This window comes from Strix aluco, chromosome Z (genome assembly GCF_031877795.1).
Source record: "Strix aluco isolate bStrAlu1 chromosome Z, bStrAlu1.hap1, whole genome shotgun sequence".
Classification (NCBI taxonomy): Eukaryota; Metazoa; Chordata; class Aves; order Strigiformes; family Strigidae; genus Strix; species Strix aluco.
Genome location: NC_133971.1, coordinates 74,255,210 through 74,499,002, shown reverse-complemented (window position 1 = coordinate 74,499,002; position 243,793 = coordinate 74,255,210). Strand labels below are relative to the sequence as shown.

At 38.5% G+C, this 243,793-nt stretch overlaps 3 protein-coding genes across 11 annotated transcripts; 2 read left to right on the top strand and 1 right to left on the bottom strand.

The window, feature by feature from the left end:
* Positions 1 to 6,546: 6,546 nt before the first annotated feature.
* On the bottom strand, positions 6,547 to 152,654 carry LOC141918895 (guanine nucleotide-binding protein G(q) subunit alpha). Of its 5 annotated transcripts, none has more exons than XR_012621824.1 (8): positions 151,637 to 152,232; positions 103,228 to 103,412; positions 48,511 to 48,665; positions 35,974 to 36,102; positions 34,859 to 34,988; positions 17,750 to 17,903; positions 10,921 to 14,072; positions 6,547 to 8,646 (listed from the first exon to the last, which is right to left on the bottom strand). XR_012621824.1 is itself a non-coding variant. In XM_074813824.1 (8 exons), exons 2-8 carry the CDS (start codon positions 151,770 to 151,772, stop codon positions 13,882 to 13,884), a joined length of 1,080 nt encoding a protein of 359 aa, XP_074669925.1. In that variant the 5' UTR covers positions 151,773 to 151,781; positions 152,365 to 152,654; the 3' UTR covers positions 6,547 to 13,881. The 5 variants fall into 5 exon arrangements, 3 of the variants coding, with proteins under 3 accessions (XP_074669925.1, XP_074669926.1, XP_074669924.1); XR_012621825.1 differs by having other exon boundaries at positions 6,547 to 10,984; positions 13,507 to 14,072; XM_074813824.1 differs by adding an exon at positions 152,365 to 152,654 and having other exon boundaries at positions 6,547 to 14,072; positions 151,637 to 151,781.
* A 35,731-nt stretch (positions 152,655 to 188,385) lies between these two features.
* CEP78 (centrosomal protein 78) lies at positions 188,386 to 216,259 on the top strand. Of its 5 annotated transcripts, none has more exons than XM_074812490.1 (16): positions 188,386 to 188,533; positions 190,774 to 191,050; positions 191,262 to 191,437; positions 192,062 to 192,134; positions 192,603 to 192,706; positions 193,495 to 193,669; positions 195,825 to 195,938; positions 196,187 to 196,251; positions 200,465 to 200,582; positions 202,109 to 202,244; positions 203,184 to 203,229; positions 204,369 to 204,512; positions 210,396 to 210,473; positions 212,161 to 212,327; positions 213,825 to 213,978; positions 215,398 to 216,259. In XM_074812490.1, the coding sequence occupies exons 2-16, from the start codon at positions 190,798 to 190,800 to the stop codon at positions 215,920 to 215,922; spliced, it is 2,328 nt and encodes a 775-aa protein (XP_074668591.1). In that variant the 5' UTR covers positions 188,386 to 188,533; positions 190,774 to 190,797; the 3' UTR covers positions 215,923 to 216,259. The 5 variants fall into 5 exon arrangements, with proteins under 5 accessions (XP_074668591.1, XP_074668592.1, XP_074668590.1 ...); XM_074812491.1 differs by having other exon boundaries at positions 188,439 to 188,533; positions 215,481 to 215,681; XM_074812487.1 differs by having other exon boundaries at positions 188,481 to 188,614.
* Positions 216,260 to 221,183: 4,924 nt separating this feature from the next.
* On the top strand, positions 221,184 to 240,183 carry PSAT1 (phosphoserine aminotransferase 1). Its single transcript, XM_074812690.1, has 9 exons — positions 221,184 to 221,316; positions 223,606 to 223,666; positions 224,689 to 224,758; positions 225,864 to 226,069; positions 227,699 to 227,871; positions 228,932 to 229,101; positions 232,804 to 232,932; positions 235,457 to 235,594; positions 236,207 to 240,183. The coding sequence occupies exons 1-9, from the start codon at positions 221,257 to 221,259 to the stop codon at positions 236,310 to 236,312; spliced, it is 1,113 nt and encodes a 370-aa protein (XP_074668791.1). The 5' UTR covers positions 221,184 to 221,256; the 3' UTR covers positions 236,313 to 240,183.
* The last annotated feature ends 3,610 nt before the right edge of the window (positions 240,184 to 243,793 follow it).

The following is a 243,793-nucleotide window of genomic DNA, read 5'->3' as shown; positions in this document are numbered from 1 at the left end:
CACAGGAAAGAATTTCTTCCTTATGTCTCATCTAAATCTACACTCTTTCAGTTTAAAGCCATTACCCCTCACCCTATCATCACACGCCCCTGTAAAAAGTCCCTCCCCATCTTTCCTCTAGGCCCCCTTTAGGTACTGGAAGCTCTTCTCCAGGCTGAACAACCTCAACTCTCTCAACCTGTCTTCATAGGAGCAGTCCAGCCTTCTGATCATCTTTGTGGCCCTCCTCTGGACTCGCTCCAACAGGTCCATGTGCTTCTTATGTTGGTGGCTCTAGAACTGAACACAGTATTCCAGGTGGGGTCTCATGTGAGTGGAGTAGAGCGTAAGAATCATCTCCCTCAACCTGCTGGTCACGCTTCTTTTGATGCAGCCCAGGATACGGTTGGCCTTCTGGGCTGCAAATGCACATCGCAGGGTCATGTTGAGCTTCTCATCAACCAACACCCCCAAGTCCTTCTCCTCATCCCAGCCTGTATTTGTGCTTGGGATTGCCCCAACCCATGTGCAGGACCTTGCACTTGGCCTTGATGAACTTCATGAGGTTTGCACAGGCCCACCTCTCAAGCCTGTCAAGGTCCTTCTGGATGGCACATCCCTTCCCTCCAGCCTGTTGACCACACCACACATCTTGGTGTCATTGGCAGACTTCCTGAGGACACACTTAATTCCATTGTCCATGTCACCAACAAAGATGTTAAATGGTGCCCGTCCCAACACTGACCCCTGAGGAATTCCACTTGTCACTGCTCTCCACTTGGGCTTTAGCTTTCCTGATCCCTGGCTGCTCGCACAATTTGTCTGTATTCCTCCCAGGGTACTTGTCCTTGTTTCCGCCATCTTTAGGCTTCTGTTTTTTGTTTGAGATTGTCCAGGAGATCCTTGTTCATGCATGCAGGCCTCCTGGCTTTTTGCCTGACTTCCTCTTTGCTGGGATGTATCACTCCTGAGCTTGGAGGAGGTGATCCTTGAACATTAACCAGCTTTCTAGAGCCCCTCTTCCTTCCAGGCCTTTATCCCTTGGTACTCTACCAAGCAGACACCTGAGGAGGCCAAAGTCTGCTCTCCTGAAGTCCAGGGTAATGAGCTTGCTGTGCATCCTTCTCACTGCCCTAAGGATCTTGAACTCCAAGATCATCAAGAGTATTAACTCAGGGGCAGCTGGTAAAGTAACAGTTTGTGTGGCATTCACCAGATTGTCTTTGCCATGTATCAGAACAGCAGTATGTAAGCTGAATTTCATACCTCTGAGACCACAAAGATTCAGTCTTTGACAGCTAATGGTATGTGGCAATTCTAAATAGAAAGTGGTGTGCACTGTGACATCAAGAAGGCTTTTTTATTGGTTCCCAATTAGCTAAAGCATTTCTTCTCCTTCAGAACTCAGTAGGGGACTACATGGTGCTACTGAGAAGCGAAAAAAGTCTTTCAGAAGATAGGAAGTTGTATCTGGATAGTTAGCAAGTCAGGCAGATCCTTTCATAGGCAGACTGCACAGAAACACTGCACCAATACACCTGCTGTACAGATAAGATACTCCTGCAGTCTATGCAGCCTCAAAATGGGACCACATGAGGAAGTAATAGGTTTTTGGAACTGAGGAAACAGAATTGCCTTTAATTAATGAATCTTAAACAGAGTCAATCTCTATGGGAGTGTTTAATCTATCAATCATTTTCAGAAGACTCAAGCAGATATCAAAAAAGCATGCAAGGGTGACTGCTCAGAAGGACAGGTTCTCTGACATAAAAGATGTTCTAGACCTATTAAAATGTATAATTTTTAATATTCTGTCCTTATAACAACATATAAAATAGGTATATTCTTTTTAAATATCAAATTTGACCAAAATACGTATTGCTAAATTTACCAAAAAATGCCTATCTTAATCTATTTATGAGAAATAGGTGCTTCATTAACTCCTACATCTTTAGTATCTTTGGTGGTTTAGGTAGTTAATTTTTCTTCCAGGAAGAAAACCTCCTCCATATTTCTGGCACGATTTTCCACCATTCTGGTAGCTAACCACCTTCAGTTTTGTTTGGAAGAGTGACTGACATACCATTCACTTGCAACCTACTGGTGAAATTTTAAAATTACTCAACATCCTGCGCTCCACAATGCACAGGAACATTTTGTGAAAAAAAATAACAGAGATGAGGGCAAGGTCCAAAATAACCTCCATAACAGCATATTTAATTTACTTTTCATAGGCATTCAGTTGTTTTGACACTTAAAGTAGAAACATTCATCCACAATAAAGCAGCCCATACAGTTCCAGAGGAAATTAGAAAATACCTTTGGTATTGGAATTTGGTAAATATTGTTAAGAATTTGGTAAAAATTGTTAAGAATCTTATGAGGAGCCTGTTACGTACAGTTATGGTCAGGGGCTTCTGTGGATGACTCATCAGCATGTGTGTAGGCTATTTATTTTTTTACTATGTGTTTTCTCTGTAAACAAAATGAACTACACTTCTGTAAAGCTATCTGCTTGCTGCTTCACTCACTGAGAAATTGTAGCAGATATGCAAGTATTGATCTCCAACCTACTTGGATAATCACAATGAATTTCAGTCCTCCAATCCTGGAATTGGGACTACATGTTTAGATTTCTATTCCAGCAAGGAGGGAAGCAAAGGTCCACAGTCAACAGATGCTCTTCAGAGGGCCACCACTAATCCTAGAACTGTGATATTCTCCATTAGCCCCCATAGGCCAAAAATGGTGTTTGTCCTGAGGTTAAGCAACAGTGACAGCTGGCTTATGAAGTCAGTGTCAAGCACTTATGTGAGAAAATTTCAGCACTATTACAAATGATAAATGCAAGTCATTTGCTTGAACACTCATCCAGGGAGGATGGAAATTCAATCAAGAATATTGATAGAGAATAATTTTTGTTTTGTTCTTCTGAATTAGATATTCAGATATGCTATGACCCTATAACAATTAAGTCTGGGAAAGCTGCAAATCATGCATGGGAATTACAACACTTCTAGAATCTGCTAAGTGCTCGCTTGTATTCACTGTGTCTTGCTGTGCTAGGACATGGATAATATTTCTTAGAACATGAACAGTATTTGGTGGATAAATAATTCCCAATCTATTAACATTGTTCTTTGAACACAAATGTAACTTTGTAGTAAATGCTAATAAATACAGGTTGTTACTTAAAAAATGATTGAACTAGTTACAAATTCATTCAGTACATTTCTAAAAAATTAAAAGCTAAAAATCAATACATGTAGTATTAACACCAAAGACATTGAGAAGGACATCCAAAGCTTTTAAAATCCCAAATGATGAGGTCTAAATGACAAAATATACTAAAACATTTTGGAAATACATATGTTCTGACTATTTCTGTTTTCAGACATTCACAACATACTTCTAGTCTCTTGATCACACACTATTTTAGCATGCAGGATTTTCTCATCATCACTGTGGTCTGTGAAAACCTAACCTTCACCCACCAGGACAACCATCACTTTACTTAGACAGAAGATATCAAGAAGCTCAGGCTCTTGCAGAAAACACCTTTAAAATAAAGTTTTAAAACTTAAAGTAAAAAAAATAATTAAAATGAAACGTAACTTCTAGTTTTCATTAAAATCTATGAAATCATAACAGTTTTACAACACCTTTCTGGAAATTCCTTATGTAGGTAGCATTACCTGTAAGACTATGGCACTCTCAGACATGACACAATGCCCAATATGCTTCCTATGCCAACAGAAATGTATATGTACATATAGAAAAATACACTTTAAAATGTTTGTACCTGTCTGTGATGAAAGATGTAAAACTGTGTGGCCTGGCATTGGCTCTGTGTTAAATTTTTTGTCTTTATTTATCTATGCCATTTCCTAAGTGTCACAGCTCCTGCATTTATAGCTAGGTAGTGTATGGTTGTACAGATAGATTCTGAAATTGTGTTTACTTTAATGACAGCCTCAAAGTCTTGGCAAAATGCTTCAGATTTTACCTTTTTGTTTTTTCAAAATAATTTTTATTAAGTGGTAATATGATTTCCATGTTGCTATTTTCTCAGTGTACTTTCAGCCTAAGCATAAGTAGCTACTGAATTAGTTTTCCACAAAAAGAAACTCCCCTCCTCCTGAATCACTAACTTCAGTGTGTGGATACTTCACAGTCTAGTGTCCTGCTTGTACTCACTGTAAATCTCAGAACATTGTTAATGGCCATCTATCATCAATTACTTCTTTTCTGGCCACTTGACAAATCCTAAACTTGAAACCACTTTTTACAATATCAATAAAGGCATCTTCCTAAAGGACAAAGGGTATCTACATATTGAATCCCAACAGATGTTACAGGCTTGATGTTTTAATTACAGGCTCAAAATCAATAGCCAGTGATCATATTCACATTCCTATTAGTCTCTTGTGGTCTCAAACAAGACTGCTGAAAACTACTGTCTGGAATGTGAGTGTAGGATGTCGTTAGCCTTCCTGGTTCCCCTGGAAGTTATTTTTTTAAAATGAAAATGAGAGAGAGGGAGAGGAAAAAAACAGAAAGCGAATAAGGGTATCTCCATGGTAGAGAAATTCTGTTCCACTGAAGGAACAGGAGAACTGCTCTTGCTTTGAATACAGAAACATCAGACACTAAGACTTTCTGTCAAAATCTTCACCCTTTGGGACCCTGGGTTCACAGGTGGCACAGTGGGTCATGGTGACAGCAGTATACCATATGGGAATTTCCATGTAACCATGAGCATTTAAATTAATGCCACGTCAGCCTGAGCCAGTCTGCTCAAGACAGACTGCTGTTGGCGATGGAAATGCATGCTTTCTTTACACTAATGTTTCAACCTCTGCTACTTACAGAATTTGAACTAGCATGTTAATAATGTTGGGAAATTTCAGATGATCAGCTCTAACAGAAGCCTCCTCTGAGAAGCAGCTTTCTCAGTGAAGTCAAATTTTTACTCAAGCTCCTCCAGGCAGACAAGCAAATCCATTTTCCTTCTACTGAACTGTATTGGGCACAGAATTATTGAAAGCAACAGACTAAAGTAGTTTGAGTAGACTGCAGAAAACGAAGTCTGCAGTAGCTAAACTTGTCTGCCATTTCATGAATTTCTGGTGGCAGAGACCTGTTGTTTTGCTTGCTGTGCAATAGAAGACTAAATAAAGGTCATACTCACGGCTCTCTAAGGCAGCAAATCAGGACGTTTAGTGCTGGAGAGTGGGGAAGGGACTTCACCTTCTATTTTAGTAGCCCAGCGTAAGACAAGTGCTCTTTCATATTTCCATTAGAACAACTGAAGAGTGAAGAATTAAAAAGATCATCTGCTAGGCTACTGAAGTCACAACAACATTTTCTAATGCTAAGACATACCACATAATTGACTTATGCATATCTTGCAGGTCAAATAGAAAATCAGTTTCACTTGATTGGGGATGTAAGGTTAGCCTTCCATGCCTTGTAGCATGACACTATTCTCCTCTGCTGCAATTTGGAGGTGTCCTTCCTCAAGTGCTCTGCAATAGTATATATTACTCAACTCTTGAACACCAGAGTGAGGGAGAAAGAACTCATAACCTACATTACTTTGTAATTTTTGTGACAAATGTTTAAAGAAGTCTCTTTTTTCCTATTAACCTTGAACAAGTGAACACTCATCTAAATGATTCAAAAAATGTTTTCTCAGTTTACTTAAGCTTTTCTCTGCTTATGAAATTTGTTGTGCTTGTTTACACTCTAACACCATCACCCAGAATGAGTCCTATATTCACCATCTAAAGTTCTGCTCTTCTGGTTTTAAATTGAGAATTACATTTTGCTATCTTCAGTGGAGTTGCTTTTGTTTCATATTAGCAGAAATGAAATCAGCATGTACGAATGTGAATATATATCAAAATTGTTTAACCCATAACCACAGAAATCCTTTACTTGTGCCACCATTTCTGTACTTTCCTACAAGAGATGTGAACCATTTCTACACCATATTAAATAATTCTGAAAATCAATTAAGCTGTTCTTACAAATATTACTCATAACATCATTGGAACACTTCTGACACCTGGTGAAGAATATGATTACATATGTAAGATGAAGCAAACTGTCTTAGTACCCCCATAGCCTGTTATAATTCAAGAGATTTATGTGTTAAAAGATTATTATGCAAGGAAAGTATCTGATTTGATTATGTTTGTATCTGGCCTTTTGCCTCTCAATTACACTCAGGTGGCTAAACTTAGGCAAAGTCAGATGTAACAGTGAAGTTCTAAAGTACTTGAAGAGAAGCCTTACTAATGGATTTTACACGGCAGTCAATTTCTTGAGCTAAAATAAATCAGGACCTATTAGTAATCGTGGAGGTTCTCCTAAGACATGCTGAGAAAAGTAGCAATCAAGATACTGATACGAAATGTTGTTCTGCTTTTCTAAAATCATAATTCAGAATAAACCAAATATTCTACAGCATGGGATAACAAATTGATTAACCTCTACTATACCATAATCACACTTGTGTGCACAGTTAACTGACAGTTGTTAAGAGACTCCAGATACTTCATCTTGAGATAAATGGAATTTTATTTTTAGGGAGTGATTCCTCTTTATAATAAATGTATAAAAGTGCAATATCTTATTTACTGCATGCAAGTTGTCTTTTTTTTTTTTGTTTGTTAGCATCATATAAAGTAATCTTATGCAATAACTTATCTCTGCAAGAATACATTTGAACTTATTGTCGAATTAATGCATCTCTCCAGTTGAGTGCCAGTCTCATCATTGCATTAACCACCCCATACAGGACTGTAGGAAAAAATGCAAAATTTCAGTAACATCTTGGCAAACACAGTTCTCTATTAACAATACAAAATGACATATTAAAATGGGTATTTTGGCCCAATTTGGCCTGCATTAGCCTACTATATCCTTTAATTGACTGTATTACAACTATAGTCTTATAGCTTTGTTTTCTGAAATGCCTGTCCACAAGGCTAATTGGATCTGCCCCTGATTACAGGAACTTTCCGAAGCTATTCTTATTCACAAATGGTTTTTAATTCAACCAGTATAATCAATTCTGTAATGATTACCAGAACTGAATCTGATACATCAAGCAACCTTCACTTTATGGCAGACAGGATAAAGGAAAGCTACAGAAAAATAATCAGAACAAGATGGTAGGAGGAACATGAAATAAGACTAAGCAAAAAGTGTAGTCTTCTTCAGCTCTATTACAATTCATCAACTGTTCAGTTTTGGCAGACCAGTTTACCTTTAATTCAAAAGGATCAGAAAGTATTCCTGAGTGTACATACATAAAGCAGTACTGTAAAAATACTTTCTTTAGATAGCAGGGAGCAATTATTCACTGTGATAGACAAGTGTGAATGGAGAAGGAAGGAGTGCCTTGGACAAGGACACAGTAAACCTTGAATGTCATGCACAGTGACACGGCCTTTTAAATACCTTGAGATGGAAACTTTTTTTTTTTAAGATCTTATTGGAAATGAACAAGAACTTTTTTTTTTTTTTTCTTGTGAAACAAATGAAAGCCCAATTCTTATATTTCTCCATCCTTAACACCAAGTGTGACTTGTTGGCTTCAGTCTGACTACAGCTGGGTTTAGTCCATGTATACACAAACTTGTTATTCTTAAAGGGAAACAGAAAAGTTTTCCTTGTCCTATTATTTTTTTCCAGGATAGAAATGCAATCAAGACCTTTCAAAGTGAAAAGAGCAATCCTTCCAAGCCAGAATAGCTAACAGCCCATGAAGTGCATATAATGAAGGTTTTGGACTATACACTGTTCAGGACTAGGTTTTAAAGGGAGGGGAGTGTGAACTCCTTTTCTTCCTAACTTCTAAGCATTTTGGTGACACAATTCTACCTCTTCCACTTAGTCAGCTTAGCACTTGTCTGAACTGTTGATTAGGCAAATTGTCTGAAATGTCTCAAAATTAGACTGCTAAATCAGCCAAGCAAGAGGAAAAATGAGTGGGGTTTTTCAACCAGTTTACGGGCTGGCCAAGTGGCAGGGCTGACATAAGGCAAAGGGCAAACCCCATGCAGCTGAGAACCAGGAACTGAGGTGGTCTTGGAGTGTAGTTTCTTTCGGTAGCAATGAGCTCTGAAAAGGGGTCAGCTGCCTTGATACCAGATACTGATAATAGATGTGTTCCTGAGGAGCTGGCAACTGTGTATTTTGTGGCAGTCTACAAATACTCTGGAACTCCTAGGTGTTTGGGACAGTATCCTACAAAGCAGCTGGCAATTGGGTGATATGATCATAGTATGTGATGTAAGGTTTTATCACAACTATGCACAATTTATTACACAGATATAGTTTCTACATCTATTTCACGTATCTAAATCACCACTTACACTGTATTTTGGTTGATGTTATCTTCACTGTGACATGAAGATAAAATAAATCCTTTCCCACTGATCCCTCTCCCTTACATTCTGTAAGAGGAAAGAAAAATCAGGAGCCATTCACTCAAGTCCTTGCTTAGGCGAACTGTTTAGACTTAAGAATCTCACTTCAACTGTTGTGATCACATAACAGAGAACAAACTAATTTTTGCAACTGGCCTGAAACTCTATTTCTTCAGTAATGAAGATTTGAGATCCACTGATTGTTGATCAGACATGAGCCAGACTCCTGAAAAGCAACACGTAGGCATCTTTACATTATTCCTATCATCACACACGCAAACAAAAAAGATCAAAGAAAGTCTGCTCTTGCAGTGCTACTGCAATCAGCCAAAATGCTTAAAAAATTCACCTCACCATCTACAAATTCTGAGTTTTCTATTAGTGAGATATAGAATATTTCTTTGCCCCCATGCTTCCAAGTTTTCATTGTACACAAGCCAAAAAAACCCCTTTAATAATACTGTCAAATGACTGTCTCCACTGTAACAAACCTTAAATGCTTTGAATGGTCTGGCTGTAATAAAGACATTCTGGAAATTTTAACATTTAGACAATGCCAACAGAGCACATGTAATTAAAAAGTAATAATGGATTAATATATCTATCCAACATTTATCATAATAAGAAGCATTTTGGGAGAACAATAAACCCAAATAATATTTCAGAAAAGCTAAATTTCAATGAATGACGATACTATAGTACGAAGTTATGGCCAAAAATATTGTATTTTTAACCAGCAACATTTTTGAGGGACAGTAACTGTACAATATTAGTTTTTTTCCAAAAAAACTATTTCTGTCCCTCAAACAACACAGAGTACATGCATTTAAATGACACTTTAAGAACAGCAAATATTATCTTTATTTTTAAATACTGCAAGTTTAAAAATGTATCAGATGATCCCCCTCAAAAAAAAAAAGTCAAAAAAGGATTTCCTGCAGCATGGTAAATGAGGAATCCAGCAACAGACTTCAGCTTAGACTGTATTTTGAGAGAAAAAAACCTAACCCAACAGATTTACAGTAAGATTGATCTGGCTGATTTTATATTTTTCACACTACCTTCAAAATCTCCCTCTATTCCTTTCTTTCCTATACAATGGCTACTGTGATAAAGCTTGAGTGGAACTTACAGTAAAATCCCTTTAACTAGCAAATAGTGACCCTCAATGTATTGTTGACTACATAGAAATGTTCCTGGTTTGACTGATAAAACTCAAAATATTATGGGTAACCAGAAGCCAAAAAAAGAGGAAATACCAGTAGCTCCTCAAACTAAATGTATGGTTTAGCAAAATGTCTACTAAACTAACAAACTGGACAGGGACAGATGGCTTTAGTTGTTTAATACATATTAAATTTCAGAATTTACGGTTTATGTCAAAAGAGGGACCGTATTTACAAAAATGTGAATTTCTAAAATACCACAGTTGATTACCTACACCAGGACATTTTAATTTCCTAACTTAGGACAGTCTCTCCAAAACATATTTACTTTACTGGTCTCTTAGCTAGAGGTAGGTCATTTGTAGGCCTTGTTAATATGCTGTGCACATTTCATTAGTTCACTAATGTAATAGTCTACAGGATAACCATGCACAGAGCTCTAGGAACAGCAGCACATATAATAAATTAATTGGCTAGATTTTACTTTTTCATGTGGGCTAACGTCTTTTTTTTCTCCTAATATTTCATTCTTTCATGAAGAATGTGTGACAACGAATGGGTCATGAGGTTGAGTTATCTGAAAGTCTTCTGCACCTTACAAACAAAGGCTGAGAGTCTAGTGATGTCTTTATATGCAGCCCTTTTCTCCCCATTTAGAGTTTTTGCAAATCATGCAGTCAATTCTGACTGATATCCAGCATAAAAAGTCTCTTCTTCACTTTCAAACTTAAAAAAGTGATTCACAATTATGTGGCAGTATGATTAGAAATTACAGTTCATACACCTTGACAATCAAAAGTGTCTGAATTATAAAAGTAAACTGCCCTTATAGCTGCATCATCCTATACATGTAAGGACAGCGCCAGTTAATTTGTGAAAAAGGCAAGTTTAAGGTTTCTGTAAAACACATATTACACCTTTCTTGTGCTAGTGAACATCTAGAATACACAGGTTCCCAAGACGTTTTCCTTCCCTCCTCCCCCATTTATGACATTCAAAGAAATCACATGATTTTGGCAAAGTTAAAAGGGCTTCTGTCTTGATGGTTTTGCCTTCAGTTTCATGTTAGAGGCACAAACTTCTGCACTCAAGCACTATAAGGCATAGTAGAAACCACCAATTAGAACAGCAACAACAACAATACCACCAGTACCACAACAGAATATACGGCAAGTGGGAACAGCTGTGTCATTTAAAAAGGAAATGTTTTTGCAAACTGTCACACTGCAATGCTGTGTTAGGTGATCTGTGTAAAGCTTGCCTTGGCATGCCAAATATTATTTTTTTTCAGAACATGCTCAAATGATCTGAACACTGCCACAGGTTCAACTTACCTAAAATATACCAGAAGTATCCCAGTGGCACACACTCTTGAAAACTTTTGCAATCACAATATAACTGTAAAGCATGAGTAAACTTTTGTTTTTATACAAAACTCAGAACATTTCCTTCTCCCCCACCCAATATCCCGTAAGAAAACAAAACAAACTAAAAAACCGCAAACAAACCCAAAACTTTGCTAGACAACACTGTCTTTTTTTGGCTACAGTTCCATTTACAGCACTGAATCCAGTGTGGGCAATGTATTCCCAGGTTAAAACAAGGGATATTAGCAACAGTGGAACTGTGAAAACAGAAGCTCTGTTGCATTTATAGCAAAATAAGGACAGATTTTGCTATGCTGAATGTAAGAGTCACTGCTCTGATCCCCTATTCAGAATGTCAGTGTCACTTTTTATAACCTACATCTACCTGCTTTAGCTTTGTTAAATAAAATGCTTTAGCTCCTTAAAATCATTGATAATAGTGACTTTTTGGTTATTATATCTAAAGTTTCTGAAAGATTGTTTGATTGACCTCATGTTCTGTATTTTTCATGGTATTTTTAGGGCAACAGTATATACTCATTAGTACTTACGTACAATGGTTTGAAATATCTCTAAAATTACTTTTCTAATAAAGACTATTAGAAAAGTAACGTAACATGAATCTACCAAATATAAATTAAATTTGTATTTAAAAGCTTACGTTCCAATCCTAGATATATCAGTGTAAGTTCTTCGAATAAGACTGGTTTCTACACCTGTATAAAGCCCTGACAAGATTTAAGCATTATTTTGAATGTGAATGGCCTCTGTCTGGGCATCTCCAATTTAACTATACTCAGGAATGTGCAAATGATTTTATACAGCACGATGCTAGTACCACTCTGTACTATAGTTTTTTTTGTTTTGTAAATAAAAACCAACAAATCCCTAGTCAGAAATAAACTGACAAAATTTACATTCTTCTCTCTTAAAAAAGTAAATAAAATAACATTATTTAAAATGTGAATTAGCTATAAGACATACAATACAATTACATAGATACATATCAATACAGCACATTCAATTTGCCAAAAATTAATGATTACAAAGCCAATATGGATGCTGCCATATATATATATATAGATGTATGTACAATGATTATAGCATTCATAATTGCACTATACCTACAAACAGTTTTAAATTACAAGGTGTTTTAAGAGGGAGCAAAAAATAGCAACTGTTCTTATTATTGTTGTTTTGAAGTTGGGAGGGTTAAGGATGAAAAACGTCTCATTAGTATTTGTTGTTAACTTTGGTAATTAACTAATAAGCCATTCTTTTTTCCACCTCCCATCCACTGCTATGAGGCAGCAATTTCAGTGTTAAGTGCACTCTAGTGCTACTTGGCATTGCAGATAATCAATCCAATTACGTGTCTGAACTCTGAGTTTTCTATAGCTTGCTAGCTATCATGCACCTGGTCAAAAAACACCTTTCAACCTAAGCTGCAGAATAAAGGCTCAACAATGTGTGCTGTACTTTTGTTGTTAAAAAACTGCACATTTAAATTTCAAGAATGATTTTCTCACTGTTTCATTTACATTAATAAATTTTTTCTAAAGAACATTGAGAGAGGCTATTTTGCATGAAAGCCTATCAAATGTATGTGAATCAGTTAACAAGAAACCTTATCAAGAAAGGTTCATGAACATGATCTCATCAATAATTTGTTATACAACTAAAGGTGCCTTGATATTGTTACAGAAAACAATCTCATACCATATCCGACATAAGGAGGGATTTAAACTGTCTTTAAATTAGTAGACCACATGCATGTGCATGGTGCACCTTGCAGCATATTTACTCACACTGTTGGTTTTGGCATTAGAAAATGGAACACTTTCTAAAAAGGGAACATATGAGTTGAAGCTGTGTTTGTTTATCATTTGGCAGTTGACTCAATCAGGTCAGTTCCCAACCCATCAGTTTGGCATTTCAATCAGTATCTTATGTTTCAAGAGCATCGGTTTTATAAAAAGCCAGATTTGGCAAGATTAATTTTATACAATAAAAATAATTTTTCTACTGTGGAAAAAGAACACTTAAAAAAGCTCTAACTTAAGAAAAAAACCCTACACAACTGAAAAAAAAACCCACTGTTTCAGGCTGTAGCCACTGGGGAAAATGTAGTGTCTGTGACATTTCTTTTTGGCATTTGTGAATAAAAGAAGAGAGAAAAAAATGGCACATGGCAAATAAAAAGAGATTCTAACATATTCCATGTACATCCCAGGTTGTGTCTTAATTATTTCATTACTGGCTTCTCTACACCTTTCCAAACTGTGAAAATAGGGTTAAATTTAATATCCTTAGACAACTATAATTCTATTTTGCAATCCCAATAGTCTCAGAAGTGAAGACAGAATGAAGACACCCATGTCAAAAATTTAAAAACCACAGTATCAATACTTTTGATCCTTCAGAGAAAGTACATACTGTAAAATTTGAATGACTGATGACTTAAATTCTGATGATAGTATTTTCCTGACCAAATCACTGAAAGAGAAAGTATTTCACCCAGGAATGCAACTGGGAAAAAAAAGGCCATTGTACCTTGTAAGAGATAAGGAGGGAGGGGAAGGAGTAAGAGGGAAAGGATCAGGGAAAGAGGAAACCAGCTTGATTTTGCTTCAATAGCAAAAAACTGCTATCGTTTGTAAATGTATGACTGAGAATTTAAAACACACCGAGTCACAAGGTTTTGCCTAAAAAATGAGGAAATGTGCTGTGAATGTACTTCAGCATCTTTTGTTTTTCCTCCATATAGTTTAAATAAAATCATAATATTAACTACAAACTCTGTGGACATTCACAGAGTCCAGGCCAGCAATAAATTAGTATTATGCAAATTGTTTTCACAGATAATACAGTCCCTCTTGTATATCTTCAATCACGCAAAATTGGTTTTGGAGGGCCTCCTAGGCACAGTTAGACCAGGTTGTACTCCTTCAGGTTTAACTGTAGGATTGTGTCCTTGACAGCAGCAAAGACGAAGCGGATATTCTCTGTGTCTGTAGCGCATGTGAAGTGGGAGTAGATAATTTTGTCACTGTCTGGATTCAGGTCTACGAACATCTTCAGGATGAACTCTCGTGCCGCTTGTGCATCCCGTTGTGGTCCTGATAATTAAGAAGAGAAAGTCACTTTTCATAAAGTCAATTCAATATTTGAACTTCTTTAATAGAAAACAAGAAAGGCTCAGTCTATGGTCCTCATGTAAGAGAAGACAGGGAACTTTCTATTAATCAATAGTATCATATACTGGCTACTTTCTTCCTTGGAGGAACTATGAAAAATAAAGATGCAAGGAAATGTCAGAAGTTCGTCAAGTCAGAGCTGTCATGTCATAGCTGCTCTTCTCCTGCTGACTATCCTCTTTCTTTGGTAAGATAATGTTTGAAACAGGTGATTTATAACTGCACGGAATGAAAAATAGAAAATTAGCTATATTAATAAATCCTTAAAAATGTCAATAGAATTGGTGAATGTTCAGTCTACACCTACTATATTTAAATTATACTTAAGTTCTTTTAGCACTGCAACATTTTCTAGTTTTGTGAGGATTTAATAGTTAGCATAATGAAGTTATATCTTGAACTGGTCTGACACTGTCATTAATAGAACTTCATTTACTTTAGTGATAATAAAATACACATGCTCTCCAGCTGAAGCTGATTGCAAAAGGCTCATGTTCTAACAAATCACTTGTTATCTAAATTATGTATGATAATGATCTTATCAGATCTAAATTAAGGTTTTAATTCTCAGAAGGATAGAGAGTCTATGTAACCAAACCACATCTTCAGATTTACAGAAGAAGAAGGTAAAGCAATGACTTCCAGCCTGGAACAGTGAGGATTCATTCATGTTCGTAGCTAAAAGAGCAGTGCTGAAGCAAGAATATTAGCCACAAGCTGTTGAATCATGTTCCATTATTCCAGTGCTGTTTCTGAAGAACATTATTCCCTTGCTCTCCTGCTTCTGGAACATGGATTTCTACAGAACACACATGCCTTTTCCTCCTATTCTCTTTGTTAGTCCTGTTGTTACATGGTGGTATAAACACCAGTGTTCAGCTGTTATATGTAGGTCTGTCCTTCAGTAGTTACAAAACCTGTACTTTGGGGGTTAGCACATGCCCATGTATTTTTCAACTGGATAATAAACCTACTTTTTAATACTTCAAGGTTACAGTTGCTACCATTTCCAATTTGGATAATTCTATAAAATTTAGGTACAGAATGCATAGAAGAGAAATCACATACTTTCTGGTGTGCTGCAAATCCATGTGGAGGGGGAAAAAGGTTCTGCAATATACTGGTGTATGTACATGAACATATATGTACGTATATGTACATACATACAGATATACAGATGATGCAATTCCTGAGATTTAGGGATGTAAACAGATCCTAAGTTCTCTGAAGCAGGACAGAGGACAACTGGTTCAACAGAGGACAAGGTTCAACACTTCTACAGCTTATAAAACACAACAGGCTCTAGCCTCTTCCTTGGTCACCCAGACTCTAGAGAAACAGCAGCAACACAAGTCTCACACTACCACCAATAAATTTGTGAAGAAAAATCTTAAGGCTTTCAGAGACAATGACTTCTTCAAAATAAACCACTTACTGTTTTAAACAACTTCCTAGAATTTTGTTAGTTTCGTAGTAGCTAGCCCACAGCGCTCTCTAAAAATCTACTGCATTATTCAAAGCCTGTATCCAAATTTGCTTACCTACTCACACTTCTACTGACTATCATGTAATTTAAGTTTTTGTTTGACTGAAGTTCAAGTAACTTCATTTCCTCAAGGAAAATTGAGGTTAGAAAGAACATTTATGATCTCAGGAATTAAAAAAAAATAATTGAATGAGTCAATGCTAAATTTTGACTGCGAAGTGGTTGTGATCTAAATCATATGGAGACTTGGAGAAGAACTGCCACACAAATCAGTAGGTTTCTTGTCCACTGCTCCCTATCAGCAGTTTTTGAAGAGTGTCTCTATGCAATACATTCTGTATGTGATACATTCAAGACCTATGTAAGAAGTACTACATCAATATTTTTCTCTTCTTTTCCTCCCAACTATGGGCCCCTTTTTGTCTTTGTTTTCTCTCCCTATCCCAGCTCTTCATTCCAGTCTGTGAGACAGTCTTCTAGTACTAGCCATGCAAGGATGTCTTCATGCAATACACTGACCCCTGAGCATGCCTCAGTCCCCCTTCCAATGTTGATACAATACACCATGCAGAACTTCTTTGCTTAATTTAATCAGTCCAATTTGCCATCCTGGCTAGCAGTTCTCATCCCTATGCTACTTCCTCCCTTGTGCACGAAAACAGATGGGAGAAGTGATCCAACTGAAAAATACCTAATTCTGATCCCTTTCTCAGATCCTCCTACATCCCCCATGTGCTGGGACAGAAGAGGGGACCACAAGTCTCTGCAAGCTATAGACCCCACTCTGCCACCAGAAGAAATAAAATCAAACCATAACCTTGTCTATGGAGATAAGTCCAGCAAGATCTGCAGAATTAAGAGACAAAGACTTTTGAAGACTTCCAGGTCTTGACTCCAAACAGCCCTACCAGTGCATAATCTCTTTTCCCCTCACCAATGGCAAAGGACAGGAGACACAGGGTTTCTCTGAGCTCAGTGGTTGAGTTGTCTGGTTTTTCTGGATAAGCATTTAACACAGGCTTTATTGTCACTTGAGTGGTGATAAGAGAGTAGACTGTAGTCTTCTCACCTTCAGGATGTCATCTAGGGAACTCGTCGTACAAAGTAAACTCAAAAGAACAAGACTATTCCTAATCAACTGCCAGTTCTCTTCTGCATAGAACTATGAAAAACTTACACTGACTCAAAAATAATATGGTCTGATCCTGCAGGCTCTTCACTGTTTCCTTCCCCTTAAACAGGAAACGAAATGTACATTTTTCCTATTATTATTTTCCGTATTTGAACAAGAGAGATTTAATTTTTTATTCAGCTTTCAAATCTGCTATTCACTCCTTGGTGGGACAAAACAGATTTTCTTTTTCTAAAAAGTAGGAGCATTTAGTTCTTTAGACCTCTTATACGAGTTTGATTTTTCTCTGTTATCAAGGCCTGCACTCAGTTACCTTAAAATATTTAGGTTTTTTCCTCAGGAGAACTTTCTGAAGTACCATTTTAGTAGAAACAGCTGTACAATCCACACAATTTTTTTTGTGGACAAGCACATTAAACTTCACATAAATAATGTAAAATTAAAATGAAGGAAAAAAAAGAGGTACAATAAAAGGGTAGAAGGAGCACTACTAGTTTTTCTGAGTGTCAGAAAGAGCTTATGACACTTCCCCTCAGATATTCAGCTTTACACAAAACCAAACCTCAAAACAGAGTATGGGAGACAATATGTAAAATTGAGGAATGCATTTTTATTTCATTTTCAGGTTTTATACTCCAGCTTAAATCCTCACCCAACTTATGAAAAAGGACAGAATGTGGTTCACTGCTGATATAACAATACTCATCTAAAAGTCAACAATTTCCCATGAAAGGTTCTGCCATCCTATCTGCAATTAATTACAATATAAAATGAAATCCTAGCAGTCTAAAAAAAATCCCACAAGAGTTCAATCATATTTTAAAAATTCAGATGATTAAAAATTGCAAAGCACCTTTTTTTTTTTTAAAGAGCAAAATGTATCAATAGATCTATCTGCCTAGCATTTGGACAAGTCTATTACAATTTGTTATTACTGCAGTGTAGTAAATAGAGCATGAGCTCTGATGTCATTATACTTACCATCATACTCTGGAAAATAATCAACTAGATGGGAGTACATAATTTTCTCCTCTAAGAGATCTTTTTTATTTAAGAACAGAATGACTGAAGAGTTCTGGAACCATGGATATGTGATAATTGTTCTAAAGAGTGCTTTGCTTTCTTCCATTCGATTCTGGAATACAAAAGAGTGGAATTTTGGTGGTCATGAAAATAATGTTTAGTTTTTTTTAAAAATAAATTCATGCAATTTCACTTTTATTTGACAAACAGATCCATTTCATGTTTTGCACCTTCCTAACAATATGTAACGTTCCAGTAATTAAATTACAATTAATAAGTAAGCAGTTAATTAACTATGCAGGCATTTTCTTTTTGCAAATTCAACTGCTCAAGCGTAAGTATTCTTCAAAACACGGGTCATGAACATGAAAGCTGGAACAGGTACATTTGTAAAGTCCAAGTATTAACAGTTATGACCAACCAACGAACTGGTGGGTATTGAAATGCATGTGATTCATGGTAGGGACAAGTATGCCACAATAAAACATAATAACCAATCCAAGAACATTATTTATTTTACAGGCCTTCCCCAAACTTTAAATGCAGTTAGATAATTCTTAGAAAGAGATCTGCTTTAAAATAACTGCAAGTTAATCTGGAACCTGAGAACATTTCATCAACACCAAAGGCGTCGGACATAAAATCTTAAAAATCTGTAAATTGCTACGTTTGTTTCTAACATCATTAGCTCAGCATTTACTTTAATTGTTTAACCACTCCTGAAAACCACTTTTCATTATGGCTGAAATGTAAGTGAAGCCTACAGTTCTACTTGTAATACTTTTTTGTCATTGTAAATTATGTTATGATTTGATGCAGTTCTGAAGAACTGTTAGGCTGACATGATCTGGTTAACACAGAGTCAGAACAAACTGAGTTCAAAACAAAGGAGTTAACTTACTCTTGTAATTATTATTGAAAGCTGTAGCCCCCTGAAAAAACTTCTTTCACCACCAAACAGGGCTCTGGAGAACAACAGCAAGGAGGTGAATTCTGCGGATTCTGCTGTTGCTCAGCCACGCAACAATCTGTCAGATAACTCAGTTTTGCAATAGTGTACCTTTACTTGCATTAATTTGCATTTTAAAGAGACCGACATAAACATGAAGAATAGGAACTTTGAAAAAACAAGCAACAGAAAAACCCCAAAACAAACCCTAAAAAAATTCCATTTTGTAGAAGTTGATGGTTTGGTCTCTTATGTCACCACAGACTCTTCAAGCAATTTATAAAGCTTCACTGCATGCTGCAGTGGTGGGTGAAAATAAATAGCCAAATTCACAGATTGAGAAACTAATGCAGAGAAGTAAAACCTTTGCTTTCTCGCAGTCAGTTTTTATGACTCACATTGATTTCAGTGGTGCTAGGATTTCATTCAAAAAGGAGAACTGAAATGTCAACAGAGCTGAGCACAAAACCTAAGTCCTTAGACTGTTAATCAGACCACACTTTCTCCTCAACATTCCATATAGCTTTCTTCTTTAAACAAGGCCTTACAGAAAGAAATGGAAACTACAAAGGATATTTTTCACTATTACAGCTTGATGAAAAAGAGAAGGCAATGCAAACTTACAAACTACTGTTTAAATTATATAAACTCATTAACACTGGATATCTTCTAATGTGACACTCAGAAGGTGAAACAGCATCATGACTCAATGAGCCATCTTCTTTCACAGTAAATTTATAAGCTACTGAAAACTTAGTAAGAAAAATGCACAGAAAGCACAAAAAGATTACTTATCTAGAGTAAGTGTTCCTGCTTTTCACAAAGTATTTTCATTTAATGCTGCTTTTTTTCCATATACATAACACAGAATTGCAAAGACAAAATAAATGAATTGGTTTGGATAAATTTATGACCTTTCCTCCAGGAAAGCTCAACAAAACTGTGTTTTGCAAACACTGTTATTAGACCCAGAGCACATTTTCATTTTCTGTTTGAAAGGGATGCCAAACAAGATGAAGAAGAAAAGGCATGCAGAATAAAGCTACACTGACATCATGCCTACAATAATCTCTGGCGTCCTATCAGCTAAAACATTAACTCAGTAAGTGCTGTGTATCACAAAAGTACCAGAATACATACACAATAAAGGACAAAATATTGTGTCTTCAATGTAAGAAGAATACATCGTGTATTGTACATCAATTATGAATTCTGTGTAATATGAACTGCAATTCACAGAGTTACTTTTTTCCTATTATAAATTTATAAATGTCTCTCAAGTCTTGATTGAGGCATCTGACTTAAACCTCTCTTTGACGAGATACCTACTAAGGATTCCACTCAACAGACAGCTCAGAGATGAAGCAGGTTTCCATAATTTCAAAGGTAGTTCAATTAATTCAAAACCCATCTGCCATACCAAAAAAGGTTACTACTAAGGAGTCAGTGTAAAAGAGCTGCTTCAGAAAAAATAATGTTATATCAAAGGAAATAAATAGCCTTCAGAAATTTATGGAAGTGGTCAATATATGCAGTCTAACACAACTGAAAGAAACACTCAACTGATTTAGAAAAAATACATGGTTCAGGATGTCAGTAACTGAAGTCAGTAAAATACTACCAGATTATCCCACCCTCATTCACTTCACTTCACTCTGTTCTTTAGTATAGTCAAAGTTTCATTTCATACAGAAGCCACTTGCCTCCAAAAGTCATCCGGTTAACTATATTTCCAGGAAGAGCCAGGCTAACTCTGAATCTATTCCTGATTCTGGGAGAACAGGCTTTAAAGAGGCAACAGCAGTAGACTGTTGCCCTTGTTGATTTTGTATTAAATTATCCATTCCTAAACAAAATTAACTGGAAGTCAGAGAATTGTGGGAAATTATAAAAAATGCACATTACATTGTCAGAGCCCACTGAAGTAGAATTATTTCTTATGGTATAATGATCTTGCCTCATACAGTCATACCAGATGAGGATACTGGGAAGGTAAGACACTAAAGTATTGTGCGCCAAATGGTAGCTCTGAGGAACAGTAACTATCTTGGTATAGGGATTATTTCAGAGTGTACCTCACTACAGAATGGCTCTTACTGCACCTCCATCTCCAGAATGAAGAGAACAGCAGGGATTAAGACATCAGGAAGGCTGCAGACACATTTTCTAAGGAGTGGCAAAGGATGACAAGCTAAATCAGTTAAGAAAAAGGTCACTCTCCTTAAGATCCATAATTGACAGGTCTACAAATTTCTGTGATCCTTCTCAAGGAAAAGACTACTCAATGCTGTGTTCTGCCCTTACAACAGAAGCATCGAAAAAAGACTTAGGGTACTACTGGTTATCTTCTCTGAATGTATGTCACATTGCAATGTTCCAGAGACAAATATGCCTTCACAAAAGATGTATGTAGTAGATGATACTGCTAGAACCTTAAAAGATCAGATCAGACAATTCCAGGGATTCAATGGAGATTTCATATCACTCGTATATTTAAGAGGTGTCTTGCAAAGCCTTGTAAAGATATTAATCAAGACAATTCCTTTTCAGTTCATTGCATGACATATATAACATTATGTATATATTACTAAGTGACTGCTACGGTCAATGCTATTTCACTGGAAGAAAACCTTAATCTTCGATGCAATGGTGTCATGAAGGAATTGTGCATGGGCTTATCTTTTTCTCTGATTTTATCAGGTGGTCTAATAAAATTATTGCCTCCTCCTACAGATCTTGCTTATTTTAGCATTTGTGTTGTCCATGGGGACCCTCTGAATGAAAAATGTCAGTTCTATCTGACACCATCATAAATTACAGGTCTGTTACTGCAGTCATATGTCACGCTAACATCACAGTTGTCAAACCAAGGAAACCCAAAATCCGTAACTGAATATCAACTCTGGGTTTTGGGTTTTTTTTCAGTTCTTTTTTAACTTTATAATGCATAGACCTAATAATAGTATCTTAGATGAAAACCCAAGGGGACTCAAAGGAGGGGAAAAAACCTACCAAATAGACATCCCAGTTCACACCCAGGTTGGGCGTTTTTTACTACTTCTTCCTGCCTCCTCTTAGTACCATGAACTGCACTTACTGTATGCACAATACTACCAAAGTATAAGAAAACAAAGTACTTAACATGCCCTAAAAAGAAGACAGATACTCACTGTATATTGACCATACCTGTATCTTCTGTTGGTGTGTAGTCATAACATAATAAAACCTTCCCTCCCTATAACTCACACCTTCAGGTGAGTGGTTTTTCCATAACTGAGACCCTCCTCAGCAAGTAAATAAAAATGCTTACCAGTTGCCTGAATTACAGGAAATCTCATTAGCTTCTTCCCTTTTCCTGTCTTTAAGAGGAAAGTAGACAGTATTTCATTAAATACATACTAAACTCTCAGCCCTTTTTAAAAAAGTGTCCTGAAAGCCAGCACTGTAAACTTGAAGTTAATATGTATCATTACAAAAAACAACCAGCCTCTGTGGCTTCTCCTTTTGGAACTGTCCCACACATTGAATCAAAACATTTGTTTTTCATAGTTTCTGTTTTAACAGAGAAGAGTCAGAAAGTTTAAAAGAAGGCAAAGGCACAACAAAAGAAGCACAGAGATGAAATGTTATAGCTTCAATACTAATGGAAAGTGATGGACTTCCTAGGAAAACACTGCAATCTGTATTTTGAATTTAAGGACCATTACTGTAAACGTGCCGCTAGCGAACTCAGCATAGTTATAATGAAAAGCAAGTGCAGTCAGCTTATGCGAGGGTTGCGGATAAATAGCCAACACAAGGTCTCAAGATGAACGTTAAGAATGAATTTCTTACATTATTGACATGAAAAGAAGCTGGATTCAGGAAAGTTCTTTAGCACAATTCTAATTATAGATATGTATGTACTTCTGCAAAGCTACTCCTTTGCTTCTCATTAGGCTTAAGTCAAGATCTTGCTGTCAGATGCTGTATTAGGAAAGGAGTAAGAAAGTATCATATGCTCTTCTATTTCCAAGCAGCTCTTCCCAAAAGGCAACCTTCTACACTCTCTGCACTAAGACATTGGGACACTTATATGTGGAGACTAATTTTGCCTTTATTTCACCAGAAACTACTAATTATAAAATTAGAAACAGTAACTTACAGTTTAGTTCTAAAATCAGACTCTTCATATAATACTGCTACTCCCAATATACTCTCAGGGTCTGGCTACCCAGATGGCTTCTGAGTAAGGGCTAGGTCTACCAGTGGTAAAAACACTACCATTAGATGAGAGCAGTTACTATCATAACCTAAGAGAACATAGAGAGCATGATTATGTACATACACATCAGCAGGGGTGCTGCTGCTCTGCTGATACTGTTAAGCACTATACAACACGAAGTAGTAACAACCTCACCTTTAATTTGTTTAAATGTAAACAGCTGTTAGCGCTCACAGTGACTGTCACACACCTTCCACTGAAATGGCAGTGGAGTATTGACTCTGAAATGTTGGCTGAAAGGCATCTCTAGAGTTCATGTTTAGTTTTTCATTCAAGTAGAACTACTGACAACATCGGGAGCATGTCAGTCATGGATTTGTCTTGACAAGTCTTGAAAGCCTGTACAGATGCAGATCTCAATACCTCTCTGTTTTCCCTGTCCCACTGCTAAACGAACACTCAAGGGAAAAGTGTTTCCCAATATACAGCCTGAACTTCCCAAGCCACAATCTGTCATATTGCCTACCTAGAAAAGCTTGGCTCCATGGCACACTTGAAACTCTTCAAATACTTGTTCCAAGTATTACTGTCCTCTTCACCAGACTAAACAAGCTCAGGTTCCTCACCCTGTCTTCATAGGATATGGGCTATCACAGTTTATGTGATTATGAAATCATATGTTATTTCAATTATTTCAGAGGGAAATGGAAGGGAATTGTATTAAGGATGGTGAACAGACATTTTGGTATTTTGGCATTCAGATGTGTACTCTGTAGATGTTTTGCAAGAATTGAAAAATGGTCTAGAGATTTTTAAGTAGATTTTATCTGCTTGAGCAGATAAAGTAATGTAGGTCCTGGGTTCACCACAACAAATTAAGCAGTCTAACATGGCTTCACTATTTTGTTTTAGAATGATTCAAGGATTAATCAAGAAATATGAAGCAATTCATTTTTTGGCTAATCAATCTCTGATTAACCTTCTGCAGTCTTTCATCTCTCTCTTTATCCAATTTTTAAGAGCAAATCAGCTTTTATGGATGTCATGGCAGACTTGTTCCAGAAGTAATTTCTCCAACAGTACTGCTTGTTATTCTCTAAATTTCTCTTAAACAAGTTTTCTATTGCTAATGATAGCTCATTCCATTGCACACTCACCATTTGCCTTTATTAAACATATATGCAACATTACTGCCATAATACTTTTAATCAGTTTAATTAAAGAATGTTTGACAAGATGAAATTGATGAATTACTGTTCTGAAAAACACTTATCAACAGGATGCACTTCTTATGTAAGAAGCAACTCCATGTTACAGTATTTTTACTGGAAATAGTGATAGGACTACAAGGAGTATAGAAAAAAGCCAGCATCAGGGATCTGACCTTCTGTCAGATGCAACGTAAAGGAAGCCTTGCCAAACCAAGCAGGATGGTATTGCTCTTTGAAAAGAGGACAGGAAGAGGGGGGAGGCAGTATTCAGTAGTTTGTTCAAGCAAACTGATTTTATGAGCCAGCTCTACCTCACCAAATTGCTTTCACAAAAATCTTATTTCAGTTTCAACGGAAAAGGCTGTAGACAGAAACTTGTGAATAAATACAGTACAGAAATGTGCAGCTGGAGCTGGCTCAAGGCATTCTCAGTAGCCAACAGCCATTCTCAGTAGTGATGCCAACCTTCACAGCAACCCCCCTCCGATAGCAGCAACAGCTCATCGTGGCCTCCCTTACTCTACAGGGAGCTGGCACATGGAAAATGAGCAGCGGAATAACTGTTTTCACCATCCTCTAAGATCTGCTGGCCTAGGCAACTACTCTGCTCTGCTTATGTCTGCAGTCAGTCCCGAATTGCAGAAGGATATATTGATATTGCCACCCATTACTCCATTTTTCTCTTTATGATATACAGATGCCAACATAAAATTCTCCCATCCTCCACACAACCTGACACTGTCTCCAGACCAATGTAAAAATACCATAATGAAACACAGAATAAAAAATACAGCAGACAAACTCCACAACTGAATAGAGATTTGTTAACTATAAACAGATCATATAATCTTGGACAAGATTATTCCAATTTCTTATTAAACACCAAGAAAAACCACTGTACTTATTCAGGAATCATGGGACTGTCCAGTTTTATGATTAGAAACATGTTTTTATGAAACATAAATAAAAATAAAATGAAATTCTTTCTACCACGTACCTCTTATTATATTAAAGATTTTATGCTGTGAAGTTTTTATTAAGATGGATAAACATTAGCACAAATATACAAACCATGCTTTCTCACATTTTTATCCAAATGCAAACTCTTATTCTTCCTCATTTTTAACAGATTTTAAAAAAGAGTGTGCTTTCTTCCACGTTTTTTTAATCTTATACTTTCAGTTTTCATGTTAAAATTACATATTTCTAGTTTGGCTTTATGAATTGAAATTCTCTTTGCTATCTGTTGCTCTGGAAAAACATGCAATTACTCCTGTAATTACAGAAATAATAGAACTGGCATAATTTATCAGCACTTGACTTTAAGTCAAATCCTGAGAAATACCCGAAGAGCACTAAATAGCATTTAAAAGCTCTATCAGTTGGTACTCAGTGAAGGGGAAGCAGCATTTCCCAGCTAACAAACATACTGCTCTGACAGAAAAGACCAACTATAATATTAAACAGTACAGAAGCAGTAGTGGAGTTTCACCCATTACTGTTTTTATGATTGTCTAGAGTGGCATCTAGTGGGCATACTGTAACTTACATATTGAATGAAAAATGTAGTAATTAATTTTTCTTAAAAATTGTAATTTAAATAGTGTCTGTTAACACAACTAGGAATTCACAGATTTTGAGGGACTGAATTTTGTTGAAATGATGTGAGAGAAGGTGGTGAGGAGGTGAACAAGATGCATTTTTCAGTCAACAACTTGCACTGTGTATACAACTACATTTTTTGCTGGTAATAAATGTTTGAGTGAGAGGGCATTCAGAGCCAGTAACTGTAGAAGAGGAGGCAGTGATGCAAGAGAGCTTCAGATAAAAAACCCCAGGGGTTCATATTTCAGAAGTTGTTTAGTATCACAGTAATAGGCTATTATTTTACATGACAAAATCTTGTGCATGTGAATGTTTTTTGTGTGAAAGCCTACATTAATTAGGAATGTCTCCATTTTCCAAATAAGACTTCCAGCAATTATTTAAGTAGAAGCACTGTCTGGCTGCACAGAAAGACCTACAGTGTATTCCTTGGCTAGAAATTTAATAGAGCTGCTACGTGAAAGTTGGGAAATAACAGAGGAAATCAGAAAGTGGGAGGTAAGTGCAGAGTCCTCCACTATGTAAAGAAGTAAAACTGGAAGCACTTCAGATTTTTGCCACCAGTATGAAGTATAATGTTGCAGTTATACTGCTGTAACTAGCCATCTAAGAAAAAACTGCAATGGTTGTACAAATATTTTGATGAATAACTCAAATGCAGTAAGAGACAACTTCAGACACAGAGATCAGGAAAAATTCCTTAATTTTCTTCAACGGTCTTCAATCTTTCTGCAAACTAGCCTGACAAAAAAAACCTGCTGGTAGACGACTGAGAAGACACTGCTGTAGGTGAGAACTGTATTTTTAAATTACCTGGGAGAGGAACTCTCACCTCTCCAACAACTTAAATTTGCAACACTGCACTGGCAAATGTATGTACCTAGAAGAGGGAGAGATGAACCAAATGACAGCTGAAATCCATCAAATCAACATGTTCAACAACTATAAAAAGCATAAAAATACTGTCCAAAAAGAAGTAATCCAAAAAGTGGTCAAGAAACATGGTCCAAACATTGCTGTCAAGTATTTAAGTTAAAAAAATCGTTGTTAAATGAATTTTGATGAAATAACATGAGTGCCAGAATAATCAGTTTTTCATGAATACTTAGGTATTTTTGAGAAAAGTGGGTCAAAATATTTAAAAATTAAGTTGTCATTGAAAAAGACCCTTTTCTGGACAGTTTTGACACTGGTTACTGAAAAAAAGTGGCAGTCGTCTTTACCAGCAATTGCTGCCAACAGCAACATTTACCAGCAGCATTTCTGGCAGCCTCTGCAATCGGGTTCACCATCATTCAACCCCCATTTCCATTATGAATCACCCACTTTAACAAAAGAGAAGCAGGCTCTGGTTCTTCCTTATGCAAATGATTCCCAGTACTGATACTTTACATTCGAAAGGTTCTTTATCCACAAACTAAAAGAAAATACATATGCATATGGGTGAACAGGTATGAAAAGATACAATACACGCAACAACAAGATTTGGCACAGGTGGTTAATGTGTTATTTTCTCTAGTTTCCAAATAAACAATGAGCTCTGGAGATTTTATTTCCCATGGAAATAACATTCTTAAATAATTAGGAAGACCATCTGAGGATTTTAATTCTATCTAGGAGTTCATATTATCCCTCTGCCCTATGCTCAATTGTTCTGGATTGCTGAATGTTGATGGAAAAAAGCAGGCAACTAAAGTATTATGTTTATTCATGATGCAGAAAAAGAGAAGTGCTCTCATCTTAACCTTGTTTTCTTTCAGCCTTCATGCTAAGCCATGTAGGACTAGCCTGTGAATAAGGAACACAAAGTGCTGGAAGAGAAGTGGAAGCATGCCCAGTTGTGAACAGCAAGATAGGTCTGATGAAAAAATGAAATATGTGCTTCAGATAACTGCCTCCATAAAGAGTGAAAGTATTCTGAACTCTGTGGCCTCACGCCATTTCTTATTTTTGTACCACATCAAAAGAAAGTGCGACTGGAACATTTTTGTCACCCGTTAACAGATCGCACTGATGAACACTACAGAAGGTCCATCTACGCTTTGGATACTTACCTATTTTGCAGATGTATTTTGTCCAGATTCGTCCAGATAAACATGAGCATGTGTATCTGTATCTACATACCTGTACCTACACACACAAATGAGTTCACAATAAGAATACCTACCCTGGGTTTCATGTAATTATCTTCAAGTAATTTTAATACATTAGACTTTAACTGGAATACTTTTTAACAAACCAAGTAATGTTGTTCCTTTCTACTTGCGTCAACCTAAGAATAATGAAATTTTCCATCAATCAAAAGAACTGACATCCTTGCACAGTGCCTTTATTCAGTACTTGAAGCACAAAAACATCACAGAAAACCACCCCACAAAGTTCCTTCAGTTTCCACTGCAGTTGTAGCTGAAGTACTGAAGCCCTCATTTTCTAAATATCCTGGTTTGCCTTCATACAAGTGCTACTTCTGATAAAATCACAAGACAGTTCTTCAGTGTAAGTGAAGTACTGTGAAGGTAACTTCAGATATCCACCATCAAATAAAGTAGGGTTCTTCAGGATTTTAAAGAAGCTATGGCAAAACCTTATGGTATGACCACAAAGATGCTTCCCAAAGAAACAAACAAACAAAAAAATCTTTCACTTGTGAAACTATGATTTTACTACTTGGAATCACAGAATAATTTATGTTGGAAAGAATCATGGAAGTCATCTATCCAACTTGCTCCCAGCAGGACTTTGTCATTAGATCAGGTTGCTCATGGTCGTGTTCAGTCCAGCTCTGAACATCTCTCTCCAGGAAGGAAATCCTATCCATCTAAGCAACTGATTCTACTTCACTCGCTCACATGTAACAATCTCTTTCAGCCCTCATGATGTATGAACACCAAGCTACACACAGTTTTACTGAGGGCCACTGTATTTACAGACTATTCTCAATATGTTCACATCTCAAAATAAAAACGTTATGTTTTCCTACCACTAGTGCCATGTAGATGTCTGCTACTGGTAAATGAACCTGCTATTCCAGATTTCAAGAAAGCTAGACCTGATGGGGGATCACAGTTCCACTATGCACCTAAGTAAAAGCCACTGCTTTAAAAGTTTATAAATTCAGGATAAATCTGTAAGAAAATGGGATGCTGAACATAAAATGAGAGAGCATCAAGTTATAGCGGCAGAATTCTCATCAGTGAAAGCAGCAGCCTTTGCACAACTCTGCTGCACCACTGCATATTACACAGCAGCAATACAGCAGGTTTAAGCAAGTTCCTGGGGAACTCTTTCTCTTCAGAATGAGAATGGTAACACATGCAAAAGTATTTTTTGGAATATTTTAAAAATAACTGATCAAAATGATTCAACCTGGTTATCATATCATGTTAGATGATGCCGGTCCTTAAAGGAGACAAACTATTTGGTTCCATGTGGTAAGGAAGTGAAAGCCAGAGGACAGATGAACACAAGGCAGAAGCAAGAAGCTAGGAAAATTATCTTTATGGCATCATTTTTGTGGATATCCATTGACTGATATGGCATTTGTCAAGATCAGAGAAAAGACAGATCCTAGATAATAGTTTAGCATGTGTTAAAGGAGGATACACAGGAAGTAATGGCAATATTAGACGTAAATTAAAGACACGTGTCTAGGATTTTTTAAGCCAATGAATCAATTTTGCTATTATTTTAAAAACTCAAAATTCTTAAGCCATTCCAGCCTGCTTCATACATTACAAACATTTTCAGCAAGAACTGCAATCTGGGACCAAACCTGTAAATACATGAATTATAAGGAGGTGGTACTTTCTACAAAACTTTAATGCAAAATGGATGACAACTCCGATGATTAAAGGGAAGGAAATATTGGTTTAACAGAACTTCAGTTACACATTATGTTAAAACTTATAATTTTGGCTGCAGCTAAATCAAATAATTTATTAAGACAGTGCAAGCTTTAAAAAGCCAAACAAAAGCTTAAAAATCAAGCTTTAAAACAAAACCTCTTAAAAAAAGATTAGTGTTCTACTTGACAAGAATCTTCTCCTCTTCTGATTAAAAAAGCCAATAATGGTTCTTAATAAACCCTTTAAAAGGCTTGCAAATTACCTGTCTGGATAGGATATATAAATGAATTAGACCTTAACAGTAAAACTGGTTCTATTTGCTTTGCTATTTAAGGTCAGAGAAAACCCAACCAGAAAACCCCACCCATGAAATACAAGTTTTTTAAGTTAATGTTACTATTTTAACAAAGATACATTTCAATGATTCTTTTATATGTAATTTCATTCATCAATGAAAAGAAATTGCTTAACAAGTAAAGTAATGAAAAAACATTGTTTTCCTAAGGCATAGAGATGCATAGATATTTGTAAGTACACAGGATACGTAGTATGTATTTATAATGCTGAGCATTAGTGAAATTCCTTACTCAAAAGTCGAAGTGGAAGGAATATTAGTCGTAAATATTATCAAGATTTATCTCCAATCCTGTTAAAATATCGTATTTTACAACTGTATTTTTTTTTTTTTTTTAAACCAGAATGTATCAGCTCTGACCAAAATAATCTAAACTGGACTTTTTCCCCCAATTTATTTTGTGCAGTGGATGTTCAGATACTCATATTGATTTACTTTTGAAAATTATCTTTTATCAATGAATACTTTATGCTGTCCAATGCCTCTGTAGCTTTGCAGCCTCTGATGATACCTCAGGAAAGATAGTATTTTTTGACAGCTGAGAAAATTTCTAAATTTCACTTAGCCTATTAACCCATTAATTTAGCTGCACTGAGGAAGTTGTACCCTGCCTCTTCTGCTTTTCCTCTGGGAACACAGAAAAAAGAAAGTTCTCTACCCATAAAAAGCCCACATTTTCATAACCGCCATAAACCTATACAAGCTATATGATATCATATACTCCTGAAGACTTTTAGTGCACTAATACAGAAGGACAGTATGTGCAAGCATCATAAATACCGTCCTTTATTTTGCCATTTCCAAGTACTTAATAAGTCTGCAAAGATAATGAAAACCTATTTTTTATGAAACCAGATTTCACAGGTATACTGTGATGTCTCTAGTCCTTCACTAACTGCAAGTGATTACTGGTTCTCTTATAAAGCTGGAACTTGTTTTTGCATTTACTGCACTAAGACAATGAAATTTTATATGTTTAGAACAGCTACCTGTGACTTGTATTTAAACATAGCATATCCAGGAATATGAATTAACATTCTTTATCTAGAAAAAATCCTTTATTTAATAAAACCAGTTAATTTTAAAAATGGCAAAGTTCTAAACTGTGTTTTTTGATAAAACTTCTCCAGAACTGCTGGTATAATTCAGAGCAAAAGCCTGACTTAGAGGACATAATACATCATAATACGTCAATTTACCAGAGATACGATTCCTTCACTGTTTACCTCACCTCTAATTACACCAGACTTTTCTGAAGAAGTGAAAAGGTCAAACATCTGATAATTTAACGTATAACATGTTCTCCTTTGTCACATCATATGAGACTGGGGGCCGATTTACTTAATATACAGTACTATTAATGTGATTAATATATTATGTCCTCTGGATCAAATTTTGTCCTCATTTCTACCAAACAAATCCAGACAGACTTAGTGTTTTATTAAGGGCAGAATTCGGAACACTTAGCTATATCTCCTTTTACACCTATTTAAGAAGAGAAAGGCATTTCAAATCTGTACATCATCCGAAGTTTTTGAAAGATATGTTTAAATACACTGTCCTGACCAATTATTCTTGTTTTTTATTTATGCACCAAACTCAGATGCTTACTTATGTACAATCTAGACACATACTTAAGAGAGGAGAGATGACATTGTTTCTGAGTACTGCCCATTAGAGGAATCATAGTTAAAACAAAGTTGGATGGCTACACGTGCTTTTCTGCAGGATTGAAGCCCCCAACTCTTTAGCTGCAGATCTTTGTTACGGTAGTGCAATGCCATGGATGTATTATTTAAGAGTCATCCTACACAGGACTCTGAATAACAGGCTGTCTGAACACTCATCTTATTTTCCATGTATGATGTCCCCTTACAGAGAAGTTATAATATATTCCTCAGAACTTTTAATACTTAACTACTCCTAGGGCATGAAGACAGAAACAGTTCCCCATATCCCACATATACCCAGTGGGTAAAAGACCTTGAGAGACACTAGCAAAGACTCTCAACTCAGTATAGCCTCATCTGATTTATTATCCCAATTTATTTCTCTTGAATAAGCTAAACAAGTGAAGAAATGGATTTACAACTGAGAGTCTATCAGGCACTATATTGTGAAATACAAATCAAGAGTCTTAAGGGCTCTAAACCAGTTTCATAATGATGGTCATATAAACACATATGCACCGAATGGCAAATAATAGTTCTTAAAGATTTATGTTTACTCATGAAAATGAGATTAATGAAAAAATGTATTAACTAAAAAGAATGCCACAAATTATTTAAAGTATGGTTTTCTTTGTAAAAACATACTACGAGGAAAAAGACTTCAGGCAATAACATGCAGTGGACTAATTAGAAAATGAAAGTAGGCCATGTTACAAAAATCGTACTGTTTAATCAGGCTATGAGAGCAATGCAAAGGGAGTAGCAGAACACTGCAAGTTGTCGAGTCAGAGCTTTTAACTTCAGTAAGAGGTACACAGATCAAAGAAGGATTAAATTCTATCATAGTATCGCACTGATGGCACAAATACGAAGAAATTAGGGCATTTATGCACACCCTCTCACTTCAGCGCTAAGATTTTAATACTGTTTCACAATTTAAAGGTAACTGCGAAAAGTATCTCTTGGCTGATTACCAAAGTCTCCAAGTTAAATTACTGTCTTCCCTATTGAGCTTGTCACACCCCAGTGAAGAACAGAAATACTTTTTTTGGGGTAAATGTCTTAATTCAAGGTGTCAACTAACACATTTAAAAGGTTTTAAACCTTTTCCCATATTTCTGCCACACCCACATTCAGACAAACTATGCTTTGCTTCATGTGTAATAAATAAATCCATTCTTCTCCCAGGTGTTCTGGGACTGCAATGTTTAGAGATACAGGGGAAGGAAAAGGAAAGGAAGAAATCAGTGCTCTGGTATACCAAAACAAAATCTAGACAGACTGACTACAGTTTGCTGAAAGCCAAAACAAAGCTGCCCAGATGGGTGCTTAGCTGTAAGACGGTCTGGATCCATCCCAGAGCTAGAGGAACACAGGCCTAAGGCTGCTGGAAAGCACTACTACAGTATGTATGTATGACTTGAAAACAAAAATGGGTTTCAATCACAGTTATGAACATATTTTAAACTGAAAGACAAAAAGATTCAGAACTTTTCCACTGTTGTTAATAAGAAACATAAATAGCAGCGAGGTGGAAGAACCATCTGCAAGACAATGAGGAGTTTTACAGCTTTTGTCTCCATGAAGTGTTTTGAAAGTGAATACCTGAAAAATCGAAACAGCTTTATGAGTAAAGTGATCTTTTTCATAATAGTTGAAAAGTAGTTACAGAAAAGCTATCACAACTTTAGGTATCACTTCAGTCATTGGAGAACCCAAAATATAAATGAAGTCTTCAGTCAGATGTTCTGTTCAGTTCACAACATGTGAACCATTTACCTTATGAGAACACAGAGCAAGATTGTATACTCCAAATGATTCAGCCTAGGAAAATACTACTCCACATTCTACAGTAGTGATGCTCTAGGTCATGATCTGAAGTTACCTGACAAACCAGACCAAGGGTCTGAGCAAGCCACCTAACTAGAACAGGATACAGTTAAGGATATAGTTAACAGGGAGCCTGAGTCTGGCAAACCTCTCCCTATGAGACAGTTCCTACGAGAATTTCTCCCTGTGAGAAAGACAGTATGAAAACACAGTGATAAATAGCTAACATCAGGAACTATTCTGGATAGTTAGAAGAGCATGTGAAAGTTATCATAACTAATTTTTTTTATAGGATTTCCAATATATTTTGTTTTGACTTCTATAATTAAAATGCTTAATACTCCTGTGCTGACTTTGTGGCTAAAAAGAATAACAGAAACAGAAAATGACAGAACCAAACATTTCTGGCTTGGCTTGAAATAAGCCAAGTCTGAGTTCTCTTTTTATCTACACATGACTAGCTTCCAAAATTACAAGAGATTAAGTTGGTACAGATTACATCATCATTTTTATAAATTCAGCATTGAATGATACACTTGATTATATAATTAATGTAATGGTATTTTTCTTTTATGGAAAGACTATAAATGTGAAAGCTTTCAGAGCTCCTAGACTTCATTAAACAATGAATCCTGAAGAAAGTTCAGCATACAAACATGGATGTCCAGGGACACCTGTTTTACCTTGTATGTCAACCATTCTCCTAAACAGTGAAATCAACTTGTATGCAGCCATGAATAACATTCACATGTTTTCTTTTTTTCACCTAACTTTTGTAAGTATGTGTTAAAAGACTTGCACAGGACATCCACAGTGAGTAACTCATAGAAGTTTGATGAATAACTTAGAATAGTCCTCAGGAAAGAAAAGATCTAAACATTAAATACCTCCCTACTCTGTAAAACTGCATCCAAAATACTGAATACTAGTGTTCTTTACCCCCTCCACTCATCCACTTTCTTCTGTTATTTTTTGAAATAAAAATACAATATACATCCTATGCTTTAAGTCAAAGGAATGAAGTTTACTACATTAGGGTCTGTTCTAGCGAAGAATACGTACATTTTGTCTTCATTTCCACCAACTGTTTTTGTGGCTCTGCCACATAACACTAACTACACAAATAGCTACACCAAGAACATTTCTCTATATTCAACTGTATTCCCCTTCAACACAAAATAGCCAGGTTTCTTTGAATACTCCATGGAGTGGACCAGCTTTGCCATATTTGAAGATTGATCTGCTCCTCCCCCCTTGATCCCTGCAGTGCTTCTCAGTCCATTGGGTGCAGTAGTGTATGACTGCTGGTAGATGCATTTGGAAAACACTTGTGACTGGATAAATAAAGTTGGGGTTTTTTTTTAAAAAACTGGTGCTTTTTTGCTGATGCTTACTTACCTCATTGTCTGACTCCACAAGCACTTGATCATATTCACTAAGAGCTACCAGGAACATGATAGATGTGACATTTTCAAAGCAATGTATCCATTTTCTTCTTTCTGATCGTTGGCCTCCTACATCCACCATCCTGCAAAATTAACATCCACATCAACTCCATGAATACCTTAACAGATAAACACACAAACACACACACGCTGATAAAATTCAAGAATTTAGTTGAAAACAGTTTGGTTTGTTTTTCTTAATGATTTTTTCCATTGATATTTAATGGAATCTGTTGTAAGCAGACAGTTAATCATACTTGCTTCTAAATCTGATGTGTTTAAATTATTGTGGGTCTCAAAACCCTCAGACTTCTGAGATATCAAGGTCTCATGAGCCATGATTTGGCAATGGATGCCCTGTGTATTCATCAGAAACAGATGTGAACAGAACAGACTTGGTGGTCTGCCTTTCTCCCCCCCAAATTACCAGAGTAAAAATTCCCAACTTGTTAAAGCTGACCCATTTTAAGACAACAAACATAATACAGTAAGTATCTACTAACATTTTTAATAGCCAAAATTAAAATTCAAACTTACTTGCAGTGTATTCCCACTTCATCCTGTGTCTCAGTGTAACTAAACACAGGTGTGTCTAACTTGCAATTGCAATCCCATAGCTATTTTTTAAACTACTGTACTTGAACTGAAGTAGGGTGATTTCTCTCTAAAGCAGAGTAATTTCTCTTTAAAAATCAACTACACAAGTGGTAACTTTGTATTCCATAATCTACATGAACTAGGAGGACACATGATTGTATTTTCAGATTATTATACATAGTGAAACTTTGATATGTATTATTGAAAAAATGAATTGCAGGTCTTCTATCAGTAATAACTACCTTCAGAAAAAGACGAACCTAATTGTCTTTCCTCCTTTTGACATCTTTTGACATCAGCTCCTTATTATATGTGGAAAATTACACGAAAATATAATGACCACACTCAAATTTTAAAAACATAGAATAGTTGCATTTTGTGTGCTTTTAACCAATAACCTATGCATGGTATTACTAATGTAAAAGAAAACAAAAGAAACAAAGCAAGTGGGTGTTAAAATTTTTTTTTTACCTGAAAATGACGCTTTGTAAGTCAAATGGATATTCAATGATCCCTGTTGTTGGGACTCGAACTCTGAGCACATCCTGCTGAGTTGGCAGATAGGTGGAATCTGCTATGCGGTCCAAGTCGTTAAGATAGCTATAGACAGGGAGAAACAACAGGAATGCAAGACAATGACACCATCATCCCACTGAGGAAAAGAAAAAGGAAGACTTGGGAACGGAAACGGGCTGTGGGGTAGGAAGATGTACAACAGAAAAAAGAGCATTATTGGCATAAAAGAGGGGACAAAGCTTAAAAATGTACCCCATCCACCCTTCCTGTACGCTTTCGTAGCTTCAAGTAAATTCTACAGAAGGGTAGCATAATTATTCTGTGTTTTTTCACACAAGTTTGCTTGGCTTTCACATGCAAATTCACCAAAAATTCAAAGTTTACAATTACATAATTCTAGGCAATTTAGAGACAAATAATACTACAAAATGCATGAGAAAAACAAAATTGCACAGTTTTATTTGAATATGTAACTTCTTTCTTAATATTAATTCTGCAGTGTCTACACAGATACATGGATAGACAAACATGAGTCTCCCAAGGAGCAGTGAACTCTGACAGAATAGATCAGTATCAGTTATAAAATGATAGGAGGGATAAATGTTTGGAGATTAAATTAAAAAAAAATTAGAAAAGGAAAACCCCACCCACTGATTAATTAGAAAATGCTCCAGATCTTGTTATCAGAAGGCAACACATTATTTAGTGTGATCTCTGGCACCTGAAAGCCCTGCATTCACACTGAAAGTTCTGATTAAGTTAATAAGCCTGCAGTACATGAAATACACCCCAATCAGTTAGCAAATAACCTGAAATTATTATAAAATTGCTTGTAAAAGTTCATTAACTACAATACAAAACTCTTTTGCTATTGCATAGTGGTGGGTCTCAACCATAAAGTACCAATGTACTGGAGGTTTTTATTAATTCTCATAAATGAGATGCTTCAAAAAAGAAGTGTAACAATTTGTGTCTGACAGCCTGTTTTGCTCCAGGAGCTGGACATCTCATGAAACCAGTGCACCAGGCAGCTCGGGATCTCCCCAAGGTAGACTCTGGGAGAAAGACTGCTGCAGGAAATGAAGTTCTTGGGCATTTTGTTACTTCCCAGCACAAGAATGGCCTAGAGTTAGACACTGAGAAGATAAATTAACCTACAGATGCCCTCATTCATTCTAGGGGAGGAGAGCAATGGTCTTGTAATTTATTGAATGATGATAAAGTATCACTAAAGTCTGAACATGTTCTTTGCCTTATAGTTATTAGTGAAGGTCTTCTTTTTAAGTAAAGCCCCCCAAAAAATTAGACGTCTTCTACACGCTCTGAATGAAATAGTGAGAGCAAGTTATCCTGCACAACGACAGAAACAAAGCAGTTTGATTTCTACCTTACAGCAAAAATAAAGAAGAATTAACTTGTTAGGTCTGGGAGGGAACCAAAAACATTATCAAATCTCCATCACTATGATTTTATTCATGAAAGATTCATCCAATAGTAAACATTGAATGTGAGAAAGTTACACACAGTTCAAAAGATGTATTGAATCATACATCTCAAATGTAAGTCAGAAGCTACTACCTGAAAACATTTTCTAAGAACACCGATTAGTTTCTGCCAATAAGAAAAAAGCTTGAGAGTCTGAGCACTTCATCTGCCCTCAGGTGTTTTACACAAAAAGCAGAATGGAAATGCACATCATCAAGTTGTTTGTGGGGGGAAAATAAAAAAAGTGTAAGTGAACAATATCCACAACCAGTACAGTAAGAAACTGACAGATAGCCTGAACTAGCTTCTTCTTCCCTCTCACCCACCCTCCCAAACTGTTTTTGTTTTGTGACTGTATTTTGGAAGAGTACAAAGAATTCTGCATTATGTGTCACTACATGCTACAGTGATATTCATGAGAGCAGAAGAATTTTAACTGAATAAATTGGTAGGTGTTGTAGGTGTCCCATTTACACAATTGTCTTGCTGCATTCCTTTGGCAAGCTTCAAGCTGTGGTCTTCAACATGAACCACATCTCTGCACCATCAGCATAGTGGACACAGAATCACAGAATCACAGAATGGTTTGGGTTGGAAGAGACCTTAAATATCATCTGATATCCCCCCGCATGCACAGGGACACCTTCCGCTAGATCAGGTTGCTCAAAGTCCCATCCAACCTGGCCTTGAACACCTTAAGGGAGGGGGCAGCCACAGCTTCTCTGGGCAACCTGTCACTAAGATATGCTGTAATGCACATCTAGCTGATTTTAGAAAGTCAATATTGTCATTATGTTCCAGAAACATTAATTTATCCTTAAAAAACACTCATCTTTTCCTCATCCTCATTCAGTTCTGCTCAATTACTAAGCAGCAACCTCCTCACTCATCTCACCCATAGCACCTTAACAGAGCCTATACAGTCCATAGAAGAGTCCTTATGCACCCCTCTGGATTCCTATTTCTTTCCCTAGGTTTCTTCACTGTTGGGCTCTCTAAGAAGTGTCCTAAAGTTATACATTCAAACCCAGAATTAAGGAAGCAGTGTCAAAACCAATAAGAGCACCTCACAAGAAATAAAATCAGATAGTATGCACAAAATCCTTTAAAATCTTTGTGATACTGACAAATCATACCCAGGATCTAGTCCAACAAAAGCAATTTAGAATACATCCTGATTTTTTATTTTGAATAATGACATTTAACCCCTACTACTTTTCCTTCTAATTTAAAACTTAATAAACATATTATTGTATCCATTTATTTAAATGAAAATGTCTCAGTTCTTTGTTGCACAACCTTACTTTTAAATCTTTTATTACTGCTATTTTCATGCTGTGAGCATACAGCAAATAGTCAATGAAATTATTTTTAAGTAGAAAATAAATATTTTTAATTTTTGATTTGCCTTTTTTTAACTGAGATATTTCTGTTGAAGAATTACTTGTACTGGAATTCAGATTTTAGTGAAGTTTGTGCATTGTTACTCTTAAACAATGTAGATTATTTTCTGCTACTGAATTTAACAGTTCTGCAGATCAGTTACACTTTCTGTTACCACATGAGGATATGTAACTTCACTTTCTGCTATCAACTTCAAGGGGATTAAACATGTTTCTGAAATCAGATGGAAAGCTTTGCCCACAGTAGCAACACAAGGTTCCCTTCAAGATACTCTACAATCCCTAAAAAATCCCTAAGTGTCTCATAAAAATCATGCAATCTCTAAAATAAAGTAATACAATGAGTTAAAGAAATTTATTATCTTTTGATAAGAATGTGTATCATTGGGATTGACATCCGGGTCTTCCTTTTCCATTGTACCCACTGCTTTATACCACATCTAAAGATTTTTGATATATAGCAGATATGAATCGTCTCTCTTCAGTTGGGTGTAATCTGTCTAAAATGCCAGTGGGAGCAAATCAATGCATTTATACTCAATACACTATCATGACTTTTGTATTCATTGTATAACACCACATTTCTACATCGACAGTGCTACATAGCCAAAATCCAAGACATTTTCCCTTCTCAAAGCACAAGAATAGATTTTTGCATTGTATTAGGAGGTGGGGTGACAGTCTGATTTTTCTGAATAACTGATTTGTTGGGTTGACTCACTGTTTCAAAATGCTGATAGGGAATATGTAAATGAATACAGGTGACTATTTACATAAAAAGATGATTGGAATACCATTAATATTTAAAGACATACTACCAGCACACACTCGATTTTCACATATTACCATTATAGCTGCTCCTGTAACACTGAAAATTTAGAATTTAATTTATTTAGTTTATCACAATTTAATTCACTGCCACAACAAAGACTTATATTTTCAAATCCTCCTCATACCAAAAGGGTTGGAAATTTAACTTTTTTTTCCCCACATGAAAACTGGGGTTTAAAGAAATTCTCTGATCACCAGAGAAATCAGCACTGCATGCATAGGCTTTAAGCATCCTACAGCTTATTAAACTAACAATTTATTTACTTTGAAATTAATTTAGCAACAGCAACTTTAAATAAAAACAACAAAACGTGCTAGCTAATGCCAATTCTTCTCCACGTTCAACTGTGCTGGCTCAAGACCCACTCCAGCTGCACCTCTGCCCATACCCAGCTGCCAGCTCTTTTACTTGTGCAATGGCTTGATAACACATTTCTGTCAAAATGATTTGGAATAGTGGGGAAATACTATTGAAATTGTTCAAATTAAGCTAGTTTATTTGATGGATACAGCCTGGGGTGTGGAAAGTCCGTGAGTGCCAGCAGGGAAGCAGGGTGGAGTTACTTCCTCTGCTGGCTTATCTGCAACCAGAAGAGGACTTACAATGCCAGGGCTATGTGAAATGTCTCGAGTCTCTGAATTCAAATGGGTGAGGATTGAAAGAAAATGCAGATTTTTATTGACTTTTTGGTATATCTGCTTATTAAAAAACCAATTCACCATGAGTTTAAAGCACTCATCTACTGCAGCCCTAAACAAAGTACTGACAAATATACCACTCACCTGGACAAACAAATCGTGTACATATACAAAAAATTTAAAGACAGAAGACAGATACATGGGCTATTTTAGATAAATGCCTAATTCAAAATGTATGCACAAATACTGCAATCAGCCTCTGCAATGCAACTAACTCTTCAGCGTATACTAGAAATGGCTACCCATGCACTCTTGCAAACAAACCACAAGACTTGTCATAAACATGAACTTCCACAAAAAGAGTGTTGCCAACAATTGCCAAAACCAGATGTTTCCTCCGTTTGTTAACTTCAAAATTTAAACTCATAATAACAGCAATATGGATATTGGAAATACCCTGGTGGCTGTTCTGAGGGCTAGTCCAAAAGCAGGTAACCACCAGTGTTACCACAGGGAATTCAGTTGTATGATTAAAAAGTAACTGTGAAACCCCACGTAGGTCTCAACTATATGGCACTCAGAGTTTATTTTTACTACCTGCTAAGAAATGTCTTACTTTGATGAGACACACTGTAGCTGTATGGCCTCTTATCCAAACAGCACCTACTTGGCTAGGCATTATGCAAAGGAACAACAACAAAAAGAACACCTGCATAAAATTACTTAAAAAAAAAAAAAAAAAAAAAGCCAAACTACATAGGTCTGAGTAAATTTATAGTATAGACCAAGTTTTAGAAGTTAATTATACCTGTAATTAGTTTTGTAAAAATGAATTTTAGTGGCTGCTGAGGTAATTTTCTGAGCGATTGCCATAGTGACAGGCAGAAGGTGCATTACCAAGGCAATGCGTGTGTAATGAGCTGCTAGCAGTGGCCCTCCCTTGACGTCAGGAGAAACTGCCACCGTCTTGCAGCACGCTTGTGATCTGCACGCTTGTGATCTGCACGCTGACCAGAAGCAGAGGAAGCCTTTTGTTTCCCAGTCAGCGCTGAGAGAGAAGTACTGATTTTTAATGCACTTTACATAAACTATGACAAGGTCCAAGCCTGTAGCCAGCTTCAGGGAAGCTGTCAGGCTACGGAGGTGCTAACGATGCCCTTGAAAGAGCGCACCACTTGCAAAGATACTGTTTGTTCATTCTTCAAAATAAACAGCAGGGGGCAGGATCATGGAAGTAGACCGGCTCTGTACTCTCCTACATATCCTTCCCATACAGAAAACAGGCAAAGAAGTGAGACTCCTAACCTTAAGAAACAGACAAGAGTTGTAATCGATAACCTTCTTCACGAAGTTAAATATAACCCCCATCACCATGAACAGGTAGCTCAATATTCAGCCTTAATTAATTTCCCTGAGATACATCACCTAACGAAGACAGACCATCAGAACTTATTTGAATTTACTTTCAGTGAATGAGGTCCTGCTGCACCTTCAAGAGACTTTCAGTGAATGAGGTCCTGATGTACCTTCAAGAAACATGGGGCAGGCACTTCATATAAACATACAAACACCCTCCTCCAGCCATGAGCTACTGTTTTCTAGCAAGTTTGAGGTCAGATTTTTGTTGCAAGTAATCAAATGATAAAGTAGCATTTTCTCAGGAATAATTCCGTAAGATGAACTTCTGTTACTTTAAACTAAGTTTAGTGTATAGCCTAATTAGTCAAGAGAATGTAATAAGGCATGAGCAGAAAAAGGTAGAAAAGCTACATCCATCTGTGACATCTGTTTTCCTTTCTGAGGTTAAAAATTAGATTGGTTCTATGCATCAGTACTGCCTAATAACTCTTCCCGAACTCAGCAGGAAAAACTGATGTAGCAAGATGCTGAATTAATATTCACTAGCACACTAATAAACCCTGTGCTTTGAAGGAGTCTGCCTGTGAGATGTGATCACAGAAGTCCCTGGGGAGCAGAGTGTCTCTGAAACACACTGCTGAGGAGAAGGGATCTGCCTGGCACATCAGAAACACTCCAGGAGAAATATCTAGAATAAAACCAAACATGTTGAGAGGTAATTATTGACATTGATAAAAAGGTCAGTCTAAAACCAGTAAAAATGACTTGTTACCACCCACCCAGCAAACAGTGTGACTGTTTCTTAATCTATATGGGGAGAATGAGAGTACAGGGGAAGAGGGAAGGAACAAACCTCAAGAAACTGCAAAGTTTGTTGGGTGATTTCAGTGTAACCACAGCTATGGAAGCAAGGCTAACCAGCAACATTTCATATGCAAATATTTTTTCTTGTGTTCAACCACATGTAAGAGATACCACATGGCTTACTTTTTCCAGATATGATAGTAACCATAAACATTTACATCTTTTAAACCTGAGAGCTTTAGGGTTGAATGAAAAAAAGAAGTATTTTCCTTGAAGTTAGGATACTTCATAGGTATGACCCTCTTGAAAATGCTCTCTCCCATACAGTGGCAGTGCAAGTGAAAATAAAACCCTAACCAAAGTCTATGACTGGGGCTAATTAGGCAAACTAGTTAATAAGATTGACATATCTCTGCACTTTGGAGCCTGGTTACTCTGGAATTGGGTGGGGCTACCCTCCACATTGTTGTTGGGTTTGGTGGGCGTTTTATGGGCTGCAGACTTTTTTGTTTGTTTTGCAAAACTCTGAGCTGGCTGATGAGACTACCCCAAACTAGCACTAATTTTGACCTTGTGCTGGAAAACAAGCTTTGAGAGGGAAAGGCCTTTTTCTGCATTTCTGAAAACACATACAACTTGCTTGTCTTTCAACTTCACCTACGCAAAATGTTAAAGGTGCCATGGCAGGATTGTCCCTACCGCGCAGAGCTGCCAGAATAACTGACACAAGTGTCCTCTTTGTTAACATGCAGCAGCACAGTACATGGAATCAATTTTCAGTGTACAAATATGAGCTGTGAACAAAGCTAAGCGTAAACAAGTATTGGCTGTGTTTTCAGAATTTCTGTAAAGGTTTGAATTTCTGAGCCTCTACACTACTGGTGAAAAGTTGAGGCACATTTACCAGTTTCCAGAACTATCTAATCTTAATCTAAAGTGAACACAGTAAACCTAAGATCTTTGCAGTGAGGTAGGAAGAAGTCTGCACTGTGTTCTTTTCATCCTTACCCCACCCAAATCCTACCTAGCTGTCACCCTCAATTTCCTACATGGCTAAAAGTCAACCTTAGCAAAGGCTAAAAAAGGAAGTCAATCAAATGAAAAAATGCTTGTGCAAACTTTTCTTTATAGGATATGTGGTTTAAAAATTATACAGCTATTAAAAACAATTTCAATACTGTATGAAAAAAAGGATCCTGAAAGAAATACATGCTGTATACTGCTTTATATAATCTCACTTCCCCTTCTGAATTTCCCCGATTTTGTTGCATAATCTTCAATTTTTCTATAGGATACAGTGCTTTGATATGCAGTCGACTCCATGTCCCATCTTTCTTCAGATCTTCCTTTTATATTTAGGGACTGTATTTAAGGCATAAATTGGGTTAGTATGATTCTGCTGTTAGTACTTGATTTTAATCTTCAGACTTTCATTTTTGTTTCCTGTTTTTAACTTACTGCTAACCTTATCCAAGTAAGGCTGTGTAAACTGTGAATACATAAAAGCAGAATCTACCATTCTGCAACACAAATTGCCCCTAAATATAGCTTTAGAACCTCCAAGTACATTTTTACAAATGAAAGGAAGAATCAATCAACAGTATTAAAATGTTTATTAAATAAGGATGTGCTTATGTATCTTAAAAATTATGAGTATATGGTTTTCTCACCCCCAAGAAATGACTGTTACACAGATATCACATAGACAGTTGTTCATAATTTGCTATATCTGTGTCAGCCACATAGAAGGTCTCAGTTTAGGACAATATTTGTCCTGAAAGGCTCACACAGATCCATGATGCCCTAAGAATTTCCTACAGCTTTATGAAATAAAAGAATCAATGTTCTCATTGCTAGAGACAATAACCAGCAAATGGAGTAAACTGCTGTAAACATAAGATTCATACACTGATCTTTCCCCCCCCCGTGTGCCCCTAAGCACATCGTATTTAGCACATAGTAATTCCACTGAAATGCACTTGTTTCAGAAGTGGAACAGGGAAGCAAAAATGTTATTTTTAAGAGAGGTATAAAGAAATTAATTGTTCTGCTGAAGTTATGAAAAACTTCATACTCAAGCGGAATACAAAAATTACTAGTTGACCAAAGCATTACAATTCATGCAATGGTTTCACAAAAGGTGAAACATGAACTTCAACGAGCAGACATTACGATTCACCTCTTTCTTCCCTGTTAACAATCAGTGATATTCTCAAGATGTCCTGAGTCACACCCTAGAGCTCTTATTACATGGTAAAATACTGGAATCTGCATTTCTGTACGAACTGTCCAGTTAATTCAACTCGCATGATCACAGGTGTCAGTGATACCCACTGACATAGCTAACACAGTGGGGTAGGAACTTGAGGGAAGATTATATTTAATTATCTGAAGTGTCAGAAAACATAGCCATAGAAGGGAAACTGAACAGCTATCCTCAATGCTTGTGTAGCAACTAGAAAGTCCTTGGTTGGAGGTACACAATGACATACTACTTCAATTTCATGGGGCCACCGAAACACAAAGTTTTTCAGCAAGGCTCTGGAACACTTTCCAGTTCTAAACACTTCCTGCTTTTCCTTCATGAAGAGAAAGCCCTTAGTGTCATATTGGGGAAAAATGCTGATGATTCTCCACAAATTCTAGTTGCAACCCAAATTCTGTAAGTTGTCATGTAAATGTGAGATGTTACCTATGAAAACTGTCTGTCTTACTGACAACAGTAAGACTGTTGCCTCTCCTTTCTTCAGGCTCTGAAAAGCTGTGATATATCAGACTGTTGACTGGTAACCTGTTTACATTTGGGTTAAGGTCTTGACACCATGCACAATACATATCAAATGATTTCATCTCACACAGCTATTACTTAAGGCAATCCACAAGTGCAGTGTTGGTCTACATCTGTCTCGCACTGTGAAAGTTATTAAAGCAACGTGGTTTAGTGGTAACAGGCTAAGTCATCCCATAATGTATATGGGAAGTGAATGATCTCTATTTACCTGATGTGTTTTACCACAGAGAAGTCTAGAAATCGCTTTTAAAAACAACATGAACACCCAACTGTTGGGAGCATCCAATGGCTAGGAAAGACAATGGAATGTATTTGCTGAGCCTCCAAGAGGTTCAAATCAATTTCCATGATGCAGAAAATTTAGACCCTACCCTCACCTCTTCTGGTAACCACACATCTGATGTATTCTTCCAGGGTACTAGCAGTGGATAGAAAAACATCAAAAGTGTAGCTAACAATGACAAAGCAGGTCAAAAGATGACATAAAGTGAAAGTATTGAAACATACAGAATATATTAGCAACCAGAAACAAAATCTAGAAACAGAAAATACAGAGGAAGATATTTATGAAAACAATAACATTGATGAGCAAAAAAAAGCAATACAGGGAACAAACTGAAAATACTACTACTATAATACACCAGGGAAAGCTACTGAGAAGATGAGAGGCTCATGCAACGGATGAATGAAGAACATGTGTGACATTAACACATATGCTTAAAAATATTGACATATATGCTTACAGGAGATTTGGTGAACAACAAACCATTTTGCTTTATACATCAAGTCAGAAGAAATTACTAAGACTCACCAAGTCAGTGGGCACTGGGTGCTTATTTCTGTCTTTACTGCCTTGTGAATCCAGCAGTAACTTTTAAGCATTTTGTTTTCTTGCTTTGTGACAGGGATTTAAAACTAGCAAATTCTCTTTGGGTGTTTTATTGCTAAACATACACCCTGTATTTTTTGAAACAACATTTCTTTGGCTTCTTCTAATTGCTTTTACTGGACTTACATACCTGAAAAAACTCTACTTGCAAGCATAAATATATGAGAGGCTTTTCAAAAGACTCATATACAGTGATTCACAATTCTAATTTAAAACATATTTTGCAGAAATCCACAGTATGAATTATAATAGTCACCAAATCTGCAAAAACTTGTGTTAAATTGCTAAACATGTCGAGCTTGAAAAATAATCAACTAGCACCTTTTACAAGGCAATGTACTGGTAATTTGCTTCTATAGCTACTTAATGAATTATTCTCTGCTATTTTTAATACTACTCAAAAGATCCACTATGGTGACAAGTTCATTAGAACTAGATCAAAACTATGGTATTCAGCACAATGTGATCTGAAGCAGTATCAGATGATTATTTCCTACTTTGGAGAGAAAGTAATTCTATTTTATCCTTTAAGGCAAGCACACAAAATACATACATTTATTTCAACTTTAAAAACAGTATCACATCTGTTGTGAAAACAAAGGACCTACACGTACAAGAAATTCAAAGTATAAGACAAGCTCTGCTTCACCTTCTACTTATGCTTGCTGCTTACTTCAGTATGGAAACAATATGAAAGTATATTGTCACTAACTTGTCTCTGAAATTTTCTTTTCACCATTTACGCACCCTGAAGTTTTTTACTTTATGTAATATTCTATTTGTTTTCTTACCACTAAAAACCAAAACACAGTATGGTGTCTTTGGGGACAGTGAGAATCCAAACAACACAAGAGAGATGCTACTGTGCTTTGGACCACTCTGCACCAAAATATGCATATACTAACGGTAAAAGTGATAGGTTAGGAAGCTAACCACCTCCACAGGACAGCAAACTGCATAGGACAACAGGAACTCTATGCATGCAAATACAACAGAAGAACAACATAGTGTGGTGATAGCATCAGTGCAAATCTGAGGAGACCTACATCACGCATCTGTAGCTCTTCAGCTGCCTAAATTGCATCAGCAAGACACTAATTATGTATGTGATCTAGTCAACACAAAAAAGTTTTGTGCTAGATAAGAATCCTCAGACTACTATGCAGATAAATGTCATCCCAGACCTCTCATGTCTATAGCCCTGTTCCAATGAGCTTAATGGGAGCTTCATGGGGCCTTTCTGTTCTTCTGTGCTTTCCACAACAAGAGGCTTCCATTCACGTACATCTGACAAACGAAGACTGGAATGATATAATCAGAATAATTCTCACAGCTAATACAAAAACTCATGTGGAGACCATGGAGGCTTTTGCCACAGTTTTAATAACTAACTATGCTGTAATTTTTACATTGGTCAACATCAAAAAGTCATCATGCCTTCCCACCATCCATTTCTTTGACAACAGATGAGAAATTTTATCTGAGCTATATGCTACATTACTCAAGAGCAACTGAATTTCATGGAGTCAATCTTTAGGCAGTCCTCAGATTTCAATGTTAAATTTCACAGCACTATTTTATTAGATTCCTGCCCCAAAAAACTAAAGGCATAACATTCCAGACATAGTTTAGTCACACACACATTTTTATTGTTGATCTGTAACAAACAGGTTTAACTTAAAGTGCTTTTCCTGTTGTCTTCCTGGCAGCCATGTTCTTTAAAGTTTAAGCTTTGTTTCCATAAAAGAAACCAGTTCAATGAAACTCAAGGACTCTTGCTTAGTACTATTTAGCTCACCACCAGGACTGGAAAAGCAGTATGTGAGAGAAAAGGGGAAAACCTGAAAAAATAGGAGTTCTGGGGCATTACAATTTTATGAACAGTATGGAGGTCTACTTTGACTGCACTTCCCAGTATTCGCTACTGTCATACTACATGAAAGTATTTTTGTCCAGCTTGCATTTGTGAATGTATGTCAGGAGAGTAAGGGCTTGAACAAATAAAATTAACCATCAGTGATTAACTATCCCTAGTTGGAATCTTACTTTAGGACTTCAAATGTTCACAGACTGTCATTCTGTGAAACAAACACAAGTATTATCCTAAACTAGAAGTACTCTACTCCTTGAAGTATTCTCTGAATTCAGTTTAGCAAGTGTATATTCAGGTATGTTTGTGCTACATATGCATACAAACGTACAGGCATACAGTATAAGAAGGTAAAAATTAAAAATTGCTTTGTTCGAAATGGAAGATTATATTTAGTTGTTTGTAGCCACCATGTACTTACTATTTAGTTGAATCTGATAACTGATACTCCCGTCGTCTATCATAACACTCCTGAATTCCAGGGTCATTCCATAAGCTTCTTATTGCATCTACATAGGGGTTCTCAAAAGTTGACACCTTCTCTACATCGACTTCTCGAACTAATTGTGCATGAGCCTAATTAAAAACAAACAAAACAGTAAAATTTAATTCATTTTCTATGTTTGCAGATAGTGCATATACAGTGAACATCATTAACAGGAATAATTTTTCATATTAGCCATATCACCAGCATGTATATGCAATTTGAAAAATCAAGTACCATGAAGAAGGTTGTGAAGATGGAAAAAGGAGACAACCATTGTAGGGAGTTCCAGAAACGAGGAAGAACAGAAAAAACTTCACTTCTTTATGAACAGTATATAGATCTCAACATGGATCAGCATATTATTCCCCTTTCATGCTAAAAGACACTGTTAAACAGGTTATCTACCATCCATTCTACCAACTGAACCATTCATTCGCAACTGAACTTGGGACACTTGGACAACATAAAGACAGAAAAGACAGTAAAACCCCAAAATATTTGAAGATGGGTATTTTACCAAAATCTGTATTCATGTGAATGAACTTAGTGATGGTGTAGGAAGCAAACAGTAATGTTTATTTATTGGGAAGACCTTAAAGTAAACTCTGAATGAGTGAGAATAAGAGTACTAAGTAAATCATGAATGAGTGATGATGCAGCATGTTCAAAAAAAGACAAACAGTGCTAAATATGATATTGTGACAGAAAGTGAATTAAATGTACATATGGGCCATTTTCAGACTATACTTACTCCAATCCAGTATTATTTAGATGAAATGGATGAAGCATTCACATTAAAATTTGTATTTAATTAAGCTCATATTAAAGAAAGCTTCTAATTTTTCACGTACAATCTTAGAGTATATAAAACATGCTTTTAAAATGTTGACTAGTTAACCAACTTGACAGATTTACACTCTGATGGTAGCTGAGAGAATGGGAAGGAGGGAAGGAATTTGCCTTTCAGAGAGATTGATTTTAGAAGTTCTTAATGCTACCACAAATGTAACAGAAGTTACTACTGAAAAATAAAAGCAAGATTATTAGAAGTTGTCTCTAATTTCAATTTGTGCTATAAATTATGGAGATTCTTAAAAGGTAATGTCTAAAATTGGGAGTTGCTAATAGAAAATAATCCCTAATAAATCTATCACCCTCCTAAATACTTAAAATTTAGTTTTCAGAACTACCAAAGAAATACAGCAGAATTATTTCTAATTTGTCCTGGAAGTATTATGTACACATTTTGGTAACAAACACATGAATGTATGTATATGTACAGAGATAGATACATGTGCAAACATACACACACGCAGAGTAGACAACATGAAAACCTGGTCCAGCAAGAAAACTGAGGGATTCAACTCTCATCCCTAGTCTGCATTTAAAGAGAGGACACAAACCTCTTTCGGTTTTAAATTAGGTGAAGATATACTGAATACAGTGTTCTTGTTATTTTTTGATAAATGTATCCTCTGTTTACACACATACAATCCCCACCCCCCTTTTTAGACAGTCCAGGAGAATGATGCTACTGCTCATTACTGCACAAAATATTATACCTGCAACTGTTGTTTACTCAAGAGGAAATAAAACCTTCCAAGTCCAATGTGAAAAATGTGTGTCTTGGAGATAAGGAGAACATATGTTCTCCAAATCTCCAAAGTTGTAACAACTCTTCTTCCGAGTCATGTCCATGCATCCCCAAAATGCCTGGACAAATCACAAAAGGTGCCTACCTTCTCACAGCAAATAACAAGAAATGGTACTCTACTAAACACAAGCCAACATTCTTGTGAAACAGCAACTTTTTTTTTTTTTAAGATTATCTTATATCTTACCAAGCTCAGTTGTATATTCTATTGCCCTTGTATACTTCCAAAAGAATGATGCCCTGAATATTTTCCCACAGCTTGTGACAAACACATAAAAGAATATATTCAGATTTTTTTTTTTTGTACTTGAGTTCTGAAGTTACAGCCAACTGATATCAAAATGCTAACAGAGCGAAAAGGCTAACTTGCTATTCAAAAGCTTTCATTTGAAATCCGTTATAACTGAAGTATTTCTCCAACAGATCCCTAAATGTTCTCTAAGAGGTGCTCAAGTATTCTACATTGGTAGAAGAGAGAATCTTAAAAGGTAATTACTTTATTCAGTTACCTATCTAGACTTATTACTACAAAGTTGTTCAAGATCTTGCATTGTTTTATTTATCAGTTCTGTGTGTTTTGCCATACAATTAATATGACTTTGCACTATGTGAGAAAACTTAGAAAATAAACTATGACGTATGCCAAGAAGTTGCATCCATCAAAAAACTGATTCAACTTTTTAAAAAGATACAGCATTTCCTCAGTGAACACTGCTTCTCCTTCCCTAGGGTTGCTTGGGCAGACTCCTGACAGCTTGCACCCTATTGATATACAGTTCTTCATATCAGTGCTGCTTCTATTAAAAAAGTAATGCCCCTTCACATAGATTTAAAATCTTTATTAATCTTCAGCTATGCCCTCTTGTTCCCAGGGGTACTATACTTCCCTGTAGACAACAGTTTTTCTTTCTTTGAGAGTCTTTGTCAGGCAACATCTTCTGCTGGCTTTTCTGCTGGCAGGGAGAGAGATGAAAATACAGGATCTCGTCTATTGGCTTAATTTTTCTCTCATTTGCCCTGGTACAAGTCAAAAGTAGTTCTAGTGAAACCTTGTGAGATGGAGAAGTGTAAATTTAATGCAGAAGAATAATCAATCATGCATGATGTATGGTGTCAACTACTACTAATTACTGGCTTTAGCTTCCTTCCACTAATATAAATAGCAAATTTGGAACATAACTTTTGATGTTAGCACTCAAACATGAAAAAAAAAATATCTATGGACTCACCAATAATTCAGTTTATGCAAATATAAACATTATCAGTACTTCTTAGTCTTTACTAATCCTTTCACTTTACCCAAAAATTGACATTATTTGGGGGGGGACAAAAAGAAAAAAGTCAAGCTTGTTGCCCCTGAGATAATCATACCCTTCTTAAAGTTCTCTCTTTTGGGACATCTATAATTGTTATCAAAACATTAAAACAAAAAACCACCCCAAAACAACAGACAAAACTGAAGGATTCTGTAAGTACCACCAAATTCAAACTGGTCATTGAGGTGTAAATACTAGTTCAGCTGTCATGTCCCACAAACAAAACCTGATGGTGTAATGACTTTTCACTCCAATACACTTTTGACATCAGCAGTCAACATTTTCCAGGGCTTCTGGGAATATAAGAATACTTGTGACAATTTCCACATTATTTGCCAAAAAATTTATAAGACTCATTCAGTGCTTTTTAGCAAATCACACCTCTCCTAAATTTAAGAGCTTCTTCACTGATTTCTACAAGTATTTAAAAATTATGTCAGAATAGGAAAACTGGGAGTAGTATTGGATTCTGAAATCAGGCAATCTGAGCCAGAGGACATAACGAAATAGTTATCGTTTCTCCTTCTTCATGTCCCTCTGAGAACTACTGGCAGTGTTAAAAACTAATTCTGAGCTTGAATAGTGTTATAGTTTTATCTGGTCTTTCTGGCAATACTCTTTTGGCCACAATCCATTAATAGGTGTATTTTTTTAGTCTCTAGGCTTCATCACATCAGTTTTCTACTTATTATCATCATAATTTTTTGAAAGCTCTGATGCTTCTTAGGGTCAATGGATCTGGTCTTATATTCTCTCTGTATGCACATCAACCATCTGGAACCTTACAACAGTGGCTACAATCAGTGTAGTAGCATAGAAAAACGTTCATATTTTTATATTCCTTTTGATATAGTCTCTGTAATTTTCCCAAATTAGCACTCCAACATACCAGAATGATTTATATGAGGGAGATCAGGCAGAAATGCATAGTCTATTTCAAAAGAAATTCCTCTGGGATCTTGAATCTACAGGAGAAAGCAGTATGATTGAGACACAGCAGGAAAGGTTGCTTTGTATCAGTGCTCTCTGTGAACTAGCTGATTTTAAGGTGCTCATTTAAAGAATTCTCTTAATGGGAGGGAACATCTTCTGTTTTGTAAAAGGATTTCCCAAACCAGTAAGAAAAACCCCGTGACTGTAGTGCTTGGATGTCAGTAACTAAGGATCAAGCGCAGTGATATTAGTTAGATCTGGATAGTAATTTACACTGATTGTGAAATTGAGAGCAATGGCATGTGATCAGGTCCAAACAGTCCAGAAGCCGAATGGAAGTCATTACAAAGACCATCATCATGATCATGGGTTTGTCTCTTGGGGGGGGCGGAATTTAAAAATTCTTGATAATGCAGCTTAAAAGCAGAAATTATTATTTATGCCACTGCAACAACAGGAGTCATTTACAGATTCAGACCCTGGTGACTTGCAATCTACAAGCGAGGTTCATACAAATACATTGCCTTATAGGGCTGTATAGCAAGATCTGATGCTTTGGAGGCTCCTGTAAATCTGCAGATATTTGAAGCAGGTATAACATTCAAGGAGAGTAATACTATTTCACTGTCTTGAAAACTAGACAGTTGGGGGGATGTGTTCCTTAACATGTCAGAAAGCAGCAACTTCTGATTGATAATCAGTCCAAGGTAGGAAAGTGTTTTTAAATAGCAGCCCACAAAAATAGTTTTTAAGAGGACTGTGAAGAGGATGTCACTTCCCCTGAGCAACTTGAAAGCATAGAATGGACTAGGGTAAACAGGGAGGAGATTTCATAGTGTGCTACGCCAAAGAACTGTATTTAAATTAATAAAGCATGCTATGAATTGCTGAAACAAGGCTTGGTGCAATGCTAATCATCCTTCAGTTGCTGACAAAGGTTAATAGGGTATCAAACTACTTAAATCAGAACTTATCACCCTTTCCTGTTGCACATTCTAACCTTTGGAAAGAAAAAAATTAGCATAAGCTCTTTGAAAAACAAATTCCACAGACATGTAACAGAATCTAAAAAAAACGGTTTGCATGAAGAAAATTTTTTTTTATTACTGGTTATCGTCTGTGGAAAGCCTAGGATAATGGACCTTAACACATGGCTTATGGGCAGTACATGAAATGATAAGAATTTAAACAAGTTATCTTGTGACAAGTTGGAAATTTAATCCATTTAAAATGCAGCATTAAACACTAGTTGTAATACATTTATATATCTAAACACTGGACTAACAAATGTCTACACATATGAGGTTTGGGTTTTTTTAGTAGGGCTCAGAGAAAGCTTAGGAAGTAGCTGAATAAGAACTTTATTTGTACATTGCAATCAGAGCCCTGAATTTTCTTACTGTCTTTACTTTTAAGCTGCAACAGGCATAGAAGACAAACACTAAGTCACTACTACAGAGCTGCAACCAGAACATTCAAGCAAGCTTTTATCAAGGATTATATCAAAATTTCTATATAGACAGTAGAAAAGGCTTCTGAAACTTACATTTTAAAGGTCGTATTATTGCTATAGTCTTTCTTGGAAAAAAGCTGTTTTAAAAACACAGCAAGAGAAACATGATGAAACAATTTATTGTCACTCTAGCGGATTCTCTTGCAAGTGTTAGAGACACATGCCAAAGGGGAAGATAGGGGAGGTTAAGTGTACAATTTAAATAAAGAATCCAGATTTTCATAAATATACTTTGTTACAGTTACCCTACTACTCTACCCTAAAGTTTCCAATCCTCTTTCTGTAAAGCAAAGGTTTTGATTACAACCAAATAAAGTTTTTCTCATGTCATGCAGAAGAATAAAAAGTTATCTTCCTCTGTGATAACTAATTCACCCATCATGAATAATTGTTAGAAAGTTAGCTGAGTTAGAAAATTAAGTATGTTTCTCTTCATGGAACATGAGATGCCCTCCTATGAGATGGAACATACATGTTGTTTCTTTAGGGAAAGGAAAGCTATGGAATGGTGCAATTACAACAGCACAGTGTAGATATTGTTTAGTAGTAAATAGATTTCTTACGAGCCCAAAGCTAACACAGACTCGTTCTGCTATGGCAAATTATAGTTAGGGGCAACAAAAGGGTGTGATCATTTTTGTACTTACTGTCCAGCTTTCCTATTTTACATATATAAACTTTAGGTTGCCTACCTATCGTTGTTAAACTGTTGATTAACAAATAAAAGCAACATATATATATAAACATTAACATTACTGTTACTTTGACAAAATATCTAATTCCATGTAATGCCCTGAATTACCGCTGTTATCACTATTCAACCCATCCCTCTCAAAACCCTGTATCTATTGTAATACTTCAATCAACTGCAACAACTTCTTCAGCAAACACTTCTGGCAATCAACCTCTACAGGACAAACTAGGTTTTCAAAACAAAGAAGAAAATAGAAAAACATGGAGGAAAAGAGAAATTAAGCATCCATAAACCATTCTCTCTTTACCAAAAGAACAAAGAGGCAGATGAAGTAAAATGAATCAGTCTTGCAGTGATCTTAGGTAACTTCAACTGTTCTTCTCCATTTCTTCCTTTATGAAGAAGGCTAGGTTTTGGATATTCATCCTAATTTTGTTTGTAGTAATTCTAAGCAGAGTAATTTACAAGAAAACTCTGGTAAAAGAATTGGTAACTCCAGATTTAATGAGATAAAAATCTTCTTGAATTCCTATCTCTAAAAACCAAATAATGACTTTTAGATTTTTGTATTGTATAACAGAGTATTTTAACCTAAAGATCTCAAAACACTTCACAAAGGTTGTAAGTACCACTAAATGTAGTTACATAAAATTGTCACATGGGTCAATCATTTCCAACAGTGAAAGTGTAATCATATTAGTGTTCAACTAACAGCAAGTACTGCTAAATTATTATTATATTTGAGACTAAGATTCAGTCCTGTAGGAGAAAGTAATTGTTACCTTCAAATGGTAACAACTCTTCTGTAAGTGTTTCTAATCAGGTTACTGACAGAGTACAAAACCTGATGCGTCTACATCACAAGTCACAGGGGTGTTAAACAGCACACCATACCGTGTTGGTGTCAGAATCTTGGAAGCTGGAAGACTGGCCTGTCATCTTTTCCTGGACAATTCATGACGCCATAGAAAATGGAAGAATAAAAGAGCCAAAAAGCACAGCATGTTTTTCAACTGCCTGATCATGATAAAAATGCAGGGTCAAAGAAGCCACTCCAAACTGTGGCTACATAAGGACATTACAGGAAAAGACAGGCCTTCTTTTCTCTTTGTTTTGTTAGCTTATTTACTTACATCAACCTCTCCTGCAAAGAGCAGGTACCACCTAGGGAATGGAGTAGAGGGGATAAACACCCCAAGAGTCTGATGTTGCCACAGACTACTGTTGTCCCATTACTAAACTGAATTATGAGTCAAACTACTATCAAGTCTGAAATTTCTCACAGAAAAACTCTGCAACAGGATTTCAGACCTAATTGACAGTCAGATAATGAAAAACCAGATTAAACAGCAGAAATTTTAAGAAGTCATCTTGCTGCCAAATGCCTGCCAACAGTGGTTGTTTTGTGAAGCCCCCGAAAGACTGAACTCCTTTCAATGGACTGATGAACAATGAAGGCAAAGTATAGTGAGGAACTACCTTATTGTACTGTCATACTGTTACTTATTTTTATTGCTAGAAAATACTCACTGCCTAGCTTTGTTTGAGATCAGGTCACAAGACAAAGAGGGAAAAAGAGAATGTTATCAACACACCTAGAATGGAAAAGATACTAAAATAAATCTAATAATATCACTTTCCTTAAGCAATTCCTTTAGCTTCTGTATCATACTATATAATATTAAAAAAAATGAATTAAAGGTAAATTTTCAATCTCATGCATAAAGCAAGTTCAATTTTTCTATGGCAGTTATTTTTAAAAAGCTGGGACCTACCTGGACTGCATATTTAGTATGTTCATTTCCAAGAACTGTATGTGCAAATCCCGAAATTGTGACATCCAAAAAACTATGGAAAATCTCAGAACAGAGATATGAAATAGCTCCTGATCCAAAATGTCTCTAATTTAACTGGTAGCTAAATGGCTCCCTGCCCATGCAATTTTCTTGTATTTATGTTATTATATTAAAATGTAGATGCAGCTGTAAGTGTTGATAAACACAAGCCTTATAAGTTCCTGCCTAAAACTCATGTCACAATTTACATTAAACATCTCTAATTTAGAATGTTTTACATTCTGTTAAAACATACTGTTAACAGTACATTTTGTTAAAACATACTAAGACATATCTACTTCACCTACGTATTCCAAAAATCTCAACTACAGAAAGACAATGCCACAGCCCAGTGGTTTCTGGTAGGTTGAACTTAAATGCATAAACTGAAGATGCATATTGTAACACTTAAAAAGTGAGAATGCTGCAGCTGTAAGTCAGTATGTACTATAGACATTTACATGTAAGGCAGACAGAGCCTCACAAAACCTGTTAGAGTAGCACCTTCTTCACAATGTCTCCAATTGCAACATGAAGATACACACAACTACGCAGGCACGAAGGGAGAAATGAGGGTATATAATAGCATCTTCATTCTTTCACAGTGACAGGGTGAAACCTCAGCTGGGTGTAGTGAAATCCATTCGAATTTCAGACTGATTTACACAGAGCCATTTCATTGCAAATAAGCACGTTCACCTAGAGTTCTAGTCTGTAATATGACATGTAATATCATCAATATAGCGGCAATATATTCTACACTGTATACTATCAGTAAGTTTTACTACACTCCTGACATAATGTATTCCAACAATCTTGCCATCTGCCTGCCCAAATAGGGTAACTTGTGAAGTATAATCACTTCAGTAATGCTCTCACCAGGCTGATCAAATGTTTGCAACACAACACAAACCCTCAAATGAAAACGGTGTATACATGCTTCACACTATGATTATAATATTACACAACCCTCACTGACTTCTCGTAACTAAACTTTAATGATTTGCAATAGATCTGTGAAGATGTAATGTATCACCAAGAAGTAATAAGGAATAAACAAAGGGTAACTCTGCAGGCAAACTTTTCCGTGGAGAAATAGTATGCAATTTCTGAGGAACCACTCAAAAATCTTACAGCTTCAGCTTGTCTCGAAGGGGATGCATAATTGTAGTATACTGGAGCATTTGTTCTCTGTCATGAAAGTCTTAATTACTGAAGTATCTCTAATGCTTTGCCCGTTTCAGATATAGTGGCATTTTAGAGACTTCAGACTTGATGAAAATTACAGGTATAAATCTGTTTTTAAAAAGCAAAATGAAATTGAAATGCATTCTAATCTTTGAATCATTCTAATTATTTGACTACATTTAATTACTAACATCACAGTGTTTTCAGGCATCTGTGCTCCTGGCCTGAGAAGGAAGAACAGTCAAAACCAGAAGTATCTTGTCATTGGAAGGGACAGGGGGAACTTCTCACTCCCTCTCTTGGCTACACAAGATCTAAGCTCAATAGAGATAACTCAGTATCTTCTCAATTGCCCTATGTTCTCTCTGACGACAGAAGTGAAAGAAACAGAAATTTCAACTTCAAATTTCAGTTTTTCATTCCCCCCTTATTTTTTTCACTAAATCTAGTTGCTTCGTTTTTAGATGTAAAATAAAATATGCTCTATGTAGTATCAGATCCATTAAACAAAAATGATAGGCTCTTTTATCCTTTTTTAAAAGTTTCACACTCCTAACTCTTCAGGCAGATCCTTAAGATTTCTAGGGGACTTTTTGGCTACTTTCTTTCTTAGGTAACATTTTTATGAGGTCAGATCACTAAGCATTACAATTTTGCTTGTAATGACTGCATAGGCTGTTACACTCTTCAAATATTACCATGGCTAGGAAAGCTGAGCTGGAATGTCCAAAACATGAACAGAGGGTTGCAAAGACCTATTCCAAAACCCATGACACTTAATATTTACTCTTTAGTGTGTGGCATGTTACATTTACAATGGATTATAAATTAGGCACTTTCACATCTCCTGCTGGTAATAAATGTAGCACCCTAGCTGAAATTTTTACACTCTGGTCCTGAAATTGTGTAGCTAATGAATACTTAATAATACTGTGAATACTTAATAATACTTAATGAATACTGTAAAAATCTGTCATTTTTGCTGTTGAGGATCCCAGAAACAGACATTGCGTTATTCTCTGGACAACACATTTATTTTGCAGAGTTGGACAAATTTTACTGACGACTTTCAGAAACCTCTTTATGGATCAGCCAACTGCCAAGTCCTTTCCAATTGCTTTAGCAATTCACCTCAAGATAATTTTCTATCTTGTTGGTAGGGTAGATATTCTGCCCTGAAATTGCTCAAGATAATCTGCTTAAACATCCTACTTGATTACATTCACTTCTGCTAAAATACTTTCTTTAAAAATGTATATGCAATTGTATTCCGATTGTGAACAACAGCTTCCACTTTAATTACAGAATTAATTTATATATATTCAACTGCTTGCTTAGGCCTGTACTACATTAATTCAGCAAGTTCAGTTTGTTTTCAAGGCTTTGACTAATTTTGGTTTGAAGAAAACAGAGCAACAAGCAAAGCACAGGCCAAGTTAAGAGAGATCCACAGCACTGGATTGCAAAATTACTTTACTACTAAGTTCAAAAATGGAATAATCCCAGGACGTTATGTTTTGACTTTTTTCCAAATGTTATTTTTACCACCAAATTTTCAAAGGCTTTCAGCAGGTGTCAAAATTCTGGGATTCACACCTTGGTTCAGATAAATCCTTTAGATTCCCAAGGAAGTAGTGGAAGATATCTACTGAAGTTTTGAAATAGTTCAAAGCAAATTGTAGGATTTGAGTTCTAACATTGCTAATCTGGACATAAAACTGGACACGCAAACTTCTTCTCTTGGACATAGTCACTAGCAACAGTTTACACCCTGATGAAATCCTCGCTATTAGTAATTGACAAGTCCAAGTGGGTAAAATCTTTTTCTAGTGATAAAACCTATTTTCAAACTTAACTCAAATCTGCAATGACAGAAACTAAGAAAAACATTTCAGATTTGAACCAACGTAAGCAATTGACAACAAGATCTCCCCTCACAACAGTTTTTGCAGCCAATGTGAATTATCCAGATTACTGCTCTATCTATATAAAGACAATATTATCCACAAATGTTTCCAGAAACACATTCAAACATGTATATACAATCACGTTTTCAGAAAAGTATCCATGTCCTAGGCTCCATCCCCACCCCCCCACTGGAGGGCCACTTTTAATCTGAGATCTTCAAACAAATATTGTGCAGTAATCCAACAAATAATTATTTAACACTCACATAAGAAAATACACCATTGTTTCTTGAGCTAGCTAAACGAGTTCACATATACACACTGCAAAATATGAACTACTGGACTGCTTCTTAGTGTTACTCCAGCTGAAACTCCAGGTAAGTGTCACTAAAACTAATGCATCGAGTTTACATGCAGTAAATACAGAGGTGGAAGGGGCTGTACTTGCATCTGGTAAACTCAAAGAAATCTCTCTATATATTCAGCTGGTATAAACTGGGGCAGACTTAAGAGCTGTTTTTAACAGCAGTGAGAAGAGAACAATGCCAGGGTCAGGGACGCATTTTCCATTTTACCACAGTCATGATCGTGCACATGGTTCAACAGCATGTGCCTAACAAGCTCATCATGAGGAAATGGTAATCAAAGTACTGGACCACATAGTAACAAATCAAAAGTGCCCCCTCATCATCTTTCCTTAAAAGCATCTTCCACCTGCTTTGCGCATGGAAAAATAATTTTTAAAAGTATCTGGAAACTAGAAGGGGTTAAAAAAAAAAAAAAAGAAAACAAAAATTCAACTGCCAGTCTTTCTACAGGGACTTCCCAAGAAGCCAGGATAAATCATTTAAATTTTTAACTAGTCCTTCTTCTACTTATCTGCACCACAGGTTTTAATAGCTTTACAGCAGGCTTCATGTCCTAGCACCTGTTTCTGAAGAATGGTGCTCAATAACAGTATTGCAAATAATGGCAATTTTTTCCACAATAATATTTTTGTATAGTGGTACAGTTGAATTTATGGAAGAGAATGTTATGCAAACATGGACATGTTGAAATTTTCATTCCATTTTCAAGCAAAATAACTGGCTGTATTTTGCAATCCCTCAAGAATCCACTATCTCAGTCAACCATTGCAATACAACAGTAAGCGCATTAAAAAAAAGGACAACATTTCAGTATGTGCATTCTCACAGAGCATACAGATGCACAGAACTCCTGCTGAGCCTCACTCCTGTACAAAGCCTGAACGAGTCCTGAACTACAGACGTTTTTAAGGATCAGAGGAATAAGAGCTTTGCTTGGCTTCACAGATTCAAATAGTTAGAACTGAAAAGACTGTATGGCTCTTCACAGAGTAGAGGTTATAGCCAGGCAATTCAGGCAGTTCAGAAATTCAGCCACCCCATCCACTTGCCTATACACAAAGGAACTGCAGAAGTTTCACTGCATTTACAATCTAGAGAAGAACCTAAGGAGAACATAGGACAGGCACAGGGAAACAAACAACAGGTTCTTTTCAAGAGAATCATGTCATCATATCTCTGTTTCAATTCAGAAGAGTAAGTATTACATGAAAAATAATCCTGTACAGAATTATATCATATCAAGTTTCACAATTATAATCCACACATTAAAAAAAAAAAAGAAAAAAGCCCCTGCAAAGAAAAGCATTTCACCTCTGTACTTTTAAGCCATACTTTCTCTTACTTTTAAAGGAGAGGAGTGCCCTCTGCTGATTAACATGTACAGCAAAGGCAGTTATCTCAAACTGGTACTTCTAGAAGTATTAAGAGGGCCGGGAGGGTCCCTTTCAAAATAATGAATGATTCCAGCAGAATTTTCCTCTGCAAAAATTGCAACTAACTTAAATGGTTGCATCTGTGAGTTGTCCAACCAAGAAGACTGTCCTTCTAAACAATTACCTCATTTCTTGGAAGTGAACTCTGAAAATGAGCTTTAGACTTACCCTAAGGCATGCAAAACTATAGGATAACTTATCACCTACTTCTTTTCAGTGCTTTTGATAATCCCTTTGTGTCTAGAGTAATGAACTGGCAGGACTAAGGGGGCAAAACGTAATCTCTGATGAAAAGCTGTTGTTTAGAACAGGGTCACACAAGAATGAATTTAGCCCCAAGATGTTAAAAGATAGCAACCCAACATTATTTTCTCCAGAGAAACCACAGACATATTATACTACAGTGATTAGTAACTATTTGAAACATGCCTTGAGGGAGAATTAAAAAAAAGTTTTATGCCATGTGTGACCTAAAAAAATGATAGCTTCTTTACAAATTAGGTACAATCTTCTCATTCCTAGAAATATACTAAAATACACTGCTGGCTCAAATCAGATGCCAAGAAGAGCTTATTTAAAGAAGGATGGCAAAGCACTGCTGACTCCTCTTTCAAGGCTTCAGGCAAAATACCAGTCTCCTGAAACATGCTGCCAACTTCTATCATTAGGAAGGAGAAAGAAAAACCAATAAAACACATCTTTCCTATACAGAAATTATAGAATCAAGTTTTATACAAATAAGAGCTTGAAAAGCTTCTTCCTTTGCTGCCTGGTATGTGTAAAATTGATTCATAGTCTGACAACCTAGTTAATATGTATTTTTTAATTATTAATTTTGCTTACTAACTGTTCAGGGAGAGGTCACAGTAGGCTTTTTAACAACCATTTGGGAAAACTTATTTATCTGCCAAAGCACAAATGGATTATCTTCCTAAGATATTAGCCAAAATAAGACATGGTCCATAGAAATGTACTATTAGTCATCAAATGAGGGGAAATTGGTTTTTTGGGGGGTTTTGTTTGTTTGCTTGTAGTACATTTTTAGTAATCTAAATGGTTTATAAAAGCCCATGTTTTCAATAACACTTAAATCTATGGGAAGGAAAGCAAAACTGAGGGCTTTTTTGAATTAATTTTGATTAAATTGTATCTGGAGCAAGCTTCTGGGAACTGAATAGGACAGGTACAAAAGTGACAACACAGCCTATTGAGAAAAATTGTGTATCCTTATTATTAGTACGGCAAAGTTTCCATACTCAGTTACCTAATCCCGTTGTGCAATATACTCTGCAGATTCTCCAGGATACAAGAAGATAAAGATCGAGGGACAAAGTCAACAGTCGCATATTGATTTATCACATCAAGTCTCCTGGAGTCAAGAGGCTCTACTTAGCCACAAATTTCCAAATTTAGCCCCTTAATTTTTTTTTGAGAAATGCCCAAGGCAGTTTCTCAGAAAAATTTCAAGACAAATTTATCAAGTTAATCTAGGGAAGCTGTTGGTTTAGAAAAGACAGGCTGTTATCTAGAAAAACACTGCTATCGAGAAAAAATACTTATTAACAGGCCTTATCTACCCTGTTCACAAGTACTATCACAGACAGGGAACTATTCAGGAAATCAGCATGCAGCTACCCCCCACACAAACAAACATTTTGAATTGGAACTACAGTATTCATCAAATACTGGTAATAAGAGTGAACTAGATGGTTATCAAAAACAGTCAGTAATTAGTCTTTAAAAGAGAAGATAACAGTAATTCACCTTAAGAAACAAGAAAGGATTTTGTTGAAAAAGCCAGCAAAGCAGTATTGCCCCGACCAAGTACCAACTGATGTTATCATCAAGATTTCAGTTTTCTTCAGTAGGCTTTAAATGCCCTCCCAACATGAAAATGACCCTAATTCTTTTTTGAACAGGGTAGGTAAGTATTTTAATTCATACTTCTGGCCTATAACGAGCCACAAATTGGATTAAATGTGAATAGTACTTAGCTTCACTGGATAATTATAGTACTTTGATTTCACGTAATCACTCCACCTGCAGAACGCATCTCAGACCAGAAACACCTCTGCATGCTTGTAGGCAGGCCAGCTCAGTAATAATCAAATTAAAGAGAGCAGAGGTGGGGGAGAAGAATTAGAAGCTTTATGATGGTTTTGCAGCCACCCAACATTTTCTTTGGAAGTGCCGAGTACTAAATTTTCTGCAAAAGCACCACAGCCCCACAGTCACTCTAGTGTGAGATGATGGTTAGTGACCTGACAGCCCTTGTCACAGTCAGCGCCTGACAGTCTGTGCATTTTGGTATGCGACCACTGCTGTCCTTACAACCTCTACAGTCTAACACACAAAGTGGTAGGAGACTTGCTTGGGACAAGACACTCTTCTTTAATCAGCATGATCACAAATCCTACTTGGGAATGTTATCAGAAGAAGGTAAAATTTTTAAAGGCTGGAAATTAGAGAATACGTGGTAAGGAAATGGCTCTGCCACCTCCTTTGTACGTTGGTGCACTTTCCTTCACACTATTATTTTGATGCTATAACTAGTATATATTTTCAAATGACTGATTTAAATGACAGATTTAGTTAAAAAGGTCAACACTGCGCAGATAGAGGGGACCCTTAATGATGCACACTAACTGTGTAGTTACTGAGATGTAGCATGGAATATCCCTTATAATGAAGTCTGAATTTTATGATCAAAATACAATCATATATTCGTTCAGACATCAACATAAGGAGCACCTTCTATTCTACCAAAACCCACTGGTTGTGGATTATAATGGCTTTACAGTAGCTGAGTAATTCACTGGTGTGACACTGCTGAATTATTTTAAACTGCATAATAATAAAAATCACTTAATGGAAAGCTAGGAAATTCACAGCACAGTTCACAGAAAATATTAAACTTTCTCTTATTTGTGGCATGGGACAAAAGGAACCCCAGAACCCACGATTTCCAGAAGATTTCAGTGCTGTTTCCCCTGCATCTTCTTCCTTTCAGTAATTTCCTTTTAGAGCACACTAGTTGCTGTAACTGTTAAACTGCTGCATATTGAACTGTTTTAAATTTTAGAATATGGCTTTAACTAAAAAAAAATAAAATTAAAAAATAGGATATCAAATTCCGCTATGGGATTTTTCCATGCAGTATCAGCCCTCTTCTTCTTTGATCACAAATTGCAAACAGTCTTTTTCATTATTTTTCAAAATTCAGCTTTTCACAATACAGAAAAATCTTGGTTAGGAGCTCTGTGACAGAGAAAGCTACCAGTACATCCAGAGGCCTCAGTAATTCACCACCAAAAGTATTTATCTAAAGGAAAGTTTGGATAGGCAATCACATTTACCTTTCATGAACCGCTAATCATAGTGCAGTAAAATCATTCCATTCTGTAAAGGAAAAAAGTAAGATACTAGTTTGAGGTCAGAAAGTCTTTTGCTCTTTGTAGGTCACCCTCTTTTCAATTTAAGCATCAAAAAGCCAGAAATGTTTGCAGTGTTTTCTCCTGAGAGTCAGTACATGACTCAAGTATAATGGAGGGGAAAAAAAAAAAACAACACATAAAGAACTTATCCTGGGATAAGAACAGGAGGCTCTCTGCCCATGCAAACTTCTGTGGCTGCTGCTCTGTAGAAACTGTCTCACCCTCCTGCACCACAGTCCCACAGGTACTGCATAGCCCTGAGAGGGTCACAAATACTACTTCAGCTCTGGCAAGCAGGCTATGTGCACGTCATTCGGAAAACATGTTCCTGAGGAACTAAGTTTGTTAAAATGCAGGCTTTTGAGGAGGAAACAGAAATCATATTCTGATCCCATGAAGACCAAAGGTTTGACAAGTAGCGTCATCAAATTAAGGCAAGCACACATTTGTGGTTGGCATCTCAATGGTTTCAGAGATGTCACTGTTTGTTCTTCTTCCATATAATTTCTTATTTTAACAGGAATCCACAAATTCTGTCTGTAAGTCTAGATACATCATACATGTCATACCTCCCTGCAACTCCACTGCTACAACTGCAAGCAAAGCCTTTGATCAAGGGAAAAAAAAAAAAAGTGGTCAATTGTTATCAAACTCAAAATGTACCCAACCTTCTTCACCTTTATGACCAACAGGACCAATGGCAACGTCTTCGGTGTGGCACTAATACTTCCATATCAGAAAGAAATGAGAAGAGGAAAAAAAGAAGAGCGGGAATAAACAACAACAAAAAATTCTCTTTTAAACTGTTTAGCATTCTCATATTCTCTCTACTGAAATCTAAAAGAAGAGTTAACTCCTGTACCCTGTATTGAATGAGCACTGCAGAAGTCATCATCCCTACAGAAATCACTATCTCTACATGAACCAGACAAATTAGGTAAAGTCCATCAGGGTCTTACAAAGATCTGGAAGTTGTGTTGTTCTCCTTGCCTTATCCTGGTGTCAGACCGTACCAGAAATCTAACTACCATATATATTTGATGAATGATGATAAGTGGTTCGAAAGGCTGTGTTGCCTAATTACAGGTTTCGTATGTTAAAAATGACCTGCAATCCTTCTGTGAGGATTACTGTGAATTCAGTGGCCTTAATTTTCAACAAATCTGCTTTTGTTAATACAAAGTACAGCCACTGAGTGCATTTTCCTGTTGCATGTGTCACCAAAAAAACAAAAAAGGAAATGACATCTTTAAAGACAATATCCTGTGGGCAGTGCCATCTCCTACTGTCCTAGGATTATAATTATAAAAGAAGGCTGTATACCCTGAAGTCAAGGGAAGTATTAAAAATATTCCTAGAACTGATGATGCTATACTGGTCTCACCACTTTTATCCAGAGATTCAGTGGGTGAGGTAAAGAATTTAATATTTAATAAAAGTAACTGAGAAACACAGCTCTAACCATATGGCTATTGATTTTTTTAATTATTATTTTTCACGGTAAAGGCACCACCATATTGACTGTTTTCATGTACAGCCCCCTCAGCACCTCATTACAGGTAAGTCCAGTTTCAGTATTAAATGTTCAAGTGATATACCAACAGTACCCCACACCAACACAGAAACTTGACTGCTGAACCTTAAAGACTAGGGGATCATATCCCTGAAAAAACTGAAGACAGATGGCAAAGGTAGCCCTTTTTATTTCATCAAGAGGCCTTGCCCAGATTAATGCTGGTCCCTCCTTCCATCATGAGTAAATAAAGATGTTGGAACAAGCAACAAGCAGAACAAGTACTCTGGGAGAAACCAAATTACTCATTCAAGTTGTCATAGTGGCAGCTTGTCATGAGCTTGTAAACCATACACAAATGGCATCAAACAAACAGGAGACAGCTGCCCCTCATAACCTGCATAACGATGGAGGAGATGCTTAATGTTTTCTAAATAACAGAAGAAGCTGGGCATGCCTAGACATTCTACGCTTTCATAATTAAATTGTGAATCTCTTTTGCAGAATACTGGGGATTGAATTCGACAGTGGACTATATTTGGTAATCCCTGAAGTATGCTGTGTGAGTCAGGCTGCAAAAGAAGAGCTGAAACTGAAGAACCTAGTGAGGTTCATGACCACAGAAAAGAAACCAGGAAGCAGGCAGACAGATGAAAAGATAATTTATGAATGAGAAGAAATCTTCCTTTTCCCACTCCTGCTTTCACTACCTTTACATCACCTTTCTAAGAAGGCTGAAACCAACCCTAAAACAAAAGCAACATCACCATTACAGTTCCCATCTTAACACTTTTTAAAACTTTGACAGTGATACTGCACACATTAAATCTTTACTTTTTATACTAAACAAACTGGTTTACTTCGTTCTGAATAAAACCCATAAAGCCACTTGCCGAAGAGATTATAAATATTCCATTCAGCTGATCATCAAGACACAAACAACAAACTTCGTTACACAGTCACATGCTAACATCACACAGAAATACAACTATGTGAGAAACAAGTAACTCAGTATGACCTTAAAGTAATTTCAGAAACCTTTTAAATAAAATTACTATAGGAATATATTTTACTGAAAGGTAATTCAGATCTACACCAATTCTAACTAGTCACTGTGTTAGGTATACAACAGGTAACAAAACAGTTTTTACCCTATGTTCAAGCTACAATATTGTGACCTGTTCCCCAGACTTAAAACAGGCTAATCCTTCCACATTTGTACAAATCTTCAATTTTCAGAAGTCACATGTCATGAAAATTTACTTGCTCTAGACACCATTTATCTGAATGAGGCTTGCTAAGTTTTTTGGTACAATCTGTATCATCAGCAAAGTCAGTACTGCACCAGTGCCTCTGGAAGAGAAAAGAAAGCTTTGGGAAGTGTTGAACATAGAGGAAGAGAATGGACATAAGGAAAGGCAGAAGAGCAAGACTTAACTGAGAATAAATGCCAGATATAGCGTATGTGCTTCACTACTTGCAAATGGAAATGGAAATACTTCAAAACTCTTAGTGCAAGTGAAAACATGGAGCTACATTAGAAAACAGCGAATAAAGGAAATGGATGGAAGAGGACCTAAGACACTTACCAAGAACATCATGTCCCATAATGTGCACTAGAGTATCTCCAAAAGGCAAAAATGAAGAGAGAAAGTAGCCCCAGTAACTTGAAGCATAACCTTAAAGTGCACTGTATTTATTGATTTATCAGAACTATGTATGTTCATAGTCTAAAGACTATTAGCAAAAAAAAAAAAAAAAAAAAAAGAGACAAGCAAAAACCTTTGAGATAAAAATTGCTTTCCCTGATATCCTGTAAAATGGGTAAAAGGGCATTCTCCATCTTGTAACTAGAACCTATGATTTCACTATTTGGATCTATATAGAAAAAAAATAGTGTCTTTAAAATCTGAATTAGTTATCACGCATTCAGAATAGATCACCTTGCCTGTATCACAGTTACCCTGGAGATCATTAATACTACTCAGCTGGTGAAAAGAAGACTTAGCTATGAAAAATTACCAAGAAAACACATGTAATTGTGTTAATGTAATGGTAGGCTGTTGGAGGAAGACAGCTTTCTGGCTACTTTGGAGCTGGGCAGAAATCTTCTGAAATCAGAACTATTAAACAGACAAACTACCAAAACAGAAAACTGTAAAGAAAAAAAACCAGCCATGAACTCATCATTCATGTACCTGTCACCACTGAATCGTTATCAGTATATTTTTCACCCACACCATGCTCCTGTTACTTTTTTCCTAAGGACAACCTTCTACTAGCCATTACTACTTTACTTTTGTCTCACATAAAGCACTTAAAACTTACCCAGATACACATGAATAATTGTATATAGATAGCTCCAAGTAATTTTTAACCATTTTGTTTGCTGAAGGCCTTGTGGATAGGTTGATAAGTTTGCTCCCCTTTCAGAAAAAAACCCACACAAAACCAAAAAAAAAAAACCACAACCCAGTTAAAACTTCACTTGATACTGCACTGCAAAATTAACACTGTTTCACTTTCTGTTGGAACACAGTTTAAGAGCCAGACATTTAAGCTTTTATTTCCTTTCAAGATGTTAAACTGTTCTGGGTTCTTTCAGAAAGCTTGGAAGCCAGCTAGCTTTTATGGTCCTGAACATAGATTTATCATATTAAAAAGAGAAAAGAAAAAAAAAAACCACACCACAAAACCAACAACTTCTATGAGAATAGCTACTTTTCTAGGCATATGAAACAGAGATTTAAGTTGAGCTTATTCTTTGGCAGTATGAGAGCTTTTACTGACTCACAAGCTTTGCTGGATTCCAAAGCTGCATGCATTTACCATGCAGTTCTTGAGGAACTGGGTTTGAAATCATTGCTGTGAGTTTCTCTCTGATACATTATACAGGCTGTTTTATATCACAGCTATAGCTCCAGTTAAGTGCTATGCTTGTTGCAGTTACACTCACTGGTTATTTTTCATATGGATTTAGGCTATTGCTTATGGAACATTTTATTTTTCTATTAATTCTTTTATTTCCATGCACGCTTTTGTGAACAGTGAGAAATACACTACTGGGCCATAATTTTTAATAAATCATTTTAAGAATAAATTAAGTGGTTCCTATATTTTTCTTCCACCTTAAAAAAATCTCTAAGTATTACAGCACATTTTAGGTGCCAGCCACTACCAAACCCAATGGCTTCTCCATATGTCAACACATAACACTCAGGATAATTAACTGGAATTAACTAAAGTGTAGACATAGTCATTCAGTAAATAGTCCTTCATTCAGATTCGTTAATTCACTTTGGGAACTAGGTCTGCTCTTTAAAGTACCAAAATCAAAGAAAAAGGGAGGGGAAAAAAAAGAGAATGGAGACTTGGCTTGTACCCAGACCTCCCGCCCCCAAGCTCATCTGTGAGCTCTGCCCTAGTTTGAACCCTGACTGTGGGGCATTTGAGATGTTCACAGGTGACATGTGTTAATGGAGATAGTTATCATTTTCTCAATTACTTGGTCCAGGAATGAGAGATTGGAAAAGCCTTCTGGGAGATTTTTTGGACTCTTGAGAATAAAGTGGACTACTGCAATTTTCAAGGTGCTAGATTTATTTCTCTAGAGAAGCACATTGCAATAAGTGTTCATGAGTTTGTACCTAAAATAGGTCATCTAGATTTATCATTCATGGGACTATATATACTCCTGAGTTAGATTCTTCACAAGGAGAATCAACCAGACAGGAGGCCACAGGTAGGCAGTTTGCAAATAGAGGGGGCCAACAGCACAAGGCACCCCAAACTCTGTTTCACTGAGGAAAATCTGTGGAAGAACAGGTAACCAGGAATATCTGGTGTACTATGAGCCCCTGCAGCCACCCCTACTTCAGCAATCCTTGCCCACTCAGTGACAATGGAGCAAGATGCAAAAATGACTGTATGGAACAGTAATGAGCCAAACACTTAAGAAACTTCTATGGCATCCATATCCTGCGTTTGGTTTTGCTCATGAGATATCATGAGAAATGCTGTCTTCAAACGGCAATAGAAGAAACCCACAGATTTCTTCCAGAAATGTAATTGGGCTGCTTATGTTGTAAAATATTTTACAGTATTTTAGTACAGACTGAAATGTATTCAAAATGCACAATCTTTAGCCAAATTCCATAGGTGTTCTAATTTTCAACATCCAAGCTACAATAATACCTGAATGAAGAGATTCACCACACATCCTCTTTTGTATGCATAACATAAATTCTCTTTCTAAAGCTGATCAAGGGTAAAGACCTGATGTATAGATCAATCTTAGTTATTGTACTTGCAAATTTTTAAGTGAGATCCATTGTTATGCCAATATTGCTCCTCCTTCACTAAATAATGAACAGTTATGTATTTATTTCACTTCTAAAATCTGGACATTAATTTTTGAAAAAATGAAATCTTTAAATGGAGATTTATTGTGTCTCTTGTATTAGAAGATTACAGCATAAGTTATAGTTCAACAGAACAGTTCTGATTAGAAGCAAAATATACTTATTTAAGACAAACCTTTTCCTTTTCTTAAATCAGTATGAGTCTTAGGAATTCTAAATCTCTCTTCCAGACATTATTTATTGAAGGAAATTAAGTAGAGGTGTTCATAGTAGTTACTGGGATCTCTTAAAAAATTCTGCAACTGAAACAGATCCTGCTCCTACACATGCCATAAACACCTTTTATGGTACATTATACAATAAAGGAATAAGTAGATTAAGTGTTTTGTGGCTTTGTGTAACTATTCAGCAGTATTTAGATTTGACCATATTTATGTATCTTACTAAAATACAGTTGAAAAGCGTCTCCAAAATGTAGACACTGCTGGATGAGTTGAGGATTCTTTCCAATCTAGTCTCATTTTTTCTGACACTGCTTCTTTCCTTATCAGATAGCCCTATTTTGTGAGCTCCAAATATATTTAAAAATATTTTCAATACAGGGCATACTAGCTCCATAATAAAACTGCAAAATGGAAGTAAAATTAACTCTGGAATTACCTTCCCAGACAGCAAGGCCTTTGGTAGCGATAGTAGTTTCTTTCATCACATTATCAATTACATGTGACACTTAAGTCACTGTTGCCTGGTTTGGCTAGAGGAAAGAAGTGCTATACTGTTTATATGCATTACAACATCTCTTATGTAGTAAACATTGCTGGTGCAACATATATTCTGACAATGAAAGTAAAATTCTAAGTAGAAAGATACATTTTAAAATGAAAAGGCTTCTTTTCATTGAGAAGTTGCAATTCTATTTAAATTTCTTTGGGCAATTAAAGAAAAATATTCTCACTTGTGCTGAAGTATAGTATTTTAGAAAATAAAAATACATTCCTTCCAAAACTTGCTGAAGTACTAAGTTATCTTATGAACAGTAACCCATAATTGTTGAATGCAGAGTCCAACTGATACGAACCAGTGTAGATTGACTGAAACCACTGTGGCTTTGTCAGGATTTTCCAAAATTCACCAGCCTCTTACCCAAAATCTTGCCTTACATTATTAAATAAGCACCTCCTTTCGATGAATATTACTCCAGCCCAGTAAATGGCAGGCATATGAACGGTCTGAATTCAGAACCTCTTCTGTCAAAGGGATTTTAAGTGTTCACAGTCATTCTGAAGGTGTAAAATATCTACTGTGTTTCTGAAACTAAAAGTTAAAGAGAAGTCATTCTATACCAAGTAAATCTTTCCATTAAAGGAGATCCACTCTGCTACCAATTTATCTAAATTCTGCTGGGTATGAAATATATGCCAATTAAGAGGTTGGTCTTCAACACAGTTAATACTTATGCTTGGTTTCATATTAGATCATTAAAAGGTATATACTGCAATCCACAAAAATGGATTCTGGACAATCTTATAAAATAATTAAATCAGGGTGAGATGTAAAGTTATAGGGGAAACAAATTTTTAGCTTCTTCTTGGGTGGAATACTAAGAAAAACAAACATTAAGAAAATACAAAAAGGGTGTTTTATTTCAACATGACTTCAGCAGAACATTGCACCACAGAGAAAACATTTTAAAGATGTAAAAATGATCTTTTTTTCCTAGCGAAAACATGAAATATGTAGGAAACGGTAAAATGAAACTAATCCCTTGTTAAAACAGTTGTACTGACTTCTGAAAGAGGAAGGAAAGTGTTAAGTATAATTTAAATATAAACAGGTAAAAATATACCTGCTTTGTTATAAAATACAGTATTTATTTTTAGAGCTAGAAGAGAATAAGCACAGTGTAGTGTGGGTTTTGCTTCTCAGCATATATCTAAAGTAAGAGAAAGTAAAAAATATTGACAATAGAAATCATCACTACTGTTGGATCCATAAATCAAAAGGACAACAGCCACTGGGTTCAGAAATAGCAAATCAACAGAGATCAAATGTTATATACAAATAAGGAGAAAAATCATATTGTTAGGAAAAAAAAGCTGGGAAATGAACATGCTATGTCCATATATGTTGACTGTGATGTGCTTAGTACAGCTGTGAGGACCAGATGTAAATTTAGCCTCCAGCTTACTGGAACTGTAAATGCTAAACACTATTTCAGAACAAAGTAAATTCATTCAAATTACATATCAGTTATATTTTGCAGGGCTGCAATACAGTAGTAAGGATTTAAAACCACTAAAAAAATTTATGACTTCATGGATGGCATCATTTTAAGAGAACATTGAACTCAAAGTTTTTCCACATATTTCAAGGTCTCCCATATCAATTTTCTTTAAACATTATTTGTCCACAAGTCTGTGGGCAAGAGTTATTTCTACAATATCATATCTTTAGTCACATGCAGTTTAAAATAATGGCCAGAGGACATATACAGTGCTCTGAGATAAGTATATCTAAGCTTCGGTTTTCAGTATTATTAACAGTTGAATTTAAATTAAAATAATTACTTAAGTGATGTATTCATTTTACTATGTATTTTAAGTTATTTCACTAAGAGGACAATAAGAAACAGCATGCATAGGGAGTTTCCTCCATTCTGATCTGTTTCAATTATGTCTTTCCCTCAAAAAAAGGCAGATGTCCAAAGGCTAACAACTTCCAGAGGTACACATAATTTTCTGTTTTAATAGAAACCAAAAATGAAGTAACTTGGAATTATTGTACGGTCACTAGTATAGTAAGGTTTTACAATACTGTTTATCCAATGCATTTGGAGAAATACTAAATACATGCAGAAAGAAACTTTACTACTTCAAAAGACAAAACTCCAAGTGGATAAAGAAAAATTTATAGAACCAAGTTTTCAAACAGCCACAACTTCTTCGTTCACAGTAAGCAAGGACACATATTCTCAGAGGGAAGCTAAAGGAAATAACATCAATTGGGACTTCCTAACAAAACTCCTTGCTTACTTCTCAGTTTATTCTACCAGCACTGTTGTGCTCCTGCATAACTCATCTACTCGCTTTGAAGAACTCTTACATAGGAGAAACAATTAAAAAGAGAAATGTAAACAAAGCAAAGCAGTTTAGCTATCCTAGACTATATACAACATTATGGAGAAGCTTCATTAAAAAGTGCTACTCAAGGAGCTAAACTCTTCCCTACTTTCCTGCAACCCAATAAGAAAAGTGCTCCAAATTAACTATCTTCTGATTCCAAGCTAGATAATCACTAAGATTATCAGAACAGAAAAATAATTTTCGGATAACAGATTGTATCTCATCTTCTGAGTTTGGATGTTCTTGCATGGATGTGAAGCCTGGACTTTACACCAGTGACACTTTAAAGAGAGGACACAACAAGTTTGACAGTAGTTTTAAAGAAAGTGAAAGCAAGAGGGAAGAAAAAGACCGAAAAAAGGTGGCTTGAAAAGAGCCACTTGAGAATTTGGAACACAAAAAGGCCTCAGTTCAGGCTAGCATTATATATAATTAGACAAATTTCCATCTGAATTCCTTTTAGATTTAGCTGTGATTGACATAAGTCTGGAGTGAAGATGGGGGAAAAACCTATTTGCAAGTAACACGAAATAAATTTGCCAGACTGGACAAGGGGCAGAAAAAAACTCAAATCACAAAACCCAAACAAAGTGACTAGGAAAGGTGCAGAACGGAATTAAATAAAGAACTGGAAAAAGACAGTAATTTCATTATAATTAAGGCTGAAACAAACTTTCCACTAGCTTCATTAAAACATATGAAAAGTTGTACAAAATTTCCTTTCAAAATTTTTTTTCAATTGTAATCTGACAGATGGTTCTTTGGGAGATACTGAAGGTTTCAGAAGAAATGATCTTACATCAACATTTTTTTCCTGTAAACATTCAGTAAACAGTTGATACAATTTAAGAGTTAATGAATTGTCTTTTGTTCTCCTTTGTCAAAAACATACTCAGCTAATTTATGCAACCAGAATACAAAACTTCTTGTGAAAAACAGGAAAAGAAATAACTAAAATTGCCTAGGATTCCCATGGGTTGCCTTCTTGCTTCTGCTCACTGATAAAAACAACTCCATTTCAACTTCTTCAGTCCCTCCTGCCTAAAAGAGTTAGGACAATCCATTCAAGAATGCACACCCCAAGAACTTTCAGGCATAAAACTGATGTATTAGGTAAGATTGGGAAGGGAAGATTTCTTTCCCTAAAATGAAGTTTTCACCTAAATTATGATTCCCATAGAGTTCTCAGTGGGTAGGAGTCCTATGGCTGACATTATATTGCCTGAACAGCCCCATAGAGGACCTTCTGAATTCTACCCAGGCCCAGTGGAAAGGTTCTAGTGGACAAATTGCAATCACATGTGAACCAAAAAAAAAAAAAAAAAGGGGAAATGGAAAACAAAGCAGAGTATAACCATGAAGCATCAGAGATCTTCAGCAAGGTAGGCAACGAGGAAGACATTTGGGGCAGGAGGGTAAATGGGGCTGATCTAAGAATTACCAGATGACAGTCTCAAATTGGTCTGATGATCCATGAGGGTTGTTAAAGGAAATTTCTTAATAAATTAGGGGAGAGGGGCTTTGCAGTGTGAAAAGGCATGGAGATTTTAAAAATCTGGTTTTTTCCAGTATCTGCAAATTATCCAGAGGAAGAAATACCTAGTATACAAGTGATTTTTCCTGAACAACAGAGAACTTGGGAATTCAAATCTATTCTTCTGTTTGTTAAAAACATACCTTTTAAAAGAAGCATTAAAAATATGTTCCAGAAGTAGTGATAATGACATACAATAGAATGGTACCACTACCCCAAGTAAAGGCAGCAAACACAAAGCTATCTTTATCTCATCAAGATTCTGAAAGTAGACAAATGTTCTGAGCAAAATTGTTTGTTAATGGTCTGTAACACAGTAACATTACAAAGTAATCTGATCCTAAAACAGATCACTCCAAACAGACCATCCAACCAGGAAAAAGAGGGGTATCTAAATGTTTTCACCAAGCAGCTATCAAAACAGTCAATAGACCCCATTTCCCCAAACTGCAGAAGTACTGTCATTCACTGCAAATCTTCAAAAACAGAAGTAACTAGAACTAATAGTACTCAGGAATGTGCACAGCACAATTACAAAAACATGTTCAGCAGTGTCGCCATTTTATAAGTACTGCTACAGAATTAGCTCACTTGCAGAAAAAAATGGTGTAAATTTTAAACTGTGCTAGTGATGTTAACTTCTTCAAATGAAAGGGAAAGAAGTCCATCATTTAATGTCCTGGCCAACAGTTCTGTTTAATGAGAAAGTAACAAAACCAGCATGCAATTTCTCTATTCACAGCTTTTCCTTTAAGTACTTAAAATTTAACTAAAGCTCAGCAAAAAGGGGTGTGTGTGCCTACGTACCAAAGTCACATAAATGGGACAGGATTCACTGGTACAAAATATTGCTACTTTTGGTTTCCTGCATTACATTCTTGGCTGAACATGCTCTGTTGTTGAAACTGTAAGTACTTGTTGTTTCTTTACTATTGAATTTAGATTCCCCAGAAGAGATAAAAAGGTTTTTTTCTACTCAAAGCAGTCACCATTTAAAGCGACAATTTATTTCAAATCATCTTCATAATATTTGATTCAAATACTTCCCTATTTTCAGATTCGTGATGAAAACTGCAGGGTTTTGCACTTGGAACATAGCCATTACAATGCAGTAATGAAATTAAGTTAAATTTAAAGTAAGTGAAAAAACAGAGAATGCATAACATACTATCACTCCTTTGGTGTTTGTTGCATTGTATCCCAATTTCAGAAATGGGAAAAATGTGCTATGCACCTTAGAGCTCAGAGTTACTAAATGTTAATAACAAATATATTAGTATTTCTGTACAGCAATTAGTCAAATCTCCAGACTGGAAAAATAAACTATGAAGAAAGGTTTTTACAGTTCCAGTTATTTGGTACTTGTTAATCCTACTGAAGGCAGACATTAAACCTGCACAGCTAAACATAATAGCACAAAGATAAGCTAATTTAGCATATTAGGTATGCTCTAAGCAACTCCTGAACACAACATTAAAAAATTCCAACAGTTTTACAATGGTAAATTAAATCACCTGAAATGCTGTGGTTTTTTTCCTGAGATTTAATTGTCTGAAACATCAGTGGAAGAATAAAACCAGGTATAAATTCCTCATTAGAATAAAATCCATCACAGAAGCGCAGAAGGGCTAGGTGAATCCATGTTTTTGATGGGGAGAAAAGGAAAAACAGAAAACCCTAAAGCAATTCTTACGTGACTTTTGGTAATTCAGCAGATGAAATGAGACAGAGGAACCTATTAGAACAACCCAGTTTGGAATCAACTAATTCTGGAGGGAGGTGTAGAATTTTCTTAACAGAATCCCTCTTACTGTGGAAGGATATCTTCTGGGAGCATGAAAAAAATAAGATAAATATCCTGATTCCTGAACTATGTACAGGCTAACTGTTCTTGCTTTAAAGTCTCTGGAGACACATGAAGAAGTGCTGTCAACAAAAAGAAAACAAAAATAGCAACACCTTGACAGGTGGGAAGCAGATCATTAAAGGTCTTACAGAAGAACTAGGAGACCCTGAATGTTGAAACAACAATAAAAAAAAATTTTGAAGGAAAGCTGAGAACTATATTCCATATCTGATAATATTTCCTTTATTTTTGATTATCCTTTTGAGAACACTATTAGGAATAAATAGCTGTTAAGCTCTACAACTGACATAAATGAACTCTACATAAATATTGATGAAGTGAGTGTGATCACCTTTTAGATCTAGTTACAAAAAGAAATATTTTTAATACAAAAGTATTTTTAAATTACTGAAGAAAAAACCTAAGTAGCATTATATACTGGATCACCTGCTGCTGTAACACAAATTGCAATTATCATATTTTTGCAACCTCTACTTTTCCCTCTATTACTCCTTTCCATTGTTTCACACATTTTCCATTGCTCCAAGTATTTCCTCTTGTATTCTCACCCTCTGCCTCTAGCCTTCCAAGTTCTTGCAAGGTGCTGCCCACAGCTGTTGAACACTTTGTGTTAGTCCCCATACTACCTATAAACACTCCAGCTTTCAAAGGTGTATGCAGCTTAGGAATCAGGAAAACAGAAATTTGCATAGTAAGCACATGTGTAACTGATATGAACCTGCTGTGATATAGTATTACAGCACAAAACCTAACTCTTTATTTATCAGCAAACTTGAAAAAGAAAATTAGGAAGCATAAGAAATTTATCTATGTCTGTGTTGAAGATTGTTGTTTTCCAACTCTTCACATATTTGAACCTCAGAAATGATGGGCTTCCAGCACTTCTGTGAGAGATTACAATACCCTCAAACACAACTGAATAAAACAAAGAAATCCTACACTTCTACATTATCTTTCAAAGATGTGACAAAAAAATCATTATGATCTTCCCATATACTTTAACCCATCTATAGTCCAATTTTATCTAAAATTTGAACATACATTTTACCAGAAAAAGCCTACGGACTTGGAACTATGTCTTTTTGTTTCAAGAGGTTGACTAAGATATATTCAGTAAGATCCTGTTTAGGCAGGTGGACTGTAAATGTGAGGTTTTATGGATATATTAAATAACTCTTGTATAATTACTAAATCTAAGTTATCTGAGGGTAATTCTGAATATATCATAAATTAAATGAAACACAGTTCAATACATTTATGTTTTAAATATACTAAGTGCTTATTCGTGTTTTGTACCACGGTGAAGCTAAGGTACAGGAACAAGAAACTTCTTAGAGGAGCAGCTCATCCATAGAAGCTTCAAATATTGGCAGACCAAGAGATGCCAAATAGAGACTCTGGGTTAAGAGGGGACATTTCTGAGTGGGACAGAGCACTGGATATGTTGGTTGGTTTTGGTTTTAAAAAAAGATTTAGTAAAACAGTGCAAGGACAACACCTGCTGCATTTTCCCAGGAGTTCTTCCCCTGACTACTTCCTGTGCATATCAACTAGGAAGCATACTTCCATGTGATTAAACACCACAAGACCAACGATAAAGTCAAATGGAAATGCTGCCATTATTGTCAAGCTGTATGTTTTCTTTGACCCGTATACATAGTTTGGATCAGTTTGCAATGTGTTATTCAATAAAAACTGAAGGCCATTTCTACAAAATACCTTTTTTCCCCCCCTCTTGCTTTCTCACCCCTACTCCTTTTGTTTTTTGGCATTACCGAGAATCACAGATAAACTTCATTTTTGCTTTGTTAAGTATATAAACTCTGCTATTGGCTGCAAAGCATTGTGAGGGTAAGATTGGCCCTATTACCCATGCGCATACTGAACAACAATCAGACACAACGAATAGATTAGTGTGTATTTCTACTCCACTACAGGGCAGGGAGGGGGACAGGGGAACACACAGCACAGAGACTGAACACAGGGAACGACTTCTAGTGATACAACCATACAAAGGTACGGTATTGTACAGTGTAAGACCACACACTCCTATGAGACTTCTAATTACACCCTTCACCCTCTTCAGTTAGCATTTCAAAACATACAGCAACACATACAACACTTATTTTCATAAGGCTCTGAACACGAGTGAGTTTAGTGCATGTGGCTGCTGATTTGTGTAAAACTTAGCAAATTTTGAAATTTCTTCTGATTTTTCTGCCTTAATTTATATGAAATAATGATTTTTTTTCTCTTACTTCCTGAACTCAAAAATTCACTAAGCACTACTACAAAACATGCATGCTCTAACATATGAAGATTTTGGTACATAATTTTTCTATATAGCCCTTCATAGTTTTTTACATCAACTGGAATTTGGTCCTAACTTTATTTTCATTATTCTCATGCAGCATACCATGCTGAAAGCTTTCTCTATGCTTTTAACTGGTATCATCCAAGATGTTGGAATTTTTTGTTATAATAGTGACATATTTAGAAACAAGTTAACATAAAATTATTTTAGCACAGATGATTTAGGATTGGCATGGTTTTATCCAGTCTGTTCCAAAATTACTTTAACCACAAATATTTAAAGCAGTGTGGAAAAAAAATATTCCCACAAAAACATTTATCAGAAGATACACATTGATATATATTTTCAAAATAGCTCTTCAAAATAGCTTGTAACTTTTTATGAAAGAACTGCAAACACTGCAGTATCACATTCTCTTTCAAAAACGCACATGAATGTCTATACTAGTAAAGCCAAACATTATAAAACTTCCTAAGACCACTATTAATCAGTGTTAGCAAAACAGTATAATCAAGGAACAGTATAGTCCTCCACAACCACTGAAACAGACCTTACCCTATTACCCTAACAGGTGACCATTATAATCAATCTCAGTCATGAAAACAGCTACGTTAGTATAGTCCAGTGACTACCTGGTCACCTGTATGGGGAGTTTTCTGACCTCATAACTGTTTGCCATGATTTACTACTTTGTTGTTGTCAAGCTAAGAAGTAAAAAACTACAGACCGCTGCAGTGAATCCCTTCAGTGCTGTGTCACGCCTAACGCTCACACAGCTCACTGCCTTCTCCTCCACATTACTGTCTCTCACATCAGCATCACAAATACCAAAGTCCAGAGACAAAACATCCCCTGCTTCTGATTTCTAGAGAATAACTTCTCAATGAAATGAGGAGAGCATGGTGCCTAAAGGCTTATTTGAATCCAAAACACAGAGCAAGCAGAGCTTATAGAAAAGCAGATGAAGTTTGTGACTCAAGGAGGTAATTGTTGAAGCATCCTTCTAGATGAAACATCTTTTGCCTACTGCATTTACAGTGAGTGGAAGTGGTCAAGAAGAGAAGTTTCATTGGCTCCAGCAATATATTAGGCAGAGACAGTTGCACTGACTTCTTCTGTTGTAAAAGCAATCAAAACAGAAGAACAATGAAAAGGTCCCCTGCCCCCAACCCCTGCATGACTATCTGAATTTATGCAACAGCACCCAAGTATTACAGTGAAAACCTGCCTGGTTTATAACAAGGGTCAGCCATTTCCATAACTCCCTTGAGCTGACTGTGTTGGTTCAGTTTTCAAGGCTATTTCATGAATAACTTTAGTTCTAAGTGAAGTACTATTACTCTGCTTGCCTCCTCCTTTTGTATTTACAGAGATAACAAGCATGACTCGTACATATATTAAAACAGTGCTGTCTTCCTGAGTTAATGGCCAGAAAGCTTGTGCTGCTGTTCATAGCTCTGTCAAACACCAACAGAAGTAATTAACAAGTTTACAATCAGCCTCATCTTTTTTTTTTTTTTTCCAGCAGTAGTCATACAATTAAAATACTATGCTAATTGTATTCTGCTGCAAATGCTTAAGGGAAGTTATGAAATGCAGAACTGTTGTTCTTCTAGACTTGAGTTCTTAAGCAGGAGGAAAACCTAAAACATGGCCTGAGACAGCCATCAAGAGACACAGACACAGAGGCTTTCAGAAATAACGGCTCCTTCTTCTCTCTCTACACTGAGCAGGGCTGAAGAGACCATCACCTCATAATCAGAGCTTAATATAAAGTGGAGTCCCAGAAATTCCAGTCCAGTATAGGATATATAACAAATAACTAAGAGAATACCACATTTCCTTCTCCAGCAGCTATTCAGTGGGTGTTGCCAAGACTTTAAAAAGTATTGCCCACTGTAGATTTGTGTTTGGTTTTTTTTCCCTCTTATAACTATTATTTTGTTTAATTCTTGCTTATCAGGCTTAGTCTCCCTGCTAAGTGGAATAGGTGTGAAGAGTCTCCAAAGATGAGAGTCAAAATGAACTGGTAGGTGAATGAATGTGACATGGAAGTTACATCAACTGTCAAAGTGACTTTGCCAGGTAACCAGTAAATCCTTCCCATTTACTTCAGCTACTGGCTGCACAGATTCACCATTTATTTTGAGCTTCAAGAAAAACAGATATAACAAAAAGAGATATCAACGTACTGAAATTATACAATATACTCATCATTGTAAGATTTAATTCAATTGAGGTCTACAATAACTTTTCATTTCACAGTTCTGAGAGGGAAAAGTAATGAATGAAACAGATAAAAAAATAACATAATTAACTAGACAGCGACTCATCAACACCACAACTATGCATCAAGTAACATTAGTTATTCCTAGTTTGCTTGACATCAAGTATCCAAACCTAAACCCAAGGATAAAAGTATTGTTCCTGAAGCAATATGTTTCTGGGGAAGGATCCCCATAAAGAGTTGCTGTCTATACAGACCTTAAAAAAAAAAATCCTGTTAGTAAATATCCACTTTTTTTTTTTTTTACATCTTTGGAAGAGGACTAAAATTAATCAGTTCAGGCAACATGATGAGATGCTAATTTTTTCCCCCCCCCTCACAGGTAGTAGAAACAAGGGAAAAGAGGGAGTAAGGTAGCATAAGGACCATGCCATGGATTTACATGATTAAGGGAAAAAAAGCATTAAGTATACTAATTCAAACAAAAGCCACAGAATATTCCACTGTCAAAGACAGCACTAACTGAATTTCATTTACTTACTATTGTCAATTTTCCTCTGGATATTTGTTTTCCCCTTATTTTTCATTTCAGTGAGTACGAAACTCAGTAGCACTAACAGTTATTGTTCCTCACAGGCTTAACAAAGAAAAGCCTCAGAAAACAGGCAAACTGTGTCTTACAAAAATTGTGTTTATGCAGCTCACCAAATGACTTACGGAAGTAGAGTCTGAAGCCTAATTTTAATTGACTACTATATAATAAATGCAGACTATAGAAATAAACAAATCCACAAGTTTCCTGAAAAGTGATTTTATTACTGACAGCACTCTGCATATTGCAGGTTGAGACTCAACCTTAACACCAAGCATAGAAAAGATGCATTAGTCCCCTAAGGAGGGCTTTGATGAGTCCCATACTTTCAGAGATGAAGACAATTGGCTAGAGACAGACCTTTTAAACATTTCAAATATACTGAGCCCAATTATGCAACCTTCATTCATGCTCATGAATTCTTACATAAATCTGGTATTAGTTTGAGCAAGTGCTCATCAATGTGATTAAGAGAACAACTACTGGACTCACCATAATTAATGCTGAGTCATAAATGCCCTTGGGGAAGACATAGCAAAATAGTTTTGGGCCAGATCTAGTTAAATTTATACTACAGAGTTTACAGATTTCTTCAAATACTTGTTTAATGTAGTTTTTTCAAAAAGGTTTTTACATGAGGACTTCCAATAAACTCATAAAGCATGCTTGGAAGGATGCTTGATGTCAAGATGGAGATGCCTGCAGAGTGAATAAATGGAAAGAGCACTTACATTTTTGGTTACAATTTCAACTGCATCTTTCAGCTTTGTTGAGGAAAATGAGTAGGAAAGCCTTTTACCATCTCTGTCTAATCTGAAATACGGGTACTGCAGCTCCTGGATGAGTGGCTAAATACTACTGAACTTCCAAGAACAACTCTACAGCAGATATTCTGCAGAAAATAAGAGCAAAGGAGTTTCCACAAGCGGAAGAGCTCCGGAGTAAGCTACCCATTCCTGTTAACTTCATGCAAATTACTTCGGCAGCAGAACTACAGGCTGCTGGTCTGGGGTGATAGCTGGGTGTTGGTTAAAAAGACCCATAAATGACAAGTAGGTAACTGCAGATCAAAGACATTTAAAAAATGTGTTTCACGAGCCAAGCTTTTTTCCTACCGGAAGCAGCTTAGTCTGCTTGTCTTATGCATCCCACTCTGTCAGTACATCCAACTTAGCTGACCTATGGACTACAGATGATGTTTGTGTGAGTGTACTAACTGTATGGAAGTCATGTGCCTTATCAATACATTCTGCATACCAACACTGACAAGACAGAGGGGATGGAGGATAACACTGGTTAGCTGTCAGACTCCTTCTGGAGTGAGGCTGGCAGTGCAATTAGAGGTATCTTCTCAGAAGTCTCACTGCACTTTCACTGTTCATCTACCAGGCACAAATCCACTTCTGTTAACAGCACTCAATTAGAAGAGCTGGAGGACAAGGCAAATAAGCTTTGCCTTCCTAGTTGTTATGTCTGACTTCTCTCCAGTTGCAAAAACCTATCCTTCTGTTTTCATATAATTCAAACAGTGGTAGTAGAAAGTTAAAAAGCAAGTAAGGGCATTAAAAAGAGAAGAAAGAGGTAGAAATGCAGGAAAAAAACAGGATGATGATGGAAAGCATTAGCATTTATTTATTACAAATTGACTAGGCACAATCCTGCAGTTTCCAAAATTACTACTCATTTGGTACCACTTCTCACAGAAGACAGATTTGTTAACCCTAAAAAAACGTCCAGAGAGTCACTGAAAACAGAATTAGCAGCTCAGTTATGTGTCCTCTTGTTGAATTCAGGTTTAGGAATAAAAACAGGCATCAAAAGCCCTTCCCTTTGTCTAGAAACTACTAGTACAATTAGCAACCTATTAAGAAAAGCTTTAAAATGCTATCAGACATATTTCAGCAAAGAGTGGAGATTTGCTTTTTAAATATTTAAAAGAACGGATGCCAAAAGAGGCAGCATTAATTTCATCACATTAAAAGGAAATTTACTGCAGCTTGTCTTTTGATTCTTCAGTGAAAAACTGCATTTGTTGAGGCTAGCATGTCTTTTCCTGCTTTTTATATACCCAATATTAAAATAAAAGTAGTTTTGAAGCAAAGTTCTTTATAAATTACCTTACAAGTTGAATTGTAGTTACACATCACCACTGTTTCACATTCAGAATACGGAATTTCACTTCTTGAAACTATCTTTGCCATCATAAAAAAAACACACAAACAAAAAAAACCCACACACCCCTGGCAATATGTAAAATTCCTGTTCAGAAACTAGGGAACAGAGAAAATTTCTGGACAGGCAACAGTTTATACCTTCAATCTCAAAACAAAGATGAAAATGTAAATAATTTTTCACCAGGAAAAAAAAAAAAAAAGATTTTTCTATCCTGATTTTGGTAATGAGTAATATCAACATCTATAAATTAAAAAGAAAAGAAGTCTTCAACCAACAAATCAGGTCTGAAAGAAATGAGACCTGATAGCAAAACTTCAGTTGCTTACTTTAGCTTCAGGTAGACCACTTTCTGATTTAGCCTAGGGAAATAGTTTGTTCATTGTTTTAACCAGTGGAAGGCATATTTAATTACTTGCAATATCTAGGAAGTCAGAGAATAAATGCCATTAAAAATTACCCCCCAAAAGGGTCTGGTATTGACTTACTGACATTTTCTAGAATGCTTTATTGTTGCATGTGAGGTCTTAATAAAGCTGGGGGTGGGGGGGCGGGGAAGGGGGCAGAACAGAGAAAGAGGGGGAAAAAAAAGAAAAGAAAGAGTGGGAAAAAAAAGAAAAGAAAGAGTTAAGCATAAAGTAGTGACATATCATCTTTATACCCTCCTGACTGTTGAAGCTTTTAGCTTCAGTGGATACTGCTCTGTTTTCCTTTCTTCACCAAAGCCCATGGTGGTCTAACTGCATCTCTGTACACTCACAACATGAATGCTGAATGGGATTGGAAGTAAGTGTGGAGATTCTGAGGTCAGACAGGGGTAACATATATCCAAAAACCCCACAGTTGATTATCTGAACCAGTTCCTGTGTATGCAGAGCATGTATTTCTGTATGCCTGCACAGTGGCACAAGGTACTGAGCCACAAACACATGATTCCAGTATTCACTTCTGCAATCATACAGGTTTTGAAGCAAGCCCAAACTAGTATCATTAACACTTCGGTACAATGATGTTATGAAGGGAGGAAACAGTTTTGTTTCATACAGAGGCCAAAAAGATTAAAAATGAAAAAAGAGACAATAGCCATACTCAAATTCATTTGCTTAAAGTTTTCTATCTTCGACATAAATAACGTCGATTTTAATTTAAATGCCATGGGATCCTATCCAAGACCCATATTTAGGTTCTTAGATATGCTGCTCCAATTTATTTACTGGCAGCTATGCTAGCTATTAAAATTAAGTAAATTAAGCAAGTAAAACAAATTAAGGCATTACCATAGGATATTTACCCAGATTTAGCAAGTATGTTCAACACTTCTGGTAAAACTGACTTTCTTGTGGCTGCATGAGTCAGTGAAAGCGAGAGGGATGGAAGACAGAATCCCTACAGACTACTGCAGCTCACTCACACTGGTGAGAGAACCAAGCTCAGAGGCAGTGTAGCTCATGGTGATCCATGGAGGCATGCTACCGCTGCTCTCCATTCATGACTCTCTGCTGTAAATCTGATGCGGGGTCATCTTGGGACAGCTCATGACAAGAGTGCTACTGCAAGCAGGGCAAGGGGTGCAGAGGCTAGGGGACTGGATAGAGCCACAGTCCAGCACACTGGAAAGCAGGGAGGAAAAGCTCTGCCTTTGAACAGTCTCCCAACAACAGCTTTGAGCACTTTTACAGCACTGTTCTTCATTTTAAGATCTAGTTATTAATATTTCAGACCTACCCACTGGTGTCTAACAACACAGACCTCTGCATAGTAAGATGTTGTAAGAACATGAAAGACAGCACAGACTAACACTCAGACTAGCAAGATTCCCTCAAAACAGAAGAAACACTATAAAGGGCGTGAGCCTTTCCCTTATTCTGTAATTGGTTGTGCTGAGGAAAAAAATGTCTACGAAGTGCAGAGGAAAATGATTTGCTCAATTACTGATTTTATTTATAAACTGTAACAGTTCTGGCACCTGTAACATAGTATAACAGTGAATATTTATCCCCGTTACTTTCATTACATTCATCTGCTGATGCAGTGAGGCATAACTAGGAGATTGAGACAGATGTCTGAATTTCGGGTGTGGTAGGGTTCTGGTTAAGCACACTTTTATTCAGGCTTTCAAAGTATCTACAAACTCCAGTTTCTAAGATAAAATGACTTCATAGTAAAAGCATGCATGACAATTTTGCTCATTGTAAGGGAGAGATAGTTACTGTCCCTTCTTTTCATGTAGCTTACAGAAGGGATGTTTTCTATTTTGTGCAGTGCTGCCAACTTCAGACCCAAAATTATGGCATTGTTTTCTGTTTGGTTCCTTGGCCACTTGGAAATACTTATTTTTAACAAGCACTGTAGTAAAACTCCCTCGAACTCTGCAGCTGGTACAGCCCTGTCTCTGCAAAGTAGGTGCTGGAAAATGCAACTAAATCAGGAAGTCTGTACTCCACAGATATTTCAACCACACTTTGTCCAGCCATATGAAGCTGTGTCAGATAATGATACCACCTGATTAATTTTGTGATCCATACTGCTGGAGAAAATTAAGACTCTCCTGAGAAACTCACACAATTTCAAAAACTCTGGAAGGTTCATTCATTTGGTGTTCAAAAGGTGTATGGGAACCAGGTAAAAAAACTCAGCAGTATAACAGTTCTTGTTTACTGACCTCTTATTACACTCTTCAGCAGAATACAATTGCACAAGATCTGATAGGGTGAATACCCTCGGTGAAAGGAAAAAAAAGAAACACAAACTTTAACACGAGATCTAATCACCAAATCTAGAATGGCCAAAAAAAGAGAAGTGTTTAAGGAAAAAGCTTATTTGGTAGTCTATTGAGAAGTAACTGTGTCATGTTCAAAGAATAATGACTTAATGAGACTATCTGAACACCAGAGAAGCATTACTAAACAAAATTATCTTCAGGGATTAACCCTTACTTTAAAAGTAGGTTCGTGACAACTCAGCCTGCATATCAACTGTACCACTCCCTTCGCTCATATTTCTACCAAACCCCCTCTCTAAGGCATATTTATTTAAATTTCCTCTCATTGTGGTGGCTTCATATGAGTAATCTAATTTTCATTCCTTTCCCAAGAAGAAAGAATTCGTAAAATTTAATTCCTATGTAGTTTGGACCAGTAATGCAGGACATGATGAAAAATTGCATTAAAATGTTGAACAGCCAGAATTTTATTGCATTTTATGTTGGCAAGGTTTCTGTAGATGGTATCTGTTTCAGTACACCCAGATGGTTATAACATCTGCTTGGGATGCGTTCATAAAAGATTGTTTTCTACTGCATATTGTAGTCAGTAGATGATAAATCGAAAAAGAACTACTGGATCACAGAAATGCATCCCAATGCAAATTAAGAAAGTTACCTCTGAATAGTACTGACTTCAATGAAGAAAAATTAAAAATATTGTTCTTCCAGTTTTCTTATTTGTCAGATGGGCAAAACACCACCCACATTGCTGATTCATATGGTATCATCAGACAGCAGTGCACAGGAAGCTCTACAGGCAGACCACAAAAGATGACGAGTGTCCAAAAAGGGACAGATAGACAGAAACATACCAGTAAGAGCATACACACGCCACTGGAATCAGGAAACGATGGAGCTAGAGAGCAAGTAAGCTACAGGTTCTCTCAATCATTAATATTAGATCCTCAAAAATCTACTTCTTTAAAGTGTACATTTATTGTCTGAAGATATGAAAAAAGTTATGTAATTTTTCACAGGATGAGCTGCTGTTTAAAACATATTGCAATGCAGTGAATGAATACTCCTCCGCAGCAATGGCAGCCAGTGCAAGTCATTGTTTATCACACAAGAAGGACATGACCTACAAGGCTGCACTGCCATGTCTCTCGCTGATTAGGATGGGTTTATTTATAAATATTGCCCTGCAGAAGAAATTTTTGTTTGAAATGAGGCCTTTCACAGTGAGCCTAATAATGAGGTTGCACAATTAATTTTCCTGGTCAGTGGCACTAGAAATACCCACAGATGAAATTAAAAAAATTCCAAGACTCAGCTTGGAAAAATGTCAACAGGTGTTTAGATTTCTCTCTAAGAGCAGGAAGACTTGGGTTGCAAGCAGTAAATTAACTATACACAAAACAGTATCATTATACAAATTCTAAAAAAACATGCTTCTAAAAACTAACAAGCCTACACAAATAGACATACCCCCTCTAAACTGCAAAAGGGTCCTTAGAAACTTCCTGACCATGCTTCAGAAACCACCTGCATGTTCTATGTTCTCCCCTGCAGAAATATCTCGCATACTCTCCATGTGCAAGCTCCTTTGCAACCTCTGAGAAGATCTGTCCATTCATGCATTCCTCAATTTCCTCATACACATCCTTAAACACCTTCTCTAATGAGCAAGTTTGAATCAGACAAGTAATTCCAACTCAAAATCCATTCTATGCTGCATACACCACAGTACATACATGCACTAGCTCAAACAATCTTCATGTCCTTTAGTGATGTCTCAGTCCAATACCAATGGCTTCTCCATCACCATCAAAGAACCACCTAACTTTTTACAGTAGAAGAGTTTTCAAAAGCTGCTTACAAAGTGGCAAGAGGGTGAAAAAACTCTAGCTTTTTCAAAAAATAAAGTATTGAAGTTAATTTCGATCCCAAATTGTTACTGCGTATCTAAATTAAAAAATCCATAAAATATTTTTGAAAAGTGTCAATAGATTTCATTCCATCCCATGCCCTTCTTTTTATTTGAAGACTACTGGCTGCAAGAGAATTTATAATATCCGGTTATGTTTTGCATTGCTTTGAATGGCTTTATTTTCAATCCTTCATTTTTACTCTTTCAACTTTTCAAAGGTCAAGGCAGTATTTAGAAATTTGAGTGACAGAGAAAGTAAAAGAAAGGAGGAAAAAATAACTAAAGGAAACCCATAAAGTTCTAGTTTATGAGGAAAAGTAATTAAAGCTTTACTGCAAAGGATTTCAGCTTTCAAGAAATTTTTTTCAGTCCAGAGTTTGAATGAAAGCAGCTTTAAAAAAATGCATAGGCTCAAAGGAATCATATAAAAATGTATGTTAAAAGTTTCTCAAAAATATTCTGTCCCAGAAATCACAGTTTTATCTGATTACATGGGTTTATGAGTGAAGGCAAAATAAAAAAAAAAAAGCAAGTTTACCCTGTAAGAGCTTAACACTGCACAAGATTCTATTTTATTGTGATAGGTGCCTTTAATTAGTGACTTTAGCTTTCAGAGGCTGATACAATGAATTAGTTTGGCCTTAGTTTTATTCTCAAATGATTTTTATACATAAGCTATTATGGCTTAAGACACGGACATATACTTTCTCATGGAATATCATCTTGTTTGGTACCCTTAATAAAAATAAACAGTTAGAAACAAAAGTGAAAAAAAAAAGTCTTCCAATCCAAACTATATATTCTTTTCTGCTACTGAAAAAATGGACTGATAACTGATACTACCTTTGCATCTACGCTCAGTTCAGAAACAGTATTTTAGTAAACTGCAGAAAAATGCGATTATATCAGAACTCTTAAAATTCTTACATGGGGCACAAATCCTGTTTCTGCACAACTGCAAGTTGCCAGTGTAGTCTGAGAGAATACTTAGTGAATCCTGTGGGTGTAAAAACTACTGAATGTTTCGTATTCAGCGATTTCTGCTTTAAATGATCCTTGAAGGTGCCTTGAGTAATGGATGCTACCATGTTTCTCCAATTCCAAGCATCAAGTTGAGCAGAACCAGCAGTAAAGAAGAAGCTACGGGGCTACCTTACAAATAATCATAATTAACTAAACAGGCACTAATACAAGGGCATACCAAAAAATCTGATTTCCACTTTGTTCTAAAGCTCTTCACAAATGCAATATGACACAGGCCCTACAAATGGTAGGGTTAAAAAAACAGGTCTGCAGTCAAACCTTCTAAAGTCAAGATGACACTTTTCTCCTACAACATACAAAGTAAAATCTCTGTAGATTACAAATAGATACAGTCTAGATGATGACTCAACATTAAATCCCATCCCTGTGTTTTTCTATCCCTGGGATACACAGAAACAAACACCAAAATAGCCATGAAGGGGGTGTTATTAACCTGGAATGTCAGGATAGGATTAATGAGGCTTACGCAATGACTATGTCAATAGCTCTTCCTCCATGGCACATCCCCACTGTTCCTCCATCCAGCATACTGCTGTGCTGGAGTCCAGGAGGGAGGCAAGTGTGCCTAAGGCTTCTTTATGCTCCACTGATAGACAGTTACCTTTTCATCCAACTTGCACAATTGGCAGCATTTTGTTTACAGCTGAAAAAAGTAGCTGGATAAAGACTGGAGACCAGATGCAAAGAATGTCTTCACACATCATGAGCACTCATCTACCTGTTTGTATAGCCAACACTAAGTACAGAGATCTTAAGTTCTCAAACCAGTGGTCACAGTTTACCAGAAAAGAAATACCTAAAAATACACAGAATCTCCAAACACAAACAACTCGAGGCACAATTTTCATTTTGGAAATTTTCAAGTGACACTCCAAACTAGTAAAACATGTATACGCAACCTATTACTACATTGTATCTACAAACTGGCTTAGAAGGTTAATGACTAAACAATAAGTCAAATTTTAACTCTGGCTGATAGGTCACATTAAGAAAAATGGAAAGTCATCATCATGAAACAACCTTAATTAACAAGAAAAAACCTTCATTCTAACAGCTTTTCCACAGTATCACTTGCCCCAGGCATGTGCCCACAAACTCATATATGATGGGGACTAAGGAAATCGAGAGACAAGTGAGAGTTAGAGAAATGTTTGGAAGGGTTAAAAGCAACTTGGTACTTACTAGCCCTCCAACTCAGACCCAATATTAAGCTCCTTTTGTCACGCTTGAGACTTGCTCATAATAAATGATTTTCCAATATCTTAGGTCCACCATAACATTAAACTATCTACAGGCAAGACCTGTTAACTTTTTTGCCAAAGCTGAAGCATGCAACCACAGCCTTGTGTTTGATTGTTATGAAAGTTATTAGAAAAAAAATTATAACATGACTAATGTCATGCTTGTATTTCCCTTTGCCAACTTCCTGTTCCAGAAGCAAAACACTGGACTCTTACCTCAGGCCTCACCTCTATGCAATCACCCAAAGGGAATACAAAGTCTAAGTGTGGAGCTACATGGGCCCAGAGACTGAAAACAGGTAAGCATGTGATTGTACTGATGAAGCGTGAATATGTAACCAACACTTTATGTGCAGACTTTATGTCTACTTTAAGCAGGGAGGAAAAAAAAGGACAAAATAATCTTTCAGATAAAGTAGATACTCAAACGAATGATGTGAATACCTCCGCTGGGCAATACATTCCACAATAGAAAACAAACTATACTTGAGAAGAAAAAAGGGGGGGGGGGGGGGTGGTTTTCTGGGTTTTTTTAAAATAACCTCTTTTGCTTAACATTAGCTATTTTCTAAACCAAAGCTGATTTTTATTATAAGACAAAGCCTTCTCACATCTCGGACTTTGTAACTTTACCACATAGGAAGTGCAAACTGACAAAACATGCAGAAAAACGTGGCCCATTTTAGCTCAAGATTTCTTAATCCACTGCAGTAAACCTTATTTCAAACAACTTTTTTGTGTTACTAGACATGAACAATGAGATATTGAGAGGAGATGAGACAAGACATTAGATTTCAAGAATTTTCAGTCATTCTACATAACTGGAACATAACTGGATCCAACATCCCCAGAAAAGTTTACTGCAGAAAGGAAATATTTTCATAGTTTCAGAGGAAAATATGACAAAAATACTTCCATCTGAAATTACTTCAGAAATAAATGCTAGATAACCTTAGCATGTCTTCTGTAGAAATGAATGAAATAATTAGGAAACCATTACTGTTAAATATTTTCCTCCAGGAAATATATATGGTTATATTTATATATTTTCTGTATAAAATTGTATTGTATAAACACCTATATTTACATAACTGTTCTGAATTATGGTGAAAGTCAGAACCATTCCAAGAGTACAAAATCTCATTACCCTAAAATAAACACCAAACTCCTATTACATACAAAAGTTACCCTGAGTATATGTCACGCTTTCATTGTCAGAGAGCACACTCACATGAATATTTCCTTTCAGACATACAATATGCTTTGCAAGTAAAATAACTGACAGAATCACAGAATCAACTAGGTTGGAAAGGACCTTGAAGATCATCTAGTCCAACCGTTAACCTAACACTGACAGTTCCCAACTACACCATATCCCTCAGCGCTATGCCAACCCAACTCTTAAACACCTCCAGGGATGGGGTCTCCACCACCTCCCTGGGCAGCCCATTCCAACGCCTAACAACCCAGTCGGTAAAGAAATGCTTCCTAATATCCAGTCTAAACCTTCCCTGGCGCAACTTGAGGCCATTCCCTCTTGTCCTATCGCTTGTTACTTGGTTAAAGAGACTCATCCCCAGCTCTCAGCAACCTCCTTTCAGACAGCTGTAAAGGGCGATGAGGTCTCCCCTCAGCCTCCTCTTCTCCAGACTAAACAACCCCAGTTCCCTCAGCCGATCCTCGTACGACATGTGCTCCAGACCCTTCACCAGCTTCGTTGCCCTTCTCTGGACACGCTTGAGTAATTCAATGTCCTTTTTGTAGCGAGGGGCCCAAAACTGAACACAGTCATCGAGGTGCGGCCTCACCAGTGCCGAGTACAGGGGCAAGATCACTTCCCTGTCCCTGCTGGCCACGCTATTTCTGATACAAGCCAGGATGCCATTGGCCTTCTTGGCCACCTGGGCACACTGCTGGCTCATGTTCAGCCAGCTGTCAATCAACACCCCCAGGTCCCTCTCTGACTGGCAGCTCTCCAGCCACTCCTCCCCAAGCCTGTAGCGCTGCTGGGGGTTGTTGTGGCCCAAGTGCAGCAGCCGGCATTTGGCCTTATTGAAACTCCTCCAGTTGGCCTTAGCCCATCGCTCCAGCCTGTCCAGATCTCTCTGCAGAGCCTCCCTACCCTCGAGCAGATCAACACTCCCACCCAACTTGGTGTCATCTGCAAACTTACTGAGGGTGCACTCGATCCCCTCGTCTAGATCATCAATAAAGATGTTAAACAGGAGTGGCCCCAAAACTGAGCCCTGGGGGACACCACTCGTGACCGGCCGCCAACTGGATTTAACTCCGTTCACCACAACTCTGTGGGCCCGGCCATCCAGCCAGTTTTTTACCCAGCAAAGCGTGTGCCCATCCAAGCCACGAGCAGTCAGTTTCGCCAGGACAACATCGTGTGAAACTGTGTCAAAGGCCTTACTGAAGTCAAGGTAAACTACATCCACAGCCTTTCCCTCATCCAATAAGCAGGTCGCCCTGTCGTAGAAGGAGATCAGGTTTGTAAAGCAGGACCTGCCTTTCATAAACCCATGCTGACTGGGCCTGATCATCTGGTTGTCCTGCATGTGTTGTAAGATAGTACTCTGGATGAGCTGCTCCATCAGCTTCCCGGGCACCAAATTCAAGCTGACAGGCCTGTAGTTTCCCGGATCATCCTTCTGACCCTTCTTATAGATGGGCGTCACATTGGCTAATTTCCAATCTGTCGGAACCTCCCCAGTCAGCCAGGACTGCTGCGAAATGATGGAAAGTGGCTTGGCGAGCACCCCAGCCAGCTCCTTCAGCACCCTTGGGGGTATCCCATCCAGTCCCATAGACTTGTGCGTGTTTATGTGATGTAGCAGGTCACTGACTCTCTCCTGGATTGCAGGGGGGTCGTTCTCCCAGTCTCTATCATCTGGCGGAGGGGGCTGGATTCCCTCAATACAACTAGTCTTGTTATTAAAGACAGACACAAAGAAGGCATTAAGTACCTCAGCCTTCCCCTCATCACTTGCTACCAAGTTTCCTTCAGCATCTAGCAGGGAATGGAGACTCTCTCTGGTCTTTCTTTTGCTATTGACATACTTATAGAAACATTTCTTGTTATCTTTGATTGCTGAAGCCAGATTAATTTCTAGCTGGGCTTTGGACCTCCTGATTTCCGCCCTGCATAGCCTCACAGCCTCTTTGTAATCACTGTGAGTGGCTAGCCCCTTCTTCCAAAAGCTGTAAACTCTCCTTTTCTCCCTGAGATGCAGCCAAAGCTCCCTGTTCAGCCAGGGTGGTCTTCTCTGCCGCCTGCTCCTCTTAGAGCACCTGGGGACTGCCTGCTCTTGAGCCATAAACACTTCCTTCTTAAAGAGCGCCCAGCCTTTCTGGACCCCTATACCCTTCAGGACCAACTCCCAAGGGATCCTGTCAAGCTGGTGCCTAAACAAGACAAAGTCAGCCCTTTGGAAGTCCAGGATGTCAGTTCTGCTTAGCCCTTTCCTGGCCTCTCTAAGAACAGAGAACTCTATTATTTCGTGATCACTGTGCCCTAGTCGGCCTCCAACCACCACATCATCCAGCAGTCCTTCTCTGTTCGCAAGGAGGAGATCCAGCAGGGCACCTTCTCTGGTTGGTTCTCTCACCAGCTGTGTTAGGAAGTTGTCCCCCACACATTCCAGGAATCTTCGGGAATGGTCCAGCTCTGTTGTGTTGTATTTCCAGCAGACGTCTGGGAAGTTGAAGTCCCCCACAAGAACAAGGGCAAGCGATCGTGAGATTTCTCCTAAATGACTATAGAATATTTCATCCACCTCTCTGTCCTGGGTGGGTGGCCTAGAGTAGACTCCTACTACAACATCTGCCCTGTTGGCCTTCCCCCTGATTCTAACACAAAGACAATCCACCCTGTCTTCACTGCACTTGTATTCAAGGCAATCATAACAGTCCCTAACATACATTGCTACCCCACCGCCTCTCCTACCTTGTCCATCCCTTCTAAAGAGCTTGTAGCCATCAACAGGCACACTCCAGTCATGGCAGACATCCCACCATGTTTCTGTGAGAGCCATGACATCATAATTTTCCTGTTTCATCATGGCTTCAAGCTCCTCCTGTTTGTTACCCATGCTGTGTGCATTGGTATACATGCACTTCAGATGGGCGGATGTTTTGCCCCCTTCCCCCTTCAAATCTAGTTTAAAGCTCTGTCAATGAGCCCAGCTAACTCCTGCCCCAAGATCCTTTTTCCCCTCTGGGACAGGTGCATTTCATCTAATGCCAAAAGGTCTGGTGCCCTGTATACCAACCCATGATCGAAAAAAACCAAAGCCCTGACCGTGACACCAGTCTTAAAGCCACGAATTCATCTGCTGTGTTCTTCGGTGTTCATCCTCATCCATCCCCCCAACTGGAGGGATGGAGGAGAACACAACCTGTGCGCCCGACCCCTTGATCAGTTTCCCCAAGGCCCTGAAATCTCTCTTCACTGATTTAATACTTCTCCTGCTAATGTCGTCGCTACCTACCTGAAAAACCAGAAGAGGGTAATAGTCCTTGGGTTTGACTAGAGAGTCTTCTTGTGAGGTCCTTGATGCGGGCCCCAGGGAGACAGCAGACTTCCCTATGATGTGGGTCTGGTCTGCATATAGGGCCTTCAACACCCTTCAGAATGGAGTCCCCCACTACAATGACTCTTCTGGGGTTCCTTTCAGAGCTGGTTTTAATACCTTTTCTAGAGTGACCTGGCCTTGGTGGTCCTTGGTCTTCCTCATTGTTTGTCTCATTCTCTTCCTCTATGTCTTCATTCAGAAGTTCCAGAGCCCTGAATCTATTGTGAAGGGACACCATGGAGGGTGAGGGAGGTTGGGAGAGAATTTTCTTGCCTCCCTGAGCAGAGACCTGTTTCCAGTCTCCCTCATCTCTTAGGTCCCCTCCTTCTGCCTGGTACCATGAGGGTGAGGGATCACCTGCCTTGCCTGGAGCCTCTACTTGCTCCTGTTGATTCATGGGTGCCAAGGTGGAACTCCACCAATCAATCTCCCTTTCACACTCCCTAATACTTCTTAATCTCTCGACCTCTTCTTTGAGTTCTGCCACCAGGCTAAGCAGGTCATCCAGCTGGTCGCAGCGGACACAGGCGCTGTCACTGCGGCCCTCCAACAGCACTGACAGGCTCAGGCACTCCCTGCACCCTGGGACCTGGGCTGCTGCATGTTTGCGTGATTGCTCTGTCGGTCGCCATGTTCTTGCTGGTAGTGCTTTTGAGGCAAGTGGAGACCATGGCTCAGGCTACCGGTGGTTGACAAGTACTATCAACCGGTGGTTAACAGGTACTATCTGATCACCCTGAGCTCGGTGGGCAGTGACCTGGTCGCTGCCCTCCCACAGGGTTCTTATCACCGAATTAACGGTGACAACCATATCTGAAGTAAAACAGCCAGAAAGAAAGGAAACACAAAAATGCTAGAAGTCCATTTTCCTATATTTATGGTCCTTTATCCAGTGTATGAGTGATCCCAAAATCTGCAAGAGTTTGCCAGCATTATTACCACCCATTTGTTCTCCATGCTAGCAGAAACAGTAAAATGGTGGCACTGGAAAAATAAAACATGGACATCACACCCACATGAGTATTTTTGTATATGACTTATCACTTCCCATTAGCCAACCACAGTTAATCACTTAAAGTGTCACATTTAAAAAATAAAGAGCTTCACTTGAAGTATAAAAGGAGGAAGGAAGAAATCTTATGCTCTGCGAAAGGAGTAGCTAAAGTTTAGTTTTCAAGTTTATGTTGAACTGCAGACTAAGACAGTTTCCTCATTTCATATAGGTGAAATTACCTATTATTTTACTGGGGAAAGGAACGGTGTTCGTTTATCTGGATGTTTATTTTAAGTAAAGATATTCTTAGCTCTTCATGGGAACATTCAGCCCTGCTTGTCTAGCTTACTTCCAATAAACAATCATTTCTTCCCCACACTTGGAAAAATATCTAAAACTCACATTTCTGATGGGGTAAAGTATGAAACAGTTAAACAGAATGTAGCAGAGGAAACAAGCAACTTACAAATCCATCGGAGCTATACAGACAAATGCAAGACACCTCTGCACTAAACAGAGAGCAAGCAAATGAGTGAACTGGTAGAAAGAGGACAGGATGAAAATTGCTACATGTACGGAGGCTTGTTTTTTTTAAAAAAAAAAAATTATTCAAATATAAAGGAGGAAAAAGAAAGCTGCAGAGAGTAGGACAAAATGGTAAGGCTACAGGTAAGTAGATAAGAACCTGCTGAGGTCGAAAATATGTAAAACTGGAGAGGTGCCAGAGAGAAAGGCAGGGCATGAGAGGAGTAAATGACTGACAGAAGGAGAAAGAGAGCTGGGGAGAGGCTGGGATCTAGTTAAGATTGTCAGAGTCCCCCTGAAGGACTCTCTATGAAGTGCTCAGGAAGAAATTGTTCATGACTTTACTGGAGCCCCTAATGCTCACTGGTCAATGTCCTCAGGGGAAGAAACACAGCTACCAGGGAGATGGGTTTGACCTCACAGTATGGCTCCTGAAAAAAAAGGCTATCTTCAAGTTTCTGTATCTGAACACATGTTGTTAAAGGACCATGATACTTTAAATCTAACTATACTCTCCTTCATGTCAGTCAGCTCCACAGAAATCTATTTCTTGCCAAAATAATGTATCTGGAGTTTCCCGGTATTAAAAGCATTTAACTCTTCTGCAAGGCTCCTACTTATTGTGTAACTTTTCTTTGAGTGCCTGGAGAAGAATGTCTGAGTACTTAAATATTAACTGAGCACTCAATACACTACATACTTACTAATACTATTACTATAAACCTCTTTTTCTTGTAACCTGTTTTAAGCCCTCTGCTCCAGGTTTGAGACACTGTAGAATACTGTTTGTGCATATGGCACTGTTTGGGTTTCTTCATCTGCTTTAAGAGTCTCTTGATTATCCCTGTTCCAAATCAGTAAGCATTTCATTTCACCATCCCAAGAACATCATTCTTGCTTTTAAAAAAAACCCAAAACAACAAAACCCAAAAAACATAGCCCCTGAAAAGCCGGAAGTCCCACACGTTCTGCATCATCAGTCAATAACCCTCTCAGTGTTTGTACACTCCTGGTCTGGATTCAGTCCTTCACACTCTTTGCATATCAGGTGAGGTGTCTGCAGGAGGCCCTTTCCTCCAACCTAGGTTTGTTCAACATCAAATTTCACCTCAGACATCTAGAACACTTAACACCTCCAGCTGTTTACCCAAGATAAAAATTTATGCAGTCTGACTCCATACCCATTCCTGTTGTCCTACTTCTGTCTCTATTTTTATTTGTTTGCTCCAGTGGATTTGTCTCACTTAGAAGAAATGAGCTAACAAGGTAAACATGGACTTCAAAATAATGCCAGTAAGATTTTGGACTTTGAAAGCATTTCCCATATCTGCTTATTTTTACTGCAAAGCATTCCCCAAAGGGAATAGGTATAAATACAGAAAAAATTTCAGCAGAAAACACTCTTAGAAACTTAACAGCAAATGTCTAGGTTTACAATAAAACTTGCTTTTATGTTTTCAGCCTCTTTAAAAACTTTCTTGTAGCCTGTTCTGCTACCGTTGCTCACATCAGTTATCTTCTTATGAATATTTAAGAAGTGTCACAGGAAATTATGGGCATGGGATTCAAGTAAGATTTCCTGCCTGATAATCACAGTGACACCTTCCTGGTACTGTCTGCTAGAGCAGAGAGGCAACTTGTCTTTTGGAAGTTACACTGAAAGGGAATAGTATGGGATAACAGTGGTAGTTGATGTTTAGTGCAGTTAATAAATTTGGCAGAACTTAACAAGAGAGAAAAAAATAAAAAGACACCCATGCATACTCCTCACCTTCAGCAATATTAGACATGTTTAAAAGAAAAGGATAGAAAAGGAGAAGTGGACACTACATTATCGAAGCAAAGGCTTCTAAGCCATTATGAAGAACACTGGGAATGTGAGAATTTAGAAGATTAAAATGAATGGTCATCTTATTTCAGTATTTCACAGAATCACAGAATTGTCTAGGTTGGAAAAGACCTCGAAGATCATCCAGTCCAACCATTAACCCAACATTGACAGTTCCTGACTACACCATATCCTTAAGCGCTATGTCGACCCTTCTGTTAAACACCCCCAGGGATCGGGACTCCACCACTGCCCTGGCCAGCCCATTCCAACACCTAAAAACACGCTCAGTAAAGAAATGCTTCCTAATATCCAGTCTAAACCTTCCCTGGCACAGTTTGAGGCCATTACCTCTTCTTCTATCACTTATTACTTGGTTAAAGAGACTCATCCCCAGCTCTCTGCAACCTCCTTTCAGGTAGTTGTAGGGGGCGATGAGGTCTCCCTTCAGCCTCCTCTTCTCCAGACTAAACAACCCCAGTTCCCTCAGCTGCTCCTCGAATGAGATGTTCTCCAGACCCTTCACCAGCTTCGTTGCCCTTCTCTGGACACGCTTGAGTAATTCGATGTCCTTTTTGTAGTGAGGGGCATTTGAAGTATTTGAAAGTAATGACAGAAGCATGGATACACAGTTCTACTTTCTAAAAAAGACAAATAAACCTGTATTTAATTTTTTTAAAATGTGCATTTGGGTATCTGTGGTTGCACGTGAGTTAGTACTTTACATTTACAAAATTTTGCGGAGACAGGCAATTTTGAGAATTGCTTATGAACATTTCTATTAAAAACCTACAAAAAATGACAGCTTTATGTGTTTCATAAAATACTTCTTACTCTAAAATTCAAGAGCCATATTAAAACTTCACAACTTCTAGTTGAAAAATGAGTAACGGAAGCACAATAACATTTACCCAAAAAGGAAACTAAAAACCAGTCCATAAACCACCATTTCCTATGACAGACAAATTCCTAAGAGAAGGGATCACCCCCACTCCTTATCTTAAACCTCAGTAGAACTCATATTCTGAAGTTTAACATGAAAAAGAAATCTTTGATTTTATAATGCTTTATCATTAGTTCCAAGACATTACATCCTAAACACTAATTGTTACATTTCTCATTTGACTTTCACTACTCTGATAACAAATTTTTCAAAACAGCCTAGATTATTACAATATAGGACAATACATTTCAGTCTCTGTCTCTTTAGTTATACTGGTGACTACGAAGCCAACAACTCCACAAGAACTAACCAGCTAAACCTAAAACTTGCCTCTTGCTACATTGATTATATTAAAATAATCCAGCCAAAATGTTGTTGCGATGTTGTATACCACACAAAGATCTCAACTGCCTACTTAACTAACTTTTTGATATGGAAGCACTTCAAATTCTAGCAGCATTCAGAGATTTGAAACACTCAAATTTTACCAATTTTCCTACCTTTAACTGGGAATTATTAAAGTAAGAGAAAAGCACTTATACTGTAGCTCCAAAGTCTATTGCAGAACATGAAGAATTTGACAAAAAAAGGGTCGCTTTTCTTTAGGCCCAACCACATTAATACCAGCTTGAGCTGCAGTTTTCTGAAGTATTGTGCAAAACTACTGTGCTAAAAATACGTTGTTACTCAAACTTGAGATATTCTCTCCAGAGATAGGACTTCCTGATAGGAGATTCAAATTAATAGGAAGTGCCCTTCCTGTGTTTTCTAGACTGCTAAACTAATGAGTTTGTTTTCAACGGCCTTTAAAGAAAAGGAGCAGATTAACCAATTGATTGGTGTTCACTGTTTTAAAGTGAAGTGACCTTGTATACAAAGCATAGTGTAATAGGCTGCAATCTTCTCTATTCTGGCATGATGCTTCAGCAAGTTTAGCTTCCTCTGTATTTCCAAAGGAATTTATACAGGAATTGCCTTGAGACCCTGTCAGTTGGTAACTTCTACTTTACTCTGCATGTAGCCCTATTAGAAGCTGATGGGAATGCCTGTGAAGGAGCTGAGCACAAAGATAGACTCCCACTTTCAACAAAGTTACTTTACACAGAGAAAGCGAACAGCTCTGGCCATGGGTATACAGCTATGTCAAACCTAACTGACTCACTCCAACTATATAAAAACACTATATAAATTCAGCACTCTTAACTTAAACAATAACTGCAGAAGATATACTCTGTAGTATAATACAAGCAAAATATTCCCAATTTACAATTAGGACTTCCAGATATTAAAGTGACAATCAATACCAATTTTGAAGAAAAAACGATTGTACTTTACAGTCAACTAAATTTTCAGGTCAGTTTGCACACAGTAAAAGCATGGAGTCAAAAGGCTGAAATACACATACAAATGTAGTTTTCTTTTTAATACTATTTACATATTTTATTTTGATTCATGAGGGATGAGGGGAAACTAGACAGTTCCAGCATGCAGTCAGACTAGGAAATTCAATAGTCTCTTCTACCAGTTAGGGCAAGTTTTTCAATCTTTTTCATGTGCACAAAAACTCCCACCCACCATTAAAGAAGGTTAACAATATGGATTTTCACAGACAAGATCCTCCTGACTTCCCACTGCTTAAACCCAAGCTCCTGCAAGACTCTTGTTATAGCAACATTATGTCACCAAAGTGATGACCATTTGCAATGCATCTGACAGATGCAAATGGAGAAACTAATCTACTTTAACCTGGTAATAAGCTTTATCTTTCCTACTACTAAATTAGATGCTTAAAAAATATACAGCCGCTCAGTAATTAAACTTCATGTATGTAGACACAAAAGATTTTCATCTTCACACAAGCTTATTTCATCCTGTCTTCCCCAGTTAACGGAAGCTTCCTTCTTTGTTGTAAATGTCCCTGCTCTTTAACAGTTTCTGATATTTAAAAAAAAAAAAAGAGCTTTTGAATAATTAATCAGAGAAAGTGTTATTTTTATCCAGGATTACTAAACTGTCATTAAATTCTCTTTCACAAGACTGAAAGACAGGTGAGTCCTCCACTTGTGAGAGATCTTAAACTCTCTGCCTGACGAAGTTGCTGATACTGGCTGAACAGTAAAAATCAGAACAAGTTCTCAGGAACTGCTATCAAACAAAGTTGTACCACTCCTGTGACAAAAAGTGGGAGATACGTCCATGTAATCATGTGCCTTACCATGTATTCAAAATGTTAAATATTAAGCATTTCATTCTCCTTCATGGAATGAAAAAAATACTTTGCTTATCTTTCTTTTAAAATGGAAATACATTTTTAAAAAATTGGAAAGAAGTCAGGCTAGTCAGAGATGAACATTCCAAACATTTCAAATGTATTTTGTCCTTTTAAATTTCAATAACAGCAATCTCAAAAGAATCTAATTGTTTTAGGGTCTTGATTCGAAAATTTTATTTCAAAGTGTGTTCACACACAAGCAGGTAATCCCCGTCTATTTTTCTAGTAAGTTGATTTTTTTTCCATGTGTAATGTTAATGGCAAACCTTAAGCAGTAAGTTTCTGCTACAGATAAGGGGAATGGCTTAACTGTGCTCTGGCCAGAACATGGCCTGGCAGAAGACAAGGGGTAACTAAAGTCACAGTCATACAGCAGCCTGCCATTAAACCTCTGCCCTGAGACAAACTGCCCAGGCATCTTGTTAAGAGCAGCACCTTTGTGTTGTCAAAGTAGCAAAAAGGACAGAGAACTAAAGGCAGGACTGGAAAAAGCCCTTTTCTTCTGAGCTTTGAGTATAATTTGTGTGACATGTATTTTTTTTGAGACCTTCACTGTATTTCCTAGAATAGAAAGAGGAAAAACTTCAGCTACAGAAATAAACAAAAGTCTCACCTTGTTATGTTCATACTTGTATGGGATTTTGAGGGTATCCATGGCTCTGATCATGGCCTGCATTGCTGTAAATATATTCTGGTACACCAGTTTTGTAAAGCCCCTTTTGTCTTCATCAGAGTAACCTGATCCATGAATGATTCTCATCTGCTTGATAAACGTGCTTTTGCCACTCTCTCCTGTGCCTGCAAGACAAATAAGAAGGATACGCTTTAGCCACTGGACACAAACATGACTTTTTTTGCACAATCCTGACAGCTTGTTTACTGCAGGGCTGAACAGTGTCAAGTGGTGCTTGCAAAGTAACTACAAGGACCAGTTCAGTGTCAAACAGCAGCATCAGTAGCAACTGAAGTACCACTGAATTAAAACGTGCATTTTGATTTAACAGTCAAACTAATGAGTAAAACAAGACTCCACGATATACATATAATATATGACTGCATATTTAAAAATCTTCCATTCTTGAAGATATAATTGTCCAAAACATCTAACTTCAGGTAATTACTATGAGACATTTTACTGCAAAAATGCAGGATATAAAGAAAAAAATTTATCTTCCTTGGCCAACTTTCAGGACATTATGGTAGGCAGTGTACAACAAATAGATGTTTGTGGTTTGGTTTGATTTGGGTTTTGGTTTGTTTTTTTTTTTAAAAAAAAGCAAGTAGCATAACAATGACAGTTTGGCAAACTTTAAGCTCAGAAACATGTGATATCAGTGTTAATTAAAATTTGGCTCATATTCATTAACAGGCAGTCATTCCTTCCTTCCTTTAAATTTCTTCACATCTTTGTACTCTGTACTAAGTGTAGTTTGCTAATGAACATTTCTGACTATTTGTCAATTTAAAGTTAAGATCTGCTTGCTGGAAATTTCACATAGGATACATCACACAACATTTTTCCTTTGCTCCAGTTCAGTGAGCTCACCCTCTGTGACTGTAAGAGTTTATGTATATTATTCCTGTGTTTGCTTAAGAGGAGGAGTTGAAATTTAGAATGAGCAGTTGCACAGTCACATAAACCCCGCGTTCACGCAGCTACTCAGTCCTGCAGGAAACAAACTGCATGCACCAGGGTGCATTGCTCAGTGCTGTGCTTCTCAGCTTTACAGCCTAGGTTTTATTTTAATAAAGCTTTCATGTCTCATACTTGTGTCCCAGGACAAAGGCAGCCTTATGTCCCTTACATAATATTTTAGGTGTCTTGTCAGAGAAGTGTGTTTCACAGCAGTACAGTTCCAGGTTAAAGGAGCAACCCTTAAGCTTTTCTGAGATAGCACACGCTGCAGAAATTTAAGCTGGAAGCTTTCGCCTTTACCACGAGCATCATTTTGAAACCTTCAGTCCCGTTTCCCATACACATAAAACAAAATTCTAACACAAGTCTTCCTTACACACATTCCCAGAAAATCAAGCATGATGTTACATACTGACCAATTTCACCTTCTCTGGTGAGAAAGTGATTATTATTGTAATGAAGAACATGCTCTGAAGCTGAAGTGAGACCAAGCCTGCTTCCACCCTCAGCCTTCACAGGGATCCTCAGCCTGCACTATGGTCAGGAGCGCAGCAGTACGTGCACAGGCCACCTCTGCAAGGCACTACACCTGGCCACCAAGCAGAACTTGTCCCACAACCTGACGAATTCACATTAACCAGGCATTTGCAGAAAGGGTGATGTGGTATGGGACATCCGGGGTCAATGATACCTGCCTGTCTTCAAGTACATCAGAAATGAAGGTAAGATCTTTACACCTCTGAAATCTACCAGTGGGGAAAAAACATTACTTTCCTTAAGACTCTATAAAATTACAAGCCTAGACAATACAGACCTATTACATGGTAAAAAATACTTTAGGCTACCCCTAAGATGACCATAGTTTTTATCTCTTTCTGGAACCTATGAAACAGAGTCATGGCCTTACATATAACATGAAATAACATACCATACCACACATTTTTAGTAATTCGGTAATACTGTCCAGCTTTTCTGCAAGATATGTCACACATCTAGTACAAAAATCTATTCGACATGAACCTGTAAAGCCCAGAATGGTATATGAGATGCCTTTTTGACACAGTTAACTCTCTGACTAAAGATTCTGCTTTAAGTAATGCATAAGAAAATAATTTCCACCACACACCTCTGAATCAGTGAATCAGCAATACAAAGTGAATTCCAGTTTTGGTCCTGACACTTCCCTACATGGGAATTCAGATTCCTTCAAAATCCTGAAATTCAAATTTGGCATAGAGATAGGAAGAACATGCTTGCATTATCTACTCTGTTTTAAAACTCAAAGCTTCTAATTCTTTTAATTCTTTATTGGGAGTGTAGGTAGCAATCACACATGATAATCACACACAAAAAACCATGATGGTAAAGTAATCTGCATCATGTTAGAAAAGACAGTATTTCAGATTACTTACACCTTGAAAGTGAGTCTACAAAAACTGCAATACAAAGCAAAATTAAAATCCAAAGCAGAATCTAAAACTTATTCAGCTTTGTGGTTCTGTAATTGGCTGTCACTGGACAAAGACTTTGTCAGACAAAGACCAGTAACAGATTATACTTGGAGATCTAAAGATAGATATACACACACACACAATGCATTTTTATATAATTTTCGTATACACATCTACATGAAATACATATATTATGTATATATGGACATATTTTTCATATGTATCTGAAAAATATATTCTGTATATACACATAAAATATGTGTAACTACCCATCCATATATGAAAACGATATCTCTGCTTTTGAAGGCCATCTCCAAGTTTGCTCAGGTCTCTGTCTCCCCAGGTCAATGCTTAAAACTACCTTCTTGTGCCTGCCCACAGACTAATATTCTGGTTAAGCCAGCAGCAATGATGAGAACATTTCTAGTCCTCCTTAACCACAGGGAGTGTCACATGTGCAGGGGCAAAGTGTGAAAAGTATCCTGGTGAAAATCATGGAAAATTTCCAGCACAAAATGCATGAAAATGTTATAAAGGAATATGAATGACAGATAATAATAAAATCTACAGGACCGCCCAAAAATTACTAAGAAGTGAAAATGTTCCTTTTCAGCACAATACACAGGAACTCCCAAAAACTGCACACTGGTAGTTCCTGTTGGATTGTTACAATCAAGGGCAGAAAGTAAGTATTTTTATTGACAAAAGCATACAAAGCAAATTTCAAGTAAGGCTTTTTTCTTTTAAACAGTGACATCGAATCTTTCTGTAAAAAGAAGTCCTGTTTACGTGAAAACTGCTTGACAGTGATAGAACAAGCATGTCACTAGAGATTTGCTCAGATACTTCTTCACAAACTAAAATAACTGGAAAAAGGAAGCAATGTTATTTACTGTCAGAGAAACAGGAAAAATTTTGGCATAATGAATTACCAGGGTCAGCTAAACAAAGCTGCAATCATTATAGCATTATTCCTGCTAGGGAGTAAGATTTTAAACTATCACTGTTACAGCACTGAAGCAAACCTAGATTTGATTATTTTTTACATATTTTTTGGCGTTTAAAATCTCATGACTGGCATTATAAGATGATCAAGACGTTGACTGATACACTACCAGCTGTGCTTTCTACAGCTTCATCCATTACAGAGCAAGTTAAGAACTACAACTTGGCAATATGTGCCTAAAATCTTACCTATCACTATAATAAACAAAAACACACCTGGTGAAAAGAAGAAAACTTGAAAGTGAATAAAAAAAAAAATCTACATGTCCTGAGAGGATCTGAATGCCTTATGGCTTCTGCTAACCACAGCTTTTACCATCATCATCCCAGGAATACCTCTAGCTGATATAAGGAGACCACAAAGGTGAAATAGCAACAGAGCGGATTAGCAAAATAGACCAAAGTGGGATAAAACTATACTGAGATCAATTTTCTGCTGTGTGCCATCACACATTTAAATTAGTCAAAAGTTGGACCAGTTCTCTGAAGCCAGATGAGTCATATATTCTTGCTGTCAGAAGACAGTTGAAGGTCACACAACATACCTTAATAATACCACCACACTCTCTCCTCATCTTTCAAAAACAGTGACTTTTCAAAAGAAATCAAGATCCTAATATAAACCTTGGGTGGTAGCTTGGAAGAAGTCAATGGTGTGACTGATGAAAAAGTTCCTTACTCAAGAACACAGTACAATTGGTCATTTGACTTCTTAAAAATTTCTTTCCAGATAAAAGAACAATCCAACTGATGAATGAGAATAATTGTGGAGACCTTATAGCAGCCTTCCAGCACTTAAAGGGGGCCTACAGGAAAGCTGGGGAGGGACTCTTTATCAGGGGGTGTAGTGATAAACGAAGGGTAGCAGTCTTAAATTGAAAGAGGGTAGATTTAGATTAGATATAAGAAAGAAATTCTTTACTGTGATGGTGGTGAGACACTGGAACAGGTTGCCCAGAGAAGCTGTGGCTGCCCCCTCCCTGGAAGGGTTCAAGGCCAGGTTGGATGGGACTTTGAGCAACCTGGGCTAGTGGAAGGTGTCCCTGCCCAGGGCAGGGAGGTTGGAACTAGGTGATCTTTAAGGCCCCTTCCAATCTTCTATGATTCTATGAATTAACTAACTGTCTTCTAAAAGCAGTAAAGGAAAGTCTCAAATAGTGATGAACTCTCATTCAAGCGTGGCATAGAGGATTGTCAAAACTTGTAAGATGTGAAGCTCTTATAACACAGCAAATCTCTGAAAAGCTCCCCGGTATTTTCTTCTTCAAATGGTAATAGCAACAAATATTACTGCATCATCAAGAATTTTACAACCAGAGATCTGAAAGTTCCCTCAGCAGCATTATCTCCAAAGGCAGAACCAGGAAGGAAGTCATTGCTTAAATGCAGCAGTAACCCCTTATGCGCATGCCTGCACAAACATACGTATCATGCACAATTTATCATATTATTACTACTTCTCCTGGTGCACATTCTGCAAAAACAAAACTACAAAATGTTGAAACCAAACATTCTTTTCCCTGTAAAACTTATGGAAAAACTTAAAACATCGTTAATTTTAAATAGGTGACAATGCAGCTACTGGCAGAGTGGCTTCAAAACTCACACTGTGGCTGACAAGGAAGACATAGAAACACTAATTTAAAAATAAGACTAGAAGCCTAGGCTGACAAACTTTTCTTTCACATGGGTGCGCAACACACACCTGTACTTGTTTTCACACTTCTGTGCACTGTAACTTAAATAAATCTGAAGCATAATATCTCCAACAATAAAATACAAGGCTGTTTTTAAACTAAAACCACAAAGTTGCCATTCTCTAAGCAAAATCCACACTGGCATCTGTTAAGAAAAGAAATGCTGCTAAACTACACCTGACTCTCTGTTTATTCCTAAATTTGACCTATGAAAAGGCAAGGAAAAAAAAAAGGCTATATTTTATTATTTGAAAGCTCATACTAGGTAGAAAAGGACATTCTTAACATGCATTTAAAAAAAACCCCAACATTGAAACCCACTACCCTGTTAGTCATTATCCATATACATTTACTAAGAACTGTTAAATCAATAGCGTGTACGTTTGCAGAAGACTGGCTTTTAGCTTAGAACTTGGTGGCAGAAAGAAGCCCAGAGGAACCTGGAAAGTGAAGATTCATGGGTCAGAGTGGAGTCAACACCCTGTGCAGACTGGGCACAGCCTGACACTTCTGCTGACCATTTTCTTACTTACAGATTACTATACCCATACTGTTTCATAAAAACCCAGAAAAAGCAGTCTGTTGTGCACTGCCTCATAGACTTAAAGTGCAGAAAGCAACCTCATCAGGTATTAAGTAGCAGAGTAATTCCTATGAGAAGTAAGAGCTAAAACAGTAATAGTAATAAAGAGGTGACACATGAGAAGAAAAATATTTGATTTCAACTGTAAAGTTGTATTTCACTTGGAAGAGAGTTTTATGTCCTCTCTGCTACTACTACTTCAGCTATAGAGAAAACAAAAAATATGGTTTCTTTTGTTGCTGTTCCAGTGGTGGAATGCAGCAGGATCACATTTCTGCTGAAACAGAGTATGGCCCTATATGAAAACTGTGCAATATTCAGGCCTTGGACTGGCCTGGCTTTGTAGGTGCCAAAATATCCCAAACCTATTACAGAATGCATGAGATCATCCTGGGAGCTGAAGCAAAGGAGACAGTCTGTCCTACCACTTGGAACAGCAGCTTTCAGGCTTGCTGTTGAAGGCCAGTGTAGGGATGGAACATCGGGCTGGTAGAGTCTGCAGCAAAACTCCATGAGGTGGAAAGAAGCTCCCCAGTTCACCCCATAACACGTCCATGTAAGTTCTGGAGCAGAACTAGAGTATCTCATCACCATCAAAAGAAGGCAGCAAGGCTAGTGAAACATGCAGGCTGCTAAACAAACAGCTCTGTCCATCTGACATGGCTGAGCACCTAACGTGACAGGTTCCTTATCCTGATGCCTTATGAATGGATCCTTATCTCTACATACCTGACCATCGCCTCTCAACAGTGGCCACAACTTAAGAGTTGTCCACCAACTTCAAGCTGGTAAAGCTATTGCCTAGCTCTCCTTTCTGAGAACTCCTAGTACTCTATGCAACCTTTCCTCCACTGCTTAAAAAAATATTATTTTCATGACATATTGTATCTCTGTATCATACCTCTTGAAAGATGCTTAAGTACCATCCTATACCTCCAACCATTTTATACAATGATAAATTAACTTTTAGAATTGACCATTTTCATCCTGATCATAAAAACTGAAGTATAACACAAAAGAATTTAAATGACAACTCATCCATGAGTAGAATTTCTATGAGAAAATATTATGAGCCCTGATAATCAATATAGTAGGCGTATTTATATTTTCCGTAAGATGAACAGTAGTACTGTGGTATCTTCCTTCTGTGATTACCAAACTCCTTAATTACCATTAATAGATTACACCTCACAAGAGTCACTTTATGTTAGGAAACATTTTTGATGGTGTTCCAGTTAGACTAATGGAAAAGACTATGGAACAGGAAAGCATATGAAGATTCAAGCAAGGCAACAAAACAAGCCAGAAAGGGAGCTCAAGTCTCCTGACATCGGTTCCTACACCAACAGCACACCATTTTGTATTTATGTTAAAAACTGAATGGAAAAGCTACAAAAAGAAAAGGTAGGAGAGAACTCAAGTGATGGACTTTAAGATTTAAAAAAACCACAGGTTTAAATTAAGAGTAATTAACAAAAAACCTGGGAGAGGTGTACACGCTGTTCTATTGCCAAGTGTTTGCTCCACTGACAGAATCTCTAATTTAAAATCACTACATAACCATCTTCTTAATTATTTTGTTCACAATCCACATCTGCATATTCCACTTGCTTTCAAAAAAGAAGGCATATAATCATTTTGCCATTCACTAAATTACCTCCTCTGTATCATTTTAGTAATTTATAAACATTTAGTTAAGATGACTATCAATATTCTATGAAAGAAAACAAAGTATCATTTCATGAATGACTCATGTAACAACAAAAAAGAGCCTGGCAAGATTAAATAAAGATTTCTTGCAAAGAAAGCATGGGTAGAATTTTATGAATATAGCTCAAAAAGTGGAAAATTACATTGAGTAAGTAACATGAACCATCTGCATCAGAGTGAATTATTTAAAGAATAGTCTTGAATGTCCTAAATGTTTATGAAAAACTAAACAAATGTTATCTGTTACAAAATATTACTAAAGCTGTTGCATCTTCTCCTTACCTAGACTATAAAAATGGTATCAGTCACCTTTAAGAATGATTTTTTTTTCCTCTCGCTGATTATTATATACATAAATATTGTACTAACGAACTTCTCCAGAGCAGAGTATGGGAGCTGAATTCTCTCACTTCCTTAAAAAAGGGAGAGAAAACCCCCCCATTATGTAGACAGTCTGAATGCTTTCTAAAGCAGAGAAATCCTCTTATTAATTTAAATCTGGCTGTGTTTGAGTACATAATAAACTTTGCTTGCCACTCTAGTGCAGCCGCTAAACTCAAAGAAATAAAACTAATACTCATCCTCATTGTACCAGTGACACAATTAAAACAGTCCAAGTGACTACTACAATAAAGCCTAAGAAAGACACTGAATTGCTGACAGTTGGGAAGATAGAATTAAAATTTAAAATTCAGCTGATATCCTGCAGCTTCTTAAATGAATATTAACTCAGGCTTTTTACTGAAACAGAACCTCTCAGACTCCTTTACAAGAAATCCAGTTAATCAAATATAGCTTTATGCCAGATAATCAAAACCACACTGTACTACTGTGCAGGCAGGCACAACCTGTAACTGGAAGTCGGCATCTTCCTTTCTCCACCTCCAATTCTGAAAAAAACCCCCATAACCAAAAACCAAACCAAAACACATGCTCCCCCCCCCCCCCCCCCCCAAACCCCACCCAACAAAGCAGAGGAACCTCCTTATCTTTTCAAGCTATAATCACAATTTTCACAATTCTCAAGCTAACATCTTATGGTTTGGGTGTAATTCAGAGGCAAGAAAACAAGAGAAGAGATAAACTGGCTGCCTTTACAGAGGAAAAGTAACTCCTCAAGATTTCACAGAGCTTTGTAAATGGGTTAAGAGAAGGACAGGACCCCACCCTGTGTGCCCTTCTCCTCCCTCCTCTTGAAAGGATCCCTCCAAAAAACTAAGGACTCCCTGAAGAGAAACAACTCTTTACTGTCTCTGCTTAGCTTTCCATGTTATATGGTTTGGAACAACTTCAACAAATTCTGCCTAAAGAGCTCATCTGTGCAGAAAAAGTGCCACAAATGAAGTTTCACACGCAAAAATATTTTTTTTATGCTACTCACATCTCTACCTGACAGCAAACTGTTGAGAATCAGCCTGTTGCATGCTGTTCTTCCATGGAAAAAGTAAGAACAAAGTCAAAAGTGATCACCAGCATTAGTGAGAGACAGGACAATGCAAATTCTTACCTCCCTTGCACAGAGGAACGGTCAAATCTGTCTTTAGAAACTTGTGTGTAATTATTCAAATGGGTATTGATACCCACATCTGAGGGCAGAATATAGCGTTGGAAAGCAGACTCACTTAAGTAGACTCCAAATGTGTCAGAGTTGATCACTGTTCCCAAAGGTGCTTGGTTTTCACCCAAGTGACAAGCCTGATACAAGAATCAAGGTAGATAAACCAATATCCTCTTCACTCAACCTTTTGTTTTCTCTTATTATTTTAATATATATCTTCTTTGAGGGGATCAGCATCATATACAACTGTAAGCCAACATGTATGTTTTTGTAAGCTATTTATTAATAGAAAATGGTGGTAATATGCTGACCGCCACCTGATTTCCTGTGAAAACTAACTTAACTATTACTTGGATAAAGACTGAGAGTGGGGTTAAACATCTTAACTTTTATATTTTACCTATGGTCCTTCACTTTTGCACATAAATTGGACTGAAAATGCTGGGGGCTGCTATGGACCTGTGGTGGTTTAGTCCCTGCCGGGGTCTGAGACCCCACGGCTGCTGCCTCTCCCCCAAAAAGGGAGTGAAATACAAAGCCCTGGGGCTGAGATAAGGAGAAGTTTAATACAACAGTGCAACACCAACAAAACAAACAACAACAAAAACAATAACAGTAATAACAATGAACAGAGCAAGCTATCTACCGATACAGCAGTGAGAGCAGAGATATCTCAAAACATACGCACCGATTCTCCCACGCTTGGACTTGACGTCGGCATGATATATGAATAACCCTGCTAGAGCTTCCCCCTCTACTGCTGGGGAAACTTAATCCTATCCTAGCTAAACCAGGACAGGACCATATAACACTGTATGTCCTGCAGGTCTCCAGGAGCTGAATTTCAGTATGAGACCTTAGTTTCCCACATAGCAGGATAAGGCTTGAGTTAGCTTTAAACTTTAAGGAAGATCGTTATATAATATGTAGGAGAAAAGGAAGCAGTCTTGCCATTAAGTAAGCCTATATAATAAAAGGTTTTAAAAATAAAGTTGGGAAAAAATTAACCATGTTTAAAAAAAGTTTACAAGTTGGTTAATGCTCACTCACAATCTCAAATAAGATTTTCTTAAATGTGGGGGGAGAAAGAGAACACCATGTGATTGACTTAAAGCTTATTACAAAACAATGTTACCAAAGCATCAAGATGGTTTGATGGTAAATAATTTAAATATTGTCAATGTATTATAAAAATTTGTAATTACGTTTTTAATAGTATTGAATTTTCTGTTGTTACATACATTTGTAAAATGAAACAATAGCATCTACTCTTCAAGTTGATGTTCCAGATGGCTTTGAGTAGCTCATATGAGGAAGTTCATTGTTTAAATTCCTTTCAAGTCTCTTTCATTTTCTGTTACTCAGAGGGATTATGAGCAGACAGACATTAATTCCTATTCCTAGCAACTCAGAGACACCATTTCAGGGACAGTATAAACCACTTTTCTTCCATTAATCAAGAGCAAGGACAAGTACTGTTAGCATTCAAAATTGTAGTATTTTTTCCTTTATTTTTACCACAGAAGGGAATAAGATACCTTTACTACTTCAAAAAATACCTGCATCTTTAAAAAAAGTGATCTTCATGTCTAAGATACAGCAACAGAGTTTTTTATTAGGTCCCCCCGCCACAGGCGAACATTCTTCTACCTGAATGAAATTGCCAGCGTTATAACCAGAACAGAAGAATCTGGATCTCTTAACATCTTCTACTACTAAACACAGTTATCAGGTACAAGAACATATCTACAGAGAATATCTGTATTTACCATGCCCACAAAGCCTTATATTTTGCATGTTCTGCTTTCATGAGGTGTAGTTAGAATTTTTGTGATATATTTTCTAATTTGTTTTAAAGAAGTACTGTAATACCCAGAGAGTATACCTGATGTGCATTTGTGTCCTTCAGAAATGCTCATAAAAAATGTGTTATGTAATTTATTAATTTTTAACAATATGTTAACAACTAACTGCAAAAGCATGAAAACACACTTTTCAAAGTTTTTTAAAAAATATTATTTAGCCTATTTTATGTTTGTGTGCTCTATTTTGACAGCCTGACATAAACTTTTGACCTACCATTCATTACAGAAGGGCTCTATCCAGGAGCTAAAGGGATACAGCAGGGCATTTTGTTTCTCAGAATGTGAAACTACTTCAGAATTAATTTTTTTGTTGTATCAAAACCAGTATAAATGTATCTTTACTGAAAACAAAAGTCATAGGAATAGTAGCCCTTCTGTTATGATGCAATATTTGTCAGACAGTATTTCTGATGTTACTAAATATAATTATCTTACATTAAAGACTAAGAACAGCAAGTGCTTCTTAGCCTTTTGGTACACTTTTTGCTGAAAAATGGTTGGCCACTGCTTCCAGAAAAGACATTCACTCAAATTCTTTAGCCTAGATATCATGGAGCACTCCTTCTATGGGCAAAAAGCCAAATGCTCAAAAAACGCCTTTGGTTTTCAACCTTATTACATGTCCTTCATTCATGCCAAAGAAAGAATATTTTTATATGGATTTAGATTATTAAAAAATAAAAAAGAAAAGCAGATCATGCTAGTTCTTTTAACAGACTAAGAGTTACGAACATTTTTCCCATGAAGCTATTTGAGGTCTCACTGTTAGGTTATGTACTCCTGAGGAAATCACTCAAACTGTCCCCTCAGCCTCTTCTGCTCATGCTTTTTTGTTGTTCATGCTTCAGAGTGCTCTATATCCTCTGTACTAATAAGATAACATGACAGCTGTTTCTGAACACGTAATCAGACAAGACTCAACTTGCTAGTATTATTATCAAACTTATATTAGAAACATAAAGGAACCAAGTATCAAATGTCAGTATGTAGACACCTGTGAGACAGTTTCCCTGGTCCATCCACTCAGCACTAGACCTGAGACAGAGGGATGTTTTCAAGCCTCAAATGCACCTAGCACTAGAATGATAAACTAATTTTTGCTTCGTTCGAACTACAAACAAACAAGCACAAATGAAGCGCAGGGTCATGCAAGCAGAGCCCTGTGATGACTGCAGTGAGGAATCTGCCAGGGTAATGCATGATTTTTAAAATACATGTATTACACATTGTGTATCTTCCTTGGTTTCCAAAGAAAACACATCTTGAGAGCACCATAAAGGCAATGGTGTCTGAATGGTGTAAGCTAAACAGTCTTACAGTAAATATTTTTGTCTCACATTTAACCCTCTTCCCTCACGCCAATGTGAAGGGGATGCCTCCACAGTCCTCCTTCTTTCCCAGGGAGACTGAAGAGGTGGTGGCAATCCAAACACACACCAACCTGGCTTCAGGCCCACTCATACCCATTCCTTTGAACGAGCATTCATCTCACTCCCATGCACCACCATCCCAGCTATTCTGCCTGGGGCTGGCCTCAATGTCATTACAGCTGATCACAGCATTAAACCTGGTGGGGGGTTAGGGTGTGGGTGGTTTAGGCATTTTATAAGGAATAAAGAAACATCCTACCACAAAACAGAACAGGGCGGGGAGCTTCAGCAGACATACCCACTGCTGGGGGAGCAAAAAGGGGGTGAGCTGGGGGTGGAAGGGCAAGGCCAACGCAGATAGCACTTTCAAATCAGCGGCCATGAGAAGGCCTGGGAAATACCTTCCCCTACAGGGGCAGGGCCCCCCTGCCCAGCCTTCGCCCCACGGCCACACAGGGCTGCGCGTAACCAAAGGCTGTTCCTCCTGACAGCCACCTTCAACTTGAAAGCTTCTCAAAGGATATTCAGCAACACTGAGAGGGGCTCTGCCCCTGAAAGACCTGTCCCTTACAACAATCCATGTTCCTTCATCCCTTCTCCCCCAGGACACATACAGAGCCCAGCAAAGCTGACAGACCATGATAAGGAGCTCTGGCACATCAGCAATACAACAGAAACATACTACTCCACTTTTTATTTTCATCCCTCAAATAATCTGAGGTTCAAGTGTTGGATTTCTATTAGCCTTGTTCCTACATTTACAGTGTTGCTCACAGCTTTATGTATTTCTCAGCACACATGCACACAGGCATGGGTGTGTGCATGCACACACATGCACGCACAGTGAAACCCATGCTGGCTCCAAAGCCAAGAGCATTATAAAGCCACCCAGAGGGAAGCACAGTTTCGGAACTGTGGCACATTTCCTGCAACTTATGGCAGACTGTTCTTACCTTGAGAGTGCTTTTTAACTGCTAGTTCCCCTGGAGAGAGTCACTAGCTATTTATTTTTTGCTGAGCTCTTGCAACCTATGTCTTTTCAACCACTGCAAGGAGCCACATGCTAAGTAAGCAGCCCCTCCAAAATGAAGCCCCTCTGCATACCTCTTGACCCTGGCAAAGAGAAGGGACCTATGCCAGTCAACTTGTTAGTTGGACAGTAGCGATACAACTGCTATATTATCATATCTCAGGAAAGACAAATCACATCTAATTTCAAACATTTCAAATATAGGAAGATTTGAATAGTATTAATAAAAGACAGAATGAATTCATGCTTTAATCATGTTCCTTGCTTATTTTAATGTAACTATACCTATGTGCATACTTTCATGTGCATGCACACATGCACACAGACTGATGAAGACTCTACAGACACAAATATACTACTGGCACTCTCCAAGTTTAAGAAATCAGGTCAAGGGTAATATTACCAAAGAACAATTTTATAATTAAAAAAATTATAATTAGATTCTCCACAAAAAAAAAAAAAAATCCCTGCTTTTTATTAAGAAAAAAATAGAAAGTAAATTGAATAGCTAAGTTCTGAGAGGACATCCTTGCTAGGCTTACACACTACACCACAGATATTTTCATACAGAGTACACGACTACAGAAATGCAATGTTCTTTTCACATGCAGCATTTGCTCATGAAAATAACTGAAAAGTTGAAAAATTTTAAGCTTGGGGAAGTGAAGGATGAAAGCTACTACAGGGTCACTAAGAACATCATACGAGAACTTACCAGGGATAAACAGGCAGATTTTACTGGTCAACACATCCAGTCCCATCATTTTGCATCTGCATTTCTAACAGCATAAGGTACTAGCATGCCATGCCACCTAAAGCATTGCTTTCCTATAGCTAAAGAGAATAACATTTTAATGTTTTGCTTCTCCATCAGAGAAGTCAGAAGGCAGCACGGTGGAGCACCACACTGTTGCAGGGACAGCACACGCTGCTCGTGCCCCTTCAGGCTGACCAGCTTGAGCCCAGCTCTAATGCCACTGACCTAATCAGCTAAGCTACTTCAACAGCTCAAAGGAGAACAGTTTGTAGCCACATCTCAGACAAGTCAAAACTGATGGCTCCAGGATTTCTTTGTTCTCTTCTTAGGGCTCCTTTTTACAATTACCTTGTTATAGGCTGAAGGTACGTATTTATTTAGACCTGATTATGTGACCTTGTATATACCAGATTACCTCCTCTGAAAATTTTTAGAATTTTTTCACATTTTTATTTACTGCACACACACACAATATCAACCAAGGATGGCTAGATTAATAAATAACTGCTTTATATTTATAAAAGTAATAAAATCTGTAAGATAATATCAATCAGAACACAATGGAAAATGTCGATAAGCAGTGTGCCTTGCTGTCTCTCAGAAAAAGTATCCATTTGCTGGATACTTCTACATATTAGAAGAAATCTTAAATACATGAACTAGATGTGTTTTGAGTTACAGCTACTGTTTTATTCAAACAACATCAACTCTAGTCAGTAACATGTACTACCAAGATGCAACTACATACATTAGAAAATGCCACCTCCTTTCTCTCCTAGAACCTCTTCATAGCTCTGACCTCTCCTGAAATGACACGTGTGTTCCTGATTAATGAAAGTCCACATGCTGTTCACTGGCATATAAGTAAATTTTGGTATCATAAATCCGGGTTCACCTCCACATCTGAGAGAAAGTTCTAAATTCACTTACATCCCTGGATATTTAAGTTTTCTACAGTGCTGGGTTTTTGTTTTACAGGCATTCACATAATTATGCTTTTCACTAATTGCATCTAGTTTCACAGAGATCACATTGAATGTATTTCTAGCCATTTTCAGTGCTATAGAGCAAGATACTCAAGAACATGCTTACACTGTTTCTATTCTAATTTGTACATGAAAATATATACAAATTTACCTGTCAGGGTAAAGAAACATAACACAATTGCAGCTTACACAGGGGTGAGGGGAAGGACTTCTAGTTCTGCTAGCCTTTTTTTTTTCTTTTTCCTAGAGGAATCTTTTAATTCTAGGAAGTAACCATTTATTTTACAAGTCATTCATTTGCACAACAGTCAAATGAAAAGTGTTCCAGTCCAAATTTTTATGTTTTAGGCTATTAAAATGTTATCCACACAGAATCACAGAATCATTCAGGTTGGAAAAGACCCTTGGGATCATCGAGTCCAACCATCAGCCCTACTCTACAAAGTTCTCCCCTACACCATATCCCCCAACATCTCATCTAAACGACCCTTAAACACATCCAGGGATGGTGACTCCACCACCTCCCTGGGCAGCCTATTCCACTGTCTGACCACTCTGTCTGTGAAAAATTTTCTCCTAATGTCCAGTCTGAACCTCCCCTGTTGCAGTTTAAAGCCATTCCTTCTTGTTCTGTCACTAATCACCTGTGAGAAGAGACCAGCACCAACCTCTCTACAATGTCCTTTCAGGTAGCTGTAGAGAGTCATGAGGTCTCCCCTCAGCCTTCTTCTCCTCAAACTAAACAGTCCCAGCTCCTTCAATCCCTCCTCATAGGATTTATTCTCCAGGCCCTTCACCAGCTTCGTTGCCCTCCTCTGCACTCGCTCCAGCACCTCGATGTCTCTCTCATATTGAGGTGCCCAAAACTGGACACAATACTCAAGGTGTGACCTCACCAGTGCAGAGTACAGGGGGACTGTTACCTCCCTACTTCTGCTGGTCACACTATTTCTAATACAAGCCAGGATGCCGGTGGCTTTCTTGGTCACCTGGGCACACTGCTGGCTCATGTTCAGCTGCTTGTCAATTAGAACCCCCAGATCCTTCTCTTCCAGACAGCTCCAGCTACTCCTCCCCAAGCCTGTAGCCATGCATGGCGTTGTTGTGGCCCAAGGGCAGGACCTGGCACTTGGCCTTGTTGAAGCTCATCCCAAGTCTCTGTAGAGCCTTCCTATCCTCATACAGATCAACACTCCCACTTAACTTGGTGTCACCTACAAACTTACTGATGATACACTCTATGTCCTTATCAAGATCATCAATAAAGATGTTAAACAGAAATGGTCCCAACACCGAGCCCTGAAGAACACCACTTGTGACCAGACGCCAGCTGGATTTAGCTCCATTGACCACCACTCTCTGGGACCGTCCAGCCAGCCAGTGCTTGACCCAGCAGACTGTTCGCTCATCCAGGCCATGGGCAGCCAGTTTTTCTATGAGAATTCTATGGGGAACTGTGTCAAATGCTTTTCGAAAATCCAGGTTGACAATATCCACAGCTTTTCCCTCGTCCAATAGTCGGGTCATCTTGTCATAGAAGGAGATCAGGTTTGTCAGGCAGGACCTGCCTTTCGTAAACCCATAAACAAGTCAACAACTTTCACAACAAGTCAGTCTTTATAAATTTTTTTTGTATTGTAATTTCAGTTCAGCTAAAAAAAAACCACACATCCAGCTGTCAGCACAAACCACACAGTTAACCATCCAAAGCTAAACAAGGATTTACTTCCAAAAAACCACAATGGCACAATGCTGAAAGGTGATTATATTTGACACCTCCACATTTACTTGTACTTTTGCACTGCTCTTTTTATACCCTTGCAGTAAAAACACAGCAACAAAGGAAAAAACTTGCTTATTTGGAGTTACACCAGGTCTGCAGCTGTAAGGAGGATCCTATGGATGAACATGCGAAGGAAACATCTGATCTCCAATTCCAGGGGGGAGGAAAGAAGGGGGGAGGAAAGAAGGGGGGAGGAAAGAAGGGGGGAGGAAAGAAGGGGGGAGGAAAGAAGGGGGGAGGAAAGAAGGGGGGAGGAAAGAAGGGGGGAGGAAAGAAGGGGGGAGGAAAGAAGGGGGGAGGAAAGAAGGGGGGAGGAAAGAAGGGGGGAGGAAAGAAGGGGGGAGGAAAGAAGGGGGGAGGAAAGAAGGGGGGAGGAAAGAAGGGGGGAGGAAAGAAGGGGGGAGGAAAGAAGGGGGGAGGAAAGAAGGGGGGAGGAAAGAAGGGGGGAGGAAAGAAGGGGGGAGGAAAGAAGGGGGGAGGAAAGAAGGGGGGAGGAAAGAAGGGGGGAGGAAAGAAGGGGGGAGGAAAGAAGGGGGGAGGAAAGAAGGGGGGAGGAAAGAAGGGGGGAGGAAAGAAGGGGGGAGGAAAGAAGGGGGGAGGAAAGAAGGGGGGAGGAAAGAAGGGGGGAGGAAAGAAGGGGGGAGGAAAGAAGGGGGGAGGAAAGAAGGGGGGAGGAAAGAAGGGGGGAGGAAAGAAGGGGGGAGGAAAGAAGGGGGGAGGAAAGAAGGGGGGAGGAAAGAAGGGGGGAGGAAAGAAGGGGGGAGGAAAGAAGGGGGGAGGAAAGAAGGGGGGAGGAAAGAAGGGGGGAGGAACTACAGATAATAGCTTACAATGATTAAAAAACAGCCTAGACCTTTTAGATGTATAAAAAACCAGCATAACACCACTATTGCCCTAAAGGGCTTTAATCTTTTTTAAAAGTTCCTTTTATGAAGTATAGATGTTGAAAATGCTAACATTTTTCAAAACAAGGAAAGGTATTGAGATAAACACTGTTTCCTCCACTAACTTCACCTGCTTTCTGACCAACAGACGCCTCCATACAGCTTTTGATATTCTGCAGAATTTGCAAAATCACCAAAGACAGAGATGTTGCAGCTAGTCACTGTGCATGCCCTTTGGATAGGATTTCTTCTCAAAAATCCACCAGTAGCTGTCCAGCCTCTCCCTGAGGTGTCTGCACCGTGCAAGCTAGGAGAGGAAAGTGGCCTGTGGAAGAAACCCCCTTTGCCTGAGACATCATGATGCAAGCTGCCAGCCAGTTCCCCCTGGCACAGGCACAGCTGGACCCTTGGCGAGTGAAACAAAGAAAGTTTCACTCACAGACCAAAAGCAGGCAAGACAGTGCCCTACGAAGTTCACAGCACAGAATTTATTTCTGGAGCATTTTAAGCTCTCTCCCAACCCTTCAAGCATAAGCAACATGATGCCATTTCGCTGTCATCACACTGGTCAGCAAGACATGACTGAAAAAGGAGTAGGATGCCACTCATCAGTAGCAGTGGCCAACCCTATTTCATGCTTCACAACATTTTTGTTTTCAAGAGGAATGGGAAGCAGAAGATGATACAATAGCCAGGTAGTTCTGAACTATCCTCCTTTTTCCTCTGGTCAGCTGCCAGTTTTTGGGACACTTTGCTGATCCCAGCTGTCCCATCTTGTCACAGAAGAAATGGAAGAAAAAGCCTCAATGCTATTGCACTACAGACCGAAAAACCACTGGAAGCCTTTGCACCTTATTAAAAAACTAACCACTGCACCCTCCAAGGCAAGTACACATAAGCTGCTGAATCACACATGCACATCCAGTACAATCAACAGCTCACACTAATTAGCAGTTACCACCTCAAAAACATTTGCCAAAAAGAAGCTGTAGTTGATTTTCTCTTTTAATATGATCTACAAAAACATGTAACCATTCTGATATTTATGGCCAGAGGACAGATGTTGGTCCTCTAATCCCTGACACATGGGAACAGTCCCATAAAAGACAACATAAGTGTTTTGGGGATGGTCTTCAATTTGTAGCTGTCCAGAAAAATGTCATCTAGTAAACAACAGTAGGTTTGTGAACTCTGGTAAAGCAACTTAGTTGACCAAATATGCAGTTAAAGACTACTTTTTCACTGTGGCACACAAACAATTGCCATGGGGTGGGGGAGAGAAAAGTAAGAAAACTCACGGGCTGAGATAAGGACAGTTTAATAGGGAAAGCAAAAGGTGCACACACAAGCAAAGCAAAACAAGGAATTCATCCACCACTTCCCAGCGGCAGGCAGGTGTTCAGCCATCTCCAGGAAAGCAGGGCCCCATCATGCCTAATGGTTACTTGGCAAGACAAACACCATAACCGTGAACAGCCCCCTTCCTCCTCCCCTCTCCCCAGCTTTTATTGCTAAGCATGATGTCATATGGTATGGATAACGCCCTGGTCAGTTGGGGCCAGCTGTCCCGGCTCTGTCCCCTCCCAGCTTCTTATGCACCCCCAGTCTACTGGCTGGCCAGGTGTGGTGAGAAGCAGAAAAGGCCTTGACTCTGTGTAAGCACTGCTCAGCAGTAACTAGAACATCCATCCCTCTGTTACCAACACTGTTTCCAGCACAAGTCCAAAATGTAGCCCCATACTAGCTACTATGAAGAAAATTAACACTATTGCAGTCAAAACCAGCACATAAGCTTTAATAAGAAACTTCCAAAAGGGGAAAATCTTGGAAAGATAAATTTCTGAGTCTTGAGTGCAAAGTTATTTCTGCAATCTGAGTTTGAAGAAAAAAATTCACACTGTATTTGCATAAAAATACAGATTTTTATACTCTGCAGCTTAGGGCCAAAATACTAAAGTTCCACTACCAGAACTACAATAAATTGTAAATGCTGTTGCAGCTAAGCAGACCAAAGATATGTTCAGGCCATTTTCAGGAACAAAAAAACAAACCAACCCACAAAAAACCAACCCCACAACTTTGCAATTGTTACCTTCTCCTATACTGATTCCACTGATATCAGTAGTAAAAACACAGTCACAGTTCAAAATAATTAAGTTACAGAACAGCTTGGAAAAAGAAATTAAAGAAAGTGATAATGACCTCAGGAAAGGTTAATCATAAAACCCTTTTTTCTGTGATTCTTATTAAGGATTTTATTCTGCCATCCTTACTCTTTAAGTAGTCCCAACTGAAAACTATGGCCTTATTAATATGTATGAGGGTAAAACACTGAGAGAGAGTAGACATAAAGAGAGTACACTGCAATACGTATTTTAACGATTTTACAGGCATTCTTGACAAATAAGGAATAAGGAGCATTAGATATCGTCAAAAATTCTCTGCCCAACCCTTCGTAACCCAAGCACCAAAATAGTTTTTAACATGGGAAAGAGGAGTCTAAGAACAGAGTTACCACGGTGTGAGCAGTTACCACACATCAGCTGCTCCACGGTGTTTTTTGCATGGGTAACTTCAGCTATGTGCAAATGTCAAGCTTTTTCAAATTAATTTATTGGTCCTCTTATTTCAGTAAATCCTGCTGGGCTCACTAGTTACTGTGAAGATTAAACATGTTAAAACACTGTCCTAAAAAGTGACTTCAACTAGATCATGGCATACTAACAAATGAAGACAAATATACTTTAAAAGTTCACTCTAATTTTCTGGTATTTTTAAACTAAACTATCAAATGAAAGCAGCAGAACACTCCATTTTTTGCTGATTCCCTACATTTACTGTAGTACAGCTCTATTGTTACAAGCTTATTAACCTGTTCTAATGCTTTTTAAATTCTACTTGAGAACCACTTCTTTGCAAGGTATTTCATTACATCACAAAACTAGGTATATAGGTTTACTAGGTATACCATTCCTTGTCAACACAGAGGTGAAAGATACATTTACCTGAACAGGAACACATTTGAGCCTAATGTGGTTATACCTGTTGTATGTGATTTACCAGTCTTCAGAACAGTTCCTCACCAACGTGTTTATGTTATTGTTGTTAATTTTCATTACAGAAAACTGTTTACTTATTTCTAAACAATCAAAAGGAACAGGTATCAATTACATTTTCCTGCATTACTTTTAATGGCTATTTGTACTTAACCAATAAGTAAATACCAATTAGAATTACAAGGCGCTTTTTTTGTCCCCCTATAAATCTCAGCTGTATGCTAGATATTACTGAGATTTTAAAAAAATTTCGTGTTTTTCTACATAAGCTATCCATTTCAAATTGCAGTTAATAAAATGTTACCTACATTGTACTTTGCATCTTCATGTTTTTTAAAAACTTAAGTCAGAATCAATAATAGTCTCCAGTCAGACAAGCTACTCCATTCAAACTACATCTCCACACAGTGCCATCGGGATTTATTTAAAATTCTGCTTACAGGTGCTCCATGACCATACATGGTCCTTTTTGACCATATACCCTCCACTAGCAGGTCCATCAGCTGTCTTTAGTAAAACACAGATGCTGTGACAACAGTCTGGGACAAAATAAGTGGAGATGCAGTGATTTGTACTCTATCAGCTTCCAATTACAAAAACACTTTGTCTCTTGAATCACAGATGACTGCAGGCAATCTAATATTTCATTAACTCTGGAAGGTATAGGAAATTTGAAAAAAGTTCTACATTTTTATAGTCCTAAATACTGTGGTCTAAAGCCTAAGATAACTGTCTTAGATTCTTCTCTTCCCTTGCACAGATATTTCCTGAATTAGCAAGACTGAAGTGCAACAATTCCTCTTTCTGTGGATGAATAGAAGACCGATTTTATGTTGGAAGGCTGTCTGCTATCTGGTGGTACAGCTATCTGGTGGCCATGATGTCTCCCTGCTGCAGGTAAGGACCTATGGCAAGTAAGCATTAAAAGCAGAACTTTCCAGAGGCTGTTATTTACTGGGTCTGTTCACAGCCTGCATGCCTGACACATTCATAAAATCACTCGGCTTTCTTCACAGCCACAATGCAACTGCACTACTGGCATGCAGGCAGTAAGCCTGGCACCCCCAGAAAGCACAGGTTTCACTAAGCATGTGCAGAGTGACTACAGTGTGTGTACACTAGTTTTAATCTGAGTATGTGAGCAGGCCCTGTAAGAACATTCATAGACTGCAACTACTTGCATGGTAATTAACTGATCCACTCATTCCTGGATTGGCTCTGCAAGAGTCCAGATTAATATGTCCTAACATGTTAAAGTACCTACACTTTGGAAAGAACAAAATTGTATTCAGTACACACTGAACTGTCCTAAACTACATTCTCTTTGGGCTATTCCAGGCAAAACTATTATGAATTACCAGTGAGAAAATAGGAGGTTTCTCTGTGGTGCTGGCCCTCACCCAAGGGCCTTTTACAGACATAATCCTGGGTTTAATCATACCACTGCTGAAATGTGGTTGTATTCTGAATAAGCGCAACAGATGAGTACAAACACAGATTGCTACTGAAGCTCTACAGGTTAAAGGAAGCAGAAGGAACAGTGGCTTCCCAAGTTTTTGCTTGTGGACTACTAAACAGTAACGTGTCTCTCATGCTGGGAGATGGCATTTAGATCGAGCATGTAAGGAAAGAGATGCCCTGGAGCTTTGCTGTAGCTAGGGATTGTGCAATTTGGAGCTGGGATGAAGCACCAAGCCTGCAATTCACTAACTAGCCATAAATCATTTTCTTTGATTTGTGAACCACAATTGCTCACTGGAAAAGGAACTGAATTGGGATCCAGGTAATATGTTCCACTTCTGGCACATTTTTGACTTGTTAAGTAGGTTTTGGCAAATTTAATCACTGTTTCAGTTTCTCACCTTCATTTATTGCACTATTTTATGCAATAAATAACCTTGCGTAAAGCATTTTAAAATCTAACAACCCAGCACTGCAGAAAAGCAAACGGTTTAACCACACCAGCTGGCATCTCATTAGAAACTCAGTATCAATGAACCTAAGTGCCTAACACACTGACACACTGTAATGAGCTCTTTTTTTATGTCAGAGCACAGAGATCCTGTCTGAAGCACCTATAGCACTGGGTATTTTCATACTGAACAGCAGTTAATTACTGACAGCTACTAAATCAGCAACATGACCTCCTAGGGCAATGAGGCAATTCCTTTATGTCAACAACTGGTGTGGGTCAGTTGGTTCACATGCATCCTACCAGCAATACTGTACACATGATTTGACTTGGGACTGTACAATCACAAAACAGACTGTTATTAAACAAATACAGCAAAAGGAGGATTAGGGAAAATCTCCCTCCTTTACTGGATGCAGAAGGAAACATGGTAACTAAGGATGAGGAAAAGGCTGAGGTGCTCAACGCCTACTTTGCCTCAGTCTTTAGCAGTGGAACTGGCTGTTCCCTGGACACCCAGCCTCATGAGCTGGGAGATGGGGAGGGGAAGCAGATTGAGGTCAGCACAGTTGAAGAGGAAGTAGTCAGAGACCTGCTACACCACTTGGATGCACACAAGTCTGTGGGACCAGATGGGTTACACCCAAGGGTGCTGAAAGAGTTGGCAGATGTGCTTGCCAAGCCGCTTTCCATGATTTACCTGAAGTCATGGCTAACTGGGGAGGTCCCACTGGACTGGAGGGTGGCAAATGTGACACCCATCTACAAGAGAGGCAGAAAGGAGGATCCAGGAAACTATAGACCTGTCAGTCTGACCTCGGTGCCAGGGAAGGTCATGGAGCAGGTCATCTCGAGTGCCATTACAAGTCATATAATGGACAACCAGGGGATCAGGCGTAGTCAGCATGGGTTTATGAAAGGCAGGTCCTGCCTGACAAACCTGATCTCCTATGACAGGGCGACCTGCTTATTGGATGAGGGAAAGGCTGTGGATGTTGTCTACCTTGACTTTAGTAAGGCCTTTGACACCATTTCCCACAGCATTCTCCTGGTGAAACTGGCTGCTCGCGGCTTGGATGGGCACATGCTTTGCTGGGTAAAAAACTGGCTGGATGGCCGGGCCCAAAGAGTTGTGGTGAACGGAGTTAAATCCAGTTGGAGGCCGGTCACGAGTGGTGTCCCCCAGGGCTCGGTTTTGGGGCCACTCCTGTTTAACATCTTTATTGATGATCTAGACGAGGGGATCGAGTGCATCCTCAGTAAGTTTGCAGATGACACCAAGTTGGGTGGGAGTGTTGATCTGCTCGAGGGTAGGGAGGCTCTGCAGAGAGACCTGGACAGGCTGGAGTGATGGGCTGAGGCCAACTGGAGGAGTTTCAATAAGGCCAAATGCCGGGTGCTGCACTTGGGCCACAACAACCCCCAGCAGCGCTACAGGCTTGGGGAGGAGTGGCTGGAGAGCTGCCAGTCAGAGAGGGACCTGGGGGTGTTGACTGACAGCTGGCTGAACATGAGCCAGCAGTGTGCCCAGGTGGCCAAGAAGGCCAATGGCATCCTGGCCTGTATCAGAAACAGCGTGGCCAGCAGGGACAGGGAAGTGATCTTACCCCTGTACTCGGCACTGGTGAGGCCGCACCTCGATGACTGTGTTCAGTTTTGGGCCCCTCACTACAAAAAGGACATTGAATTACTCAAGCGTGTCCAGAGAAGGGCAACGAAGCTGGTGAAGGGTCTGGAGCACAGGTCGTACGAGGATCGGCTGAGGGAACTGGGGTTGTTTAGTCTGGAGAAGAGGAGGCTGAGGGGAGACTTCATCGCCCTTTACAGCTGTCTGAAAGGAGGTTGCAGAGAGCTGGGGATGAGCCTCTTTAACCAAGTAATAAGTGATAGAAGAAGAGGCAATGGCCTCAAGTTGTGCCAAGGAAGGTTTAGACTGGTTATCAGAAAGCATTTCTTTACCGACTGGGTTGTTAGGCGTTGGAATGGGCTGCCCAGGGAGGTGGTGGAGTCCCCATCCCTGGAGGTGTTTAAGAGTAAAGTTGACATAGCGCTGAGGGATATGGTGAGATGGGAACTGTCAGTGTTAGGTTAATGGCTGGACTGGATGATCTTCAAGGTCTTTTCCAACCTAGACAATTCTGTGATTCTGTGAAATAAGTTGTCTTGGCTTTTACACAGGATTGCTAACATAAAACTACATGAATACATGTGTTTTTTGATGTATTTTACCAGCAATTTTATTTAGAAGCTAATGCATCATATAATTACACTATGATTTGTTTACTTGAATTGATCATATTTCTAATCAAATTTATGAGATATTCATTAATTTTGAGAGGCCATGAGAGACAGCCTGTTATTCTCTTTGCGAATCTCTACAATGAAGTTATCATTTTATATTTCCATGTCCTATGAACTCAGCTAGCAGACTATCTAGCTCCAAGTCCAATTCTGTCTCAAGAGTTTTTACAAGTTTTGCTTCCTCGTTTTCATCTTACTTAAAAACGAACTATTTTTCTTCTTAACAAGAACAATAAAAGTTCCATGCTGGTGAACTATAGCCTAGATAAGGTCAGAAGCTTTTTGCTTTCAGTATCACACAAGATCACAGTGCAGTATTTGAGACCTGTAACATGACAGTATAATAGCTTGCTCCCTTACAGACTCAGCTGATGGACTAAGATTTAATTTTTTCCTCCTCGTTAGTATAGGGTAATTTCTGAGATGTACTTCTCCAACGCTTTAAATCTACTCTATCAACTACCCGATCAAAAACTTCCAATTTCTTTGTTAAATAAAAATTTTTTTTTCTACTTTTACTGGTGGTCATAAACCTTCTGAGAAACATGTAAAAGATAATTGTACATCAAGTTAAAGGCACCTGGCTCACTTTAAGCATGAAAAAATTCAAGTTGGGGTCATTGTGGTAGACACAGAACTGACACATGGGAAAGCCAGCATCAAACCTCTCATTCTAACAACACTGTTGTGTGCCTACAAACACTGCGGAGGTCAAAGGTATTTTAAAGGCTGTATCAATATACTTGCACATGCAAAAAAAGGCAGAAGAGCTATCTTTCATTTCTTTCTGACAAAAGGACAGCTTGAAAGTTTGTTAGTATTTTTCCCAGCTCAATTCCTTAATTTTGAGATCAGAAACATCTATTATCTCCTGTTTTTCTGATGTTTCCACTGAAAAACATTGATATGAATTGACAGTAACTGACAGTTAACTGAAAGAAAAAGTCAAATCAAACAAAAAAGACTGGTAATTTAGATATTAACAAAGACAATAATAACCACAGAGTTTTGACAATGCCTAATCAGAGAATAAACATTTCTCTAATCAATTAATTATGCAACTGTCTGCAGGGTCCAACATGGAAAGCAAAGCAAAGGACAAGTGAAGCATCATTAATAGTTCAGACTATTTAAAATAAAAAATACCATAAAGAGGACAATATATTCAAAGTTTTTTAATGTAATGGATATTGACTTTAAAGTACTATTGGCACTGACACACAGAAAAGGAGAGTAAGTAGCTCATGTTCTTCATGAAAATGAGACTTAATTAAAAGATGTTGCTAAACCTAAATCAGCCTGTTTCAAAGGATTAATATTTCATTATGTCTCAGCACTAACAGGGAGGGAAAATTCCTGAGGTGAAATGCCAGTTCCACCACTTTTGTACACAGTAGCAGCTAACCACCAGGGCCAAGTTTTTGTTCCATGTATATACAACGCTATTTGGAGATGCCTGCAACCATAAGCCTTCTTCCAGTTTAGCAGTGCTTAGCAGCTCTGAAAATCATACAATCATTTAGGTTAGAAAAGACCTCTCAGATCATCAAGTCCAACCATTAATCTAACATTGTCAAGTCCACCACTAAACCATGTCCCTAAGCACCACAGCTACATGTCTTTTAAATACCTCCAGGGATGGTGATTCAACCACTTCCCTGGGCAGCCTGTTCCAATGCTTGACAATCCTTTCCGTGAAGAAGTTTTCCCTAATATCCAATCTAAACTTCCTCTGGTGCAAATTGAGGCCATTTCCTCTCATCCTGACACCTGGAAAGAGACTGACACCCACCTTGCTACAACCTCCTTCTAGGTACTTGTAGAGAGTGATAAGGTCTACCCTCAGCCTCCTTTTCTCCAGACTAAACAATTAACCTGCAAGCATGGCAAAACTCCAATCTCAAACCACTAGCCAGAGTATCCTTCTGGGTAGGCATACACTAGTCTTTTAGCTAGGTTCAGAACACTTTTGAAACGAACCTTCTCATCTCCCTTGCTCACTCTGCTGTCATTCATTATCATCAAAATATCTCCAAGTGAGAAGCTGGATTCCTTTAGAATGAAACCAGTAAAAACTTGAAATTAAGGACCACACCTAATGCCTTCTAGCCACAATCAGGAATTTAGTCCCTGGGATCAGACTAGGCCTAGCTCAAAGCAAAAAAACCCCATAGATTATGGACATCATGTTCTCAGCACCTACTGTTCTGTCCTACAGACCCACTGTCCTGTTCATACTATTTGCTAACTTAGCCTTTGCCTCCACTCCCCCACTTATGATCACAGAGATAGTAATAATTAACTACTTCCTCCCTTGTGGAGGTGACAGAGTGACTGATTAGCTAGCGGGTGTGCAGCACTCTGAAAATGTGTAGTGCTATGTAACTATTCCCTCTTACTACAAATACTCTTGTACTGTTATCATCCAAAAAGAGAGCAATGTGAAAACAAGCATCATTGAGGAGCATCCTTGGTTTCTCTACAATAAAGCTTTGCTCCAGTTGATTAAACCACTCTGATCATAGCACCTTTATTTTGTAAAAGGTAATAATAATCTGACACGTCCACTCAAAGTACATGCATTAACTTTAGTTGCTGTTAAGTAGAAGTCTGCCCTTTGACGTGCGGAGTCACGACTTTACAACCAGTAAGGTTATAAAGAAGGTATGTTTATTCAGCGCTGGGTGCACAGGGGATCGCTCCTCCACAAACGTGCACATTTTGGAGCGAAAAGCAGCTCCTTTCTATAGCGTAAGTGTTTACATATTCATGATAATCCCGAGAATAGGGAGAGAGATTACAATTAGTTTTGAGAAATCATTATCATAAATCCCGCCCCAAGTCCCTCCCCGTTGCGCCTGCGCAATGTCTCCTGATGGTCTTGGGCAGGGGTCTTCAGGATGAAGATTGAAGATTCCTCTTCTTCCTCTTATGACTTTTCACCCAATTAGGTCTCTTCAGCATGTCAATTTAGCATTCTTTGAATTCCCCTTCCTTATCTTGGGACTCAGTAGTTGCAGCTCCTCCCTTATCTCAAGAGCCCATCCTGCTGAGAGCCCACCCTGCTGAGAGGCCTGCATCTATTTCCTTAAGGTTTCTCACTTCACCTTTTATATAGTAAAATCTTTTCTAGGCCTCAAAGGGTTATTCAACATTTATCAATCAGGACCCAAAAAAACCCCCATGAAAAATTAACTGAATCCTCAATGTCATTGCTACACACAATAGAAGCAATAAGTTTCTGCCACTGTTTTTGTGCATCTCCTACTTATTTATTCTTGCTTAAAATAACCGAAGATAATATAAGGGATTTATGGATATTTACCTATCAGACAGACATTTTTTAAATTACTATCTTTAATGTGTCTTTCTGGCACTGTATTAAAACTTCCAAAGCTCCTCACCTGTCAGGCTTGGCAGTACAGCATATTGTGAATGTGAATTTGCGGACTCCTGAAGCTGAGGCACAAGATAACAGGGCAACGCACATGCTATTACAAAAGCTCATCCATCAGGTATATGATGAGAACATACTATCTACCTGGAAACTAGGGCTCTGAACTGTGCCTTAGACTCAAGCTACTGATGTATATTCCACTGCTCTTTGTGGGAATTTTACAGATCATCTCAGCAGGGATTCTGTAGATGGCTGTGACACACATCAACAAGAGCAGAAAGAATAACTTTGAACTTAGACCCAACTCCACAACTGCAAAGATTTTACATCTGTGCTCTGCTGCTCTGTATTTCTACCGAGCAAAATCTGTACTTCCTCAGTTTTTGACAGTTCAGTTCCCCAGGTGCTTTGCATTTTGCTTCTGACTTACTCAAAAGCACTCTATTGCTGGCAAAACCAAGGACTGGTTGCCAAGGTTTCTAAGCGCTGATGGAGTCTATAAACTAAACATCTCCTTACCTCCCTGTCATGGTTTAACCCCAGCTAGCAACTAAGCACCATGCAGCCACTCGGTCACTCCCCCTTGCCTTGGGATGGGGGAGAGAAAAGTAAGAAAACTCACGGGTTGAGATAAGGACAGTTTAATAGGGAAAGCAAAAGGTGCACACACAAGCAAAGCAAAACAAGGAATTCATCCACCACTTCCCAGCGGCAGGCAGGTGTTCAGTCATCTCCAGGAAAGCAGGGCCCCATCATGCCTAATGGTTACTTGGCAAGACAAACACCATAACCGTGAACAGCCCCCTTCCTCCTCCCCTCTCCCCAGCTTTTATTGCTAAGCATGATGTCATATGGTATGGATAACGCCCTGGTCAGTTGGGGCCAGCTGTCCCGGCTCTGTCCCCTCCCAGCTTCTTATGCACCCCCAGTCTACTGGCTGGCCAGGTGTGGTGAGAAGCAGAAAAGGCCTTGACTCTGTGTAAGCACTGCTCAGCAGTAACTAGAACATCCATCCCTCTGTTACCAACACTGTTTCCAGCACAAGTCCAAAATGTAGCCCCATACTAGCTACTATGAAGAAAATTAACACTATTGCAGTCAAAACCAGCACACTCCCAGAGGGCCTCATCTGAGGAGTTAAGTCTACCAAAGCAAGCCTGACAAACTGCAAGGCCATTTTCTCCAATTCAAAATACAACTAGAGGAGGAAATAACCCCTTCTACTTAAAACAGCTTACTGTTTAGCAAAGTCATGCAGGACATGGAAGAACTTTAATTAGTTCCTCTTGTTCAGCCAATCCAGTTCAAACTCACAACTTCAACCTCTCAAGAAAGATAACTGTTGTGTATCTTTCATCCATGCACCGAAAAGTCAGAAACATCATCAAATAAAGGGAACAAAACCAATCACATTCTCATCCGTGATCAAAAGGTAGTCTCAGCTTCCAATCCTGCCAGTTCTGCCTATTTACACACACACACTTACTCACTCACCCTACTCTGCCTGGGCTTCTAAATCAGGTCAATGGGCAAGTAAGTCAGGCACTGAAGCGCACACTGGCGGAGGACCCTGCTCTCTCTGGGAATCCTGCAATCTCTCTGAACAGATTCTTCATCTACACAGTGTGGCATGATGAGGATGAACATATGCAGTCAGGTATCCAAGCCCACTGAGAGCTGCAGTGTGAGAAGCCAATAACTAAAGTAGCCAGATGTATTGCAAAGAAATTATTGAATTTCAGTACCTTTAAATAGATATTTAGAGGAAAAAGTGACAGGATCTTTTACATACATATTCAAAACTTAGTCAAAATTACTTCCAAATACCAGTATGACTGCATAGTTTAGACCAAATGTAACAACACATTCAAATACATCTCACAATAAGGTTTTTCAGAACAAATGAACTACTGACACCACCAAAAATATCAGTGCCTGACTGTATGCAACAGACAAGAATGAAAAGGAATTTCTATAACTAGTCGCTTTTTATGGAAGTGTGACAAGAAGATGTCTCCAAGGTATTTAAACATGAAGCTTAGTTCAGACATTTAGTGGAGTATTGGATAAGACATGAAAATCCTACTACTCCTAGGCAAGCATTTCCAGTGCTATGTAAACTAAAACCTGCCTCTTCGATAGCTTTGGTACCTCAGCCTCTTTTCCATCTCAGTCTATAAACTGGGTGACACGCCAGAGGGGGAGCAGAATCACTTATGAAAGTAACATCTCCTGCCTCTGCTTCACCTACTTCAAAGTTTAGTTTCAGTACAACACTTTTCCAAATAGAAAAGCTATTGTGTGAAGGTAAGATAATGGTCTACTTTAAAGTCCTCAGTTGAAGGCAAACTCCTTATCATTTAGAAACAGAATCATGCAGCAGGATCCAAACTGTAATGATTATTTTAAATCAGCGTGAATCACCATTTTGAGAAATGATGGTGAGTGTGGATTCATTAATTGATCCAGGAATAAAGCCTAGTATCATTTCCAGCATTCTTCTGAAATGTAACTCGTAGAACTATTATTACAATGAGACTACTGGCAGGAGAAGAAGGCTCATGATACTTATTGCTACAGAGATACCATTAGCTTATGAAAAAGAGGAAATACTCTTAGGTGACATTTATGTCAACACAGAATTGCAATAATATGCATTATCACAAAAACAATCTACCTTGCTTGCTGATGGATTTACAGGGCTGTCTGAAATTCAGAACAAGATTACTCTGAAAGCAATAAACTTTGGAATTTGCATTATCAATTGGTGAAGGAGGTCTGCTTCAAAAAGACTTGGGGAGAGAATAATTTTCCTCCTCCGTGAAAAAGGATTCATTAGTAAGGCAACTGAGTCAGAAGGGAGAACAGCAGCAAGGTAAAACCTTCATTTACCACTGTAAACCTAAATATAAAAATCCATTTCTAGACATCCTCATTACAGTCTTCTCAATGAAGAAAACCTGAGATATTCCAAGGTACTTCATCACAGAGCAAGATACACTGGAAAACTAACAAGGTCACTATACTTGGTTGCTGGAAGAGTGTTCAACAAAAGCCCTTAAGGTTTTCTCCACTTCCATTTCATAACATGGAAGGGGTTGGGTTTGTTTTATTTTCTGGGGTTTGGATTTTTTTGGTTTGTGATTTGTTTTATTTTTTTTTAAACATACCTTATTCTGCAAGGGGCGGGGGGGGGGGGGGGGGGAACAGGACGGGACATGCTGTGGGGAGGAGTGAGACAAAAAGACAAGTCTTTGTAGGAAGCAAAGACCTTAGTACATTTAAAGCAGGCTACTAAGACAGGACAGACAAGAAGATAATCCATCATTCAAATGGCTTTTGCCTTCCTTTCATTTATTGGTTTTCACAAAGAAAGGAAATAAAAAATAAAATAGTATAGCCCCAAACAGCTGACTCAACTAATAGCCATTACTGGAATCACCTAAGGAGAGCCTGGGAAACAACTTGCCATCATTTGCTTTTTCAGGTCAAGATGCAAAGAAATTCTACAGGTTGAGGGCTCACAAGACTACTTTAAAACACAAATAAAACAAAAAAACCCTAGAAAAATCCACACAGAGTTATGAAAAAAGGAAAAAACACAAGTCCATTTTTAGAAAATAACAGCAAAGAGCCAATGATTACCTTATGGCTCTCACTTGCTGAGGTCCAGTCCTCCTCAAGCATTTCACTGCCTAGTTACCACTGAGCACTAAGCAGCAGTTTTACATTAAAAGAGAGATGTAATGATGGGTCAAGGTACACACTCTAGTGCAGCCTGACAAATGCCCCATCTCTGTCTCCCTAACTGAACTGCATGAGATGTTTTATCATAAGACCACATCAATACCTTCACTCTTCCCTGTAGCAGAGCAAATGCAGGAAGAGCTAAGGTGTGCGTCACAGCCTCATGCTTCACTCTCACAGACATCAGAGTCATCAGTAGACACCAAGGTAGCAGATGCTCTAGGGTACTGGACATGGGACACTGGAGACGTGGTGCACCACACCAGTCAGCTACTGGGTACAGGCTTACCTTCAAACACTAGTTAGGAGCAGGGTTCCTGAAAAAAGCAATAAAGCAGTGGGAACAGTACTACCTGTTGCTTTGGCAGCGGGTGCCTGTCTGCACCTGAGCTTGTGTCCCTCCTCACCATCCCTACAAGTTCTCTAAAAGAAACCACCAGCCCCTCTAGCAAGCATCTGCTTCCTCCAGAGTAAAGTCCTGCCAGCTTTGGTCTCTCACAGGAGCCAAGGCAGGAGCCAGCTGCTCTGCCACTCCAGCACTTGGCCTGAGCACGGCAGGGCTACAGACTGGCAGTCTGTGCACTCCTTCCTCACCCTCCACACTTTTCACCTGACTTCATAGCCTTGACTGGAGAGACTGGCTGTTTTAAGTTATTTGTATGTATTTTAGAACACACATATTTGGTGCACAGTATCTTTGTAGAGAGCCATCAGTCTTTCAGATCTTTCTGTCATGGATGTGCAGAGTGAGATTAGCCCTCATCTTTGCAAATAATCTCCTGACTTTGCAGCACACTTCTGTTAGTGATGAATGTTGAGAAGGGAGGAGAAGAGAGTGGGTTTTTTTTTTTGTGTTACTTTTATCTAATTTGTCCTGTGCAAAAGGAATTTGCTGACACTAGACAGGGCATCTCTGAGCACTGGCCAAAACAACTGAGTTCGTGACCACACCCACACGTTACTTAGGATGTTTCCGTACTGTCTGAGCTTACACACACAGCGTCATGCACGTACATCATACATGGTGTTAGGGCCTTGCCAGAGTATGCGTATCCGAGCTAGAAGGCTTCAATCCTGCTGTGTCTACTCAGTTTATAATGATTTGCCAAACCCCTGAAACCACAACTGCCCTATATCGCTGGCAGTGCTGACACTGGATCAGGCCTGGAGGCCCCTTACCCTACAATCAACTGCTTGAAGCTACAGCTGCAAAGGCAGCTACTCCCTGAGAAGTATGCTGGCATACTGCCACTGGAACACCTCTGAACTGTAGAACTAAGGTTTTCACTGATTTCCTCCCAGGTACCTGGCCACAGTGGGCCAGTAGTGTCTACAAACCAATTCTTTGTACACCCATAAGCAACTGATAGGTCCATGGCAGCACCGTGAAATGTGGATTCCATGGGATTCCCTGCACAGTAATTAAAGGTCTGGTTAAACTGGTGACACAAACGATCTAGATCTGCAAGATGATGCTGCAGCACATCAAAGTATGGTTGAGGTTGGAAGGGACCTCTGAAGGTCATCTGGTACAACCCCCCCTGCTCAAGCAGGGCTACCTACAACAAGCTGCCCAGGACCACATCTAGACAGGTTTTTAGTATCTCTTAAAGAGGAAGACTCCACAACCTCTCTGGGCAACCCTTCCCAGTGCTCAGTCACCCTCACAGTGAAAAAACACTTCCTGATGTTCAGAGGAAACCTCCTGTGTTTCAGCTTGCGCCCACTGCCTCTCACCCTGTCAGTGAGTGCCAATGAAGAGAGTCTAGCTCTGTCCTCTTTACACCCTCCCTTCAGGTATTTATATAAATCGGTAAGATCCCTCCCCAAGCCTTCCCTTCTCCAGGGTGAGCAGTCCCAGCTCTCTCAGCTTTTCCTCACAGGAGAGATGTTCAAGTCCCTTTATCACATTAGGCACCTTTTGCTGGACTCTCTCCAGAAGTTCCATACCTCATTTCTTGTACTGGGAAGCCTAATCTCAAAGTCACTGCCCATCAGGCAGGATGAGAAGAAGTCTAAGTGCTCTACTACATGAAGAAACTTTTTTTCCAGGGCATACAGGAGCTCAGGCTGCATCTGTGTCAGTGCAGAGTCAAGTCCCTTCAGCTGTGTTAGTGCACGTCTGAAAATTATGGAAAAAGCTGCTAGTCTCCACAGTAACATAAGCCAACACAGTCCCACAAGTAAGCAATAGTCCCATAGGCCTCAAATCCTCATCTTAGCAAGATTAAGTCTGTCCATGAAAGTCTGAAAGCCAGATGATAAGTGGGACAAGGTATTCTGTGAGCATCTGAGACCCTTGCAACTGCAGTTAAGTCCTGGAACATCCACTTCCTCCTTGATAACAAGGAGCACTCGGCTTCTAAGGGCAGACCCAATCCCTCTGCAGAAGCTGCAGAACTCCTAACAGCAGACCTCTAAAGCCAGCGTTTCTCAAGGTGCAACCTGAAGCTATTTTTGTATTTCACAGAAGTGTGAAGCCGCTGCTGCCAGCATTCACCAAGCACTGACCCTTACACAAATGCATTGGTGTATAGCCATACAGCGCTCATAAGGTGGATGAACCATGACCAGTTTGCCAGCAGTACAGAGAAGCCTGCAGGTACCCTAAGGCATAGGCACAGACAGTTGGGATAGCTATTCCATTAGAATGCACTCTATTGGGATGCAAGCAAGTCCCTGCTAATAGATCAAGGGTCTTTCTCAACTGTATTTAACAGAAATAATGACAGCAAAATTATACATGTGCCTGAAGTACACTCCATGAGACAAATTACTCTGAATCTTGTAAATTATAAATACCTAAACACTCCACACTTATCCTCACACACAGTTTGAACAACATTTCTGTTTCACACCAGAAGAAAACAGAACAACCTAGACGTGAACTCCTGGACAGGTAAAGAATATGTGACAGTTTCATTCTGGGGACTAGTCACTGGATTTCTGTGGAAGATGGAGTTGCAGAGCTGGGACAATTTTCATTGTTAGAAAAGGAGGAAAAATATTCAGAAAGGCATGCTGGCCAGAAAGGTCAAAGTATCATTGCACTATTGAAAGTGAAGGTGGGGCAGGCAAATGCACTTATTTAGCAGAAAAATTCAAATTAAAGTTAAATAAATAATCAAATTAAATGGAGAAATTAAACTGTTTGTACAAGTGTTCTAGATGCCTAGGCAATAAACACAAAGAATTGCTAATATACAGATTTAGATTTGAAGAGGAAGATATAACTGAAGCAAAGACTTACACAAGTGAAAGTTTAGTGATTAGCTTTTTTGTACTTCAAAATTGGCTTGCAGCCAGTGATCTTTAATATTTTCAGTTTAAATTCTAATAGAGAAAAATTGACACAAAAGCTGGTGCCATGGCAGATGACTAAGTCACAGCTAATGTGACAGACAAGCGAGTGGGGCTCCTTAAACACTTTAGCGAAAAGGGAAGTAGGTATAATCTCTCAGGGCCATGTAACTGGTGCTAAAGGTCTCAAGCAAATTACCCTGGTATTTCTGCAAGTTTACAAATTGCAATTTCTAAACCAGAAAAGCACCACACAGAGATACTTCTTAAGAAAAAGAACATGTAACAGAACTACAGTCAAAAGTAACTGCAGCAGCATGTGATTACGACTCTATACCATTTGCTGTATGTAAACAAAAGAAGTCCAACACCAGTAGTAGAGGTATGTTATAGGCATGCTGTGTTTCATGAGAGCTACTTTAGCAAAAGCTTGCAGAATTGCAAGTGGAGATAACTGGATTTAGATTTAAACCATGAACAACTGCGAGTCACTTCAGAACATTTTATGAAACAGCCTAGACAGCCTCAATTCTACACAACAAAGAAAAATGAAAAGTAATAAAAGCAGCCTCAACAGGAGGGGATATAAAAGGTGAAAACTTAAATAGGTGAGCCAAAAATTTGAGAAATTTCACAAATTATTAATAGAAAGAGTCAAATGAAGCACTCCAGGGCTCTATATGAGACTTTTTTTTTTTTAATCACAAAACACTTAAAACCATGTTAGTTCCTCACTAAACTGCTGCTGTAGAACACGTAATATTTATTAACACAGAAAAAAAAATACATAATTTGCAAATATTTTTGGTTTGGTTTTAGGGAAAACATAGACAACATTTGCAATGACAATTGGAGTGTCCACCATAGCACCCACTGAAGATAAATGTTACAGAGGATTTACTAAAGTTAGAACATTGTCACTCAGCAGGTCCAGACACCCCTTATCAAAAAGAGTTTTACAAGGAATGGCTAAAGAATCATCCTGCCTTCTAACTCTTCAAATATCACCCAAAAAATCCCAAAGGAAGGGAAAGGGGTGAGGGAAAGAAAGCTATTCCATTACATTTCAGATGGCTTGCTGTACAAAGTCAGTGGTTATGAGGAACTAGGCATCTGCTAAGCAACTGATTGTACAAGAAACCAATATAGCATGCATTAAATAACAGTTGTTTAAACAGTAACTATTAAGTTACATAGGCGAAAGTCCTCAGCAGACAGCTGTCTTCCGAACAGGATCCCAGCAATACCAAGACTGGGGTAAGAAACTTAAATATCTTCACCCACAAGATAGAATAAAACCATAAAATTATTACTGACAGTACTTGCAGGTGACACAAAAGCTGTGGACTGGTAAATTATGAAGAGGGTATGATGCTGAAAAATGATTAGAATAACCTGTAAATCAGAAACAGGCAAAAACTGTGCATTGAAGTACTATTAAATGTAGCTGTCAAGCAATGAATGAAACCACCTGAAAAGCAGTTATTTAGAAGAGTATTGGAGTTACAGCAGATAGTCATCTAAACACAAACAGTTTAATGTCATGGCTCAGAAGGCTGTTGCACTCCTTGAACACACATCAACAGTAGTATCCCAACTAGTAGAAGAGAAATTTTACTCTCATACTTGTAATAAAAAGTATATACAGATCAGTGTTCAGTTCTCATCATCTGTTCTTTAGTAATGATGTTGAAGAGTTGGAAAGGAGTTGAAAGAGAGCTACAAGAATGATTAAAGGATTACAAAATGCACCCTACAGTTACAGAGTTAGAACTGAACTATGAACCATCCAGACCTTGCCACAAACAGGGGATATTGGAATATTTCCTTTTTGTCCTTGAAGTTCTTAATAAATGTAATGTTCGAGAAGATGATGAATTTAAACCATAAGTAGTATAGTTATTTTATTTCTTACACTTCACCTAACATGGAAAGGAAATTCCACAATAATCTGTTTATTTATCAGACAGGTTGAAGGCATTTTGTGGAACAGCCATGCATTTTGGTTAAAAAAACACCCCATCCCCAAAAACTAGACCCAAAAAGAAAAAAAACAAACACACACACCCCCCCCCAAAACAACACAGAAGCAAAAGCAAGACTGAGAGCTACGGAGCACAGTGATTGATACAATTAATGTCACTATACCCAAACTACAGTCTAGGTTGGTAGGTTGAAATACTGTTTTAAAAACATATATATTAAATCAACAAATGAACATTTCTCTAGCTTATGGCCTGCCCTGTTCTAACCACTTCCCTGAGTTTTGGCTCTCTGTGCACATGAAAAACCTTGCAAACAAATGGGAAGGTATTAGAGAATTACGTTACTACACAGAAGCAGCTTGGTATCATGTGAACAAGACAAATAAAACACACAGGCATGGAAGGTGATGACCTGTTTCTCCAGCTATGGATTATTCCAGAAAATGTCACTCCTTGGAGATACAAACAAATAAAATATAAAACAAAGGCATTACAAAATACTCTCATGGTGGTTTTTTCCCCATTTTTTAAGCTATTCTAACATAAGAATGTGCCCTAACAGCTTGACAAGTTATATATAGAGTAACTTTGCATAACTGCCAACAAAAAACCACCTTATTTTGCCATTTTAAACAACGAAATCCTATATCTCCTCTTGCTTTACTGGTTTTATATTATTTAATGGGAAAACTCCACAGACAAAAGAAGGCACTGTAAAAATTTAACTACTGTGCTCCTCACTTTACTACATTAAATTGTAGACCAAGAAAGTCTGCAAATCAAAAGATTCAGCCAAAATATTTTCAGAGAATAATCAAATGAAAACAGCACTAATAAAACTAACATAAAGAAAAAAAAATACAGGCACAAGAATGCCTTTGCCCAGAGAATGCTTGTGTCAGAAAATTCTCCAAGGGAAGTTAACTTATAGGCGTACATATTAACTTCACTGTTCAATGTCAGAAGTTTGCATTTGTCATTGGGAGTACAGTCATAATTAAGCTATTAGCAAATTCTGTTCATGTTGTTTATCTGGTTTTGCTTCAAAGGCTAAAATCTTTAGAGATTATCATAAGTTTAGTCCTCAACCCTAACTAGATTTAGTAATTAATAGTAGTGTATTACTCTGTTGTACAGCCAAACACAGAACAAAACCACAGTGAATCAGAATTCATTATTATCATGTCTTGCAGATAAAACGCAAGAATGAATGGAATTAAGTAAATAAACCTTAAGAGAACAAACATTACTCTGGACAAAGAATGTTTCTAGATTCCTGTGATCACAGATGGTATAAGCCAAGCCATCTTCACAATATTACTGATGCTAACATCAGAATTAGATCAAACACGTTATTAGTCAATTTACTCAAATTCAGTAATTCCAATAAATCTTAGTTCTGTTTGTAGAAAACACTTGGTTTTACATTTTGATGAAAGCAAATTTACTCCTAAATGGTCCATTCCGCCTTTTTATGAAATCAGCAGCTAAACTAGGAGAAACAGTCATCTAAGTTAAATCTATCTTTTCATGGATCAGAGTAAATGTTTATTATCTCCTGTAGTTTATTTACCATTTCAATGCTGAGAAAAACAGAGACCACAAGAAAACCAAACACATTACAAAAGAATCTCACACTATTTCTTCTCAACATTCTCTTCTAACCAAGAAAAACGGAAGTATGTTTAGATGCACTTTCAGAGGAAAATAAATACATTTAAAAAAATAAAGCATTGTTCCATCCAGTAATCAGGTTGGGAAGAGGTATACAGTCTTTAATTCCAGGAAATTACTGATTACCAAAGCACTCTAATCACAGAATAGTTTGGGTTGGATTAACCTTCAGAGATCATCTAGTCCAACCCTGCTGCCACAGGCAAGGACATCATTCACTATATCAGGTTGCTCAAAGCCCCATTCAACCTGACCTTCAACACTTCCAGTGACGGGCCACCGAGAGTCTCTCTGGGCAACCTGTTCCAGTGCCTCACCACCCTCATAGGAAAGAATTTCTTCCTAATATCTAATCTAAATCTACCCTTTTTCAGTTTAAAACCACTACCCCTTATCCTGTCACTACAGGCCCTGGTAAGAAGTCTACCAACTGTACCACTCAGCTCGGTGTCAATCTGGAAATCTGCTGAGGATGCAACTCAATCCCACCGTCTATGTCATAATGAAGACATTAAACAGTATGTATCCTTGAGGGACACCACTCATTACTGTTTCCACTTGAACATTTGAGTCACTAACTGTAACTCTTTGGGTGCTGCCTCAAGCCAATTCCTTATCCATCAAACAGTCCGTCCATCAAATCCCTATCTCTCCAATTTAGCAGTGAGAATGTTGTGGGGGATCGTATCAAAGGCCTTACAGAACTCTAGATAGATGACACCTGTAGCTCCTCCTTTGTCCACTGATGCAGTTACTCCATCGTAGAAGGCCATTAGATTAGTCAGGCACAAAATGTGCCCTTTGTGAATCTATGTTGGGTGTCTCTAATCACCTCCCTGTCTTCCATATGTTTCAACATATTTTCCAAGAGGATCTGTTCCATGATCTTAAGGCTAAGGCTAAGATTCAGCCTGAGTTTTGGCTTCAGCTCTAGCATTGCCAAAGATGTTTCCCCATCTTGGGGCATTAAAAAAATTTTCACACACCATAAGTGTTTCTCATGGGGGATTTACACTAAACCCTTTTGGCATGACACGCAACACCTACAACTTCCCAGATGAAAACCCCCCACAAAACACCACTTAAAAGGAGACTATGTATTAGAGAAAAGGTGATGACATGAAGGGACTTTGATCTCTCTCTTTCAATAATGGACCAGGTCAGCAGTGTTCAGAAGTCAGTCAGACAGCTGCTTGGTGGCCTGCACTCTGAAATAAGCTACCGATCCCGTCATTGTTATTGATGACCGGGTGCATACATCATAACCACCCCTAATAAAACTTGGCAGCCTCAGGGCAGGAGAGATTAAATCGGCATTAAGATTGTCACCCTCTCAGCAAGCACTTCTAAGTGTCAGTTCCATCAACACAGGAAATGAAATGGAGAAAAAGAGAATTTAACCAGAGCTATTCAAATATATGTGTAAGACTATGTGTTTTATTCTTTGTGTTTTTTTGCCCAGCATGACCATACAGTGCCTCAGTTTCTAGGTTACTATTATTCCCTTTTTAAAAACAAACAAAAAAGAAGTAGAAAAGAGAAGTATTGCAAGAATCATTATTTTCTCTCCTAAAAGATCAACTTGAGTTAAAGCAAACTATGCTTGTAACAAAGGAGTACTGGGGGGGGGGGGGGTGGGGTGGGGTGGGGGGGGCGGCGCTTTCTGTTTTTTAAATCTTCCCTTCAGGAAAAACACCTTTGAAAAGGTTTTCACTATCAGTTGTCCCTTTCTGCAAAAGACCTCCAAAAGGTTTTCACTATCAACATAAATGTTGATTTCAATGCTATCTAGAAAACACACTTCAAAAGGGCAAACAAGTACCCTGATGGCTATATAAGAAACTGTTGAAGACACATGAACGATGCCTTTAGTTTTCAGCATTTAATTTCCATTGCTTTTACTGTTCTGGTCTACGAGACAAAGTGGCACATAAGAGTGCTCAGTAAATCCAGTATCAGAGTGAAATAAGTGTTCCATAATTGATCCTCAGTTTCCCAAGCCTGATCAGTTCCTAAAAGCACAAGGACTGATCATTCCCAACTTCTGTGCATTTGAGTTTTTCTGGCCTTCCAAGTTAGACATTGCTGCTACAGAAACTTTCTGTTTGACTCTTTGGCTGACTATTTACCCAGAAATGTGGCCTGGAATAGCATTTGGCATTCTCTTCCAATGATCTCTAATATGAACAAGACAATTAACATTAAAACTCACCCGTGATGGGTTTATAGAACAAGGAGAGAAAAGCAACGCTCCTTAATTTACAGAAATGTTCTCACTCAGTATGAGGATTCTTGCCAAAGATTATCTTGTTTATTTTGAGTTTGCAGCTGGTAGAGCAATGAACTAGCCAAGGACCAAGAAGCTGTATGCTAGCAGCCAGGGAGCATATAGCTCAGGTACACTGACAGACATACTAATGAGACTAGGCAGCAAAGTATATTCTGTGCCATAAGAGAAAATACCGTGAAATCTAAAATATTTTTTCCTAAAGGAGAATTTTAAAATGTACCCAAGACACGTTCATTACATAGTATCTCAGTTTATAAAACTATGATCAAGAAGGGGGATTTCTTTTGATTGATTGCACAGCCGTATCATAACTAAAGCAGTAATTCCTAAACTCTCAATTCCTGTCTACTGAAAGAATCTCCAGCAGGTTGGCTTTCCATCACATCCAATTATACCAACAAAATACACCTACAGAAGAGTAAACCTGAGCTCTTACCTTGGATTTAACTTGAAGGTGGCTAACCCCATCTGATCCACATTTGGCAATACTTACCAAGATTAGAGCTGTATTTTCAGCTAACTTCAAAGGAGTTAAGGAACTAACTGCATTGATCTCTTCAAAGAAGAGAAAATTTTAGGGGAAAAAAAAAAGAACATAACATATTTCAAATGTTGACTGCCCTTTTCACAATTTCCCTCGGGGAAAAACAAGTCCTCCTTCAACAGACTTCTGATAGCTGGGGCTGAGTCCCAAAGCATTTTGACAAGGACCACCATAGCATTCTCCTAGATACAAAGCAAAAGGCATAGATAATCAATGAGGACAGGAGCTTGCATAGACATTTAATCCATCTGTTTGCTCTGAGACAAAACCAGACCCAAGCACTAGACAAAACTGTCTAGTCCCATTCCTAACAGATGCTTCTTCCACGCACAGAGCAGGTCGACCTAACTTACAAACAACATAGCTCTTGAGATGATGGTGTTGATTACACAGCTCAGCTGTGCTGTGGCAACAGTGATACTGCCTCTATCTTTTCAATTTAGTGAATCACTAGGGGTTTCCACTTTCAGAAACCTTCTGATGTTTTGTTGCCTCATTCAATCTATGCATGTATTGCACACCACGTCTGCTTCAAAGCAAGACGAGCTGAGCCACCGCAGTGGGACTCACCTACACTGTGTCGTTCATATCAGTAGTTTGCTGGATGATTCTGCCTGAACAGATCAACAAGGAGCAATCTTGTTTGGTGGGATTCATTTTTGTTTCTGGAATAGCAAACCAGCTTCTCAAATACAGAATGAAATTAACAACAGCACTTTTCTGTTGGCAGCTGCCTCTGCACAGGGGTTCTGGGATAAAACTCTACAGTACAGTTAAACACTAAGCATAGTGTGCAAATTAAGTAGTTTGATTATTCCACGCCATTTGTCCTTTGAAAGCCCACAAAGGACAAAAATACGTAGACAATCACCCTTCAGTTTGTCTCTGTATCAACATTACTTAATGGGGGAACAATGTGCTTTCAGAATGTTTAAGATTTAATCTTAAATTTAGCTTGAAAAAACATTTGTGCTGTTCCTGGAACTCTCTCAGTAACTTTCAAAACTTCTAAAACTGTGGTATCTCTTAGACTCATGCCCTCCAGTGTTAACACATCTAACTTCTTCACACAGAACTAACACATAAAGCCTGCTGCATGATTCCTTCTTTGATGCTAAGAACACTGCAACAATGCTTCCCTAGTATTTCCCACTTTCTAATTCTTCCTCAGTTTCGTACTGCTTTCCTGCTCTTTGTTCTTGCCAGAGGTTTTACACTCGGAGTAAATAAAAGGTGAATGCTGAAAAACTTCCATCATTTTATTAATAACAGCTGCTCATACACACTAGCATTCAAGTGCAAAAACAGATTTTTCCCCAGTCTTATATCATTCAGCAGGACAAGAAAAAACGCTTGGTGTTTATAGCATTCTATTACTGCAACAAAGCTAATTCCCATTAATCACACATCTACCTTATAATGTTATTTCACACCTTCCTGGGATTAAACTTGGAGAGACTGTCATATTATTTCAAAAGAAATTATTTCCCCTGTGAAATTGCCATTGTCATTATACGCCAACAAAAATAATTATAAGTGGCTAAAAAAGCACAATTATTTCTTTGCTGTATACACTCACAAACATCCATTCTCAAGAGATTCTTCTGCTCAGCATATACTTTTCCCTCCTGCACTAATTCAATATTGTTCATTGATGTGAGATACAAATTTGGGGTCACTTAGCTCTTTGACTTATCAACAAAATTAAATCAGTCAGAATTCTTTAAGTACTGAGGCCTTCAGCTAGTTCCTATTAACTTCAGTGAGTGTAGATCACTTCTAAACCCTTTTTAATGACTGCAAACAAAATATCCCTTCATGATGCACTAAAAATAAATATGTTCTTAAATGTTCCAAATATATGTTCTTCATATGTTATCACACTGATATCCAGATGATGATTTGTGTTTTCCTCAGAAAAAAAGAAAAGATGCTTTTATATATGGACATATATGTCTATATAAGAATATATTGAGGCATTCTGCATCTGAAATGAAATTATATTTCCTTAGAAACAGCTTCTGCTAAATAAGAGATATTTACCCATCTAATTACAACACCTATCAAGATATATGTTAAATATTTGTCCATTTTACAGTCGTAAATATGTACTGTGGTAACTACCTAAAATAATTTGAAAGCGTTCAGTGACAGACTGACACAAATACAAGTTACTGGAAATACACTTACTGGAAAAATAAGGAAGCTTGCTTGTTTCTCTAGCTGAAGAAAAAGTTATATAAAACCAGTGTACTCTATTGTTGGCTTAATGGATCAGCTTCCTCTTCAACTATCTCCAGAAAGTCTAAGTCTTTGCTAATTCACCAAGTTCAGCATGTAAATCTTTAATTTGGCTAACACAAGTGTAAGAAAATAACTGCATATGTATATTGCATGCTTGCTGGACCTTATGTTCAAAAGCATATTTCCATGTAAAACTGGTTGCCATTCAGGCTAATTTAAACAGCTTATCTTCCACCTGTTTCCTTTGGTAATGCATAGAGAACAAAACGACACTGATATCAGGCAACTCTTCACTGACACATCTGCTATCTCAAACATAAGAAACACCTACCCCTTAAAAAACCCATGTTTTCCACATGACACAATACCAGCAAATATGCCACAAAATAGCAAACACTGTCCCACACCTCCAGTACTTAATTTGGACAAGGTTTATAGATATGTAGGCACAACTAGCCAGCTAGCATGATACTGCCAGATTACTTTTAGATACTCAAAGCATTTCCCACTGATAAAACAGTGTATCATATATACAGTTTACAGGCAGAGGATGTCCAGAATTGAAGGTTTATGGCTACAATCTATCATGCAGGTCCAAATGCTGCTTTCTGAGACCATGCAAAATTTCCATGGATGAGAGGCAAAATTATATACATAAGAACTAGAGTGCACTGCTCTTACTACTTAACAACATATATTTACATACATGCTTAAAATACAGGCATGCAGAATACTGTACATTTTGTTTGGCATATACAAATATAAAAACATTAAAATGCCTCTTCTTTTTATAATTGGAAAAAAAATGTGTTTTTACAGCTAACAGCAGACAATGGATGGATATTAACAACTGTAAGCTCTGGAGAACAATCATAGAGTTTTACAAAGTGTTCAGCAATAATGAAATCCAGAAAAATTTGGAAAATACATGAGATTAAAACCAAATTCAGTGGAAGACTGAATTTATTCCAAAGTGCTTTAAAACATTACAGCCAAGTTGGGCTAGCCAAACTACTACCATGTAATGTGCTTCAGTACGTATTTCTGAATTCTGGCTTTTCAGAATTACAATAGTAAAAAAAAAAAAAAAGCGCTTTGTCCTGTTCTTGTCTGTTCCAAAAGATTAGCAATAAAGTACCTAAAAGTGGTATTCTAATGTTTAATCACAGAGTTTATTTTTAAACTAAAAATAATCTCAGCATGCACTAAAAGTTTTCCATAAATGACTTAGCATTTTAAACTCTTTGATTCCATGAGAACTAAAAAGATATCATCATTAATACACAAAAAGGGTGTACTGAGCACTCTGTGTGTGTGTGTGTGTGTGAGAGATACAGTAACAGGAGGAAACTAACTCACTTTGCAAGGAACCACTGTATCTTGCACTAGTTAAGGGGGGAAAAAATGTTCTCTTCCAATCAAAAAATGTGAAATTTTTTCTTTCTATTTGCTACATATGTGCATTTGTACATATGTACATCCAACTTTTAAACAAGTATAAGAAAAGAATACAGCATAGATACACTTAGTTTCATTATTAACTCAAAAGGTTTTAAGGCACACACAGATGCAAGTCTGAAGAACATGCATGGTCAATTAACATGGCTCAGCTGAAACTGCATTAGTAGTCTCCTTATGAGCCAAAGGATATGCCCCAGTCATATTCAAAAGCCTTTAACCAACCTTGGCTTTTAATTCCCTCAGTACTTTACAAAGTGGGACTGAGAAATTGGCACGTCTGGAAAAAACAAACAAACACTGAAACAAACATTTGCCTATGTTTACATAATATTAAGCAACAGTAGTTAAGTTTTTAGGGGGAAAGACATGTAATGGGACAGTAAAAGTCTATTCAATTTTTACAAAAAGATGACGTTAAGCTATTTCAGTAGGTTTTCATGCTACCAGCCTCACCATTTTTAATGACCACTTTTCTAGTCTAAAACGGTTTTGTCTGTCTCATAACCATGTGAATGACCCACACAAACACCACAATAACCAGACAACTGCCCATGCTGGGGAAGCAGTGAGAGTGACTAAAAAAAAGAGCTCTCAGATACTTAAAATAACTCCACTAATAAAGTAGTTTTCCTCAAAATTTGTTTGCAAATTGAAAGTTAAATCTCTACCCAATCCCACGACTCCAACAGTGGTTCACCACTATATTGCATTTTACACAATGAGATCATTAAGTGTTAATCCAAACAGCTGCACATGGACACACATTTTCAAACATATGACAGAGGCTGACAAAGCAAAAGATGAAAATGTGTGCATAGTTAACAATTTCTGTACTGGTTTCACTACCCAAGTATACGGATGGTATGAGTAGTCGAACATTCACCCCTCTTGGTCTCCAGTACGTCATGCTTAAGCCTTCGCAAGTGCATCAGAACTCTTGGTTTGCACCGGTGAGAATAAATGCAAAAAGCTTTCATACAAGCACTCAAGAGTTTTTCTCCAATGCCTTCTATGGGTCAACTTCTCCCACACACCATTTATTCCAAAGCAAAGCCACAACTGGACCCCAATCTACTACCACCTACCCCTACACTCCACATTACCAGTGAGAGGACCTTGCAAAGCAGTACAAACTCTGTGTTACTGATTGCAGAAGTGGATCTCTGAATTCCTTCTCTGTGTAATGTATATTGGTTTCCTTCAGTAACTTTCATACATTTTTGAAAACTTGGTAGAAGCCTCTAGCACTACTGCAAGAAAAAAATCAGGAATATACTGCAAGAAAAATCAGGAATATACAGAAACAATTCAGACCTGAGTAACAAGTCAAGTATGCCAACTGCCTCTCCTGAAGCAAGTGTATATCAGTAAGTAATTATACTTAAACATCCATAAAATTAAGCAAAGGCAAGCTATCTATCCCCTATTTTATCTTTGCGAATCTTGAAGCAGTCTCGGCACGCACTTTCATTAACTAAAATCAGGTCAAAATAAGACAGAACATTATTACTGGGAGTGTTGAGTGTATCTCCACCACTACCTTCCCACATCAGTTAAGGATCCCAACATACTTCTCCATATCCAGAGACAAGCAGCAGGAAACAGCATATTCATGCTGAAGAATTAAAATGTATTCTGACTTTTCCTTTCAACTCTCCTTACCCCACTGAAAAGGCAATTTACTCTCCCAGTATAAATCACTACTTTCATATACATGGCCCAAAAAAATCTTCAGCATAAACATCCTGCATCCACTTGGAACATCCTCATTCATCCACACACCAGACAGTGGTGCAGACATATTTCAAGGCCTGTGAGTCCCTGGCAGAAGCTGTATTACCACGGGAGCTACACAACATAGTAGAACACACTGGATAAGGACAGACATATTTTAATTCAAAAGGCTTATTTTAACACAAGCCAAATTTCTATTAAACAGTGTCTCTGCATACTTGCGGCTCTAAAATAACCACCTGTGTTTTAATTAAAGAGAAGTGATACAATAGGTTTTATTTCCTGACCAGTGGGTGGATTCTGAAGGTATTAAAGATCCTGTCATCCTCCTGCAGACTTGAGGTTACTCCTCAGCTTTTCGTGTGCATCTGGGGCTTTACCGTTGCCTTTTCTTTCTAAAAAACTGTCTACAATATGAGCGTAAGCCCCTCGTCCCGGTTTACTTCATTAAATAAAAATCACAATGAAAAAATGCATCCAGTGAGCCAACAGCCTTCCCGAGGCTCACACAGAACAATGCAGATATTAAACCCGCCACCATCGATCTGCACAGCAACTCCCCCTGCGAGTCCCCTTCGTTACTCTGCCGCTTTGCCATCACTCTGCCACACACACCGCCGCCGACATTTGCCCCTCGTCACCTCCCCCAGCCCCGCCGCCATCCTTTCCCTCTCCATTTTGGAAGGCCGTTCCCTCTCCACAGCAAGCCCACCCGCGGGAACGGCGGCCGCTCGCCCCGCCGCCGGCGATGCCGCGGGCGGGCACAACGCCCCGCCGCGGCGGGGGCACGGGCCGCGGCTCCCCGCGGCGGCGGAGGCGGCGAGCGCCCGGCGGCAGCCCAGCCCGGCCTGCCGCCGCCCCGGCCCCGCCACCGGCCGCTTCGGCCCTGCCATGTAACGCGGCGGCCGGAGGGAGCCCGGGGCGGCGGCGATGCCAGGGCTGCGGCCCCGGCGGAACCTGGGGCGTGCGTGCCGGCGCCGGGCCGAGCCTAGCCGAGGCGACGAGGCCGGGCCGAGTCGAGCCCAGCCCAGCTCGACTGGGCGGCGGCAGCCCGCGACTCACCCAGCAACAGCAGCTTCAGCTCCCGGCGGGCGTCCCGTTTGTCCCGGCGCAGCTGCCGCTCGATCTCGTCGTTGATCCGCCGGGCTTCCTTGGCTTCCTCGCTCAGGCAGCACGCCATGATGGACTCCAGAGTCATTCTTCCTAACTGGTTCAGACACAACCCCCACCCCCCCTAAAATCGCACGCACACTCACACACACGCACCCCGCCGCCGCCGCACCGGCCCCGGGGGGCACAGGCTCTCTCTGCCCGGCAGCCCCGGCCGGGCGCCGCAGGGCAAGCGCAGGCAGCTGCCTCGATGCCACAGACGGGCGAGGAGAAAGAGCAGGGCCGCTGGCAGCGCGGATCCCCGCTCCCCGCCGCTGACACCCGCCGCTGCCAACTCCTCCTCTCCTCTAAATCATGCACCAAACAACATGGAAACATCCACCGCGGCGGCAGCAGCAGCGCTACCCAGTCGAGCCGAAGCCGCGCCGCTCGCCGCCGCCGCCCCTCGCCCTGCTGCTCCCCTTCCCCCGCCGCCGCCCGCAGCCAACACGGTCCCCGAGCGTCCCTGGCGGACGACACCCCCGCCGTCCTCCGACGCGACCACCCCACCCCCTGGGGAAATGCTAATGCCCGCTAATCCCTCCGCCCCTCCACACACACATTTCCCCTGCCTCTCCCCGTGCCCTGGAGCGGGAGCCCAGCTCCTGCGGGGTGGGTGAGCCCGACCGCTGCCCGGCGACCTCGGCGCGCGCCCGGCGGGAAGCGCTTCCTCACGGCCGGCCCTCCTTCCCGGCGCGGCGGTCGCTCGCCCCTCTGCCTCCGGCGGGGAGAGCCGCTGCCGGAGAGCTGCCGCGGCTCCCCCCTGCCCTGCCCTGCCAGGAAGGCGGAGAGAGGGGGAGGGCGGCGGGCAGCCGCCGGGGAGGAAAGGGAGGCAAGCAAGGCAGGCAGGGGCCGGGCGAGCCCGGCTTTTCAATGGTTCGGCTCCGCGGGCGTGGTGAGGCAGAAATATGGCGGCCCGTCTCACCCGCTCTCCCCCCGCCCCGCCGCACGCCGGAGGCGAGAGGCTGGGGGAGCCGGGCCCCCCCGGGATGCCGCCCCCGCCCCCAGCCGGGCACGGCGCCCCAAGGCCGCCCCCGCCCGCCCTGCGGAGGGGGCGGAGGGGAGGGGAGGGGAGGGGAGGGGGGAAAGCGGGCGGTTTCTCGCACCGAATGGCCGCGCGGAGCGCAGCCGGCCCCGGTTCGTCCTGCGGGGCAGAGCTGCGCCTGGCGCCCGGCGCTGCGCTCGCTTTCGCCGCCTTTGTTTCCAGTCGGGGGGACGCGCTTTTATCCCGAGCCCGTCCTAGAGGACTTGACTTGGGTCGGCAGGGACGGAGCGGGAAATGGGACAACTGAGATGGGAAGGGACGGGGCAGGCAGGGGAGAGGTGCCTTGTCCGCCTTTGCCGGCAGGGACGCGCAGAGCGGGACACAGCCTCGGCACCAGGCACTAGGGAGTTTTTGCGCCCGCGGTCCTGACGCCCTGCCCGAGGGGCTCTGTCCCATGCGGGGGAAGCAAAGACGTTCGCCACGAAGGCGACGGGACACTTGTCCGCCTCACTGAAAGGGACCAATACACAGCGGTTTATACCCCGCGGTTGTACCCCTGTGTTCAGCCAACGCTGTTAACTGCCAGCCATTGCTCCAGCGCCAGCCCCGCTCGCACTTAGCCCCAGTCCCAGGAAAGCTGTCCTCACGTAGCCTCCTGTAGCCCCCAGGGCGATGGCACACAATCCGACAAGATGTACTGACGCAGCTTCTAGTTTTTGTGGATTCATAAACTCCCTGCAAAATTCCAACACTTGCCCTTGCTTTGCCCACCTCCATAGCAAACTATTTGTATCTGGGAACGTTCCAAAATCTGCTGGGAAACTCGTACTAGCCTATGCAGTATCGAGAGGGGGCACATCACCCTCCTCCGTCTTCTACCTTCTGGTGTGATGTCCTTTCCAGCACCTATTGACATCTGTTTTGAAACTGACATTCTCTTTCCTAAAACTCTTCATGGGTGGTCACGATATGAGTTAAGTAAGGTCTGCCATAAAGAGAAGCCTAGGAGGGAATTAAAAAATGAGAATAAAATAATCGGGAAAATAATATTCAATCAATTTTTAGAGCAGGAAAAAAAGATTCCATTACTTTAAAAAATTATTTCCACATAGATCTATATTGTATCAGTATGTATAGTGTATAAAAGCGGTTAATACAACTTGGAATCTTTTTTATAATTACGTTTCTTTATTCAGTAAATGAATACTTGAGTGTTAGTCAAAATTGTGTACTTCTAGTTATTAACAATAAATTATATTTCATTCAAAGCATCTTCTCTATTTTAAAACCTATATGTACGTATTTATCTGTCTATCTTGTGGTCCCAGATTAATGCATTAATATTAAATCCAATAAAAATTTCTAATGATTGAATTACAGAGACAGCTTACGTAAATATGTGAATAAGTAACAAAAGGGGGGGGGGGGGGGGGCAGAATTTCTTCATTAAATTAATTCTCAACATACCAGAGAATGTTTCCTTCTAAAAGCCGGGGCCTAAAAGGGTGCAGATGAGTGCATGGTACAGGTCACAAGAGCTACTCGATGGGTGTTTTGTGCCGAGAACCCTGGTACACGGAGTTCAAGTCTGCAGCAACCATCTTCTGGCATCACATCTAAAGAAAGGCTATGAATGGGTCGATGAGTTTGCAGCCTTTGGGTGAACTGTATCAAAAGCCAACCTCAAATGAAGGGCACAGCGGTTCTATTATAAACTACATACCTCAGACAATAGTGTAGCATTCCCCAGTAAATGAAGTCTGACTCAACTTTTTTAACCAACTCTTTTATATGCTCACTGTAGAAAGCATGAACACAGTGTGTACCTCAAATGCAGAACTGTCATTTAATTTTACATTTTTAACGAGAAAAGACACTCTAGGGACTGTAGATTTAATCTGTATGTACCGCTCCCATTGACATCATTGGATTTTACATCTCCACTGAATAAATATCTTCAGATTTTTAATGGATGAGCCATCTAGTCCCGAATCTGGCATCAGCAGATAGCCATTACATACTGTTTCGCCCATTTGCTTTGTGACTTAGTGGAAGTCAGAACCACCCCATTATGGAGAATTACATGATAATAAACCTACGAGGAAATTTCTTTCCAGCCCTCAACTCCATAATGGTTGGCTTTTGTTTTGAAACATGAAACATCCTTTATAAATATTTTATCCTAATAAGAACTATCAGTAAATGACAGACACCATTATTGCCCATACAGATAATTATTATCCATAGATACTATCCATACTGTTACCTAATCCTGGAAAGATACTTCCTGATAAGCCTCTCCTGTAGCATTAATAATCTCATATTCTTCTATCCAAGTAGTCTCCAGTGCATGGCTCATAGCAACCCGTTGCCTGTGAGATGTTTTAATGTTGCTTACTGCCACAGGAAATTGGAAGTGAGACTGACAGAGGGAGCAAAGGATGATATTAAACACCCTGCATCTTCAGTATTCTTGCTCAGAAGCCAGCAAAGATTGGGAAACCACCACTGTTTTATCATCTCCATATCATTCTTTGCATTCATCTATCCCAGTTTTTAATTTCTTCCTTCCATATGCCTGAAAATATTTATTGTCACTCTCCTCTGTCTCTTCTGCTTGAGATAGGTTTTCTGTGATGTTTTGACAGATTCCAAACAGTATGTGAACTCGGTACTCGCATGACAGTAAAACAGCAGATGATGTACAGCAACATCACAGGATTTTTGTAGTCAGCATCTCACCTTAAGCAATGGAATATCTTACAAGCGCTTTTTGCCATTGTGCATTAGGAAGATGTTTTCACAGTGCTATGCACAATACATCTCAGTCATGTTTGTGAGTACTTACAGTCAATTTAGAGGCCATCAGTATGTCTGAGTAGAGCAAATTATCCTTCCAGTATGCCATTCTAATCAGGTTTTTGTTTGGCGGGTTTTTTGTTTGGGTGGTGGGTTTTTTTTAAGAACACCAAACAAATTGTATCTGTCGGTTCTCTACCTTTCAATGAATAACATGCAGTATTTGCCATTTCCTTCAACCAATATAACCAGTTTGTTCCAGTATGTGTTGTTTTGGTAAATGACATTCTGAAAGTTTCCCAGTGTTATTTATTTCAAAGTAAAAGCTGTCTGCCAAGGTCCTACAGCTCAGACTAATGCGTAGGGAAGGGTTAAAAAACCCATTTGTTAGTTTGATTCATGTGAAATTTTAAAAATTTGTTTCCTTTTACCTATCTGCATGTCGAGGTTCTTACTGATGACTTATTTCTGAAAAAGTGCAAGAATTTTTTGCTATTCTTTTGTTTGCTCTCTTGATCCTACTGATTTTTTCTATCATCATCAGTGGAAGGATGTTCTGTAGGGAAGTGCGGTATGCACAGCATCACTGCCGTACACACTACACACATCGTAGCATAATATAGCGCGCTATCAAAAGCCTCAGCATTGTTTCATGTTCTCCTTTGCGGTCTTAAGTACCAGATACTCCTTCCTCTGTATGAGTTGCCTTTATTAACACTTAGTTTCAGGTGTTTGCCACAGCTTACAGAATTCCGGTGGGCGCTCTGTACTATAGCCCCCGCCACAGCCTCGGCCGGTGGCGGCGCAGCATCCTACCCCATCCTGGCAACGCCAGGCGGAAAGCGAAATGGAGGGAAGCGACCGGGAAGGCGCTGCTTGCCGCGCACGGCCTCCTGCGCGGTGTGCACCGCGGGACCCCGCGCGGTGCGGCTGCACTCCGCGCACCGTCACGGCGATACCGAGCGTTCCTGCGGCGGCGGGCCGGGGCACACATAGGAGCGCGGAAAACCGACGGCAGAGCTCACCTCTGGGGCAGCGCTCACCGCCGCCGCCGAGCGGCGCGCGCGCCCCGCGCAGAGGCCGGCGGCTCCCGCCCGCCCACGGCGCAGCGGCGGCGCCCCCTGCCGGCCCGAAGGCGCCGCTCCGCGGCTGCCGGCGAGCTCGCGCCGCCGCGGCCCGGGGGATCCGGAGAGCCGGGGGCAGCGGGCGGGTGGCGCTGCCCGTGTCCCGCTCCGTCGCGCTCCGGGGCGGAAGTGGTGACTGCTCACTCCGTCCCTGGGTCGGGCACCCTGGCGGTGTCCGCGTCGCTGCCCGTCCCCGGCGCCGTGAGGGCCGCAGCTCCCTGCCGCTGCACGGGGTGCGGCACCTCTCGGGCTGTGCGGCCTCCACCGCAGCGCCGGGCCTGCCCCGCCGCGCAACCGGGCGCGTCGACATGCCGCCTCCCTGTGCCTCACAGCCGCTTCCAGAAACCACCCTTCGAGGGTGGGAGAAAATGCCCCGTAAAGTAATATCTCGCGGCCTGCTATTTCTCTCCAGATGTTTGTGCTGAGAGTGGTCGAGCTCGGGGCTGGACGAAGTCAAGGTTCAGAGCTTATTCTTCCTCCGTCTCTAGAGGACAGAAGGGGAGAGAAGGTGCCATGACAATTGCAGGGACAAGAGTGACACCAAGGTCCCTAGCGAGGCGCTGTGGGTGAGACAGCTCCTGTCAGCAGCACACTTCGTCTGTGAGATGGCCACCGTGGGCAGCAAGCCCAAGTGCTTATAGTGCAGGCAAGTGGGACAGAAGAGGCCCTGCAGTTGCCTCACCTGCACTGCACCGTCTAGTCCTCAGTCCTCTCTTCTGGCAGTCCTGGCCCTCACTGGCAGATTTAAGTCTACCTCTGCATGCAGCTGTTCCCGTTTTATTGGAGTTTTTTCCTGAGTTAGATTACTGTTAGTTTAAGGAGTTGTATTGGCTTCCCAAAGGTTCAGATGACCCTTTCGAGCCTGCTCAAGGGAAATGGCCAGTAGGCATAGGGTGGTCCAGACCACCTTTTCTGTGGCAATAAGCTGCTGGATCAGCTGCATCAGCCAACTGTTCCCATATGATCTGTATAAGTCTGGTGAAACAGGATCATAAACTCCAGCTGTGAAAAAAAACACACGACATAGCTGTATGGCACACTGGTAGAGTCTGAGTTGATACCACAGTACTACAGCAGCAGCTCAGTACAAAGAGGTACTCAAGTGTTCAATTTTAGCACCTGCTGTCTCTGCGATGACTTTTGTCCTATTGTTTATCTACTGTTTTTATCATTAAATGGTTGCCAATTATGTATCCAGGCTATCGTATTTGTATTTTTATTATTTGTTAACTACATAGATGAAACTCTCCTCCCAAAAGTTTCAGCAGAGTCTCTGATAAAGTGTTCCTCCCAGGATCTAGTCTGTGGGACACTAGTCCTCCACCTCTGTGACTAAATGAGAAGTCTCTATTTTGACAGCACAGGAATACTGTTTCTGGCAAGATACCTTTTATGCTTATTTCTTATGTTCTTCATATTCAAGCACATTTTTATTTCAGCTTCTTGAATTAATATTTTTTTACAAGGCAGCTTTTATTCTTTATGGGATTTCTAATTTTGTGAAACACTGAAATAAGTTACTCTTGGCTATTTCATCATGCATACTTACTAACCCATAGAGACTTTGTATGTCTAATTCATTTGCAGTCAGTAGGACACCTCATGCTTTGCTGGGTTGTAAGTGTTAATGGTATTAGATGTCTGGATTATTTAGCCCTCAAGCATTCTTTTCCTACTCTAACTTTTACTCTTCTCCCACGGTCTGCTCTTGCATATGCTACCTAATTCTGATTTCATTCAAGTTTCATAGTATTGTAACTCCATCATTTTCAATGGAATTATGCCGGTTTTCGTCATCATGCTCGGTAGTATCAGACCCTGAGCTCCCTTTAAGGTGTTTAACATACAACTGTAATGGTGTGAATCCTCCAGTTTGTTCAGCAAATATTTCATGTGCATCCTCAGAAACAGACTAACCATTAGAATAATCTGGTAGGCATTCATTCCCACCTTCTTTCTGTGCCACAAGAGAGGGAGACAAGAGTTACATAGTACCCAGACAGAGGTTGTTCTTTTAGTATTTCATTGGACAGTATTATCCCTAATTCCTTTCATCATCCAAACAATGTATCAGCTGAGGTTATTCTTTTGCAATCCAAAGTATGTCACCAGAACTACTACGGTAACTATCTCATTGGCCATAATTTTATAATGGAAGACACATGCCACAATACTTTTCACAACCTTGCACCAAAGTTTAGTATGTAAAGTGAAAAATTACCATCTTGCATTATATTGTTTCCTCAGTTAAAATACCTGAGCAATGCGTCTAAAAAGATGGGTATGCAGCAAGATTTGGGTTTTTCAAAAATAATTTTGTATTTCAGTGCAAGCAAAGTGTTCTAGCTGGACTCAAGTACTAATAGTGCAGAATGCATTTTATGTTACTGTAAATACAAAGTGATCACCACTACAGCAACACCAGAAGTAAAAATATTCCTGTATTGTTCTGTCTGAATAATTCCATAGCAGAGTCTTGGTGCAGTTTCAGTAGTCACTACACACTATCATTACAGATTCAGGTATCATTCAACACCATAAATCAAAAGAGAGTCTGCCATTAGTAAAGCTTTAAAGGGACAATGCATTTTAGTTCCCTCACATTTATATTTGTATTTTCACCTGGTGGTCTTTAAAAGTAGTAAACACAGAAACAAACAAATATAAATGGAGAAAATTCAGTGTAAAAATTAATTTTTGTGTGAATGCAAACTGACAATTCACAGCTAGGAAACTGCAAATACCTCTTTCCACAGAACTTCCACAATATAGTGTTACAGTATGTAAAATCATGAGTCAGTGTGATATTTTTCCAGTGAACATAAACATAAAATAAATACTCCCTTTCATGTAATAGTACTTCTTAAAATTACCTTTTCAATATGCATTTCAAACACAAATTCACTGCAAGAATTTGGAAGCTTCAGTAATGAATTCTGCACTCTGTAGGTGCTTTGTGTCTTTTATTAATAGGAGCATCAGTATCTTTTGCACATTACTACCAGATCCCTTAATGAAAAACAAAAGGAAATGTCTGAGTGATAAATGACATAAGGATAAAAATTATGACCTGGTCAATCGCATTTTTGGATGGGCAATTAAATTACTTTTATTGCTATATATAATTTTATAAAATGATAACAGAAGTCCATCAGGAGACCGTTTCCAGTCTTTATTGTTTTAAAGTGAGTGCAGAGAAGGATCTTAAGATAACTAAGCAATGTCTTCCTTTAAGTGGAAGTACAGTAACAATGAGGTATCTTTCTATCTTCATGTGAGAATCCATTAGAAAAACATAGTACTAAGAAAAAATGGTCCTCTTTAAGTCTTATGTAAAGTCATAACAAATACTCAAGGAAAGTAGGGTTCCTGCAAATGTATTTAAAATAGCAGAGAAAACTGAGCTAGAAGATAGCAAATAATTGGCTTCCATTTGATACTTCTGCAGGAACTGAAGCACTCAGTTACATACAGAAGTAAAAATGTGGGGTTTATTGTAAGCCTCAGTTTATAACTATAGTTATATAACTTTAGTTATATAACCTTAGTTATGACTATAACCTCAGTTTATAACTATACAATAGCCAGATAGTATGCATGCCTAAACCATAAGTATGGGATGATTTGTGAGCCTGAACTTAGGCAGAAATGGAAAAAATTCTCATGCCTGAGATGCACAGCTAATGGTAGTATTACAGTGATTGCTGTAGATTAGTCAAATTCCCCTGCACTTAACATTGAATTTAGATAGTGCTCTATTCTCTTAGGGAAGATCGGTGAATCTATAATAGTATTTGAGGGAATTATGGCAATTCATCAGTAGGGAAAAGGGTAACTGGTTTCATTGGTCTGAAGACACAGAGAAAAGAGACTTTTCAACACTTAAAAAATGCTGCTTTGGAGAGTTCTAAGATGGTTTAAATACATATTTGGATAAAAACCATTTATTACCCTGGTGTGGGTATAATAATGAAGCAGGCTATCACGTGCTGTATTTCTGTTAGCCTGCTTCCTAATCCAGTTATATTTTGAATTATGGCTTTGCATTACCTTACATAGAATCTAAAGAAAAATACTCTGAAATTTTGCTTTTGCTTTGGTGGTTCTATATTTAAAGAGATTTCAAGAAGCTAATTTTTTACTCCAAAGTAAAGAATGTTTAATGGATCTACAACTTTGAAGAAACTGGGAAATTTTCAGAGGACTCACTTGTTAAATTTTGGGTTGGATACTTAGAACAATTCTAGCTACATTTTGAATTACATTGCATATTCAAACCTCCTATATTTATGGGGGAAAACTTTTGCCATTAATATCCACTTATGCTAAGAAACTAGTTATGATTCTGTGAGATTTACCAGGAAAAAAAAGCATTGAGCTCCCCCTACTGTTCCACTGCATACAAATGATTGGAAAACCTTGATTTTGTTTTGATGGGTAAAACACCAGTCAGGTAAAAGTAAAATTTTAACAATAAAGAAGTATCGTTTTTCAGTTTCTGGTAACATGCTTCTGGTAACAGTGGAGAGAATGAGAGTATTTAATTTGTTTTCCAAGTATTTAGCATTCTCAGGTTTTTTGGCATTTATAGCATAATGTGCATGAGCATGTACACTTTGACATTTAACAGTGTTCCAAGTTCCCTGTGCAAAGATAGGATTTAATGTTTGTGCATGAATACAGTTAATCTTGTTACATTTACATGTCCATGAGGAGACTCCTAGATGCTAAAGAAAAAAGGTACACTTTCTTATGAAAATTAAGAAATTATCCAATTAAGAACTAATGATATGTTAATAATTGTAAATTCTGAAGTTTATGATAATCTCTGGTTTGCAATAATAATCTCACAACATGTATGTGAACATGGATGCCTGAATGATGCTGATTACTTTATAAGCCAGTAATGTTGTTCTCTCTACAGATGCTTTGGATAGAAATCAGATCAATTAGATCGAGCCATTGGGTTCAACTCAGAACAAGGTAGAGTTTATTCCTCCAAAAGGAATGCTTAGCTATGTCACACAGCTAAACAGTCAACAAGAAATTAACACGGGTAGATTTTTGGTATTGCAAGGTTGGAAAATCAGAGAAAGAAAAAAGAAATTTAAATAACAAACACTGATAGATACTTCCTTTGCCTTCAGGCAAGCCAGTATTTCTCTCTATGCAGCACTGATACCTTTTTTCACAGATATATGGAAGAGTCAAAAAGATGTACAGATAAGAAATAAAAAGGTGCTGTTGTGTGCCTGGAAGTGTACATGTTGTACTGGACATTGTGAACCAAGGACTCTCTCTTTCTCCTCCCTTCACTCCCCGCATATGTTTTTATCCAGATGCACACTCACATGAAATCAGAGAGAGTCAGAAGCCTTGTCACATCTTGTATTACAGGGATACCATGGGTTCCTCTGAAGAAACTCTTAAAAATGTGAGTTGCACTTCCCTAGAATTGCTTATCTACACAAATATCTTCAGAATTAGCTTGTGCTTTGGCATTAACAGGTGTTGGCAGAAATATGCCTCTTTTTATGTGAATCCTGATTAGCTGTCAGCCTCAGATAGAGTTCCAGGTAGGACATGTTCCTGGGACTTTGGAATTTTCTGGCATTATTTAGATTCTAGTTTTATTAGCTATATTTCTTAGATTTGGGAAAGGCTTTTTGGTTCTCCCTCTCTCTTCCTCACCCCACCCTCTGGCTTTTGTTTTGACAGTTTATTACCAAAGTAAGGGTTCAATCCCCAGTCTCAGTGGTCAAAGGAGTGGAGGCAGAAGTCTGTCGTGTTTCAGAATAGTCAGAAACCCAGGCTAGAAGTCAAACATAATGTTGAAATAAAGAAAAGTTAGCCAGTGACTTACTGCTGGAGAGTCAAATGCATTTTATTTGGTTGTAAGGCAACTGCAGTTTGTAAAGGGTACTGGAATGTTATCATGCCACTGTTCATATGACAGGCCCTTCGAATTCAGGACCCATAGGTATAAATCACAACAAATATATGCATGCAGATATCAGAAGGAAGCTGATGACTTTATGTCAGTGATAGTGTCATTTCTGCATGTATCGTGGATGAAAAGACAACCAGAATGAGTCTTTAGGTTCCTTTCAGGGTAGGATATAGTTTATTCCTCCAGAAGCTCTAGGAGGGAACTGAGGCAGATGTTGTGTTTGAACATCTGTTGGCTTAGCAAATGTATGAAATGTTACATGAATGTACCTACATCTTTTCCTACATATAAAGCCATACTTTCTTTTCTTGGCTGTTTGGTGACTGCTAAACTTTGCAAGTATTTACTTAGGGCTCATTTTTAACCTAGAATACAAATAATCAGCTAAAACTGGTGAAAGAGAAGCCCTGTGGATATACTGAAAAACAGAATTTGGCTCCTCATGTAGTTTCTTGCACAGTGTACCAAGAAGCAGTGTTGTTCATGGGAAAAATATCCCTTAGGAGCCTTGAAATCTAAATGCATCAGAGCAATGGCCTTTAATGTTCCCCTTTTAAGGCTTAGTTCAAAAGTGTATTGCACACGATTTGTGTTGTAGTTTTGCAGTCTGCTTGGAAAAAGCTTAAGACATGCTATAAGAAGTAATTCAGTGCCTATAAGAAACATCATACTTCATTTCTTTTTACAGAAATGGCAGTGTCACTATTATCCTGTTTCAGGTAATTATAAATGGCTACCCTCCCCCTTAACTTCCTGATGTTTTCGAGTCAAATACATATTCTATTTTTAATGACCTCAGATGAGCTTGCACATGGAAAAAGGGCCTAAGCATGAGTCAAAATTATCCTAAATATGTTCTGGCATGCATACCAATGATACCACTACCAACTCAAGATTTTATGCATCACGATTAGGTTTTGAGGTGGATTTTTTTGTTAGAAGTAACCAAACAGTGGGTGGAGAAATATGAAAACAGAAACATTTAATCTTACCAAAATAACATGTAAGTTGAATTTAACTTTAGAATTTTTAAAGGAGGAAAAAAACCCCAGCACCCCATCATTCTTCACTTAAGACCTTGACATTTTCTATGCAATTTTCTTCAGTTTGCTAATTTATTTACTGTTAATCTTTTTATTAATTAACATTAATAACACAATTTTGGTGCAGTATTACAGGAGGTTGCAAAGATAAAAACCAGAAGCTTAAAAATGAGTTAGGGATTTCCCTTTATAATATGTGAGTTCACTTTTGTGATGTGCTGTAAAGGTGAAGAGGTCTACCCACTAATCAACTCTGCATCTAACCCAACAATGAAGAAATTATGTTGTAGAATCAAACTGAGTCAGAGGTACAAAACATTTTATGCAGAGATTTTTTAAAAGGTTGCAAGATTTTCCTTTTATTTGAGGCAAAAAAATGCTAGTGTGCTAATTGTGAGTGGGTTTTGTGGCACTTGGTTCAATTATTTTTCAGCTTAAATGAGAATAAATTTTCATCAGTCCTCAGAATCAGTTCTCTGAAAATAATTTAAATGTTGGTCTGAAATTTGTGGATCATAGAAATCAGCAAATATTGGTGCATTCATACAAGCGATGAATTTAACCTACTTTCCCAGCTAGCTTTCAAAAAAGCATGATTTATTATTTTTTCAGCCAAGTGATTGGGGAGCTCACACATACTGCAATTTCTAATAAATTGATTATTTGCGAATCTACTTTTTGAGGTCCTTTACATTATTGTCATGCCAAGTAACAAAGACTACTCTAAGAATTAGAAGTCTGATCCACATGCTCATTCACATTACAAATACATTTCACTTTTTAATCTCATAATGCTCAGGTTTGTTTATAACTAATTTCTGAGTTCAAGATCATCATCTGCACTCATGATCAGAACACTTTCATCTGTTTATTAGCATGCTCTCTGTTAAGTAAGGCTTAATTTTTTCAGACATTAGCCTATCTTTGCACATAGCCTGAGCTTTATTTGGGGTCCTGTGCTTTCATTATTTTAACAGCTGCAAAATACTGATGTGCTGGTTATCTCTGTTGTTGTTGTTATACCCATCCACATAAAGTTTCTGCTAGATTCTTTGTAGGTGACCTTAAGGTGGGAGTGTTGTACACAAAAAAATATATTAGGTAAAATTCTCTAGTATATCATATATATTGGTACTTATTGGTACTTATAAGCTGTGGAGTTCAAAATTCTTGTAATGAAATCACCTTTTTTACCATTCTGACTTCCAAAAAATAGTTCAGCAAACCCCTATTTCTTTGGCCTCATAACACCAAATACCATCTGTTCTGTAGTGGGGTGTGATGTGAGAGCGAGCTGGTGCAGGGATCTTTCTGGATCTCAATAAGAAAGGCCCAACAACGAATGGCTTAATGAGACAACTGCTTCAAAAAGAAAGAGTAAGAAGAGGAGTATAGATAGTGAGTGACATGTCATCTCAGACACTGCACACCACATGTTTGTGCAGCATCTGGTGGAGCCCCTATGGATTTTCTCACAGTGCACTGTGCACTGTGCAGAGCAGATCCTGTCCATGGGGAGAAACTCTCCCTTTCAGTCATTTGAAGTCATGTATAATTTTCTTATAAGAAAACAACTCTTGTTTCTAAAGGATGTTCCCATGAGAACTCCTTGCCTCACTGTCAGATAAGGGCAAGGCTGCGCAGGAGGTGAAATCATGGTGCCGAGCAGGAGCTGCCCACAGGTTCCTCTGGCACCATGCACAGGCTGGGCCCATCCTGAGGATGAGGGAGGCATGCGGCACGGCACGGCACGGCACGGCATGGTACAGCATGGTACAGCCTGAGCGACCTGCTGCCCATACAGCACCTGTCCAGGTTAGTTGTGGCATGCCATGGTCTCCCGGTCAGGATCCATTCCAGCCCTTGATCCACATACAGTTTACCTTTACCAAATATATATTATAATTTACAGGTTATATTAATAACATATGGGCTTCCCAAGTACAAGTTCCAATAGAGCAGACACGACCTGTTAAGATCACTGACTCCTCAAGTTTAAAGTCTTCCATGAGGCTCCATATACAGCATCTTCTTGCACTCTTTTCAAAGCAATTGTGTTGCTCATTTAAGCATTTGTGATAGTTAATGAAAAAATAAACCAGCTAAACCAAAATTGTTGATTTTTGCTCCCACCTTTGTGGTCTTGTTAGAGAGATAGCTTTCCAAGATACATGAAGACATTTGTTTTTAACCTCAGATCTTTCACAATTTTTCTGTCCATATAAAGTACAATTTAATTGCAGTTTTAATTCTGTTTTTTAATTCCCTGCTGCTAAAGTACCCAGTCAATCTTTTTCTTTTACCTTTTTTCCTGCTGCTAAAGTACCCAGTTAATCTTTTTCTTTTACCTTTACAGTTGTTATCCTTATATCTCTTCCTTTTATGAATGGAAAAAACCCAGCTCCACAGTTTCCACAAAAGCTTTATCAAGTCCTTCCTTACATCTGATATAATACTTAAATAGCTGACCATGCTGAGGACAGCCAGTTCTGGCAGTGACCTGAGAGTACTGTTTGTTACTAGAATTCTGTGTAATAAACTGTAAAGCCTAGTTGCTACCGTTTGCTTAATCTCTGTTACATTCCATTTTTGTCTCCATTGCCCCATCTGGCCCCTTTGTTCATGTTGCATCCTTTCATGTATTAGTACCAGATCTGCTTTGTAACGCATGTGGATAGACAACAATCACCAGTTTAGGAATGCATTTAATTTTTTCTGTAATTCTTTTTAGTGTCTAGAACATTCCAGTCACAATTGATAGTAGATGTAAGAGAAATATGTACGCAAAGCCCTGTGTGCTAATTAGGTATTTCAACAATACAAGTTCTCTCAACTGGTATGTTTCCTTCTCTCTGCAATGGCAAAGCCCTCTTTGTATTCACATACACCACATTGACAGGAGTAGAACTGAATTCAGAGAAAACTTCAACCATGCTGCAAATAAGCACAGAGTAACTCATCTAGCAGTTCCGTGCATCACTATTAGTAAAACGTCACCATCAGTTAGCAGCTCCCTTATTACCAAGCAAATATGACTACTTTGATTCAGGACATTGTTTTCTTCGTCAGCATTTAGCACCTGTTTTGCTTCTGGCTGTCCATTTTTGGATTTCCTTTTAGCTGCTACCACCTTCACAACCTCTAACAAGCTCTCTCCTTTGAAGGAGCTTATTCAGTAGACACAATCTGTGTAACACTCTCCATAATGACCAATTTTTAAAAACATTTCTAGAGACTTAATTTGAATTTGTTATTCACAGATTACAATTAAGATCATAGAGATGAGTTTACCTTTACACACAGACGTTTGTGGCCACATGCCACCAGATGAATTTTTATGAACTTTGACTAGTCATTGTGATACTTAATGTACTAGTTTACTAGATGTAAAATTCAACAAAATTACAAAGTCATTGAAAGGGTGCTTTAACCTTCTGGTTAAAGCCTCACAGAGACTCACAGAGGTTTTGTTTCACGAGACATTTGAAATCAAGGTTTACCTCTGCAATAAAAGCATTATTTATATCCTTTTATCTGTATTAGCATGAACAATAACATTTCAGAGTTAAGAAGTGTTCATAACATGTTCTCTACCAATAAAAAATGAGCCTTTAACTGATAAACTACATTAGTGCAGGCCATAAAGTGAATGTGTTTTTTCACCTACAAGCAAAGTCTAACCAATATCTGTTTAGAAATCCTGACTATCTACTCCCTAAGTAGCAATAAATAATGAACAGCAGTACAAACTTGTTTTGAAATATTAATATGTAAATATGTGATATTAATACAATTAAAAATTGTATTTTATTGTATATGATACAGCAACAAGCTTCTATTCTTAATCGCATGCAATTTTTTGTGTCTCTTCTTCATAAAAACAAGAAGTATCAGCTATGATGTGAAAATTGCAAAGCACTTAGCTGCAGACTCTGCTTGGCTCAAACAAATTTACATACATGAATAAAAGTGAAATGAGTTTTAAAGTGTTTTGCTAAATAAGTACAGGCTGCAAAGATAAAAGCTGAAGGAAAACATCTTGTCTTGTCTTCCTAAAACTTTATTTCATGTCTAGATATTGGAGAATTGAAATACCTGACTGGTGGTCTTAAAGCTAGTTGTACCGTGAAAATTAAGAGTCTACATAGAGCAAATGCCAGCTGGATAGTTTAAAATGCAGACAGTCAAGCTTCATCAGAAAATACCTTCCTTTCCTTATGATAGTTCTGAATATAAAGAAACAGAGAGAGCAATATGTCACAGGAGAAGAGTCAGCAATCACTCTGACAGATGTGATCTAGTAGTTAGTTTATTGAGTTCTGATCAGTAAATTTAGGTATGTAAAATATTTAATACTAATTAACAGATTGATTGATGGTCAACACTCTACACTACACAAAGTTAGTATGTGATAGAAAGATTACTGCATAAGCTTACTATACGTATCTTGAATGTTACATGCATGCAAATGTCACTTAACAACTCGTCAATGTCTGGTGTCAGGTAAGGAATCTCTCAGCCTCAAGGGGTAACCTTGACAGTCGTCCCTATTCAAGAGGAGATTGCCACACAGCCAGTTGCTATGGAGGGAGAGCTCAACGGGCCCTGGTGGCTGCAGAGATTTATAGTGTAAAGTGGTTGATTCATAATGGTTGATTTTCTGATGTGTTCATGCACTTTCGTCTACTTATCAGCCCAGTCTCCAGCCAAATTTTTTGGGGGTTTGGTGCTGTATTAGCCTCACACAATAGGATTAACTTCAGTTAGGCCTACTTGCTGAGCATCTGCCTGGACCAAAGTTCAGTTAGCTCAAACAGGAGGAGCTCATTTGTCACAATGTAGGTTTGGGTTATTTCACAGGGTCGTGACTCACTGGATCACAGTGTAGTCTCCTATTGCTGTTGGGGATTCAGTGTAATCCCTTTCATAAATACGTGGAGCTCCAATTCATAATAAATAATTGTTGCCTTCACTGCTGGAAGCAGATTCCAATATCTGGCTGCTTGAATGGTTGGGGGCTTCCTTTGAGGTTCCAGCCTAAATGCGTTTGTTCATGGGCTGCTTATTCGCCATGTAGGGGATACAGGGATTCGTTGGGACACTTTGCTCTAGGTCCCTGTCCAGAACCTGTCACTGAATCCATTTCTAACGTACTTTCTCACAACTTTTAATTTTTATTTCTTTTCTTCTAACATATTTTCTCAATTGAAAGATAGTCATTTGGATTAATAGAATTAGCTGTCCAATATTGGACATGTATTGGCTAAATCTCCAATTCTGCAGCTTTCTGCTGTTCATAAAAATGTGTGAACACATCGATTTCAATAGCACTTGTGTTCTTTTTTTGGTAGTACAGGAAGACATTCTTTTTTAGACTAAATCACAGTAGCAGCATCAAGATAGACAATAACGTCAATCAATTTGAGTCAAAAAAAGGAATATCTCATTACCAGGCCTTAGGAAAAAAAAAAAGTTGAGCAGTTACTTTTACCTGTCTGATAAATACCCATCATCCTGCATGTTAAAGCTGTTAATTTTCCACAAAATTAAATGCTAGTCTCTCAATTAACTTGATTAGTAAAACCAAAGGTTAGAAAGACAATCTAACAGTAAAGAAAGACTGAAATATTATGGAAAAATATTTTATACTGATGTTTTGCTGATCAGGGATATCAATTAAACTCAGACACCAGAGTGAAAAGAGCAGGTGTATTTACTAGAAATAACTAAATAATATAACAGAATAATATAGAAAACATACAGTAAGAAAAGACAAAGTAGCGCACTTAAACAAATAGGAAAATACAGGGTAATGCATCAAATCATTACTACTTGAGAGAGAGAATAGTGATTAAGAAAGATACATCACCACTTGCATACTTTACCATCATCCAGATCCGCAGATGCTGGGGAGCCCCGGTTACAGCGAGGATTTGGAGAACCTTTCCCTGCAAGTGGGAAATCCTACGCGGTGCGTCCACCCGTAGGTGAGGCTTCCAAAGTCGCTGTGAGCGGGCCCAGCCTTATATACCTAAAAATCAGTAAGCCAGAATAGCTGACACCTTTGTTTTAAGCGGAAATATCTGGTTTTCATCTCAGTTAGGTTCCCCCCAGAGCCTGGCCAGGGCTTAAGGGAGAAGCTAAGGGAGTTTCCCTGCTTATCTAGTTAATTTATGAGCAAGGTCACAAGGCCAGACAACTGTTTCCGTGGCCTTGTTATCTTGCTCACACATAAAGAAATATAAGGATACATTCAGGATAGACATGTTTTATGCTGTTTAAACTACATCTTCTATGCATATTTCACTAATGACTACATACAGAGTTAGCAGTTTCAGTTCAGGGCCTGTTGCTCAGGCTTCAGTATTCCCACCTTTTACATCAGAACAGTTGGTTTGCTATAACTTGGTATAATACCTAATAGCACAATGGTTATCAGTTATAAAATGTACAGGATTCATCTATAGGTCAACTCTGGCTTGGGCTTATTGTCCAAGCCTTAGCACTTCATTCGGTCCTTTGACCTATAGGTGAATCATGGCTCTCAAACCATCTCTATGGTTAGTGACATTAGTTTTCGTTCATCAGTTGATGATGTTTTGTCAGGCGTGTCCCGATCCAATATCAGGGAGGGTTCTTAAATGATCTTAGTAGTGATCTTAAGACACAAACGAGGTTAGATACCATGCAACCTTGTAAACTCTATTTCCTGTAACAAGCAATAATAGCAATAGGACAGAGGAAAGAAGAAAGAAAAAGTCAGAATACCTAAGCAAGCAAACAGAAGAGATGCAGCAAAATCAGTTACCACCATGAATCCAGTGATGTCCTGTTGGTTCAGTCTCTCCTGAAATCTCATCTTTGAGCCCTGAGAGAGGAGTACGCAGTCTTTTTATTGTCCAATTCCCCACAATTTCTCCAAAGAGTCCGCCCATTTCCACGGAGCTCATTGTCATACGTGCCGCCCCGTGTTCCTCCAGGTGCGCATGTCCAGGTGTTCACAGTGGTCGTGCTGGAGGGGGGGGTGTCGGCCTGTGGCGTCTTCAGCTTCCGCACGCCTTCCTCACCCTGATTTTTCCTCCACCTGGCTCGTGCACAAGCGCAGCTTGGCAGGCACTGCCAAGGATGATGTTGTTCTGGCTTCAGGTAGATATAGTGGTTTCTTCGGGGACAGTTCATCTCCTTCAGAGCGTACTCCTTCACGGGACAGGATGTTGAGGCCAGGTAGTGGTAGTGGTGCAGCAGCAATGTCGAGGCAATACAGTCTCTCACACTGCCCCATGGCTTGACATTGCTGTCCTCATGGTGGTGCGAAGGATAGAGATATAAAGAGAGAGAGAGAAAGAAAGGACAGAAATAGCGTGCAACATGACAACTAACGATATTTCTGACTAACATATAACTAATAACATCTTTAACAGATATATAAATTTTCTGTTAATAAACATGTAACTAACAATATATTTAACAAATACGAATATCTTCAGTTAACAAGCATATAGATAACAACATCTCTAACAAACATGTCATGCTCAAAATTAACTAACTCTACAAAACCAAAACATTCTACAAACTGATTTTAAGGTTGCGAGGAATCAGTAGAAGAACACAATGACAGTTTACATGATTGACATTCACAGGGACAAAAAAGATGTATTATAAGAACAAATAAGAAAATGATTATCAAGGCTAAGGCTATAAAGAGAATTGAAATTATTACCAACATATTATCCATTATTTTTCCGTGGTTCTGGTAATATATCACTGAGTGTTTGTGGCTCTGGTAGTCCACGCAGTCTGTTGTCCTGGTCTGCCAAAGTTGGGGTCAGCATATGCAGCAGGAAAATCGCTTTCCACGCCCCTTTATCCTAAAGCACATGTGTCATCTGGGCCTAGAAACTTCTACCCCAGATTTAAACAGAGGTAAATGAGCAATAACACTACAAATAACAAATAAAACAATATTAACACTGACAATGGTTAACAACACCCTAACTAAACATATAATAAAGGTAACAGTGACAATAACAATGTCAATTAACAATATTTTAACCAAACATATTTAACTAAAATGTGTCCCACGCTGGGCCTAATGGATGTACTCCCGGTCCTTGGGGACTGGGGGAAGAAGGTGGTTGTCTGCATGAATAAGTACAATTACAGGATGTTTTAACATGGACACTTATAAGACTAACACATACATATCACAAGGGAAAATATTCTGGTTGTTGCTGTCAATTGTGGAGTTGAAGATGGTCTGGCTCGCTGGAGTTGGGGTCTGCCTTTGCAGCAGGAAAATGGGTTTCCATGCCCCCAGCCCAGAGTGCATGTGTGGTTTAGGTCTTGGTATTTTCATCTTGCCTTCATGGGCCCAGTAATGACTTTTTAAAGCCCAGGCCCCATTAGCAAATGGACCTTCCCCTGATTTGGTGTCTGTTGTTTGCTCATAATACTGGTAACAGAATGACTTAAACCCACAAATTTGTTTTCCTCCCATTCTTGGTTAACACTTAGGAAGCCGGTGCTTCCCCCAGAACCGACGGAGAGGGGAACAGTCACCCAAAGCCATTTTTGCAATGATAGACAATACATCTTAGAAATATTAATAAGACAATGAACATCAACACTGTATTAAAAAAAAAAAAAAAAAAAAATTATATAAGGATCCCCCGTCGTGACTCAGGATATCTTTCTCTGGGGGGTTTACCTGCAAGAAAAAGGAAAGAAAAGCTTCTCGGTTCATTTTGAGAACCAGAAGTGGGTTATAATTAGAAAGATGGGATAATCCACCTTGTATTAATTTTGTGCTCCTTTCCATGAGCATCTTTGGCTTTCCAGGTGTACTTGTTTATTGGGGTATCCAATACCAACGGTACTGCTCCCACCGTGGGGAGTTCGACTAAGACAGGTTGTCCTGGAAAATAAGATGGATTTCTGGGGTGGTCAGGGCCATGTGGGGCTGGTTTGATGCCCGCAATGCCACTGAATTCCCAGAAACTTCACTGTCTCAGACGGTCCTTGGATTTTTGCAGAGTTAATTTCCCAACCCTTCTGTCTCATATGATCTACCACTAATTCAAGAACTTGTTGTATTTCCTCCTCATCATTTCCTTGAATCAAAATATCATCTATATAGTGGCTTAATTGTGTGTGAGGAGGCAGCTGTATTTCATCTAAGTGTTCAGCTACAATTCTATAACAGATAGTGGGGCTCTGCAGCCACCCTTGTGCAAGCACATGCTTTTCTGCAATTGGGATAGTAAAAAAAAAAAAAAAAAAAAAAAAAAATGCACTAGTTAAATTTATTACAGCGTACCAAGTTCCTGGATGTTTCTGAACTTCTTCTATTAAAGTGACAGTGTCTGGCACAGCTGCTGCAAGCAGTGCAGTATGTTTGTTTACTTCTCTAAAATCCACTGTCATTCTCTAGGATCCATCACTTTTCTTGACAGGCCACACCGGACTGCCACCTCAAAACTTCTACATCTAATAAATTTCTAATTGTCTGTGATATCTCTTCATGTCCTCCCAGAATTCTATATTGCCTCATTGTAACTAACTTAGTTGCAGCCAGGATCTGCTCAGGAGGCATTTTTTTTTTTTTTTTACTTTGCTGACCGTAACAGGTCTGGTACTAATACAGGGTTTAACTCCAAATTGATACTGACTATCAGAAAGATTTAAAGTTAGTCTTCTTAGAATGCCTATATTGATTTTATATTCAGGAATGGGGACAATCATGACTGAATATAATAATTTTGGGAGGTTTCCTGTTTTCATTTCCATTTGTGTTTGTACAGTTTTAATTTATTTTTCTCCCAAACCTGTAATAATTACAGGTTGTCTTTTAGATTTCCTGGGATTCCCATATATTAAGGAGGCCTCTGCTCCAGCCTCAATTAGGGTATTTACAGTTTGTGGGAACTGGTTGTTCTAGATAAAAAACAAACAAACAACAACAAAAGAAAAAAAAAAAAAACCCAAAACTTTAAGTTCTACATGGGGCCATCGGTCCTTCTGCACTCACTGCCCTGGAACTTGGCCATTAATTCATATGTGCTGATTATAATATTGATTCCCCTCCCTTGCCTCCTGCAAAGGGTACAAGTCAGAAAATGCTGCCCCATCCTCTTTCACCCCCGGAACCGGTGATCCACTCACGGGGGGCCCTCCGTGGGCAGATGGAGGGTCCTGTTGAGGTTCGAGAAGGGGTGCCATAGGCTGAGTTGTCCCTGGATCCTTAGTTTTAGCACTCTGCACTCTCTTGCTAGGTTTATTCAGCCCTCTCTGCGTATATATTCGCCACGGCTCGTTAGTTGGAATACCATAAATTTTTTCATGAGACATGCTGTCTTTTAACAAAGCCGTAAACATTTCCGTACGAGAAATCCTGTTTTCACTGCCTTTAGGGCTGTCTTGAGTATCTCGATTCCCTGCACTCCCTCGGGGGCTCCACTCTTCAAGGTCACGTAACTGTTGCACTTTTTCTATTACTTCATCGAGGGGATCCCCCATTTCATTAATGCAAAGGGGCATAATTACATTTTTATATGCCAGTGGAATGGTTTTAATCACTCTGTTTCTCATAGTGACCGGCAAAGGATGCCACATCATAAAGTCAGCGTCTCCTACAAAAATAGCTGCTTTCATCCCTTCCTCTTTCATTTGCTGTATACAGTCTCGCAAAGTATACCACTGACGGTCAGATGCCAGCCAGTCATTCTCTGTAGGATATTTGGTATTACATCCCAGAGCAGCCAGTGCTAACAAATTAATATCCTGAGTGTTGTTTTGAAATGCATCCTGCACAAAAGCATTTGAACTTAAAATCAAAAACTTTTTAGAATCTCCTGCGTCTAGGGTTACCCCTGCCACTCCCTGATCCTGCAAATGCACCATCCAAGAGAGCAAGGATTCCCCCGGTCTCTGCTTAAATCTTTCAATTATATCATTTACTTGATACTGTGTATAATCCTCTATCATATCCTTCCTCACAGCTTGCCCAATATTAGGATCTCTACCAGGATCCCACTGCACACTCGCTTCTGCAATCACTGCATGAACTTTCTTACACTTTCTCCTTTTCCTATACTTATATTGTGCTACTCGCACCGCAGCTTTCTCTGCCACTGTCTGATAAGTATCCAGCTTATCAGCAAACAACTTATTCTGGCATTGCAACATCACTGTTTGACTCTTCAAATCACATATCTGTCGCTCCATCTGGGAGCGCTCTAACAACAGCCTCTCTTTACTCTGGTGTTGTTTTCTACATGCAGTTAACAAAATCCACCCTCGTTTACTTGAATTTGTAGTTTCTTTTCCTTTTTCAATAGGTACCTTTTCATACAATTTAAAACATCCAATGGTCACTTTAAATAATGGCATTTTTGTCGGATCCCAATTCTGACACCAATTTATGTTTTACTGATCAGGGATATCAATTAAACTCAGACACCAGAGTGAAAAGAGCAGGCATATTTTACTAGAAATAACTAAATAATGTAACAGAATAATACAGAAAACATACAGTAAGAAAAGACAGAATAGTGCACTTAAACAAATAGGAAAATACAGGGTAATGCATCAAATCATTACTACTTGAGAGAGAGAATAGTGATTAAGAAAGATACATCACCACTTGCATACTTTACCATCATCCAGATCCGCAGTCGCTGGGGAGCCCCGGTTACAGCGAGGATTTGGAGAGCCTGTCCCGGCAAGTGGGAAATCCTATGCGGTGCGTCCACCCGTAGGTGAGGCTTCCAAAGTCGCTGTGAGCGGGCCCAGCCTTATATACCTAAAAATCAGTAAGCCAGAATAGCTGACACCTTTGTTTTAAGCGGAAATATCTGGTTTTCATCTCAGTTAGGTTCCCCCCAGAGCCTGGCCAGGGCTTAAGGGAGAAGCTAAGGGAGTTTCCCTGCTTATCTAGTGAATTTATGAGCAAGGTCACAAGGCCAGACAACTGTTTCCGTGGCCTTGTTATCTTGCTCACACATAAAGAAATATAAGGATACATTCAGGATAGACATGTTTTATGCTGTTTAAACTACGTCTTCTATGCGTATTTCACTAATGACTACATACAGAGTTAGCAGTTTCAGTTCAGGGCCTGTTGCTCAGGCTTCAGTATTCCCACCTTTTACATCAGAACAGTTGGTTTGCTATAACTTAGTATAATACCTAATAGCACAATGGTTATCAGTTATAAAATGTACAGGATTCATCTATAGGTCAACTCTGGCTTGGGCTTATTGTCCAAGCCTTAGCACTTCAACTGAGCAAATATGTCTCCAAATAGGCATGCCTTTTCCTGGATTTCCCCAGTAGTTTTTGAAACATGTCAGATTAGAGCACTTGGTCTTGGGTCAGTAGGCATCACAGGTCTTCACAAGGAAGTCTAGCTGTGACAGTGGAAGAGGCCATGTTAGGTACATATTCAGGACAAAAGCTGTCTCACTTGCATCACTTTTCAGGTGCTTTGATTCATTCCTGCCTTACTACTCTTTCCCACTCTTCTCAGGATTGCATGCTGTCTCTGCATGTGGCTTCCCAGCTTCACTTTCTCTCTCTTTTTTTTAATTTATTTTTTTAAATGAAACCACTTGAGAAACATCTAGCTTCTATTTAGAACTCGGTGCAGGATATTCTCATCTTGTACCCTTTGGAGTATGCACTGAGTCATTAGCAGTATGATCTCTTATAACTCTGATGGCAACTGTATGTACCTTGTGGTCAAGAACATTTTATATAACAAATCAGGTTGTTACTGCTATTTACTTTGTATATTGTTCATCTATTGTATTCCTAAGTTTGCTTTGTCCTTCTGACCTGGCTAGAAATAGAGTGGGTAGTAGCTGTTTTCTCAATTAGCCTGTTCCTTTCAGAGAGAATTACTTTTTCATTATCAATTGTTGTGTATTGTCTCTGGGAACAGTGTTCCAGTGGGTATCCATTTGCCTGTTGTTTAGATAATAACAGTTATCTTTAAAAATATATTGCCAGTAAAAAAAAAAAAATCAATTTGTGCTTAGTTTTCAGAAATTCTAAAAACCTTTCAAGATTGAGAAGCATGTGTGCCTTGCATTATCCCAATAACCGCACATACAAATTTTCCCTTCCGTGTGCCCTCTCATTCTGTGGAGCAGGGGCTGTGCTCGGGTGTCCGCGGAGCAGCGCCCCGGCGCGGGCTGCGGGGCACCTGTGAGGAGCGGCCGGTTCCAGGCGGCTCCGACCCACCCACCGCAGGGCAGGGCTGGCCCGCGCAGGCCAGAGGGCAGCACCGCTGGGAAAGCGTGTTTAGGACAGGGTAGAAAACACTGCACAGCAGAGAGGGGTGAGGAAAAATGTCTGAGAGACAGCCCTGCAGATACCAAGGTCAGTGGCGAAGGAGAGGAGGAGGTGCTCCGGGCCTGGGGCAGAGATTCCCCTGCAGCCCGCGGTGCAGACCATGGTGAGGCAGGCTGTGCCCCTGCAGCCCGTGGAGGTCCACGGTGGAGCAGATAGCCACCTGCAGCCCGGGGAGGAGCCCACGCTGGAGCAGGGGGATATCCATCCGCTCATGTAGAGCCCATGCAGGAGCAGGCTCCTGACAGGAGCTGTGGCCTGTGGGGGACCCACGCTGGAGCAGTCTGTTCCTGCAGGACTGCACCCTGTGGGAAGGACCCATGCTGGAGCAGTTTGTGAAGGACTGTATGCCATAGGGGAGACCCCATGCCAGAGCAGGGGAAGAGCATGAGGAGGAAAGAGTGGCAGAGAGGAGCAGTTATGGACTGACCACAGCCCCCCATTCCCCCAGTGCCGCTTGGGCAGGAGGAGGGGGAGGAGTTGGGAGTGAAGGAGTGAAGTTGAGCCCGCGAAGAAAGGGCAGTGGGTAGGTGTCTTTGACTCTCACCATCATACTGTATTTTTAATTGTCAGCAAATGAATCTTCCCCAAGTGGAGTCTGTTTAGCCCGTGATGGTAGTTGGTAAGTGATCACCCTGTCTTTATCTCGGCCTATGAGATTTTCCATCTTTGTTTTCCCTTGTCCTTTTGAGGAGGAGTGAAAGAGCAGCTGGGTGGGTGCCTGGCAGCCAGCCAGCCAAGGTCAAACCCCCACATACAGCACAGTGCATTAGGCAACAGTAAAACTTATTTATTAGACTTTTCAGGTGATAATGTAAAATGAGCAGGCACTATATGCTACAACTAAATAATTAAAATAATGGGTAAACATTCCTGTGTCACTATATGATTGTACTTTCAAGCTGCATCAGAAACAGTGTCAGCATGCATTGTATCTACAGTGTTCCTTGTGGGTAGGGGATTTGAATTTGCAGACTACCAGTCAGCACTCAATAATGTAAATGAAGTGATCTATTAATAAAGTAGCATAAGAGACACTAAAGTTTATGTTTTCATATAGCAAATTTATATTCAGCAGTTAACACATGTTGGGGAACACACAGAAACACCATTTATGTTCAATTCTTTTCTCTGCCAGTACAATGATTTATTTAAGACTTCTCTAGAGAAAATCGATATAGGGCATTGGAGCTGCAAGCAGGAGAAAAGGGCTTGAAATGATGTTCAGAAGAACAGTGGAAAAATCAGTGAGAACAGTCTACTTCCAGATTGAGATATTACTGGCAGTGAAATCCAGAGAAAAAAAATCACTTGATCAAAAAATATTTGTATATGCAATTCTTAGGTACCATCAAACAAATACCAGCTCAAAACTAGGACAGTATATTCTATACTCCTACTTCTATACTTCTATAATCCTAGAGATGCATTTCTGTACTCCCACTCCTTCATCCCACCTCCCTCCTCCTTCCACATGCAGTGATTGTGATGTTGAATTTTGTCCTTTTAACATGTTTCAAACAATGAGCCTAAGATTGGCTGGCTACCAGACTACTACTACTGAGGCAAATGTTACTGTGACTTTATATGTTGTGAAAATGTGTTTATCCTTGGCTACTGTGCTGAAAATATTACTGTTTTGGGAAAATGGGAAGTTTCTCTTAGTGTTTTCTATATACACTGCAGGTAATCGCTAAATTCCCAATCTTCCGATTACCTATACGACTATTGAGAAAGTTCAAGCAGTATCACAGAATCTTTAGTGAGTCATGTAGTTTTCTTACGGTAACAGATGAAGCCTCCTTACCTATTTTGTGTTCATTTTTTTAATTTGGATTGTATAGAACACATGTACTAATAATACCAGCTTTTGTTTCTGAAAAACTTCACCGAGGCCCTTGAACAGTAAAATTACTAAAATTCTTCCTTAATTTTCTACTTCACCCCAACTGCTTCATCTGGACAAGTGAATCTGAAACTGTTGTTTCAGGCTCCTTTAAATAGTTACACAGATTAGATGGATGTCCTAAGTAGTGCTCTATGACGTCTGAAGCAGCATCCATCATAATGTCAAGGATTCATGGTAAACAGAAAGAAGGTAAGTCTTTTGTGGAGGAGAGCTAGTAACAGGAAAATTAATTTTTATATGAAGAAAACTGATTCTATAATATATTAAAAAGCTTTTCTGCTGTCATTTTGTCTTTTTTCCTTCTGCAAAACCACTGAACTCACAGAAAACTTTCCATGAATTGTAGACCACGACGAACACTAACACAGAAGAGGTATTTCCTGCTTTAAAATCAGTACTCATGGGGTTTTACTCTTTTTTGGCTGAGGAAGCATAGGAAAAATCAGCTTTGAAAACACGATTACACTCAGAATGAGAGATACACTAAGCACACAACTAAATGCTTTTATAATGTTTAACTCAAATGTACAACTCAGGAGGGAGTTCTGGCAGTCATCACTGACACCTCTTTGAAATCATCGGCCCAGTGTGCCTTAGCAGTTGAAAATACAACAGGATGTTGGCAATCAGCAGAAGGATGCTGAAAACAGATCAGAGGCATCTCCTTGTGGTCTGAACCTCAGTGAGACTGTGGGTTGTGGGTACCATGTCCAGTTCTGTTTTCTGCATCTCAAGAAGTATGTAGTGAAGTTAGGGAAAGCTCAGAAAAGGGCAAATAAAACATCCATGTGGTGGAACAGCTGCTTTGCAAGAACGATTCAGAAGAACCAGGACTCCAGTTTGGAGAAGATAAGCCTGACTGAGGATATGATTGTGTTTTACAAAATCATGAAAGTAGTTGGCCAACTGCACGCAGAACTGTTACATACTAAATCACGCATTTGCAGAACTAAAGACATTTTATGAAACAACCTGGAGATTTTGTGTAAAAAATAAAACCTTATATAGCAGGTATTGAACTCGTGGAACTTGCTGCCCAGAAGCTTCTAGAGGCAGACAAAATGAGCCACATTTCATAAAATGGATTAGACAAAGTACTGGCTGAGAGGTCAGTAATGGACAGTAAAAAGGAAAAGGTGTGATTGTCCTCAACACACCTAGTAAAACAGCTGTGGATGCTGGGAGAGTACAAGGGAAGTGGGCTGCAGAAAAAGGCCCCACTTTTGTGCCTACACAGTATTATGGGAGAACGAATATTAGGCTAGAGGGATGACTGGTCTGAACAAGGACATTTATCATCTTGGTTTGAGAGATGAACATTTGTTGATTCTTAGTAACTTCTGAACAAAATTTTTTTTATAAGCAATAAAATATCTCTGGCAGTTCTAAAAACTCAGATGAAGACTTTAGAAGTTTGGGTAGACTGTCTGGAATAGAGTTAGGTTTTGCTTTATATGTGCTTTACTATTCTTGAAATTCTATTCTTAAAATGTTATCCTTCCACTATTTATCCAACCTTACCTAGTTCTCACAATGGAGCTTAATGCAGTGAAAAATTGAATCTAGTTCAAAGTCATACAGCCTTGCTATAATTTGCAGGCAAAAATACTGTTCTTGACAAGCAGTAATGTTGCTGATTCTTTTAAATTGGTCTCAAGTATATTGAAATTTAGTGGTATCATAGTTCTTATTTTTGTTACAAAAAAGTCATTACTGTAAAGCCTGAAATCTTTTCATGTGCAACAGTTTTGCATTGTTCTGTAAGCAACAGAGAATCAAACTTCACATCACACTATAAAAATGCAATTGTATGAACATTGTCCACTAAAATGTCCACTTTGTTAACTAAAATTAATCATACCTTAAGTGCACTGTCTTTTTAGTAAAGGCAAACAATGTGTTAAAATAACACAGTTCTCAAGTTAATTTGTACAAATGCCACAGATCATTACACAAAAAAAACCAACATTTTCTAATATTGCTGATTTAGTGTTATGATCCTTAGATATGTCACTTTCTTCCTCAAAATACTCTCTTACACAGTACAATCATTCTTGAGATCTACTTTTCTTGAAGACAGGTGCTAAAAAGTAATTTTTCCTGTGGTGTCCTTCTCTCATGAAATGAAATTAATTTTGCATTCTAAAGATTTGAGCATTCTCTGACTAATGCATTTGAAAGTAGTACTGTCCTTGTCATTACAGTATAGTCTGTAATACATTAAGTCTGAGTTAAAAGTATGCAAGTTCATTCTTTTATTGCTTGTATGTCTTGCATGTCGTAAAAGTTAAACTATTTTTATATTGAGAAATAAAACGGGCTTTGTAAAGCATGAAAAGTTATTTGGTATACTTAAATTTTGCTTTTTGGCAATACAAAATTATCAAGCTTTCTTTCCTTCTTCTTTCATATTTTTATAACTTCTAGGAAGTTAACAATTTCTTATTTGCATTTTTGAAAACTCTGTGCCCGACTCAGTGCTTTGGCTAGATATTTACAAAGCTGAGTGAATTTCTATATTTTTGGGAGACATGCTATATTTTGGGAGCCATTGATGTATAATCCTAGAATCATAGAATGGGTTTGGTTGGAAGGGACCTTAAAGATCATCTAGTTCCAACCCCTCTGCCATGGGCAGGGACACTTTCCACTACACCAGATACTCAAAGTCCCGTCCAACCTGGCCTTGAACACTTCCAGGGAGGGGGCAGCCACAGCTTCTCTGGGCAACCTGTGCCAGTGCCTCACCACCCTCATTGTAAAGAATTTCTCTTTATAGCTAATCTAGATCTACCCTCTTCCAGTTTAAAACTGTTACCCCTCATCACTACACCCCCTGATAAAGAGTCCCTCCCCATCTTTTCTGTTGGCCCCCTTTAAGTACTGGAAGGCCACTGTAAGGTCTCCCTGGACCCTTCTCTAGGCTGAACAACCCTATCTCTCTCAACCTGACATCATGCATGAACTAGCAAAGCATTTTTCTCAGATGACAGGTGCAAAAGGTGTTTTAGGAAGATCCCGAAAAGAATATTAAAAATGAAAAATATGTAACGTAAGATCTCCATGGATAATTAAAAAGCCCTGTAAAAACAGCATAAATATTTATCTTTAATTTAAAAAAATAATTTACCTTAAGAATTTCCTCCTTGCGTGTGGAAATTGGGGACCTTTGGATTTGATTTAAACAAGAAGAACATGTTCCTTCCGTTGCACTGAATTTGATCAAAAGTTTTAAAAAAATGGCATCCAATTCAGCTGAGCTGTTTACACAGAGCTATTTGCAAAGAAAATGTAAAAACATACAAACAAAAGTAAATAACACAAATTGCCCACTAAACCAATGTAACTTCTAGTGTAATAGGAGTATGTAATGGAATACTGTTGCAAAAATAGATCATAACCCAGATTTCACAGTGGGTTTTCCGTCCAGAAGATCCTGAACTAAAGCTTCAAGTACACATCTCTCCGAACTTTCAAAATTTAGATGCAAATCAAGGTGGATATCTAGAAAACTGCACAAAAACTTACTGAGAGGAAATTTTAATTCCTGCTTTAGAAATTATAAATTATCTAGTGAAATATGTAGATAATATTACCTCAATACAAAATAATAAAGACTCTAACTGTTTTCATGAAGTTTCTGAAGACTAGGCAATATTTTCTAAAAAAGGTCTGAATTTCTGTGGTTTTTGTTATGAACTTTTACTAAAAAGGCTCTGTGGAATAATGTTGCAAAAATAAATATATCAGCCTTCTGTATTTTAGTAAAATATACTTTCAAACTTTACTTCACGTTGAAAACAAGAATACATTTATCCAGTTTCAAATATATTTGTTGATCTTTTAGTTCTCTCTTTTCAAAAGGAACTTATATGTAGAAGTGTAAAATGGTCTGTGGATTACCCTGACAGCAGATCTCTCAATTTCAAAGACACAAGAAGAACGATGTAAGTATTCAAAAATTCTGAGTCTGAGCAAGCCTCATTTAATGTCACATGGGGACTTCTTATTAACAGAAAATAAGAATTCATTACATATTGAGTAAAATGTCAGAAGTGATTAAAGTAGTAATGATGGAAAGCTGAACAGAAGACATACATTTATTATTATAATTATGCACTAAATATTTGATGACTTAATTTAATTTCATTGACTTAATCCAATGATATTTAGCGCTCTTACCCTCTATAGCTAAGTACAGGTCTGGTAGTGAAAGCTGTGTAAGAACCATATTCTGCTTCATCCTGTGCTCCTAGCTGCCTCTGCCTGATCTTTTTCAGGCCAAGGTGCACAGGCATTCAGAGGGAGTACCTGGCTGTTCAGCAGCAGTGCCAAGTGCAGTAACTCCCTGGGTGTCTTGGTTCCTATCTGTGCCTCTTGGGAGATTTTTTGGTCTGGAAAATCCTGTGTTCATCAGGCACTAGGATCCCCTTCCAGTACCATTTTATGCATTAATATTACAAAGCTGGAATGAGGCTAGACAATATTCCTCCTTTCAATTCTGCATGATTAAGTCTGTTGTAATCCATACATTTCATCAGCAGATAGAAAGCATCTGAAAGCTACCCTAATGAAAAACCATGTTTTCTATCCTTCTTCAGCATTCATATTCAAAATTAGTATATATTTCAGAATTAGTATATAGTAATTACTACTGCTATTATAACTTACTCTGGGAGCTCAGGCTTTAGGTCTGTGCAGTGAATCAAAACAGCATGACTAACTCGGTGCAGTGGAGCCTAGGAAATGGTTTCCAAGCCAGGAGAGAATTTAAGGTCAAGAACAGTTAGCTAAAAGTGTGTTATTTTCTTATACATATATACTACTGTATATTTTTCCTATTTAATTATGTTTCAACAGAAAAAAAGATGTTATTTCACATATATTATTTTACATATTTCATTTATATTCTTATATATACAATTCTATATATGTTATATATTTTATCCTATATACAATCTGATATATATAGTATATATGATATTTAATATAGCATATATATCAACACACAGTAAATGATACTGCTATTTTTGTTCATACTTTCTATATCCATGCTCATTATTTAGTCATTTCCTAACTTTGAGGCATTTTAATTTTCTGGTTGATTTTTTCATTGTGGCTTCTCATTAAAGTTATAACAATCTATGATTTCCAAAATTGATCCTATATAGTTTTCAGTACAGTTCTGGGAGGAATAATGATTTATTTTCAAGGACTTTTGTACCTAGATGGTTGATTTTGTTTAACAGCAATTTTGAAAAATAGAAAATTTAAAAAAAATTTAAAAGGGAGGCAGTGAATGAGAAGGAGAGACAAAAAGAGAGAAAAGGTTTTCTGTACATATTTGGCAGAGAGAAAGAAACAAAATGATACTGCAGGCTAGAAACCTAGCTTTTGAGAACAAATGTAAGCCAGTGGTAGAGAAAAGGAAAAAAATCCTATTTTCACTGAACAGCTTCTTCTTTGCATTCAGCCTTCATTATATGGACTTGGAGCTCCCAAGTCAACTAGAGTGCTAATCCATGGAATGGATGGCATGGCTGGCTATGGCAGAGAGAAAAGAACTGAACCTATATACCTTATATCCAACTCAAGATTTCTAAAACAATATTTACCCATGCACTCTCAGCATTATTTTTTTTCCTCCTTGGTCTGTAAGTATTTTATACTTCCATCTTGGCAAACTTTCTCTTTATTCTTTCCTTTCCAGCTGTCCAAAGCATATCTCCTTAACAACTGCTTCAGTGTCCAGTGCCCAATCCATGTGTCAGGAGTTCTTGTGCAATTGCATCTTTATACGAAGTTTCATACCTCTTTGGATCTCTCAGTGTGCTTTGCTGTGAGAATTCACAATTACTTTTTTTTTTAACTTGACCTGCCTTTGGCCTGCCCTGAGTTAGACGTTGAGATTTTTGTGATTGGTTTTACATGTTTTGTGTGTGTTAAAGTGCCATGTCCTGTTAAAGTATAATACAAATGATAAATAACACTGTGCACTTGTCATTATGCAATCATGAGCTTCCAAGAAAAATATGATAAAGCTATCCAACGATGACACAATGAAGTAATTTCCTCCTTGCTTTAAGCAAAAGATTTACAGGCTCTACCAATACATCTTTTGCTTAAGGAACATTGTGACCTAGCAACAAAGTATCCTCTCAGGCTTCTGGACAAAAGCTATACAGAACTGCCCTAGCAGCAGCTCTTAAAACTTTTTCAAATTGTTTTGGAAATTTTATTTTTGTCCTTTTGCCATTTAGTATTCAAGGCCAGCTGGCATTCTGCAGAACAGAGGAAAATTGCTAGCGACTTAATTCTTGGAAGCAAATTTTAAAAGGCTAGATAGAGAATTTAAAAAAAAAAAATCAAGTTGTTCATTTAATATATATTATGCCGTGAGGGATAACATGGAAGAACACCACTCAAGTAGGGTACCTTCTAGATGTCACCATAAAGCCAAGAGAAAGTATCTGCTGCCCAGCCCCTGACAGGGTAGAGTGCACAACCCTTTTTTTTTTTTTTTCTCTAAGAAAGCTAACATTGGCTATGGTGTGAGACTGACTAGTGTTAAAGCAGATTAAAACTTAGTATACATTAAACAAACAAAATCCAAAGAGCATATGGCCTAGAAAGATACAGGAAGAAAACAGTGAGAACAAGAATTGTTCAACAAATTCAGCAAAATGATGAGGGGTGAAGAAGACATCATTTGCCAAAGTGACAGAATTAGATCTGTTTTGGGACTGTTCTCCCAAGAGCAGAGACATCTGGTATCTTATCAAATCATTTCATGTTTTTGAAGATCTAAAACAGTAATGGGAACTGTCTCTGACTGAAAAAGCAAGTGATGGTTATAGTCTCAATTACAAAATATAGGACATTTTACATAAAACTGAGACATTTGCCTGGAAATCTACACCAAATTCTTGAATGACAATCTCTTACTAATTTTTTTAGCAACTGATCCATGATCCAAACTTTTATGTTATTTTCAAAGCACACAGTGGCCATGGAAGAGGATTACTTCAGTTCATAGGCTGTGAAAACCCTACAAATGAAAGACTGGGATGCAGAATGAGACATCAACTGTAGATTCGTCATTACACATATCACAGCTGTCTACTGCATAAAGCCTGCGTTTAGAGCCTACACAATGATTCATATACACACAACACATTTGACACTTCCTCAGTACCCAGCCCTTTTGGTAGGTCTGTGTCATGTGTACCAAAATTTGATTTAAGAAAAAATGTAAAAAAAAAATCTTAAACTTTAGAGGAGTAAATTGAATGCAAAGCAAAACCGGTGAAACAAATGCCAAGGAAGGGATGCTCAACATTTTTTTAAAAAGAAAATCAAGTATATGGTTTTCTTTTAAATATTATGAATTTCAGCTTTGGAGATGTCTATTTACTGACAAGACAAAGTCCCTTTTAATTAAAACTTAATTGCAGTCTATGCAGCCTACGGTTTTAGAGATCTGGTGTGATTGTTTCAAGGCTATATCCAATAAAGAACATGGATAATAGTTTTGACTATTGCCAGAAAATAACAAGAGCTATATCAACAGTCTAATCACTTGTCTAATTTTTTTATTTTGAATTTTTTTAACAAGTCTAATCTTGCTTTTATTTCAGGCTTATTCTTGGTGCACAACACATGACTAGTCCATTGCATACAGATAAGCTTCTTGCTTCATTTACATGGCACTGACAGTGCTCCTGTGATTGAAAATTCATCTTGAAAACCCAGTCTCTACAGTCGACAGCATAATTGACATTGAAATTGACAACAAAATGCAAAACTGGGGTGTCTCCAATCTATAAGGTCTGCAAACACCAGGTCTGTCCTCCTGGAATCTTCACAGGTCCTTTCTATTTTTCATAGCTTAAAATGAATAGAATTCCAAGTTACTACTTCTGAAATACCGAATCAAGCACATTAGATTAATTTTCCAAATAGGGGCATGCCTAAAAATTCCACCCCTAATTGATTTTAGAAGATGTGGTTTTTATCTTACACCTCTGATTTGTGGATAAAAGATGGTTTGCAGATATCACCCCATACAAGGGCAAAATCCTGACTGACTGAAAAGTCTACAGAGAAATAAGATGAGTAAAGGAATTTTTGAAAAAAGTACAAAAGTGATTATGGACATATTAATCAAAGAGAAAACTTCAGATACATGTGGACTAGCAGTGAAGTAGTCCCCACCCATTAACTCCCTACCTGTTAAAAAGTGATTTAACCAAATAGCACAAACAGCAGATCTTTGAAAGTAAAGTTTCTTGAGAATATTTAAATTTTATTTTGCTTGAATTTAGAGTGTGGCACCCTGAGGTTTGACAAGCACCAGAAATATTTTGTTACACGGTCACAAAAACTGCTGTAGCCATTTGGCTGATTATGGCTCTGCGTCCCATATCTTTTATGCTCAATTTACAAAATGTCATGGTGAAACAACTTGAACAGATGGTGACCTCAGACTTACTGAAATAATTCTTGTTCTGGCACACTTGATTATAGGACTCAGGCTACTTCAGTTGCTTCCGATGTCAGTTAAAGATAGTGTGTAATGTTACATCTGTGTGATCATACAGTGTTCTCACAATGTTCTAGGGGACTTAACCTGTTTAATTTCTCTGGAGTTTGCTCAGCTTTAGTTTAAATCCCGATGCCTACAAATAGACTAGAAGCATCACTTTTTAAATAAACAAATCGCTCTTAGTTATCAATTTACAGTATTAATTTTCTTAAGTAGTTGGTGTCCCTATTCGTCAATGAACTGCAAATTCTAGGACCAGCGCATGTGACTGCAGCTACTGCTGTAAATCAAAATGTTTTGATATCTATACAGCTCCCTAGGTGTATGCACTTTGCTACGCAGTGCATATAAAGGCATACTAAAGGAGTCTGTTTGCTTTCTTCTAGCACTGCTTTTAAAACTTTTTTTTTTTTTTAGTAAAGGTAAACGGTAGCTTCCGTTTAGCTGTAAAATGTCTAAAACCTCTGCTGTTCTTGGATCTCTTGTGTCTAGCTCTGGCCTAAGACACACGACACACAGCGCTCACGTGGGGATGAGGGAGAAAGGAACGTCCCTAACTTTCCCTGCCCACAGCAGGAGCATTTATGCGGCACTAACTGACGGAAACGGCTCACTGTGCCCTGCCGATTTCTCCTCGGGTGCTGGTCAGCCTCGGCAGGCAGCCAGGCGGGACACCTACCCGCAGGGGCACGGCTGGGGCTGGGCGAGGGTGGGGGTAAGAACGGCGCGCCGTGCCGGGCCGCTGGGGCTCGGCAGGCGCGGGGCAGCAGGGCCCCGACAACGGGCACGCCTCCCCACCGCCCGCCGGGACGGACCGGCCCGCCAGCCGCCGTGGCCAATCAGCGCGCGCCGTCCCGGACGCGGCGGTTACGGCAGCGAGAGAACACCGCCCCCCTGGAGCGGAGCGGCGCGGCCCGCCCCTTGGGTGCGGCCATTTTGAATGTGTGCAGGCCGGACTCTCGCGGGGAGGCGGCCAATCCGGAGGGCAGCCTCGAGTGCCACGTGGCGGCGGCTGGGCCAGCGGCGGTTGGGATCCCAGGAAACCGCTGCGCGCGCGCGGCGGGTTGTCGTCAGGGCGCGCGGTGGCCGGCGCGCTCGGGAGGAGGTGCGGGGTTACCGCCGAGGCCGGCGGCGCGATCAGTGGCCGCTCGCGGGCACCGGGGCAGGGGCTAGGGGGTGAAGGCAGGTAACTCCTGCGCTGTCGCGTCCGTGCCGCCGTGGAGGAGCGGGAAGGGGGCTGGTGGCCCAGCTGGGAGTCCGCAGGGGCTGGCTGAGGCCGCTCCCGGGACAGGGGGATCGTCCGGGGCGGCGCGGGGTGGGGGATGTGCTCGTACGGGGTGGGAGGGAGCGACTGTCGCTCCCTCTTTCATATCCCTGTGGCAGACGGCGAACAGCGCAGTCTCCAGTTCATCCTGGCTTAATGGTGTACTGTGCTGGGGAGGCGGAGCGCTGAAGTAGTGCCCCGAGTCCTTGGCGATATTGAGTGGGTGAAACATATAAAACCTGTTTTGCCTCAATTGTAACCAGAGTTATTTGCGTATGTTAGCTGGATGCTGTATTATATATTTAAATACGGTGGTCCGGCAGGTCAAATAAAATGTGTCTAGCTCCAGCAGACTCCAGGCCATGCCTGATGAAGTGCATAAGCAGAGAACAGGGATGTAGTTAACCTTCCTGTGTGTGCCTTGCAGTTCTGGATGTAGGGCATGGTCATAGTTTCTGTGGTCAGTGGTCTTGTATGGCGTTTTTTTACTGCCCTATAAATTTGTCCAGCTGTTTCTTGAATCACTATAAACTTATATCTTCCTAAAAAGTCTTAGCATGGAACTAGCTTTATCAGTTTTACTACGTGCTTTATTTTTTTTTAATTTGTCACCATATGATATTTTTGTATTGGAAGAGATAGTAAATAATTGTCCCCTGTGTACCTTCTCAGAGCCAGTCAAGATATTCTAGGATTGTGTCAGATGCACAAACCTCCATGCAGAAGAGTTCTGGTTTACAAAGTTGTTTCTCAGCTGGAAGTTACTGTGGATCTGATTAGCTTGGCCCTTTTCCTTTCTACCTCCAAGTGAACTAAACTTCAGTGCTAGGGCAGGAGCTCTTTTCTTTACTTCAGTTAGAGGTGTTGTGTTCAGGTGTTGCAGTGAAGGCCACCATGAAAGAATATTGCTTAAGCTTTAGAGATAGAAGGCTAATATGTTGCACATTGATACATCACCTGAAGTCAGTGATGCTTTACAGTTGATGGTCACTTTCTGAAATTGAAATGTTCGATTGTAATTTAGTCATTTCTGTTCCTGTGGCCACTCTGCGGTCATTATCTAATGCTAGTAGATCAGAGCTGAAATAAAGGGGTGTAGAGGAACTATTATTGGGGTTTCTATTCCTATTATTATTTCTACAGTTTCTGTCATCCAAATACTAATAATGTGATTTTTTTTTCTAAATTATATTCTAACAAATGGCCGTCTTCATGTGCTTGTACATGTCTAGTAATTCTTGTCCCATGTTGACATTCAGTGTTTCAGAAGATCAACTGAAGCTTTCTAGTTTTTAAGAATATGGAAAAATAATTGCAGTGTGAACAATGTTTGATATCCTATGTGGGATACTGAATGATGTCTTGAGTAATAAATAAAAAATTAAACAGATAAATAAATGGGTCCTCTAAATATACTGACAAATATTCCTACTGAATCACTTATACTATCTGTCCCATAGCTGTATTCAGAGATTCTACTTGGGAGCTAGTACTGTTTTGCTACATGGGTAGCAAAAACTTATGCCTGGAAACTGCTTTCCTAAATTTACTGGTATAAGTATATAAGGCATGCAATAGCAAAAATATTTAGGAAAACACACATTTTACTCTGTATTATCAGAATTTAGGCTTTTGATTGAAGTAGCAGAGAAGCTCAGAACCAGTTCCCTATGGAATAGCCATTTGTATCATTTGATGCTGAGTCAGGGAGTGTCCAAGGCTTTCAGGAGTCTGCAGACCCTGACACTACAAAACTAAATTTTAAGAGGAAGAGAGGAACTTCACAGCAGTTAGTGCTTGAGCATTAGGCCTTTTGCCTTTTGGGTATACCTATTTGTGTGGGAGAATAAAAATGCTGGTTTGTTGGTTGGGTTTTTTCACCCCCTTAGTCATTCAGCTGTACATACCCAGGTAGTGAGCATCACAAGATATCATTGTTTTAGCTGCCACATCAAAGACGTGCTATACAATATGCCACAACATACTCATATTCTGGGTATGCATGTTGAATTGAGACTGTTGCAAAATCAGTTATACATTGGAAAAAGTTTATATTTTTTTCTTTTTCTCCCTAATTTTAGAGATACATTTTTTACATAGAAGAAATGATTGAGTCAGTCAAAATAAGAAGACAGTGCATGCTGGATTTCTACTCACATTATGAACATCTTTGTGCTCTTCAAGGCTCTGTCCCACTGAAAGCTGTGAAGGCTAACCTGAGTCAGGGTGCTCTTGATCTAATTGTAGATCACATCAAAGCTGCTGACTGGGCACCACTTCTGAATGCTATCAGGCATAATAAGACTCTAACTTCTATTGCAATAAGAAGTTTTCATCAACAAGGTCTTGGAGAATCAGGTTTGTTAGTGATGGCTATAAAAGTTAAATGTGTTGATGTATGCATGTTAGAATTTGTTGCATAAAACTTTTGTGTGATTGAATACATTCGTAATACCTAATGAATTAATTCCATTTAAGAAAAGCAGAAAAAAAGCAAGGTGTGATTATGATTGCTTTTAAGTCAATAGGGACTGAATTTTACTGATGTGCAATTTTTGTTGTTTACTAGGTGTTGAAAGATATAAAACTTACTTTAGAAGGAGAATTCCAGCAATTCGATCAAAAGACTTGACTGGCCAACTATGCAAAGCTGTCAAAGGCTGTCTCAGTATGTCAGATGTACTAAAAAATATAGAACTGCAGGGTTTGCTTCTGAGGGAGAGAGATCTCATACTTTTAACAAAGGTGAGAATATATTAGTATACAAATAAATGGAAAGATGCTTAGATGTGGAGAAGTAGCAACTAGATTTTATAAATATTTGTCACAGATGAGGATGTTCCTCCTCTAAGATGTCTTTGTGTTATCCATTGTAGGAATGATTCTGCTGAGACATTTAGTATAACCTAGTCTTGCTGAACCTGTCAAAATCACTTAACCTTCCCTTGCCCTGATTCATCAAGGCGTATTAGAATGGTCTTGGCAAAGTCCCTGCCATGTGTTTGGGGCGTATAACTTATGCTTGTGACTGAAATTACTGTGCGTGTACATGACAGAAGGAAAGTTGTGGGACACCAAGGAGATAAAAACAGGTCTTCAAGATGTGTTACTGGAACACTCTCCAGTTTGCTCATAAGTGGGTTCTAGGAAAGGAGGTTGTGGCTTGTTGCCCATAGGCTATCTTGTGCAAAAGAAATGAACCAGCTTAAACTGAGCTTTAAGATTCACTTGTTTTGACCTTCCTCTGAACCCCCTAGAGTTTCCTTGTAGGGAGCACAAAGAATTCAGAGCAGTTTGGGTGCTTGGTCTTTTCTCTGTTTGTATTTTTGCTTTTTAAGCCAGTAAACCAACATTGTTTTTATTCTGAAGGGCTTGGCCACAGCTTCATCTCTGGAGAGTGTCTCTTTAGCCCACTGTCCAATTGGAGATGGAGGATTACAAAGTAAGTTCAGAATCAGAAAAGTGTAAATATGCTTCTCACTTTTTTAGTCCTTCAGATAGGTAAGTAAGTTTTTCAGTATTTCCATTCCTCTTTTACATTTGTCTATGATTAAAATGTGACAATCTTCACTTTATTCTACATGGCTTAACACATTTAAAGACTTGAATTTCTTCACTTTTATGCTAGTATGTAGCCTTACTACGTTATAATGATGTTTATACTTTCTTAATTTGTTCATGTTTACGTAAGTAAACTGAAATAAAGTATGTTCTAGCTTGTTCAGATAGTCTTTCTTTTTCCGCTAGAAATATATAATCTTAGAACATTTTAAATGTATTTAAAATACACTTTGTATTTCAACACTAGTTCTTTGTTAAGGCTTTTACCTGTTAAAGCTGATTCAGCTTCTCTTAATATGGCAGTGAAAAAGTGTGGTCTGATAAACATGTATGCTTTTGTTTTCTTCAGCAATCTGCCAGAGTGTAAAGAATTCAACTACTATCAGATGCGTAAACTTCACAGGATGTAGCCTCACATGGCGAGGGGCAGAACATATATCAAATGTATTAAAGGTAATTTAATAACCTGTCTTAGAACCAAATGTTCCCAAGAACTTAAATATGTTTGATTTTTTTTTTTTTTTTTTTTTTTTTTTTACTTTCAAGCTCTAAAGCCAAAGCTCAAAGCACTTTGTGAGCAGCATATGTGAGCTGAAGTATATGAATAGTCTTTCTGAAATTTGTGACTTTGTATGCCAGAATTAGCTTAGGTTACTGGTGTGAAATTTAAATATGGTATTTCTTAGTAAACATCAGTTAAACAAATAAAAGTTCAGACTGATGTTTTCTTTAAATAAGGATTAGGCTGTAAATGTCTGATACCTGTTTTGGGGAGCTCTTCTTTCATTGTCATAAATTTTGAAAAATGTCTGAATTATTCTTAAGCATTGGGAAAGAATGAGTTTACAGTTTAGAAGCTATGAATTAACTGGTTAGTAAGATTGTGATTAGTACAATATTCTAATTAATGCTAACATTGGTTTGCATAAAAGCATATAATTTCCTCGTGTGTATTTTCCATTCAAGGTGTGTTGAAAGTGTCTGTCTGCCAAAAGGTGGTGATAAGGTGTTTTTCAGCCATATTTAATTAGCATTGCAAATTGGATAGTCAGAATAAACATGACTTAACTGTAACATTTAAAAATGACTTCTATTTCTTGAACTCAGAAATGGTATAACTGTGTTTCTTACATCAGCAGTCAAGGTGTTAAACATCAATTACAAAACAAAGATAACTTGTGATCTTCTAGTCAATAATGACTTTGCCTTTGCACTCGGTAACAGCCTCTTTGTTTGCAAAGCACCAGGCAATGAAAAGACATGGTGAAGCTTGGGCTGAAAGCCTACGTTATAGGAGGCCTGACCTTGACTATATGACTGGTTTAAGGCGGATTACTTTCAACTGCAACATGCTTGTTGGAGATAGAGGAGCAAGTGCCTTTGCAGACTCTCTAGGAGAGGACCTTTGGCTAAAAGGTATTGTGAAATATTCACTCTTAAGATACAGTAGTGGCAGGCAGAAAACTTAACATTGTTAATTACAGCAAATGTAGCAAGCAGAGTAACTCACTATTTAGCTAGGAACGATTAGTCTTTTTTCAAAATAAGTTTCTCTTTCTCATTTGAGCTGTCGGAGTATCCTAATACTACTGTGGTGTCTGGTATTGTCCACTAGTATTTTGGAGAAGTAATTTGTTCTACAGTATATCTGTACAAAATGGCTAATGGTGATGGTGTAAGTCATGTACATGAAATCAAATACTTATCTGTTGAAATTGTTTTATAGTCTGAGCCAGGTGTACAGATAACATGCATACTGATGCAGGAGGATCAGATTAGAGAATACTTAAGCAAACTGGGCAGACAGAATTCCATGAGCCCTGATAGGGTGCATCCACAAGTGCTGAGGAGCTGGCTGATGTCATTGTGAGGTCACTCTCAATAATTTTTGAAGGATCATGGTCATTGGGAGGGGTGCCTGAGGACTGGAGGATAGCAGATGTCACTCCTATCTTCAGGAAGGCTGGGAAGAAGGACCTAGGGAACTATAGGCCGGTCAGCCTTAATTGGATCTCTGGGAAGGTGGGGATATGCTGCCATCCAGAGGGACCTCAACAGGCTGGAGAAATGGGCTGATGGGAACCTAAAGAGGTTTAACAAAAGGAAGTGCAAAGTCCTGCACCTGGGCAGGAGTAATCCCATGCACCAGAACATGCTGGGGGATTTGTGGCTGGAAAGCAGCTTTACAGAAAGGGCCCTGGAGGTCCTGGTGGACAACAAGTTGATCATGAGCCAGCAAAGTGCCTTTGTGGCAAAGGAGCCTAATGGTATCCTGGGCTGCATTAGGCAGAGACTTGTGGGCAGGTTGAAGGTGGTGATTCTTTGTCTTGCTTGGCACTGGTGAGGCCAGACCTGGGCTCCCCTGTACAGGAGAGAACTGGAGCTACTGGAGAGAGTCCAGCAAAGGGCCACTAAGATGATGAAGGGACTGGAGCAACTTTGATTTCAGGAGAGGCTGGGGCAGCTGGGACTGTTTAGCCTGGAAAAGAGAAGGGTCAGGGCAGGTCTCATCAAGGTGTACAAATATCTGAAGGGAAGCTGTAAAGAAGATGAAGCCAGGCACTTTCCACTGGTGCATGGTGATAGGGCAAGAGGAAGTGGGCACAGACTGAAACAATGGAGATTCCTCCTGAATGTCAGGGAACTTACTGTAAGGATATCTGAACACTGGCACAGGTTGTCCACAGTGGTTGTGTTGTCTTCATCCTCAGAGATCTGTAAGAGCTATGTGGACATGGTATGGGGCAACTGGCTTTAAGTGAGCCTGCCTGAGCAGGGGGGTTTTGCAAGATGACCTCCAGAGGTCCCTTCCAACCTCAACCATTCTGTGATACTGTGCCTGCACAACACGAAATAAATGCCAGAGCAATGATAGTACTATTTCATGGCAGCCACATAACTTATTGATGTGTGCAAGCAATGAACTTGTAGAAGCATTGACTTGGACTTTTTATATGTAAGTTGTGTGTTTGTACATGTGATGTTACCTTGGGCAGTTGAATTAATTGGTGCCTGGGAATATGTGGTGGTTTAGCCCCTGCCGGGGTCTGAGACCACGCGGCCGCTACCCCTCCCCCACAAAGGGAGTGAAATACAAAGCCCCAAGACTGAAATAAGGAAAGGTTTAATACAACAGTGCAATAGCAACACAACAAACAACAACAATAACAATAACAGTAACAGTGATAGCAATGAACAGAGCAAAATAGCTACCAAATACAGCAGTGAGAAGCTCGATGTGCAAAACCACGAGTGCACCGTGCTCCCGTGCCAGGAAAATGTGACCTGCCAGGATGTGACATCTGCACGGTATCTGAATAACCCAACCCGGCTAGAGCTCCCCCCCTCTGCTGGGGAAACTTAACCCTATCCTGGTTAAACCAGGACAGAATATTACATCTACTATGAATTGTCAAGAACATTTTTATGTTCCTTCCTTTGCAGTTGTTTTGCAGTTATTTCTTAATATTCGTCTCTAATACTGATTTAAATTTCTAATTTTCTTCTCTGAAAGTAATCTTGTTTTTACACGTGGCTGATTTATTTTTTTTTACCTCCTTAAACATTTTAGCACTTGATTTACAGCAGTGTGGAATATCCAATGAAGGAGCAAGGTCATTATTAGATGCTCTTCAGACTAATACAACATTAGTGGTACTTGACATAAGAAAAAATCCATTAATTGGTATGTATCTGTATCTATCTTTGTCCTCTGTGGTTGGTTTTTGGTTTGCCTTTTTTTTTTTTCAGTAAATCTGGGGGAAAAAATAAACCGCTTATAAGGAAAAAACCTGCAACAGTATTTTGCTATACATTTTTAAAATGAGGGAAGGGAGCAGGGTGGTGTGTACTGCTTATTCAGTCATCTGTTTCTTTGCTTAAATACTTGTCTCATACAGGAAATTCTTAATGAGATATCTTAATTTTTTCTAGATCACCTTATGATGAAAAACATTATCGAAAGAGTTCTTATGAATGGAAATAGTGCTAATTCAGAGGTATGCGTTAGGCATTTTGAAATGAGTTTGGGGCTTTCTTTGTCACTGCCATTGCATCTTTTTTTTTAAAGGACAACTTTGTTCAGAATGAATCTAAAACAGCTGTTCTAGTTATAAACAGAAGTCTGACTCTTAAGCAGTTAAAAAAACAAAAAGCCACTATGAAGGGAAAAACTAAAAACACTAGCAGCAACATGATATTGGGTATTTTGTATGATTTCTTATGTAACTTAACATGTAACACATAATAAAATCAAAATATCCATTTAATGAAAAAAATGGAAATGTGTGTGTGTATACTTGGGCATTATCATAGAATGTTAAGTAAATATTGCTGCTGGACTGCTGGAAGGCTTTGTACTACATGTGTCTGTCTTGTTAACGTGGTCGTAATGGCTTTTCATTAAAAAGTAAAGGAAATCACTATTTAAAATTTTAAAATTTATTTTGAAACTTATTTTTTGTCAATACCTTACATAGTTAAGATTTCTTTAAGTTACTCAAGACTATCCTTTCCGATGGTGACCATCTAACAAACCAGAGTTTAGTTGAAGTACAGTACCCCATGCCATCTTTATCTAACAGTCCATAGAGAGTTTACAGTAATGTGCATAAGTGGAATATCTGGACCATGATTAGATACACTGTTTTAATACTAAGTCTTTTGTTTATAACACAGAAATCGGATTCAGTTCCTGAAGGAGACAGCAAATGAAGGAGTGTACTCTTGTTCTGTTTTCAGAGCTGCAACAATTCCAGTTACTGTTCTGAACTTACTGCTCTTTTGGTTTTGTAAAGGCTTAAAAAGTCAGAGCTGTGGATCTGTAGGGAGTATCTAATAAACTGGGAAGTTTGTGTGTAGAATTCCTTGAGCATTAATGCAGTTCCCCACTTCAGTGTCTTAAAGACTTTATTAGAGAAATTGAGGTTGGTTGTGAAGGAGTACTTTTTCTCCTTGGCAGATGCAATCAACACTTGCAAAATGTTGCAGGGATCACATGAAAATAGCATCTGCTTGGAGATGCTCAAGATGGTTGGAAAGTTGAACTGTGAGAAGAAGCAGCTGTCTGGGGAATCTCCCATATACTAAGAGATCACTCAACTCAAGACATTTGTTTTGTATTCATCTGCAGTATCTTAAGTCTTATTGGTGATGCTAGTAATTCTTCATACTCTGTTAACAATGTTAACGAAAAAAGACTGACCGCTGGCTTGATAAGTAACTTTGCTTCTTCCAAAACCAGCCTAGATCCTTTATTTCGTAAGATGTATGAGTAGGCTGTTTTAAATAACATTTTCTGTTTATCATGAGAACAGTGCAGACACTCAAAAAGGGATAATCCACCTGTTTAGCAAGATGAACACATACATTAAATGTTGAGGTTGATACTCTTTTGAAACTGAAACATTTACTACCCTAATCTAGGATTTACAGTTGGCTTTGAGCTCAGTTGCAGAAGCCTGGATATTATGAAGAGAAAAACAGTTGAGTTTCTTTGAGGTAGTGTCCTGATGTGCTCTATGTTGAAAGTCAGTAATGTGGGGTTTTGTTTTGTTGTGTGTGGGTGTTGGTGTTGTGTTGTCTGGTGGGTTTTTTTGGGGTTTTTTTAGGGAGTCAAAACTCAGGGAATAAATTAATAAATCGTCAGAGGTGTTAATGAAGATAAACAGTTGGCCACTAAGCTCTGGTGTAGAAAGAACTGCAATGCTGTTTCTTCATTCTGTCAATAGTAAAAATTCAGCAGTAAGATTAAAAAAAAAATGTACAAGTAAAAACAATTTAAGAGTGTATTTGTGAGAGTCCTAGTGACTTATTCTAAATTCTGGATGTAACTAACACTGGTTCTTTCTATTTTTAACAAGTTTTAACATAATACAAAAATTTTAGTTATTTTCCAGATTTTTCACTGTATTTTTTTTTATATAGAGAATCCATTATAGACTAAGTTTACAAATCTAAAATGATGTTTGTTTCTTATAGCTTAAGCTTGTCAAACAAAATACAGTCAGTCAGCATCTACATTGCTTCCCTTGGTCATCTGCCTCCAAACCTCTGAGGTTTTAAAAGGATGTGCTGGTCCATTTTTTGTAGTGGAGAAAACATGGGTATCTATCTTTGAAATTATTTAATTTAGTAGGGATTTTTTTTTTCTTTTACGTACTGTAGTTGCTAAAGATCTGGATTTCACATTGATAGAAAATGAAGAATCAGTTGGACTAAGTTTAGCCTGTGTGTAGAGACTTCTTGAACACAAGGTGTAAGATGTAATTTTCTGTGTGAAACTAATCTGTCACTCTTGCAGCAAGTAGCCTAACTCATACCATAACTCACAGATAACTAAAGAGTTGCATGGATGATCATATCTAGTACTGCCTCCAGTTTCATCTACCTCCAGTTTCATCTTTTTTATCCTGCCAAAGGCTGTCATAATTCTCATGACTAAAACTCAGTAAAGTGTCGAATTTGTTTATGTCTGAGAAGTTGCAGAGATGCATTCTGTGCCATCTCATCATGGCACCTGTTGTGTCAACTCCATGGTTTTGCTTACGCAACAGAGGTGCTGCCATGTTGCTTTACAAAGAGATGTTTGGTGGGCTTTTGAATAGCCTCGACATAATAAGCCAATCATAACAATGAAAGATCATGTCTGGGCTGCCACAAATAGCCTGTAATGCACTGTCACCACTTGCTTGCTGTATACCAGCCACGGCAGCCCTTCCAACCTGTTCTGCATAAAAACTGGTTGTTTCTCTTTGCTTATCAATAGCATATATGTGCTTGCTTTGAGTTAGGTTTTCAAGTTTGCAAGAAGAGGTGCCTTCAGATTTGATGGGCAGCTAAACCAGAGGAAAGTTGTATTTTCCTAGTAGCACTGTGTGGCTAGTATAGTGGATTGTAATCGTAGATATGATTGTGTGTAATAGGTGGTAAAAGGTTGTGTAGATTCTGAGAGAGACTGAATAACTAAAAGGAAAAATCCACTGAAGTTGTCTATAAAACAAGTTGCTTTCATATTCTCAGCTCAAGGATTTAGTGATTTTTCAACAGTCTTTTAATATGTTTGCGGTCTTTATACTTAGATGTGGTAGAACAGCAGCAGGCACGGACAAGAGACAGGCTACTGGGCTAGATGAACTTGAGGTTTAATCTAGTATAGCTGCTCTTTTATGTGTATAGTAAAAATTAAGACACTCTTGCTCTTAGAAGTTTACAGTTTAATTTTACTCTTTCTGTCTATTTTTTGGTTCAGAATGAACACTTGTCTCAGGAGGTAGATTCAGCTGTAGACTCAGCAAAACTTGAAGAAGAATTATTTGAGTCCAAAGTTTTTAAAAATAAAAAAAATTTTCTTGCCAATGATAATCTTGGACCAAACTTGGTTAGTTAGAACACAGTAATGCCATTTTAATCTTCCCTGTGCATTTGGTGGGAATAACTTTGGGGTTTAGGTCTGTCTGAGATAAGCTTTGTGTTAATATCAACTAAATTTCCTTTGATGGCTGCTTCAGTGCTAGACTGTATACTAAATATAGCTTGATGCACACTGAAAAATAAGTGACAGTGTAACTTAAGAATATTTATTTGGAATAATAAAACTTTTATTGGGGAACGGGGAAGCTTTAAGAACAGAGGTGTTGCTATAAGGAAATCAAGTTTGAAGTACAGCAATTGCCTTGATTATTGCTATGTCTTAATTTTAGTTTGGAGGCTTTTACTGTGTAAGGATGAATTTTCATTACAGGCTGTGAAAATTAAACTTCATATTTTTAAAAATACTAACTTTTTGGGTAATGCAAAGTCATGTTAGGGAAGCTTTTATTACTCCAGAGAACTTTGGTCTGAGCCAGTCATTCCTAGTGAGCCAGCTTTCTGAGAATGAAATGCAAAAGCCAGAGATTCCTTTTTATAGGGTTGATGCCATTTTTACTATAAAAGGAGAAGTGTTTTGCACAGGAAAAAGGAAAATAATGGATGGGGTATTATAGTGGTGTTCTGGAAACACTTTTTGATAATGTAGCACTCGGATTCGCGTGAAATCTGTGTTTAAATTGGGGTTTTGTGGGATTTTTGTTTTTCCTGAATTTTACAGTTTATTACTAAGTTTTCTGTAACTAGCAGTGTTCTCCATATGTCTGACAAAAACCCCTCTAATCTTAAATGTGCACTTCTTTAAATATCAGTTACTAAAGCAATTTGTCTTTCTTTAAAAAGAATTTCCAGTATAAGTGGCTGATGTCTCCATCTTCCAAGGATGTTTTGAAAACTAGAACAAAGAAAAGAACTATTGTCCTAGGAAGTGGTCGAAAAGGGAAAGCTACTATTCGTATTGGTAATACTGTCTTTATTTTCTCTGGCTGTAGTAAATTTTATCTACAAAATAATCTTTTAAGGTTGAGGAGCTTTAAATACAAAATTTATGATTTGTCTAAATGTCAGTGTTTTGCAGAATAATTGTCTTCAAAAAAAAAGATTCCATTTATTCTTAATTCAATAATGTTTCTTCTACCATCAGTGGTTTCTGTAGGAAACTTGCTCTTGTGGCTGGAAAAATGGTAGGATATGCTGCAATGTGGAAGTATTGCATGTATTTATTCTAAGTGCATCCTCTCCATAAGCTTTCACTTGTAGCAAGCTTGGTGGTAGTAAGCTGCCTAGTTGTTCTGATGTTGTAACCTTTCTGTAACACGCTGTCGTCTGCCAGAACAAACAAGCATGCATTTTTTACTCATGTACAAAAAGTTCTAAGATTTCTTTCTTTTAACTTCATTAACCTATTATAAATAGTATGTTTAAAATAACATGTATCTTGAATATTTATAATTAAGTACGGATAGCTGTGATACGCTAAATATTTTTCTACTAAGTTACTAAAAACTTCACTGTAATACTTTTGGCTGTCTCTCTGCTCTAGTTATCTGGAAGCAGAGGTAAGCGTAAATTAAATCGAAGTCTTTGCACAAATAAACTGTGGTGATCAATGTGATGGAATAAGAAAATGCCTGACTTAAATATAGTAGGGGTGGGTTTACTGCACTACGCTGTTTACTTGTTGAGAACAAACTGAAATTTGGAATCCTGTTACCACAGTTATGCATTTCTATACCATTACAAAATTAGTTGTTTTACTGATCTCAGAGAAAGAATCACCTGAGGTCTCACTAGTTTAACTGTGTGAAATACGAGGTGAACAGTTTTCTGGGCTTGTTTCTGACTTACACAGGACCTGATGAAGAGTGATCATCCACACTAGGTATTTATTCTGAATCTACTTTGAGTTATAGTGTATGATTTAAACAACAACAAAAGACTGGACTAGTGAACATGACGTTTCATTATTAATCCTCTTAAGCAAAGGCATTGCTGGTGTTCTGTACAAGTGATCAACATGAGTACCAACTTTGGCTTTAAGCATTTTGTGTTACAAAACCAACGTTCTTCCCGCTACAGCCACTAGAGGGCAATGTGAAGCACACGTAGAGCCTTACTGTCTACGTCGACTGTCAAAGCTCCAACTTGAGACAATGGAGTTGGGTATCTGAAATTAGTAGTCTGAATAAACCTCTTTAGCTACAAAACTTTGCTTCCTTTTTTGAGTAACAGCGTGTCTGTCTACAGCAACCTAACATAGCAGTTAAGTATACCAGTTTATAATTGCAATTAGATAAGCTGTCCACCCCTCTTTTTGAGAAGCAAAAGTTTTTGAACACTTTAGCAAAATTAGACTGAAAGGTAGATTTCCTACAGTCTCTTTTATTACATAGGAGATTTCACTTATGAACAGTAAGCTGTGAATTTATATGTAAATTACTGGGTATAATGAATTATTTTTTCTGCTATTCTTCCTGTTCAATACAGGATTACCGCCTAAAAAGTCTGTAAGTCCTGAAAAAAAAAATACATCTGTGAAAGATAGTTACTCACCAAAACCACTACCACCGGGCACAAAAGGCTTCCTTCCTTGGCGGACTGCAGAACGTGCAAAGAGGTGCAGGTGAGGTTTTCATAGTACAAGGGAAAACATTAAAGCATCAGACCCGTATGATAAATGTAGTAGAGAGCAGTGTTAGTTTTTTAAAATATGTATTTCAAAGTTAAATTCAGAAATTCATATTGCATCCATAATTTTTTCTGTTCATATAAATTTTGAGGATGTTACATAAATTCTATTCCAGTAAGTTTTAAAATACAGAAAAAGATATGATTTGATGGCCATGGGAATATTCAGATGTAGCAAAAAACCTCCCACAACCAAACCCACCTTGCTTGTTCTCTTGTTACTAATGATTTAACAGACTTACTGTAGCTGAAGATGCAATTTAGTTTTCTGAGCTTGTAGTGTAGTTGATTTGGCATCCAGTTCAAGATGCCTAGGTATTTTTTCCGCGTCTTCTTTCTGCTTCGTCTCCCCCAATGCCAACGTAATTATTGTGATCATCTAAGTCCCATGAAGTAAAATTTAAAAAATAAAGTAATTGTTAACACATGGAAGCCATAATTTTGTTGTTATGCTTCCTTTTGAAACAGTGTTTTTTTTTAACGTGTTTCCTAGACCTTGCTTCTCAAAATGGAGGCTATATGAATATTTAAACAAAAAATTACTGAATGGTCTATCATAACTGTTTTTATTAGACATGTTTTCAAGTTGAACACTAAATTCTCCTGTTAACTTCAGTTCGTAATAATTAACTAATAACTGCCTACTGAAGATATTAACGTTAGCATCCAGTAATGTTGCTCTAATTCATGATGAAGTAGGAATACTAATAGAATAAAATGTAATGAGTGTTGAAGGGATACAGTGCAGTGTTTGATGCTGTTTTTACTCTTAGGCTTCACCTGTCCTAGAGTTCTGTGTTTGGAAATGGAAACAGCAATGGTAACATTGTAAACTTACTTTCTCAGAAGTGTTTTATTTTTTTTCTAACTTTAGAGGAGGGCCAGTGGATAGTACTGAAGAATTACCAGTGAAGATTCAGGTACTCTCTCTTATATGATGGACTATTTAGTAGATGAATACCTGAAAAAAGATTAAAGTGTTCTCAACAGAATCTTATTGTCTAAAAGTTAAGACTGGAACATACTTTTAAAGTTTCTGTCTCGTAGAATTGCAAAATAATAGTTTATGTCAGCACTCAGTTGAAACTTCTTTGATACTTAGTTTACTCCCACTTCTGAATCACTATGTTTTGGTCTCTTAGCTTGATAAGCAAGCTGGGTTTGGAGTATGGGCACAGCCCCTCCAAGGGCAATAAAGAGAATTAACAGCATTTTTCTCTGAAGAGTTCTGCACACCACTTCCTCTCTCCTCCTTTTGCTTTTTGACTACATATTTATGTTTGCACCCATCTGTGAACTGCTGTAGTAAACATACCAGCAGGAGAAAAAATCCCCACTTCCTTCCTTCTTCACATCTCATTTCCATCTCCCCACGACTCCCTACCCACCACAGAAAAGCTGAAGTGTGTTAGTGTGTACTAATGAATTAAATTGGCACACTTATCCCCTGCTCTGGCGTAGGCTTGCCGTGGGCTGCAGTCCTTTGGGAAAACCTGCTCTGGCACAGGCTGTCTACCAGCTGCGGCTCCTTCAGCCCATCCCTCTGCTCTCCCGAGGGGTCTTCCCTGGACTGGAATGTGGGTATCGGCACCACCATGGAGCTGCTGCTCCTCCTCCAAGCTTGGTGTTCCCTCTGCTCTTTCTCACTCTTGTTCCCTTCTCTTCTGCCTGTCTGGCATTTTTTGCCGTTTCTTACATAGGCTTTCCCAGAGGTGCTGCCCTCTCTGCTGCGGGGCCCAGCCCTGCCCTGCAGTTGGTGGGTCGGAGCTGGCTGGTACCAGCTGTGTCTGGCACAGGGCAGCCCAGGCTGCTTCTCACACATGCCGCCTCGGCTACTAAATCCTTGCCACATATGCCCAATGTACACATCCATAGTACTTCTTAAATATTGTTTTATGCAAATTTATTTCAAAATTACATGGTTAAACGACATATATGCATTGGAAGTGACTCTGGGAAACAACTACATTTAAATTAAGCTTTTGGTACTGTTTGATTTTTTTTTTTGCGCAGTGTAATGCTGTGAGTTGGGTGTGTTTTTCTTGTCTAATGTAATTAGACAGGTGTTCCTGTGAAAGTGACAGTAGAAAGCGCTTCTACGTCTGAAACCGAAGACACAGAAGATTTAGATGATGTTATCCATCATCCTGATTTGGCAAAATCATTAGATAAGATTAGTGTAACAAAGTATCAAAAGTTACAGGTAAGAAGCATGTTCTGTGCCTTAAACTTCTTAAAGGCAAATTATATCAATTAAACCATGTTTTATTCAGAAAATTATGATTAAGCTAATAACCAGTCATGGAACAGGATTTCTGAATAACTTCTAATTATCCTGCATTATGCCACACAGGCTTCTGTTTCAAAAGATGTATGTCAAATATGCACTGGATTTCCAATCTCTGAATAGTTCTAATGAAGATGTGTGTGCTATAAACATATGTCAAATCAGGGCCATAATAAGGAAGAACTTCACTTAATACACACAGCTGCAATATGTTTAATTTCTCTGTTCCAGTCTGGAATCATGGTTCACAAATGTTTTGATCAGTGTTATTGCCTGTAGTATTTTCTTCCAAGTATTTTCTTTATAATGTTATTTGTAAGACCTAAAATATTTTAATGATTGTTGTGTAAAAATAATTTTTAAAATAACTATGTGTTAAAGCTCCATTTTATAATTGAGCTTGGTAACAAACTTTTTTCATTTGCTTTTTATTATTCCTTCTACTTCTTTGATAGCTCTAAAAAGCCAGCAGTAGCAAGACTGACTATTGCTGCAAATGTCTTGACAGGGAATGTTCTTATAAAAGGAAGGGAAAACAAAGGGTGTGTTTCAGCGTCTCAGTAATGCTGCTGAGGTAATCTAGCCCTACTAGAAAGTAACACCCTCAGGCAGAATAACTGCCTTGTTTCTGAAGTGTGAGGATTTTGTTTGGAGAGTCTGCACTGCGTCCAAATGAATACTGCTAAAAGTAAGACCTATAGTCAGTCTGGTTTTGGTGGTGGTTATCACAGAGCACCACACTGGGTGAAATGGACTATTCGTGTGTATAAATATTAAGACCATATCTGTCTTTATGTAAGCAAAGTGAAGTTGAAACTTAACTTGTTGCAGACCTGTATGTAACGGGAGAGTTGGGGTGGCTTAGAGTTACTGTGGAAGGCAAAAGGGCCATACAAATACTGCATAAATAACTAGCTCCCATTTTTTTTCTGCTGATGTATACTTTTTTTTTAGGCCTACCCTTTTTCTCTCTAGAACATTTGTTCAGGAAGATTTTCAAGGTTTTCACATGTTGCTGGGACTTAGTTGTATAGGGGCTTTCTTCTTTGTAGGTGATTTCATATTACTGTTTGTGTGTAATATGTTGACATTGTGCTGTGGAGTGGCTTCAACACTCTTCAAGATCATGGTGTCTGGAATCATGAAATTCCATGTCACGTGCATATTGCACCAAAAACTTCTATGCAGCAAGTACAGTGCTTTCAGGAAACACTTGATGTATTAATACTCCGCATTTGGAGAGGGAGGAATATTGCTTTCAGGACACACTGCAGACTCAGACAGTGTTTTGTGCTGCGGTCATATTGACCTATGTTGTCAGTGTTACCTGTAGTATTACATATAGAGCAACTGTAATGAAGGGATAATTTGTGATTAACTGAAGCTTCCTAGGAGGTAAAACTACAGACTTTAGGAACCTTAACCCTAAATTGGTTCTAAATTTCATGGGCTTGTAAAAGTCCAGATTTTCTCGATTTTCAGAATTTGAAAACCAAAATACTTTTTTAGGCATGGTTGCCTATCTGACAGCACTGTTTAAGCAGCCTGGAACTGTTTCTGTGCCTCACCTGTACTTTTTGTTTCGTTGATGCAAAGCACGATTTCACGTTATGGCAGAACTGAACTAACAACTTGTCACCATTGAATTGGCTATTTCCCCTTTGTCCCTTAGTGCTTTTCCATTTCTTGCCTCAGTCTTTTTTGTGTCTTTTTTTTCATGTTTATCTAATCATAAGGTAAGTTGTTTCAACTTGCTGAGGTGGGGCAAACTCGTGTAGTTCAAAAAGAAGTGCAAAGTCCTGCACCTGGGGAAAAGCAACCCCATGCACCAATATATGCTGAGGCCAGGCCATCTAGAAGGCAGCTTTGCAGAAGAGGCCCTGGGGGCCCTGGCAGACACTAAGTCGAACACGATCCGGCAGTGTGCCCTTGTGGCAAAGAAGGTGAATGGCATCCTGGACTGCATTAGGAGGAATGTTACCAACAGGCTGAGAGAGGTGATCCTTCCCCGGTATTCAGCACTGATGAGGACACACCTAGAGTACCATGTCCAGTTCTGGCCTCCCCAGTACGACAGAGACATGGGCATACTGGAGAGAGTCCAATGAAGAGCCACGATGATGGTTAAGGGACTGGAGCATCTCTCCTCTGAGGAAAGGCTGAGAGAGCTGAGACTGTTCAGCCTGGAGAAGAGAAGGCTCAGGGGGGATCTTATTAATGTATATAATGCCTGAAGGGAGGTGCAAAGAGGATGGATCCAGGCTCCTTCTGGTGGTGCTAAGTGACAGGACAAGAGGCAATAGGCATAAGCTGAAACACAGGAGGTTCCCTCTAAACATCAGGAAACACTTTTATTGTAACGGTGACAGTACTGGCACAGGTTGACCAGGGAGGTTGTGGAGCCTACATCCTTGGAGATACTAAAGAACCATCTAGACATGGTCCTGGGCAGCTTGTTATAGGTGGCCCTGCTTGAGCAGGGGGTTGGGCAAGATTATCTCCAGAGGTCCCTTCCAACCTCAACCGTTCTGTGATTCTGTGATATTTTTCCAGGTTAGTTTTCAGCCATCTTAATGACTCACAGAGGCTTGTGTGATTGAGTGTGTTCCAGAATTGGAGCACAGTCAGTGACAGAAGCCAATGGCTGATATTGTGAGAGGAGAAGTGGAGGACCCTTTTTATCTGTGTTAACTGTGCTTAGGTACTGTCATTAAACAGCTCTTACTGCCTGAGGGGGGAGCTGACTTGAGGAACTGATCTAGCTGAAAAGTAATCCAGTGTATTTGGCTGTAGCAGGCCTTGCACAGCCTTTCAGTAAAGTGAGACAACCAGCTGTGCTAGAACAATGATGGGATTGCAGAGTGGGAATAAACAGTAAGAGATGGGAACTCCTTAAACTGTCACTGTGCCAAAAAAGCTCTCCAAACATCCCTCAGTGTGACTAAATGACTAGACTTTCACTTTAGTATGTAAGTCCTTGAGAACTTTTCTGCAGGGCTTTAAGTGTACTACTTAGTGAAGCAATATTAGTTGTGTTTTCATTTTTTTAAAAAGATCCCTTGGCAATTTGCTTAAATGAAAAATAAGAACTGATAAATATCCTTTCTTTCCACTAGAGGGAATCTGACATGTCAGAATTGCCTCTGATGAAGAATGTAGTTGAGGAAACTTCCAGATTTTGACATTTTGTCTAAGGGTATAAATGGTGAACTTCCCCCCTTAATATAGTTAGGAGGATAACTCTTTCTACATGTTAATACTACGTGAATTATGTAGAAGTAGAGATTGCACTAAAACGCTTTTTAAAAAACAAGGACAACAATGTAATCAAGTAGAAAACCATGGCTAATTAGTTACTGAAGGTTTTGTTATATTTTTAGTTTTTGAACTTCAGTTTTATACCTCTGTCTAGTGTTGATTAGTCATATTGCATAGTAATTGTGAGGGCTACAGATATATTTGCTATTCAACTTCATCTTAAAGGCTGTCAGTGCTGTTTTTCTGGACTACACTACTAGAAGGCTCAGTCTTGTAGCTTGGATGTACATTAGCTCTCATGTGTTTTAATATTTTTTTTTTTGGCACAAAGACTAGAGGATTGTGTCAGCCAGTGAATTTCTCAAAAGCAAATCAAAGAATAAAGTGTACATATAATTTAACGGTGACAAATATGTTTGCACAGGTGCAAGGCATCTTCCTTTAAATGTATGCTTCTGATACTGCTTATGACATGTAGCTGCAGTGTTTGTCAATTTTTTGTGAAGTCAGCCATAACCATCAAATACTGTGTACACCTATAGTGTGATAAATCAAGTTTAAACAAAACCTCCAAATTTCTACTTAAAAAATCTTGATAATTTCACTATTTTCTAAGCCTTTGCCCTTTGAAAGTATAAACTAGCAATCTGAAGAAAAAGGTCAGTGCTGTCACCTTTAGAATAGTCTAAAATCTGTCCACAACAAAAATACTATAGAACTAAGGTTTCTAAAGTAGAGTTGTTTGACAAAGAGCTACACCCTAGAAACTTAAAAGATATATATACATACATTCACACACACTATAAGTGAAACTTTAAGAATTCTTCCAAGTCTGTTGTGCCTATGACTGATCTTCAAAGGTAGGTTACAGGATTCTGGCTTACTTGTGAAGTTGTGAATATAGAACATTATGGTCACTACTTTCTGTGCTGTGCTTCTGTATAAAAGGATTTCTAGCTCCTTTTTTCAGAACGTTATTTCCACACGTTCTGAGGTAGATTGCAGTAAGATCACGTTAGCTGTTGAGGGTTCTCCATAGAGATTTCCCCCCAGCCAATACCTGGAGGTGAGTTTGTTACATCACGACAGTTAGATTCTGTAAAATCTCTTCCCAAATACTGTCTTTGAAAGGTCATTTTCCTATACCTTCTAACATCTCAGTCTTTCTCTTGTGTTCAGATGATGAAGATATGACTAGCTTTCTAGTTCCAGGGTTAGCTTGATTGATGCTAGTCTAGGGCTTCATTGGACAGAAGTGACAGACCCATAATCTTCACTCTGAGTGGTTGTCACTGGGAGGGCTATATCTAGAATATTTTAGAACCTATCTTTGAATCGGATGCAAAAGTCCCTTGCATCCTACAAGACCTATGAGGACCTCTTTGCATTTGTAGAAGGATTATTTCTGCTATGCATTCTGTTGCACACCAGTCTTCTTAGTTAACTACTTGTATGAGGTTCAGTACTACTCTCTTGAATAAACTTTTGATAGTAAACAAAGGATTTCAGTACTATTTGGATCTTTGCTCTTCTGTAGAACTGATTGATAAGGTGTGTACAAAAAGCAGCATCCTTTGTTACATATACATGCCTGTATACAGGGTATAGAAAAATGTATAGAGAAATGAAGAAGCTTTTTATACTGTTAATTCATATAGGTTACCCTCAAATAGAGCAGCTTGATAATTTTAACTGTTTTCACCTTTGGAACGAGAAGACTGTGTTAAGACATGCAAGAACAGAAAATCCTATTTGTTCTTCCACTTCACATGCTGTAATTAAAGATGATAATGCTCTGCTATGATTCGAGAAAACGTGGTATTGCTTATCAAATCCTGACTACTGTTCACTGAAACTGAGAGATTCATTACTTAAAACTAAAAGTTAAAATACAAGTGTAGGCATCTCATGAATAAGACTAGAATATATTTGTTAAATGTTTGGTTTTGTTAATTCAACACGAAGCTGAATAACTCACTGAAGCAGCTTGGGATTGTGATAAACTTACTTTTTCTGCTGAAGAGCGAAGTGAAACCAACTGAAAAGAGTACTGTTCTTAAATCTCATAATTTTGTATTCCTACTGCTGTAATAAGGAATGAAATCCTAGATGAATGCATTCTGAAAAATCTAGGTATGGCTACTAAGGATTTTTTTTAGAGCCCTATTTGAGTTTTTGATGAGGTAGATGTATTTAGTTAAAGATGAGGTTTGAAGAGGTGAAGGGGAAGAAGAGGAAGTAGAGAAGAACATACGCTCCTGATGGTCATGTCATAGGCTTAAGGGACTTGTGCTATAATCTCATGGTATCTATTGTTACAATGCAAATCTGTTAAGTGAATCACACTAGTTTCCATTTTCCTGTGTTAATTTTTTGCATCCTAAAGTTACGTATTGGTAGACCTCTGTCATGTATTTTTGTAGAAGATATGCTGTTGCTTGGAATGCTGTGTGCTTGTTGTTAATTGGACATGTTGAGTTTTTTTATGTTGATCTGACATTTTGAGATAAATTTCATGATAGTTTATCTGTGTTATGATAGTTGGAGCTGGAAGAATGCATGGAAAAATTAAAGGAAGAACAAAGAGCCAGAGTAAAGGCTGAGAAACAGATATTGGAGGTACTGATACTTAACTGTTAGTCATCTTTACTTTTTAAGGAGGCCCCAATCAAACTATCCACTTGCTTAATTAGGAGTAATTATCAATGACCTCTCATGTGGTAGCTTCCAGAGTTTCAGTTCAAAGTCACATGGATCATTTACTAGCCTAAGGGCAATGATGAAATCTGTGTTTAGTAATGTGTGTTTGTTCTGATTGTATTCCAGAGCCTTGAACTCCAGGTCAAGCTACTCTTTCAATGTGTTTCATTCATTTGGTGTATCACTTATGATCTGGGGCATCCTGATGTTTGCTTTTTCTTGAGAAAGTGATTAAATCTGTTTGCAATTTGCAGGGTAGTTCTTGGAGGTCTCCCACTTTCTTTATCATGACTTGCACTGAAAATCTGTTTTTTGCAAATGTTGTTTAATTTAGCTTATTCTGTCCCTTTGATTTTTAAGTTTTGTTTCCGCAGGCAATAAAAATGTTGGATTGTGTTCTGCATAGCAGTCAGTTGTTGTGAAGTGCAGTTTTGCATTATGCCAGAACTGAACTAACAACTTGTCACAGTTAAATTGTGACATCTATTTCCCCTCCATCCATTGTTGCTGACCTAAAAAGATCCTTTGATTTGGTTCTTAAATGTAATCTGGAGTGGAATAAAAGTGGTGGTATCCTTTGGAACTTGAGCAACAAGTGGTTCCCCACAGTACAGGGAGCAGATATCCACAAAGGATTCTGCACTCTACAAGGTTCATTTGTAGTCCATGGTGCAGCCATCCCCATCCTCCTGTAATTTGAAGTGCACCAGTGGGCCCTGCTGGGTATCTGTTTGAATACTTGAATGCTCCTTAGGCTAAATACCCACTGCAAGAAGTCTTCCTCTGTTATGCTAGACTGCTTGGACATAGCACCTTGTCTCAGGAGAAGGGATAAACTAAGTAGCAGTTGTATGTATAATTGTTCATTTTGATGCTAGTTTAACAGCTACAATGTTAAATCTATAATTTTTTGTTTTTCTCTCATAAAAGATGAAAGAAGGAAAGCCTGTGGTAGCAGTGATTGCATAGCTGTAATCTTAAATGAGTGTCTGAGTTAGTGTTTCCCTCAAACACAAAACCCTGTATATCTTGCAGTTGTCATTCAACTTACAGTTTGTCATTAATTTGATTAATGTTCAATGTGGAGAAAAATCGGATTGTCTTAAACTTCCAGTTTTGGGATGCACCGTGCAGGGGAGAGGTGCAGCAGTATGCATTCCCTCTGATACAGAAGGGTTAATGTAAGGAGAGCATTGGCCTTCATTAAGGTTTTTTACTAGTAAAATAAATTCTTTGGTGTTAATGTGTCATATAATACAGGCAAAATAACATGAAAGCAATTTTTTTTGCTTGCACTTGCTCTGCATCATTCTGTACATACTGAAGACGGTACTGAGCCAGCAGTTTTGAGTGCCTGCAGCAGTTTCACTATGGTAGCATAGAATTGGAGCTGTGGATAAACAAACCTTCACAGAGCTCAATGTAATAGTGCCCTGAATATTTCTGGTACAGGAAGCCCTCTATCAGTTGTATCAGTTACTTTGGGTATTTCTGTTTGTGATACTACTCCATAGGCTTGCAAAGGTGGGGTTGGGTAGTTTGTTGGGTTTTTTTAACTGGCAATGATAGAAAGGACTTTTACCTTTTTTTTATTTTCTTCCCATAGCTGGAAATGGAAAATGCAAGATTAAGGAATCTAAATATCTCCCTATCTGAGGTTCTTCATGCGCAGTCAGTAACCAACATGATTTTGGAAGATGAAGGAGTTCTAGGCAGCATTGAGAACTCTTTCCAAAAGTTTCATGCTTTTTTAGACCTCCTTAAAGACGCTGGGTAGGTTGTCACTTTACTGTCTTACTGTTTCTGCTGAGATCTCTTTTCACAAATATCCTCCCAATGGAGTATGCTGCCTTTGCCTCTCCTGATCTCTAGGACTATACATGCAAAGAGCAAAGGAAGAAAAATGGACTATGTACCTGCTGTTTAATCTTTTCTCAGAGGGAAAAATATGATCCAAGCAGTGTCCAGCTGAATGCATGTATTTGTCATGGGGGCTTTCAAGAAACCCATTCCAAAAGAGAAGGCGGCTTCTCTTAAAGTATGTATCCAAGTCTTTATTGGATCACCTGTGGCTCTTAACGTTTCCATGATACAAAAGGCTCAAAATGCAGTTGAACTGGCTTCAGAAAGTGTCCTGTTGCCTTTTACTAATTGAAGTAGAGAAATCTCGATGGATGAATCTGGCCTCTGTACTTAAATTCTGGTTTATTTATTATTACTAGAAATATTTTAGAGAGTAGTAATTGAAGTTTGTGTTAAGGCTCTATCACTCTACCTGCAGTTTTTCAGAGGATGGTTCATCCTTCCCATTTGTCAAAGGACTTCAGTTTAAATTCTCAAAGCTGTTTTGTGAAGTTCATGTAGCCAGGCATGTCAATCCCATCCGGGAGAGTGAAGGAATGATATGAAAATACATTGCAGTCTACTCTGCATGTTCAGAGAAGACCACAAAAGATTTTATTTGCCCTCCCTGCCTCCTGCTACCATCCACCATGTAATAATGTAACTTAATGTAAAGTTCACCCTGAGGCTGTGTTTTAATTTTGTGTCAGTCAATTGGTAGAGTTGCCATTACTTTAAGAATTAATTTCAAACTGAGGAGGAAGGGAATAATGCTTTTTCACTACATAAAAAAAAAATTTCAGATGGGCCCTATGCCTATTCATGATAATAGGGAAGTGCTGTGAAAGTTACAGAATACCAATCACAAAGACTGCTCTTCTCAATAAGCTTCTATATATAATATGCTGTGCTATCAATTGATGGCTGCAACTTCCCACTTCTTATTGAGGCTTAAAACACCAAAGTGATAGGTTTGGCCAACTTGTAAGATGGCAGGTGAAACAACATGACTGTATTTGTGAAGCATGCAGTTGGGTTTGGCTGTTAGAGATTATGCTAGTTTGGGAGATGTGCACCAATCTTCTGCTTGAATGAAAAGAGATAATCTTTGTTCTGCCTGACAGAGAATCTGCTTACCAGCATCCTGCTCTGCGATCAGTGCTAACTGGGAGAACTTCATTCTTGGCCTCGTAACACTGAGTGAAGACTGGCAGTTTTGAACCTGTGGCTAATTTGTGGAAAGACAGGAAAATACTTCAGCTACTTGTTTTCATCTTTATTAAGCTATTTTGGGCTTTTCAGAAAAGAATGGAAAAACAGTCTTCAAAGCTTCAAACAGATTCTGTTTCTTCTTCTGGTTTTGAATGTTTAGGTCTTTCACAGGGTTAGAATTTTTTGTGTCATATTCTATTAAACTTTATTTTGCAGACTTGGACAACTTGCTGTAGTAGCGGGGATAGACCAGTCAGATTTTGGTCTTTTGGGGCATCCACAAATGAATTCTACTCTCAGTAAGCCTGCTAACATGCTAAAGGAGAAGTCTTTTGAAGAAGAAAGACAAGAACATACCCAGAATAACAAAGTAAGTCTATAGAGGTAATGCTGGTGGCAATGTACTTGATGCTATTTAATGTACTTTTCAGCTGTTATCCCCCTGTGACTGAAAGTTACAATTACCAAATGATCCATTAGGTTCTTATTGCAATCTTTTTCTGCATTTGTACAGATCATAACAATTCAATGATTAAGCTTTTTAAGTGATTACCATTGGAACAGAAACCATAGTATTTTGTAATGTACAAAGAAATTGTTGGTGGTAATTATGTTGTTTCTTATTCTGAAATAGGAAGTTCCAATAGTGGTTCCAGTAGTGTTTCTTTTAAGTAATTGCAGTGTTTATGTCTAGTCCTGTTAAATTTCTACATGGGCCATGACATGAATTTCAGGCAACTACAAATTTGCAGTATTACCAACCTAAGGTTTTAGTTTTTACTCTGAAGTCAATTAAGTAGAACACCTTCTGTCTTTTTCAAGGGAGATACTACAGTTCCCTTAAGGGATAGAAAAAAAAGAAAGAAAAAGACCAGGCTTAAGTTTTTAAGGCAATTAAAAATTAAGATACTGGCAGCCTACAACCTTGTCCAAGTTGGATAAAACTGTCATGCTAAGAATTGTTCTGCATTCCAGTATGTGTTTTATATGCAGTGTCTGCCCCATGAAATGTTCCAGATTTCCCAAGAACATCATAAGCTTCTAAAACATGATGGTAAAAAATGTTGGGTTTTTTTAATGCTGTGGAAAGCGATTTGCAGTTTGAATCTACTAAAATTATTTGGACCAATAGAGCAATTCTCATTATAGGTTCTTTGGTATTTGTTACAGTTTGACTTGCCAGAGTGTTTTCAGCTTCTGGATTCTTCTGCACTGTGACATCAACTTGTTCATGCAGTTTGTTTGAATTGGTTTTTTTTGTTGTTGTTTTTGTTTTTTTTTTTTTTAATTCAGCTACATTTAGAAGCCTGAGTTTAAAGTGGTTTTTAAGTATAAATGGCAAAGGAAGACTACAAAAAGCTTCAGCTAACGTACACTACTCTCATATTTACCTCCTAGTATTGGTTAGTTCAGATTCTTGTAGCAGCTAGGTGTTGTGGGATAGACTGTTGGAACCATGTTACTGTGAACTGGGAGCAAATGTAATGAATTGCAGGTATTTCAGAATGAGACGCATGATTAGGCTTTGGCTGCTTTAGTGTAACTGACACATTTCTGTAGTATAAAGTTCAAGCCAGATGTGAAACTGCAGTAAGTTTACTCTGTCATTATCTCTCTAGCAATCTTCTGAAACTTGCTTGTTTGTAATAAAGGTTGTGTGATTGCTGTTATCCCTGAATCTTTTCTATATTATGTAAAAACTTTATTTTGCTCTGCAGATTTTAGTATATGGCAGTTGAAATACTGGATTTTTTTTCTCTAGTATCTTAATCGGAATTTAAAATTTCAGAACAGAGCTGGGGACATCCAAGTGTCTCTTCCTGGCATGTTTCAATCCCAGATGGTTGTGAATCATTCCTTCTCTGCTCTTAGAGAAATACAAGAACTTCAGGCTGCTGGGGGACAGTACCAGCCAGGCTCATGGAAGGAAAATGAAGCTCAAACAGTTAACCAAAATAAAGAAGATAAGTCTCGAAATAGTACTCCAACATTCTGTGGGAGAAGAGTCAAACAAAATGAACAAGCAAAAGGACATCACTCAGCAAGGCAATTGGTTACCAGTCTTCATTCATTTTCTGATTCCAGTGTACATGTTAAAAGTAATGGTAGCAGAATATGCAGTGGTGCTTCTGGTGAAAAAGGCAAAATTTGTTCCTCAAAGAAATACATCCCTAGAACAAATGAAACAGCAATTCCAAATGATGGAGCAAGAGGAGATCAGAGTAGACTGCAGACAGTAAATCACTCTGGAACTGATACTGGAGGATCTGACTCTGAAATACAAGAAAGTATCCAAAGTGTTACCAGCATTTGAAATGGTTCAGAAATGTTCGGACTGTTCTTTACACTTGCAAGATTACTGAGGCATCCAATTTTTTTTTTTTTTATAGTTTGTGAATTTTTTGTAAAGTAATGTAGGCTTTCTAACCTTTTAAAGCATTGGATGCTGTTTAGTATTCCTCTTTCATGTTTGCATCACTTATCACTAGATTTTTATTTTTGGAAACGTGATGCACTGGTAGAATGGCACCTTTCAGTTTGTACTACATGGAAAGGATTCCTGGTATATGGATTTTATTGTGTATCACAGATCTTTGTTATAGTGTGTGAACTGTTTTGAGCTAATAAAATTGAGTACGAATTCTTTTCCAGCGTTTATTTCCAGTGTATTGCAGTGGAAGTGGAAAAAATGGTTTTAGGGCTAGCATCAATTCATGCCTAACAGTGTGTGCGTATGACATTCCCAAAGGTAGTGGAAGTTTCAGATTTGAAAATGAGCCAGGAAACATCTCTACAAGAAATATTTAAATACAGCCATTTTTCTTTACTGCTATGACTGCAGATCATAGAGTAATACATGTTGGAAGGCACCTCTAGAGGTTGTCTAGTCCAACTCAATTAGGTTGTGCTCAGGACCTAGAGAAATGTGAGAACATAAAAGGATATCATTGTTTTAAAACTTGTGGGGTTTGCCCCCCAGCTTCTTGATCCTTGTCCTTTTGCACAGGCAGCTGATTTGCAGATTCTGAGCTATGTCACAGAGTAACACAGATTTTGATTTGCCTTATGTGACACAGAAGATCATTTTGTTTTGCACCAGGAATAATAAGATTCACTTCAGCATGGCCCTGAAAAATAAGGTGCAGTATCTTCCTTTATATTTGTACACTTGCCTGAGTGCCATGAAAAGGCAATCGGTCAAGGCCTTATATAATAATTATGTGCTTTCTAATAATTATGTGTTTCCTTCATTAACTACTGTTTTGTATATAAATGGGAATTCTGTAAAATTAAACTTATTAGGAAGTGTTGTAGAGATGAGGAAGATGTGAAACATTTAAGCAAACTTTAGGAAAAATGTTTTTAAGCAACAGAAAATTTGCACATTGAAGAGTGAAACAACCTAAACTGTTTTAGTCCACTTTATTTCCTTAAAATAGCTTATTTCTATGCATGTGCTTGTGTCAGTCCTGATTTAAAAGACATTTCTGAAATTGCAGTAGCCAACTCTGGAACACTGAGTAGTAGAATCTGACAACACTTGTCTTTATGAGAAGTTCGTATGTTGAAAACTCATCACACTGTGCAGTGGTCATGAAAAGCTGCCTTTTTAAAAAACATATCAAATTTAAAAATCTTGCTTTTTTTCACTATTTATAGTGTTAGCTGAGATTTGGAATGATCATAATATTTTAATCTGTTTGATATGGACTCTTTTTCTTGGCAATGTGTATTCCATGTGCAGAGTGTAGGGGACTGGGTAATGGAACAACAGAAGATATTTTTACATACATGAATTAGTCAAGATGATTTGGACTGAACTGGGGGAAAAAGTAATGGAACAACAGAAGATATTTTTACATACATGAATTAGTCAAGATGATTTGGACTGAACTGGGGGGAAAAGTACCATGTAACTTTCTTTTTACTCTCATTTGTTGTGAGAGTTCTGGAACACAGATGATCTGTAGAAATTCCTGACTCCAATTGCTTGACAATTATGAAGAAACTCATGAATCCTCAAATGGAAATTTTCTACTGAGCAAATATCATGAGATTACCTTAGCTCTTGCAATATTGCACAAGGAATTGCATAATGAAAGTACATTATTTATACAGACTTTGTCACTTCAGAATAATAGCAGGTAATATATTAATCTATGCCATTTTTTAGATACTCTTCCAAACATTTGAGATCTATTGCTTCAGTCATGAGTCTTTGCTTGTGATTTTGGTTTGATTGAACAATTGCATGCAATCAGTTTCTTCAGCATTAAAATGCTACATGTTCCCTTTTTAAAACTAAAACTCTAAAGATAATCACTCTGAAATGGTGGATAAAGTTATAAACTCAAAAGTGTTAGGATTTGTGAGGTTAGGAATTATGAATCTGTTATTTGTCCCTAAAAATACCATAAAGAACTTAAAATGGTTTATGTATTGTATGCCTATAAGCAGGTGACATAAACACCCTTTATGTTAAATACTACCGGTATTTGCTTTTCAAGTATGAATTATATCAAAAGTCATCATTTAAAGCAAAATTGACCACACAGTATATAACTTAGATGGGCATATTTTTTTTCAGTGGGATTAGTATTTTTTTTAAAAAAATAGTTTTTTTTTTTTAAATAAGTATTTTTTTAAAAAATCAGAAACATGAATTCTCCATCTTATCAATGGTGCTCTTGTGTAGCACTCCTACTGTGAGAATCTGGAGTGCATACTTTATGTATAGTTGAATGCTGGATCTGAAGTCAGTAGAGATAATGGATGCAAGTTACCTGGGGGAGAAGCATTTTTTAAGACTATCATGCATATTTCAGAAGTTTCAAGGTTTTTACTAACGATTTAAAAATGCATTTCAAAAAATATTTCATATATATAAATAAAAATTATTTTGTATCTATATTTAAGAGTAAAGTATGTTAGTAGAAAGTAAAAAAAGGTTTTTTTGGTGTATATATACATATACATTTTGAATGATGATGAAACCATTTTAACCTTAGTTTGGACATAAACTGTTTCAACCTCTTGCTATTAGTTAATGTTTTACATATTTGTTTGTGTTCTTGTTTGACATAAAAGCCTGAAATCAATAGGGCAGCTATTTGCTAGAGAACATGTTACTATTTACTTACAAAACTCAAGCATTTTTTCTCTCTTCATCTGGGCTTCCCAAGAATTGCTTTTCACACTTCATGATTACAAAATTTGGAGCCACATCTTGGAAAAACATAATAACCCCAAACCCTTGTCTGAACTACCTGCATCTTGTTTTAAGTCCCACCAAAATTTGCTAGTCTCACTAGTTTGCTGGACCAGACATCCCAGCTGCCTCCTGAAACAGCTGCCAGGTTGCTATGTAGTCAGCATTATTTGTCTTTTAATAATGACGTCAGTTTGTTGGTTATTGTACCAGACGGAGAACTTGTGTGCTTGCTCTCCTTGAGTGAGCTGATGCTTTTCCAGCAGTAGTCAATGAAGATTTTTCTGTCTAGCAAAACATGTTCATGATGAACCCAATAGAAGTTCACTGAAAATTCTGAAACTTTACTTAAATATTACACTTTCTCTGTTTTGTTTTTCCAGTTATGCATCATAGTACAGTGCTCTCTGCTTTTATGTTAAATATGCAAATTCATGTTAATCTGCAGGAATTTGTGGCACTTGAAGGGTCAGGTTCTCTGTCAAATGCTAGAATCCGGAAGCATTCCTGGAAGTCAGGGTCTTGAAAGCTTGTATTTTATATAGGGTATTAAGATTGATATAGTGAATCTATGGGTTTTGATGTAACAAAATACTAAATCATATCTGCTGGTAGCAAAACACTAAAATAGGAGAAATCTTAATAGAAACAAAATTCTGACATGACCTTTACTATTCCTCTTCAGTCACTCCAAGTGCAAAAGCATAAAAATGGATTATTCTGTCTGGGAAACTTTCTGGTTTACACATCCTTATCAATCTTATTTACTCACCATCAATGCACGATGTGTAATGGATTTTCTACAGCTCTGGGTGGCATGGCTTCCAGCACCGTTGTCCTCTGATCTCATGGGAGCTGCTATTTTTGAGCCTTCTGGTCAGGGTGGGACTTTCCTGAACTGAAAAACTACAATACCTGATATTCAATCCCTGTGTTCTGAGCCGATATCAACACCAGTTTACCTAGTGTCTATTTTTGTGTTCTAGCTCTTTGTGACAGAAGTCTGAATTACACTTTTAATTCCAAAGTTTTAATTTACTTTGTGGTTTGTGTCATCAACACTTTAATTTCTGAAAAAAACGCAGATTTGAAATACAGATGATTAATGTTGATGATAAACTTGGTGAACATGCATGGGACTAAAGTAGGACCACAGCAGTATGGGCAACCCTGGGCAGACTAAGGTGTTCAAGAGCTGTGGTTTATACAGCTGCGTATGAGAATCGTGAATCTCGTCCAAGGTACTTGAAAATTATGGGACTCCGTAAAGCCCATCTGTTTTCAATCATACTTAACAGCTTGTTTTGTCAAAACTCAGTTACTGCTACTGCCTTTGAAATAACATCTGAAAACTGTAAGGCAGTATGTCTCTCACTAAAACAATTAGAAGAAATTGGATGAGCTGAAGTCTTTCCTTCAGTTACAAGTTTAATTGTATTAACTCTGTTTTCAATGAACTTACACCAAGGTATCTGTGGTAAGAATGGTTGAGTATTTAGGGATATTATCCTAGGATTTGGCAGGCTTCAAGGCATGTCCCGGCTCTGCTATCCATTTCATGAAATTAATTAAGTTTCACAGCTCTCTTGGGTTTATTCCCTTTCTATGAAATCCAAAAAGCAATTTGTCTGCAATGGGGCATTTGGGGAAACGGTACACAACATGCAGATACTTCTTGGATTAGAGAAGGTAGGAATCCTGGTCCTCTATGAGGAAAGAATTTCACACAAAATATGAAGACATCTGGATATTGTGAAACTACCTCTTTCAAGAAGAAGTATCACCTGGCATTCAATTGTAACTATGGATGGCTATTTTTAATTTCTCATGCATTTGTACAGATTACTTTTGGAACAAGCACCCCAGCTCTGCTGTGACAACTGCATGGGGTAAAACCACACTAAAGGATATGCATTCATGCTCCCTCCCTCCCGACGGCTGCATGTGCAATGAAACCTTGGTAAGGTTTACTGAGGTTTTCCAAATGCAAGGCACATTTAAATCCCTTTCGTCGCCTTGAGTTCTTCCGGGGAACCCACCGTTTTTGGCTGCTTCGGGTGAGAAACGCCCCCGCGGCCGCCCCGCCGAGGCCGCGGTTTCGCCCCGCCGGACGCGCCCTGCACAGGCGGCACCACCGAGGGGGCGGGGCCGCCTCGCGCGCGGCAATCCTGTCGCGGCGGCCCGCGTGCCGCGCTCCGCCCCGCGCCGCCGGCCGCCCGGTCACGCTGCCTGCTCGCGGCCGCGCCGACAATAGGCGGGCCGGCGCGCCGCCGCGGGGGCCAATAGGCGGGGCGGGCCGGCTGCGGCCCCGCCCCCTGGGTGTGTGTGACAGGAGCCTATCGGCGAGCCGGCGGCGGGGGGTTTATATCGGCGCGGCCGCCGCCGCGGTCGGTGGGCGGCGGTGGCAGCGGCAGTAGCAGCGGCAGTAGCAGCGCTATCATGGAGTGCGGGCGGCAGGTGGCGAACTTCGGGGCCGGGCCGGCGAAGCTGCCGCGCTCCGTGAGTAGGGGCTGGGGGCCCTTCCTGGCGTGGGCTTGGGGCGTTGCGGAGGGGTGCGGGCGTCCGCGCCCTGCCGGCGCCGCGCGGGGAGCGGTGCTGGCAGGGGCTTTGCTTGCACGCTGTGGAGGCTCTCGCCGGGACTGAGGCGGTGGGGCAGCGGCCGATGTCCGCCGGGAACGCGCCCAGCCCGCCTCCCTCGGGGGCTTCCTTGGGCGCCGACTGTAAAGGGAGGTCTGGGGAATCTCGAGGAAATAGCCATACAAAGTTACCCGCGTAATAACGAAACCTGGCTTCTTCCCCTGTCCCCACCCGACCAAAAGCCCTGGTAAGTTGGATTTGTTGGAAACGCACTACCGTGTGGTTTTTGGAGTGATCTCCCAGAGTTTTTCTGAATCTGATCATGTGGTCGTTCATCGAGGACTGCATCAGTTTTGGGGTAGAAAATAAGTCCTCAGATGCACAAGGGTAGCTATGTTGAGTATGTTATTTGTCAGCTGATAAATAACATGGTAATGCTCTGAGAAATCTTTATTTAAAAAATGATGATGAGTGTAGTGTAGACTCAACCCTGTGGAAAGTTGCATCAGCAGCTATAGATTATACAGTTACACGTGGAGAGGGGGTGGTTTCTCCCAAATTGTACACATCTGACTTTCAACTTAAGAGCTATGTATTGTGGAAGTTTTTGTTTTCTTAGTTTCCTTCATAGTTTTCTTCATTTTTTATATGTTTTTATATGTTCTTTCTTTAGGTAAACAAACTGGCTGTGCAGCAGCTCTTTTTTTTTTTTCCTCCCTCTCTTCTCATAGAAATGTCCTTCGTAGATTATGCTCTAAAGCAATTTGTTCTCTCTTGAACCCTTGGTTCTGAAAGGGGCTCTTACTAGAACTGCTGCAATATCCAACTTTCCAACAGAGAGTACTGAAAACTGAGTTAGGGGTTTGAGAAGAGTGTAACTGAAGTCTGTATTATTGTTTTCCCCTCTTGAAAATGCAGTACTCTTATATGGACTACTGTATCATCTCAATTGTTTCACTTTGATTGCGTGTTGATGCCACATATGAAGTGCTCAGACTCACTGAAGTGAGAAGGTGGACAGAGCTCTTTGTGGCCGTAAAGCCTATTGTAAAGGTCTATTGCAAGGCGTGTGCAGCTTTTTAGATATAGAATGTTATTAACAGAATGGGATTTTATGAAGCAGTTTAACAACTACTTTCTAATAGTCTGTGTGTTCTGTTTTGACTCTTTTTTTCCCCCTTCTCTGGCATGGGTAAATATGTACTTGAAACATGAGTAGGACTTAACAATCTCTAACATCGAAAGCAGCACAGTTGCTTCTGGTTGACCTCTTGGTGACCAGCTGTTACAGTTGACAGGCTATGTAGATACCCTGTCAGCAAGGTAGATTTCTCATTCCTGCAACTGTCCAGAGCATGCAGTTTCTTGGCAGATCCTAGGGTGCATGCATACACCATTTGTTTTGGCAGCTTTTCTGCTGCGGCTTCCTCTCCTCCTGCTGCCTTCAGGAGTAACTAAGAGTGTTCTGGCTCTTAAACAAGTGTTTACTGAAATCAGAAGCTTCAGATTCAGTGGTTAGAATCTAATTCTACTTTGTTGATATTTGAGAGCTGTGGAGAGGAAAGAAAAATGAAAGGCTGAAGCAGCAGATTACCTGGCTGGACCTCCTAGGAGTGACCTGCGTTTTTTGGTTGTCTCAAAATTTTGCTTCATTTCTTTCTTAACTTTCAATAACATAGAGAATGCCCATTTTCAAAAAATGTGGGACTTTGTTCTGTGAAACTAGGCCTTGTCCTGTTGGGCAGTTTGAGGTATCTAATTCCTGAGGTATCCAGGCTGATTTTTTTTTTTTTCTCCATTTTCCTCAGTATCTTCGTTGTCCTATTTGCACAAGTCAAGCGAAAGAACAAAAGGTTGAGGGATGGGGCTGGGTTTTTAAGATGCTTGATTAGAAGGGGTGCACGTGCAAACATTAAGCATTCTGTAAAATGTGGTGAATTCCATCCAACTCCTAAAAATCATTCTGAGATCTGGAAATGTGGCTGTTGAAATAATAACTTAAAACATGGGCTCCGCAACAAGCATATGATTTAATTGTGCTACTTTATGAAAAGCCTTCATCACTAGATATGACAAAATTACGTTGGTGTTAATCTCGTGACAACTGTCAGGTTACTGCAATGTGGAGCAGCTGGCATATACATGTTGCATCAATGACTCAAGGTAATGGAAAATTTCCTTAATTTATTCATGGATTTTTTCTTTTGTTAGGTATTATTAGAAGCACAGAAAGAATTGGTGGACTACAAAGGACTTGGTATAAGTGTTCTTGGTAAGACTTTAAAAATTACGTTTTTCAGAATGGAGATGTTTAACCAAACTGTTTAATAAAATACCTTATTCTGGGAACTTGTATGTCCAGAGAATACTTTTTCATACTGCTTTTCTACCCTTCACCAGGAGACCATAAAATGATACATAGCCAGATATTTAGTGATCCAAAACAGAGGCCTAGAGACAAAAAAAGATAGCTAATCATACATAAAACTTTAGTACTTTTGGATCTTTGGGAAGGTATGTGTGTGTTTGTGTGAGTGTGTATATACATAGGCATATATATGTGGCAAAATGCTTCAGATGTATTTGATATATAGTATCCTTCCCTTTAGGAAGGTAATGCTGTCCTGCCATAAGGAGGAGGTGTCTGCTGTGTCATATGGGCAGCTGACTGGCTTTTCAGCCCCAGTTGCACAAAAATTTTATGCAAGAAGATGATCAGCATTTTTTCTAGTCCTGTGTAACTGTTTGGCTGCTAAAAGAATGTGCAGCAGTCTCTACAGGATTTGGATTCATGTTTAAACTGTACACTCTTACAGATGAAAGAAAGCATATGGATTTCATAAAAGGAATTAGTATTAAGTGTCCTTAATGTTTAATTAGGATTACTGCATGAAGAAGCCTTGTTAAAAGAACAAAACAACCCCCTGTATCTTACTCTATACTTGCTACAGCACCTTAGTAGCAGAGAAAATTCTTAGAGTAAGGAAAACTTACACCTTTCTAGGGAGTATTTTTTTCATGCAAATATAGTTGTTCCTGGGGATAGTAAGATCATGTGGATGCCAAATGTGAATAGGCTGTATTTGCCTGGATCTGGACAAGAATGGAGCTATAAGTCTTGTTTGAGTATTTAGGAAGGCTCAGCAAAAAAAATAGGAATTGGAACTGGGAATGGGAGCCTTCAGACATTTTGGGTCTCTAGTGTAAAAGGTTTAAAGCTTAACACAATTTTTAAATCATACTTGTATGTCACCATTTTGTTTCATGTTATTTCTTCTTTCCTTTCCACCAAAGAAATGAGCCATCGGACTTCAGATTTCACAAAAATTTTAAATACAGCTGAAAATCTCATGCGTGAATTGCTGTGAGTTACTTCCTGCTTATTTTTATTTTATGCTTGTGCTAATTGCACCAATAATGACTAATGTGGAGACCTTTCCTTGAAAGCACCTTTTTGTATGTTTAGAGTGTTTTTTTGTTTAGATACTGTGTCTGATAGAGTAATAATTGTGGAGAAGACATTGGTCTTCTGATTTGTCTCATGGTGATTTATTTGAATGTGACAAAGGGCTTTTATTAGGTTAAGATACTTTTTATGTGTCTACTATACACTGACTAGTTGACTTTCTTCTGAAATCTTAATTCATGAAGGGCATCAACTTTCTTCAAAAAATAAGTGGAAACAATAGAAATCAGTTCTCTAGTGGTACAGAGGTGATCTGTACATCACTCTGATTTTACTAACCTAAGCTCTATCAATGTATTTTAGAATCACTGTTCAGGATCCCTTTTCCTATTTGTAGTGTGACACATTTTGAAAAGTTTGAAATAAATGTATTGTGTATTAGAGTTGATATTCTCATGGTAGTTAATAATGTTTGTTATGTCATATAAAAGCTTGACTCTCAGTTACAGCCAGAATTATTGACAGAGGGGCTTTAATGAATAATTTGAACAAGTATTTTTTCTGACGGTATGAACAACTCCTTATGGCACTTGCTCTGCATGTACAATTTACTGTACATTTTCACTTTCAAACGGAACGGTTTCAAAGCTGAATGCTACTGTGAGCACTTTGGTGTGAAGTTCTTAGCCTGACAGAAAAGCCATGAAGCTTTTTTTTTACAAATTACAATTTTGTACAAATTAATGCTGCTGGAATATCTTTCAAGTTTGTGTGTTCTGTGAGAATAGAGCTACTCGGGAATGACTTTGTTTAATGCTATCCAAGGGGGAAAAAAAGCTTTTTTTTCAGCAAACTTTTATCAATACAATGTGTAGCATTACTGTTAATACTTAAGTTGTTACTCATGATCAGTGCTAAGGTAAATTAATGGGATTTGGTCTAACCTCTTGGCAAAGAGTCTTCTAAAATGACAGTGTTCTTCCTCAGTTGCTGTTAAATACATAATATCAAGTAGTATGCATCTTGTGTCTTCTGGGAATAAGTGGTTATTTCTTGCATGCAGAAATATACCAGAGAACTACAAAGTTATTTTCCTCCAAGGAGGTGGATCTGGTCAGTTCAGTGCAGTCCCACTTAATCTTATCGGTTTAAAGGAGGGAAGACATGCAGATTACGTGGTTACTGGAGCTTGGTCAGCAAAAGCAGCTAAAGAAGCAGAGAAATATGCCAAAGTGAATATCGTTCATCCAAAACTAGGAACCTATACGAGTAAGTTGATGATTACATCCATCCATGTGAATGCTTAGCTTTTCTAAAAATTGGTCTAACTCAGCTATTGGGTTATTGAATGTTAACTAGTTACAGAGTTGACTGGCCAGCGCTCAGAAGATTGCCTGCCACGTCTCTTCATGTTCATCACTGGGAGGTCTGTTAGATGGCTTAACAGTCTGCACCAGGAAAGAATTTTGAATTTAGGCTGAGCAGATCCCAGAAAATAAGTGGCAAGAAGCAAATGTGTATCAGTAGGGAAATGGTCTGATTTTGGTTTTTTTTGTTTGTTTGTTTCTTTTGTTATTTAACTGACTACTTAAGCTATTTGCAGAGATATTACAAGGTATTTCAGTTTCAGGTACACTCAATAATGAGACTGCTCTGAAATTTAGAAGCATGTCTGGGATCTTAACCTTGTTGTTCCAAGAGATGGGAGACCTGCATTCTGGTACCTACTTTCAGGGGTTCGCAAATACTTATCTTTCCCACCCATGTGTCAAAACAGGCAGTTGGTTCTGGAATAGAAGAGGCATTTCCAATTCTTTCTCTTGAAGCTTGTTGCTGGACATAACAATCTGAATGACCACAGTGTAGGAGGAGGAAGGTTAACTGTAATGGAGGCATTCCAATTCTTATGAGAGAGTCTGTTTCAAGAACATTGTGTATAATTTGTCACTGGATATACATAAATAATTCTTGGAGCAGGGACACCTGATTTCTGGTTTCTACTCCTGCTAGTCATGCTCACTTTACTTCCCTCTGGCTAAATTACAGCATTTGAACTGGGAAGAGTGGCAACATGAAAGACAAAGAATATCCCCATGTGAGTTAGTGAATTAACCGGTGATTAGGGCACTAACTTGGAAGGTAAGTTTGTACCCTCTGAGTCACAGGAAGGAATTGAACCTGTAACTTCCCAGTGTAGGGGACTGTATTTACCATTTGGCAGTGGTAGACAAAGGGAGAGGCAGTAAATAATGGTGATAGCAATAGCAGCACTTCTTCCTCCTCATGTTTTGCAGGAGAGAAGAAAGGAAGAGCAACCATTTGTTCTATGCAGAACTTGTTCTGTGCTGTCAGGACATGCCTGTATATTGCCTGTTGACTGAGGAAATCTTAGTTTTGTAAATCAGTTGAAAAGCTTAAACAGGAGGGAGGTATATCACCTCTTGTTCAGCTTGGGCAGGACTGAAATGCTTCTGGGATTGCTGAGAAACACAACTTTAGAGAACCTTTCCAGTGAGAATTTGGATGCCTCAGTGGTTCCAAAGCCACCAGGAAGACTCTTGGACCCAGTGCCTGAAGTCCTCTGAAATGCTGTTTTGGACCCCTAGGGCAGTAGTTTGTAGTTGGTATTGCCAACCTGATGAAAATCCCTTGAGGAATAAGGGCTGAAAATCAGAAAGGTGTTTGTAAGCTTAATAATGGCGCACTACAGAATTTTGAGAATGCACTGGTGTATTTCCTTGGCAGATAAATTATATCTTTCTGGTAACAAGATAATTAATACTTTATACTGCAAAATTGTTCTGGGTTTGCACTCAAGTTCTGTGTTCAAGTGAAATTGCATGCCCTGAAAATTACTTACCTCCAGTGACCTTTGGTTTTCTTTTTTGTCTGTCTCAGGCATTCCTGACCCAAGCACTTGGAATCTTAATCCGGATGCTTCTTATGTCTATTACTGTGCTAATGAGACTGTTCATGGTGTGGAGTTTGACTTTGTACCTGATGTCAAAGGAGCAGTCTTGGTTTGTGATATGTCATCAAACTTCCTGTCCAGACCTGTGGATGTTTCCAAGGTACAGTGATGGACACAGTGGCTACACAAAGCATTTTCAAACTTGATTGCATATAATTAGGCACTTGGAAATGTCTGGATGGCCAGAGATGCTGAGCAGTGAAATTAAGGAAATCATATTTTGTTAATTGGGTATCTGATGGTGAATACAAATGTTGAAATACAAAGTCTGAGATTTCAATGTCTATCTGTTGTCATTTTTCAGTAAAAACATTGAACTCTGTTGAAATTGTTGATGTTAGTACCTGTCCAGGATTGTCTACTGCATGGTCTTCACTGATGCTGTAGCTGAAAAAGTTATCTTCTGAATCATATTTAGTCTGTAGATAGCATATATGGCTAGAGCAGGGTACTGTGAATGAGAATTTTTGATCCTGTCTCTTATGTGGAAAATCCCTACCCCCTTTTAAGCTGCCAAAGCTTCCTGTGCCTCACTGTGTCTGTTTCATCGATAATACAGGGACAGAACATAGTACCTGCTTATGTTTGTAAAGTGTGTTACAAGGGGGAGATGTTATGGACTAGTGAAGTAGTGTATTTGCCCTTTCTTATCTGTGTGTAGTGAAAAGAAGGGACAATTGTTAGTGCATTCATCTTGGCCTTTCCTGATGTACCTCTTTGAACAGGTGGATTATATGATGCCTGTTCTGAAATACCAGTTTGGTTGAAAATACTGTGATCTATGTATAAATTTATTTTTAGTCAATTTGCTTGGAGTAGTGTGAAATTGGGACAGGCTGCCTTGAGAATTACTTGTAACTACTAAATCTGCATTTAGCAAATCATTGGGAAGTTTGTTGTGATGATCTTCCTCAGCTGAATGAAAATAAATGGTTCTGATAAGACATATGTGGGCTAAAAATGTAGCTGTAAGTGTACTTTGAAATCAGAACTTCTCCTAACTCTTCTTTGATCTATATATAACTTGCTTATTTTCAACACATTCTTCAAGCTGTTCAGCTGAATTGTATCCCGGTTGGATAATGATACTAGTGTATTACTCAGTTATAAGATCTACTGGTGAATGCATGTAGCAAGTTCTTTTCTTCTTCCTGTTAAAGTTTGGCGTGATTTTCGCTGGTGCTCAGAAGAATGTTGGCTGTGCTGGAGTTACTGTTGTAATAGTACGTGAGGACTTGCTGGGATTTGCACTGAAAGAATGCCCTGTAGTACTGGATTACAAAACACAAGCAATGAACGGCTCTTTGTATAACACTCCACCATGCTACAGGTAATTTTCCCTGCTATTTAATATTACTTATTCATAAAGCTACTGCACTGCCATCTGATGCTCTTATCGAGAAAAGTTTTGGAAGTTGAGTATTTGCCTGCAAGTCACTGAGGTGTTGGAGTGTTTCACATGATTCCCATGTGAAAACATGGGAAGTGTCCAGCCATGTGACTGTAGTAGGCTTTGAGGTTGCCTAGAGGGACTCAGTCATAAAGGACATAGTATTTTTAGAAGTAAATTTTATATGTCATAATTCCACTGTAGAAGTTTCAGGATCCAGTTCTGGTTCACATAAACACAGCTCTAATCAATTCAGTGGTGATGCTTCTGTCATTGCAAGTAGGTAACTTGGCACTTAGTCTTGCTTCTTGAACACTCAGTACACATTTGATTTAATTTCTTTCGGAGGTTATTCTTGGCATTTGAACCTCCAGATCTCTATTGATTTTCTTTGCTGGAAAACAATTAATGTTATTGTTATTAAAGTTTTAATAATATAAAATATTACAAGACTATGTGTTCTTTTAAATTTTTAAAATATTTCTTGTTCTAGCTTCATCATTCACTACTGTCAGTTTTGAAATGACACTAAAAGAATTTTTTTGAAAGGCATTTTAATCATTGTTTTGCTTTATTCTCTAGTACAACTCCCCGTATTTCTTTGACTACCACCTCAGTGTTTGACTTGACATCTGAAAATGAAATTGGTCTGGCTTAATAATCATTGCTAGCAATCAAGATCATAAAATTGGCCTGTACCTGGTGATTTCATGTATGCAAGAAGCAGAACAGACTACAGCTTGCACTTTTAAAATTATTGTCTCCTAGCTTCTGACAGCTAGTGAAAAGATGCTTTGCTACTGGAATATTTCGGTTTTGAGCCGGTAGTATCTACCCGTTCTTAATCTGGAGCATTTTTATACCAATGTCCACTGAAATGATTATTTTAAAAAAGAAAATCTTCAAATCAGATGTTCTTTTTTCCCAGAAGTCGTTAAAATTATTTTGAAAATAATGATTTCTACTTTTAAAGATAAGATTTCCTTTGATTCAGGTAATTTGATAATGTAATCTTATACTGATGTTTAATCTCAGCTCTTACAGGTTTTTTGTACATGCCAGAATTTGCAAAGTTAAGTTGCCTAATGATGCCCAACAGATATTAAATGCACTGTGCAGGCATACAGTACAGTGATTCCTGCATATAAAGCCTACCTTAATGCCATTGCTTACCTAAATTCAGTAGAATTTTAAGTGATACTAATTGCATATCTCAATCTACTGATTCTCACTATGAGGTGTACTATTGCAGTGACATAGAGGCAGTTACCTTAATTTATCAAAAGAACAGTAAATCTTGTGACCACATGTTTATTCCAGATTTTACAATGCACAACTAGTTTTTATAAGGAGTATGCATACTGTAGAGTATGTAGTGCTATAATGATGTCTTTTGCTGTCAGCCTGTCTGCCCTATAGGCTGGGTACACTCAGTATCTTTAGGGCTGCTACTAAGATTAAGAATTAACTTCACAATGTTTCTAGATTTTTGTCTTCTTTCTGAATGTAGCTTTGTAATATAGGCAGTATGTGTATCTCTTTTTCCCAATGATTGATGAAGCCTCTATTTCATAATCAATTTTTTCCCGACTGCCAAGTTACGCATACTGTTTTGGGCACTGTGTACTTGCACATGCTTACATTCTTAAATCCAGCCATTCATGTTTTCCAAGTACAAAGCTATTTGCATTTGAAAAACCAAAGTTCTACTTAATCTCAGCACTTGAATACAGTGTTGGTCCTCTGGTTTGAAAAGCAAAACAAATGAAATGCTGAGGCTTTATTTTAGCTGCTGTAGAGAATTTCTGAGAAGAAAGTGCTACTTTAGCTGTAACTTGGTATTTGTCAGTAACATTAACAGGGTAGTGGGAGGTTAAGGGAGCTGAAAATAAAGTTGAACTAGCAGTCTTTCTCCTTTCTGATCACTGTCTTGCCAGATTTTACCTCATGATACAGACCCACATTGGAGTACACTCCAGAATGTAACACAATCTGAAATGTTGGCAGGGTGCACATCTGTTTGGCTTGGCTCTAAATGCCTGTTCCAGTTTTTGTAAGGAACTGGCAAAGCTTCTTAGTTCTCTTTTTCTCTACTCTTTTCCTTGCGCTCTGTAATGGTTTGCTGGCAAACAGGCAGGAAATATTAACTGAATTTGCAAAAGCTACTTCAGCAGGATGTTAAATTAAATTAAGGTGGTGCTGATGGCTTTAACCTCTTGGTGCTACAGAGTTTGACTCTTTGGCCCTAATCTGCTTTACTAAAATTAACAATGAATTTGCTATAAAAATCTCATTTCCAAGCTCCAGAAAGCATTTTGCATTTAAAATCGCTCCAGAAACATTATTTTGACTGACATGAAGGAAGGGTAAAAGGTTTCAGCTGGCTGGTTTTGTGGATGACTCTAAGGCGTCGACTTTATAAACATTACTTATCCAAGAAGTCTCCCACAAGGAAGTGAGGACAAGAGGTGAATATGGCCCTGTATATTTGGCAATGGCATAGGCTATATGTCACTTAAATACTTTACACCGGGATAGTTGACAGTGTGTTATCATAAATGTGGCAAGTGTGCTCTCAAAGCTATAAGGTGGTTTGTATAAAAGTCAATTTGTAACCTCGGTTATTCTGCAGTCTTTTTACAGTGTTCAAAGATTTGATGCTGTTATCCCCTGAGAAATCAAAAGTAGGAAAGCTTAAAACAACCTCCTGCTAGATTTGTGTTAGGGAAACTTGTAGGGTAGTGTTCCCTGAGCACGCCCTTGGAATCTGTAATGAAGAGATTAATAAAAGCAAACTTTTTTGGAAGTTTGGAAATATGCCATAAAAGCTTGTGAACAGTTTTTTATGTAAAGTGTTGTAGTCGTGGGAAATGCCTGAACTTGAACAAGCTGAGTTTTGTAGCAAAAACACAAAGGCAAAAGGCCTCAGGGATTTTTTAATGTGGTACTTAGTAACTAGCTTTGAAATACTTGGTCTCAAGCCATATGATGCCAGTAGACTTCCAGATCTCTACTTAGAACTTGAGTAGTAAAGAATAATTAAGTGCGATACATCATATTTGTTTCACCAAACTTCACCATTCATGTGCGCAAAAGGTCTTTTTAGGGAGAAATGGGATTATAGTTTTTATTTGTAACATTTGTGAAAATGTGATTAGATTTCTGGCATTATTAATGTACATACATTTGAAATTCAGCCCTGCATCTTTGCTAGACCAGCTGCACAGGGTGGATGCTGTAAACTTTTGGCTAACTTTGGCTCTTTCTAGGACTTGACAGGCAGCTATGTGGTCGATGAACTGGCAGTCCACGCAGCATGTCTGGGGATGTCCTTGGAAGCCCTGCAGGGCTGCAGGAAACCTGCAGGACGTGTCCTTCTGTGGTACAAAGGATTAAGTTTGGTCCAACAGATTTGTGTAGCATTTGAGTTTTGGGATACTTCATTTATGTCCAAAAAACACTGCCTACTTAGAATTGTCATAAATTGTAAACTGGTCCAGATTCTGAGTTGTTAGTCTTAAGCACCCTAAAACCAGATATAATGCTTTGTTGCTGAAACATTTTGTGAACTATTAAACAGGACTGTTAGTTTTTCTGTTTTTTTAAAATGATCTGATGAAAAAATGTTCTTTCCTCTTGCAGTATTTATATCATGGGATTGGTACTAGAATGGATAAAGAATAATGGCGGAGCTGCAGCTATGGATAAACTCAGTTTAATCAAATCACGATTGATTTATGATATAATAGACAAATCTAATGGATTCTATGTGTAAGTTGCTATGCTTTTTCCCCTTGGTTTCAATATTTATTGCAGAGCCAAACATCTTCATAACTTCCAAGAGTCTGATTGCCACATACTTTTAAAATTATCTTTTCAGTATATGGAAATTTTGAGGAATTCTACAGGAATTATTTCTGCAAACTGTTCACTTGATGATTAGCCAGGGACGAATCTCATTCCAGGAGGAACTTATTTCAGGTTATCCTGTATAGATCAGTTGTGAAGCAGATTAATACCATATATTCTAAACTTAATAAAATGCAGGAGCCTAGGAGAAGAGTATACAAATCCAGACACACAGATTCTGGTTTGTATGCCTGCGGAATCTTTTGGGGAAATACAGGCCAAAACAGAGAAAGTGGGTTGTAAGAAATTGTAGGGACCACTTTTGCATTATATTCTTCCTACCATCTGTTTCAGTAGTCAAAGGCTCTGCTTTTTCTCTGTCAAGCAGAGCATTTTTATTAGCTAATTCCACTCAGTTCTGAAACACTTTTTGAAATAGGAGGAAGATCAGACCTACATGTAGTCAAAATTTTCATTGCATATAGTTTGTTTTCTTCAGTTATTTTTCATGGTTTTCCAAAGCAGATTTAATCCTCTGATTTTTACATATTGTTGCAAGGTATTTTTGAGCTCACAGGACCCAAAATATATATAGTTAATAGATGATGTAATTCAGAATAATTCTAATACTTGCCAAGCTCAAAAACTAGTAATTGACTATGAAACTGCAAAATATTTTCTTGTACTTTCAGTATAAAATAAACAGTTTTGGGACCTAATTAACTTCAAAGTCAAAGTTAGGATAGGGCAAATTAAATTTGGATTTTAAATTAAAGCTGACTGCAACCTTAATTGGCAGGGGTATAGTTTCATCATAATATTTAATACATTCTGCTTATCCATTTAGTTAATGAGAACAGCTTTGCCTTTAGCATTGTCATGATCAGGATTGTGATCCTACTCTACTGAAATCCTGAGGGTTTTTCATAAACCTCTGTAAGCAAATGAAGCCTTGAAAAACCATTTTGTGACAAATAGAAATCTGTTTCTGCCAAGCTGATCTGTAAGGCCGTGAGTGGGAAATGCAATGCAGATGGAATGGTAAATAGTCAATTGGGAAGGCAAAGCAAGCTTCACTAGCTGAGTGTGTGCATCTTACTAAGCGATACAGTTAAGACTGCATTTTTTTTTATTGTATCTATGACTAAAAGGAAGACTTATCTGAAGCTGCCTTCCCAGCTGTAATGTGCCACCTCATCTGTGGCATGCTTCACTGGATAAAACAGTGTGACAAGCCATTTAGCAAATGGAGACTTTTTTCTACAAAGTGCCATTTACCATTTGTAGTTTGCTTTCCAAAGTCTGTGCACTAAGTGAATTATATTGGATTGCCTAATAGCAGCTGGATCTTCTAAAAACTATAGTGTACCTACAGTTATTCAAATATGGGAATGCTTACAAGCATAGGCCTTTTTGAAGAGTGCTTTCCTGGTTGCATCTGAAGGAGAAAATTTTCATAGGCAGATATGATTGATCTATTTTTTTCCTCTTCATAATGGAGACATCTGTACAAAGGAGCAAGGAAGGAACTAAAAAAGAATAATAATAGGTATGCAATTTGCTTGCAGTTTGTGAGAACTTATTCCTAATGAACCCCTGCAAGAATCTACATTACGGCCTTAGGAAAGAATAAATTTGGAGGTTTCACATCTCCTTTGTAACTAGAAGCACTGAAGAAAAATATTTAAATATTTTTTTACCCCTGTTTTTATCTTCACAGAATAATCAAAGAGGAATTTTGATTTAAATGTATCTTGAGTTTTCTACTTTTGATTAAAGGGAATTTTAGGAGATTAAAGAGCTGTGATGTACATCATATATGTTGTGGCCCTGTATGCAATGCAAGATTTGTTCTAGAGATATCTCCTTTCTACTTGCTCTTCATGATTCTGAATAATACTAATGTAGAAGGTGGATTGAAACCACTAACAGAAGTCTCTAATGTCCATGGAAATTTCCTTATTCTATGCCCTTATGCTTCCTTTAGCTCTGTTTAGCTGTCAAGCTCAATTCTGGTAGCATTTGTGACTGAGGGAAAATAAGTGTGTCAGTCTTTGAAGATAGAGAAGAAACTGCTTGAGACTTAGTCAAAGGTCACTGAAACTAACCTCACCCTAGGGAATGTAATTGACACTGTTGTTGGTGGAATGATGGTTTTTATCATGCTTCTTTAAATTAGGTTTGTTTGCAAGCCTCCTCTGCATTCCTCTGGGGCAATTTTGAGTATGTCAGGAAGGGTTAATAAGCCTTCCACTTGCTGTTTCTGTTATACTTGGTTAAAAAAGGAGGGTTGTTTTCTTTCACAGAAAGTAACGATCTTTTGAATTATGGAGGAATTATTTTGGTGCTAAACAAATGCAATTACTTATTTTCTGAAATTGTATGTAGCTGAAAATGTAGATTTAGCTCAGAATGGGTTAATCATTACATTCTGCAACTTTTCTAGATGTCCAGTGGAGAGAAAGAACCGAAGCAGAATGAATGTCCCTTTCCGTATTGGCAGTATCAAGGGTGATGAAACACTGGAAAAGAAATTTCTTGAGAAAGCTGTGGAACTTAACATGATATCCCTGAAAGGACATCGGTAAGTAATAGTCAGATGAATCCATTTTCTGTGCAAAATAAACTGTTACTACAGTGATACAGCAGCAGGCAGTGCCTGTTGACTTACCAGCCTTTCTCACTCACAGGCTGTTCCTTAAACAGGCTTGGCATTACTTGGGAGTAGCGGTCTAGAGACTAATCAGAGACTACTGGTGGCTTAACTACTGCTTAGGTGTCGTGGGGCTCAGAGTTTTCTCCTTAATTCTGCTTTCCTCTCTAATTTGATGAGTCTGGCTCTGTGCAAAGGCCAAAGAAGGTGACTCGAGGTCAGATTCTGTCACTGTATAAAGCCTTTCATTACATAGCTTGTCAACCTGGTTGCAAGAGTTCCTTCCCATGTTCAGTGGTGTTTGTAGGTTTAAAAAAGAGCTTTTTGATGTCACAGGGCTACAGTGTTTGAGCTGTAAATACTGAGTTTCTCTAGATTGCAAGTTTGCCTTGAAGAATTAAATGTTCCTTCTCATTCACATAAAATGTGAATTTTATCCCTTTGGCATAGGGGTAGGATTAAATGTCTGTGAATGTTATTAATGTCTTTTTTAGAATATACAAAACCTTTCTATTTTTTTCTCCCCTCCTCTTTTCACTTCAGATCTGTGGGAGGAATCCGTGCCTCTTTATATAACGCGGTGACTGTAGAAGATGTTCAGAAGCTTGCAATGTTCATGAGGAGCTTCATGCAGATGCATCAGTCATAAATGCCCATGGGTTAGAGTCATGCTGCACATTTATGAAATAAAAGCTAAAGGGTTTGAAAGTTACTGTGGTACTGCACAGCTGTAGCGCACAAGTTATATTTTCTTTTAGTTCCTGTAGGTGTTAGTTAACTGCATGGGATTGAGGCCCAGTCTTTCAATGACTTGGCACCACTGGCTTCACTGAAGGTGAGGATTGCCACATTGTTCAAGACTGATTCCAAAATTTGCAAAACAGTATTCTTAATGTGTAGTTAAAACATGAGTAACATTGTAAGATGCTATCAATCTGAGTCCGTTTCTTGCTTCAAGTCACAATGACCTCTTCAGCAATGCCTTCTTCTCAGTAAACTTCAGGAGGCAAAATTTGTCATGAGCTTTCTGTAATGCTTTACAAGTACTTTGTGACTGCACAGTGAAGCTAGAACTAATGTTAAGTGTTCCCTAAGGATATCTAGTTGGTTTATCAGATACATTCCAACAGTACAGAACCAGCAGTATTTAGGAGTTAATATCTGTGTTCCTAACTTGAGGACTTTGCCTTCAGACTTCTGCTCCCATGCGTGAAGTACTATCATAACAGTTCCATGTAGCAATACCCATTGTGGTTAAAGTCTGTAGGACTGGGCCTTTTTTGTATTAACATTTATTGGTTTAAAGCTAAGATGCATGAGTCTGTAATTAAATCAATTTAGAAGATGTTTATTTCTCTATGCATTTTATATATTAAACTTCTTTAGGTTATTAATTTTATATTCTTATTTTGGAGTGTGCATATTTGCCTCTGCCCAAAACTTGTTTTTCATGCGTTAACCTTGTGCTGAACTGGATTGCTGTATTCCACTCAACGGAACTGTGGCTTTCCCTGCACTGACTTCCTAGCCCAAAGTGCAGCAGACTTTTTTGTCTGGTGCTTCTTTCAATGTCTTCCCTTGCTAATTGCTCTAGTATTTTCTCTCCCTTTTCATTGCTTCAGTTCTGTAGCCTTTTGTATGTAGGGCTTTGCCCAGCTGCAGTATATACAGGTCTTGACTTCTCTGTCTTTTCCTGACACTACATCACAGTTTTGGTCTAACTTTCTCACTTGATCCTTCTGGCTTGTTCCAGACTTTGATACTCTGGGCTAGAGAAGGAGCTGTGGTTATGCAAAGATCTTCAAAAGATCATCTGTTTTAGTACCCTTGTGTCACTTTTCTTTCTCAGCTTGTGAATTTACTGCCAATGACCATATTATTGACACTAGCCTCCTGTTTTAATTTGTGTAGAAGCTATCTGCTAGCATCTCATAAGAGTTTAGCATTACTGCAGCTTGTTTCAGACTGTAAACTCTTTGTTACAGGATTGGAATTTTTTGATTTTTTTATGTAACATCAGTACAGTGGTAACAATTTAATAATGATAATGATGGACATCCCCTTTCTTGGTGGAATCTCACAGCAAGTCAGTGGAATTGTGCTAGGGTTGAGTTACATTCCTATGTGAAAAGTCATCATTTTCTGACTTTCTTTGAGATTTTTGTTGACTTAGTGTAACTTAAAGTAATTAAACAAATCGGGTGAAGAAAATAAAACTTAATTACAGCATGACATGAAGTACTAGTGTGTTTGAAGCTTTTGTTTTTGTCACTGTCAGAAGGAGGAGAAGTCATGCATATAATGTGTCTTAGAAATTTAGATTCCAGTATACTTTTCCCTAAAACAAGCTTCCCTCATTTATGTTTGAATTCTTTCTGAAAATAGTCTTTCCTACAAGTAGCATGGAAACAAGAATATTGCTATGACAAGGTTCTGAGAACCCCTTTTGCCCTGCCAATCGTGAAGATCTAATTCAAGTTCTGTATTAAGCTTTTTAACTTTCAAAAATTCTGCTTGCTCTGAATTTTGTGCACTTGTTTTCAACAGTAACTGTGGCTTATATCTCTTTCCAAAAGATAGTAAACTTTTCTGTTTTATAATGACCTTGCATTCCTCTTAGTAGGTATGCTTTTGTGTGATTACAAAAAAGCTCACACAGCTGTGCGCAGCTGATTCATGAACCCAACAGGGAACCTCTTTGCTGCTTCTGAATTGTGCCTAACGCCTTATCAATGAACACTTTTTTTTCATCCAGAAAGGCAAAAATCATGTAAAAGCAAAAGGCAGAGTGAAGACTACCCTAGCAGGCGGTGATTGAATATCATGTGAGGGGGATGTGGGCATGCTGGGAAGACTGGAGCATGTGCTGGATGAATTACTTGAGATTTGTTTCAGACTCGTCAATGCAACAGTTCTACCCTTCCTAGCTGCATCCCTGAAAGATGTAATCAGGGTATTAAGCTATGGTGGACAGAAATCTGACTTCCCCTCGTCGGGTTAGTAGGAGGAATTTCAGCAAGGGGTTGCTAAGAGTCCTGGTCAGTTTCCCTTATGTCAGCACTTCCAAGCTGGGTCAGTAGTTGCAGTGTTTGGAAGAAGGGCTTTTCTTGGTGTGATATAAATACTTCTGAGGCAAAGGTGTTGAAAAATAGAAGTAAAATACCTGTCTCATCTGAGTGTGTGCATATAGAGAGGAAATTGTAAAATGAGCTCTTTTCAATGAACAGTGCTTTAAATTCCTCTTCTAGTGAGTTGTCTCTACATCTCCTAGCTTTTGTGTTTGATTTCACAGAAGTAGTTGCTAGCATTCTCTTCAGTTGGTAGTATAAAAGACTCTGGCTATTGTCTTTCCCGGGCCTGTCCTAAAAAGAGAAAGTTGCTGAGGAGGTTGTGTATTCCCTCTGTTCCTGCTCTGCACAGTCAGGAGTGTTTTACCCCAGGTGAGAAGAACTTTAGATGGGGAAGGTACCCTGACCCAGGGGACTCCTGTCAGTTGTCAATGATAGGGTCTTTCCATGGCCCTTGTGGTACCATCTCTAAGACTGGCACAAAAGAGTTAAATAAGAATTAGAAGTCTATATTGCCACTTCCTTACTTAGCTAGTAGTTCTAGTGGAGATAAATGACTTATATAGACAGCAGTGTGGACAGACCTGCCCCTGTGTCAGCTGACACTCTGTATTTTCATTATTTTTTTTCTGTTTAAATTAATCCTGTTTTTCTTTTCAACGTAATATTTTCTTTTCAGCTTAATATTTTTAGATGTACCCAGGGAAGTTTGGATGTTAAAAGTTTAAGCCTATTCTTGACTTTCAAATAAATGTTTGCAGTGAAACGGGAATAAAAGACATCATACACTGATGGATTAGAAGTTGTCAAAGTATGCTGAAAGTGTTATTAGGTCTGGCATTATATTGGTGTATGATTAATGATGCTGTATTTCGTTCTCTGGGTAGAAAATAAAATGAGGGTGAACCACTTTGTATTTGATAAGGATGTACCTAATTAAAAAGTGAAATGTTACAAGGTTTTACATGAAATCAGTCACTTTAATTGGAAAGAGGTATCCCCATTCCTGTCAGTAATTGGACTCTTGATAATTTAAAACCAGGATTCATGACAGTCTATGATAAATTGTTCCCTTTTAGGCTAAAGAAGCTAAGAAGTTATAATTACCGATGGATTACTGAATGGTTGGAGAAATGTGATCAGAGATGCAAGGAGATATATAGAAGAGCTGGTAGCTTGTGAAGATGTATTTATTTTTTTTAAGTAGCTAAGGAATAAATGTGTATTTGATATGACAAAAACAAAAGCTGTACAGTTTCTGAAGTCCCAGAAAATTTGAATTCAATCTCCTACCTTTTTTACACTAAGCATAAAAAGCAAAAATTGTGTATTTTAGTAAATGGATTAATTACCAAAAAAATTGAAGAAATCATGTGAGAAAGGTTGAAATTTGTTAAACTATTATAAGATATTACCATTAAACTGCTTAGAATTTATAATATAATGAACAAATCTGAGTGTGATTCTTTGTTTTAGGTCCATGTTGTAAACTGAAGACATTTGAGAGACATTGCTAAAACTAGGCATGGTAGTAACAAATATTTCTTACTGTATAACTGGATAAATATTCTTCCATAGTGTCAGCTGTGGTTTTTGGACTTGAAACAAATGATAGGAAACTTCCAGACTCTGGTGCTAGGTTTTGTAGCTGGGCAAACTGAAACTAAAGAATTATAAAAGCTGGAAAACTAAGTTCTGGGCTGGCACTGCCCTGCCAGTTTAGAGTCAGACTGCTTTGTGTCTTCCCTACCAGGGCAGCCCCAATCATGCTGCTTTTGGACACATTTTTATTGTGAAAACAGACCTTCTGCCTTAGTGCTAGGAAGGACTTAATGCTTGTTGCAGTTGTGACTGTGCTTCACCTGATGTCCCAGTACTGAGTTGTATGTCAGGTCTGGTCCCTCTGTCAGGACTGAAAGTGAAGGTTTTGACTGTGGAGATATTTCAGTCAGCCACCTAAACTGTAATTCCTCCTCCTTGGTATGGTGTGGAAGCTTGTCTTCAATTCCCTAAATCTGATTGGTGTTGTGAAGTAGTTTGAGGTAAGACAGGGCATTGCTATAGTGGTGTGAGGGGTCCTGTGGTATGGCAAGAGAAAGGGGGATAGACATTGACAGCAGAACTATGTGCTCTGTGACTTCTGTAGGAAGTGTTGGACGAAGTTAGTTATGAAGTATGTGCAAGGTAAATGCTGGGTGGCAGCTGGTGAATAGGAGGACATATTGCAAGGCTTTGGAATTAAGTTGTGTAAAACTAAAGAAGATAAGTAGAAACAGAAGAAAAGCATTAAGAGGGTAATACAAGATAGATCTGTTATTTTGGAGTAGCCATTTTACCTGTTGGTGTATGAGTTAGAATCATGTTAAGAGGTAGCTCTCTGCCTTGCTTCCCTGCCCTCCTCCTCCAGGAGTGGTACCCCTTATTTTGTGGCTCTACGACTACTAATGTCGCTGTAAGGGATGTGGTAAAAACGTGGCTAGAGCAGAAAGCATGGCAGATCGCACCTATATATGTCAATTAAATGTGAGGGTAGAACTACACTCTCACTTTGCATGCACAGCCAAACAATGTACCCCCAGTGTGTAACTTACTTGATCCATATTGTAATGATAACTGCAGATGAACAAAGTTCTCTGTTCAGTTTCTTCTTTACATCTCTGTTATAATTGGAGAAGCAGTCCCATTGTGTTCCAAATGCCCTCTAGCATTTGTTTTAATTACAGCATTACTTTGAAAGGAAATTGCTTGACAGTACTAGCCAGAATCTTTAACTGGCAGATGAGTGTACATTTCGGTAAGTGAAAAATAATCCACTGTATTACCAGCAAACCTTTAGCATTTTCATGCAAAGTACACAAATTTATGTGTGTACAGTAAGCCAGAATAATACTTGTATCCATACCACATATGGCACAGAGAAGGTAACCACGTGTCTGGGATTCTGACACGCTCTCTCCACCAGGTTTTGTTTGGTTTGATCTCTCTCACTACTGGTTGGTAGATGCTCTGAACCACAACTGAATGAAAAAAACCAAACCAAAATATTTTCTGCACATGCGAGGGAATGGATCCTAAAAATCAGGTTTTAAAAGATATCACGTATGGGTGAATATTGGTTACCCTTGTTTTTGTGAAGTTTCGATTTGTGTTCTGATCATGTTGATTCCCATGATTTTACATATACACTGAAATGTGACTTGCTTATCCAATATGGAAACAGTTCCCCAGTTCCTCCATGAAGAAAAAAACCCCCTGTATTTGTTGTTTATGAAATGATCTTTTGGTGAGACCCCACCTGGAGTACTGCTTCCAGCTCTAGGCTCCCCAGTACAAGAAAGACATGGGGTTAGAGCAGGTCCAGAGGAGAGTCATGAAAACGTCCAGAGGGATGGAACACCTCACCTGTGAAGAAAGGCTGAGAGAGGTGGAGTTGCTCAGCCTGGAGGAGAGAAGGCTCCCAGGGGACCTTATTGTGGCCTTTCAGGGGGTTTGGAACTAGACAGTGTTTGAAGGTCCCTTCCAACTCAAACCATTCTATGATGAAACAAATAATTTATTTTGGAGTAAGGTTAATGTAAATCTTAGTTCAAGATTTGTACCACAATGAATCAGTTCTGCACATTGTAAAATGGTAGTTTAACATGGTTGCCAATCCATGGTGAGAAGGGGGTAACAGGTGCAGTTCACAGAGCAGAATAGCCTTGGCTCAATGATACTGAAATAACACCTGCAAATGTTGAGCCACAATGCTGTTGAGCATTGCTAAACCCTTACTGAAGCAAAATGAACAGCATCAGAGACTGTTGGGCCCAGTATATTTGCTTCCAGTTTTCACTTTCATAAAAATTGTATTTATTTAGATAATTTATTTAAGATTCCTGATTGTAGAAAATGTAGATTTTATTTTATTAAGAATGCTCATCCAGCATGAAAGGCATTGAGGAATTTACTTAAAGGATCAGATGTCTGGGGATGTGATATGAAGCAGCACATGCTTTATGTGGCTCTCCCTGTCTCTGTGAAAGGGAGGACATTTTGCACAAAGGCATCTTTTAAGAGTTTTGGTTCTGAAATAAGGCCGAATCAGAAGTACACAGGAAGTATATGTCTCTGTAGAATAATAAAACTGTATTCACAGAGTAAGATGCTCCAAAGAGAGCATAAACTATCTGGAGTGCTAATACACATTATCCTCTGTGTTAACCCCCAGAGACTGTGAAAGGCTCCTTGTTACATCTTTTACACACAAAGAATAACCTTGTATTTCAGTCAGTTGTCTTATTTCAGATTAAGACAAACAAATAGTCTAGCCATTTAGAAAATGTGAAAAGAACTGGGAAGTTCTCTGTGTCTCAGGAGATACTGATGGGAAAGATCCACAAGGGCAGAAGATGATCAGCGGTTCACAGTATCACACTTCTCTTTGCTCTGTGCTGAAGTGTTTTACAGTGCTTGGTAGCACTCTGTGTGCCCTTGTGTGCAAAAAACATTGGGACAGGGTAATATTCAGTGTAAAAGCAAATAATTGATGCTTAGGTGTGAGTAAATCTGGAAAGTTCAACTCCAGGCAAAGATCATAATGCATTAGCATTATACAAGGCTTCACAAACTTTCACTTCCCAAGGAAAATTGTAGTTCATGTCAGAAAGAAATTCATTCTGTGGACTATTAGTAGCTTAACAGGATTCAGCTCCCTGTAGAGATGAGATCTAAGAATGCAAAACAAAGAGTTTGTAAGTTGCATAAGAGTGAAAAGCCAGATAAGCAGTGTTTTACTGAAAGCAGGGCATCATCAGAGACAGCTGCAGTTCTGATGTGACTTGGAAGGCCTAAATCTCCTGCCTCAGTTTACCATTCTGGCTCAGGAGCAGGAAAGTTTCCAGTCCCCACAGGCAATTGGGGACAAGCTGCAGTACATCTCTGAGAAATCATGAGTTCCTGATACTGCAGCATGGAACCACGAAAGAGAAATTGATTTCATTTAAGGATTTAAAGAGTGGTGAATAGGCTGTTATATGTCTGACTGACTGTGTTCAGAATATCTTTAGGCTGTTTTACAGAT

Excerpts from the sequence above, each read along its gene's own strand:
- LOC141918895 (XM_074813824.1), bottom strand. The coding sequence starts at position 151,772 with ATGACTCTGGAGTCCATCATGGCGTGCTGCCTGAGCGAGGAAGCCAAG. Across the intron at positions 36,103-48,510 it reads TTATCAGATTCAACTAAATA|CTATCTTAACGACTTGGACC; the intron begins GTAAGTACATGG and ends CCCTGTCTATAG. Across the intron at positions 17,904-34,858 it reads TTGTGGAGTCAGACAATGAG|AATCGAATGGAAGAAAGCAA; the intron begins GTAAGTAAGCAT and ends TTTGTATTCCAG.
- CEP78 (XM_074812490.1), top strand. The coding sequence starts at position 190,798 with ATGATTGAGTCAGTCAAAATAAGAAGACAGTGCATGCTGGATTTCTAC. Across the intron at positions 191,438-192,061 it reads ATCTCATACTTTTAACAAAG|GGCTTGGCCACAGCTTCATC; the intron begins GTGAGAATATAT and ends TTTATTCTGAAG. Across the intron at positions 192,707-193,494 it reads ATATATCAAATGTATTAAAG|CACCAGGCAATGAAAAGACA; the intron begins GTAATTTAATAA and ends TTGTTTGCAAAG.
- PSAT1 (XM_074812690.1), top strand. The coding sequence starts at position 221,257 with ATGGAGTGCGGGCGGCAGGTGGCGAACTTCGGGGCCGGGCCGGCGAAG. Across the intron at positions 221,317-223,605 it reads CGGCGAAGCTGCCGCGCTCC|GTATTATTAGAAGCACAGAA; the intron begins GTGAGTAGGGGC and ends TTCTTTTGTTAG. Across the intron at positions 232,933-235,456 it reads AAATCTAATGGATTCTATGT|ATGTCCAGTGGAGAGAAAGA; the intron begins GTAAGTTGCTAT and ends CAACTTTTCTAG.